Source organism: Sceloporus occidentalis, unplaced genomic scaffold (assembly GCF_023333645.1).
Source record: "Sceloporus occidentalis isolate IW3139 unplaced genomic scaffold, rSceOcc1.0.p SCAF_5, whole genome shotgun sequence".
Classification (NCBI taxonomy): Eukaryota; Metazoa; Chordata; class Lepidosauria; order Squamata; family Phrynosomatidae; genus Sceloporus; species Sceloporus occidentalis.
The window spans coordinates 89,648,622-89,908,517 of NW_028316985.1; the positions used below are offsets into that span (position 1 = coordinate 89,648,622).

Here is a 259,896-nt window from a genome sequence, read left to right on the forward strand (position 1 = left end):
ATATGGAAGGAGCCATTTGTCCTGAGTATCAGTTCATCCTTGTTCTGCAGATCTCATTTCCTTCAGTTCCCTTTCTCTTTTCAGGTAGGTTCTGTCAGTTAAGCTCTCTGGAAGCTTATATTTCCACTTTGGCAGCAATAGTTAACTATTTTATTTCTTCTGACATTCATGTAAATATTTGAAAGTAAGTGCTGATGATATCATAGTTTAGGAAAGTCTTGAGTTTTCATATCCCCCTACCTGTCCCCTGCAGGCATAATCCTCCACTAACTGTCTGGAAAATCCCAGTGCTGAAGATAGTCAGAAAGGCCAAAGCATCATTGTCTCTCACCTCTTCCCACTCTTACTCAAAAGAGGCTACAAAGAAATTGATAGCTACCTCTTATTTTCTGATCCCAAACCCTAGAAGACACCTAATATGTAAGAGTGAATGTGCTGTAGAGAAGGGCTGTAAATGCTATCATCTGCCTTTGAATTCAAAGGTATGTGCAGCACACAGTTGTAGCACTTGGGTACCATTTTAACTCCCATGGCACCATCCTGTGGAATTCCTGGACTGCAAACATGGTGAGATACTTAGAATCTTTTGCCAGAAAGCTCTAATGCTCTAGCTCAAAGGAGTGCACTACAGAACACTTGGCACTTCACCAAATCACTGACCACAGGATTCCACAGGATGAAGTCATAACAGTAAACATTATATCAAAGTGCCATAACAGTACAGTATGGGTGATGAGCCATTCTGAAGTTGTTCATTTGTAAGAGAAAGACACTCTGCATGTGCTCAAAAGGACTAATATATAATGTTATTTTGTGGGCATTCTTCTTTAAAGTAAGGCTCTACAAACCAGCATTTTGTGCAGGCCTGTGGGCAGAGTCTGGTCAACACGGTGCTGGTCTACACGGTTCGCACCATCATGGTACGATTCTGGCACTGCATCTACATGATGCAGTGCTGAAGGGGAATCATAAAACCGCACTGCTGGAGCCCCTTGGAAAGCGCAAAAAGAAGCTGCTTTTTGCAGCTCCTTTTTGCGCTCTCCGGAGGCTGGATCGCGACTGCAGCATGAGGTTGCCACAGCCTCGATTCAGCCAGTAAAGGGCCCCTTAGTTTCCAAGCTCTGGCCTAGAGCCTAAGCTTTCTCTGATGTGACTCCAGACAAATAATACAGAGCCAAAAAGAAAGAGAAAAGAAAACAAAGTGTGAGAGAAAGCTGGGGACCATGGGATTTTATCCTGGGAGAAGGTGAATTTTCAACAGATGGGCTTTAATTCTTTTTTAAAAAAAATAAGAATATAGAATGGGAAAGGAAGAAGAATAAATACAGTGGTACCTCGGGATACGAATTACCCAGGTTACGAAATTTTCAGGATACGAAAAAAACCCATAGGAAATTATTGTTCCGGGTTAAGAAAGTTTTTTCGGGTTACGAAAAAACTTTTGGTGCTTTTCTGCGCGATTTCACACCAAATCGCGGCTTTTCCCCATTAGCGCCTATGGGGATTCGGCTTGCGAAAGCCTTTCGGGTTACGAAATTGACAGCGGAACGAATTAATTTCGTAACCCGAGGCACCACTGTATTTTATTCAAGCCTGGTGGTCTCAGAGCACTCGTCATCACCACAGGTTACAAGTCCATCATGTTGTTACGTGCCTTCAAGTCATTTCTTATTTCTGCCAACCTTAAGACAAACCTATCATAGGAGTTTATCGCATGGGAGGCAAAATGGCCAAATCCTGTGGATAAATGGGAATTGAATATGGGAATATCCCACAAAAGTGAGATTGTTTTCAGACGATGTCCCCCAACATTGCCATTATCCCACATTTAACACATTGATAAAATGGGCAAAACAGACTGCTTTTTACTTTCAGGATTTTCCCGAAAATAAAAAGTGGCCCAAAGCGGCCACATCCTGCACTTTAATCAATGGGTTAAATGAGGGACAATGGCAGCGTTGTCTGAAAACAATACACTTTTGTGGGATATTCCTGAATTTATCTCCCATTTATCCATGGGATTTGCCCCCCTCCCCATGTGATAAACTTGATAGAGTTTTTTGGGGCAAGATTGATTCATGGTTCATGGGTGATTTGTTATTGCCTTCCTCTGAGGCTATGACCTGCCTAAGGTCACCTAAAGGGATTCCATGGCTGAGTGGGGATAGGAATTCTGATCACTATACTCTGGTGGATCTCATAATGATGCAAAAATTAGGGTACATTGTAAATCATTGGTGCTTGTTTTCTTGCATTTATATAGGATGTTCATAAATCCCTTTTGAGGGAAAATCTGATCCAATCAATGCCCCCTTCTTGTATGGGGGCAAAGTACATGACTCCCTGTGTGGAGGCAAATCATTGGCCCTTTTACATTACACAATCATAGTAATATGATTCTACTTTAACTGCCATGGTTCCATCCTCTAGAATTCTGGGAAGTTAGGGAGAGGTGTTTACAATCCTGAACCAGAGAACTCTCGAATCACAACAAAATGCAGACCTCAGAATTCCATATGATGTTGCAGAACCATGCTGCTATAACTGTGTGGTATGAAAGAACCCCTATTGATATCAGTATGCTTGTAAGAATGTGTTACATACTGATTGACAGTATTTCTGTTGGGATGCATGGTTGGGATACAGAACAGTAGCAGTGGGACATGGTCACTGGTCCTGCTTCCTCTGCCAGTGCAGAGCAACCCTTCTCTTCATGATTAAAATACTCCTCATTCCAGTTGATTAGAATGTGATCCAGCCACATGCAATCTGCAAGAGCTTGGGATTTTTGCCAGTGTGTGTGAAAAACTCCTTAAACTCTACGAAAAAGGCTTCACGGTTTTTGTTAGAAAAAAGATCTTTGGGATGGGTGATGTCTTGCCCTCGTAGTCCCAAATTGGTACCAACTGGAACAGATGCAGTCTTCTCTGGAACTCAGAAACAAGGAACCTTATCGCACTCACAGTTTTCCCGTTCCGTTCCTGTTAACAAGGCGGACAGATCAGGAAACGGGCTGACGACGAACGCTATCGCATTAAGTCTTCTTAGCGTTATATGAACGCGAAAAGAACGATCGCTATCGCACACCGCTAACGGAGAAAACGACCTGTTGTCGTTTTTGGACCTCGCTGTGAACGGATATCACTGCACAGCCATGTCCCATCCCGATGATGCCCCGACCATCCCCTGTCTTTACGCATGCGCAGTTTACATTTATTCCTGGGTTTAGTGGATAATTAAGGCATACCTGCCTTTGTGTTGCCATAATTATCCTCTATTACCAGGGATAAAACGTAGGACAAAATGTAGAACAAACTGTAGGACAAATACAGCACAAAACTAAGCCCAAAATGTAGGACATTTCAGAAAAAGGTCCAACATTTTTGGCTTACTTTTGTCCTACATTTGTCCTACAGTTTGGTCAAAAATTTGTCCTACATTTTCTCAATGGTAAAAGAGGATAATTATTCCAAACCTACCATACCTACCTGAAATCTTTTTCTGGTATCAAACACTGTTTCCTGCTTTATTTTTCATATAGAGACATGTCTAGATGTTCTCTAATTTTGAGGAATGAAAGTCGTTAAAACATCTTGCAAGGGAACCTGGTAAAGGAAAGTTATCATGATGGCCCGTCATAACTGTAGGGATCGGACAGGGATGCAATTGGAATGCCTAGGATATCGCACACAGAGGATTTTCCGTTCTCATAACGTTTACTGGTGAGGGAGGACGGAAGAGAATCGTCGGGGACATTTTACGCGAACGGAACGGAACGGGAACCCATTGCAAACGTCTCGGTAACGAGGCTATGCGATAAAATCCGTTCCGTTCCGTTACCATTGAGACCTTGGAACGTTTACAAACATGTGTGCGATAAACTCCAAAGTAACTTCCACACAGATTTTCACTCAAAATGAGGGTTTATTGACTTTAGTTGCTATTTACAAAACACATCTACATCCTTCTCTTTCAGAGTCCATGCTAAAAAACTCTGAATGACATCAGTCTTTGTTCTTTCAAAATATCAACTTTCCCACCAAGTGGACACACCTCTTTCCCACGAAGTCACTGTACAACACAATAACAACATATCTTGTTTATATTTTGTCTCAGCCATTGTCCTTGAAGACTTGTTCTTCCAGGCCTAGACTTTCTGGCCTTCAACAGGAACCATTTTAAACTTTAGTTAACCATTGCCACATATGAACATTTTCAATACAATTAGAAATATACTTTAACAGTTTTTACTGGAGTATCCACTAAAATTTCATTATTGCACATGTCCATCTGCTACACATTTTCAGCAGAGGGAGGGCGAATAGATGCCAATTTGCATAGAAAAGTGAAGGCAGTTACATGTCAACACAAATATGTGAAAATGCACACCAATTTGCACAGTACACTTATGTGTAAACAAGCCTTCATCCGTTTATAAAAATGCCCTTTGTGTATTCAGAGTGATTGGAACGGCAGATACTCTTCAATAGTATTTAATAAAGCAACATGGCAAAGTGGATTCAGTACCAAACAGATTCCTAGATGTTCCCATTCGGCTAAAAAATTCATTGTCTCTCAGCCTAATCTGCTTTGTGACTTTGTTGAGGGTGAAACTGGGGAAGCTCCCAAACCATATTGCCCTGAGCTGCTTGGGAAAAGGGAGGGCTGTAAAAGTAATAAATCTTCATATTGCTGCTCTGAACTTTTATTTTCAAATTGCAAACAGATTTCCATGCTGTGTACCTGTTTCATCCGGGATTTCCCCTGTAGGTTTCCAAGAAGGCAGCCTCCCTATTAGTCATGATCATGAGCATGAGCCAAGTTGGAAGGAAGGCAAAAATCAACTCATAAAAATAGGCAATTCCTTCCTGTAATTTACAATACTATAAGTCATTTGAGGAGGAAAAATAGAAATGGAAATGTTTTCTAAATGGGTACGTGCCCCAGTGAAGACTCCATAGGGTCAGTTGAATATGCAGTTGGATATAAAGCACATTAGTGTACTAGTTACAATTTATTCCACCTGTTTATGTTATTGTGCATTTTGAAGAATCTCTTCACCTATATCTTTTCTATTACATTTTAAAAGGATTAAAGAAAACACCAAACATTATAGGCTGCCAGATTGTAGTTTGAGAATATGGACTTTGATGCATGAAACACAGTTTGGATTCAAGTCAAAACTGGACCTTCTCCAAAATACAGTTATGTGGAATTCCAATAAAGACAGAAAAAAATGTGGATTGTCATTGAGTTGGATTCGTATTATCAGATTTTCCACAGCTGGTAAAGACATTTGGATCATGTGCTCTAGTTCTGGTATTTCCATTTGGAATACAACTTAAAAATGAAAAATGTGATCCGTTGACTTTACAGTCTATCCTGCTCTTGATATTATTTATTCATAGCATGTGGCTTTATGTTGCAACTTTATTATGGACATCTGCTTTATTGAAAGTAACAGAACAACTTTGACAAATAGTACAGTTTCATTATAATTGGCACAGTGATTTTAATCCTTTTCCTTATGGGTGTTTACTCTGAGATGATACTGTTGTTGTTTTTTTGTTTTATGAATTATTTTTAACAAATGAAGTTATAATAATTTTGTTGTAAACATGGCTAGATGCTTTTGTGGCTAAAATTAGGTTTAAATCCTCAACAGGAAAGGACATAAATCTATGTAATTTAGTCAGTTGTTTAAGAATTACGTAATTAATATCCTTCCTTTCAAGGAAAACCTACTCACAATCCAGCTAACAAACAGCGAATAAAGGAAAAAATAATACAGTTGAAACAAACATCTTCATGGCAGAAATGAGGCGCGCGCGCGCGCGTGTGTGTATGTGTGTGTGTGTGTGTGGAGGGGGGTATTGAACAAGTGAGGTGCTCATTTTACATTTTTGCAAGATGTCTCAAAAAGAGTCATTGTAAAAAGTAGGTCATAACTATAAAATAATGATAATGGGTCTGAAATACTACTGACCTCTTGCTCCACATCAGACAGACAAAGCAACCCTGTGCGCATTCACTCAGGAGTAAGGCCCACCTAAATACTCTAAAAGCACTGGATCCATCTCATCTTCGAAGCTAAACAGGATCAGCCCTAGTCAGTACTTGGATGGGAGACTGCCAAGGAATACTAGGTGCTGTGGGCTTTATTTCAGAGGAAGGAACTGAAAAAACCATCTCTGAGCATCTCTTGCCGAAGAAAACCCTAGGGAATTAATTGAGTTGTTATAAGTCAACTGAGCACACACACACACAGAGAAGACCCACTGGTTCCATGAAAGTTATTCCTCTCTCCCCCAAAACCCGCAAGCACAAAATTTGACTAGATGTCCTATACCTACCTACCTGAGTGTAATGACCACATTGAAGCTTGTGTCTCTGAGAAAACTGCATAGCAGGTTAGGAGGGCATGCCTACCTTAACATAAATGGGAGTTCTGTGTAAAGATGTATAGGGTTGGTGTTCTCAGTTTGTAATCCTACATATACTTAGTTGGAAGTAAGGGCCCAAACAGACAGGCCAAAATAAAGCTGCTTTGGGTCACTTTGGAGAAATGCTGTTTAAATGACACACGCATCTTAAGATGCCAGAAACTGTGCCAAAGCTGCGCTCCAGTCTGGCTTTGGCGCAGCTTCTGGCCTCTTAGGACGCATGCATCATTTAAACAGCATACCTCCGAAGTTACCCAAAGCAGCTTTATTTTGGCCTGTCTGCTCGGGCCCTTTGGTATACATTTTAAATTACATTGTGTTGCACTGGCCATTTTGTTGTCCTCTAATACAGAGAGCTGATCTCAGGAATACGTGCATACTTTTGTTAGAACAGCCATTCACGTTTGAGTTCGGGATGGAAATGATCTGGACCCATGGGTTTGTTTCCAGTATGTTTATAATGTCCAAAGCTTAATCTCTTGTCAGCTATTATTTGATTAAATTCCTTAAATCCCACCCCCTGAAAATATCAGTTCAGGTGCAAGTATCTAACTTACCAAGTTGGCCCTACCATAAGGTGGGATGAAGCTATCACTTGCAGTGGGGTACCACTTCCCCCTGCTCTTTCCCTCAAGAATTTCAAGTCATAGCTCCTGCCCAAGAAGGAATAGGAGGAGAATGGTGCAGCAGTGCTTCCTCCCTCCAGATTTGGCAATTGCAACAACATCCCAAGAAGGAGAAGGAGGTGACTATGGCATCCCTTCATGTCTGGCTGGCCCTGTAGCAAAGCTACTATATTGTATCATATGCATGCTGCAGCCATGTCCTCTTTCTCTGGGGATAGGGAGGATAGCTACCTTCTTCTTTCCTGATGGCAAAGCCTCCATAGCAGGATGTGTGTAAATTATGCTGCCAAATCCTTTCCCACTTTCTGGGGAGAGAAGAGAAATGGTCACTGCTACATCCCACGACTCTAGTGGGACAACCTGAAATAATAATAATAATAATAATAATAATAATAATAATAATAATAATGGCAGTAAAATATAAGGCAAGGATACTTTGCTCCCCACCTCAAGTGGCAGGCTAGCTTGGGCCTCCTCAGTTGCTCTACATCTTCATCAATGAAGCTAGGTTCCCTCGGTACCAATGGTCCGACTACATTCTTAAGCCAATTTTCTAATTTCTTTTTATTGAGGAGATTTGTATTGTTGGTCTCAATGTCACTAGTGAAAACTGTCTTCAAAATCTGGGGATGGGGAAGCAGATAAAACATCCAATTGATAAAAAAAAATCCTCTAATATCAGCCTTATTAACTGTCTGTGAACCTGCAAATTTTGTGGGATCTTTTTGGACCTGCAGTACAGATTCTAGCTGAGCTTCTATTACTGCAGGTTTTACCAGCCCCAAATAATAGAGATTTGACACTTTCACCTTTGCCTTTCAAATGCAAAGAAATTTTGTCTTCAGGATCATACTTGAGCATATTTTGGTGGCAAAGTTCCATTTACATATATGTTAATTAATTTTGGTAGCAATTTCTAATTGGTTCATCATCTCTCAAGAAAAAAACCCCCACAAAAACTATAGCCGAGGTTCTGTATTTCTACATCCTGTCTAGCAACCTAAATTTGGCTTTTACAATTAAATTTCTTGATATGATCGGTGCTGACATTCACCACAAACACAATTTCTACCTGATCTCTATCTACTGGGCTCTTTAGTTAAATAGTGCTACTTTCAGTCTTTGTATGAGGTAAGCAATTCACCACAAGGTCTACACACCCACCACAGATGCAACTATCTATGTCTCTAATCATCACATCTTTTACAAGTCTCCCTTTCCACAAAGGCATGTCCTCAGCATGAAAGGGTATCTGTTCATCCTTTAAGAAAAAAGATGTCTTGTAAGGAATCATTTCCATCTTCCTCAGAGCAATTCCTCCCTTCCCTGAAACTAATGCTTCATGACAAATTCTAAGCTGCACCCCTGGAACTGGAAAACCATTGCAATATCTCTGAAGGTAACACTTAGCAGTTCTGTTTGCTTCTCCAGATCAGCTCTCTTAGCCTTAAGGCAGTGATTCCCAAACTTTAATCTTCCAGAATGTTTATCTCCCAGAATTCCTGACTATCGGCCAAGTTGGCTGTGGCTTCTGGGAGTTGAAGTCCAAAACACCTGGAGGATCAAAGTTTGGGAACCACTGCTTTAAGGGAACAAACCTGTTCCCTATACATCACCTATACATGCATATCCCTGGGATTTCATTCCAGCAGATAGACAACTGTACAAGTTACACTCAGTGCAATATACAGAAGGTCTGGACCTTAGAAGGTGGATCCAATGCATGTGAGGATAATGTGGTAGGGCTAGCATATGTCCCCATGCATCTTACGCATGGTCCTGTATCCTGTTCAAGCCAAATGGCCAAACAGGGCTTTAATCATGATTAATTTTAGTTGGATCAAATGCTCATATTTATGAGCAGGAAGAAGTTTTAAAAACCCAAACTAGATTCTAGAGTTTATACTGCTTGTGTGGAAAACATCCTATATTCCTACTTGAACAGGTCTTGAAATGATCTACGGTATGAATTTACAAAAGACATCAGGGAAAAGGTAAAGATGGTAAAACAATTCTGCACAATTGCACAATTAAAAAAATCCTTTGCAGTTTTACAGTAATGGAGATTAACCAACAGAGGTGGCTTAGAAAAATAACCTGGCTTGGAAGAAGCATTCCTTCAGTTCCTCCTGAAGGCTTTTTCTTTTTTTAAAGCCTAGCTAGGAAAATACTGTTGAGCAGCCAATTTTTTTTCCACATTTGGATAAGCGAGAAGCCCCAAAATATACAGAACGTGCAAGTTCACTTGGAAAGGACCACAGTACTCCTATCTGAATCATCGGAAAGCAAATAAAATAAGACCTAAGCAAATAAACCTGATTGCTGGTGGAAACAAATCCAGTGCTCCGGTTTGGCCACTGCTTCCTTTTTGTTAGTTTTAGTGCCTTACACTGTGAGAGGTGTTTTTTTTCAAATGACCAAATCTAATTGTGAAAGATTCCAACTATTTCATCATCATCATCATACATGCAGAATAACCTATGTTTATTTCAGTTTGACCGGCACCTGGCAGCTCAATGGAAGGACATGACTGCATTTTCATGCCTCAGAGACAGAGCCTGATAGTCTGACAAAGCAAGTTACAAAGCATCTCAAAGTTCTTTAGAGAACATCTTTAGTGAACACACTACATTTGGATGCTAAACAGGGCCAGGTGTGGTTCATACTTGGATGGGAGACCAACAGGTAATAACAGGGATCTCCAACCAGGGCTAGGACAGAATTTTGCCTAAAGCCCTGGCTAACAATAGGCTAGATAGAACATTGGTCTGACGCAATAAAGTGAGAAAGGTGCCTCTGGAAAGTGCTGTTGTTGTTGTTTGCCTTCAAGCCATTTCCAACTTGTGGCAATCCTAAGGCAAACCTATCATGGGGGTTTCTTGGAAAGATTTGTTCTCAGGTTTGGTATTGTCTTTCCATGAGGCTGAGAGCGTGTGACTTGCCCAAGCTCACCCAGTGGCCAAGCTGGGAATCGAACCCTGGTTTGTTGTAATCCAACACCTAAACCTCTACACCATGCTGGCTAAGTCTGATAAGCATTAGCTGATAGAATTAGGAGCTATGCATTCTCTCTCCTAGCTCGTAGTATGGACTGCCCTTCCTGGTGTTCCATTATGTACAAGTATGTCTTGACATTCAGGATCTATTGGGCTTTAAAGAATAAAAATAAAAATAGGGTTTCAGGAAAGGTGGCTTTCATTCTCCCCCCACCCCCATCAATTTAAACTCTTGGAGATTTTTATACATTACAGACTACTCTACACCTATCTTTTCATCCCCTCCATGGGATATTATCCAACAAGTAGGACTGTGCACTTTGCCCAATTGGCAAAGGAGTCAGGCAAGGGTGCATTCTATTACCCTACTTGTTCAGCTTGTGCTCATGCAGAAAATATCATATCAAGAACAGGCTTAGACTAAGAAATGGGGCGACATAGCGGAAAACATCATACACTTGGAATCATCGGAAAGGACATGAATCACTGGAGTGGACAATAATGCTAAGAAAGTTAGAAGGCAGCAGAAAGAGAGGAAGACTGCACACCAGGTGGATAGACTTAATCAGAGAGGTCATGAGCATGAATTTGCAGGATCTAAGCAGAACAGTGAAAGAAAGGGAGGCTTGGAGGGGTCTCATCCACAGGGTCACCATGATTCAGGGCCAACTCAAAGACAGTTAAGAACAACAAGGACTATGGAAGTCCCTTTCGGAAAAGTTTCAAGAACAAAGAAACTAATTGCAAAAGCATAATTGACAAACTATCTCACCTGCCATGGTTGTGTAAAAAATGGCAAGAACGTTGGAAGAAAATGCCTTCAATTCATGCCATTTTTTTCCTTGCAGCTCTTGTCTTTTAAAAAAGCAACCTGGATATGCATGTGTTGTGACACACCTCTTGTGTGTGCAGAAGTTTTCCACTGTGGGCACACAGTAAAGGAAAATCGCTTTGAGCAGTTGAGGAAAGATCAAAGGATAACACTTATGTGGGCAAGCCGAGAGGTGACACTTAAGAAGACAGGAAAAAATGTCACCTGGTGACAGAAGGTGTGAAACCAACTGTCTTCCAAGCATTGCATGTGGTTTTTATAGTCGGTGGGGAGAAAATGCAGACAGGTTAATAGATGTACACCTCTATGCGTCTGCATACCAAGTGAGCATCTCACTTCCTCTAGATAGAAAGGGGCCAACAAGGCAGTCCTTGGAGAGGAAAATGGTGTCTTTTCAACATTTTACAATTTGAGTGGTAGAAATAAGTGACCAGTATTAGAAAACATTGTTACAAAGGAAGAGGAAGCTCACACAGCTAACCCATGCTACTACCAAATGGGGTATAGACAGATATTTTAATAATGAGTGACCTTGTGTTGGGATATACCTATCAACTGAAGTTTCTTTATTGCTGGAACCCCTTCCTTTCTGCTGTATTTCCTATACTATTTAACCCTCCCTTCCTCTAGTATAGAGTCTCCTTGCTAAGCAACTAAATGCAGTATTTTTCTAGTTATATAAATGGGGTAGCCACAATGACCATGAGACAAACTCCAAAATTCATATCGTGCAATTCTTTTATTAGGTCAACCAAACAAGGCACAAACCCCTCTATATAACCTTTCAAAATTACCATTCTGCTCCTGGTAGGCATCACATAAATAGTCCCTGTAGGTACTAAATAACTCTCTAACTTTATACATTTAAATGATGTATACACCATTGATATTTTTAGTGGCTGTGATAATAACTTCAGAAATGATCACACAGCACATACACTGCTCAGATATATACATTCATGGACATGTTCATAATTGTAGGTGTACATTTAACCAGCCTTCTGTGAGGATTTTAGCATTACCATAACATACAATAACATTTATATATGATAACATTCTGATTCTAGTTAGAATTTATTATTTTAATTATTTGAACATAATTACATAGGTGGCTTTATACCTGGAGATTATCCTGGATTATATTTATACAGTACATGGAGACTTTTAGGCGCAAATATAAGTGTGCTATTCTATAATTGTGGAGTTTTGTTGGTCTCTACGATGTTCTTTCATCTTAGGTGGAGGGTTTTTTCTTGTTTCATTCTGCCATTTCACTGTAGCTAAGAAGTGCAAGGGGACTAAATACCCGAAAGTACCACATCCGGTCTGATCTTGGAAGCCCTGGTTAGTGCTTGGATGGGAGACCACCAATGAATATTAGGTGCTGTAGGCTATATTTCAGAGGAAGGAAATGGTAAAACCACCTCTGAGTATTTCTTGCCTAAAAAAGCCCTATGAAAAATTATGAATTTCTATGAAAAATGAATTGAGTCCCCATAAAACCGATAGCCGACTTGAAGACACATACGTACACAGTCATATTCACACACACACATGAAAAAGTACATTTAAGTACCAAAGTGGAAATTCATAAGATATACAGCCTAAACAAATGCATGCTGTTACCATTTTCAACCAAAATAATGCTAACAAGAAAAGGTTTGAGGGCTCTATCTAGTGGACATAAAAAGAATGGCATTCAATACATTTCAATCAATTTGGGAGAATGCTATTTTATAACAAACAAACAAACAAAAAAGAGTGGAGATTTTCCCAGCATTTCCACTCCAGATGCCTATGAATTACGGTATTTCTAATATTTGAAGGACATTCCACTGTTAAAGACACACACAACCATATACTGTATGTGGAAGACTAGGCCAATATAGTGGCTGGAACATGTTGTACTGCATATTTTCCAGCACATAAAAATGCTCTAAACACCATGGAAAAGATGCTAGTGATTGCAAGGAAAAACCCATTTGGTGAAGACTGGGAAGTGGCCCTTTGACTTGAATTCCATTTACTGTATATACTCATGTATATACTCATGTATAAGTCTAGACATTTTAGTAAAAAAGTGACCCAAAAAACATGATTTGACTTACGCACAGGCCAATGTACATGCTGTACTAATTCTTATTTAAAAAGGAACCATCCTTGGTTGAAAGGCAAGAGTGTAATCTGTCCTGGAAGCACTGACCTGTCTTTACTCTCTCATCCATCTATTCTCTAGTGTGAGCACAAACTATTATGCCTGCTGGGATTTTGTAAATTTTTTGACATTGTTTTCCTTTGCTTCATCCTTTCAATCCTTTGTTACATGCTGCCATGTTTTAACATTAATTTATCCACAGGTCTTATCAAAATCCATAATTCTGGCCCCTAAATCTGTCCTCAACTTATACATGAGACCGACTTATAGTTGACTATATATGCATACACATTATGATTCAATGTGTATGCAAGCATCTACTAGAATACAGTGGTACCCCGGGATACGAATTGACCGCGTTACGAAATTTCCAGGGTACGAAAAAGTTAGATTTAAAAAAACTGTTCCGGGTTACGAAAGATTTTTCGGGTTACGAAATTAATTTCGGCGCAAAATTTAAATCGGAAGCGCGGCTAGCGGCTTTCCAGCGCCTTTTCGGGTTGCGAAATGTATCGGGTTACGAACGGCGCCGCGGAACGAATTAATTTCGTAACCCGAGGTAGCACTGTACAGGTTGAACCAGTTAGCTAATTTGGGAGTACAGGCTATCAATCCAAGTCATAGCCAAGGGAAGTTTTGCCACCCTCTACACTTGCCAAGTTGTTTGCCAGAAGAAATGAACAAGTCAGATTCATCAATTTGCACATTAAACGTTATCAATTATTATTCTAGTTTTCATTTGCAGCTCTATTTTTTTCCAATTCTGCCCAGTGTGTACTCCCTGCCCCTTGTATCCGCTCTGTTTCCTAAAAAGCTTGGACATACCAATTTCCCAATAGCGTGTGACCTTGCTTTAGCAAAACATGTTATTGCACTCTGGTATAGCACTGCAGAGGTCAAATACAGCTGCTTTTGGTTTACGTCTGTCTGAGTTGCGGTGTAATTGATGTCAGATTGAATGTACACAGTTCTGAGAAAAATGGCAGTTAATCATTGCTAGAGTACAACGGGAGAAAACTCCAACGAGTGATTCTGGGGTATTTAAATAAACAAAAACCCTAAATACAAGTTAAATGAGCAGGTCATTCTTAAACTGAACATATCTAGGTCAAAAATACAACAGCAGTTGATACATGCATCTTCCTTCTGGGTCCATGCCTCTCTATCAAACTACAGTTCTTCTAGGCAGTGATGTCCAAATTCTGACCCTCCAGCTGTTTTGGACTTCAGCTCCCAGCATCCCAGACCACTGGCCAAGATGGCTGAGGCATCTATGATCCTGTGAGCTGAAGTCCGAAAAACCTAGAGGGCCAGAGTTTGGACATCGCTATTCTAGAAGTTTATTTGTAAAGGTTACAAAAGCACATCAGTGTCCTTGCCCCCCAGCATGGTAAAAACACCCTTTCATGAGGACTCATTCATACAGAAAAAAGTGTATCATAGGCCCCATGCAGACAGGCCAAAATAAAGCTGCTTCAGATCACTTTGGAAGTATGCTGTTTAAATGATGCATGTGTCCTAAGAGTCCGGAAGCCATGCCAAAGCCACGATACAGTCCTAACAGCATACTTCCAAAGTGGTCCGAAGCAGCTTTATTTTGGCCTGTCTGTATGGGGCCATAGTTGACCAATGAATCTGTTTGTGAAAACTGGCAAGTATAAACTGGATAGTGACAGAGATCCTTCCACTACATCCATCCTCTTTAAACAAGAAATGGCTAAAATTGGTAAAAGAATATATAATGCTCACTTAGAAGAAGTATAGATAAAAGACAACATTTTCCAGCAGTGTTTACCTTTGACATTTTTGTATAGCAAAAATGTAAGGCATACATTTGTATGCATTAAGAGAAGGTAAAGGTAAGTAAGATGTTTGCTTTTGTTTTGTGTGTGTGTGTGTGTGTGTGTGTGTGTATCCGATTCTTTAACTTTTTATAGGTTGTTTCATTCTCCCCACCTATTTCACAGTTTTAAAGAAAAAACACAGTAATGAGTGTTTCAATGGAAGGTGGTATTTGTTGTAAAGCCTCTGTATAAGGGTAAGAAAAGCGCACCTTCTAATGAAATCCACCAAAACGTACTAGCAATAAATTCTAGTTTCTCATTGATGAGTATAAGCATACAATTAAAAAGCTGAACGTTTTCAGCTCATTCCACTCAGTAGTCTGAACATTCAACCAGATAATGTAAACAGGAGAGCAGATGGGGAAGGTATCTGCTTCTCTGCTACACTACAGCATGCTATTTAACATCAGTTGCCTCAGAGAAAGGAATCTGGTAAGTTGTTCTGCCTTTGTGGTTGTCTTACTATATTTTACATGTAAGCCACCTTGGAAAGAATTTTATCTTTAAAGGCAAGGTATACATAAAGAGTCCACTCTTTAGGTAAAGAATGGTCAACCAGCACTATGTAGGTGATACCAAGTCCTCCATGAATCCTAGATATTTTTCCTGGATTTAGCAACTCTCAATATCACATCGATCTGTGGATAAACAAACAAACAAACAAACAAACAAAACCATTTTCAAGTACTAAGCAACAGATATGTTCTAGACTTCCGCAGTATATCTAATTTGAATGAAATATGCAGTTGACTATTGTCCATGTCTTTATGTCATTATATTCCTAAGCAAATATTGTCTGTGATGGCTATTTAGAAGATGCCAGCTCATCCATTTGGGACCAGCTTGTAGAGTAAAGCACACTTACATTTAATGAATTATTATGTGGACATCAGAGCTTCAATTAATAGTACAGACATTGGCTATTTCTTCACTTTTAAATTGAAGCTGGGCTAATCAACATTTTAAATCATTTTTAAAGGCTTGGCAGGAGTAGTGGGGAAAACAAATTTCCAGTAAAAGACAAGAGGCCATGTAATGTCACAAAATATATTAGTATTACAGAAATGATATCTATGCCTTCAATTTTTATTTCCTCCCCAACAGTGACTGTAAACATTCAAGTTATTTCAGGCCCAGCGTCTCACATAACCAAAATTCACTCTGCAGAGATTGAACATGAAATAGTACATTCTGTTTCTATGTCACATCTGTTACAGGCAATGTAGATAATTAAAAATAAAACTCAATACCCCCCATTAAAAATTAAACTTAGTACCCCCCCCCAAAAAAAAAAAAAGAAGTGAATAATAATGTGGATGATTAACAGCAGGAAAGCCTTCATTCTTGAAGACTTGCTCTACAGTGTATGTATACTCACAGACACAGGTTATTGTTACAAGTAACCCATCTCTGCACCACAAGCAGATTCATATCATTACATACATTGCAAATTCTGTTTGAATCAAAATACAATTTACAGATGTATAGAGGCACTGCTTTTTAGATTTTCCGTACAAATTTTTTATTTTACAAATACTTCATTTTTCAGTGCACATTTACAGAAATATCAGTTGCATAATCTATTCTAGTCATATCTTGTCCATATTCACCAAAGCAATTCTCTCCAGTCTCTCCAATGAAGAAAAAGGCCATTATTCTATTTGCTTAACAGAAACATCAAGTGCAGCTTTGTTAGTTACTATGGGATCACTGACACAAGGTGCCTTTAACCCTTAGAAGCAGCTACTCCTCTCTAGATAAACTGATGTTATACAGAACAACCCAACATACAAAGTCCTTCTTCAGTATTATTGTAATTTACTGGAAGAAGCTGCAGCACAACAGACTGAATGGAGGAAAATATACTCATTCCCAAGATCATGATCAGAGCGAGCTTTACTTTCTTCCAAATGGATCAGACCACACTTTTAATCCTATGGAAGAGAAAGGTAGATTCAGTTTAGATAATTTCAGGAATACAGTCTTTTTCACATCTTCCCTTGTATATCTCAATATTAATATATATCAGTATATCAAACAGTAGTCAGAAGACAGAGTCAAGAATCATAAAAACTTAGCATGGGTACATTTGCATTACTCTGGAATTACCCCCCAGAGAGGCCAGGATGGCCCCATCCATGTTCTTCTTTCGGTGACAGGTAAAAACATGTATCATCAGGCTTTTTAACTGAGATGGGTTGCACTTTCAAATGCTGTGCAATGAATATTGTATACAATGGCGGGATACAGACGGGCAAAAAGGGGTGTATTCATGACGTCATGAAGGTAGAGCCTTCAGACGGGCCTTACCTGAATGCCGCCATGAACACGCCCCCCGCACGCCCCAAGCGGGAAGAGGCGGCATTAAAAAGGTGCTGCTTTTCTCCGCTTCTTTTCCGTTTGATGCGCAGCTGCGCAGCTCCGTCTGTAAGCTGCTGCACCGGTACGCCAGAATTGCTACGCCGCTAATTTAAGTTGCCCATTTAAAAGCTCCGTGTCTGCTGCGTCGCATAATGAGTCGGGGTCCTGGAACATGCGCAGTTTGCAGTCAGGCTTTAATTGCAGCGTCAGCTGCCATGCAGGTGTGGAAGCTGCAGCACAGCTGCAGCGCATTTTAAGACTCGTAACCCTAACCCTAACCCTAACCCTAACCCTAGAGCAACATGTACGCATGCGCTACTTGGAAAGTTTGGACTTTAAAGTGAGCCCCTACACACATTCCTGTGCCATTTTCACCTAACAATAAAAACCGCTAAAACTGTAAATATTTACATATGTACAAGGGAGGTGATGGGGGATGGCAGGGGGACAGCGGTGGCAGCGGCGACAGCTGTGGTTGAGCATTGCAGATTCAGCAGGAGCGCGGGGACCAAAGGAGAGGAGGCATCCATGATGCTGGTGACACTGGCAAAGTGCAAGCGGACAAGGATGCCAACACCAGCTGATCACCAGCTGGCAGGAGACCACCATTGTTCTTGGGCAGAGTGGGGAAAAAAGTTTTAAAGGGGCTTGGGCACTTTAAATGTGCACATAGGCTTTCTGCTGCCGCTGCTTAGCGCTGCAGCTGCGCAGCTGCGCATCCGCCAGCCGGCAAAGGAAAAAAAAAGCCCCGTTTTTGGCCGCCCGTGAGGAAGCTGCCTCTCTCTTTGCAGCGTCCTCCGAGGTGGCGGTTTGGAAACTGTGGGTCAGAAACGGCCCCAGGTGAGGCGTCTTCACTGCCCCCCATGTTGAAGCCCCATCTCCTGAGCCACGCCCTCGGGGTGGGCGGTCTGGAGGCTCCGTATTCAGCAGAGTGAGTACACCTCCAAGACGTCTTCCCCTGCCCGTTTGTATCCTGCCAATGTTTCTATATAGTTTTTAATACATTTTAGTATTTTTAATGCATAATTGTTTTCACTTTTTAAAATTGTTTTGTAAACTGTATACTTATACTTTTTAAAGCTTTTGTATTGTTTTTAAATTGTACTGATTTAAAGTTGTTAGCTGCCTTGAGTCCCAATATTAAGAAAAAGATGAGATATAATAAACAACAACAACAAGAAAACAATAATAAAAATTGCAAAATGGTATATCTGGGAACATTTCTGGCTTTAAAATGTGCTGATTCCAGAGATCAGTTAATGAATGAGTAAAAAGGTACTAAGTCTGCATGATACATGCATATATGTCTTTTGATTTGCATGTGCCGCTCAGCATTTGGACTTCAACATATGGAGAACAAGCACAGACGTCTGTTTCAAAATCAGATATCTGAACAAGGGAGATACTTATTTAAAATATTTATACACCCCCCCCCCCCACACACACAAACATCTAAAGTTGACTTCAGAAGGAAAGGAAAGTGAAATCAGGTTCTCATCTCAACTGCTGGAATCTGGTGCTTGGGAGATCATATAATTATAGAGTTGGAAGATACCTCAAGGGCCATCCAGTCCAACCCCTGCTATGCAAGAACACACAATCAAAAGCACTCCCGACAGATGGCCATCAGCCTCTGTTTAAAAACCTCCAGAAAAGGAGACTACATCACACTTTGAGGGAGGGTGTTCCACTGTCAAACAGCAGTTCTTCTTGGTGTTTAGGTGGAATCACTTTTCCTCTAGTTTGCATTCATTGCTCCGTTTCCTATTCTCTGGAGCAGCAGAAAACAAGCTTGCTCCATCCTCAATGTGACACCCCTTCAAATACTTAAAGAGGGCTATCATACCACCTCTTAACCGTCTCTCCTCCAGGCTAAACATACCCATCTCTCTAAGTCTCTCCTCATAGGACATGGTTTCTAGAACCTTCACCATTTTGGTCACCTTCCTCTGAACACACTCAGCTTCTCAATGTCCTTTTTTAAATTGTGGTGCCCAGAACTGGACACAGTATTCCAGATGAGGCGTGACCAAAGCAGAATAGAGTGGCACTATTACTTCCCTTGATCTAGACCAGTGGTTTCCAAACTTTAGTCCTCCAGAGGCTTTGGACTTCAGTTCCAGAAGCTTCAGCCAGCTTAGCCAATAGGAAGGAATTCTGGGAGCTGATGTCCAAAACATCTGGAGGACCAAAGTTTGGGAACCACTGATCTAGACACTATTCTTCTATTGATGCAGGCTAGACTTGCATTGGCTTTTTTAACTGCTGCATCACACTGTTGAGTCATGTTCAATTTGTGGTCTACCAAGACTCCTAGATCCATTTCACATGTAGTCTTGTTAAGCCAGGTGTCCCCCATCCTATATATGTGGACTTAATTTTTTTCTGTCTAAGTGCAGCACCTTAACATTTATCCCTGCTGAACGGACATGCTTCCTGACATCATCTGGCCCCAAGAAGGCTTTTTGGCAGGTGATGTGCCCCTCTGATCCCCCTGAAAGAAAAGAAAAAATCTCTAATTGCACATTTAAGAGATGTACCTGGAGGCTGAACATCTTCTTGAATAATGCCAGCTCGATTTATTGCTTGCTCTTTTTCTGATGAAAAACAAAGCATTAAAGCAGGTAAGAAATGACATTAGATACAGTTAAAGACTTTTCTGCATTAAAATGGAAACCACATTTAACTTGAAGTGGGTTGCTTTTGCATGTTACTGAATGCAAACTATCCCTCAGGGTGTGTGTGTGACACCATTGTTGTTCCTCAAAGATATACTTTTTGGTAGAAATGAGCTATGGCATTCATCTGCTTCCCTTTAACATTCTTTAAAAGATGGGAAGTGGCATCCAAAACACACCGCAGAAATAATCCACTTTGTGACTGTTTCAATTGCCCTGGCTCAGTGCTAGGGAATCCTGGGAATTGTAGTTTGTTGTGGCACCAGAGTTCCCTGACAGAGAAGTCTCAATGCCTCACAAACACTACATTTCCCAGAGTTCCCCAGGGCAGTTGAAGCTGTCTCAAACTGGATTATTTCTGCAGTGTGTTTTGGACCTGGGTGAAGTTCAGTGGAAGGAGAAAGGAGACGCCCCAGAATTATTTAAAATTAAAAATTCAAATTTCAAAATTTTAATTTTTTTCAACATTTATTTTTTCCTCAAATTTTAAAACTCTTTTTACATTTTCTTTAAAACCATCATATTTTAACCAAATCTTCACTATGCATAAGTAAATGCATTTAGGTTGTGCAAATGATGCTGTAATTTGAAGGCATAATTTTAATTTTGTGAGTTGTTTATGTCACGACTATTAGCATCACACTCAGTGGTATTATGGGAATTACGATTTACTAGTGCAAAAAAAGCATTGCTAAACATTCTGTATGGTGTGAAACGGGAGGAGGTCAATGGGAGGGGGCTGACACCATTTGTTACTGCACTGCGTGACACCAACCCTAAGAATGCCACTGAATAATCATGTTAGTTGGGGGATTGTGGGCATTGTAGTCCAAAAAGAATCCTAGCTCTGGATTCCACCACATCACTTTAAAGGGCCATTCACTTTAAACAGAAGGAAAGATCCTTCCCTTTGTTGTCACAGGATAAGTTTCGGACAGCATTATCCTGCAAGAAGGTAAAAAGTATGCACTGCATCTGGTCATGTTAGTAGGAATCTATTTCTCAGACATCATATTTGTTTACAATATAGGAGTGCGCTCCCAGCAACACAAACACTAGTCCAAACTTTTCATAGGGCACGAAATATAACTGTCCCTTAAAAGGGATTATACCACTTTCACCCCAGGCACTGCTCACTTTTAAAGAGTCACCCGTGTTAACAACCCACAGATAACTTCCATGTTTTTACTATGGTTAATTCACAATATCCAACTGCCGGTCAAACAGGCATGCACATTAATGCTTCCTCATCTGTACACTTGTAGACTGGAGGCAGAATTGGCTCCGACAAAGGAACATTGACTTTTGAGAGGCGAAATTCAAAGGTACAGCTGTGTTAGTCTGTAAAATCAGTATGCAAAGAGTTACTGCAGCGCCTTTGAGACTAAGTAAAAGAAGGAAACAGGCAAGATAAGCTTTCGTAGACTTCAGTCTACTTCCTCAGGTGCATTTGGTGGAGTGGAAAGCCCAGGGACAGACCTATACACTCGTCCCTCCACATTTGCTGGGGTTAGGCGCACAGGACCCCCATGAATGTGGAAAACCTGCAAATAACAAACGCACTATGTTTTAACCTGAGAGAACACCTCTCAAGTAGGTCCTTCAGTGCAACTCTGTGGTCAACACCTGCCAGACATTGACCACAGAGTTGCGCTGGAGGAGCTACAAAGGCCTAGCAGAGTGTTCTCTCTAGGAATCTCTTGGTCCTTCAGTGAGACTTTTGGTTAAAGTTGACCACAGAGTTGCGCCGGAGGACCTAGATATTCCTAGAGAGAACGTATTAATAAAATCCGTGAATAATCAAAGCCGCAAATGTGGAGGGAGGCGCTTATAAGCCATTTGTGTGTGAGGATGTCCATTCGAATTCAAAATCCTGTGGGAATGGAAATGAGGTGGCAAGCCTAGTTTTAAGGTCGTCGGGAGACAAACCTTTGCCAACTTCTTAGTCTCAAAGGTGATGCCAGACCTCTTCCCATACTGACGTTGCCTTCTGAGGTGCCCTGCTGTGGGAAACTGACTTAGGGTGCATCCGCACTGCAGAAATAATTCACTTTAGCACCACTCCAACTACCACAATGCTGTTTCCACAGAATCCTGGGATGTGTAGTTTGGTGGGTTGTTCAGTTTGGTCTGTCGGTGCCTCACCAAACTACACATCCCAGGATCCTGTAGGACAGCGTCAAGGCAGTTAAAGGCAGAGTGGGGTTTGAGCATTGGAGTATGACTCTGGAGACCAGGGTTCGAATCCTGGCATCCCAGGATCCTGTAGGACGGCGTCAAGGCAGTTAAAGGCAGAGTGGGGTTTGAGCATTGGAGTATGACTCTGGAGACCAGGGTTCGAATCCTGGCTCGGCCATTGACCCTGGTCAAAGTCACACTCTCTCAGCCTCAGAGGGCCATGGCAAACACCTTATGAGGAAGCTTGCTCCCCCCAAAAAAACCCATGGCAGGGTCTCCCTGAGTCAGAAACAACTTGAGAGATACACAGCATCCATGTTTATCTTATGTATTGCTTTCCTTTGCCACCTGTTTTATCTATTGCTTTCCTGTGCCACCTTTTGCCAGCCACTAAAGAGCTGCGCATGCGCAGAGGAGGCGCCCTGGCTGGGGCTGACTTACTGTACTCCTCCAGGTGCATCAGGGGCCGGAAGTAGATCGGGTAGAAGGCCGCCCCCACCAGCGCCACGAAGCCCCCGAAGACCAGCAGCGCGCGAGGCACGCGAGCCATAGAGACGACGGCGGAAGGAGCGGCCGCAAATAGAACGCTCGCGCTCTGCCGCCGCCGCTCAGCGCTTTCTTCCAAAGGAGCCCGTTTCCGCTTCCGGGTCAGCCCGGAAGTGGGCATATAAAGGTCACCAAGGGTGCCTTTCCTTTGGAAATAGTAGAGGTTGCATCCCCATTGGAGAACTAACCCAGTTTGGAACCTTTCTGGCTCAAGGCTATGGAATTCCATAGCCTTGAGCCAGAAAGGTGCCAAACAGAGCTATTTCTCCAATATGGATGCAGCCAGAGACTGCCACCTTTGTCCCAGGGACTCTCACAGAAGAAAAGCACTTAAAACCAAATACAGTTTTTAAAACAATGTCAAATTATGTTAAAAGCATACAACATTTTAAATAAAGAAATAAAACACACACACACACACACACACACACACCCAATAAGAGGCATCCCTGGGAGTGACTGCATATGCATAGTCTGCGCAAACAAAAAGGTCTCTCCCTGACAAGGAAAAAGCAGGGAGAGGGACACTAAACTGCAAGGACATGGCTGATGTCTCACTTTAGGATGGCAAGCACCTACCAAACTGCATTAATATTATTAATAGGTGCTTTAATATGCACCTATGTTACTAGAGAGAGAAAAAAAACACTGTCAGATATGTTGGGAATGAGCAAAGCTGTCCTGTGCTGTAAGCCACAAGAACTGAGGCTAAATAAAAATTGTTTGTCCTTAATAATAATAATAATAATAAATTTTATTTATATACCGCTTTTCCACAGATCAAAGCGGTGTACAGACATTTAAAACCGTACAGACACTTCATAAAAGGATAAAATCCCATAAGTGGCCACAAGACTCTTAACGTTATTCAGAGTCTTGTGGCCTCTTAAGGATAAACAAATTCACAAAGGATGTTGAGAAGCTGGAGCGTGACCAGAAAAGGGCGACCAAAATGGTGAATGGTCTGGAAACCATGCCTTATGAGGAGAGGTTTAGGGAGCTGGTGATGTTTAGCCTGGAGAAGATAAGGTTAAGAGGTGATATGATAGTCCTGTTTTAAGCATTTGAAGGGGTGCCTCATTGAGGATGGAGCAAGCTTGTTTTCTGTTGCTTCAGAGAATAGGACACGGAGCAGTGTCCAGGACACTGGAAAAAAGATTCCATCTAAACATTGGGAGGAACCACCTGACCGTAAGAACTGTTAAACAGTGGAACATACTCCTTTGGAGAGTGGTAGAGTCTCTTTCTTTGGAGGTCTTTAAACAGAGACTGGATGACCCTCTTCAGGAGTGCTTGGATTGTGTATTCCTGCATGACGGGATTGGATCGGATGGCCTTTGTGTTCTGTTCAAATTCCATGATTTTATGATTTTAGGTTTGAGGATGCAAGTGCAGAGTGGGCCAAAGAGGAAATCCTGGGCTTTTTGGCAGAGACAAGGCTAGAAATATGAGAAGCTTGTACATATATGAGTGACTGGTCCATCCTGCTCAGCAAGAAACAAGTCCACTGTAATGTTAGCTCAGAGAAGATAAAATCTTGGCAGTTGAAAGATCTTTTCCATTTCATGTTCTTTTCCTTAGGCTTTTTAAAATTACATAGTTTACTCTGAGGTGCAATTTGAGATTGCTAACAAGTTTAAACTAATAAATCCTATTAAAATGTCACATTACTACTTATGATAGGGTCAAGAATTTAGGATATCCATAACATGATTTCCTACATTAATAACAATAACCATAACAATAAGACAATGGATGTGTGCAATTTGGATCAAGATCAGAGCAGTTCTGCCATTAGGGTGAGATAGCTGCCTTAGACAACAAGATTTATTGGCAGGGCAGTAAAGCATTTAGTTCTTTAATTTTAATGTAATTTTCATTTGTTTTACTTGCATTATTAAAGCTAATTGACCAGGAACCGGAAGAACTCTGGACTGATGCCAGAGGCATTGACAGCGAGGCAAGAGGACACTTTCCATCCAATGGATGTCAGCTGAAACTCTTCAAGCAGGCAAGGACCAAAGAGAAGAAAAAGTGATAAGTGACAGAAACAACCCTGAATGCACCTGTTCAATGACTTGTGGGGTAGTACTGAATCCAGAAGGACTCCAAGCTGTGAAATAGATTATTTAGAGGTAGCTCAATCTAATCCAGAAGAGACTGTCTTCTGAAGACCAATATTATCTAATGACCATGAGAACAGCCAATCCTCCACTGTCTGCAGCCAGTGGTTCAGGCTTTTGATAACCTTCTTGGCACCAGAGATCGAAGTCCCTTCAATAATGAACTAGTATAGTGGCATCCAGTGATGATTTCTGCCATAGACTTAATATTGCTTTTTCAGAGTCAGGGTGGGCCACTTTGGCAATATAGTGAGGCCTTGGGAACTCTATGTGGCTCTGCAAGTTGCACCTTTGGAGGCACCACAAAACAACTGTCCCCCAGAGAATCACTTACAATCTCTACAACTGGCTAGTCCTCCTATGACAGCTGTTTACCAGGCAGAAGAGACATAATATTAGTACACATAGTGAAGTCAATATTACACTTTTATTATTTATTTAATCAATCTCTATAACACTTCATGTTTAATTTTGTCTCCTGTGCCTACTTTGTGTACACTTATTTGACAGTGGGCCTTATGTCTGTAAAAACATAAACAGTGCTTCTGATTGTACAAGAAATATCCATTTAAACCAGGGCTGGGTCATGTGTGTGGCCCTTCACATGTTGTTGGACTACAATTCCCAACAGTCCTAGCCAGCCTAGACAGTGATGGATGATGTGAAGTATCATTCAACACACGGCAGCTGGTAATTCCCATGTTAGTGAAGTGGTGAATCCACTCCAGGTTTTGACTAGTTTTTTAAAGAGCTGTTCTAGGTGCTGAATGTATTTAGGAGAAAGTGTTCAGCACCTTGGATAACCCCTTGATTAAAACCTGGAATGCATTCACTGTTCCAAGAACACAGGAACCACCAGCTGCCACAACTAGGGAGTCACAGATTCATGACTACTCTGTTAAACATTTGTAATCCAAAGAGCCTTGCTGGATTAGGTTGAAAGCCTGTTCCCATAAGTGGCCAAATCTACCCAGTGCCTATGGAAAAGCTCAGGAAAGAATACAGCAGAAGAAAAGAGCACAACACAACCCTGTAGTTCCTGATTCCCAGCATTTATTGATACAAGTTGTGTCTCCCTTATGTAGAATTCCAAAATGGCAGAGATAGGTACCTTTGCTTTTTAATGGTTCAATGCACCATACTTTTTCATGCACAAAATCATTTAAATATTGTATATAAAATTACCCTCAGGCTGTGTGTATAAAGTATGTATGAAACAAAAATGAATTTTGTGTATATAACATATCTTATTATCTACATATACACAAACAACATGCACCTGAGGAAGTAGACTGAAGTCTATGAAAGCTCATGCTACCAACTTCCATCTTTCAGTATGTAGAGAGATCTTGTAGCACCTTTGAGACTAACTGGAAGAAAGAAATTGGCAGCATGCGCTTTCGTAGACTTAAGTCTGTTTCCTCAGATGTATTTGGTGGAGTGGAAGCCAGGTACAGACATATCTATGCCATTGGTATGTGAGGATGTCAATACAAATTACAAACAAACAAATAAATAAATAAATAATAAAATTGATTTATATCCCGCCTCTCTACAAAATGCAATCGAGGTGGCTTACAAGATTAAAAATATACAATCCGAACCCTCAACCCACCCACCCTTAAAATACAATTAAACAAGGTAGAATTTAAAACATAAAACATACTTAAAAACAATACAATAACTCTGGTGAAGTCAGAGGTCAGCAATTAGATATAGCCGGAGAACTATTCAGGAAAGGCCTGCCGGAAGAGATCCATCTTTATAGCTTTTTAAAAGCTGTTTAGAGTGGTAATATGATGGATCTCGTCCGGCAGGCCATTCCACAATCTGGGAGCTACAGCCGAAAAGGCCCTCTGGGAGGTCCTAGACAGCCTTGTTTTACAAGGATCTAAGTGTGTGGGGAGGATTATATGGACGGAGGCAAAACACAAAGATAGGTTGGACCCAAGCCATTTAGGGCTTTAAAGGTGATAACCAACACCTTGTACTGGGCCCGGAAACTGATGGGCAGCCAGTGGAGTGATCTTAAGATCAGTGTTATATGATCTCTTCTGGATATACCGGAGACCAATCTGGCTGCCATGTTCTGAACTAATTGAAGTTTCCAGACTTCAAGCACGAGGGTAGCCCCATGTAGAGTGCACTGCAGAAATCAAGGCGTGAGGTTACCAGTGCATATACTACAGTCTCAAGGTCCCTGACTTCCAGGAAAGGGTGCAGCTGGCGCATCAGCCGAAGCTGCTAACAGGCACTCCTAACTGAAGCTGATAACAGGCGCTCTTAATCCTTTGTGTATGGAAATGAAGTTGCAGGTCCAATTTTAACTATGGTTGTTAGTGTGCAAAATAGGTATTCCAAAAATAAAAACAAACTGGAATGCAAAACACTTCCAAGCATTTCAGATAAGGGAGATTCAACCAGTGTATTACCTTTGTCCCTTGAGGTAATATGTTTAGCTTTCATGACTATTAGCCGCTGAGTGTGTGCTGTAAAGAAAACTGGCAATTTCAGGATTTATCAATCACTCACAGCAGGCAGGGAAATATTTTTGGCTCAGATGCAGCAGGGCAGGGTGATTTCCAATTAAAAAACAATCCCGTAAGTCTACAAGTTTTTGAGACTCACTGGAAGAAAGAAGCATGAGCTTTTGTAGAATCAAGTTTTTCTTGAATTCCATCCACAGTGCAGAAATCATCCAGTCTGACATTGCTTCAACTGCCATGGCTCAGTGCTATGCAGTTCTGGGAATGGTAGTTGGTTGTGTGCAGAGCTGTGAATGTCTTTCCAAGGAAAATCATTCAATGTGTGAATGTGCATGTAGGGTGACCAGATGTGTCCCCTCTGCCAAGGAAGACACAAAAAAGACACCACAAATTGTGGAGAACATTCAAGAAAAATGGAGGGCATGAAGAAAAGAAAAACATAACAGCCAAAAAGATATACAAATATAAAAGCCAAAAAGAAAACCACTCGTAAAAAGAAAACCACTCGTAAACGCATGCTTCTCAGGTCCAAAACACACTGCAGAAATAATCCAGTGTGAGACAGCTTCAAGTGCCCTGGCTTAATGCTAGGGGATTCTGGGAACTGTAGTTCTATGAGACATTTACCTTTCTCTGTCAGAGAGAGGTGTGGTGCCACAAATACACTACAGTTCCCAGGATTCCCAAGCACTGAACCAGGACAGGTCTCAAACTGATTTCTGCAGTGTGTGTGTTTTTGGCCCAAAGCCCTGCACCAAATAGAGGAGGTGTTGAAGTTCCTCCTTGGGCAGAAGAAGGCAGAAATGCCTTGCCTTGGGAAAAGAGGACATGCTGGGATTCCTCCTGGACAGAAAGCTGAAATGGAGGAGAGGTCTTGTTGGAAAAGGAGGAGCTCTGTGTGTGAGAGAGTAATACTCTTTACATGCTCAGAGGCATGCACTACCTTCAAGCCTTCTCCCATACAAGGGGGGAGTGTTGGGGTTTTTAAATGCCTAGTCAGAGAGAAGAAGGCTGGGCAGCAGCAGGGGAGTGCCAACAGGTGTGGGGCCTGGGCCTCTCCTCCTCCACCTGGAGGCCTCCTTGAGGGATGGCTGTCCAGGAAGCAGGATGTGGGTTCCTCCTCCTCCCTCTCCTTTTCCTTCTCCGTGGCAGGGTTTTCCCTCCTTCCCAGGGCTGAAGGCACAAGGCAGGCAGCCAGGCTCTGCCATGGAGGGCCTCCAACGCCTCCCTCCAGGCCCCTTCCTTGGCCTTCGCCTCCTCTGGCTGCTGCTCCTGCTGCTGCTGGTGAGTTGAACCCAGGACCTCCTCCTCCTCCTTCCCCATCTTTCTGGATGTAGCTTCTCCCCCAAAGGGCCCTGTTTCTCATCTCCAGGGGGGCCAGGTGTGTCCTCCAGATGTAGGACGTTGGGGGACACCACCAAAGACACTCATCAGCCATGCTCAAAATGGAGGACACCTTTGGCAATGCCTCCTGGATGAAATGGAGGCTGTGTCCTCCTGGGGTGGAAAGGAGGGCATCTGTTGCCCCTGTTTTTAGGCAACACCTCACACCCCCCTCCCCCTCCCCTTACACACTTCAGTATTTATTTCTTTTTCATCTCCACTTCCATGGTTATTTCTTTATAGTCATTTATTTGGGGCACTTATCTGAGCCCCCCACCTCTCTGCCCAATTGGGACCCAATGGTTTTAAAAAGATAGGTGGTTATCTGTTACGGGAGTGCTTAGGTTGGGTATTCCTGCATGGCAAAATGGGGTTGGACTGGATGGCCTTTGAGGGTTTCACCCAACTCTACTGGATCCTGTGAACACTGATTTTGTTGTTGTGGTACTTCATAGGATCCTAGAGGTGGGTGAATCCTTCAAAGGCCATCAAGTCCAGTCCCATTCTGCCATGCAGGAATACACAATCTAAACACCTCCCAACAGACAGCCACTGAGCTGTTGGGTGAGATCTGAAAGGCCATCCAGTCTAACCCCATTTCTGCCATGCAGGAATACACAATCTAAGCACACACACTCCAACAGGTAGCCACTTGTCTGTTGGGAGAGATCTCAAAGGCCATCCAGTCTAACCCCATTTCTGCCATTCAGGAATACACAATCTAAGCACACACACTCCAACAGGTAGCCACTTGTCTGTTGGGAGATATCTCAAAGGCCATCCAGTCTAACCCCATTTCTGCCATGCAGGAATACACAATCTAAGCACCCCCAACAGGTAACCACTTGTCTGTTGGGAGAGATCTGAAAGGCCATCCAGGCCAACCTCATTCTGCCATGCAGGAATACACAATATAAGCATCCCCAACAGGTAGCCACCTGTCTGTTGGGAGAGATCTCAAAGGCCATCCAGTCCAGTCCCATTCTGCCATGCAGGAATACACAATATAAGCACACACACACACCCACACACCCGACAGATAGCCACTTATCTGTTGGGTGAGATCTGAAAGGCCCTCCAGTCCAACCCCATTTTTGCATGCAGGAATACACAGTCTAAGCATCCCTGACAGATCGCCATCCAGCCTCCGTTTAAAAGCCTCCAAAGAAGGAGACTCCACCACACTCTGAGGCATTGAGTTCCACAGCTCTCACCTTCAGGATGTTCTACCAAATGTTGGGGTGGAATCTCTTTCTATAAGTCATTTTCAACTTACGGCGACCCTAAAAAGGCAACCCTGCCATGGGGTTTTATTGGCAAGATTTGTTCAGAGGAGGTTTGCCATGGCCTTCCCTTGAGGCAGAGACAGTGTGACTTGCCCAAGGGTCACCCAAATGGGCTTCATAGCCGAGCTGGTCTCTAGAGTCATAGAGCAACACTCAACCCCTTACGCTGGCTTGCAGTACATTAATTTAGAAAAGTAAGGAATCAAAATATTATTAAACGAATTATTAAAATCATCTAAACCCTAAAAATACTTATACTAATCAAGACTGCCTTGCTGTATTGTGAGGGTTGTTGTTAGGATTCAAAAAGGGACAGCTCCCAGTATTGCTAGGGCAGTCGATACTGTGTCCTACTGCATTTTCCTTTCCTTTAACATTTTTTTCCTTTTAAAGAAAGCAAAAAGACAGTGGCAAAATGCACATGGGTTTAAACATCAAGTTGTCACCACCCTTCCATGGTACAAATTTTTTGGTACCATGGAATTCAGTGGGATTTCTTCCTAATAGATATGTATCGGCTGGCACTCTTGGTTCTTTATATTCCTTTTGGTATTACCGAGAGTTAAGCATGTGAAATCAGTGGACTTTCAAATACGGTACTTCAAAGTTTAATACTATTTAATTTAATACAATTTCAGTTGTCAATTTTGTAACTGTACTGTGTTTTTTAGACTCAGTGGTCCAAAACACACTGCAGAAATAATCCAGTTTGAGACCACTTTAACTGCCCTGGCTCAGTGCTAGGGAATCCTGGGAATTGTAGTTTATGGTGGCAGTACAGCTCTCTGATAGAGAAGGCTAAGTGTCTCACAAAACTACAGTTACCACAATTCCCTAGCATTGAGCCAGGGCAATTAATGCAGTCTCAAACTGGATTATTTCTGCAGTGTGTTTTGGACCTATGTTGCTTTGGGTCCCAATCTTAGAGGAGAAGCAAGATAATAATAATAATAATAATAATAATAATAATAATAATAAGTACTTGACTTACCACTCTGAATAATTAAAGCAGCTTAATACCATTTTAATTGTCACATCTGCATCCTATGGAATCCTGGGATTTGTAGTTTAGTGAAAAAATCTAGACTTTTCTGCTAAAGAGTTCTGTTCCCATCAACTCCAGCAGTAGCACCCTGCAGCAGAGAATTCTAAGTCTCTCCCCAAACTACAAATCTCAGGATGCACTAGGATGGAGCTGTGTCAGTTAAAGTCGCCTCTGACTGCTCAAGGTGATACATACAGCTGCCAAAATAAGCTCAGGTGAAAATATGGAGTTTACCTTTGAGTAAGCACAATTAGGAGTGGGCATTTCAGTTGAATTTGGGGTCTGGAAAGTTACTTCCAAGAAGAATGAAAATAATGACAAATGAAAACTATCCAAAACAGAGCAGTGGTTGAACGTGGGACCTCCATCTTCAGAGGTGACATATCTAACTGCCATGTGGAGATGGATGACCAAAAGGGGGATCTCTCTGCTTTCTTCACTGTCCAGCTCTCAAGTTCATACATAGTGATGGGAAATAAAATGGCTTGGACGAATCTAACTTTAATGTTCAGTTGTATATCTTTACATTTTGGGGTCTTGTCTAGGTCTTTCATCGCTGCCCTTCCCATTCCTAGTCTTCTCAAAAGCACATTAGTTTAATCTCATTCTACAGAATACTGCATCCTACAGAAAACAGTTGTGGCTAGTGCTTCAAATGTCAATGCGGCAGCAAATGCACTCTGGATTTTAACCTGAACTTTAAAGGTGCTATCTTAGGTATTGAACTCTAGCCTCCAAATAGGTTAAGCATCTTGGATCACTCCTTTAAATTTTAATTACTTCTACTTCAAACTCAGGCCTGTTACAGACTGCCAAAATAAAGCTGCTTCGGGTCTCTTTGGAGGTATGGTGTTTAAATGATGCATGCATCCGAAGAATCCGGAAGCTGCACCAAAGCTGCACTCCAGTGCTTAGGAATGGAGTGTGGCTTTGGCGCGACCTCCGGACTCTTAGGACCCATGCGTCATTTAAACAGCATACCTCCAAAGAGACCCGAAACAGCTTTATTTTTGGCAGTCTGTAACAGGCCTCAGTTTCCAGCAACTGAAATAAGCTGATGACAAAGGGGGAAAGTGGGAGGAGGAAGGAGAAACTGGGGCATTTTAAAATCAGCTGAAAAAGTGGGATGACAGAGGATGAATTAGTTCTGTCCCTGCCAGATTGGAATGGTTGGAGTATATGGTACTGCACAAAATAATCCTTTGGTTTACAATCATGTGAAAAGGGGGGGGGGGGCTTAGCAATATGAATTAAAACTAATATTTCTATCAGTTATTTATTTATTTATATAGCGCTGTAGATTTGCATAGGTGTCCTAAAATATTAAAGAAGCAGCTAACATCTATGTACACATTTGTCTTCCTTAGAAATATGAGCCATCTTTGGGAAAGAAAACTTTACGGATCACACCTGTCATTCAACAGCCTGAAGAGAATGTATTTTATGAGGATTTCATTAATCTGAACATTTTGGACAAAAGAGTGTGCAATGATACCGAAATTTCAGTCACTTATTTATGTTCAAAACCTTGCATTGTTACCATAGAAGCCATAGCTTCACTGGAATTCAGAACTGGTGTTTCAGTGTATAAGAAAAGTTGGGAGAATGACAATCACCTCCACGCCACTTGGAATCAAACAGTGAACTTGAAATTTCCAAGCAACATGGTTTTCAGAGATGATTTTGTGATCAAGCATTCCTTAATAGTACATACAGTGATACTATATGCCTGGCTTAGTCATAAACAAGCAGTGATCGACCATGAGAAACAAGGGGAAGGATACCTGCAGGCAATTGCAAGGGACTATACTTTGTTAGAAACAGTTCCACCTTTTGAACGTCCATACAAAGAGCACAAAGTGTGTCTGAAGTGGGGCTTGGAATATACCTGGAAACTACATGCAAACAGAATACCTCAATGTCTTCATGAAAGTGGTATGTATTTTCTTCTGGACGGTGGGGTGAGCCATAGTTTTGTCAAAACAATATATTGTGTGAATATGCAAAAAATGTAAGATGCTCACCCAAAGGGGATCATTTAAAATCTGAAGCATGGAGTAACTTGACATTTGTAATGTGGAATATTTAAACATGCAGGTAGAAAAGAGGCCTTGTTTAAGTGGGTCTACTACTTGGATCTACAAGTAGTGACATCACTTGAAAGCATCTTTATTGCAGGACTGCTAAATTAGCAGCTGTAGTTGGATCATAGTTTTCATCATCACCTGCTGCCAACATCTGGAGGGCAGTAGGTTCCCAATTTTGTCTTATTCTTTTTCTTAAGGAAATAGGGCATTTGGTGACAGGTAAGAGACTTCCTTCTTAGTTTTCTGACAGTCTTTTGCCCAGTGGAAGTGATTTAAAAGAACAAGGGATACAGAAAAATCCACTCATGAAATGCTGGAGGTTATAGAGATCATATATTCTAGCCGATAGATCTGTTCAAAGAGAATAGTAAACCAGACTACATGAATAAATTAGCACATGCTTCAGCTGAGACACATCCTCTTCCCTCCATTTTCACAGTCATAAGGAGGAAATTGGAACCTTTCACTTCTGAGTCTAAGCAAATCACAGGTTTCTGTTACATCTAAACTTGGAAACTGGATTTATTTAACTGCAGGTTTGTTTAGAATAAACCTAGATCAAACCATCATTTCAGATCCTGGCTTATTTCTTGAATGTCAGATAAGACAAGGAGTCTGCCTCTGGCTCCACAAAGGCAATACAAAATCAGTCACATCCTTCCCTGGGCAAATAGAGGGTTATCTCCAAGTAGTACTGAAGACAAAATGCAACTACATCCTGTAGCTACATCTAGATGCAAAATATATAAAATGACATCAATTAACAGTTCAATTAAGTCATGTTCAGTACTTCATGTCAATATATGTAGTGTTAAAATTGGAGATGAAAATGTGAGTGGCATGGAAGACCCATCCCAACAACCCTGTGTACCCAGATGTAAATTAAAATGGTCTGAAGAGGACTGTCTAATCTCATAGGCTGAGTATGGTTGCAAAGTTTAATCATCTTGTCTTCCACAGAGAGTTCAGGCTTGATATGTTCTAGGACCCATTTGTTTGTCATTTTAGCTGTCCAATGTATCCTCCAGCACCATATCTCAAATGAATTGATTTTCTTTTTAGTCACTTCCTTCACTGTCCAGCTCTCACATCCGTACATGGTGATGGGGAATGCAATAGACAGGATGATTCTAACTTTATATTTGGCCAAACATGATTACAGGAGGCCTCTCCAAATCTTCATACTCAGCACAAAAGGTGTTCAGGGGGCCCAGAGCTGTTATTAAGGTCGGGGAGCACCACTGGAAGAAAGGTAGTTACAGAATGAATATCTTTAATCTGGAATTCCAAAATCCAGAATACTCAAAAATCCAGAATTGTCCACATGGGTGATAGAGATAGTAACACTTTTGCTTTCTGATGGTTCAATGTACACAAACTTTGCTTCATATTTGCTTTATATTATGTATAAAATTATCTTCAGACTATGTTATAAGGCACAAATCATAAATGAATTCCATCTCCAAGATATCTCATTATGTATATGCAAATGTTCAAAAATAATTTTAAAAAATCAAAAAAACACTTCTGATCCCAAGCATTTCAGATAAGGGAGACTTGTATTAAATTTCCTGTATTAAATTTCCCTAGTTTGCAAGTACATTTTTACAAAACAGTGAAAGCATCCACCCTGCCACTATTTATTTAAAAGCAAAAGCTGTGGCAGAGACATGTGAGGAAATAATAGGATCACATACATAATGGTATTAAAAGAAAATGTAATACAGCAGGCCCTTCCCTTATGCCATTCTGGATCCACCCATGTAAGACAAAAGGTGTGTATGCTCAAGCCCCATTGAAAACAGTAGGGCACATGCATGCAATGTGGTACAGTGCAAGAGCCACAGGAGCATGCACCATTCTTTTTCACACGGCACGGCTTCAGCATAAGATGAAAGCTGCGTATGGCGCAGGTGTACTGTATATCAAGTTTGATGCACTGAGAATCTCCTGGTGCAAAACCTGGAATTAGCAGTAAGGTGATCACATTTGCTAATGGCAATACATTATTTTGTGTGGTGAGAAGTAATAAAGAGGTCCAAAAGATACTTGTTTAGCTGAGACAATAGGTTTTAAAATCACAAATTAAAAGTAAGTGAAAATAAGTGTAAAATGGTTCATTTGGAGGGCAAAAATATTCCAGTTTCACATATCCACTGATGGGATGTGAACTTGCAGTAACAGATCAAGGGATTTGGGGTCAAGATTAATATCTCTTAGAAGTCTCCTCATTGTATTCAGTGTATCTTAGTCCTAAGTAAGAGTGCATAAAATAGATAGTGTGCATCCTTTGTTATTCCTGGGAAGACACAAATGCAATAGTTGTCTTAATTTTTAGTGCTAAATCATCTAAATGCACTTGTGATCATTGCTTAGAGGGCTCAACTACATAACAGTCTTGGTGGTCCAATTTTTACTGATAATTTTTTTTGGGGGGAGAGGCAAGACATGAAGGCAGGAAGGTCATGATTAATTTTGCCTACTTGCAAGTAACATTTTTATAAAATACAATTTCATTGCATTAAAATAATAATAATCTGAAGCAGGAACAATCTACTATGAAAGCAATAGCAAATTAAATATTATGAAACTGAGTGAATAAAATTTTAAAAAGATATAATTAATATACCAAGAAAAAGAAAGAAAATATAAAATGTGGTTGCATACCTGGGAGATTGCATACTCTGGGGGCTCAACTAGCATACCTGTGTTAATAGTAGTGCGTGCACTTGATCATTTAATACCTTTCTGATTGATAATTTCTAAGAGGACTCAACTATATAGGAATCAACAATTTTCCCTGATCATTTATTTCTATGGGAAGCTCAGTCAACCTGTCACCTGTGATTTCCAGAACTGTGGTTTCTTAATATCCACCTGTTGGTGAGTCCTTTGAAAAATCAGCATCCAAAACTCTATTCCAGCCCTTCCCCTTTGGGCCCTGTCCTATTATACTCATGGGACTTCATTTTGAGTAACAAGTACAACTTCATTTTGAGTAACCATGTACAGGATCAGGGTAGTAGAAACCAGTATCTTAGCCATCACATTTCATATACAGTCAGCCCTCTGCTTTCGTGGAGAATCCATTCTGGACACCCCCCCCCTCGCCCTCCCGCAAAAACAAATACTTGCAGATATTCAAGCCCCTCAGGCGCACGCTCCATTTTAACCCCCTCCACTTGATCCTCACAAGTAAGTGAGGGTCACGGATCTGAAGTTGCACAAACGGAGGGGCAACTGTATTGTACATTAGTTGTTCATCTGTGAACAAATGGAGCAGTTGTATGTGATAATGTAAGTATCTGGCTGTTTTCAGTTCCTGATGAATTAATGATGGTGACATTTTACAGATGCAGTAGAGATCCTCAGCTTTCCTTATGCATCCAGTGGAGAGATGGCAGGCCTGGTGAAGAAATTTCAGAAATTTAAGAACAGAGAGCTTGAAAGGATCAGAAAGAGGCAAATTGATTACCCAAAGTAAGCAAATCTTTACATAATTACTAACTTTGTGTTTGTTTTTTAAAAGCATGATGTATTTTTCTTCGATCTGTGCTTTCTACTTGATTTTATGTTCATCAGAATCAAGTCCATCTTAGAGAAAGTCATAAATTTAAATAACACAGTCAGCTTCTTTCCACAGTTGCTTCCCTGAGAATTTTTCTCATTCATTCCCCTGTGATGTTTGCACATTACATTCTTGCAACTTAGTGTTGTAGTGTAGAACTTAGTGTTGTTCTTTTTTTTTTTTTACTATTTAAGGTTTTCATTGTTTTCTAAATTAATACTTCAAAAGCCTGTTAATCATTGAGTCTTTACTACCTAAATCCCCTATCACACAATACAGACTAGTCACTTGAGTCTCTGTGTTCTGAACACCTCTGGCATTCACTGAGTTCTAGTACATTCAGCTTGTCCAGGATCCAGTATTTAAGGAAAATAGTCTTCTGTTGAATTAGTTGCAAGAGGAGTTCTTAGAGTTGCAAGAAGACAATTTTAAATGGAGTTAGTGGTTTTTCTAGTTCAGTGGCCCATATGATCTGTAGCTTATTTATTTCATCTCTAGCATGACCACATGTGTGGTCATGTGAGAAAATGCCCACCATATACACTACATTATGTAGGAATCTTAAGTGCCCCAGACTCCTCAGATGCATCCAGGGCACTTAGACCAAACATAGGCGGCTTAGGCACTATGGGGCAAAACAGATGGGCAGAAGTGGCTGCTTAAAGATGGATTGGGACCACAGTGAACACACACTGTGGCCCTAATCCACCTTGTAGCCAGCCAGAAAAGGAGTGGCAAAGAGCCAATCCTTTTTAGCTGGCAAAAATCCAGCTTTTCCTGTTCCCTCATGGCCCCATGGCAGCTTCATGATGCTACGGTGGCAGGTGGCGTGTAAATCCCGTGCTGCTGGAGCATCATGAAGCCACCCACGTCTGGGCAGCCAGATAGTTTCAAGACATCTTGGGGATGTGTGATGTCTAAACACCACACCCCAAGCTGCAGGAAAGTCAGCTTTTAGAGCTGGTCTGTTCTGGCAGCTCAAATTTTGATTTCTACCTATTTCAAGCAGTTTTTCTTATCAATAAGCTGCATTATGGCTGTTAAATCCTAGGTCCACCTCTATGCACTGTATAATTAGCTTGTCTCCAAATTTTATGTTAGGGTCGTTTCTCCATAACGTAAGGTCTCCAAATGTGTATCAGTCAGAAGTCAGAAATCATCACAAATGCCTCCATACTTTCTCTGTGGCTATTGTAGGAGTACAAATATGACAGTTTGGGAGATGATAAGAATAATAGAGCTACCCATCCCTCTAATGGCCTTTCACACACACACACCTGTTTTCCTTTGTCTTTCCAATTTAGCTCATTCAGGGCAGTCTATCTCCAGTTTCTTCTTGATCCTATATCATAACTGTATCAAACCACTCATGAAGGTTTTGAGGTCAGGAGGTGAAATCCACCTTTTTTTGTCCCTTAGCCGTTGTAATTTGTGGTATGTAGTATATGATCTCTGATTGTTTCTCCATGTAAATGATTGACACAGTCTATCTGTTTAGATAGAAGAAAAATAATCCTAGGGATATAGAATAGTACTGGTAATCATCCAAGGATGTATGTGATATGAGGGATCATATTAATGTTAAATGCCTTTATTTCTTCCCATATATGATTCACAGTCCATAATGGTGGATTGCTCTGTCTAGGTGTCTGCACACCTGTATGATCAGAGTTTGAGGAAATTACTGTTTTAAAATTCCAGCTCCCAGTATCACCACTGACCATGCTAGCTGGGGAATATGGAGAGTTGTTACCCAAAAAGTAACTTTATTGGATAGTGGAAAGACATCATGCATGTTCTGAAATGGGTGAATTTTGGGATGGGAGCTTGTACATTAGCTTGTAAGTGTAATCAGTAAAGAATTGCCATCTCTTAATTAATTGCTAGGGCTGATAAAAGTGGAAGTCCACCACCATCTGCTCACCTTCATTAAGCAATTGCTTCCTTTCATTATAGAGGCAACCAAGCTCTTGATAATCTATTGCTGGACCTATGGTCAACATTCAGTGCCCACATAACCAACATTTTCCATTAGCATAAATATAGGATTGGAACTAGTCCAGTGTCATAGGAACATTAAAAAAAAGCCCTCCATCCTATCAGATAAATCCTGTCCAGTTAAATCCTATCAGTTAAATGTCCTAGCAACAATTTGCACATGGAAACATTGAGTGCTGTCATGAGTCCAAATTTACAGTACTGGGGTAGAGAGGGAAAACTTTTGCTGTTCTGCTATCTGCACAAGCTGCACCCTTATTTACTCTGTGACAAGTTTGCAACAGCTGTGCAGCCTGCCTGACTGAGCAGCAGCCTTGCTAATGAATTACCTCTCAGTGAGCCATTCTGCAGTGCAGAACACAGAGGTTTATCTCTTCCCTGCCATGACTATAATTAAGAATCCACCCACCGTGGGATTCATTCCATCCCATCACTTACCAACATATCGTCTATCTGAAAAGGAGGGAGTCATTGACAGGCTGGGACCTGGTGTTAAGAATAAAAAATACCCACCCACCCCCCACTCCATGGCAATTGAATACATGTCTGACCACATACTTTTATTCAAACAAAAATCCACCTAACTGTATTGGCCAACCAGAATGCACAATATACTTGTTGCAAGCTTTCGAAGCTTTGCTGGCCTCTTCATCAGGCAGGATGTTACAAACCAAACAACAGAATGCAGGCATCTTACGAACATCTCTAATTTTTCTCCAATTTGGTTTGTAACACCTTGCCTGATGAAGAAGCCAGTGGAGCTTCAAATTGTGCATTTTGTTTGGCTAATAAAAGTATCACTGTTTGATGGGTTTTTGTTTGAATTTGCTAAATGGCCAACACAACTAACTCTGCATGTTTTCCACAAACTTTTATGTTAAAGTTGTCTCAATAATCCATCATCTATTTCTCATTCAAGTTTTGTGCTTATACAGCTTTACTGTTTCAGTCTGGCTTTATTTACTCCGATACTGCAAAAAACCCTTATGTGGAATTCTCTATTTCATTGATTCTGAAGAAATGTATGGTAGCCCTGCTGTATTTCTAAATGATGAAGGTAAGTAAGGAAACAAACATTCCAGGCAGAATTATTTTAATCTGCTATCCCTGCCTCAATGTAATTTTTAATTCACACAATGTTTTCAAAGGCCATCCCAGTTTCTTAAAAAGAGCAGTCAGATGAACAGCTGGAGGAGGAAACAGGGCTGTATAATTGTATAAGACTAGAAAACAAAATATCTGCAATGGAAAGGTTTGATTTTTGTGATTCTCATCTTAGTCTGCTATTTACTGAAACTAACAGAAAGATTAGAGACCATATGGTTCTTGCATTGTATAGATGAATATATTAGTAGTGAAAGTAAAACCATATAATCAAAGGAGCAAAATGAAAGCATGACCCACCAACATTTCAAGGATGAAAACTGGGACACATTTGGTCAAACAACATATGATCAATATGGCCAAAGTTATTAATGAGGAAGAACAGCTAGGAGAGGCTGCAGTGGTTTGCTTTATCGTGACTCTGCATTTCCTCCCCTATTGCCGAGTTGATTGATTGAGAACTACTTTTGCACTTTGAATTCATTTTGGAATTAAGCTGAAGATATAGTGGGGAAGAGGAAAAAGAAAGTGCGACACATTAGAAGCAGTTGGAAAGGGAGACAACAGAGGATTAATTTGGTCTGCCCCTGTGAAATTAGGACATTTGGAAGGTATGGAATCTCTGACTAGATATGTGTACCTAGGGGGTTCATTCCACCGATGGAATTCCTTCCATTAGTGGGGCAGTTTCCCCTCTCTCTTGCAATTTCTTTTCCCTGCTTAATCCTGAAAACCTGCTCTGGATTGCCAAGAACTTCCACAGAGCAGTTTTGTGGGTGACATAGAGGACTTCAGAGAGCATGGGAAGGATGTACTGGTGGATGGCCATGAACAAAACTTTGGATTTAGTGAAAGTTATGGCAGTTAGAACTGATGAAAGTACACCTTTTAGCAGCATTCCTCTGGACAACTTCAGAATACATCAGTAACTTTGAGCTATTTCATATGTAAAATTCTTGATGTACTGCAATTGTCATCAGGCTTTCATGTGTGTTTGTGTTTACAAGTAGAACTTCACAAGTATCAAATATATTCTATTCTACATTGAGAATTTATGCCCCAAAATGGCCTCCAAAATCCTGGGTCGACGTATATATGGGGCAATGTGTAATACTCCTTATAAAGCTCCTAAAATAAGTGCCCACCCTTCTTCGCAGCCAGTGATCTTTAAACATCTACTGAGACAAGGACAAAGAGAGTGAAAGCTTGCCTCCCGGTCTGAGTTCCCTCCACACTCCTCCGTGTGTGTGTGTGTGTGTTCAGCCTCCTCCCATAGCCAGAGCTCTTAAAGAAACAGTGCTGAGGCAAAGGCAGGGACAGAGTGAGAGAGAGTGAATGCCTGTCTGAGTCCCCGCATGTGCTCCTCTTTCCTCGTAGCCAGAGATCTTTAAACAGCTGCTGAGGCGAGGGACAGAGAGTACCCTTGACTTATCCTTGGGTTATGTCAAAATCCACACTGTTGGCCCCAAGGTTTGCCCTAGACTTATACATGAGGTCGACTTATAGTTGAGTATATATGGTAGAACAAGTAATCTTCGTGCAGCCATCCCCAATTCACACAATTGCAAGGGCTCAAAAAGGAGCTACTAATGGGAAAGTAGGCCAGTTGAATATAAATAGACGTACCACTTCATAAAAGTGATGTGCTATAAAAGCTCTTCCAAGAAGCCTTTCTTCCTGAGAGAATTTTATGTTAGCCACTTTGTGTCAACATGGCAGACCCTAACTAGATTCAAAGGGATCATGCTAGAACACAGTGAATGGCTTTGGAATACCAAATTGTTCCAGTATTGCTGAAGCTATGCAGGTGTGAACCTACAATGAAATCAAGCGTGATTTCAGATAAGGCTTCTGTTGTGCAGTCATACAGCTTCTTTCACAAAACTTCATAGGCAGTCCAGTGTTTTCTATAAGCATCCTTCCTGTGTTTCTCCCTGGCTTTTCCCTTATTTTTCTTCCTAGAATAAACCCTGTAAGGAAAAAAGATTAAATAACTGGACAGTGCCATTTGGTTATGAATCCTCTGTCTGGATACACCTTACAAGGAACTTCATGGTGTAATATAAATGTTAAAAATGTATTTTTAAAGTAGGATTGGGCAATTTCAAGCCCTGGGGCCAAACTGACCCTTATGAGGCTCTTATCAGTCTCATCATTTATCTTTTGGATAGGGTTTTTCCCATTCAGAAAAGTTTAAATGCCTATTTTAGGCCTTGTTAGTGGCAGGAAAAGCATTAATCTAAAATATGCTGTTATTTTTCATCTCACTTTTGCAATTATAACTGCAACGTGGCATCTGAGAAATCTGAAATGGAATTTGGCCCTCAGGCTGGCAGAGGTTCCCCATCTCTGTTTTGAAGTAACAGCCTCAAACAACTAACTGCTCTTAAATAGCTGGGAAGGCTACGTCAGTCTTCAATAAATTTGTTGTCTTCACTTAATGGACTAAGTACTTGTTTGGGGTTATGTTTCAGGTTATGTTCACATCCAGATGCACCTTGTCAAAGGAGAAGACGTTGCTGTGAAAACGACTTTCCGCCTTCCTCTTAAGCAGTGGCTTCGACTTGACCTTTCTGTTAATGGAGGGCAGGTATATAGGATATCCTCATAGCTGAATCTAAGGAATCTAGTATTCTACCAGAGGGAGTTTGGGAGAGGGAATCCTGCTCACATCCTCTCCTAGCATTACTGATCGGTCCCGACTACGTGTGTGTGTGTGTCTTGTCTTGTATACCCCTGTTCTCTGAATTTTCTGCCAGACAAAAAAGAGGAAGGACAATGTTTTCTTGGTTCATGTTCTCTTTCATTACTTCCCTCAATTTATTTGTGGCATATGTGCCTGTGTACTGGACTGCAAAAGTAGTGCCTGGGAATACTTGTGCATGCATCAAACATCAGCTGGTGGAGGGTGAGTGGGTAAGGGGTAAGGAAGTCCCTCTAGATACTATTTTATTTACTGAGACATATCATTTGCTATTTGATGTTCCTTTTTATTGCCTGTTTTATTGAACCATTTCCTGTGTTGCTATGTATTTTATATGTATTATCCTATTATTTCTTAGATTGTACGCCATAGGCAGGTTTACTCTTTTATATTTATTGTTTTTATGTACAGCGATGTGCAAATCTACAGCACTATATAAATAATAATAATAATAATAATAATACACACACACGTATATATCTTGGTTGGTCTCCTGGTGAAATGGGGGCGTTGCTGAGGCTCATTGGGGAATGGGTAGAATAAGTGGCATTCTATTCTGGGATAGCTTGGTTAGCCTGTGTGGCTAGTGGTGTTGCTAATGACAGACAGAAGCCACTAGAAATATCAGTAAGATTCTACATTCAAACAAGCATGACATTTCCATGTTAATTTATTTAATTCTGATCTCTCCCCCTGGCTCCTGGTAGTATATTATTATTATTATTATTATTATTATTATTATTATTATTATGCTTTATTTATATAGAGCTGTAGATTTACACAGTGCTGTACATACAAACAATAAAATAGATAAAATAAACCTGCCCATGGCGTACAATCTAAGAAATAATACCATAATACATATAAATACATTGAGCATATGTGCTCAAGCCATGCGGGAGCACGCGGGGCGGCGTGTGTATACCGCCACGCCGCCGTGCACAGGAGCCTCATTCACTTGAATAGGGCTTGAGCATAGGCGGAATTCACCTTATGCGGGGGGGGGGGGGGTGTCCAGAACAGATCCCCCACATAAGGCGAGGTTCCACTGTAATACATAACAATACAGGAAAGGGTACAATAAAGTAAAGCAGGCAACAAATTAAAAATGTCAAGTAACAAGTAATAGTCACACAATACCTGGGAACGCTTCTCTGAACAGGATGATATATCTAAATCAAAGCCAACTAAAGTTACTTTTTATGTTGCCTAGAATTCCACTAATCCCATGCACAAGCATAGTGACCATACTGGGGATTTGGGGGAGTTTTATTGCAAAATAAATAATTTTTTCAAGCTCTGATCTGAAGAGACCCTTAAAATTTACTTAGAAAAGTAAAATCTGAGATACATTTGTGAAAATGTAGTAGTGATTGTCCATATAGAGCATTACTGAATTCTTACGGATTTTTTCCAAGAGTGAACTGAATATTGTGACATCAAGCAAACAGTAAATAAATGTTATATTTTAAATTCTCAGTATGTTTTAAGTAATATTTATTTATTTTTTCTTTTTAGATAGAAATACACAGTGTTGGAAAGAATCTGAAAACTCATCAGCATGAAACATTTAAGTAAGAGTAACTTCCTTCAGCTGAGACTAGTACATTATGCTCTTACATAGTTGTAACAATTTCCTTTAGATGAATCCCAACCCACAACTTAGCTCTTTTAATGCAGAGTTATTGAGAAAACAAGGGGGAGTTGTACCATGTGTTCTTTAAGCCTATCACTACATAAATAATTTTGAAAGGTACAAGTCAATTTTCAAACTATTTACTTATCTACTTTTCTAGTTTTAGAGAGGACTTTTATTATGATGACACATCTGGATATTTAGTTCTGGGAGGCAGCACATATTCATCTGGTATTGAAGGATACTTTGGAACAGTAAAATACTATCGTCTAAATGGCCTCGAGACTGAAAGGGTGAGTGTATAAGAGGCAATATGACTTAAAAGTACTTTTAAATAAAATAAATTAATACTAATAAGAGAGCATAGATGCAGTGCTTCTCCTGATTCTGCTGTTTGGGAGTCTTGCTGATTTCCACTGTTAGTTTTGTGAACAGTCTGTCATGCCTCTGTTCTCCACAGTGTGGAGGAGAAATAATGCTTCTGTTTTGCCTTGTACAGCTTGGTAGTCAGTTGAATCAAATAAATCTTTTCCACCATTCAGGCCATGCTATAGGTTGAGAGTTTTTAGCAGATAGAAGTGTCCCATTTTCTTTGTCTTATTAGGGATCTGTAGATTCCTAATAAGACTAACGGGGGTTTGCCCACCAAATAAGAATTCGTACCCCCCCAACAATGAAATTTCCTTCAGTCTACAAATTTCTAGCATAGCATAAAGTGGGTTGTTGAAAACTGTTCTCACCTAGAACATGCTTGCTATTACCAAATTCTGTGACACCATCCACATACTTTCTTATGACTATGTTAGTCACTTGGACAAAATCTTTTCTCACACTGCATGAAAATTTGTTCAGACAACATTTCCTATTTTAAAGCTAACATCAGTATGTGAAAGAGAGCTTTCCATTCATTTCTAGTATTTTATAATTATACACTCACCCCTCCCCATTTGCAGACTTGGGATCTGCCATTTTGGTCCCTTGCAGATGGCAAGCAGGAAAATACAAAACGGGGCGCGTGCAAGAACTTGCCCCCGTTGTAACCAATGGAGCTTGAATATCTGCGATATTTCTGATTTGCAGTCCAGAATGGATCTCCCGTGAATTGGGAAGGACTGATTACAGTTGACTGATGGCGATACACACATACTGACAGTTGTCTGACAGTGTGACTGTGGGCTGATTACAGTTGATTGATGACAAAATACACACAGTTGACTGATGACAATTGATACATACACACACATGATAGGAGGAATAGATAGATAGATAAATATTATAAGAACTGTATTTTGCAGCAATCCTTTTTCCAATATAAAGATATCAAAATTTATACCAGGAGTGGAAAACTGTGGAAGGTTAGGGAGCCACCTTAGTCACACCAGCAGATCTTGGAGGGCCACACCCCACTCCTGCGATAGATAGATAGATAGATAGATAGATAGATAGATAGATAGATAGATAGATTTGCCCCAAATGCCTCCAGATTACCTCTAGAGGATGTGAGGGCACTTTCACCATGTTCAGGGGCATTCCTGGACTATTTGAAGCCCAAGAGTGGGTTTTTTAAAAACAGAAAGTCAGTGGATATCACTTCCTGTCTCCTGGGGCTAATTTGCCACTGGGAGGGGGACATGATGGAAATGTCCCTCACATCTCATAGAGGGAATTTGGGACAAAAAAGTTGAACAACTTTGCAATTTTTTCTTACCTCCTTGGAGACCCAGAGAGCCTCTAGCATGGTAAAATATTATCCGTACCCCCAAAGTTATTTTGGGACATTTGGGAGCAAAAAACTTTGAGATTTCTTTTACCCTTGGGGTAAAAATATAACACATGTGCTGCACTTTGGCCACCCCTGACCTATATAGACATTGATTAAAACAATGTTAATAAAATAGTTTTCAAGAAAAAACCCTGACATGCATGTTCCGCTATGCTCCAACTATCTTTTTGGTTTTATATTTATTGTTATGTAACTGAGTGATCTTGGGTAAGTAATATCATGTGCTCTAAGCTCAGGGGAAGGCAATGGCAAACCACCTCTGAACAAATCTTGCCAATAAGACCCTGTGATAGGTTTGCCTTAGGTTTGCCATAAGTCAGAAATGACTTGAAGGCACACAGTAGCAACAGTACATACAGTGTGGTTAAGATGCAAAACTACAAATTTTAACTGGATTGATCTGAGTGGTGGTGGTCATTTAGCTGTGTCATGCAATTCACCTATATTCAGGAAATTAAAACAAAATTTCAAAAATTTATGCAAAGACTTCCCTAGTATGCTGTCACTGTGTTAGTTGCCAATATTGACACTCTAGTAGATATTGTGTTTTTCCAGATTTCTAACCCTTTCTTCAGCAATGACATTTTGGAAAGAATTGATGTGTACCATCAAAAATGTGCAGATAGCCAGAGCATAGCATCCAAGTATGGATTCACACTGAGACAAGCTGAAGAAGAGCCGAAGTGTAAGTGTACGTTTAGCCCTTTAGTGGGGGCTGAACTAGACATGATGTAAAGGAGATTCTTCTATCATTTATTTTTCATGTCAAAGCAGCTCTGACAAGGGAAACCCTTCCTCCCCCCCCCCCTACATTTTTCTGATCTAAATTGTCTCCACTGTAAGCTTCTCTTTGCCCCACAAAGGCAGGCATGCAGCAACCAAACAGTTTAGTTCTGGACTACAATAATGGAATATCATTTCTCCCTTCTCTCATTCCCCTGCCCTGTTCTTCTATACTTTATATATGGGTCACATATTAATTTGCCTTCTTTCACTGGGATGTAACTCAATATCATCTAAAGAATATAATCTGGATGGGTATCCCTGCTTGAGGACAAAAACTCACTGGGTGACCTTGGACCAGTCTCTCTCAGCCTCAGATGATGGCAATGGCAAGCCCCTTCTGAAGAATTTTGCCAGGAAAACCCTATGATGGATTTGCCTTAGGGTTTCCATAAGTCAAAAATGACTTGGAGGCACCCAACAACAAAAATCCCCGTATTATCCCCATTTACTGACTGGACACTTCAAAACTATAAATCTATAGTTTTCACACACACAAAAAACTTACAATGGGGGGTTTCATCACACAGGAGGAAATTGGAACTTTAAACAGTAATTAACCTGAGAAAATTGCGTAATTGACATTAAAACGCGATTAAAATGAGATTAACACACGAGCCTTTATCCTGTGAATAGCCAAGGAATAATCAGGCAATAAACAGCAAAAAGTTGCTGCTGTGTCTTGTCTGGTTATTCATGGGTTAATGGCATTTTAATCACTTTCCACCTTGATGTTGTGTGAAAAACATTTGCGCAATTGTGCCATAATAACAGGTTATTCAAGGAATATTATCACTTTGAACACGACGTTGTGTAAAAACCATTAGCGTGATTGCGGGATTATCACGGATTAATCATCATTTATACTTCCAATTGTCCCCTGTGTGATAAGATCCTAAGAATTCTTCTAATTGTATTTTGGCAAGGATATGACGATCCTAAATTAGAAATCTTTAGACTGGTCACTCCTAGCCAAGACAGGGTAGGCTGGTCCTCTTTCCATTGCTCTCCCACTAGCAAACAAAATGCAAGTTGGCTTTTATCATTTCTGCATTATTACTTAATGGAAACTCATAGAGGTCTCTCTCAGTGTCCATAAACTGAAGCTAATTTGACAGCAAATAACAAAAACAAAAATTACTGTATTGAGCTAGTGATTCTTTTTATTTATGCATCCTTAATCTTTTAAACATCTTTTAAATGGCATTAGTTTTTAATTTGTTTTATTATTGCTTGACACCTTGAGTGCCATTTTTTGCCAAATATTGGGATAAAAACGCAATAAATAAATAAAAGAATAGATAGATTCCATTGTGGGGAATAGTAGGGGAAGGGGGAATGATATGTAAACCAGCTTAAAGCTGCAGTCTCTAGCACACTTAGTAGACAGTAAATTTCATTTAATCCAGTTGGGCTTTGCGTGTGCTTAGGATCATGCTGTCTATAGGCTTATCTGAACTGTACAAATAAAGCAGTTTGACACCACTTTAACTGCCATGGTTCCATTCTACAAAATCTTGGAATTTGTAGTTCTCAGAGGCACCAGCACTCTTTTGCAGAGAAGGTTAAAGACCTTGTAGAATTACAAATCCTAGGATTCTATAGGATGAAGCTACAGCACTTAAAGTGTTATAAAACTGCATTATTGCTACAGTGTAGATGCACACTATGTCTGTAGTGTAATTATGTCCGCAGTGTTATCCTCATGCACCCCAAAATCAACTATAGGGCAACACCATCTTAAACCAAAAGAAAGTGAGCATGAGGTAATTATCTCATAGACAGCCAGAGTGATTCAATTTCATTTTCTTCAGGTGTTCATGACAACTATTATTTGGCAATGATAAACAAATATGGAAGTAACCTCAAATGTGCTGAGGTCAGCTGGCGAAAAGAACTATGGGAAAAATATCACAACATATTCATACAGTTGCCAGAAGGTAATGTGTTTCTTTCCAGAGTACATAGTTAAACTGGAATTTGCTATCACAATAATGTGTTTTATTTATATACTGCTATTCCAAAGATCATAGCGGTGAACAGCAAGTAAGCTAATTAGCAAGTAAGCTACAAGCTGTAGTGATGGCTGCCATCTATAGAGTATACATCTTGAATCTTAAAGCAGAATTACATGAATTAAGAAAGGACTGAGGCTAGTCAGGAGAGCTGTATGTGATCTTCAGTGTTGGTGCAGTGTGTCCTTGAATACCAGTTGCTTGGGAACACAAGGGGGAAGATGCTGTTGTGAACATGTCCTGCTTCTGGTGTTCCCATAGTCATCAGGGTGGCTATTGTGGGAATAAATGCTTAACTAGATAGGCTTTCAGTCTAATCTAGTAGGGTTCTTCTTACATTCTGAACTGTACAATATTTAATGTTCAGTATTCCTTTCAATTAGCAATTCCTATACTTCTGAAAGAAATTTCTGTCCCTTCAGCATTTTCTTCTGTCATTGTCATTGTGGTCCCAGGGGCTACTGGAATGCACTAAGGACCACTGGCTATTCCTGGACCACAGTTTTAAAACTACAGCTTTAGTAAGAATATCTGATTTTTGTATGCACCATTGCAGAAGATGTGTCTGCTTCTCCTAGCAGCTTCCAGGAAAGTATTGAATGCCCAAACCCACTGAGTTCTCTTTGATATATTGCCAACATGGTGTGAGACTCAACCATATGAAAGCAGTGTTTACATCATTACATAATAATAGACCCTGAAATGTTTCAGCAGTAAGACTGTGGGAAACCGAAGGCATCTAATCAGCTTAGTTTAATCATACACTATATTTTAACAGTTTTAGCACATGGAGGCCAAAAGGACTCAGTGATAGAAAATGGACGCAAATTATTCATGACAACTGCTCAAAATCTATCCAGGGAAGATGGCTTATATTATATAAACTCTTCTGTCTTGTCCCTGATGGATTCCAGCTGTTTGGGATATCACAAAGCTTCCTATGTCCTTGGTGTTATCTTTGAAATAGGAGTAGGTATGCCTGCAGATCCAGTTCAGGTGAGTGCTTCCCTTTTAACCAAGGATTGTGTGACTGAGTTTTGTAGCACCTTAAAGTCTAAAACCAAGATCCTATTGAAGTTCAGGGAAATAACCTCAATAACATAATAATGTGGGATCCTGTTGCTTGGCGTTGAGCACACAGCAATTTCCATTCAGACTGTGTGGATTTGACTCATGCAGTGAGAACCTAGATGCTTTATGGTGCAAGCAGTGAACATGTCAAACTGTTCACATTGTGATCCATTATGTGACTCAACAGGACCCTATTTATCAAGTTTTCCTTTGGTATTAAGCTTTTTCATTGGATTTCATGGATTTAATCAGGTCCACAAACTAATGCCAAAGAATGTCTTTTAGACTTTTAAGATGCCACAAGATTTCTTATTGGTTTTGTTGAAAAAAAATTCTAGAAAGGATACTGGCAAAATTTATTATCTCATTGGGTGTATCTTAGTCTAGAACACAGGCTGTGGTGTTTTCACTCATCCCACATTCCTTATTGATAAACATTTTTGGCATGTTTGTGTATTTTAAGTTCAGTAGTACCAGAGGTGAAAAAAATGTTTGCATATAGTAGTGATGGTCAACTGCAGCCTATGAAGAGTCCATTTGTCACTCCTGCTCATCTTCCACAGACCTCATCAGCTGAAAATCCACTTTTCTTACTTCCCAGTTTGATTTCTTAGCTGTTCTGGCAGCTTGGAGAGCTGGGAGTAGTGGCAAGGTGGAAAGCAGATAGCATGCAGGTGGACAGTCTTGAATGGCTTTAGATGAGTGATTGAGTGAGAGCAATTTTCACCTGTTTGGTGATTTGGGGGCAATTCCTCCCAACCCTTCAGTTTGGGGAGAATACAAGTGCTTGGGGAGGAATATAGACAACAAACAGCTCTCAAGGGTAGACTGTTGCCAATGGGGCATACTTTCCTTATCTGCATAGCTTCCAACTGTCCTGATTCGACAGGAATGATATCAATTAATCCTTTGTCTTCTCACTTTTTCAGCTGCTTGTAAAATGGCTCAGTTTCTCTCTCCTCCCATTTTCTCCCTTTGCCCTTGGCATTCTTCCATTGCTGAAATCGACTTCAAAGTGGAAAATTAGTTCAGAGTCAGCATGGGGGTGAGGAAAGGAGATGTGGGGATGGAGTCTTGGGCTTCTCAGTAGGTGCAGGCAAAAGCAAACTCCTGCAGCCTCTTCTAATTTGTTTGGTTATCCTTATTGACAACTTCGGCCTGCTTGACCACACTCTGATGTTGCTTGGCTGCATGTGTCCCAGTTTTGATCTGAAATGCTGGAGGACTATGCAAGTGGCGACACAGAAAGGAAAAGGAAAAAGAAGAGCAAATGGTAGTATGTTTTCCTGTTATCTGATAGACCTGTTTTAGCACATGCAATATGCTGATACTCTTTTGTTTTTGAATGCCAGGTTTCATTAGCTGTTATTAAACATAAATCTCAGTCTATTGATCTTTTCCAGGGGCTCCTGTACAGTTTGGTTGCAGCTCAAGGAGGTGATAGGCTGGCCCTAATGAACCTTGGATATAAGCATTACCAAGGCATTAATCACTATCCCCGAGATTTGGAGCTGTCATATGCTTACTATAGTGATGTTGCTGTCAAGACACCACATGATCAAAATACTGCAGATGGAGACCAGGTAAAAGAAAGCTGTTACCAGAATTATATTTCATAATTATTTTTGACTATGTAATGTTAATGTTGCATGATATAAAAATAGGAAAAGTAGTAGGCAAAAGTGGCTGAACTGAAATATTTGGTGGCAAGGAATTAGATAGTCTTTTCTTAAGGGGTTTAAATGTCATATTCAAACTTGGATCCCCCCCCCCCAATATTTCTAAATGTAGATCAAAAAACAGAGTGGTACACATTTTGCTTATTTAGATTTAATTAGGGCAATAATGCCCTAATTTTAGCATGTCTCTGACATGGGAAACATTCTTCCTAAGCACAGTTATTGAAAAAAAGAGGAACTACCATTTTAATTTTAGGTTGGACTAATCTGATATCTTTTCTAGTTTACCACTTGAAGTCATATTATATTTATTAATTATTTTGCTAATGACTGGCATATGAAAATATCAGTATCCAAATGCAAACATTTCCACAAAACTAAACAGTGGCCAAGTATTCACGGGCCAAATAACACATTCTCCCCTCGTCCTCACAGTGATCAGTCTAGACAAGGCAGGGCCCAATCCCAGTTTCTGATGTGTACTGTCTAGACAACATGCAGCGAGTTCAGCACCAAATCTGAAATATATCACCCTTAACAAGGATTTTTAAAAGTCACCTTTTGCTCCAGATCTTCCCAAAAGATCCAGTACTCTCTAAAGTTATGCTGTGTTGCTGTTACAGCATGTCCCGCAGTGCCACCTGCCCCCACTTCTGTTGGTGTGAGTCACTCCCTCAGATGTCAGAATGAGGCTCCCAGCCATGTGATTGATGCTGGGTGTCTCAATTTTGGCTTCGGAGTGACTCACACCTCTGCTGATGGCAGTGGGTGGCACAGCCAGACACATATGAGGACAACCGTCCCACATCACTCTGAAGTATCCAGGCAGTTTCTCTTTTCTAACCAAGATTTGAATATCAGCTTCAGCTTAATCATATATAGCTGTTTTAGTCTGACGCAGTCCACCTATTTCAGGATTTCTTATTCTGACTGGCACCTTCTCCAACATCTCAGACAAAAGTCCTTCTCACCATCACTGCCTGTTTTCCTTCATTGGGAGATGTCTGCAATTTAAGCTGAATTTTTCTGTAGAGACAGCAGCCTTCTGTATCAGTTAACAATACCCTAATGCTCAACTTAGCATAGAGCCAGAGGCAAACTGTCAGAAATCTTGAGTGCTAGGATGGAGCATATAAATAAAATGAGAAGATGAACAGATAAAGGATTTCATTGATGTTAAAAATATTCTTCTCATTTACAGTTTTTAATGTTTCATTTCTTTTGTTTTAGGCATTTGTAGAAGCAGTACGGCTTCAGGATGATGATTTACTGAAAGCTCAAACCCGAGAAAGTGGTGACCTCTTCATGTGGCTGAAACATGAAGCAAAAAGGGGAGATGCAGCTGCTCAGGTACTGAATAACATTAATACATTTCAGCCTTCAGTGTTACTATTTGTGGGCTGAACTAAAAAAGAAGGCTTACTTTGACATGGCCAAAAGCAGTCTGTTCCCAAATAGGGACAACTGTATGGTTTATGTGTTTGCAAAATTTGACCCTGGAAGGCTGATAACATAATAAAATATAGTAGCAGGCCTGCTAAATGGACCAGTAATATGGCTCAATTTATGAAGGAGACCATGCTAGCAGATTTTATTTCATATGTTGCAAAACAGCATCTATTTAGTTTCAACTTCCTCAAGGAATATTTAAGTCACAGTTCTTCAAATCAGGGATAGACATTTATGATGAGTCTTACTGGTGATCTAGAATCTGCTTTGGGCTACAAAAAATTCAACTCTGAAACAAAGTATACCAACAACGCAAACTTAAAGTTGAAAGATATCACACTTACAGGAGCATGCTTTATTTCTAAAATAAGATTTGTGCTCATGAACCTTGTTCCAGAGGGAAAATATTGGAAGAGGTTAGCCACCACTATATTGCCAAACTTGGCACCAGTGAGGGTAGTAAAAATGGGCAGGGCCCATCTCTGGTTAGCAAGCTACATGATGCTCACCCTAGCTGTATATACTTGCAAGGGAGTAAGTCCTGTTAAATTTCATTGAGTTGTAAGTCTGAGTAAACATAGATAACATATCTACTGTATATATCTTAAACAATGGCCCTTATCTAGATATCATGCACAAAAATCACCTGCTTAGTCCAAGAGAGTATTTGTGGATTTGTACTGTTACTGTGCATTTCTAGTCAGGCAGAAGACGACTCAAAATCACATCCATATTACCATAGTAATAAATGGATTGATCTACACTTAGCCCTTTTAACAAGTAGCTATGGAATATTGGGAACGGTAGTTCGTTGTGGCACCAGAGCTCTGAAAGAGAAGGCTAAATGTTTCACAAAACTACAATTCCCAGAATTGCATAGCATTGAGAAATGGCAGCTAAAGTGGTGTCAGCCAAGATTATTTTTGCAGTGCAGATGCAGCCTCTGTGATTTGGAGCAGTGCTTCTCAGGCTATCTGACATGGGAGGCAAGCATTTTTTTTCCTAATTTGCCAGGGACCAGTACTGTATTTAATCCCATTGGTTACACCTGTTTCTCTGTCTCCTGGAAACTTACTATGGACAATCAGTAGATTCATAGAAGAAACCACAAGGGCCATCCAGTCCAACCCCCTGCCATGGAGGAAATCACAATCAAAGCATCACTGACAGATGACCATCCAACCTATGTTTAAAGACCTCCAAGGAAGGAGACCGTACCACTCTCCGAGGGAGTGTGTTCCACTGTCAAACAGTTCTTACTGTCAGAAAGTCCCTCCTAATGTTGAGGTGGAAGCTCTGTTCCTGGAGCTTGCATCCATTGTTCTGTGTTCTAGTCTCTGGAGCAACAGAAAACAAACTTGCTCCATCCATCCTCTTGAAGGGGTGACACTCCTTCAAATACTTAAACAGGAATATCATATCACCTCTTATCTAGCTCTTCTCTAGGCTAAACATACCCACCTCCCTAAGTCTTTCCTCATAAGACATGGTTTCCAGACCCTTCTCCATTTTGGGTGCCCTCCTCTGGACACGCTCCAATTTGTCAACATCCTTTTTGAATTGTGGTGCCAAGAACTGGACACAGTATACTAGGTGAGGCCTGACCAAGGCAGAATAGGGTGGCACTATTACTTCCCTTGATCTAGACACTATACTTCTATTGATGCAATAAATAGATTGTGGACAGGCCCAAGCTCATGGATCACGCTGATTTGGAGTACCTCTCCTGGCCCAATTAAAATTTGCAGAAGCTTTTTGGAACATCTGCAATTGTTCTTTACATTTCACATTTGAGGTTTATTTACACATTTTTCTTATTTTAGCAACGTTTAGGACAGATGCTTTTTTGGGGACAGCAAGGAGTGGGGAAAAATCCCAAAGCAGCTGTAGAGTGGTATGCAAAGGGTGCCTTGGAAACTGGAGACCCAATATCCCTATATGATTATTCCATTGTTTTATTCAAGGTAAGATAACTTTTAAAAATATAGTACATTCCTTTTTTATTGCATTACACACACACACAAATTTCTTTCATCCTTTTAAATAATCAGAAAAGATAACAGCTTCCAAGTTTCTCCAAATTCACCCAGTGTCCTTGATCCATTTCTTCTAATTATCTTTAATGTAAATATACTGATTTTCACAGATTCTAACTTCTTTTAAAATAATTTTGTCGCCATTGGAATTAACTGTTAATCTTTAGCTGAAAGGTATGGGACAAGATGCTCTATCTAACTGGTGGAACATTTACTTACACAGAGTGTGGGTTCCGAGAGGGGGAGAATAGAGGTGGGCAGCCAATCAGCTGCACCAAGAAAGAGTATTCCAAGTATTTGCCTTGGCCATTCAGTGACCATTTGGGTTAGGGGAAAGCTGTGCCTGGGCACCAGGTGACAGCTGGTGCACATCCAGCTGAACTATTGGTGTACTAGAATACCCTCCTACCTGACAGTGGGAAAAGTACACCAACCTTCAATTTTGCTGATGTAATAGTCCAACAGGATTCTTTTTTAAAAAAACACACACATACACACACACACTCCTTAACATACCTTATATGTAATCTCTGGTCAGTGTTTGTCTAGAATGGATTGTAAAATAATTGTCTTTCTGGGTGGTTTCCTTATACTTTGGTTGTGCATGAGCCAGATGTGTCCATAAGCCAGTTTCTCTGATTTAATTTATGGGCAAAACAGATTGCCCCTGACAAAGCCGGATTGGAGCCACAGCAACCACACGCCACAACCCCAATCCTCCTTTTTGCCAGTCGAAAAAGCAAAATAGCCACTCCTTTTTGCGCCGGCAGAAAGCCAGCATTTCCATCCCACTGTGGTGGGAAGCTGGCTTTAAGGTTCTCTGGTGTTGTGTGCAGTATAAACGCCATGCCACCGGACTGCTTGGAAACCGGCCCACATTTGGGAGGCTGCCTGGCGTGAAGCAGACTTCCTGGCACCTTGGGGTATGCATTATCTGTGTACTACATCCCCAAGATGCTCAAAAGCTGGCAATTGTAGTAGCTATCAAATTCAATCTTGCCAACTATTAAAGACAATGAACTGAAGTGATGTACATTATCAATGACAAATTTTGTCATTTACAACATTCTGTCATTGGCTAGTGCTCTGTTTCTCCACCTTAGTAATCCTGTGGATACATTTGAAGCACAATAATGTCTTAATTGTGTAGACTTCTGGGGGAATAAATCTCACTTAAGTCAATAGGATTTGCTTGCATGGAAGCATATATAGGATTGCATGGCACACTTGTGTTTGCATTAGTTTTAAAAGTGCATCTGTATCGCTTTTAAAATAGTAATCTGCTATGTATTTGATATCAAGTGAGTGTGGTGCTTTGGTTTGAGTGTTTACTCCAGGGGACTAGGGTTTGAATCCCCATTTAGTCATGGAATTCCACTAGGTGATCTTGAGAGAACCACTTTCTCTTAACCTACGAAAAAGACAGTGGAACAACTCTGAATAAATTATTCCAAGAAAATTCCATGATACGTTGTCAAACACTGAAGCTGACTTGAAGGGACGTAACAACAATATGGTATTTGACAGGTGAAACATAATAGGAATGAAATGGGTGCCCATGTTTCTTATTTCCCTCCAAAATTTATTACCCTCAATAGAGCAGCAAACTTCTAAAAAGTTACTGCATATCTCCTAAGGGGGAAAAATGACTTGTTTTACAAGGTGTCATGGAGAGATGCAACCCTCACATAATGTGGATAGATATGCAGTAGCAGTGTTTTAAGACAATAGCAAGCCAGTTGGTATTTGGATAGCCTATGAAGCTCATTTTTGCTAATATGCCAACTAACCATTGTAAAAATTCCACTGATTTTTCAAATAAATGTCCTAAGAAAGCAATGTCACTTTTCAAGAAGGAAGGAATCAAAATAACTTTCTGTATCCCTAAAATTAACTTTTATCATTGCTTAGGGTCAAGGTGTGAAAAAGAACAAAACGCTTGCTGTACAACTGATGAGAAAAGCAGCATCGAAGGTAACGTCTATCAAAAAGTTTATATGGGATCTTGTGCTTGAACCAACCTAGATTTCTTTCCCTCTCATTGGATGAAGTGAGTGACCTGCCAGACTCATAAGCCATAATCATGCCCTCCACCTTTCACAGATTTATACTGGAACACATGTGGCCAAGAAACATCGAAGTGTAGCCTGCTGGGAAGGGCAAGATTCTTTCCACTTCTCACCTCCTCTGGTCTCTACTGAGCTAACTGAGTGCAAACTACTCTTACACATTGAACTTAGTTTTCAGCAATTGTAGTAAGCTGAGGACAGAGGGGGAAAGTGGGAGGAGGAGAGAGAAACTGGGACATTTTAAAAGCAGCTGAAAAAGTGGGATGTCAAGAGGATAGCTCAAGTTCCCCACCAAACTGGGACAGTTGGAGGCTATCCATAATAAGTACAACAAAATCCACAGAACTTTTATTGGGACAACTGAAAGGCACAAAATACATCATGCAAGCTTTTAAAGCTTCACTGGTTTCTTGATTAGGCAAAATTAGGTAAATGATTAGGTTAAAAAAACATTTTTCAGAAATAGTAAATTTTCTATGCGTACTTGGTCACTACCAAACCAAAAAATGCTGATTTCATTAAGCAAAGAACAAATGTGGCAAACTGTTTCCTTGGACAGTACCATTTGAGACTACAAGTAATAACAAGACTGTCCTTAGCAATTATGTAGTGTTTAATATTGTTTAATCACTCTATGTTCCTTATCCTATGAAATATGTCAAAATAATTATTTGCCTATAGTTTTTTGTAGGTTTTATGGGCTATGAGGCCATGATCTAGAAGAGTTTATTAGAAATAAACTCTTCTAGAACATGGCCTCATAGCCTGAAAACCCCACAAAAAACTAGGGATGCCATCCATGAAAGCCTTCAAAATCACAATTATCTGCCAGTTAGGGAACTGGGGCTGACATCATTTTCCCTGAAGTGAACTAATGAAGTTGTGCCGTGAATAAGTTTCAGCCAAGAAATGTTCTGATGTTTAGCCCAGTCTGTTAGCTGTGATGCTTTCCAAGAGAGAAAGGGTTGCATGGTAGTATGCTATCTTGTATTGAAACTTCCCATGGCTCAGCATAATGTTGTAGTTCCACACGCATGCTATGCTGTGCCATTTAACACCCCACAGACCTACCATAGAGCTGCTGAAGTCCTCCGCAGCCATTCCATGATGGAGAATGGGTGGAGAAACTGAAGAAGAGTCCACATGTTCAGATGTGAAACAATTACACCATTAGGCTCACTAAGATCCCCTGCTCTCCATCAGTCATGGAATGGGTGTGGGTGGGTGGGTGGCTTTTGTCACTGTAGACACAGAAACAGTATAACAACTGCTGCAATGACCAAAAAAGAGATATACATGGGTTAGCTTATAGTCGCGTAAGTTAAGAATAGGATGCCAGCCATGGAAAGTTAGAATGACAGGGAAAGGAATTTTGACAGGAATGACCAATAATCGCCAGGTAAATGTGCCATGATTAGTACTTGGGTGGGAGACTACCAAGAAATACTAGGTGCTTTAGGCTATATTTCAGAACCACATCTGAGTATTCCATAAGAAAACCCTATGGAATTAATGGGGTCACCATAAGTCAACAGGTGACTTGAAGGCACATATGCACGCACATTCTACAAGCTGCTTTTTCATCCAGCCAAGGAAAGTGGAGACTGGAACATTTCTAGAACCTGAATGATTTTAGGATGGTTCCTTTTGCTCACCTTTTACCTGCAGGGATTACCGCAGGCAGTGAATGGCCTGGGTTGGTATTATCATAATTTTAGAAGAAACTATGCAAAAGCAGCCAAATACTGGTTGAAAGCTGAAACTATGGGAAGTCCTGAAGCATCCTTCAATCTTGGTGTCCTCTATTTAGATGGGGTTTATCCAGGACAGACTGGTCGAAATCATGTGAGTATAAACCATTACTTATATGCAAAAATAAAATATTTCAGTTGTTTCATCACAACAACCACCATCCCCAAGCAATCCACAATATGAATAAATCTGTAACACCAAGCTAAAAATAAGAAGCCAGATATTAAAATTACAGAACTACGTAATATAAAATTACAAAATGGTGAAAGGTCTGGAAACCATGTCCTATGAGGAGAGACTTAGGGAGCTGGGTATGTTTAGCCTGGAGAATAGAAGTTTAAGATGTGATATGAGAGCCATGTTTAAATATTTCAGTGGATGTCATATTGAGGATGGAGCAAGCTTGTTTTCTGCTGCTCCAGAGAGTAGGACACAGAGCAATGGATGGAAACAGCAGGAAAAAAGATTCCAGCTAAACATCAGGAAGAACTTCCTAAAAGTAAGAGCTGTTCAACAGCGGAACACACTCCCTCAGAGTGTGGTGGAGCTTCCTCCTTTGGAGATTTTTAAACAGAGGCTGGATGGCCACCTGTTGGGGATGTTTTGATTGTGAGTCCCTGCATGGCAGGGGGTGGACTGGATGACCCTTGTGGTCTCTTCCAACTCTATGATTCTGTGAGAAAGAGAGAGGGACCCTGAATCAAATCAAACCGAATACATGATGGAACCAAAAGAATTTAACATCATGCAGATGCTCCTAACTTGAAGGCTAACACATACACACACACCATTGCCCTCACCTCTGCCTCATGTAGGAAGCCCTACAACCTGGAGCTGAAAAGGCTTTATAGCAATTCTTGGATATTCAGATTTTCTAAATTTCTTGTCAAAGGAGGTTTAGCAGATTTCAGTAGTCATAAGAGAAAGAGAGAAGCTAGTACAGTGTTGTCATGAGATTCCCATTTTGAGTTCCCATTACTGCACAGTTATCAAATAATGAAAAGAGACATTATGGCCAAAGACAAACAATAGCACTGAGGTGGGATATAACAGAGATTTAGACAAATTGTAATAGAATGTAAGAAATATATATACAGAATTATGTATTGTGTAATAAGCAATATTAAATGTATGAATTTTAATAATTTTTTAAAAATCCAATAGCTTTTCAGACAACTGAAGCCAGGCACCACTGCTTGTAATATATACAATTCATCTCACTTTCACCTCTGATCAAAGTAATTTTGCTGGCTTTTAAAATGTCAAAACAAACAAGCAAACAAAAAATCCTGCAGAATCTGTTTAGCCAGAAATTACCATGCAGGAAAAAAAAAGTGTGTCTGTGTGTCTTGTGGGAAGTGATGCCTCATTCACTTTTGGTTCTCTTGAAATTTGTTCCTGGTTTCCAGCTTCAAGCACAGTAATATTCTGACCAAATGGATTTATCTTATTGCTGGTGATATTAAACAATATTTTCATATCTGGCTTTTGAAATATATAATGGAGGCCTGGTAGGTTCAGTTATAATTATTCAATTACTATTGTACTAGCTACAAAAATTCTAGTGAAAAACTTTTGTTACAGTGCTTGAAGAAATGTTTTTTCACTATATGCATACATCTTATTAAAAATAGTGGGAAAGAATATAAGAAAAAATATACATTTCTGCCTTTCTTTTTAAACCAGACTGTGGCTGCTAACTATTTCTATAAAGCAGCAGAAGGTGGTCACATGGAAGGAACATTACGATGTTCTCAGTATTATATTACAGGAAATTTAGCAAGCTTTCCCAGAGATCCCGAGAAGGCAGTAATGTAAGTAAAGCTAAAAGCTGTGGACAGCAAAATAAATAAATAAAATAAAATAATTCTAATTCTTAAAGGAGTGATTATTATGTGGGAGGGGAAATTCTTTAATGGCATCTCTTCCATAATATCCCCAGGTCATGCAGTTGCTCTCCTTTCATACTGAGTTAGAGGAAGGGAGAGAAGGAAGGGCATAAGCAAGATCTCCTTGCAAATGGGCAGCTGCTGGGAAGTATTTTGCTCAAATCATCTCTGTACACAAGGAAAGCAAGGCCTATTAGCTCATAGTTCATACGCAGGTGACCAGATGTCCTCCTTTTCCAGGACATTTCCTACATTTCAGCTTTCCATCCAGAAAGAATTCCAAAATGTCCCCCATTTTGAGCATAACTAAGAAGCCCATTGAGTAAAACCACTTTTGCTGTTCCCTTTCAAGGAATGCATCCACATGGCTGCTTGTCGTCTCTGCAAATAGGATGGATCCTTCTAAAGTTCTTTTTTCCTAGAAGCAGTAGCAGATAAGATGTACCCCAGAGCATGGGGTGTGTTCATTTCTTGGAGGGAAAAAGGAGCAATGGGATGCTTGAGCACATAATACAAGTGTTGAAAGAGGTTTTTTCTTTAATTTCAGCACAGTGGACAAATGATAGGAATAATTTAAATGTAGATTCAGTTAAAGATTTGTCACTAGTAAAGTACAGCTTTAAGCATTTGTCTTGCTCAAAATTCTGTAAGTGTAAGTCAACAAAGCATTTTTAATGAACATAAAGAAAAACACAGTGAAGTACATAACATAATCCAGTATATGTTATATAGCTGTAAATGAACCAGATGAAATAAATTTATATTTATATTAATGTTTTTAATTTTTATTTGGTAATGTCCTATATTTCTCTTCAATGGCCTACATTCTGTGGTGCCTTGTCCTCTTTTGTGGTTATGATTTCCGGTCACCCTGTTCATGAGTGTGAACTCCTACAGAGATGTCTGAGGCTGCATCCCCATTGTAGAAATAACGCAGTTTCACACCACTTTAACTGTCATGGCTCAGTGCTGTGGAATTCTGGGAACTGTAGTTTGTTGTGGCACCAGAGCTTTCTGACCGAGGAGAAGGCACAATGTCTCACAAAACTGGAACTCCCAGAATTCCATCCCATGGCGCCATGCCCATTAAAGTGGTGTCAAACTGGATTATTTCTGCAGTGTGGAGGCAGCCTGACAATGTAGAGCAAAGTTGGGCAGCTGTGGAGAGCCTGGGGCCATCCCACCCTGTTTCCTACCCCTACTGTTGAAACAAAACCAGAAATGTGGAGTCGAAAACCAGAAATGATCAGAAGAGTAGCTCTTATTTTTTTCCAAAATGTAATTGTACCAATACAAAAGTGTGTGTGTGTGTGTGGGGGGTTGTTCTTTAGGAGAACTGTGCTCCAAGTGAATTCCTGATAATTCTCAATGGGGTGTCACTTTAAACCAAAAAGTTCATGGGAGTGTCTTAGGGGCCATACAGATGTGCCGTCTTAGATTTCATGATTCCAACCCCTAAACTAGAGTGACGAGCCAGAGGCTCAGCATGCTGGGAAGGAGGAGATTCTTTCATGGGCTCCCAATTGGAGTGGGGTGGGAGGTGATGGGCATCTGCTTACCATAATGTTTTAATGCTAATGATCCTGTTTAATGGTAGTTTTAATGCTAATGTTTTCATTTGCAGCTGGGCAAAATTTGTGGCAGAAAAGAATGGCTATTTAGGCCACGTCATCCGAAAAGCACTTAATGCTTATCTAGATTTATCTTGGTAAGGTTGATGCTCCTGTTCTGTTTCAAAAGCTTATTTTTAAATATGCATGATATACATATTACTGTGTTGCAATAGAATAGATGTGTACTTTCCCATTGCCTGAATTTTGTCACAGATGAGAGTAAAATAAAAAAAAAAGAGGGGGAAATACAAAATAGAAATTCTGTACTTTATGGTGTGGTGTGGGGCTAGACGGTGTCGTGTAGTGGTTTTGTGTTGGACTAGGACACTGGGAGGTCAGGTTTCGAATCCCTGCTCAGCTGTGGAAACCCGCTGGGTGGCATTGGGCAGGTCGCACTCTCACAACCTCAGAGGAAGGCAAAGGCAAACTCTGTGAACGAATCCTGCCCAAAAAAAAGGTGATAGTTTCACCTTTTGATTATCGTAAATCAGAAATTACTTGAAGGTGCACAACAGCATGGTGGCCTCTAAACAACATCTAAATTAGAATAAGCATTCTTTAATTTAGTTGCTAACTGTATTAGTGTCAATAAATATGGTTTTTTCATTTATTACAAACCATTAGCTTGGTATTTTATTATTTTATTTATGTAAACTTTAAATACATTTTAAAATATTTGTGTATGACTTCTCAACACCCCCCAGAAGATGTACAATGGATTGACCTAGCAATTCAAGTCAAAATAGATGTTTATTAGATCTCTAGTCTTGCTCAAAATTTAGCAAATAGCAGCTGGGGTGGAGGACATATACAAGCATATTTACTGTAATGTGTGGCTCTGGAGGAACAAATTTCATTTGAAAAACAGTGTAGGATGGAAGAGATGGTGGAGACCTGTGAAAGGATCACTTGTCTCTTTAAATTTTTAGTAAACAGCATCTTGTGATTTTTGCACTTCAAGTGGAGGGGGAGAGAGAAGATTACTTTCTCCCCACCACCTGACAATTTTCTTTCTTCCAATAGTTGTCCAAATCCAGTGCTTCCTTAATGCATGTGGTTACCTCTAGGAGCACTGCAAAAATATTTTCTGGATACTTGACAAGTAGAAGTTTGCCAACCTTTTGTAGAAAAAAATTATGTGAGCCTGGTCTAAATTCCCTAAAGGGACCAGATCCCATGTGATCTTGGGAGCTAGACAGGTTCAGGCCTGGTTAGTACTTGGACGGGAGATTTCCAAGGAATACCAGGTCCTGTTGGCTATATTTCCTAGCAAAGCCACCTGTCAGTATTCCTTGCATATGAAAACCCTGTGAAATTTATGGGGTTGCCACAAGTCGACAGGCAACTTGAATGCACATGCACCCTCAGGAACTTATAAGACTGACTGATTAGTAGAGCTGAGCCACTTGATATCAGCTCTTATATTTAGAATCTAACCAGTAGATGTAGCTGTTGCTTTGGAGACCTAGTCTTTCTTTGGTGTATTTGGTGTCAGAAGCTTCCATTCTGGGGCTAAAAGCAACTTGGTGATGAGGGTTAGGGGTGGGCTCTGGCACTTGAGGAAAGGCTTTTTGTTGTTGTTGTGTGCCTTCAACAACTCAACAACTCAAATTCCTCTACAGTGGTCCATTTCAGTGGAATATCCATGCTGGTGATATTCAGAATAATTTTCAGGAAAACATTACCAGACTTCTTATTGAGATCCCATGATAAATCTCTCTCAGTGGCTTCTGTATCAGTGGGGCAGTGAATACTCTCCAGGTTTCTGTCAGAACTTTAAAGGAGGTATTCAAGGTGCTGAATTCTATCCCAAATATAAATCCAACATGTTGGATAGTTCCTTTGAAGTTCACACTGAACTCCAAACTCATTGATATGGAAGAGATAAGTGGCATCAGGCTTCCACTAACCCTTTCTAAATCTACTGCTTTCCACTTTTAGGCATGAAGCTCTGCTCTATTACATACTTGCTGCAGAGACTGGAAATGAAGTTTCACAGACAAATCTGGCACACCTCTGTGAAGAGAGATCAGTAAGTAAATGTCTTCACAGCCTTTCTGCTTTACATATTTACAATTTGTTTCAAGCTGTCTTTGAGTATGGAACACTCCCACTCCATAGGCCACACATATAACAAAATAAACAATGCGTAACAATAAAACAGGAATGACATATAAAATCCAAACTCAGAATTATAAGTAATAAAAGACCAATGCAAACAGTGTTTGCACATTATCAGTGTTTTCCTGGAACTCTGGAAAGCGGGACCTGAAGAACCTGCAGTGGCAGCTCATTCCATTGGCATGGGGCCACCATGAAACAGACCTTTTCCCTTATACTCACCATCCTGATCACCCATGGTAGTGAGCAAGTGAGCAGGGGCACTTCTGATGGCTTCAGAGGTCAGGTCAGGCTGGTATAAGTGAATCCTTTGATCATTTTAAATCATTAAGTATTCCATGCTATAAAGCACACTAAGGCATTCTTTTTCTCACCTTCCCCAGCATTTGGCAAAAAGATACTTGGCTGCTGATTGTGTTTGGAGATACTACAACTTCTCAGTTTTTCAAAGCAATGCTCCCACCTTTGGTATGTATGCACATGGGTTAAAAGTAAGTCTGCATGCCTGGTCTTTGATAATGGAAAATGATCTCTTTCCAGCTATGTTTTTGAACAAGTGCTTTGGATTGGTAGTTGATTCTTGCTGGATTTGGTTTCTTAACCTCAATTGAGTATGAAAGGAATTGAGTATTCATGATCTTTAATCATTAGTATTTGTTTCTTTCCATAGCTTATTTGAAAGTGGGAGACTTCTACTACTATGGATATCAAAACCAGACCAGAAATTTGGATATCTCATTACAGATGTATTCTCAAGCTGCATTACATGGAGATGCGCAGGTAAGTGATATCTAAATGGAGTGAACAGCATAAAGCCAGATAACATTTTGAGATCTGCAGAATGACCCTTAGCCCCTAATAGATCCATATTACTGAATCATGTACAGGGCTTAGACACTGATATCCTTAAGGGTAAATAGGGCTGAAGCATTTTCAAATCATGCCTGTCGTTGTATGCCACAGTACAATATTAGATGCATCCACAGACCAATTTGACCAAGGTATGCAAATTTCAACAGGAAGAAGTTTTTCTCCTTTAAAGCAATAAAAAAACAATGCCTTGGCAATGCTAAGTCTCTGTGTATTAGGATGGCATATTGCAGTAAATATGGCATCAGGAACAAGCACATATGTAGTGCATCCTCAGTTCTTTATGTGAGATATCCAGTCAATAGAAATGTTGCAAAGGCATTTATGTATAAACATTTAAGTCTAAATCTAAAGCAGGAAGGAAGCAGCCCCCTGGATGTTGCTGGATTACAACTCCCAGCATCCTCCACCATCGGCTAAAATGCCTAGGCTAATGGCAGTTGTAGTCCAGCAGCATTTGGAACTACATGATTTCCACCGCTAGGCTGCATCTACACTGCAAAATTAATGTAATTTGACATTGCTTTAACTGCCATGGCTTATTTCTATGGAATTCTGGGATTTATAGTTTTGTGAGATATTTAGCCTTCTCTATCAGACAATTCTGATGCCACAACAAATTACAAATACCAGGATTCCATAGGACTGAGCTCTGGTATCAACTGCATTAATTCTGCAGTGTGGCGATAACCCTAGTCTACACCTCTAGGTGACATAAAATTATTAATTTTTGTTAAAACATTTATTAATATTAATTCAGGAATTATTTTATTACAGGGATTCTATAATTTGGCCATTCTTCTTGAAGAAGGTTACTCTATCCCAACTGACATTTTAGATACTTTAGAAATTGACAGGACCCTCTACACCAGTAAAACAGACCTTAATCAGGAGCTTTATGAAAGGTGAGCCAGTTATTTTTCTTGTTCATCTGTGCCTTTATTTTTTTAAAAATGGTACTGAAGTATTTACAATACCTTACGTTTGCTGTAAAGAGTTTAGATATGAATAATCATATCCTGCTTTAATTTTTTTTGGGGGGGGGGGGGTTCATTGCCTGCCTATCAAAACTGGATGTGATGTACAGTTTTAAAATGATGTGTGTGTTTGTATAAAGCAATGAAAAGTAAACAATACCCAAAACTGTTTGGGACACTGGATCCTAGAAAATGTTCCAGAATTGTAGCTCTTCTGGACCTAACCTTAGGCCTGACCCTGTGGATGGTGGGAGTCGTAAGAATACAGGAATGGAACCAGCATGCATGGGCCGACTACCTTCCTGCATGTGATCATATTCATTTGGATAAGAGCATCCAAATGCAATTTCTGTAACTTCAATACAGCCCCCAAGAGGGTGATATCCGATTTTTCAAAAGAACATAACCTGAAACCAGTAGGTAGAGTGTTTGCTCAAAATAAGATATTTAAGTTAATATGTTGTTAAGTGTCAATAAACTCAGTGGGACTTCATCTTAAATATGCTTAGGATTGTAGCATTAACTAACTGTTAGATTAAACTTTATGGGCCTTTTCACAATTATAGCACTGTGATTCTGCTTTAACTGTCATGTTTCCATCCTACAGTATTCTGCATATCTTCCAACTGGCCTGGTTTGGCAGGTGCTGCATCTGCAATGCTGAAATAATACAGGTTGACACCACTTTAACTGCCATGGCTCAGTGCTGTGGAATTCTGGGAATTGTATTTTTGAGAGACATTTTGCCTTTTCTATCAGAGAGCTCAGCTGCAACAAAAAACCCTACAGTTCCCAGAATTCAGTAGCTTTCAGCCATGCCAGTTAAAATTGAGTCAAACTGAATTATTTCTGTAGTGCTGATGCAGCTACAGTTCCAATTAATCTTATATTGTCTCACTTTTTCATTTGCTTTTTAAATGTCCCAGTTTTTCTCTCCTCCCATTTTCTCCCTTTCCCCTTGGCTTATTTCCATTGTGGTCCAAAGACCAAAATAGTTTGCATTCAATTAACTCTGCAGGGGGAGAGGAGAGGAAAGCATGGAATCCTGTCCTTCCCTGTAGACTCAAACAAAAACCAACTGCTTGTACCTTCTAGCTTTTATTAATTAATAACTTTTGCCATTTTGATCCCACTGATGTTGCTTGACCACATGTGTCCTAGCTTTCATCGGTGAAATACTGGAGGCTGTGAGCCTGGATTTACAGTTCAGGGAGAAGTGCTTGGAATTCGGTGCCAGGGAGTTCTAGTGCCTCACCAGTCTACAGATTCCAGGATTCCATATGATGTTGCCATGGCAGTTACATCAGAATCATCAGATGATATTTGTGTTGTGTGAAGAGTATTTGGTGTATATATTAGATAAATTAGATATATTGGTGTATATATTAAACTAGGCCAGGTTTTCTGCTCAAAGATCCACTATGGGGGAAGGGTCCAAAATGTCTCTAAATAAAATGAAACCAGAAGTGACCACAAGTAATCCTGGTTTTAAAAACAGGGCTGTTTTTAAAGGTGTGTTTGTGTGTGTGTGGATAAGCAGCCAGTTTCCAAAGTGAATTGCCTTTGAAATATTTAGGAGGCTTGCAGAAGAGACAGCTCCCCCATTTTGGCCAGAAGGAAAATATAGGCTGCAAAATCAGGATGTTAGAGGCCCCTCAAATAGAAACACGTTTTGCCCTCCCTGTTGTGTCACAATGGCGTGATTGATAAATTGAAGGTGTTTTTGTAGGGTGGTAGGCCCAGATCTTATGATGGACAGTATGATATGAAAAAAGAGCTTGTGTATATGAAGAACCTGTGGCAATAGGATGTCTGTATCTTTGTGTGTCCTCTGTCCACATGGTCTTTCTCACAGTGGCCTCACAATGCCAACACCCCCCGCCCTGTCCACCCTGTGAAAGGAGAGACAGCAGTCATGTGGGTGGCTAAGTTTTCTCCCTCACTAAAACCCCAATTAAGACAGCTCTGCTCTTGGTCACCTTGGAGTCTGATAGAATGTTGAAATATACAGTATATACTTATTTGTGAAAGTCTCTCTACTCTTTTCCATAGGTGCTGGAATCTCAGCAACCAAGAATCAATCAGCCCATGCACTCTAGCGTTGCTTTATTTTCACCTGAAGATTTTCTGGAAGGATATTTGGCATTCTAGCATGGTGCGTATGACTCCACTGTCCTCTGAGTAAATGCCTCACATATTTAACTTTAACTAATAACAGTTTCCTGATTTCATTGCAGATCTATTTCCTGGGCTCCTTGGTTGTCTTCACTTTGGTTGCATTCATTATGTGGTATTTTCGCATTCTGTTTCGTAAGTATTTAACATTATTACAAAAATGAAAAATAGAAATAGATATACACACATATATCCCAGAGTGCATAAGGATATTTTGCACATCTCCAGGGAGAGAGACAGAGAGAGAGATTTATGTGTAGTTTGCTGTGTGCTGAGGATTCAAGGACTGAAACAGGTCCCTCTGTGTATTTGTGTAGCTGCAGTGGTTTAAATGCATCACATATGCCCAAACCAGAAACTACCAGTTTTCAGTGCCGGTGATCTTTCTTAAAATTATCTGGTTATTTATACACAGTTCCAAAGAGGTAAGTCAGAGGATCTATCTGTAGTATCTTAACTCTTTTCTCAGGATTATAGGATTGGAAGTAATTTTATCTTATCCAGCTGCCTGTTAATGCAGGAAATGTTCAGTGTTGCTGCATCCGGCTATAGTCTGAAAGCTTCTAACATAGATGATTCCACCATTTTATGTGGCAGTATTGTTGAAGTGCTTATACTGTCAAGTTCCTTCTAATGTTTAATTGAAAAAATCCTTTCAGTAATTTGAAACCATTGGCTCATATCTTACTCTCTGGGGCAACAGAGAGAGGAAATGTTAAATCATCTATGTGACAATGTTTCATATACCTGAAGGTGGCGGTTGTAAGGCCTTTGATTCAGCTCTCCCCCGGATTAAATAAAAGGAATGGGGTTGATCAACATTAAGTCAGATTGGGAGGAGATCCACTGAAATCAATGCAATTTAAGTTAATTACAACCAGTTTAAATCCTGTTGATCTCAGTGATCTGTTCTAAAAATGACTAAGTCAGGGTCCAATCCAATATTTTTTTATAGAGTTGCAAGTAGTTTGAAAGAGGCTTTGCCCCAAAAGCTAAAGTATGAAGAGCGTCTATATCACAAACATTTCTTTCTTTAACCTTTTATTTCTTTTTGGCATAAGGTGCTGTGATTCTCTTTCCTTGTGCTGATACAAATGCAAGATAGCTATCTGTTGAGAAATTACATTGTTCAACAATTTTGATCCTTCATCAGAGATAACAGAAGGGTTTGCCAGCATGTGTAGTTTCACTTGCAACTGGGATGAAAAAGAAATATTAAAAAGAAACTGGTGAATGTTCTCCCTACGTATGAAGCATCTGAATAGCTTCAGCAACTGGTTTCAGCCTGTTTCTAGGCAGTAACCAACTATAGCATTCCACTAGGTTAAAAAATAAAAAGATTTCCTAGTAGAATATTAACAAGGCAAGATAATGGGTAAGCAGGAAGAGATAATTTCCTTTACAGCTCTTGTGTTTCTCTCCTTTTGACACTGTCTGGATAGCCATATAATTGAATTGATAGCTTTACAACATAATTTTAGGGTTATCTACCTTGACAGAAGCTCTATTCATCTCAATACAACTGACTGCATAATTGCATTGAATGTCATACAGAGGAAAGGACATCAACCCACGTAAGAACTTTCAAGCACAAGGGACTGAATCCAGGGGCTGTTCTTCCCCACAGCAGAGGTGATAACTAGTGTTAAAACAAGCTGCCTTTTTAGCAGATAATGCACACAGAGATCCTTACAAATAGCAGTGCATGAGCAAGTTAGCACTGCACATTAATGATTTTGGAATAGGGCCCCAGATGCCAGGGTCAGCTACTTTGGCTGAGTGAGATGACTCAGGTGGCAGATGAGGGGTAGGGAACAACAGCAAAGTACTGTAACCACCTTGAGTTCTGCTCTGGGTCCCCTAAGCTAGCCTGCTACCCCCAGGTGCAACTGGAGGGGCACTGTCCCATTGCCAGCACTGAAGAAAAATTCAGCTGTGTAACAAAATGTCTTGGACCAGACCTGCCAGATTTTAATGTCATAATTTTTAAAGCGACAGTCCAGGTTCACTTTTGCATGTGACTGTATAAATACTGGTATTTTTATTTTATTGATTGTATTGTGCTTTCCATCAGGTGTTCACCCCCAGGTATCATCAGTCCCTGGACAGGCTGCAGCTGAATATTCTTCCCCAGATGAAAACACTCAGGGAAGCAGAGTGGCAGAGCGTGAAGAACATCCTGTTCCAAATAATGCAGAAGACATTGGCTTAAATCCTCAACATCCTTCTTCTAGCAGCTGAGACCTAATTTCTCAGTAGCTGTTGCCTTCAAAAGTCGAACTGTTTCCCTTTCTTCAACCAAGTGCAAGATAACCCCATTTTGTTGGGATACACACTAGAGGCAGAATCTCATGGTCAGACTCTTGCTTTCTTGCTTTAGCTTGGAGGAGTTTTGACAACTTCACTCAAAAGTTGTTTTAGCAAGGACAATGGACTGATTCTAAGAGGAAGGGACTTCAGATGTAGGGTTGTGAAATGCAAAAATCAAGGCAATTTATTTTTTGTCTTTAGAAGTTGTGTGAACTGATCATAGTCAGTTTTGTTTTATCACTGAGAAAGGCAAATCTGTTCCTTTCAAACAATCGGATTATTAGAACACTGAGTAATGCAGTTTGTGGGGAAATAACTTATCAAGACAAGTTGGGCAAAGCATTCTCCCACTTTAATTTAGCTTTTGTGAGGCAGACTTGTAGTTTCAGAGGCCAAAATCCACTTGTGAGTCCCAACTAGAATAGGCTGTTGATTCAGTTGGATTTACATAATTGTTGATATGCTGTTCAACAAATTATTCAGCAGGTTTCCACTAGGTGGGAAGGATAATTTGATTTAGGTCAAATTACCCTGTGATATCCACTGGACATGTAATGGCCTTAAAAAGGAAGGTTCTGTTCACCTAAAAAAGAAAAAAATCAAGATTGAGATGTTTCAGTAGATGGCTTTAGGACAGTCATTGTTAAGACACCAGCTTGACACACACACTCATCAGCAAATTGAAGACAATTACCTGAGTTTATCTGAGACACCACTTTCCCGTTTATAGACTTGTTAAGGGCACTAAAGTCAACTGGAGAGATTTTTTTTGTACTGTGGTCAGTTCACTATTGTCTGGTAGTGAACTAGAAGGAAGCTTTTGCAACCCCAGCACCTTAATTTATGGGAGGCAACATCTGTTACATGTTCTAGAAATCTTCTGAAATTGTGATTGTTTGTCAAATGATAGAAATGGAAGGGGCATCCAATCCAACCCATCACTGAAGTACCTCCAGAGGTGGGTATCGAATCTCTGTTTAAAAACCACTTCCCAAGGGAGGCTAGTCCGTGGTCAAACAACTTCTACCATCTGTAAGTTCTTCCTTATGTTTAGTTAGGATGTCCTTTCTTGTAGTGTATCTTACTAGTTTTTGTTTCTGGAGTTTCATACTGGTATATGCTGTTATATGATTTTTATGTCTTTTGTACATAACGAAATTAATTTATGATAGACAGTTTAGAAATTATATTAAATAAATAAAATGAAGGACAGTGATGATGATTATCACAACCCTACAACAATCAGTTATTAAAACACACCTATAAGGCAGAACATGGAGTTGATTATTGTTACTGTCAAGTGCAAATTTATGGGATTATTGTAATGATTATGAAGATAATTTATGAGCAGCACTTTCAGTATTCCTTAGAGTAGATCTTGGCAATGTGTTCCCCTCCAGATGTTGCTGGACTGGAACTCCCAACATTCTGCCCTATTAGCCACTGTCTCAGGGTACTAGGAGTTGCAGCTGGACAACATCTAGAGGATCCTGCTTTTCCCACCTCAGCTCTAGGATTATTTAAATTCTGTTTTGATAAGAATATACTGCCACTCTGTTCTCCCAACCAGGAAAACATTTAGTCCCCTGCATCCAGTATACAAGAAGGCTATTATTCTTACCAGTCTTCATCGGGTTGTCAAATAAACTCACCTTGTTCTTTTTTATGTATAGTAGTTGTTAATAAAATTATTTTTCTATTGCTATAAATGTATGGTCTTCGTGTTTTTGTTTTACTATAATCTGTCAGCCTTTCTTCCTGGGGATTTTTGTTGGAGTGAATCATCCCACTGAATAGGAAAGCTTGGTATTCTTATATTGATTATTAGCTAGCTCAGCATTTGCAACATTTCCTGGGGGGAAAGGGTGGGGAGAGCTGTTCACCTCCTGCCAATCAAAAAAAGAAAATTATATAACAAGCAGCATCGGTTTCTTCTTCCTTATTCTGGAAGCTAAGCTTAGACAGACCTCTAATCAAGAAGCCAGATAGGTGCAGGATTCATCGACAGGAATGTTTGGATTGAGGGACTATGGGGGATAATATTCATGCAATTATCCAGTGCAGAGGTAGGGAACTGGATTGGATGTCTGGAACTGGACAGTACCATCTACTCTCACAACCAACTTAGTACAAATTGTTTAATTGTTTTTAATGTTTATATTTATATATTTGAATATTGATGTACTGTTTTCAAATTGTATTGTTTTATACTTGTTGTTCACCACCTTGAGTCTCTGTATTGGGAGAAAGGTGAGATATAAGAAAATAACAACAACAACAACAACAACAGATGGTGTGTAAGGGAGCAGGGCTTTGCCCAAGCTCCTGACCCTTCACCATGACTTCATCTGCCTTACTCCCCATCACACATTTTTGCTTTCTCCATGTAGAATATGGCAGAGATGCAAGAAGGGAATTCCCATTGTTTCCATTCATTTCCTGATTGGAAAGGTGATCAGGATGGAGGGAATTCTACTGTTATGTCCAAAAACAGACTGACAATAACAGTGAGATTCTGCCTTTCCATTTAGCAGGGAGAGCATTCCTCTGTTGTCTCCGATCTTTTAAGCCATTCTTAGTTCCTTAGGGAAAAACAGTATATAAATAAACTTAACAGTAATAATTAAAATTTAAAAGCATTATGTCTCTTTATTTTTTGTCCTTTTCCAGTGTGTCTGCTTGAAGGCAAGACGCAGCACAGGGATATATCTTGCTGTCAAGTCAATAACCATACCTGTCTCTACTTACCTTCTCCCAAGAGGCAAGCAGCATCTCTGTCTTACCCAAAACATTTATATAGCTAAGGCAGATGGTCCTAGAAACTATTCCATAGCTTGCCTTTACATTTGAACCAGTGGTGGTTTACAGAGTGCCCCAAGCCATGTCTCCTGCACATGTATTGATAAAGTTATTATTCAGACCAAACTTGACACAGCTATGCAAATCACATAGTATGAACTACCAAGAAGGACCATCTCTTGCTTTAAGACTGTCATCACAAGGGAAAACTGCATGTCTCTCCCACAGTTATACATGACTAAAGACCTATCCAGGAATAATCATGTTAGCTGAGTGGCAAAGTACAGTAACATCCAAAATCCACAAAACACTGGATTTGTGGATACGTTTAATGGCCAACCAAAAAGCACAAAATACATGAAAGCTTTTGGAGGTCCGCTGGCTTCTTCAAGTTCCATTAATAAGACAAAAAGAGATGTTTCTTTGGAGATCCAAATTGCCTTAGACCTTTGCGAAATATATTTTGTCATACAAAACTGTCCCATCATGCTTATATTTCTTGTTTGCTAAGACTTGGTAGCATTGTTACATTAAGAGAGCGCAAAGACATGTAACCAATTTTGAAATCTTTCATCTTCCAAAAACAGTTTTATCCTTCTAGGTGAATCTGATGGCCAAGGCTTTTCAACCACTAGTTGTAATTGTAATTTATTTACGGTCTCTGACCAAAGCATCTCAAAGTTATAAAAACACTATCAATAAAAAGTATTCTTACAAAACTAATAAAAAACAAATTAAAACCCAAATGCACATGTAAACAGGAAGCATTACACATCAACATAGAGGAAACATAAAAGAGGCAATCCTTTAACATCTTGTTCCATCATTTAACCACAAGTCTGATCCTTAATGATTTGTTTGTGTGTAGCAATGGTGACAGCACAAAATTGAACCATATACTCAGTAATTTGTGGATTTACATCCTTGAGGATGCCAGGTAGTGATTAGCTGTTCGGCCTGGAAATTTTTGTAAAACTGGGTAAATTAAAGAAGAGCGCGCACCTTGGTAGGGAAAATAACCACTAGTTGGACATTTGATGACGATGCTGCAAGAGAGACAGAATTGCTTTGCAGATCTTACACAGACATCATGTCAACATAGGTATTTCTCTCAGTAAACCTCTATTCACTCACTTTACTATTGTTGTTTACTTTGGATCATTTCTGTGTGTGTTTCCTTCCTATTATGGATCTATTTTTTTAAAAAACCTCATTCAGATAAGGTCATAGTTTTTATGACCCATTGATTGTCTCAGTGTTTTTTTAAAAATGAATACTTTAAAAATTCTGACATGGAGGGGCCTTTGAGCAACACTAAGTAATTTTTTGCCACTCCTCTTCACTAGGTGAATACATTCAGAAATCTTGACTGCATTGACATCAATATACAGATGCCACCCAACTCTCTCTTTTTCCTCTGATCCTAGGAAATGATAGAACTCCTGAAATTGCTGTTTGTCAGATATAAAAACTGCACAGGACACAACAAATTTAAAGCCTAATCTAGAAAAGACTGAAGCCTTTGGTGATGAATGGTATTGGTGCAGGTAGGGTGTGGTGGTAGTCCTCAATTAGTTTGTACTTCCCTAAACAGGAATGCACAACCTGTTTGTCTCCAAGGGCCACATCTGAGTATAGTGGAGACAGGTATGCATGCACCCACATGCACACACTACTTAAATAATTTTGAACACTGGACATTTTTCCACTCAGCAAAAATAGCACAACTTAGTTTTATGCATGTCTATTCAGAAGTATTAAGTATTAAGGAAGGTCAAAAAAGAAAGTGCAAAGGCAGACTTACTGCTGAACATATAGGCCTGTTACTGACTGCCAAAATAAAGCTGCTTCAGGTCTCTTTGGAGGTATGCTGTTTAAATGATGCATGCATCCGAAGAATCCGGAAGCTGCACCAAAGCTGCGCTCCAGTGCTTAGGAATGGAGTGTGGCTTTGGCGCAACCTCTGGACTCTTAGGACCCATGCATCATTTAAATAGCATACCTCCAAAGAGGCCCAAAGCAGCTTTATTTTGGCAGTCTGTAACAGGCCATAGAAAACAAAATAAAGACCACGGAGGACCTACATAAATTCAACCAAGACAATGAGGAAATCGAAATAGTATTCAAAATTGATACGGCATATAAGTGCTTCAGTAGCTACAAGATTTAACAGTTTCCTCTACTTGACTTTATAAATGTTTCTTTACAAGCTTAGGCCCTGAACAGATGAGCACTCAAGTATGTACTCCGTACGTACTAGGGTTGCCTGGGGGCATCTCTTTTAGACGCCCGCAACCTTAGTATGTACGGAGTACATACAAAATGGTGGCGCCCTGTTCACACAGGTGCCGCCATTTTGACGTAACAGACGCCTAGCGTCCGCACGTCCCATCGCGCTGGCGACATCCCGAGTGCGCCATTTGTGCACTTGGGCGTCGCAAGCACAACGCAAAAAGAAGCTGCTTTTTGCAGCTTCTTTTTGCGCCGCTGGGAAGCCTTGACATTTGGAGGCTGAGGCTTTCCGCCGGTGGAAATGGAGGTGGCAGCAGACCACCCTTTTTGCATGGTCTGTATCCCGCCTTAGTTCCCACAGAACCTTTCTCTATTTTCTGTATCTCTTAACCCTTCCGGTTATATGTGACCACAGCCACTAACTGAACTTCCTCAGTTTCCTAATGTTTATTCCATCTGTTCTTTGGATTCCTTTACTAATATCCACCGCTTCCTAGTGATATATGCATCTATCCCGCAGGATATTAACACATCCACTTTAACTCCAGACCATTCTTGCCCCTAAATTGGGTACTAAGCCCCTTCTAATTGCCGCTCACAGCAGTCCACCCCAGCCTCTTTGGCTGATAACCCCTTAGGGTAAATTGACACACTCCTTAACGCAAACCTCTGCCTCTCTTTTTATACTTTCTCCTGGGAGTAGTCCCCACCTTTTTCTAGATTAACTCCCCAACATTTTGACTTGCCTGTTTTCTCCACAGTGAGTTTCAGGGCTGAGATGGAAGACATTTCGTTATTCCATCTGTGTGGAACATTGTGACACATCTCTTGTAGCAAGATTTCAGCAAACCTTTAAGGACCTACCAGCTTTGGATTTGAGTCCTTTATGTATCACCTTCTTCATTTTATTCCTTCCAGCAGCCTTCATTCTCTAGCTGGGGCCTTTCTCTGGATGCCTTAGTCTTTTGAGCTTTGACTAAGAATGTTTTTCTTTTGTTTGGATTAGGTTGGTTTTGGTGGAGGCTCCCATTGAGAAGATTGCTTTTCCTCCATCACTTTCCTCTTTCAGGTGTTTCTAAAAAAACAAAAACAAGACATGGCTATTTTAAAATGCATTTGATTAAATGTTTTCTTTGTTTCTTATTGGAATGCTGTACTTTTATGGCTGTTTTATGATACATTGTTGATAATGTGATGGTTTAATATTATTATACAGTTGTGTCACCTTTAGTTCACCTGATGAAGAAAAGGCAGCAAATACGTGTTTTTAAATAAAGTGTTATCATTCCCAAGATATGAAACCAGATTTGTGTCTATTTATTACAGTAATTACTTTAGATAATAATCTGTGTGACACTCAGTGAATAGGTCAGGGGAATTCCTGAAGAAATATGCTTTGAAAAGTTGGCCTTAATCACAGTTTTCATGACAGTGACACTCAGAAATACTTTCTCCATATTCCATATGCCAGATAAACTTAATCAGTTCAAAGAATGGAGAGATCCAGGACTATACCACCTATTTATGGGTGGAAACCCTAAAACAAAGAAATCTCTTTCCATTCAACTGCAACATATCAAAATGACATGATTTCAAATCCACCAAGTCTACTCTTTTGCCACCCGCTTGGCAGCAAAAGGAGAAATTCCATGGCCACTAACTCTCTATGAGTCACTATGCATTGACAATCACCCACAAAGTAAAGGAGAGGCTGCAATTGTATATTGAATATTATTGGAGATTACATATGAGAATGGCTTCTTTCATAGACCAACATGGCAGTCAGACCTTGGTATGAACATCTCAGACTCAAACTGGTTCCATATTTGGGCCTCTCCCCCTTATAAGTCCAGATCAGACAGCATAAGGGAAAGAAAACAATTCAAAAATGGTATTTAACTCCCACCCAATGATCAAAAATGGCTAAATGCTGGAGGGGAGGCAAACCGACTAGCTCCTATCTCCATATGTGGATAGAATGCCCTAAAGTTAAAAAATGTTGAACAGTGGCCATAAACTAGATCTCACTTTTCACCAAAGAAATCATCTATTTTTGTCCTGTGCTTTTGTTGCTTTGGACATTATCACACAACAATTAACCCACAGGATAGATGCAGGATTTAAAAGTCAAAGACAGATTTTACCGACAAGGAAAATCCCATGTTTGAAACACTGCATGAGAAGCCCAAAGAAGCACAGATGGCATACAAGTTGCATAGTGCCCAGCTACAGGGCAGTTCAGTAAAATCTGTCTTTGACTTTTAAATCCCATGTCTATCCCTTAGGTGAATTACTGTGTGATAATCTTATTCATTTGTATACCAAAGAAAACAGTGCTCTTAAACACAAAAACCTAATGGCCTTCCTTCCTGCTGCTGCAAGAACTGAAATCGCTGCCCCTGGAAGATGTGAGATTTCACTCTGGAAAAAATTGGGGACTACAGTTTAGGACACATGGTTATTTGAAAAACTTTCCTACACCATCAATTCTTGTAATTGGCAAAAGAAATCACACTCCTTTTATTGAATCATCTCTTATTGATAATAGTGTGTGTGTGTGTGTGTATGTGTGCGTGTGATATCTACTTCACATTTGCCCAAACCACTGTCAGGAACTGCTGACTTATGGAGAGATGCTTTCAGCTTGAACCGTCCTGACCCCATCATAAAAGGCTTCCAAAGTGAAGTTTCGTATTCACCTAAATAGTACAACACCATCCAGGTAACTATTCTAGTGGAATTGTCTGTTAAGTGTCCCTTATACTTGTTTTTCTGTTAACTCCTATATCCTAAGCCTGTTTGAACATGTTGTTTTTGTTGATTTAGTATTCTTTGTGAAACTGAAATAAATAAAAGTTTTTAAAAAGCCAAAATATCTATATCCAACCTCATTTTAAAACAACAGTGATGGTGCGGGGAAAGTGGCATAGATTTCATACCTCCCATCTCAAGCCTCTTCTCTCTCATCCAGTCTTTTACCACTCTCCCAGCTTGAGGCATTACAAGATTATACCAGCTTCAGGGGAAGGCAATGCTATACCTCCTCTGAACATATCTTGCCAAGAACACCCCATGATAGATTCGCCTTAGGGTCATAAGAATCCAGAAACAACTTTAAGGCACACAATAACAACAACAACAACAACAACAACAACAACTCCACTTTCAAGGCAGCAAATAAATTAAATATTTCAGGAAATACAATGTTATTTAAAATGCATCTGTGCTTCACAATATAACAATCCAGTCTTGGCAAAAGAAGCTGCCCATAATCTAACAACTTCAGAATACTGGCAGCCAGGTATGCCAAAAAAATCTAAATGCTTTCCCCTATACATAGGATTGGTACTGACATTACATTTCAAACATGCAGAACAGAGGCCTGAACAGAGAAAGATCTGGGAACAGCCCTTACTGTGTGGATAGCAATATGGAAGAAAAAACATTCCATGAATTCTGTATTAGTGAGTAAACAGGAAAGACCAATCAAACCATTCCACAGTTGATGCTTGACATCTGTTACTCTGGTCCAGTCAATGATTTGTGCTATCCAGACTACTAGAGCAAGGATTGGCAGTTTAGCTACGGTGCTTAGAATTCCCAGCTAGAGAGCTCTAGTTTCTCTCCAAACTATAAAGCCCAAGATTCCATGGGATGCTGCTGTGGCAATTAAAGCGGAACCACAGTGCTATAATTGTGTAGTGTGAAAGCAAACTTGAACTGGCATTTAAAAACAAAAACTCCACTGGAGATTTAAAAGAGACTCATCATGAAGTTCTGATGATATTCCTATTAGCAGGCTAGGGATCCTCAGTGGTTGGAAAGACTCAGAAATTGTACCTAGCTCAAAATGGTTTGGGACATTTTAATGTTGAAGATGCTTGATTTACGGTGAATTTTTTGAAAAGGGTCTTACATTTTATGTTTTAACCAAGTCAAGACATGATTGCATTCTTTAAATACCTCAAGGATTGTCACAGAGAAGTAGGTGCTGTTCTCTGCCGTCCCAGAAAGTGGAACCAAGTCTAATGGTTGTAAGTTACAGGGAGATAGATTTAGATTGAACATTAGAAGGAACATCTTGACAGTTACAGTGTTTTGGGAATAGTACCAGTTGCCTAGAGAAATGGTGGGATCTCCTTCTCTCTGGACATCTTCCAGAAGATGCCGGACAGCTTCCTGCTGGGGATGGTCCAGCTGGATTTCCTGCACTTAGCAGGGTTTTGGATGCCATGGCCCATAGGACTCCTTCTAACTCCTTGATTTTGATTTTCTGGCTGAAAGAGATACTTGCCAAAATCAAGTAGCAGTCACACAGAGAACATTCAGCATCACTTTATATTGCTTTATTAGATATGTACCACATAATAGTTGGAAAGATGCTCAATCAGGGCTTTTTCCACACTATACAATTATAGCACAGTGCCTGGAACCATGACAGTTAAAATCTTAGTGTTAAAACTATGTAGTATCAAAGGGCCTCAGTCTCCAGTGACGCATCAGTCATTGTAAGGTAACCCATCTTAAAAGCACAATGTGTTTCTGTTTGCAGGTTGCTATTCTATCAGGAGCTTGGTGGGCCAGGGGAGTTATTTGTTGCATTAGTGTTGTATTTCCTATTACTACTTAAATTTGTCTGTTAAAATTTCAGTTTGCAAATAAATTAAAGGGGGGAAAGAGTCACTGTGTGTGATTGGTATATTCAAAGCTTAAGTATTATTTTAAATAGTTGCTTGTTGTTTTAACATAAATGTGTCAATAGCACATATGTGCTTTGAACCCATTGACTTAACCCAAAAAGCACCTCTCCTGGGCAGTTAGACTCTAGTAACAATAAAACATCAGTTCTTGGTTGTATTTCATAATCCAAAGCAGTTGCCCACCCGAGGCATCCACTTTACTCCTCCTCCTGGTAGGCCTAAGAAACCTATACAATATCTTCTAGCATAACACAAAGGCAAGAGAAAAAGAGAGGCAATTTGGTCTTGTGCTGAGCCTGTTGATCCCATGTCCTCCATTAATCTGGGACTGCATAGGAGGCGGCAATGCATATTTATGCACTCTTTCCCAGAAGGTGTTTGGATCAGGGAGAAAGCTAGGTTGTACAAGGGGAAGAGATGCTTCGTGCTTACATTGGCATGACCCAGACTGTCCCTTTCAGTTTTCCAGTAGGAATGAAAAGTCTCCCATTCTCATAAACTCTTGCCCACCTGGTCAGTAGTATCAGTTCAGCACCACCTGGAAAAACATAAGCGTCTCAGTCTTGGAGCCATTTCACACTGTTTCATTTGCAGCATTATGATTCCACTATGCATTCTGTGGAATCCTGGGATTTGTAGTTTTGTGGACCACTAAAGCTCTTGGCAGAGGATGTTCAGTACATTTCTCTAAACTGCAAATTCCATTGCAAGGAACCAAGGCATTTAAAATGGAATCATAGCACTATAACTGTATAGTGTGAAAGGGGCCCGGTCTAAGTTTTAAATCTGTGGTGAGGAACTAAAGGAGTGATTTGTCATGTATTTCCAACCCATGCTGCACCTCTAATGTAAGAATAGGAATGGCACAGTGTCAAAGAACAGAAATAATGCCAGACATGTGGGAATTACTGTAATGCGTGAATTGCCCTGTGGATAACAAGTCAAGGTAACTACAGTAGGAATGACGAGATAGATATCTCTGCAACTTCAGTTATTCCTACCTTTAGTATCTTTGATTATAAGCCATGAGCTAGCCTCAGGTAACTGGAAATTACCATAAGTGATCCATGGTGGCTCTTTGTGAGAGCAAAACAGAGTGTTTGGCTAATGAAAAGACCTACGTCACTGGGCATTTTATTGTGCTTATCACACACCCATACAGTATTTGCCATATTATTATCAATTGCTTTTTCCATTAAACATATTCCAAATATGGTTGTGCAATTTATGCACCTTAAAGATCAAATACAGATAGATGTCAACTGGAATTAAGACTGTACTTATAGAAATTGCCATAATAAAAACAGATGCCGATGTATGGAAGGCCATTGTGACATCAGTATGACGTCAAATTGTAGATACTAGAGGTGGAAATCACCGTGCAAGCAGTTTTCTGGTTGGACTGGAGTAATAAAAGGAGGTTAATAAGATAATAACATCAGAGCTATAGCTTAAGTGCCTCTGTCTTTATTGGGTTATTGCTAAAAGGATGGGAGTTGAGGCTCAAACCCACCTCTTCTGATCCTGAGGTTCCCAAGATATGTGGGAGCTGGTCACGGTTACAGGGTAGTAAAAGACAGGAACTCTGTAGGTGCTCAAATACAGTGTATTTTTTCTTCATGCAGTCCACTCAACTGCAGTGAATGATCCTGGGCTCTAGGATTATGAGAGAGAAAGCAAAACTATATCCATTTTCTCCACACATGTATGATCCACACACACACAAAAGTAGCAGTTTCAAACACTATAAGTTTCGCTTATATAAGCTTGGTGTTGCCTGATCATTTGTTCTTCTTCAAGATATTGTTACAGGATCCCTGACCAACAGTGTTCCAAATGTGGTTGCACCACAGATTTGTATACGGAAATATGATATGAACATTGTTGAGGGAGCCCTGGGTCCAAAAATTTCTGGTGGGCCCCCAGTAGTTGCAGGTGGACTCATCACTTGGCTACGCTGGCAGCATTCTGAAACCCACTGAGCTACTGGTTTCAGCCATTCTTTTATCTCCCAGAAATCCCCAGAATGGCAATGGGTCCAAGGCATTGTGTGAATTTAAAGGCTACTGTATCTAGTCACAACCAACCAGCACTGACTGTAGTCCCAGAAAACATACATGCAGAGCACAACTAGGCTGATTGAAAAGGTCAGAAAGTCCCATATTTTGTTTATGTTTTTATTTCGGAGATCCCTACACATTTTGTTTATCCTAGAATATTTTCTGACAGCTCCCAGTATGATCAGGGACTTTTTATACCAGCTTCCCAGATTGATTGATGTTAACCCAGTATAAAACCAGAAAGAACAGGAACAATACTGGAAACGTGAAGTCGAAGGCTTTCATGGCCAGCATCCATAGTTTTTTGTGGGTTTGGGGGGCTATGTGGCTATGTTCTAGAAGAGTTTCTTCCTGACATTTCACCATTATCTGTGGCTGGCATCTTCAGAGAAATGGCAGCCACAGGTGCTGGTGAAACATCAGGAAGAAACTCTTCTAGAACATAGCCACATAGCCCAAAAAAACCCACAAAAAAATATAATATTGGAAACTTTTCTATCGGACTGGATGTGAATTCAAGAAAGGAACCTAGCACAGGCACTACCAATGTGTACTGCCAGGGCACCTGACAACTACCCAAGAATGTCATGTCAGTAGAAAGAACTGCCCTGAAATGAATTTGTTTTCTCCTCTTAGTTTGGTTTAATTTAATTTACTATTTTCACACAACTTTTCTACTAGATAATAATTCATCCTCTTACAAACATAGCAAAATACAATACAGATAGACAATAAAATGAGAGGTGGTATAGCATAGTGGCTAAGAGATTGGATTATAAATCAGGTGGACCTTGGTCTTACTATCACTTTGGGAGGACTGGCTTGATCATTAGGCAGAGTGAGGCAGTTGCTTCAGCAGACAGATGCAGACACTTATTTGGAAGATGGCGTATAATTCTGGTTATCCTGTGTCAAACAGGAGATTATGAAGATGAAAACAGCTGAAAATAGAACTATTGAAATTGGAAAGGCATTGGCTAGGGTTTCTTTCACACTACACAATTATAACACTTGAATACCACCTTAAATAGCAATGATTGCATCCTGTGAAATCTTGCAATTTGTAGTTTGGTGGAGCACTTGAGCTCTCTGGCACAGAATTCTAAATCCCTCACAAAACTACACATCCAAGACTTTCATGGGATGTAGCCATGGTCACTGAAGTAGTATCAAAAGGTTATAACTGTGTAGTGTGAAATAGACTTGCGTATTGAGGGGGGAAACTACATTGTGGTCCATGATAGCTCCATGGATATCTCCAGGGCAGCCTCTTCTTGCTCAGTTTTCTTCTCACTGTGCTAAGCTACACTGATCCTAATCCTTCCTAAATGTTCATTCAAGTTGATATTATGGCCATAATCATGTTGAACAGAAAATAATGACAAGACAAGCTTCACATGCTCTGGGATGGTCATTTGTTTATTCAGTGTTTAAAAAGCCCAATGCATTTTGGACACAATGAGAAAGGCCTTCTTCAGGGGGCTTCAAAAAGAACTATGGAGTTGTAAACATTCTCCAAAATACATGACCATAGGGATTAAAGAGCCATAAAGATTAAAGAGTCTTTCGTAGGGATAACATGACTTATAATATCTATTCTATTCTGTCAACACTGATCTTTTCAGTGAAGGTCACTGCTAAAATGTATTCGGAATAATGAACAAAAAAGAGAAGAGGGTAAGAGAAGAAGAATCTTTTCAAAATCTAATCAACTATATTCTGTTTCAGAGGTCAATCCTTGCTAGATAATGAAAGAGCCGACCAACGAAGAAGAGGCCTTCTTTTATATAATCATTAAACTGACATACAATTGGCTTTTTTCTCTGCAGGCAATTATTAAGTAACATCATCACAGTCTATGTCTCTGTCTGGTCTCAGAAAGAGGCATACCAAGGCTCATGAACTTAAGCCAGGGTTGGAGAGGGAATCTCTATGTATCTTCAAAGAAGGCAAAAACAGGAGAGAGGATGAATCACTTTTGTTTGAAAGACTAAGCTTTTGGGGTCAGTTGACAGAGATGTTCTGGGAAGGCAGCTTATCTGACAAAATATGCTCTCTGACTGCACTATCGCTCTTGGTTGTGTTTGCTTAGCTAGGCACATCAGCAGTGTTGGGGAAGCAGAACACTGTTAAAGTCCAAGCCAGAAGTTCAAGAATAATCCCTTCAGGACACTGTCAGGGAGGTTCAATGGAAATTACTTCCTCCATACTTTAAGGCTCTAGTCACAAGTGGGGAGTCATTTTGGCTCAATATATTTTGTTGGCTGAGATAAAGGACAAGATGCTGTCATTGTCCATTCCACATATGGAACATGACTGGCTGTCAAAACTGAAAAATGACCATCATAGGAGTTACCATATTTTGAAAAGCAAAAATGAGGAAGCATTTGCTGATTGACCAGTTGAAACAACCAGTCAGCCTTCAAGTCATTTATTGACTTATGGTGACCCATTAATTTCATAGGGTTTGAGGAGGTGGGTAAGGAATATGCAGGGGTGGTTTGCCAGTCCCTTCCTCTAAAATATAATCTACAGCATCTGGTATTTGTTGGCAGCTTCCCATCCAAGTACTAACCAGGGGTGACTCTTACTTAGCTTCCAAGATCAAACGTGATCTATACCCTTAGGGTATTTAGGCCTGTTCTCTTTAAATATCCCTGCTGTACATGCTGTGATAAATGCTATTAGAAATATTCTGAACCTTCATTATATTTAAATAACAATTTTGTCTTCCCTTCCCCCTTCTCTAGATGCCTGATCCACTCCCCCAAACCATCTGCATCTCTTCTCCCCCACAGCCCCAAGTTATTATTGCATCATCTCTCTGAGAGATCCACCAGTCTCCATCCCTTCTCTAGTGAAGCTCTCTATGGAGGTGGCAATGTGGATGAGACATCAGCAAGCAGAAGGTGGAACAGCAGTAGATATCTTAAAAATCACAGAACAGAAAATCCTCCTGGACAGAATTTTAGCTGTGAAAAAGACCATGTATCCAGGAAAAGGAAGATGTATGGTAATTTGTTGTTGTTGTTGTGTGCCCTCAAGTCATTTCCAACTTATGGTGTCCCCTAAGGCGACCCTATCATGGGGTTTTCTTGGCAAGATTTGTTCAGAGGAGCATTGCCATTGCCTCCCCCGAGGCTAAGAGGGTTTGACCTACCCAAGAACACCTAATAGCAATAGCATTTGCATTTCTATAGTGTTCATCAGTGAACTCGGCACTCTGTAAGTGGTTTACAATGTATTAGCCAATTGCCCCAACAAGCTGGGTATTCATTTTACTGACCTACGAAAGGATGGAAGGCTGAGTCAACCTTGGAGCCCTGGGATCGAACTCACAACCTTGTGGCTGCAGTACCAGCATTTAATCACTGCTTAGCTTAGCTCCCAATGGGTTTCATGGTTGAGCTGGGAGTTGAAGTGCTCTCCAGAGTTGTACTCCATGCTCAGGTGTATGTATGTCTATCTTAGACTACAAAATAAGATCCTTCACAATACCTGAGGGCAGCAAATGTGTTAGGAGATGGAGGACAGAGTATCAAATGGACTGAGAGTTTAAAAGGAAACATTTGAATGGTTGCCACTGGTGTCCCCTGGCCTCTGCGTCCTAAGGTGGTTGCCTCATTCTGAAAATCCCCACTGAATACAAGTCATACAATGAGGTGGCAACCTAGGCGTATTCATAAGAAATTCCCAATGAAGATCATGGGACTAACATCTGAGTACATGTCTAAGATCACACTGCACAGCCATATTTAGTCTTCCCAGATGTCATAAATCTGGAAAATAATCTCCTTTTTCACCCCCACTCTCTTTTGAAATCATTGATTTCCAGTATTCAGATCCTAGGTGGAGAAAAATAACTACTCTTGTTCTCCCAAGCACAAGCACCACTGCTTGTTCTGGTGTAAGGATGATGCCTCAGATTTTTAGACAGGGTTTGGTGGGACTGCAGCAACTTAAAATGGTTGGGGTAAGGGGGAGACTTGTCATAGTTCTACATGTGCAGATCTTTATGATTTGCCTCCCAAACCAAGATCTCAGCCAACTTTGCACAGTCGCTGCCATAGTAGGGAAAAATGCTTGTTGGATATTGTTTCTCAGGTTGAAAATAACTTGTCTGTCTGTGGCCACTGCCTTTGGGGACTTTGGGGAGGCGCTGGAGTGTGCTATTTGCTTTTCGCTCATTATCCCGTCTTCTAAAGTAAAGTTCCTGGCTGTATATTTACAGTAGTTTTTGCTTTGTTTATGTTTGGCAATAAATGTAATTTATTGTGCCATTCACATTTCCTCACAGATGGAACAAAAGCCAAGCAGGAACTTTTAAAGGCATTCAGTCGCAAGACTGGTCTCTCCCAAAGAAATTCAAAGCCAGGGCACTATCACTACACCCAGATTTGTCTGCTGACTAACTGAAATGAGCATTTCCAGATGCTTGCAGAGAGCAAGCCTCTAGTAATAACAGTAAAATTATTCTGTCATTTTTCCATGAACAGACTTCGTTGTGTAGAAATAAAAAAGGTGTAAGCAGGGGGGAAAGATCGGACAGGTGCAAGATAGAAGTCATTGTTACCTGGATACCCCTACCCCACCCCATAAAACTCCATCAAGGAGTTGTTGTTGTTAACTACCTTCAAGTCGCCCATGGCAACCCTGTGGATGAAACACCTCCAAGACTTCCTGTCTTCCACTACTCTGCTTAGATCCTGTACCTTCATGCCCCTGTCTTTCTTGATTGAGTCCATCCTCTTTATACTTTCCTCCCTTTCCTAGAATTACTGTCTTTTCTAATGCTTGTGGTCCACCTCTTTCTGCTTTCCTCCCTCTTTCCAAGCATTATTGTCTTTTCTAATGAGCCATGCCTTGTCATGATGTTGCCAAAGTACAACAGCCTCCATTTGATCATCTTGGCTTCCAAGGAGATTTCTGCTATGATCGGTTCAAGGACCTATTCGTTTCTCTTTTTGGCTGTGCACACATTTTCAGCACACTTCTCCAGCACCATATTTCAAATGAGTTTTCTATTTATCCACTTTCTTCACTGTCCAACTCTTGCATCTTTACATGCTGAAGGGGAATACGATGTATTGGACCATTCTAACTTTAATGCCATATATCTTTACTCTTTAGGATCTTATCTGTTTCTTTCATTGCTGCCCTTCCCATTCCTAGTCTTCTTCTGATTCCTTGACTGCAGTCTCCTTCCTGACTGATGTTTGCTCCAAATATGGTAACTCTTTTATTATTTCATTTTCCTTATTGTCTAGGTTGAATGTATTTTGGCCCTTCATGGTCATTATTTTTGTTTTCTTATGTTCAGCATTAAGCCTGCCTTTGCATTTTGTTCTTTGATCTTCGTTAATCATTGTTCCAAGAAAGTGATTAACATAAGTCTTGTCTGGATGCCCTGATGTTCACAGATGTTGAGATGAATAAACTACATCCATTTATTTTATATATAACTCTCTGGTGCATTTGTGTAGTTTTTTCTCTTGAAAAAAAATCACATTTTGCCTTCTCAGCGTTCCCCATTTTCCTTCCAAAGTGGCTTTCAAAACCAATGACCTAACTATAACAATACCACGAAAACACTTTCCCTAAATACTTGAATGTTGTTGTTGTTGTTGTTGTGTGCTTTCAAGTCATTTCTGATTTATGGCAACCCTAGGGGGATCCTATCATGGGGTTTTCTTGGCAAGATTTGTTCAGAGCTGCCACTGCCTTCCCCTGAGGCTGAGAGCATATGACTTGTCCATAGTTATGGGTTTCACGGCCAAGCTAGGAATCAAACCCTGGTCTCCAGAGTCATAGTCCAACACTCAAACTTGCCACGTTGGCTCTCAGGCTTGAATGTTACCTTGATAATATTCTTTACTTGTAGAGTTTGGCAGTGTTTAACCCTCATACCAGAGCTGGGAAATGTTTGGGGATTGCATCTCATGACCCTAAGGCATTGGTTATGCTGGCTAAGCTTTCATGTTCTTCTTTGTACTCAACTGCACATATTTTATATTAATCACATGAAAGTACTCCATGGAATTAGCCCCAGAATTTCACACCATCATGGCCACATTTGTCACCCCAGTGTTTTGTTTTATAAGTAGATACCTGAAAAAAGGTTAGGCAAGAATACTCGGAGGTGATTTGCCAGTTCCTTCCTCTAAAATATAGCCTTCAGCGCCTGGTCTGCATAGGCAGTCTCCCATCCAAGTAGTAACCAGCACTGACTCTGCTTAGCTTCCAAGATCAAATGGGATATGTTGTCAGTTTAGGGTATTTAGACCCTTGTTTTTATAATCTTCACAGTGCCTGATTCTGTCCAAGACTTTAAGCTTTAATCACTGCTTTCCTTGCATTTATTCAAAATTAAAAGAATTCTCTCACTCTCACTCTCTCTCTCTGAAGGAAAAACAATAAGAGGAAACAAGCAATTAAAGTCCCTTTTCCCATTGCAGGAACATTAACCACCACTGGGACAAATAAGACCAGTTATTCAAAGAACAGTTAAGGAACATCATTAACTCCCTTGAAGCAGAACAAAAATCAAAACAAAAAAAAAGCCATGCAGAAAGAAAATGTTGAAAGACAGTCCTTGAAAGCCCTCAGTACTACTTCATTTGCCCATGCTGGACAGACTAGGTCTGCAAATATATTTATTAGAAAAGCAAAAACCAACAAATCACTACAAAAACCACGTGTGGACAATGGGGGCGGAGGGGGGGGGGGAACGGACCAGGATAATAATGATTTTGACCATAGAACCATTGGATTCTCCATAATAATAATAAAATGAACCAACATGGGAAATGTATCCCCTTTTCCATCTTTCTCTACACGTCACTGAAAAATCTAGTGAAGGTCTAGTGAAGAAGTGGATGAGCTAATCCATAATTTAGTTGAGCCAGTGTTGTGTAGTAGTTATCATTTTGCACTAAGGGCTGGAAGGTATGCTGTTTAAATGGCACACTTTGGTGGTATGCTGTTTAAATGGCACACACGTCTTAAGAGGCCAGAAGCTGTGCCAAAGCTGCGCTCCAGTCCTTAGGACTGGAGCCTGGCTTTGGCACGGCTTCTGGCCTCTTAGGACACATGCATCATTTAAACAGCATACCTTCAAAGTAACTCAAAGCAGCTTTATTTTGGCCTGTCTGTTCAGGCTCTAAGACTTGGAGAGACACAAGTTCAAAAGTAGCCTCATCTACCACACAGAGGTAGAGCCAGCATGGTATAGTAGTTGGAGTGCTCTGTCGCTGGGAACCAGGGTTCAAATCCCCATTTGATCATGGAAACTCACTGGGTGACCTTAGGCAAGTCACATTTTCTCAGCCTCAGAGGAAGGTAATGGCAAATCTCTGAAGAAATCTTGCCAAGAAAAAAAACCTAGGATAGTCTCCTGCCATAAGTCAAAAACATCTCAAAGGCACACAACAACCACCAACTCACAAATCACTGTTGTGAGAATGAAATAATGGGGTGCCCATGTAGAACACTTTGAGCTCTTGAGCGGAAAGGTGGTCTATACATTAAAACAGTTAGCTAAGGTCAGAAGTCATCAGTTTCTCAGTAGGGTATAAGTGATGAAATCTCACTCCTCTACCTTTGAAGGGTAGTATCTTCAACTAGTGTGGATGACAAAGAAATTGACATTGTTGCAATTCAATGTTCAGAAGTAAAAAGCTAAAAGAAAGCAGATGTGAATGTAGGTGTTTTGAAAGGCTGTGGACATTCTGTGGTTTTCTTAAAATCTGGTTAAGTATTGACATCTTTCAGGGTTGATTGAACTTCAGGTTGTTGAGAATTACTTCCAGGCAGGAAAAAAGGGTGGTAATTGTCCAGTTTTGGTGGGCTCATTCTGAACCAGAGGAAAGGTCTGTGGACAAATCTCCATCCCTGCTAGTATAATAGCAGCTTGCTACAATGTGTAAGATTTAATTCATTTTCTGATGCAACTTACAAAGATTCTCCCAAGGATCTACTTAGCCTCCCCCTTTCCTGCCTATCATTGTGGTGCAAGGACTCACCTTCTACTCTGCTCTGTGAAGCAAATTGGTTAGATTAAGTGGTCCTTATCCCATTTGGAAGGAGTCCCTTTAGCTATGATTTCCAAACAGAAAAATATGTTCTCTCTGTGTATGTGAGTGTATGTTTGAATGAAAAAGTGTGAGTAACTGTACTTGGTACTTAATGCATAATGCTTAATGACCTCACCAGGAGCCATTCCTAGTTGTGTTTTGGGCGTGGAAACTTAAGGGCCTGGAATGATCCTGAACTGGTAACACTATTTCACTGCCTGCTATAGAAGCCTGTCTCCTTCCATTATGCTCTGTTTAAATGAAACTCATATTACAAAACCAATAGAAATCTCCAGTACTCTCTCATCTTAAAGAGGTTACACACTGAATTGCTGCTTATGAACTAAAGAAGTGGTGAATAGCAGAAATTAAAAGGATGCATACACACATATTCTAAAACAACTTTTCACAAAGAATTATCAATGAGCCATACTTTTTGTAAAAATGGAAATAATTAAAAATGGATCCCATTTGTGGTGGGATATAAAGCCAACAAAACAAATAAATAGTTGCAGATATAATACTGTTTTTAAAATACTTTATTGTGCATTCAATGTCTCTTTTTAAATAAGAAACAAAAAACCACTGTTAGATTCCAAAATCAGATCATTTTTTTTCACAGCTGGTTATACAGTTCAAGTTTTCTCTCCAAATTTAGGAGGCAAAAAGTAAGTGGCAGATAAAAACATTTCAATATCTAATGTATTACAGACATGGTTTCATCTTTCCTTTAAGGCTACTGATATGCTTTTAAAGCAAACCTCATGAAAAACTAAACAGCATTGTCACCTACGCTTTTTTGTCATATACAACACATCATTCTACACAATAAATTTTCTTTCCTTTTTTTAAAAGCATTTTTTCAGGACAAGAAGTGCAACGTATTACGGTGTGCAATATAACACCAAATGACACAAGAGGTTCCATAAGACTCCAGAAATTCGAGTAATGAAAAACTGTACAGTGAAAACGGTTTTAAATAGTGTAAAAATCCACAAGGAAAGAGTCACTGATAAGGTACTTTCTGTCCTCCCTTCAGTCCTTTCCATTCAGTATGGGAAGGGTGGCAAAAATGCAAAAAAAGGGACGAGGCAAGTTAGCATAGTTACACTCCACCTGTCACACAGTTGTGATCCCTTGTGTGTTGAACACCCAAAGTAATTCTATTTGGAGGTAGATGCTGTGTGTTGCCACAGCGCCAAAAGAAAAAAATCCACCAGCTGCTTGGCAAGGAAGGAGGAATGGAGAAGACTGGTTCAAACCATCATACTCTTAAAACAGTAGCCCATGCCTTCACAGTTCCTGTTATGGGCTAAAGTAGAAGAATGAGCCCCTGGGGTTCACCTGGAGTTTGAAAGTCAAGTTATGAGTCTTACTGTGCTATCAGCTGAATATGGACCCAGGTTTAAAACAGTCAGATCTTTTCTTGACTACTTCTGTCAACAATGTGCAACACATTTGCATGCTCACCCACAAAAAAAGGGAACGTGGAAAAAATAGCTGTTAAGACAGAAGGATTTATGGCCAAAACAGGTGCAGCAATGCACAAGTAGCAGATCTGTTGGTTAAAGCTAGATCTACTTACAGTTATGTAGAAGGCAGGAGGAGAAAAGTATAGAGTATACAGCAGAAGGGTATAATACTATCCCCACCACCCTCACTTCATACTCCAGTAGTCACTCTGACAGCCCTCCTAAAATATATTCCAGTGGAGGAAAAGTAGTATCAAGAGACAAATTGTTAGGAGATAAGACCTAGATGTGGGGGCCAGTTCCACATTCATTCATCCTCTTTTTGTGGGATTCATCCATCCCACTTTTTTGTAGCCAGTTCACAATGGTATCTTTCTATTAGCACAACCCCACAGAACAGTGTAGGGACAAAACTGTTTCAGAAGTTAAACTCACGTTTATTTCAATGACATTGGCCTAAAGTCATTGTAATGTTAGCAGAGGAAACTGTGCAGTAGAAGAGTCCCACTGAATTTCCAGTTCTGTAAAAGTGATAGCGTTCTTGGAGTAATAGCAACACTTTATCAGAGTGAAAAATATTATTCAGCAAACAGACAGCTATCCTAGTTATGTCTAAGTCTACTCTTAGTTGTGCTGCTACCACTCTTGCAAGCAGCTGCACAAGAAAGACCTGTGCATGATGTAAAGCTAGGCTTCTACTGGTGTGGTACCTATGCAGCCAGAGGATCTCCACACGTTGGGCTTCAACCCTCATAATTCCTGACTACAGGCCATGCTAACTGGAGCTTATGGGAATTAGGGTCCAACACACGCTACACTCCTGCTCTACAGACTGACACAGCTGAAAGAGAGGTAGATGAAGCTAAAATGTGATCTATAACTAAGCTAAAAAAGGAGAAAGAGCCAGTCTACAAACCTGTTTGCCTTTCTCTCTCAGACTTATTCAACATCAACAAAATTTCCCTAAAATTCAACTTTACGTTTGACACCTCTGTTCAAAGAGCAAATAATGATTAAATGAGAAGACAACATTTTCATTCCAACTATAAAATAAGGAACATTTTCACAAACAAACAAACAAAGGGAAATAGGGATGATTGGGTTAAATCCCATTGAAACAAATGAGAGAAATACAGGCCTAAACTTAACACACCTACTGACAAGAATGAGATTAAAAGTGCTTCATGTTTGATGTACTGTGCTCTGTATTCCTGGAGTAAACTGCTATTTAAAAGCAAAACAAAACAAAACAAAACAAAACAAAAACCCTATACAATATGAGTAAAAGATTTTGCTGTGTGAAAGTTTAACTGTACTATCCAAATCCACATATAAACCGCATTGTGATACAGAAAAGTTCTTTGAAACAGAACTGTGCAAGCCAAATTCCGTATAAGATTGTCAAAAGCTATTTGTACTGAACAAAGACTGCAGTGCTTATTAATTTAACACATGTTAATAGTGATATTCAATTATCATATATCTGAGATTAAGCGCCATTGAACAAAGCGATTCCTACTTCTGAGTAAACATACATAGGATTACATTCTGTACATCCTCTCTTTTTTTTTTCACTATGAGCTTTAGTGAATAAAAAGAGAAGAGTGAAAATATTAATCATTTTCAACATGCTGCATTCCAGGTCTTTGGGACTTGAGCTCCCATCCACCTGTCCACAGGCTGTAGCTGTTGGAGCTGATAGGAGTTGTAGTTCAAAGCACAGGAATGGGGAAGAACTGATCTAGCCAAATTTAAGCACTATTCATTTATTCCACTTTATTCCTCTACTGTAAACAATGAGATTTAAAAGTGCTTAATTGTGGCTGGAGCCTGATTTTTATTTTCAAGAGCATATCTTCAAATCTTTATAGAATCCCGTAACATGATTTAGTTACCCAAGTTAACTTTCTTTTCTGCTAAAAATGGAGCGTGGTCCAGACATAACGGATCTATTTGAAATTCTCCAACAGGAGAAATGTGATAAGAAAACAAAATGAAAGAATCCTTCACTTTTTCCACTGAAAACAAAATGAAAGAGTCCTTCACTTTGACTAGATCATGCAGATCTAGTCTGTTTATACTCTGTTTATACTGGTACATAGCCAGAGATTAAAATTTAAGACAATGCCATTTATACTGTACAAACATACCATTTTCCAGTAATTTAAATGACCGTTAAAATACTATTTAAAATACACTTTCGTCAAATATGAACATTATACACACACAAAATAGTGATACATCTATTAACTTGTTTTCCTCTTCCATTCAGAATTGGTGACACAAAAATATGTTGTCCCAGTCTAGCCCCCGGATACTCATTGTATCATCTAGGCAGGGTTTATCTATTATAAACTATTTATAATAAACTGATGGGCACATATCAGTTTTCTCAGACTTTCAATCTGGATTTTTTAAAAATAAAAATACAAGATGTTACATTTTTAATAGCAGCCCAATTAAGCATTCTGTAGAAAGCATGCAAATTTAAACTGGGAAAGGGGTATGCAGATAAGCCCTACTCTATTGTCCCCATGCATACCAGTCCTGCTTCTGAAAGGACACTGAGCAGATATTGGCTGCCTACAGCCCAGATGCTGGTAAATGTGCTAAGACCCATTTTTGTCTTTTAGATCATGCATCTCTCCCACCGGTTCTCCTGTGTGCGATTATCTCCTTTGGCACTTCAATCTTGCCTAAAGCCGGGTTTGTAATGGCTAAATCCTACAACTGTTCTTTCTTTCTAAATCCAGCCTTCAAACTGTCTAGTCCTAGGAGGGAATGCTGCGGAAAGTATTTACTTTCTATGTCTTCTAGAAAAGAGGTCAAAAATTACAGAAACAATTACAGTGCTAAAAGAAATAAATTTCTCCCCTGCCTTGCCACTGGTTCTTTGGTTTTGTTTTTTTAAGGATTGTTATAAATCTGACCCTACCAATTATATACATCCCTTATATACATATCTCAGATTCATCTTCTATGTACCTGACCTTTGGGTCCACTGATGACAAACTCCGAGTAACAGATGAATGGCAGACCAAAAGAAGCAGACACAATAGAGATTTGTAGCAGTGATACTGAACAGCAACAGGAAGACCAATAGGCCTACTTTAGGCAGAGTGTCAGACCTATACTTCAGCACTGCTCTACTGCCTGTTCTTTGGCTCAACGCTTTAGGGTCAAGACCCTATAAGGCACTTGGGGCAGCTTACGGTCTTCGTGTGCAGCTAATAGTTTAGACTTGACTTATGGCCTGTTTGCCAAAATGCAGAACCATCACCAATCTGCTCTTTTCACTGTACCCAAGAAGCTAGCAAATGTTTTTCCTCTCCGTTTCTTTCCTCTCTATATATATATCTCAGCTTTTTAAAGCCACATCTTCTGCTACAAGGCTGTGATAGTCAAGTCTGTTTGCTTAGGTTTAGTTATCTGTGACACATTTGAAATATTGTTTTCTTCATCAGCCAGTGAAACTGGGTTTATATGACCTTCCAGGGTCTTTGCTTTCTTTTCTTTTGCCATTTCTTCCTCTTTCTCTTTGTTACAACATTTGCAACAGCAGCAGCAGTATTTTCCACAGGCAGAGCTTGCAGAGGTTATGACATTATCCCAGGGCTCCAAAGAATGCATCCATCTGGGGAGGAACTCCCAGCTTTGGAGTTTCTGAGGCAACAACTGTGGCTGTTTCTTTTGCAAAACACTGAGGATGACCACAGCGATCAAGACAGTCAAAATGGGAACTGCAATGCCCACAAGGTACTGCCAACCAGCCATTGACAGGCCAAAAACAGCCAATGGGATCAAGAAGAAGCAGAAGAGAAGGTAAAAAATGGCAAACCATCTATAGTTGGCAGTTATGTTCCCTAAACCCTTGGACAAAACAATTGGGATGCGCATGAATGGGATTGGGTACCACAGCAGAATCCCAGAAATATTGAAAAAGAAGTGGCAGAGAGCAATCTGAAAGCAAACAAAGGAAAAATGTCAGGTTAAATGTTAAACAATGTGTGACTTTATGTACAAATACATATTATTTCAGGATTTATTAATGCCTTCTGTTGCTCTTTCCTTCAATATGTCCAACTACTATGACACTCCAACCACCTAGAAATTCTTACACAATTGTTTCTTACTGAAATATACAAGAGCTGACCACAGTCAATCTTCAGACCGTTCATATCTTTTTAAAACTAAGTTTATATCAATACACACACCAAATGCAAATGGTTTTTCAGATAACATGTAATGGTTTGAGCGCTGGACTATGAGCCTGGAGACAAGAGTTCAATTCCCTGCTCAGCCATAGGAAACCATCTGGGCATGTCACACACTCTTAGCCAAAAGACCCCTGTGATACCTTTGGGTTGCCATAAGTCAGAAACAACTTGAAGGTACATAACAAATGTGTGCACGTGCGCACACACATACACACCCACTAATTTCTCAGTTTAAAAAAATAAAAATAAAAGTTGGAATAAAAGCAAGGGTCATGTGGGAAGGCACTAGGGCTGGGAGATTAGGATTAGGATCATGGCCTCTGAAGATTAGCTGTTTTAGAGGGATGACAGCTTCAGTCTTGGTGAGCCCACATAAGCCCAGCAGACACCAGGCCTGAAGCATTCCGTCTCTGAAATGTGAAGTCCTAATTCAGAGAAAATTCATTTTAAGTCTAAACTTTCTCATTGAGACTTTATGTTATAAATAATAAAAAATCAAAATGCTAACCTGCAAGGAATATTTTAATCTACTTCCTGGACTAGCCAGAGCAGCCAGAATAGCTGTTGTTGTTGTACCAATATTGGACCCAAGAGTTAAAGGGTATGCTCGTTCAATGCTTATAACACCAATGCCTGAAAGGGAGAAAAAAAGGATGAATTACAGTGCTCAAAGTGCTTCACGTAGATTATCCCACAGATACCAAACACAGAAACAGCCCTGAAACTATATAGCTACCAAAGCTAGTAAAGTTCACAGCTTTAATATATCAGCTGTTGTATAAAGTACAATCTGTAGCATTTCATACCTACAAACTCTGGTTATGTATGCATATGCTATATAGTAATATTCAAAGACATACCCATATTTGTCTGGAAAATCAATGTGCAGAGGCATTTTGTAGTACCTTTGAGGCTGAAAGAACGAAATAACATGAGCTTTTGTAGAGATCTGAGAAAGACTCCAGACAATGAAAGCTCATGCTACCCGTTTCTTTCTTTCAGTTAGTTTCAAAGATGCTACAGGATAATTTCATACACTATATAAAACTTTAACAGATTGTGAACAAGTCCTAATGATCTGGAAGAAGACTAACATTATCAGTTGCTAGGGCTGCATGTAAATGTTTCTTACAAGGCTTTGGAGGGTTTTTAGACATAAAATTATATAAGAAATGAAATTACCCATTTCCACTAAAAGCCAAACACTGAAAGCCAACTAGCAGCTGAAAGGCAGATCAATCTGACCTCCTCACTCCCCTTAACCATTCTAATTCAAAATGCTTCTATAGAACACATACCAACAAGTGGAGTAATTGCAGAGGTGAACACAGAACTGCTTTGGACAATGAAGGTCATGCCGGCACCCACTAGCATAGCCAGGTATCCTGTCAGCCAAGAAAATGGAAATGGAAAATCTGGGGAAGGGAGGGAGAAGAATTAGATACATTAGAGACTTACAGAATATTCTCTAAATAATATTTCCAAATGTATCAAATATTTTAACTTGCACCCCACCCTCAGAACATCCCAAATAAATTCTCTTCCACTACCATTAACCTGCAGTAAAAAGGTGTTTAAAACATAACAAAAAAAAGAAGAGTTTTTAGGGTTGTTTTTTCTAACTCCCCAAGACAGATTGAAAAATGGCTACTTCCAAAAAATTGACACAGCACTATCTATAAAAGAAAACAGAGATGGAAGGAAGTAATGAAGGAAGAGGTAGATTTGGAATTGGGGGAGGAAAAGAAGTATACCTTGAGCAATGAGCTCTAAAGAGTTTTTCCTTGCGTTCATTTGAATGCAGTCATGACCTCCTTTCAGATTTTGCTACACACTATGAGCTCATGGAATGAAGAGGTAAGACTAGGCATGTGCAAGGACATCTGTCCCCACATTTTGCCTTCACATACTGGATTGTCTGAAGACCAGTAAAACGAGGTTCAAAACACACTGCAGAAATAATCCAGTTTGAGACCTCTTTAACTGCCCTGGCTCAATGCTAGGGAATTCTGAGAAGTGTAGTTTTGTGAGACATTTAGCTGATTCTGTCAGACGGTTCTGGTGCCACAATGAACTACAATTCCTGGGATCCCCAAGCACTGAGCTAGAGCAGTTAAAGTGGTCTGAAACTGGAATATTTCTGCAGTGTGTTTTGGACCTGCGTTTTAACAATGGAAGAACATGGCCAAGGTCCAACAGATTGGTTGGTCCCATCTGACATCTTTCTAGATGGTAGGTTGCTATTCCATGGAAGGGTTGACCTAACTACCCCACTCATGTAGTTGTGGGAGGCATATATATATCACTTCGATGCAGAGCAGAACAACAGAAAACAATTTCTATGCAATTAATTGAGAGAATGGAGGCAGACAATTTTTCAGGACTACTTTGGCACTGCTTTTCTTTTTACTAATATAGAAATACAGACAAGAAGGGTGGCACCAGAGGGTACCTCAATCATCACATCCCACTGCCACCCATTTCACTACGGTTTTTACTGGAAAAACACTTTTTGATTGTACTGTACTCAGTATTTGTAAATACTCTATTGGCCATGATTTAGAAAACACAAGAAATCATTACCGGTGTTGAGTGTCTTCTTGATAACTGTTGCTACTTGTCCTTTAAGTACAGAATTCAGCAACTTGACTATAAGTATCAAGCAAGTGCACAGAACAAGCAAGGAAAATGCAAGCAAGATGAGACCGATTGCAAGGTCTGGGAGATTTGCTCCTGCAAAAATGTGCTGACCTATAAAAGGAGAAAAAATTAAATACATGAGATATGAAAGAATTTAATTGTTGTGAGAACTGTTCATACATGTTCACAGTAAGATAAATGTATATGTCTTTCTTTCTCAATTTCTCTCAATATGTCTTCTCTGTGTCCAAATGTCTCTCCCACCCAACTCCTTAGTGTTTCCTTCACATCAACATTCTGCAAGGAAACACTGGCCTGTTACAGACTGCCAATATAAAGCTGCTTCGGGTCTCTTTGGAGGTATGCTATTTAAATGATGCATGCATCCTAAGAATCCGGAAGCTGCACCAAAGCTGCACTCCAGTGCTTAGGAATGGAGTGTGGCTTTGGCGTGACCTCTGGACTCTTAGGACCCATGCATCATTTAAATAGCATACCTCCAAAGAGACCCGAAGCAGCTTTATTTTGGCAGTCTGTAACAGGCCACTGATACCTAAAAGTTTCTTGTTGCATATGTTCACCTCCCAAAACAATGGTACCCTTTCTCTGTGACGGCTGTTTTTGTATGCAGATGCCATAGCTATGTAGACAGAGTTTGGCTACTGGCTATGCTGGCTAGCAGATTCCTGGAGCCAGGAATGTTTCTGAACTGTAATTAGGGGAAACACATACTATACAAGCTTTATAGATGTTGCATCTTTTGAGAGGGCGATCTGGCTGCGACATCTGTCACCCCATTGATCGCCAGGGTTGATTCGGCTGATCTGGCTGGCTAGGCGGGTTTCCCTTTCCTCCCTCACTGTTCCATGTGCGTCCCTCCCGAGGCTGCGCGCTCGGTTGAAGAGGACGACCATCCCAGATAGAAGGAGTGTACCGTTCTTCGGTCAAGGGTATACGATAGCTGCGCTCCCCTGCTAGAACCGCCAAACAATAAGCTCAAGGTTCTTTTTTTTTTTTTAAATGACAACTTGAGATATTTCACAAATTTTCAGAAGTGAACTGAGTTTTGTTTTTGTTTTTTTAAATGAATGTGGGTGAAAGTTAGAACTGACCCATATGTACTCCAAGGCTGAAACAGTTGAATGATTAGCACTAAATAAATAGATGAATCAGGGTTTGAGTCCCTGTCCATTAAATCACATTTATTGTGCTGAATTAGCCTCTTTTCTTTTATTCTTTCCTTGGCTATAACAGGTACATGACTCTGAACTACAAAACAATCCTGCCCGTATTGGGGAATAGTACTTATTACAGAGAGTACAAAATTATATTCTGATTTTGATAACCTGCCAATTTTGGTCAATTTCTTCATAAAAGCTATGGAACATACTTGAGATTTAAAAGAAAACTGTGGGTGAAAGCAGAAATTGTAGGTTCATCCTTCCCTTGTACCACCAGGGACAGGTTTTGGGGCAGCATTTGAACTGACTCTTAGCAATGTCATATTTTGCCAGATGTATTGTGAAAGCTGCTCCCCAAATCTTGATGTTACAAATGTGATATTAATTGTTTTTCATGTTTTTTTCAAGCTATGTGGCTATGTTCTAGAAGAGTTTATTCCTGATGTTTCGCCAGGATCTGTGGCTGGCATCTTCAGAGAAGGATATTGCTTTGGTCAATATCCTTGTCAGAGCCAGTGTAGCACAATGCTTGGTTGATTTACCTCGATGATATTAAAGAGAGAGTGACGCAGCCAGAGTGACAAGGGAAGGGTGGAGCTGTGTCCTCACATCACTCTGGGAATATCATGGAGTATTGGGCATTCCAGGGAAATTCTTGCATAAAGAAGGCTCAGAAAGTTCCTTACCAAGCTGATAAAATTTACAACTGCTAGTGCAAGTGCAAAACCTCAACAAAATTTCAGCCTTTGAAAGCCTTACAGGAATAGGCAGAACACAGAGCAACATATCCCAGAGAGCATCACAATTAATTTTTGGTCTTCCATTGCTGAGATCGTGACACACAGGCACAGGAAACCAAATCCATTTCTTTTTACATGCATAACCAACTGCATCACTGCATCCTCTGCATCTTATCCATAGTTGTGTGCCATTGCTCCGTGTTTGGCACATTGCTATATTTCTTAAAAGGTTTTATAGTTGTGCAAAATGATGGGACAGTTGGACTGCATATTCTTTAGTCTGAAATAATATCTATGGCCAAATCCAACCATACATTCCAACCAGTGAATAAGTGAGATTTACATACATGTTGTATTAGCAGTTAGCATTTGATACAATGAAGATTATTATCACATTGCTTTTAAAGCACCTTATCCCCAATGGGAAAAAGGCATGTTTAATTTTAAAACCGGGTGTTATTACACTCGCTGGTGGCTGGGCAAATGCAACCAATATGCAGCCCAGATTCCAACCATGCTTATTCAGTGGCTTTTCAAAAATGGCAAAATCTTACAAATTTTTTTTTTTAGCTCTACTTTGTTTTAACTTGTAAGCCTCCTCGGATCCTCTGTTGGGTGAAAGTCAGGATATTAAATAAATAGGCAAACAAACAAGTAAATGTATCACTCATGATTCTCCCACATGATAAGTAACCTCAGGTAATGACCAAAAGAACATAATGATTGCAAAACCTTCACAGAACTGAAAGTGAATTTTTTTTCTTACATTTTTTAATATATTCTGTACTGGAAACATTTTTGATTGTCCATGTCAAATTTCCATTAGTCCAGCAAAGGTCTGGAGACGTACAATTTGCAGAAGATGGGATGGTAGTATTCACTGCAGTCTAGGCATTGACAAAGCAAACCAATAAAATCAATATCCTGTTCACTTATGACCTACTGTAGTTCTTCTCCAATGCAAAAGCACTACAACAAAGAATCACAGTAATGAAAACGATGAAACAGCCAATATTTGAGCCTTCTTTATGTCTCCCTTCCATATTTGTTATTGTAAAAAGTATTCTGCTAGTGAAACTATTCTTGCTCTTCTCCCTGCTTCTCTTCCTCGTCCTCGTCCTCTGTACTAACAATAATATATATGAACCAATCTGAACACACTAAATCATTATATAAGTAGCAGCATAAGTAGTGATTAGTATTATGCTAATTTAATCAATGGTCATGATATAGTAGTTTACTTTCATAGGCAGTCCCAATGAAACTGATACTTTCTTCCCCATTCACACCTGTTACAGGCTTTCAAAATAGCAAAAAAACCCAGGCCACTATGATTCCCTGTTCAATGAAAATAATAAGATAATTAAGGACTTCTGTACTGTTAAGAATTATTCAAATTATGGAGATTAGCACACTGGCTTTCATTCCCATGCTAGGCACAAGATATAAACTCACCAAGATGGATTGCATTGCACAGCTTTGACCCCGGGTAGTACTCATCCTGTATCTGACCCAGACGTATCCCAGACCTTTTAAAGAACAGGAAAATCCTATTCTTTAAAAGGTCTGGGAGAAGCCTGGGTCGGGTACAGGATGAGTACTGCCAAAGGATGGAGCTGTGAGATACAATCCATCCCAGTGAGTTTATGTCCCGCACCCATCGTGGGAATGAAAGCCGGTGTGCTAATCTCCTAAATGAAATGTACAGGTCTAAAACATTAGTATAATATTCCAATATAATATTTACAACTTTCAAAAGGAAAAAAAAGCAATTGTCTCTTCCCATTTGGTTTTTAGTTGTTAGTAAGAAATATAAAGGTAACCGTTTAATGATAGATTATATTACATTACAGTTTTAACAGTACTCACCAGGTTAGTTTTGGTTTCGCACCACATTTTCACAAGACTTTTGTTTTTTGCTGCTTCATTCCCTGTAGCAATTGCATTTATCACTGATTTATCAAGCTGTTAAAAACAAACAAAAAGAGAAATTATTTAATCCAGAAAAATACAGTGGGCTCTTGGTATTTGCTGGGGTTTGGTTCCAGGACCCCTCGCCCAGCCCCTGTGGAGACCAAAATCCGTACACGCTGAAGTCCCATTATATACCACAGCAAAGTAAAAGGGTGTCCTTTATATAAAATAGCAAATTCAAAGTTTTCTTTTTGAAATTTACATATTTTTGGAATATTTTCAAGCTGTGGATAGTTGAATCTGTGCATAAAAACTCTGTGGAGGGCTGTCTGTACATCATAAATTTTCCCTCTCATGGCACAATATGAATTTCATTTTATATTGCAATATAAAGCTTTATAATCCTATGATTCTATGATTTCTATTTAAAATGCAATTTGTAATTATTTTTTCTCCATAATACCAGATAAATTGAATCTAAACCAACCTAAAGTTGACACGTGTATAACTTTATAGGTCTTCACACTTGGGATTACATCCAATTGCTATTCTAAGTAGAGCAGATCCATTGAATGTACATCTGCTCATAATACATATGTAAATTGTATTAATTCAGTGGGTTTACTCCCACTGGCACTAACAATTTGGACTGAGCCCTTTAGGTGGTGGCAGTTGGTGGTTTCCATGTCAGTGGAATTTACTCCAGCCTTTTGTCCAAACTTTATAGCCTACCTGGACAATAAGTTTGGTGAAAGGATCCGTGATGACTTTGAGTAGGTCAGGAGCATTTTCCCCACTTTCAAGATGAAACGATTTTACTATTACATTTGTAAGGTGATAAAGATAGCCTGAGGCAACTTCAATGGGCAACAGTACGAACACTGAAAGCCAGTTGAAGAAATCATGGACTGTAGCTCCAGCAAAGGCCCTGCAGAAAAACCAAAACAGTAAACCCTCATAATCAAAGATAGTGAATAAAGTTCAGCAATGAGATAAATTAAAATGACTTCAACAGGAAGGATCCATGTCTTGATGCATTTCATGCTGGCACAGTCTTTCTCATGATACATTGAGACCAATAATAGAGAGACAAGATGCTCAGACATCTTACTGTTGAGCACTTCCTCAAGTGGTGAGATGTTCTGGGATAACACTACTCACTACTCTTGGCTTTCAACTGGAGAGAGACTACTCTAGTGATTTTGTAATATCTGCTGCAATATAAATAGAACATAAGCAGAAGGAAACAGCTGGTACTCCTACCAGACAGATCTTGAGATAAACTCTGCACCTTGAATCATTTTAAGTTAGTTCATTGCTTGCTCCCTCTCTTTCTGAATCTTCCTAACTGCAACAGGAAATACCTGGCCAAAAGACTGACCAGGTGAGCCCAAATGCTAACTGGTCGCAGGCTTTCTTGCCATCATAAGATGTACTCTATTGATATTTGAAATTATATAATTATTTATAAATTGATAAAAATTATCATGTGCACACTTTATACAAATCTCTTCCTCTTTTGTTCTCTTTAGTGATGCATTTCCTATTATTTTGTAATGTGCAAGTGGCACCAGGTACACATAAACACACACACATTCTGCTCTTCTCCAGTCCTTTTCTTTAACATACTCAAGTAACATCCAGCTAGCATGAAACTTTCTCCTAGCAATTCATTCACACAGAAGAAACATCAACTAATAATTTAGCTGTAATTTAGTAATGTACACAATAAAGAAATGGCCAGCAAATGGGAAAGATGATACAGTAGCTAGCCTGTATCATTTTTAATAGCTGAACATAAAAAAGCTGCGTATATTACAAAACCACTTACAGGATTGGTCCAAAGGGAGCCATTCAAATACATTGGCCATTGAATTAATTGCTGAATGATGAGTCAATATTTAGGTAAACAAACCTGCTTTCATTGAGATTAAGAGCAGATTCAAGCCATTATGTACTAGTGACATGTAGGTCATTCAAATAAGCTTTTATAGAGTTGAAATTTCAACATATACCCTCTGCTTACCTATATGGAATATATAATTATATTTCTGTGGCCTACTGATACTGTTTCAGTGGAATTTTTGCATTATGTCCTGAAGTACCAACTGTATAACAGAAACAAGCGTTGCATCATTTGTCACTATTTAAAGTCTCACCTGTATATTATTTGTAATCTGTTATCAAATGGAATTTATATACCACAACTTTGGTGATGGTAGTGAGAAAAAGAGTTGGAAGAAATTTCTGAATTAGGCATCTGTTAATTGCACAGGTGATTCGTTTTAATGTGTACTACCGTGATAGAGCCAAAGCTCCATTTCAGTGCCCTATTGCTAAATAGAATAGAAGAGTTTTGATTTGACTTGACAAGACGAATATCAATTTTAGCTTTAGCTGATGAAGAGACGTGTGTAATAACTACTTGTTATTTTTGAACACTTGCCATATCATCTTTTACAGCTGGAACTTGGTGTTCTGTCTTACTATGCTTCGGAGAACCATTTTCCTAATTAGTTTTTCTGCCAAGGAATTCATATGTATCTGCCACACCAGGGTCAGCATCTGTGGAAGGCTAAGGGACAGCATTTACCTTCCCAGGACTCCAGAGATAGCTGGACCCCAACTATACCTGCTTCCGCAAAACAAAATCCACACACCCCCCATTCCATCTAGGGGACATGGAAGTGTTCTCGCCACATTTTGGTGTCTTTGTAGCCTCAATAACATTTTCATAGGGGGCATCCAGACATGATGGAAATGCTCTCTGCAGACCCTAGAAATCATTTTAGGGCATGTGGGGGTCCCAGGGGCCACAAAAATGGCCCTGGGAGCCACATGCAGCCCATAGGCCACACTTTGCCCACCACTGCCTACACATTGTGAAGGAATTCTGAGAACTGCTGTAGAGAGCACTCTTACGTCATGCAGGTCACCAGCTTCTCTGTAGTTCTATGTAAGCCACATTCCAGGAGAATATTAAGAGTGGTGAACAAGAAGCTTTTAAAGGAACTTTCCCACCACTTATGATGCCAGGACCCCCTCAGAGAAAAAGCTTGACAGCTACCACTCCAGATTCGTTTTTAGCTAAAGTATCATAATTCACAATCTGTGCCTTTGGTTCCTAAAACAGATCAAGTTCAGAATCAAAAACAAGGTGGTACATTTGTTTTGGTTATATATATTTCCTGAGATTTAAGTGAAAACAAAGGGTTAGTTAGTTTCAGAGACTACACAGTTCTTAACAGAGGAAACTAGGTTAAGAATTACTACTGTTTTGAGAGATTAAAGGTAACCACTTTGGAGCCATTCAAATGCGGTTTTAGTCATGTTTTTGTATATCTATGGGTGCCTTGTTTTTTTCACAATAGCATATGGCTAAACAACAAAGCTAATGAGACATGGAGAAGCAAACCACAGGATTGCCAAGTAATTATTCATGATAACTATGTTTAACAGTCTTACTACATTCTTACTCAATCAAAATGAGAAGAGCTGTGATTTCACTTCCATTATCTCACAGCTATTTCATTTTCATCTCACACAGGACAGATACTATAATACTGTAGGAAAACTCATGGAATATCAACACAATAATATTATTTTTGGCACATCTCCCTTTGTTCGACCAAGAGGTAAGCGAAGAAAGGAGGAGTACAAAGGCGAAAAGGTCAGCCTGTTTTAGAAGGCCTGTTATTACACGCTTACTATATCAATTGTGCATTTTTTTCTTCATTGGTTTATTGCACTGTTGTTCCAATTTATTCCACTTATACAGAGTTCTTTGTAATTTTGGCTTTCCTTTTCCTTCCTTCCTTCCTTCCTTCCTTCCTTCCTTCCTTCCTTCCTTCCCTCCCTCCTTTTTGTCTGTTGATGTTCTTCCTATGCAAGCACATCTGTTTTGTGATTATGGCTTACCTTCTAAATTCATTCCTATCTCCGGCTTGCATGAGTGCCACAATGGTGTTTGTGACTGATGTACCAATATTAGCTCCCATTATGATCGGAATACCATGCTGAACACTTAATACTGCAAAATAAGAAAGAAACAGAAACTGAAAAATTGAAAGGACTGTCAATTATGACACTTACATTACAATGAATCCATTAGGATCTGGTGCCATCTTTGGGATCTGGATTTCGTGTGCAATCAGAATAGAAAGCTTAACCAGCTTAGTAAAAAAGAAAATACACACTAATCAGAATGATTTGTTAGTACATGGAGTCTTTCTTTTTTCCATTGTTGTTCTGCTACTCCACATAAATTCTGCAGAAGTAGGTTATGGAAAAAGAAGTCAGAAGACTTCATGAACAGAAGCATGGTCAGGATATGTCTCAAATATAATAATAATAATAATAATAATAATAATAATAATAATAATAATACCCTGCCTCTCCATTAAGATCAAGGGGGCTAACAACATTAAAACACAATAAAATACAATGTCCCAAAAAACCTATCCACCCACCAAAACCAATAAATCATAATGATAAATAATAACAATAAAACAAAACCGTTAAAATTATTAAAATGGACAAGACAAGGTAGATAATGAGGGCGACTGAGCTGCTAATTTGGGAAGGCCTGTTGGAAGAGATCCATCTTGACCTCCTTTTTAAAGCTGTCAAGATTGGTAATATGGTGGGTCTCCTCCAGCAGGCCATTCCATAATTTGGGAATAGCAGAAGAGAAGGCCCTCTGGGTAACTGCAGCCAGCTTAGTTTTTGCTGGCTGCAATAGATTTTTCCCAGAGGACCTAAGTGTGCAAGGCGGATTATATGGAAGAAGGCAATCCCATAGATAAGATCATCCACTAAGGGGACTATAAAGCACAACAATTTGGTGAAGGTGCCATGACTGACTGTTACTTAAAAGTGTCAAGGTCCTAGCAATGTACACACTTAATGAGATCGAATACCACTAACTTGAGATTCATACATATATCTTGGGTGGTACCATTGCCACAACTTCCACAGTTGCTTCTAAAGCTAGCAAGGATTGTTCAAATGATTATGGTTTTTTAATCTGCATGTTTAATGTACCAAACAAGCAACTCGCTGACCTTACTAATTTTTTTGTTGTTGTTTGCCTCCAAGTCATTTTTTTACTTATGTTGACACTAAGGTGAACCTTAGGGTTTTCATGGCAGTTTTCTTCAGAACGGGTTTGCCATTGGCATCCTCTAAGTCTGAGAAAGTGTAACTTGCCCAAGATCACCCAATGGAGTTTTATGCTTGATCAGGGAATTGAATCCTGATCACCAGAGTCACAGTTCAACACTCTTACTAATATGATGCACTAAAGCATGGTGTAGTGGTTTCAGCGTTGGACTATGAATCTATTGACCTTCTGTGAAGATGCCAGCCACAGATGCTGATGAAACATCAGGAAGAAACACTTCTAGAACATGACCACATAGCCCGAAAAACCCACAAAAAACTATGGATGCCAGCCATGAAAGCCTTCGACTTCACTGTTGACCCATTCATTCATTCAATTCATTCATTCACTATTGACCTGGGTTTGAATCCAAGCTTGGTCACGTAAACCCTCTGGGTGACTTTGGGCAAGTCATACTCTCTTAGCCTCAGAGGGTGGCAATGGCAAATCTCCCCTGAAGAAACATGCCAAGAAAATCCCTTGATAGGTTCTCCTTAAGGTCACCATAAGTTGGAAATGACTTGAAGACATAAAAACAATGTGCTTTTAATCAAACTGTGTGGGCAATGTTTTTATGCCAATCCTAGACAAAGTGGGAGTAGATATGGGAATGCAAATGATTGAGAGATGAATAAAAGAGAGTCATAGTAGAATTACATTTTGAGAGTATTTTGGTCATTACTCTAAATGCAAGCTTCCAAGTAGTTACTATTACTACTACTGAGTATTATAAGTCACTGACACATTCTCTTTTTCCCTAAATGATATGGTTGGAATATGAGCTGCATAACTGCAGAATGGCCTTGGCTCTTGTCAAAGCATTGCTTCTAGGAATCAGTTCCCAATTAGGGATGCAAAGTCCCAACTGTGAGGTCTCCTGTGACTACTAGATGCACAGAAGGGCAAAATACAACCAGCAGTGCCTTTCCTTGTCACTGCAATGATGTGAAAAGCCACTCCGGGAAGAATTTCCCTTCTTATTCCCCATATTAGGTGCCCATATTATACAGTCCTTCCAATATACCTTCTTCATCCCCCACATTTGTGTATGCAGCTTTGAACATGATTTATATAAAACCAAAATCCATTGCACATTTCACAGTTAACTTACATGAAGAGGACACCATGCTGACTATGATAGATGAAGAGGTGCTAGAGCTCTGCACCATTACCGTCACCAGAACACCAATCACTAGGCCGGCAACAGGATTTGACAACACAGAACCATCTTTGAAAATGTCGCCTGCTGCTTTACCTGGGAAAAGAGAGGGGGCCTTTTTTTAAAAAAAGAAAAAGGTAATGCTTTTGTCTCTAAGCAACAAAATACAGGACAGGGCTGTGCAAACAGTAGCACCCTTGATTTTGTTTTAAAATTCTCTTTAGGCAAACAAGAGGTTTTAATTTCCCCTCCAAAGGGTCACACAGTGCATGGCTCATTATATACTAGCTCTTATACAGAAGTATGCTTGGAATTCATTTCTATGAGGAAAAGTAGAAACTGCTATTAGCAACACTACGAAGTTGAGAACAAAGCAAGACCAACACTAACTGGCCCAGGTACTACTATATAAACAGAGACACAGTGAGAGGCATTGTTCTCATTTTTATGAAAGCATTATGGGTTATGGAAAAAGGTAAGAACCATACATATCCTTTAACATCGTTGCATACTTTTACTCGATTAAAGAAACTTGTTCATAAGAAAATTTTCTACTTTATAAACAAGCAGCATTTTGTTAACCAAAATTTATATAATTTTGATTTTAAAAAAACCCCACAAGCATATTTCTAGTAAAGATATAAAATTTAGTCACTTCTTTATCCAATCTTCCCCTTAGGTCCCAACAGTTCTTTCTGTTTGTTGTCTGTATTGTCAGAAGAGGTATCAGTAAAGTTCTCAGGGGATGGGTTCAAATAGGTGGGGGCTATGAAAAGTCCACCTCAAAGGAAAGATTGGTATATAGGGCCACAGATTCTTTTCTGGTTCAATAGGGAACATGGAAAAAATTACTCCTAAAGTAGCTATATCCTAAGTAACACTATAAGACAGGCACAGGAAAACCCTGGCTGTTGTTGGACTCCAACTTTCATCAGCCTCAGACAGCATATGCTAAAATAAAGATGACATGGCTTGTAGGCCAACAGCATTTGAAAGAAAACTGTTTCTCCAACTCTGATTTAAAGGGAAATAAAAAAGTGCTTTGGCGATAGCAGAAAAGGGGGATATTTCCTAAGCCTTGGGATTTATTCAGAAATAATTTATTTGCTTAGAAAAATTGTATGCAGAAATTGTAGTTTATTGATCATTTTGTTGAATCCTTCCACAGATTTCAACTGAATTATCAACAAATTACGATTTACAGAATAATTCTAGGACTCTGTACAAGTGACAAGTATTATAGGTTTGTAATGTATACATTACAAGGTCAGGCAAGGTTGCATCCTTTCACTCTATCTGTTCAACTTGTATGCAGAACATATTGTATGAAAAGCAGGAGTGGACACAGAAGAAGGAGGAGTGAAAATAGGAGGAGAGAACATCAACAATCTAAGGTATGTAGATGACACAATACTACTAGCAGAAAACATCAGAGACCTGGAACAACTACTAAGAAAAATCAAGAAAGAAAGTGCAGAGACATTATTGTTGAACATAAAGAGAATAAAAATAATGACCACAGAGAATTTACATAAATTCAACCTAGACAATGAGGAAATAGAAATACTAAAAGTGTTCTCATACCTAAGATGAAACATTGATCAAAGAGAAGACTGCAGTCAAGAAATCATAAAGGAACTAAGAATGGGGAGGGCAGCTATGAAAGAACTAGAAGAAATCCTAAAATGAAGATATACAACTGAGCACAAAAATTAGAAACATACACGCCATTGTATTTCCTATCACCATGTATGCATGTGAGAGCTGGACAATTAAGAAAGCAGATAGGAAGAAAATAAACTCCTTTGAGATGTGATGCTGGAGAAGAGTGCTAAGGACAACCAAAAGAACAAACAAATGGATCCTAGAACAGATCAAACCAGAAATCTCTCTGGAAGCCAAGATGACTAAACTGAGGCTGGTGTACTTTGGCCACATCATGAGAAGGCACAGCTCATTGGAAAAAACAATAATGCTAGGAAAGATGAGGGGAAGCAGAAAGAGAGGAAGGCCACATGCTAGATGGATGCTAGATGGATGGACTCTGTAAAAGAAGTCATGGGTATGAAACTGAGCAGGGCAGTAGAGAACAAAAAAAGTTGGAGATGTCTCATCTACAGTGTCGCCATGGGTCGGATTGATTCGAGGGTGCTTAACAACAACAACAAAAAAACAACAACAACAAATGTATAAAGCATTTTCTCTCAAATACTGTATATGATAAGTTAACACATACCTTTTTCCTAATTAAAACTGTTGCTATTTCACTCTGCAGTTTACATTTAAAAGTTTACTTTTAGCAGGTGTGTGGGTAAGAATTGCTCAAACTAGTCCACCCTGTTCTCTCTGAATCAGTGAGCTGGGAGTGACACACAGAGAGATGTAATAAGCAGCCACAAGTGTGGGCAGTTAATTCTGCTGACTCGTCATCCTCCCAATCTGCCCAATGTACACTTGCCATCTTTGGCCAGATTGTTCAGCCTGTATTTAAGCAAACTAGACTCATTCACAATTCTTGAACTAACGTGTGATCAGGAATGCCCTTATCCTTCAGTTTTGGCACTGTGTTAAATTCTGCCAGATAGTCCTCAGCTCATAGGTGACTTAAACTATGTACAAAATACATTATTTTAGGGTAAATGTGGACACAAAGGGGTACATTGTGATACAATATATTATTTTCAAAACACAGATTGTCATAGGAAACAGGATAGAATGGACCTAGGAAAGAACATAGGGGCAAAACAGACCAGTTAGAAACGCCGGCATTGGGGTGGAGTGGGGGCATGGCGACTGCACGTTGCACACCCTGACTCTACCCAGTTACCGGCATCATGCCATGCACCTGACTGCATGGTGGGGGCATCACGGCACCTTTAGTGCAGCTTTTATATACACTGTGCCAAAGAAACACCAAAAAGCCACAGCAGCAGCAAGGGCAGCTTTTTGCCATCTCTAAAAGGAGCTGCATTTTGTAGTTCTTTTTAGAGCCACTAAAGCGCCAGATTGGGATGTGGCATGCAGTTGCCACAGCCCCGATCCGGCACTGGAAGGGGTGGTGGGAAGCTGCTCCTTTGGGGCCATTTGTTGAACCCCATAGATACATAGGTAAAACTGACATGGATCAGAAACAGCTAATATTCAGCCACCCTTAATAGGTACATCAGGAAGAAGGCGAGGACATAGCTGTGACTCACTCAGAGAAGCAGTGTGCTGGCTCAGAGAAGCCTTTAGTTGGCCAGCTGATTAACTCTTCAAGTATACCATGGCACACCATTTGGCAATTACTGCCTTCAGTACTCCCCCCCCCCCCCACAGTATGTTTGAAAATCTAAGGTTAATAATTTGAATTTGGTTCTCTCTTCCCCCCAAAAAAATTAAAAATTACACACTGCTGCATTTATTGATGTTTGCATGACTGTGGCTGCAGATTTTTAAGTGATTTTCATGCACCTAGGAGTCCAATAAATTGGCTTGCACCAGATGAGCAACTGCATATCTGGCATCAAGTAAGAAAACAGTGCTAAATAGCGCATGATGTAGAATACAAAAAAGCAGTGTATTTGTGTTTGAGAAGTCAAAAGGTCATTGGGTAACTTGCATTGGGTAACTCAGCCTACACATCCTCACTTGCCTATTGTAAAACTAAAAAGGGATGAAACATCAGCCTGTGCTCCATGGGAAAAAAGCATAGTGCTCTGGCCCCTGAGGGAGAAGGAAAGCAGCCAGGTATACCTCTGTCATGCCAGAACTTAGCTATTGCTGAACTTAGCTTGCCTGCCACTTTCTTCCCTATTGGTTTCCCCTTCTGTGCCTTTTCTTATTTAGACGGTATGCCTGGGGGCAAGTACTGTCAAATTAACTATTAATAAACTGCTCTAGAAGGTTTTTTGGCTAAAGGGAAGGGTTTAAATCCTTCCAATCAAATAAGAATACAAACATATGCTTGGAAATAGAGTTAGAATCAGGAGTAGCCACGGAACTAAAACTCACTTGGCTGCTCTTTTCATTTAGGTAGCGATTTTTATTTCCAGCCAGAGAGACTCTTACACCCAAACTTGTAAATTAAAGTTTTTTACATCTAAAGTACTTACAGAAAAGGTAATAAAGACAATCATTTTACAGCTCTTCACCTCTTGTTAATATTCCCTCATTACCAAGTTAAAGAATAACAGCCTGCCCTTTTCTTGGAACAAAACAGTTGGGTTTAAAAAGTCTTCAGTTACTTTAATGAATAAACAGTTGCAATACCACCTGCTACCTTTCTCAAAGCAGGACAAGATGCTTTGGGAAGCGTCAGCTAAGATACGAAAAGTAGCAGGAGAAGTGGGGGATACGGTTTATGGTGAAGATGTATGATGTCAGTGTGTGTATGCAAAATGTGTTGACATATGGCCACCCCATGAATTTCATAGGGTTTTCTTAGGCAAATAAGAGCCTACCACATCTAGGATTCATTGGTGGTCTCTAATCCAAGTACAAACCAGTGCTGACCTGCTTAGTTTCCAAGATCACACAGGATCTGGTGCATTTCAGGGAAACACAAGCAAGAAGGTACTTTTGCACTCATGTCCTGCTTGCAGGCTTCTGGTCAGCCTCTGGGAACACAGCATTGGATTAAATAGGCTTTCAGTATTATCCAGCATGGCTCTTTTTGCCTTCTCAGTTACAATTGCTTTCCTCTTTGATCTTTTTGAAGACAAATATTCCTCTTGAGATGCAAGATCTAAGTACCTTTCTATAGAATTAACTAAAGACCTTTTACCTAAGTGTGATATTTAAAAAAATTTGTCCTACCTCCTACTAACTGGAACGCTGAGCTGAGCACATCCAAAGAGCACACAAAAAAGTACAGCAAGCCAAGTAAAAGTATAAACTTTCCAAAACTTTTAAAGACACAGCGTATTTTGCTCTTTCCATCCATTTCTGTAAAACAGAAAACAGGTGTTGATGTATAAAACAGTAAATACATAGCTTATATTGAACACTGCATCAGTTTCCAACATGTTGGTGAAGTCAAGGTCAATGTTTGAGTTCTGCAGATAATAAACCAGAAGGAATGTTCCCTTTATTAAAAGTTAACTATAGCTAAACATTTTAATGACATTTTAAAAGACCAATAATATTTTAAAAGAATACCATTTTGCGGCCTACTGAATGCAGTGTGTTTAATGGGAAGGCAAAATGAGAGGATAATAGTTAATGCAGTTTCCCATTTTTCATTCACAGTTCTCATAATGTTCAGATTAGGAAGATAACCAGTATTCCTTTTATCAAAGGGGGAGGGAGTTATTACAACAAAAACTTAAAAGGTTTGGAATATTAGCTAATTGTTAACTGTTCTCTCTAATGCTCTCTAATGTGAGGCCTCTCCTTTCTCTTCTCACCAAGCCTCCCTCCATTCACACCATCTCTTCAGCATTTTAAAGGGATGTAGGTGAACATGACAGCCCATTTCTGCCTAAGGAAAAAGATTTGGGGAGCAGTAGTGTCATTTCCCCTTAGGGTGTCATCTGTTCAGCCCGCACCCCTTGGTGATGTCCCTGCACAACAGTATTCCATTCATATTTGTCACTATAAACACAAATCAGCGGCAATCAACCTTTCTGGCAAGTCTACCAAGATCTTGCAAAAGTTATGTTTTTAGACTACATCTTCCACTGGCCCAGCTATTATTCCAAATTCTGAGTGTCCCGTAAATTGTCTAAACTCTGAGACTCTCTATGTTTTGGGCACGTTTTACGTTTAGCTTCCTAGGCAAGAAGCAGTGCAGTACAGAGGTTGCAAGCATCATGGAGGGTACCACATGGAGGCTATGCTTCATAACTGTCCCACAGTTTGATCACCAATTATATAGCATGACTGGGAATAGCATGTCTCCAAACATTTAGTGGACATCCCACATATCTGTGAGCTGCAGTCATGGCTTCATAGGTCATGTTATGAGCATTTAGATCAGTGATGGCGAATCTATGGCATGCATGCCAGAGGTGGCACTCAGAGCTGTCTCTGTGGGCAGGTCTGCAGTTGCCCCAGCAAAGAGTTTGCCAGAGTTTCTTACTAGAAAGCCAGAGGGACATGGCACTTTGCAATAACTGAGTGATTTTGGGTTGCAGTTTGGGCACTTGGCCTCTAAAAGGTTCACCATCACTGATTTAGATGATGTATCTCTCACGTTCAAGTGTTACACATAAATGTGGCAAATATCAGTGGAAATCAGTACACTCAACTATCTTGTAAAGTCTGCTGCTGTAAAGTCTGAAGAAGTTTCATTCTATGTTTTCATAGTTGTGGGTGCAAGGAAAGTGCCTTCCATGCTTCCCATCCATAAGCCTAAATCGGCAGCCTTTTCTAACTTCACATATTTACCTACAACAGTGCCCTTACATCCAATTTACAAAACAAAAAGTCTCTTTAAGATAAAGTGAGCATTTGACTAGGGGATGGAACACATGGGCACAAAAGAGCGGCATGGGCCCACTCCAGCAGAAAGCGGGTTTAAACCCCTCTGTCCACATAGCTCACTCCTAGCAGGAGTCAGACTATCCCGTCTCCATTTTGCTCCAGTTCTAAGGACCAGAGCATGGCTTCAGTGTAGCTTCTGGTTGATTTGGAGACATGCGTTGTTTAATCAGTACACCTCCAAAGTGGCCAAAATATGCTTCATTTGGCTCATCTTTTTGAACCCTAAGAGAATGATCTGACAATACAAGCCACTGTTCTACCATTAAAGCAGTTCTGCCCTGTAAGATGCCCAGAAGATAAACCACCTCACCCCTATACAAGCCAGTCTGAACCCTCTGGAGAAAATAAGACCTGTGATAAATAAGTGAATAAAAATAAATGTATACATTCACCTACAAATCAGGAAGATAAGAGATGTAAGGAACTTCTAGAAGCTGATTGTTAGCATTTGCACAACCTTCAATATAATGTTGAAGTAAAGGGAATTTAGATAAAATTCAAGGGAACTTCCCTGCTTCTTGACTCATGAGAAATATGTTTACTGATTTACTAGTCTAACATTTAATATCCCAGTTAGACATTAATCTGATTTGCCATTTTTTCTACATTGCCAATAATCTACCTTAAAATCAAACAATCAGACAGCACATTATCAACCAAAAAATAAAGGTACAAAGATTCAGATAACATGTTTTTCAAAAACCTCTCAGCTGGATATTTGTGCCTCTTTCTTCAGAAAGATAACATTCAAGCACAGATTTTCCCAGTGGTGATCTTCATGTTATTGGGCCATTCCCCTTAGCCCTGACCAGCACAACCAGCGGTCCATGTTGATGGGAACTAACATTAATTATTGAAGGGCCATACATTAACTGAGGATGGTAGAAAATGGGGCATTATCAATTCAGTTCAATGGGTTTAATTATGATAGACCCTTACCTGACCATTTGACTCCAGTATTCTGGAGCACTGGCATACTCCATGGATCATCTTCCTCCAGTTCTCTTGTCAAGGCAATGGTTGAATATGTAGGCAAAAGTTCCAGCTGATTCCTTAAAGAAATTCCCTCATCTAATGGGACAAGGAAGGAAGCCAATATCATTACTCACCATCGGTCTTTAAATATACAACTGGCAAGGTTCTGACAAGTATATAGTAGCAGATATTTAAAATCCTCTTTGTTTTCACCTTTTGGATTCTTCATATCCTTTTCAGACATGACCTGGTTTTGTTTGGAGCAAGGCTCTTCAATATATTTATTGGTGTCTGCGTTTTCTAGTTCAGGCCACGGAGCCATGTCCTGTAGGAGGAGAAGAGGAAGAGAAGCGCATCAAAGAATAGCTTTCCATAAGCTTTCCAAAGGGTTCACTACATTAAATTGAGGAATAAACTCTGAATATTAATTTTTATGGGTAAATGAATTCTATAGTAGAAAATGAACTGATGATTTACAGTCGGCCCTGCTTATACACGGATTTTTTTTACATGGATTCAAGCATCCACAGTTTGAAAATGTTCAGAAAAAGTATAAATTTCAAATATCAAACCTTGATTTTCCATTTTTTATAAGGGACACCATTTTGCTATGTCATTATATTTAATGGGACTTGAGCATCCACAGATTTTGTTATACACGGAGGATCTTGGAACCAAACCCCAGCGTATAACAAAGGTCCACTGTATAAGCAAAATACAGTGTCAGAAGCATCTTGTCTTTTTTTAAAATGTCTGACCCTATGAAAAGCTGCATGCTATTCAAAAGCTTACTTACTGTGTTATCAATGGATAGCTTAAATAAATGTTAAAATGGACCAACAGGACTGCCTGCTTACAGTTAAACAAATACTAGATAATTGTTTAAAAACAAGCAAACAAAAAACCCTCTAATTTTCTTCTTTACCCTGCCATAACTTTTGAAGCAAAAAAAAAGAAGAAAAGAAATCATTATGTTTTGCTTTCAATGTCAATATAATAACAGATAGTAAGCCTTATCAAACACAGTGAGATTAGAGGTATATTACCTGCACAAGGGTAATGTCCATGGGAGTCTGCTGTTAACACTCATTTGTTTTATTTCTACTATAAAACATCAGCTCTACTGGCAGTTTTCATATTTTTTTGTTCCTAATTATTCCATCATTATTTGAATAGGAGCTGTTTTTTGCGCACATATGGTCTATTATTTTACTGTCCTAAATGTAAGTAGCAAGATGTATTTTACTGGCACTTCATAGAACCAGAATATTAGATCAGACATAATTTAAGAGATTAGCACACTGCTTTATTTTAGATCTAGGCAGGGGCTGAGACTGGGCTGGGACAATGAGTTATCGCACAGCTCCGTGCCCAGATCGGAGGCATCCCATACCCAATCGGGATGTCTCCCATTACTTTGCTAAGGATGGAAAAGTCCTGTTTTTAGTTAAGTACAGGAGAAGTCCTGATCTGCTATGGGATGCCTCTGATCTGGCCACGGAGCTGTGCGATAAGACATGGCCTCAGCCAGTGCCCAGATCGGGAAAAGAAAGATAGTGCAATCATCTTTTTTGTTTGTCCATTTGTATTACAATTGGTTCAGTTTAGCCATATTGGCAATATTTGTGTGATCCGTTTTTATTATTCCCAAGAACACTGATTTAAAAAGCAAAGAGAAATTTAGTCTCCCTGTTTAAATGCTAACCTAAAACATCTCTGATGCACTTCAAATCTGTGTTGGTCAGGATTGAACTAGTGTAAGAAACTAGTGTAGATGGTCTTAAAATTAATATTAGTTAGAAGAAGCACAAGGTCTTTTTCTTCAGTGTAGGGTCTGGCCAAACAATAGCCTCAGTGTAACTCAGGGCATAACAGACAGCCCCGATAGAGTAGTGTCCCGCCAGGCTTTCAGCACCAGATTGGGGCTGTGGCAACCTCATGCTGTGACCCTGATCCAGCAGTTTGCTGGCTCAAAAAGAGGCAGCAAAATGCCACTCCTTTTAGAGCTGGTAAAAAGGCGCCTTTGCTGTCGTGGCAGCACTTTCCGGCCCTTCTTTCAGCGTGCGCCATATAAACACTGCACCAAAGGAGTGCCGTGATGCCTCCCACTGGGCGGTCAGGTGGGTGGGGTGACATGTGAGGCCGGCATGGGGATATGCGGCATCCAAACACCACACCCCCACGCTGGTGCTTTAAGTCAGTCTGTTTAGTCCCCCAGCCTCAGCAGAAGGCAAATGGGAAACATCCTCTGAACATAGTTTTTTGTGGGGGTTTGGGGCTATGTGACCATGTTCTAGAAGAGTTTCTTTGTGACATTTCACCAGCATCTGTGGCTGGCATCTTCAGAGAATGCTTGCCTGGAAAATAGTTGGGTATATACATACTGTGTGACCCTGGGAAAGGAGGAGTGATTTGCATTGTATATTGTTTTGTTGCTAATGGCAGGCCTCAGGGTGGGAGGGTCTGCACAAGAGGATTAATGTCTGCTTGATTAGTGCTCATTGTCTGCTGGGAAGCCCGTGACCCTGGGAGATTTCTCATTTGCATTTCTTGAGTCTTCATCTTGCTGTTTTTCAGGACTGGAAGCCAAACCTTGTTTACTTTAAGGGTTCCCTCTTTCCTGTTGAAATTGTCCAGGTGTTTGTGGATTTCAGTGGTTTCCCTGTGCATTCTGACATGATAGTTGTTGGCATGGTCCAGAATGTCAGTGTTTTCAAACAATATTTTATGTCCAGGATCTTTTATGACATCTCCTGCTACTGCTGATTTTTCCGGCTGACCCAGTCTTCAGTGTCTCTCATGTTCCTTGATTCTTGTTTGCACACTGCGTTTGGTGAAAACCCCATAATAGGTTCACCTTAGGGTAACCATAAGTTAGAAAAACTTGAAGGCACATACCAACAACAACAACAACCACTGTCCAAACAATAGTACAGCATTAACTCCCAGCCTGTCTCCTTTATTGGTCATGGTGAAGAGGGGCCAAATAAGTCTTTCTGTTTTTCCATGGCCCAATTATAGTCTAGGTCATTTCTCCTAATTTGAGGCAGAATAATAATAATAATAATAATAATAATAATTATTATTATTATTATTATTATTTATGTTCTGCCTTTTCCCTAGGGAATCAAGATTACAACATAGTAATAACAAAATACAATAAAACATAATGGAAATAAAATGACAATTAAAAGAAATTAACCCCGTATCCCAACCCTCCCCCAGTCATGAAAACATTAATCAAACCCATAAAAAGAAATTAAACAACAAAATAAGTTAAAAATATTCCTGTTAGGAAATCAGTAAAATTGTGGGTAGAATATTGGGGGGAGACAGATATCTTTTCCTGGGGGGAGTGGGACTGATGATATTAGTATTAGTGTTAGTGTTAATCTTAGTGGGGAGGCTAATCTAAAAAGGCTAATCTGGAAAGGCCTGTCGGAAGAGATCCGTCTTAATGGCCTTTTTAAAGGCTTCAAGGGTGGTAATGTGAAGAATCTCATCCGGCAGCTCATTCCAGAGCCTAGGAGTGGGGTATTATGCTGCTCTGGTGTTATCTACATATCAGCAAAAACCTCTGAATCTAAAAACCAATGTTTTTCCTCCCAATGTTGGTCATGAGAAAATATTTTTTCTGTATTCATCCCTTTGAGCCTCAAGAGTGAAAGAGACTAGGCAATGATCCTGATCTGATAGCTTGGTTCCTTCAACCCTGTAACTCTCTGTGATGTCTTTTGCACACTTTCACGTTCCTTGCTCCTCATTTTTCAGGGATGCATATTCTAACATGAATGACAGTAAACATTAATTGCTGAGCCAGAATCACATTTCATTCTGAGAGGTTTCAGTAGGATAATGAGTTATGTGCCATAGGTCTTTCTCAATTATTTTGATGGGCCTGAAATATACCTGACTGGAGCATGATCAAACCTTTAATAGCCGTAGGTGATTCACTAGCTCAGTGACAGTGGTTAGCTTTCCCAAGGTTTTTATTCTTCTATAAAAGATGCTATTTCTACTCTGCCGGTTTAACACAAAGAGGTGTTTAAGCTACTTACTTCTATGTGACTAGAAAGTATTGTTTGTAGCTATGCATCCATGACAGCCCGAATGAAAGAAGAAGTTGTATTTCAAGTAAGTACAGTAAAGTAACGCAATTCAGAAAATTCAAAATTACAGGGGAGAGGACAAGGTAAAATTGAAGTGAAACTGGGAGAAGAAGTGGTTTCTTGGAAGTGTCTTGCCAGAACTTGAAATACGCCTACCTATTAATTCAGCAAGTGGATAGAGTTTTGTATTTTTGAGTATTAAGGGAAACAGTCAAACATAAGAATTCATTGGTTACCAGTTCTTTCAAAAATGTAACTCAAATGATAATCAGTTTGTTGACATCTTACCATGTTGCAGAGTCTCTCTATGTATGCATGTTTGTGTGGATGTATATCTGGGCGGGTGTCTGCGGACATTATTATGATGGATAAGGGTCAACAAGTTGGAAGCCAGTTCCAAGAAAACCAGAAGCACAGTAGATGTGGAAATCTGCTAATTTCAGATGCTCGGATCTAATTCTGAATGAGATTACATTTCCCCTGAGGAGCTAAATATACAGTCTGTGAATGCTATGTAGAGAGACACAAGTTACATCAGTTGTCAAGAGTTTTTCACTAGTTATCTATGTCTATCTGTGGTTAGATATAGTACTTATAGAAGGTAGGTGATCTGATCTAATAAAGTGTGTTTGACACATTGTTATAATTATAAACTTGCAAGGAGGGAGGAATTTAAAAATATTTAATAAAAGGATGGTTACTGTAGGTGGGTTGAATAATTGCTACAGTGATACCTGGCATTGCTTATGTCCAGGTTAGATTGCTATAATTGACATAGGGCTGTCATTGAGAACAATTCAGAAACTACAGCTAATATAGAATATGGCAGATGGAATGCTTTAGGAATCTAGGTGCTGAGATCTCAGTATACCTGTTCTGTAGTAGTTACATTGACAGTCTATTCAATTCTAGGACCAATACAAGGTGGTGGATTTCACCTTTTAATCCCTAAATAGTTTGAGGCCATATTATTTATAAGACCACCAATACTTGTATCTGGACAGTTAATATTTTGGTCTCTGATCCACCACTAGATTGGCAGGTATTAATGATAGACCTGTTTCAGTGTGGCTTTGCACTTTTGGAACTCGCTTCCCAGGGCAATATGATGTCATGGCTGCAGCTTTTAAAGAAAGTTCTGAAGACATATTTGTTACAGTATGCATATGGTACTAAAATGTGCCAAATTTTGCTATTTGAAATTGCATATTCATGTATACTGTCCTGTTAAACACTTAACATAATGGAGGTGCTCCTTAGTTACAGAACTAGTTTGGTTCATGACATTTCAAAGCGTGTCCTTAAGCAATCCTCTGGAGATTCTACAAGACAGTGAGTGACATGTTAATATTCAAGTCACTCTAAATCAATGGCCAACCTTTATGCATGACATACTTATACCTTCTGAATAACATTTGGGAATTAGTAACCCTCAAGACTGGTGTTCTGTAACATGATTTTCATTAGAATATGCATGGAAAGTATACAAGTGGTCTGAAATTTGCTGTTGTGCAACATCTGAGGATAACTAAGGCATATCACTCTAGTCTTACGCTACTTGATACAGGAAACCATCATTTATTTTGTTCTCCCATTGTGACAGGGATTGGCACCATATTCATGCCCACTGGCAATAACTGGTTTTTATTTTCAGGAAACACATCAGGGACAGGCAGCTCAGGGATGGGCACCAGTCCAGGGACCACAACTTTGAATAGCACAGCCCTAGTCCTTTGATTTCCTTGGTTACCAGTTCATTTCTGGATTCAATTATTAGCTTTAAATCCTACCATCTTGGGACCTAAACACTTTGAAAATTCTACTATCCCTTATATCTGAATTAACATCAGAAGTGAGGCTGAAGGACAGTGACTTTCACAAGGATATCCAGATAATATCATATTATCCAAGCATTTAAATTTAGGTCTTCTGAAGCCAAATCTAACATTATCCACAACACCATTTCCTCTCTCATAGCTGACTTGAGACATTTATATGCCTCAAGTAAAGGAGAGGATGGCACTCCCTCCCACTCTATGTAAAGAAACTGACCAAACTGACAATTTTATCTTATTTCAGCGCTGGTGGTTGTGGGTCAACATTTCCTATTATACCCAAGAGCATCAGGGCAACACAGAGCAGCCCACATGAAACCAGGGTGGGTAAAGTATGGGTCTCCAAAAGTTTTTGGACTGTAATTCCCAGCATTGCTCACCATTAACTATGCTGGGTACCATGCACTGCTGCACAACAAAATCTGGAAGTTTGCAGTTAATCCACTCCTGCATTAATCTGAGAGATAATAACTAGCTTTAAGTCAACTACAGAATTATGATTAAGCAGGAATTTGAACCAGGGTTTCAACAGTTTAAGGCCAGCCTACTATCCAAGCCATCATCTTTGCTTAAAATCAAAACTGCATAGTACTTGGAAAATTTGGGCCTCATTCCCACTTACCTCTTGATTCGCTTCCTGCACCGATTCCTGAAACCGGTTCAGCAAACAGTGTGGTTTCCACTATGCTTGCACTGGTTTTAAGAATCAGTGCAGGAAGCAACAGCCGCGGCTTCCCTGCCATGTCTCCCTCCATCATTCCTGGCTATTCTGGGGGAAGAGGAGAGGCCAGTGTGGAAGGAGAGAGGCAGGCCAGGAGGACTGAGGCACGCCGAGGTGGAAGGAGAGAGGCAGGCCGGGAGATGGAGGACTGAGGATGGAGCATGGAGGTATGGCCAGGAAAGCCGCTGCCAGTGAGAACCAAGGCAGATTGGAATCCGATTCAATTTCACCTGTTTCGCACTAAGACTGAATCAATTTATTTCCAAATAAATCGATTCAGCCCAAAAAACACCCCATTTTATCAGCATCTTTTTGACATGGGTTAAATGGGTAACAAAGGGTAAAAACCATGCCCCCCCTTTCCAAATCACTTTAGGGATTCAAATTAAGTGGGAACCATGGTGGTTTAAACCAGATCAAGATCCGGTTTGAATTGTAGTGGGAGCAACCCTTAAAATTGACAGAATACTCAAGATGCAAAAACACACCAGCCAAAAAACAAACCCTGTGTTAAGTAAATACACATGATCTGATGCTTCCAAACCCGGCTTAAAACAAAGATTGCAGAAGTTAGAATGATTTAAAAAAAACTGTTTCAGGGCTAGATAGCTTTGTACTAAGTGACAACCTAATTTAGCTCGCTCAGTGTTGTAACAACAGATTGAGAGACTCTGATTAAAAAAGAGAGAGAATTTCTCATGATTAATAAGCAGTTCACTGCATTTTCCCAGTGGCTCATTCATCCCAGCACACTTAATAATCTCATTGGTGTGTGAACACTTTACGTGATGGAACAAGTTATAATTTGAAATAAGTGCTCCTGCTAGAATTGCTAAGACAAGTTTTTCTTGCTCCAGTGTCAAGGCTGGGACAGGTTGTAAAATGATCAGCGTTTAAACAGTTCTTCTACAAGAGTGGGGAAATGCAATACCCAAAAGTTAAATATTCATCTTGAAATTTTCTATGTGTGTCACTGAAGAAGATGAGACACTCAAAAGCCTACTTTCACCAACAGACAAGGATCCAGTTGAAAACAGTATGTTAGCTGCTTTCCCTATTATCCTAAGGGACCAAACAAAAAGAATTCTGAATTTTCAAAATAATACAGTATCTTCAAACTTGAGTAAGGAATGCCAAAAAAGAAAAGAAAACAGCCACTTCAAGCAAAAAAGCACTCAGATGTAATAGGAAAAACCATTACACAAATCTCATTGAAATGCTATCTACTACTATCTTCAGGTAACAATGTTTGACTGATGTAACCTCTTTTATCTCAGTAGATCGAAGCCAATTATATGCAGAAAATGCATTTAATTTTTGATCAAAATAAAATACAGTGAGGGGCCTTTTCTGGCTCTGTGCTTCCTAGTGATAAAGAAGAAGAAGGGGAAGAAGTTTAAGAAAGGAAAGAAGAATTTTAAAAATGAAAATTTTAACCAAACATATAGACAGTACTTTTACTTACTGTAGATCTTTCATTAATAAGAACGTGCCCCCACTTTTACTATATTTGGTCCTTAGGAATAAAACAAGAATGCACTTGTATAAATGTCACCCTATATTCATAATACTCCAACATGTAAACAAATTAAAGACAAAAAAATCAAAACAGAATTCCACCATAGACTTTCCAGATTCCTTACAATATATCCTCTGGCTGCTATATATCAGGTAGAGTGCCAGGGATGCACTTGGCAGGCAAATATTCATGAAATCATAAAGGAATAGAAAGTTTAGAGCTCAGGTCTCCTTTCACTCACCTATTCCTTCCCTCCCAGACAATGAAGGATTCAACGAAGTATCCTGCTGGGAGCTACAGTTTATAAAGAGAACAAGAACTGGCCAAAGTCTCCTGTTTCACTGGTTCACATTCCTATCTATCTACTCTCAAAAGGCGCAGCCTTGATAATCTCTTTTTTTTTTCTAGATGATGCAGAGCAAAGATTTTAAAAGGCAAAAACTCAGACTGTTCCACATTTCATCTTAGAAAATTTCTCATCAACAATACAGGAGTAGGCTTAATATGCTATAGGGATCGATGCTACAGGGATGGTAATATTTACCAGTTACTTTAATTTTCATCATTCCTTTTGCTCATTAAAAAACAACAATAGTGTTATTAAGTGTTCTGATATAACTCTAGTCTGGACTGGGACAGCATTTTGTCCTTGCTAGTTTATCTTCCTGCTGATTTCCCTAAAAAGGGAAAGCAGATTTAAAACAAAACTAAACTAATAAACCATGTCTAATCATCAAAACTTGTTAAGGACCCTTTCCGAACTATAAGATGCCATTATTTGTTTAAATCCGACTCCGCCACCACTCCAATTTCAGTCACGGTTGCTCCCCAGCAAATCTCTTTTAGAAAGATTTTTTGAAATGCTTACCCACTACTGGTGACTGCATCCTGGCAAAGCAAAAAAGCCCTGATGACAGCAAACAGGCAAAGCAATTTGAAAGCTCGTAATAGGTTTAATATCTGAAAGAATACCAGATTTTTCCCATCCCAAGAGAACATGGGCAGTGGGTGTACTAAGGAAGTATATGAAGCAGCCCAATTTTAATTTTCTGAAATGGAACAGGAGTATATTAACTCACTTTTAAAGCACAGCTCTGTGCAGGAACATTACTAGCAGATGCCATCTTCATCCATGCAACTGACACTTCCTGCCAATGTGAATAAGCATGTCCTCCTATCACTTTTAAATCTATTAGCTTTGCAGAGGTAGAACACACCTAGAGTCTCTGCATGCATCATGAATATATTGTTATTGCTATACCACATTAAACCAATGGGTATCAGAGATCTCTAACTGCACTAAAATGCACAATCAACAATGGAATCAGCTTTATATTTTTAGATATCTCTTCTGCCCTTGTTCAAGGATTGCATGCAGATTTTACTTTTATCTTATTTTATCTTCACTGCCACCTTGTAAGACTTATTGAACTTAGAGAGAGAGAGTGATCTAGCCACCACACTGAACATCAGGACTCAACAAATGTTTGGACCAAGGCTGCAAAACTCAATCTCAGTGCCTGGCACTGAAATCACAATATATATTTTTACTGATAAAATGTAATTATTTATTCATCTACTGAGATTATTGTGATTTGGGGTGCTATCTAGAATGTGGTAGAATGAAACTCAGAGGTACCTACTGGACAGTGGCTATACCATCACTCACAATAAGTAATTACTCATCTCCATGTTGTTATTATAACACAAGTGAATAACTTGCTAATGGAGTATCCACATAGTTCCTTGAACTAATTTGCCAGAGAAGCCTTTAAACTCTTTTGTTTATTTCTGTTCATCCATTTATAATAGTACTTTCTGAAGTATCTTTTATAGTATTTGACTGATAATTTGCCTTTTTTAAAAAAAGAAAGGAACCTCTTCCATTTTATTTTTACCTCATCTTCTTTCTAGATTATATGTGAAAATTCAGCACATGTTATCTCTGTCTTTTATGCCTGTTTGTTAATTTTGGGAACATACAGACAGGCAAAATAAAGCTGCTTCAGGTCACTTTGGAAGTATGCTGTGTAAATGCTCCATGCATTCTAAGAGGCTGGAAGCCATGCCAAAGCCACGCTCCAGTCCTAAGGACTGCAGCATAGTTTTGGTGCAGCTTCTGGCCTCTTAGGATGCATGCATCAATTAAACAGCATAACTCCAAAGTGAGCCATGGCACCAATCAAGCCTTTCCTCTGGAAAGAGTGCCATAGCCGCGTTGCCGTGGCTGGCAGTGCTCCTTTGGCACTGCATTGTATGGACGCAGCACCAGAGGAGCATCATGACACCGTGCACTGTGTGGAGTGGCACGCAGTGTCATGGTGCCCTGGGGGCAGAGTTTGGGCATGCATCATATGGACGTGACACCCTGACTCTACCCCCCGGGGGGCCTTTCAGGCCAGTCTGAACAGCCCCATAGAAGATTTCCATACCTGGCTGAATTGCTGATAAAACATCCCTGAAATGTCCCTCAAACATGGAGGAAGCATGTGTGTCTGAACGCCTGGCGCGCTTCCTCAATCGTCATGGAATTGTCTCAAGGGAAGCTCCCCTTGAGACTATTCAGGGACACTAGAGGGAGCAATGATTGAGGAAGCACGCCAGGCGTTCAGATGTAACAGAAATTTCAGGAAACCTAAATTTCTAGGATTTGCAGAACAATAGAATTGGCAAGAGGACCTAGTAATTGAAAATCCATAAGTTTATTTCCAATTGTCGACAAAGGAAAACAATGAACTCAGTGGAATTCAAGTTCCAAAAGCTGAGACCCCAAACAAGACAAAATGGCTCTTTTTATATTATTCAAGACAAAGAAGCTTCTTCTATACACCTGATTGGCTAATTACAATTTAAACATACAGAATTCTTACAATCAGAACAGAAATACATGCATACATTAAAACTGCATCATCACTCCTTACCCCCTCCTGTAGGAATTCAGTGGCTTTCCTCCTAACCTTGCTTCTGAATGTCAACTATGTGTCCTTATCTCAGTAGTTTATGTTATGTCTTTTTACTGGTGCCAGCTTCCATCCAGGTCAAGATGCACTCCTTATTCCTTTGCTCTAGTTTTTCTAAACTCCAAGCCTTTATTTCAAAAACCATCTCTCTGGCTGACAAAGGTGACTCCATCTTTCTATAGCTTTTTTATTTCAACAAGGAATATTTCCACCACACAGACACGCGCGTTTCCTCCACCTTTGAGGGATATTTGAGGGATGAGTTACCAGCAGTTCTGCCAGGTATGGAAATCTTCATTCTCAAGTGTTAAAGATTTGTTACTAATGTAAGCACAATGACTTTGGATGATTTTGGCTCTTTTACACAAAGACTGACACACGGTTAAGCTTATCGTACAGCACTTGCAGGAACAGGAAAAGAACAGAATGGAACAAGATGGGGAGAAAACGTGTGTTACCGCATGGGAGAATGCCACTGATGCTATTGGGAGTCCCGAAGCCATTCCCCAGCCGTTCCAACCGATTTTGAAGAACTGTTCAAAATCATCCTTCAGAATTGGCTGCCAGGAACAACTGGGGAATGGCTTGGGGATTCCTGGTGACATTGGCAGCATTCTCTCATGTATTAACACACATTTTCTCCTCATTCTGTTCTGTTTCCATTCCTGCAAGTGCCATACGATAAGCTCTTGTGTAAAATGGCATTCTGTAAATACAGAAAAAATAAAAATATATAATTGTACTTTCTGAACGTCAAAAAATTCCACATACAACTCTGATTAAGACTTTCTATAACCCTGAAAAGTAAGTTGTATAATGTTGTCCCCAGAATACAGATGTAGGAAGTTGATACTGTAAGACAATGGAGTTCCTTAATGAATGAGATTTTTGGCTGAAAGAAGATTTTATCTATGGACTTCTTGGTTTGTAGCTAATAAATCAGATGCAACTGATGTGGCTTTTTTTCTTTTTAAGAATGTCATATTTAGCTCTCTTTAATATTTCACATCTTCTAAATATGGTAGAAATTATTCGTTTTTATTTCAGTCTGATTTCTGGTTTTATTTACTTTATCTGTCTTTCTTTTGCTCACTTTTACATTTTATTCACTTTGCTGAGCATCTGATGGAAACATATTTGTTTAGAGGGTCATGATGGCATGACCCCAAAAAATAATTGTTCAAAATACCTCTTTCCTAGAAGCCTGGAAGTAAATTTTCAACTACAGATGTCACACTGCAATTCCATTTCAAGCAAAAGTTTTTCAAAATGACTGGAAGCCATAAGACATTTTAAAAGTATAATACAGGGGGAAATTCTGTCACATCCAATTCTCTAAACAAGGGGAAACAGATGTGGGCCATGCAAAATGCTTTCTTCAGCTTTTATAGAATTTGGAAGAATGCTAAGTGATCCTGCACATTTTAATAAGGAATAAATGGATGAAGGGTGGGTGGGTGGAAATGACAAGTACATTCTTCAGTTATATACAAATTCAAGAAGTACCAGGCATCCATATATATCAAATGCCACATTTCCTCGTACATTTGGGGTGAGGGTGCAGAGAAAAAGAATTGATCCTGTATATTTTTATAGTAGTTGTCCAAATTAGGGATTTTTGTGTGCTACTGGAGTTGGAAAGGTTACAATGTCTGAAATTCCCTCTCCTGCCTAGGAATCCTGACTTTTATTACATTTGGTCATCCTACCCAACCCTCACTCCTTCATTCTTCGCTCAGAGACTAAAGGCTTTGGAAGACATGACAGTGTTTGTTTCTAAGGCAACCAGGATTCTGTGCCAAGATCTCTGCTGGATGTGAAGGGAATGAGGGAAGGTAAAAGATTAAGGAAAGTTTCGGAACAACCCCTTCTGGGATATGAGTCCCATGACGGCCAAAAATAAACATCTCCGTTTGACTTATAATAACCTTATGTTTAAGTAAACTTCCTCTGAGTTCTCAATCTGATAGACTGTTAGCAGTTAGATATACAGAATCAGAATTCAAGCAAGCAAACAAGAAGTGCACCAAATAATGTATCCCTCTTTTTAGGAAAGCAAACGCCAAAATCAAAACAGCATCAAGTATCAAGTATGCAAAACTGGGAGAAATAGCAAAGCTAGCTAGGTTGGCCATCAGAAAAACTCCAAAACTCATATTAGTATAATTTAACCCCACCCCACACAATTTCACACGTGAAAAACCATGACACACATGATTGTCAGAAGGGTAAGACCAGGTAAAAAGAGGGTGATGGTTATTAAAGAAGAAGCACACACCAAATTACTATTTCAAGCTCAGAAACTTTGGAATTTATGTACTGAGTTTAGGAAAGCCTGAAGAAAGAAAGAAAGAAAGAAAGAAAGAAAGAAAGAAAGAAAGAAAGACAAATGAGCCAGCTAGGAAGGGCAAAGCTTCTCTCTCTTTCTGGATGAGTTAAACCAAAGACAAATTACTTCTGTACTTTGGATTCAGGCTGCATCTGCATAAAGTGGTGCTCTTTATATAAAATGATAAAATCAAGGTTTGCTATTTTCAACCTGTGGATGGTGGAATCCACGATGCAGAATGCATGGATAGAGGGCCAACTTATATTATTATTATTATTATTATTATTATTATTACGGTAATTTCTTTGAAGATGATCAAATTGAGGCTGTCGTGCTTTGGTCACATTATGAGAAGGCATGACTCACTGGAAAAGACAATAATGCCAGGAAAAGTTGAGGTCAGAAGAAAGAGAGAAAGACCACACACCAAATGGCTAGATTCAATTAGGGAGGTCACTGACATGAGTCCGCAAAACTTAAGCAGAGCAGTAGAAGACTAAGGGCTCATTTCCACTTATATTTAAACTTTTTTGCGATTCGCCTTCGCTCCATGTTGATAAATTGATTCCAAAAGGTCCATCATTTCCACTATGAAAGTGGATCTTTTCATTATCTCCTTGTAATCACTTCTTTTTTTGGCACAGTTGTCATCCCCATTAGTTTGTGCTGCTTCAAAATGCATGTCAATCATCTGTGAGTCATCAGTGATGTAAGCAGCAGCAGCAAAAAATTGATAGAAGATTTGATTCATTGGTTTTGCAACTACTTGCCTCACTGATTGCAGGTAGTTCCAAAATTAATGAATTTAATCTTCTATCAATTTCATTTAAAAAAGAATCATGTGCCCATAGGTCACACCACAAGCACAAAGGCAGTGCTGGGGTGTGATGGTGGATCTACCAGAAACTGAGGAGGGACGGTAAACACCCCTCTGTTATTAGTCCCTCCCCTCCAGAATGATGTGGTTCAGAGCCATTCTTCCCACTTGTTGAACATGCTCTGTGGAATCTATTATTTTCAAAAGGACCACCAAAGAACTAATGTCAGGAAAGAGTGTTTTTGCGTGCGTTTGCCTCACTTCATTGCAATTGAAAGCAATCACAGTAGGTTCAGAACCGGTTTCAAATGGGAATAACGGTAATATAACTTGATCAGAAATTTGCTTTAAAGCATAGTGGGAATGCGGCCAAGGAATCATGGAAATGTCGCATACACAGGGCTGCCATGAGTTGAAGTCAACTCAAAGTCAGCTAGCAACAACAACAACCTCTTTAGGAATATGAGAATGATAATACTGAGACTGAGATATACTGTTTATATTCCTCATATTAACAGATATTGTGTTTAGAAAGTTATTGCATAGGGTTGAATATAAATTCAGAATGGGAACTGGTAGCAAGCTTTCATAAGGTGGCAACAACCAGATTATTAAAGGGAAGTGAACGTTTCCAACAATCAAATGATATAATGAATTATATAAGATGTAAAGTACAAAATCAGCTCCTGAGTAATTATCTGTTTCTTATACAGTAGCGATGATTAAAAATAGGAGTTGCTTATTGTTAAATGTCATCAAGTGAACTTTAATTTATGGCATTCTTATGCATGACAGATCCCTTGCAAAGTGAGGGTTGTGATTTCCTTCATTGAATATATCCACCTGTACTGTAGTCCTCCTCTTCTCCTACTGCCTACTATAGGAGAAGGTTAATAAAGCAAAACAAGCTATTCTAATGGCGTAATAGTTGGATAACAAAGGGAGATTGTGTGCCATAGTGGATCTGACTGAATCTCTTGGAAAGGGACTATAGCTCCCATCCTCCCACCCTAGCAAATAACAGTATAATCCATAGTAATTACATACACTGCCAAGAATGAAAATAGATGAATGGAAACAATCTAAATCCTTGAGTGATGAGAAATTCACTTCTGATTTCAAAAATTTATATTTTTAAATATTCAGCAGTACAAGGACTTCTGACCTGTTGAAAAGATGAATTCCCACTCCTAGGACAGAGAAATCCCATTTATGAAAAGCTGCAGAATAAGCCTGGCTGGCATCTGGGCTGTAAAGAGGCTGCATTCACCCAGCCATGGTGAATGCGATAAAAATCATTTATAAATTTAAATGTGCCTCTATCCCATCGGGGTTAAGGAAAGACATTTCACAAATTTGTGATAGAAAAAGTACATTGGTGAGGGGGCAACACAGCCTTCACAAACAGCTGTGGCTACCTTTGCTCACTCTGTCCTGATTTGGCAGGAATAGTTCCAATTCATCCTCTGTCATCCCACTTTTTCGGATGCTCCCAAAATGTCCTAGTTTCTCTTTTCTCCTTTGTCCTCATCTTATTTCAATGGCTCAAACTGCATTCAAAGTGCAAAGCTTGGAAAACAGGAGGGGCAAAACCTGTCCTTCTCTGTACTCTCAGGCAAAAGCAAAGTGTTGCAGCCTCTCTTAGCTTGTGCATTCTTCCTCATGGATAAGTGCCTCTGGACCACACATGTCCCAATTTTCATCTGTGAAATGTTGGAGAATGTGGTGAATGCCCACACTGTAATATCTTTTCCTGTGTTTTCCTAACATTTCTTCCATCCATTTTCTTTTCACAACAACAACAACAGCAAAAAGAAGTTCAGCATATTTTAAATAGTAGTGTTTTTAGAGCCTGAACACTACTATGTTCAGCTATGAAGAAAAAGAGAAGAATGCTACACATGAGGATTTGAAGGCTCTGGGAAATCATCAAGGGCTTGTGATTCTACAACAAAAGCTTAATTTGGAAGAACTCACTGGATTCAAATTAGTTCCTGTCCTGTTTACTATAATAAGTAAAATAAGCTTACTATGTCAGCAAAAATTCAACAACAGCTTGATATGTCTTCATCCAGAAATCAAGACACCATAATAGCTGGATAAGGAAAGTATGCTGTGCCAGACCTCACAAGGATCAGTAGGAAATGTGAACAATTATTCATCTGAAAGTTTCTACACAATGTCAAGTATCTGGAATGTAAGTCAAGTGTGTCCTTCTGTTCTGTGAACATTTTGCACTGGAAACCACTTGAATTTGAAGAATGTTTTTTTTTTATTTGAAGTATGAACTTCACCTGCAACAGCTTTGGTATGTTTGGTTTTTTGCCAAAAGACGTGAGCAGCTGCACCTACCAAAAGCGCAAGTTGGTTGTCCTGTTGGAAGAGATGGTTCAGCAGATTGAGGCCCATATATCTACTCTTTAGCATATTGGGGAGCATGAGGTATTCTTGGACAGAGCAGAGCAGGCTGTCCTGATGAGGATCACACAGGTGATGTCAGAGGAGGAAGTCAATTCCGAAACACAAGAGGTAGGTATTTGGAAGTATGTGGCACATAGAAGAAGGATCAGGGATCATTCTGTGAGTGCGGAGCTGCAGAATTGAACTGATGCTTTCTCTTAATTATCAGTACTAATGAGGGTCAGCAACAAGAGCAAGTATCACTCCTCAGGTGAGGTGGACTGAGCAGGTGACCTTGGAAGTTTCAGCACATGGAATGGCCCCTGCCAATCCTCAGAGGATATCTGTGGTGGTAAGAGGGGACTTCTTGCTGAGAGGAATAGAAACTGTGGTTTGTAGGCCTGATAGGATGGCTCAAAAGGTGTGCTGTCTCCCTGAGTCAAAATTTCATGATGGAACAGAAAGTCTGACAAGACTCATCAAACCCACTGACTATTACCCCTTACTTTTCCTGGGAACCAATGACACTGCCAGGCCTAGCCTTCATGATATCACAAGGGGTTGCAAGGCTCTGAGTAGGAAACTAGAGCCTTCATGCACAGGTTGTCATTTCATTTCTCCTCTCAGCTGAAGGACATAGCCTAGGAAGGGAAAGAAGAATAGTGGAGGTAAACAACTGGTTCTGCAGTTGGTGCTCTCAGGAATAATTTCACTTCTTGCACCATGGTCTGTATTTCATGAAGATGGATTTCTGGCAAGGAATGGTTGCACCTCACAGCCATTGGCAGGAAGACTTTTGCTAAGAATGTCTCAAACCTGATCAGGAGGGCTTTAAACTGGGTTACATGGGGGGTGGAGGGAGACAGTTTTCTTGAGGGCAGGAGTTCATCAGATGTTGGAGATAATAGTCTGAATGTTGTAAAAAGAACTGGGTGAATAGTACAAGAACCTAACCGTGGAAGGGGGGAAATCATGAATAAGCACTCTTAGATGTCTCTACACTTATGAACAGAGCATGGGAAATAAACAAGATGAACTTGGACTGTTAACACAGCAAAGCAAATATGATATACTAGGCATCACTGAAACCTTGTGGGATGAGTCTCATGATTGGAATGGAGTAATAGAAGGGTAACTCATATAATCCATTTTAGAGAAACAGACCAAGCAGGAGGGGAGGAACAGCATTTTATGTCCATGACTTAAATTCTGTAAACCAAGCTGCGAGCAACTGGATAAAAATTAAGAGGGAAAGAAACAACAGTGATGTAATTGTGGTGGTCTACTACAGACCCCCCAAGCCAGACTGAGGACTTGAATAATGCCTTCCTGGAACAGATGACCAAACATTCAATCTTGCATGTTATTATGCCTACTTCCTGGCTCAGTGATCTACAAACAGTACTCCCTCAACTGAAGCATGAATATTGTACAATTGTCATTCATTTTAATAAATCTCATCCTGAGACCATCTGAAACAACAATATGCTGGGATATAAATTCTATAGTATCCAACATATTTTCTAAAACCCCAGTTTCATGTAATCTTGGGCTGTAAACACTAAAAACAATGACCAAGAACTGGTGGCACAGAAGTGGAAAAAGCGGATCCAGCCATTACTTGGAGGACAGGGAGAAGTAATGCATAATAAGAAAGCAAAAGCTGTATAGGTATATTGGGAAGCAAGAAGCATTTCTTTTAAAAGAAACTTGGCCTTAAATAGGCTATGGACATGCTTCAGATTATTGCAAGTGTATTTTATCGGCTTTTAACTGATCCTTGATATTTTAAAAATGATTGCTACCAAATGTGAACTTGAGATACACAGAATACATTAGATTATTACAAAGGTGGGGGAGTTTAATGTTCTTTGTGATTTCCAACCCCTTCCCCTACCCAAGACTGACTCAGTGAGGAGAAAATATTGGTATAATTTATATCTTCAAACCAAAATAGCACAGGAATCAAATCTTGCCCTTCATTACTAAATACAATATGGTACTTCGAACCTTTTAGATATAATACTACAGTCCATTGTTACTGTATTATATCTATATCTACTGTATTATCCATTGTTACAATGGTCTTACTCTTTTCTGTTTTTTGTTGAAGAACTTTCAGAATGAATTTACCAAAATATTTGAAAGAGAGAAAACTCAAAGAAGAAGAAGAAGAAAAGAAAGAAAGAAAGAAAAGAAAAGAAAAGAAAAGAAAAGAAAAGAAAAGAAAAGAAAAGAAAAGAAAAGAAAGACAGCTAAAACATCTCTTATCTAGCCTGGAAGGGGAGGAGGGAAGAACCTTGAGCTCTGTCCCTCTTACAGACTTATCTATATAGATATAAAAGTCTGGAACAAGGTCCTATCTGCTCCCTGAGGTAATCTTACATGATTTAATTCCAAGAAGAGTTTTCTGACATTAATGTCTTCCTAAACTTTAGCATTATCAGGACAATCTGAAAGTACTTCCGTTCTTTTTTTACGTTCATAGAAAACATTTAATGGAGTAAGTTATGGAGTAAGCATATCAACTTAGCTGGAAGATTCACTTTTTACAAATGTAAACATATCTATTTATCTAACTCTTTCTCTCCCTTTCTCTGGACTTTTCCAACCATGTCTGTCCCTGGCTGATCGTTTGGCACTCCTTTCCATGGTCATAATTAGATGCTCAGAGGAACATAGGAAGCAAATGGGTCCCTCATTCTCCCCTGCTCTGTGGTCCAGATCAAAATGCAGTACCTCACCAGTTGCTACCAATAACAGCAAAGCAACAGGATGGAAACCTGGTCATGGATTTTTACTACCATATAAAATCAAGTATAAGTTGACCTCATGTATCAGTCGCAGGCCAGTAGAAGTTTGGGGGCCAAAATTATGGATTTTGATATGACCCATAGATAGGTTGAGGGTAAAACATAGAACAAAGGATGTAAAGGGTGAAGCAGAGGGAAACAATGCCAAAGAACTTACAAATTTCAGGTGGGCATAAATGTTTGTACTGGATGGATGATCCTGAGATCTGGAAATCTTACATTCAGACATTCCAGGTTTGTTTTGCTCTGGGGTTTCTTGACAGTCTGTATAGCCCCCAGAAATCTTACAGACAGAACTTTCTCCAAAATACAGTCCTTTTCCCAAGCCTTAGCATTTAAATCCAGTTTGTTGTGGTTAGCGCATTGCAAAAAATATCCCTGTAAACTGCCACATTTTAAAAGATAGCTTTAAAGACCTGAGCACATAGTTTTTAAGAACTCAGTAACCTGTTCAAAAGTCAGTCTCAGAGCTTATTCTTGAACAAAATTATGCAGAGGTAAATTCTGATGTGGACAAAAATATCTCACCGTCTAACCCCAGCCAGAATGTTACACGAGGTCAAGCTGTGTTTTCCTTCAGAAATTAATAATGATTTGGTGGAACAGTAAATTATGAATAAGATTGGGTAGCCACAAAGTTTGAGTAACCAGAGTATAAACAATCTAAATTGTTAATTGTTTTTTAGCATAGTAAGAGGGAAACTATTTTTCCATTACATTTTAGGAATCGGAAAATTGTTTCCTTTCATAAAGAAGAATGTAATTGCTGATTTCCATTGAAATGCATTGCAGTCCTTTTCACTTGAAAGCAACAGGTGTATTATGTAATTATACATCTCTTACTTCTCATATATGTAAACTAAGTACTTGCACAATATGAAAACTGTTAAGTTTTTTTTATTGCCTATAAACCTGATGGAAAAAAGTATGCAGAGATGAGCTGCACTGTCCTTGATCCCCAAACTTTGAAACAATTATGTTGCTATTTCTAGGTACTTTTAATCAATTTTCAAAGAAAACTGGTTTGTTTCTAAATATGGAAAAATATTATTGGACTTCTTATCAGTTTTTTTCTGATAACATCTTCACGATTATCCATATATCCCAGGCATGGTTGGCATTATATTGCTTCACTGTATGCAGTTTTTAAACCTGAAGAAATGAACCCTGTATTGTGACATGATCCTCTTTATGTTTACTCAGAACAAAGTCTCAATGAGACTTATATAGATATGCATACATAGAATTGCAGTCTCATAGTCATGTCAAAGCTTTACATAAATGCACAGCAGAATGTTTTAAGCACATTAGTGGGCACCTCCTAAGCTCTTTATAAGAGGCTACAGGTCTGTACACTTTTGTAAAAGTGCATAACTATAGGAAAGCAGGTTTTAAGATATGGCACTGAATAAATAATGAATAGTTTAGATCACTAAAGAATGGGGAGAAATGAGAAGAGAGGGAGGAGAGGGGGAAAGAGGAGAAGAATCCCACTCCTTCATGCCATGTGACTGCTGACTTTTCCATTTCTGATGTGGAAGAGTTTATTGCACAAGGAGGACTACCTGGATAATAGTGCTATTGGGAATCATAGATGGGTTTTCCGTATCAATGACAAGGTGTGCTTCAGAAACAGCTGAAGAGAACAATAGCAGCAGGATGGAGATGACATTGTGTTATAAGTAGTGCCCAATTACACTACTATCCTGCAATAAATGTCTCTTGTGACAATGGACCTTACCGCATTGCCCCCCTGGGACGTGATGGGGACGTGATGAAAGGGAGCGGGATGGGAACAGAATGGGTGCTATCTCCCATTCTGTCGCACCGCAGAACACCACCGGCATTGCTGGAAGTTCCCATCGCATTCTGGATCCGTCCCAGAGGAGGCGATTTTCAGGAACTGTTTAGAAGCGTTCCTGAAAATCGTCTCCTCTGGGACAGGTCCAGAATGCGATGGGAACGTCTGGCGGCAATGGCAGTGCTATAGAATGGGTGATAGCACCCATTCTGTTCCCATCCTACTCCCTTTCATCACGCCCTCATCATGTCCCAGGTGGCAATACGGTAAAGTCTAATGATTACAGTCCCTGAGACTGTCTAACCTCAGGGGGTGAGGTCTGACCCTTTTGGCCAAAAATGTATGTGTGACTGTGTGTTTGTGTTTTCTCATCGATTCAGGGTTTCTTTATGACTCTTCTCCAACTTAGGAGTGATGGAACATGCATTGAGCATTTTGGCTCAAAAATTTAGAAAATCGGTGGTATTCTTCATATAAGATTTAATCTTAAGTACAAATATTTTGGGTTTTTTAAAAGGATCAATGCAGGCAGATATAGGTTGTAAGATTGAACCACCACCTGAAATTATGGAGTGTCCTGGAACAGGGAAAGTCACTTTGTGAATTTTAGGGAGGAGGTGAGATTGAGGTATCCAACTCCTCCAATTTAGAGAGGTAATTATATGTAGACTTGGAAATTTAACCTTCTAATGATGCTTCTTCTTTAATATGTACAATATCACTCTTTATCAGTGAAGATGGATTAGTGTCACATGGGTTGTAATCATACAATCATAGAGTTGGAAGAGACCTCAAGGGCCATCAACCCTGCCGTACAGGAAGAAACCATCAAAGCACCCCTGATGTAGTAGTTTATTGGTTCTACTGTTTGTTAGCTCAGTTCTACAGTATATTGTAACATGACCATAATTAATGGCAGGATAGGTATATGATTGTTCAGAATACCTGTCCTTTTTAATTATGAGCTATGTTCTTTTTGCAAAACCAAACTCTTTGAAAACATTTTAAAATTTGCTTAAAAGTCTTGTTCATTGTGAACAGGATGATTGTTTGGAGACTATAATGGCAGAACTAACAACAACTGAATGAGGCCTGATTTAGTGAAAGACAAATGGCAGTGCAAGCATTGAAAAGTTGGAATTTGTCCTACTGGCTTTGAATCAACTCTGTACAAGCTGTGTCAACTTCCTGCTTATCAGGGAATCAGATTGATTGCAAACTTGATAATTAATAATTTCAGTACAAGCTGTTATTGTAAGGGCTATCATCTGTTGACATTGGTTCAAAGATTTAGCTATTAATAACAACCATTTATTCTGCAGCAGGGCAATTCCATATAATTAAATTAAGATAAAAATATTTCATTGAAGTAAACTATAAAAAAGTACAGTAGTGGACTAAATATCATAAAGGCATCAGAACCTGTCTGATCCTGGAAGCTAAGCAGGATCAGCCTTTGTTAGTATTTTGATGAGAGACAGCCAATGAATAGCAGGTGTTGTAGGCTATATTCAGTGGACAGAACTGGCAAAACAAGCAGTATTTCTTGCCTAAGGTAACCCTATGAAATCCATGCAGTTGCAATAAGTTGATATGTGACTTGAAGGCTATTATTATTATTATTATTATTATTATTATTATTATTATTATTATTATATTTATTTATATCCTGCCTTCCTCCCAGAACAGGGACTCGTCAAGACACAGATAATATATACCTGTTTAATTGTCAAAGCATTTTGTGGCATACCCTTACAAATGCTCTTGGCCTGATTCAGAGTCTTGAGATCTTCAACTTGAAAAATTCAGAAGTCAGCTAGGACTGGAAGATGGTCACCACACGCAGCCACTAGATTGAAGGCCTGGCAGTCCCAGATGCAGTAGTTTACAGTTTCAGGAATCAACAGAGATGTAAGATTTCCAAACATTTTTAAAGCAATTGGGGGAAACACTATTCCCCCCCCCCCTGTGTTTTTCAAGAAAAAAATGGAAATTTTCAGAATAAGTGTAAAAATTGTAGATGGCTAATTTTACTACTTTAGGAGCATAAAATATATTATCTATAAGTTAGTTTGGCATAAAACGACTATGCTTGTTTGATTTTAAATATATAGTTTAGTCATACAATAATTACAAATTGAATGTATTTTTACATTAAAATAATATTTTTGTTATGTATGGAAGTACTTTACAAGGTCCTGAAATTAAGAAACATATGAACTGTAAGTAACCACATTTGTTTGCCAGTTATGAGGAGTAGAAAAATAAAAACAGAAGAAACCATCACCATCAGCAAAACAAAGAAAAAGACTTTGTCAGGATCCGAATTTGCAATGATATGATATGCTACAGGCAGCATTTGACTTGCCAAGAAGTATAATCAAGTCATCCAAGTACTTAGACGTTTGCATGGCCTGGCAGAGTTACAAGCCACAATGAAATGCTTCCTCAAGGCAAGACAGGTTGGGAAAACCAGTCCAGTTTATATTGGCATTGAGGTTTCCGGATATGAGTGCAAAATATGGTTGGTTCTCAGTAATAAAAGGTAATGTTACCACTGGTTAATATTGCTAAGCAAGATTTATTGTTGGGAGGAAGGGGGAGAGGGTGTATTTCCACTACACCACAGGCAAGTTGTGCTACTTGCCCTAAAGCAGAGCTTATAGCTCCCAGAATCCCCCATATCCAGGCATAGTACTTTGGATCTATCTAAGCCAACCTTGTGAGGGATGCTCAGGGAGTAGATTTGGGCTTGGGAAACCCGATGGCTGTTTTTCCTCTGCAATTCTAGCTAGAGGAAGTGCCAGCGGAAAGACATGAGATGTAAGGAGAGGGTTAAGCATACCTTCTTCTGCCTGCCTCTTTTCCCCTCAAAATCAAGCTTTTCTACCTTCGCTGCTTTTCAAATGTTCAGAGATTACTGGAATTCTCAAATCAATATTTACTGCAGCCCCTGGGCCTGTAGTTCAAGAGAGTACATAAGCCATTCCTGGTTCAAAATTCAGTATTCCGAAATACAGTAGTATAAACTGTGGCCTCCTAACAAATTGTTGTTGATGTGAAAGCATCCTTCTAATTAGAAGGAAGTCACTGCAAAGTGTTGCCACATCAGAATAACTGCTGGGTCCAAGATTTAAGGAGGACTTGAGTATGCATACTCTGAAATATATTTGAGTGCATTTCAAGAATTTATCACATGGATTTCTAGGCATTCCATACTAAATAATAATACTTCTATTATTATTTAGTATGGAATGCCTAGAAATCCACGTGATAAATTAAATCCATGCGATAAGTACAATGAACCCTGCTGGTGGCGCAGATATGGCTCTGGGAGAAACTCACAATCAAAACACCCCCGACAGATAGCCATCCAGCCTCTGTTTAAAAACCTCCAAAGAAGAAGACTCCATCACACTCCGTGGAAGAGTGTTCCACTGTTGAGCAGCCCTTACTGCCAGGAAGTTCTTCCTAATTTTGAGGTGGAATCTCTTTTCCTGTAGCTTACATCCAATGTTCCGGGTCCTATTCTCTGGAGCAGCAGAAAACAAGCTTGTTCTATCTTCAATATGATGTCCCTTCAAATACTTAAACAGGGCTATCATATCACCTCTTAACTGTCTCTTCTCCAGGCTAAACATACCCAGGTCCCTGGGCATGGTATAGGGAATGGTTTCCAAACCCTTCACCATTTTGGTTGCCCTCCTTTAGACATGCCACAGCTTGTCAACATCCTTTTTGAATTTTGGTGCCCAGAACTGGACACAGTATTCCAGATGAGGCCTGACCAAAGCAGAATAGAGTGGCACTATTATTTCCCTTGTTCTAGTCACTATACTTCTATTGATGCAGCCTAATGAATGCCTTTCCAGCTTCTGTTTTGCTGTTCTGTAGTCACATTGAGTAGCTTCACTAGAGTTAGCATCACCCAGCGCAGTCACTCATGGTGTCCCCTCTCTTGACTTCCTGCCATACCACACCATACAGAAACTTTAGTAATCTTTAGACGGTTTCAGAATCAGTTCCATTGCCAGCATGGCCTTGATGAAGCTGTCTGCAACTATGGACTGGCCAACACTGAATTGCTGAGCTGCAAATCTATATGAACACCATTTTACAAACATCTCCTGGAATGGCCAGCCTCATGATGATGTCTTGCTTCTGCACTTCTGAATGAAGCAGCTCCATTATCTTGAAAAATGTGCCACAGGGCATTCGGAAATTCTAGCGCCACTGTTCATCTGACCATCAATCCTGACGTCTTTTGAGCACATACTGACCACCACCAGTCCTGGCTTAATTCATACATGCATGAGCCTGTCTGCATCCACAAGGTACCTGGAGCACAGCAGAATTACATTAATCCAGACTAGCAATCCACAGCAAAGCCAGGGCACAGCATTGCTTGTACTCTTGATGGTGTTCTTCCACTGCTTTTTCATGTTTGATGGAACATGTTTAGTGCATCAAACACCATAATAGTGGTTTTCAGCAAGGTCATCACTCCAGGCAAACGTCCAATGTGACTTTCATATCTGCTATTACCTAATCAGTGACTATACACAACAAAGACCTGTTAGTGCAATGGAGGATGCAGAATGTGCAGGGGCTAACTGTGCCTGCCCAGTTATACAAACCATCCAATGGGAATGCTGGTGTGTGGAGCATGAAAGCGATTAATGCAGAAATACGTATATGACAAGTATTTTAAAAACCAGCAGAAACACTGCCATATGGTGATATGGCGATACTGTGAAGTAAAGCACATGTGATCATCATAGCAACACCCTTTAAACCAACACAAGTTTCCTAGAGGGAAATGTGTGGTGATTCACTTCAGTCTTGCCACGATCATGAGAACTAGGAAACCGTTCAGTGGCTAGGGGATGGCTGTGTTTTCCTCTCAGTGTAGATAACATCCCAGGCAATTTCTAATCTAACACACTCGACTTCCATGTCTAAAAAGGGTCCCAAACATAAATAATGTAATGTTCATATGGGTTTTAAATATTAAATAAACACTTGGTAAACCACAGGGGAAGGAATGAGAATCTTAAATCATCCAAACAAGTCATTAATAAAATACAGCAGCCGATAAATTATTAAGTAAATGGGATTTGTTTCACAACTTTGTTCTGTATGAATAGAATAGTTTGCTAAGCTTCCTTTGTAACCACTACAAGATATTGTTTTCATAAAGGGACAAGTTTAATTCCTCTGCTTTATAAGGAGATCACTGGTGATTATCTGGATTTCAGATGTCTTCTGATGTTCAAAGAATCTGAGGGAAAGCTTCCTCTTTGGTTGCTTTCTTTACATATTAGATTGGTAGCACATCTGATCCCAAACACACTCAGTCAACAGTAATACATGATAAACTAATCAGTTTGTATAAAACAAACAATATGTTATTAAAACAGCACCTTCATTCATCTTGAGATAAGGAAAAGACTGCCAAATGTTTTGAAGTTATCAAGTGCTGTTTTGGGAACAAAGGATGAGAACTGGCAGCCACTGTTTGGATCTGTCCTTGGATCAATTGCCTTATTCAAGAATGCATGACCCAAAGTCCTCCAGAGGTTGTTGGACTGCAATTTCCCCCAGCGTTAACAAGCATAGTAATTTGTGAAGGGTGATGTGAATTACCCTGACAACATCTGGAGGGCTGCACATTTTCCATCCTACATCTAACCACTGTTCCAAAAAAAGTTCAGCCAAGCAGACAATGTTCCTCCTTCCTGCTCAACCTGTGTAACAGGAAGCCACCAGCTTATTATAAATGGATTGCAAGACTTCAGTACTCCTTTATCAGGAAACAGTCCGTGTTAATCTGCTCTGAAGCATCTTACAACTCAGAGCAGGTTGAGGAGTGCAAAGCTCCATGAAAGACATTCTAAATTGGATTAGTTGCATCTTACTTGATGTTTTTGCTTGACGGGGCGAGGGGGGATCTGTCAACATATGATGCAGAAATGACTTTATGTAATATGAAAATACCTGTGGGAAACTCTGCAATCACCCAGTTTCCAAATAATTTGTTTTTCAGATTCAGGAAAAGTTTGGTTAAATATGGGGACAGAGAGGGTGGGGGAGAGAGAGAGAGAGTGCAAAACAATAGACTTAAAATATTTTGGCCAGTTTCCTTGTTTATGTTATAAGAATTAGCACTGATAAAAAGCAGTATGATAACCTGGGCTCAAAATATTGGACATACAATGGAATTGTCTGAATGGGAAAATATACTAAAAGTCAAGATATCAAGGAAAACTACTATAAGATGTCTATAAGAAGTCTGTTGTATACCATATATACTATACTATATTAAAGAAGACACAGACAGAAAAGGGAAACTGTTGAGGAAACACAATCTCCAAATGGTCTACAAACAGACCAAGAAAATCCAGCCAATGCTGCACTCAGCAAAGGACAAGAAAGAAGAGTACCAGATACTATGCAGCTGCAGACAAGTCTACATAGGGACCACCAAATATAGTGTTCAAACACGAATCAAAGAACAAGAGAGACACTGCAGACTGGGTCATCCAGAAAAACCAGAAGTAGCAGAACATGTTAGAAACCATCCTGGGCATAAAATGCTGTTTGAAAATACTGAAATTTTCTGAACCATGCCAATAGCTATCAGATCAAATGCACAAGGAATCTATTGAAATCCATAAACACCTGGACAACCTCAATAGGAAAGAAGAAGACCTTAAAGTAAACTAAGGCGCGGTACAGAGTGTGGAAAAGGGACAGTCCACAGCCGCCACTTTTCTTGCCGGGTTAGAGGCAGGGCAGCCTCACCGGCAGCCCCTGCAGCTCCAACCCAGTGCTTTTCCAGGCCATGGAGAAGTGGCAAAATGCCGTGGCCTGGAACAGGGGTGTCCTGGGGGCTTCTTGCTCCAGGACACCCCGACAGCCGCAGCCAGAGGAGAAAAGGACCACTTGGCCCCTTTCTCCCTGGCGCTGTTCCTGCAGCCATTTGGTGGCTGCAGGAATGAGGCACGCGCCAGAAGGAACTCCATTTCGGAGCTCCTTCTCACGCTGCAGTTAGGCCGCCATAAACGGCCTCGGATGGCATGAACATGTCACGCCCACCCCACACCATTTGGACACGGTGTGGCCATAACATCATAACGGCGGCACCCATGTGCCACAGGGCGCTGCCATTATCACACCCTCTGTACATGCTCAGGTTAGGGACCATGCAGCTGCTGCATGGTCCCATAACCCTAACACAGTGCCAGCATGACACCCATCTGTACCGGGCCTAAATTTGTCTACCAGTCCTGAAAAATACCAAAATCACCCCAGGAGAGATGGCGGTTGGCACCAGATTTGCCCTAACTATTTTTTGAAGGGGTAAGAGTTTTTATTTTTATTTATGATTTTAATGCTTGTATAATTGTGTATGATGTTAATGTTTATAATCGTGTATAGAAATCCATGAACTTCTATTGTGACTTTCTGTACTTATATCTTGTGATTTTGTTGGTCAATGACCGAATAAAATTTTACTACTACTACCAAAATCAAAACCCAGCAAATGCAAATGAAAACCACCCAGGGTGAAGAGGATTTTCTAGCAGACAATGGATCATGAATTAAATACACACCCTGAGGCCTTGCCATCCAACAACAGAACAATACACAGATTAACATGTAAATCACTTCCTCTCCACCAACAGTATATATACCCCACTCTTTTCCATGCCAACATTCTCTGAAGATGCCAGCCACAGCTACTAAATGTCAAGAATAAACTCTTCTAGAACATGGCCTCATAGCCCAAAACACTCGCAAAAAATTAAGGCGTGAACGCCTTTGCCTTCATACTATAAGAAGTTTTACTGTTGGTACTTAACACCAAGTAAGCTTTCCAAAATGCATAAGGGGACAGATAACAAATGCTGGAAGTATCTAAAGGAAAAGGGGACTTTTTATCATATTTGGAATAGCTGTGCAAAAGCAAAAAATATTGGGCTCAAATTCATAAATTAATTGAAAAAATAGTGCAGATTAATATCAAATTGAAACCAGAAATTTTCTTGTTAAATATGGTGGACTCAAATGTTGGGGGGAAAGAGCAGAAGGATATTATTTTGTTTAATTTCAGCAGCAAGATGGATTTACGCACATCATTGGAAGGAAGAGAAAATCCCTGAAACAGAAGACTGGCTAGTCAAGATATATAATACTGCCAAAATGGACAGATTGACGAGATTGACATCACAGTAATGATAGTAGAGTACTGGAGGAGATATAGGCAAATTTATTACAAATAAAATGCCAAGGATTGTAGGGAAGGAAGTAAATGGATAGAAAGATAAAGGAATGGATGAGTTTGATTAAATTTTATTGGACTGTTAATAAGGAAGAGAAATAAAGGCAGCACTACAAAGGAATAGAGCATTGAGAGAAAAGAAAGGTTAAGGATTGGAAGATGGTAGAGTATGTAGACAGAAGGTAGGAGCATGTAGAAAAGGGGTTAGAGAGGAGAGTAGAAAGAGAAGAAGAGGAAGTGAAGTAGAGAAGAAAGATTGATAGAAAGAGAATAAAGATGAAGGAGTTATGGTAAGAAAAGGTCAAGGTAGGGAAGGAATGAGGAAGTAAAAAAGAGATAAAGATGAGTGAGAGAAGAAAGAGGGAGATAGGGGAAGGTGGTGAACTTGTAAGGTTGTCTATTTTTGAAAGAGACCAAATGAGAAGAGAAAATAGGTAAAGAACGAAATTTTAGAATGGTGGAAAATGGGTTAGTGTAGGTCTGAATTATTGGTTTAAGCAGATAATGTTATTGAATGAGTGACTTTTAAGTAAGATATATGTCGAGGTCTCATGTTTTAATCTGTTTTGTCTATAAAATATAGGAATTTGGTTTTTGTTTTGTTTTGCATGTTTTGTATTTTGCTTTGTATGTTGTTTTATAGGTCATATAATAACTCAATAAACATATTTATTAAAAAAAGTATTAGCACTTACGTATGACAGCTTTCATTTTTATTTCTGTCTTTTGCTATTACTCTGATTACAAGCCATAACAGACTGTTTGCATGCAATCCTAAGGACTATAGTGACAGGATTAGTTTCTTATACCTTGTATGACATTTTCTACCCCTGCATTTCCTACACAACCCCCCAATGAAATTAACAACAACAAATATTAATTGTGGTAAGAGGCCATTGGCTAAGTCCAAGTACTTATCCCAGCTAGAATAGTCCTACCATACCAATGAGATTTACATAAGGGTTGACTGCAACTGACTCATGGGTCCTATCCTAGGAGAAAGGGAAGATATTAAATACATAACTGTAGTTTGGAGCATGGGAGGTATTTCTAGAAGAGAAATTTCAGCATTTTACTAAATTGGAATTACCAGAATTTGGAAAAAAGAGGAAGCCATAACAGTCACATTAATTGGCTAAAGTTGAGGCTTTGGTTTTCACTAGTCTTTTTCAGCATTCCATTTCATTGCAACATGGTAACTCTCTTGAATACTAATACGTCAGATGGGAATTTGGTATACATCTTTACCTTATGTCTCCATTTAGTTTGCATATTGGCTTGATGCCTATGGCAATCTTTTAATGTGATATCTGTTGAAGACTAAGGGGCTGTGTAAGACCGCCCCTTTTACAGCCAGATCAGGGCTGCGGCAACCGCACACCGTGGCCCTGATCTGGCCTTTGCAGGGTGCAAAAAGGAGCCGCAAAAAGCAGCTCATTTTTGCGCCCTGCAAAGGGTGTGCTAGCTGCAGTGGTGCGGCTTTATGATGCTCCTTCAGCGCTGCATCGTGTGGACGCAGTGCCAGAGGAGTGCCGTGACACCACACGTCGTGTGGTGAGAAAGCGGTGTCATGCCACCCTGGGAGCGGAGCTGGGGCATGTGTCACATGGACGCTATTATCCGACTCCACCCTCAACCCAGCCTTTATGGCCAGTATTCACAGCCTATCAGATATCTGAAAGAACATTGTACATAAAATTAGGCCAGTGATTCCCAAACTCTGACCTTCCAGATGTTTTGGACTTCAGCTCCCATAACTCCAGACCAGAGCTGAGGCTTCTGGGAGCGAAAATCCAAAAAACCTGGAGAAGGAGATTTTGTGAATCACTGCATTGGGCCATCATTTTAGTTTTTGACAAATTCCAGCTTGAAACCCACAGAACAAATGCAAAACTACTACAGTCAGCCCTCCATATCCATAGATTTTTTTAATCCATGAATTCCAGTATCCATGGTTTGAATATATTTCTAAAAATATATATAAATTCCAAAAAGCAAACCTTTATTTTCCGTTTTAAAATTTGTATATTTTTAGAAATATTTTAAAGCCATGGATGCTTGAAAATATTCGAGTCAAGACTGACTTGAGGGTGGTTAACAGCATTTCTCATTATCTGAAAACTGCCATATACTAGCAGTATCAGGACCATCCTATACATGATAAGGACCACTATAGTTTTTTCTCTTCAGGCATCTGCTGTGTTAAACAAGTAAAGTTGAGATTGCATATCTAAAATAAAATAATAATAAATAAAATTTTTATTTATATACCGCCCTTCCATCAGATCAGGGTGGTTTACAGAAATTAAAATACATAAACAGTACATAAACAGTAGGCATTAAAATCATACAAAAATTACTTAAACCACAAAAGCAAAAAAACAAAAAGCCCCAGGTTAGTCAAACCCAATGCCAGTGCGGCAGGGGGGGCATATGGGACCTTATTCGGGGAATGCTATCCTAAACAGGTAGGTCTTCAAGTCCCGTCTAAATTGGGCCAGGGAGGTAGCTGAGCGGAGCTCTATGGGCAGCGTGTTCCAAAGGGCCGGGGCGGCGATGGAAAAAGTCCTACTGGAAGTGGAGACGAATCTCGCCCCGGGAACCCTAAGTAATTGCTGCCCAGATGTTCTGAGGGTGCGGGGCGGAATGTATGGGGAGAGGCGGTCCTTCAGGTATCCTGGGCCCAGGCCATTTAGGGCTTTATAGGTCATCACCAACGCCTTATATTGCGCCCGGAAGCGAATGGGCAGCCAATGGAGATCTTTTAATACCGGTGTTATATGGCTGGCCCTGGACGTACCAGTGACCAGCCTGGCTGCCATGTTCTGCACCATTTGAAGCTTCCGGGTTTGGTATAAGGGTTGCCCCATGTAGAGTACATTGCAGAAATCCAGTCTCGAGGTTACCAGGGCGTGTACCACAGTTTCAAGGTCCCTCTAATTATGATTTCAAGTATGGTACCTGAATGCAGAGAAATGAGTCCTCATGCTCTTTACTTCTCCATAGTTAATAGTCTCAAGACCTTTCCCACCAACCTGGCTAAAATTCTGGAAACATAAAGTCCACTCTCGCAAAACACATCCCTGGTTTCTCTCATCCCTGGTCTCTCTTTCGTACTCCCTTTCACATCTCACACCCAGTCTTTAATCTCTATCAAATGACTCTCAATTACTCTTTGTATCATCCACTCCCATATTTGGACTGCCCTTTGTTGCAGCTAGGACACTAAGACAAGGCTTCTAATTAAAGTTCATCATGCATCTTCAACTGTCTCCTCCTTTCTGAATTCCTCAAGGCACACCCTATTTGGGAAATACTCTGGCCCTCAAGATCACACCCCACCATGTTTGTTCCCTGCCGTGTCAACTCATGCCTCATTTGGCAACACCATGCCAAAATAAACCAATTATAAAGGGAAGTTCCATTTCATCATGTTTATCAGCTGTCTGTTCTTTTTATGTCTAATAATGAATACCCATTTTGCTTCACCTTGAACCCTCCAGATGAGGCAATTCATCTTTTCAATAGTGCCCACACACCCAAGATTATTGATGCCCCCCATGCCAGTTTTTCAAACCTAGAGCCTAAGGAAGGGGCAAAAACAGTTCATGGAGAACTGATCATGTTCACTTGGCACAAAATGTCGAGCAAGACTGGAAAACAAGTGGAATAAAATGGCAGAAGCTGAAGGCTAAGCCTATTCCACTTCCAGTCTTGCTTCAGAAAGGACTAAGAGATTTAATATCCAGATGTCTGAATAGCTAAGCCGTTTAGCTTACACCCAGTCAGGCTATATTTCTGTGTACAGTCTTGGAACCGGTTTTGGCTAAGAGATCTACAGTACTCATTTCATGTAATTCCACTACAGTGTTTTAGGATTACTTCCTTGGGTTTTAATACAGTATAGTTAGTAACACCCAGGAACCACAGCTTTTAGGCAATTTGTTCCTTTAAGAAAAACACGTTGCTTTTAAAGGCTGGCATAGTTTTTGTTTCCAAGAGGGAGATCTGTATTTAAATAGTTAAAGCTGCAAGGACAACTATAATTTCCCGGTTTTTATAGCATAGTTCAGCAACTGAGAAATCAACCTCTTTCCCATCTACTCAGTGAACAGGGAGTAAAGTTTGGGTGATAAGTATCCTTCAGAGAAAAAGGCTCCCAGAAATCTCTCTCAGTGAGTGTTAATAATTCTCTTGGAAGCAGTGCTAATAATCCGAAGGACCAAGGGATCCTATTCCTTGGAGAAAGTTTAAATCCAGCTCCCCAGAACCAAGGACAGGAAGGGGGGGGGGTGATATCTGTTGTGTTTTCTGGCAGTAGCACTGTATAGATCAAGTGATTTATTTTAGGGGGAGGAAGGAAAGTGAAACAACCATTTTATTCCAGCAAGTTTTGAGAATGGATTTTTCATGGGAAACAGGCCTTATGTCATGTGCTGGACTCTTATTTGTTGTTGTTTTAATTTGTTTTAACTTCTTGCAAATTTTATGATGGTTTAACTACTGTATGCTGTTAATTTTAAACTATGGTTGCTTTAACTGTTGTAAACTGCCTTGCATCACAAACTGGGCAAAAGATAGGACTATAAAGATGACAATAATGATGATGATAATGATGATGCAATAAAAGCACGCCAGGGCATACAGATTAAAACCAATAAAGATTACAGTCCCAGAAACACCTAAAAGCAAGCCGCAGTGGAGTTTAGTTTATAGATTTGCTCTGACAGTCCACGTTTCAGTCTAGATACATGAAATTTACACAGATGAAGTCTTAGGTTTCAGATCACATTCAGAGTTCTTTGCAGAAAAGGTAGGCTGAGGGAGAATATCTCTAGACTGGATTGGATGTTTCCAGGAACACAAAGCATTGACATGTTGCCTCATCTCTTACTTGAAATCTGAGATCAGAGGGGGAAAACCTTGAATAGAGATAGACTTATTATTTTATCCTGTGGCGAGAGCAAACCTATCTTGAAGTTATGGACCGTGATGGTTTTCATTTCTGTTGTTAACTGTTTTGAGAAATATTTTTTTGTGCAAGGCAAGTCAGAAACATTATTAATACAATACATAGTATATTAGGCTGATGTCTTCTTTTCAGTGTACCAAAATTAATACAGGCTTTTGAGTACTGTGGGGGATTGGCCTCTTGAATATTGTGCATAGAGAATGTAATGTGTGAATCCTAACTTCTTCAAAAAGTTAATTTGTGTTTGCCATTGTTCACAATACATTCCAACTTCTCTGTTCTACTTAGAAATATTGGTTTTTCCTTTTATGTGAAAATGTTCTGCAGCACCTTAAGTTGAGAATACTTTTAATGTGAAGTCGAAGGCTTTCATAACCAGCATCTGTTGTTTTTTGTGGGTTTTTCGGGCTATGTGGCCATGTTCTAGAAGAGTTTCTTCCTGACGTTTTGTCAGCATCTGTGGCTGGCATCTTCAGAGAATGCTGTCTGGAAAAAAGTGTGTGTGTGTGTATACACACATACTGTGTGAGCCTGGGAATGCAGGAGTGATTTGCATGTGTATTGTTCTGTGCTGATGGCAGGCCTCAGGCTGAGAGACTAATGCAAAAGAGGATTAGTGTCTGCTAACTGGTGATCATTATCTGCTGGGAAAGCCCCTGACTCTGAGTGGTTTCCCATTTGCATTAGCTGAGTCCTCATTTTGCTATTCTTCAGGACTGGTAACCAAATTTTGTTCACTTTAAGGGTTTCTTCTTTCCGGTTGAAATTATCCAGATGTATGTGGATTTCAATGGCTTCCCTGTGCATCCTGACATGGTACCATGGACCATGCCAACCACTACCATTGTTGTAGTTTTCCAAACTTTCTAACTTCAGAGAACCCTTTTTATACCAATTTATCTGTCCTAATTCCCAACATTCCTTTAACGAAGGCAGATGCTTAAGGCATGAGAAGCACAGAGACCACTAGATGTAAACACTGGAGTTAGATGGTATGGCAGTAATACTGTATTCTTTTTCTTTCAGATAATTACATACATAGCAGCAATGAACTATCAGCCTTTCTTCTCCCTCATTTTTCATATACAGTAGCCTGTGCGTCTATTTATGTGAAACACATATGTTTATACAGTTGTATATTCTTTTTAGAATTGGAGGAAGTTGCCTTTTTTGGACTAGATTTCCCAGAATCTTCAGAGAGTGGACTTGCTGGCTGGAACAACTTTTCCATGCTCTGGCTCTTCTCTTTCCCATTCTCTATCACTGTCGTCATTGTCATATACACACATTTGAAAATAGCCACTGTTGAATGTGGGTGGGTTCAAACTATTTTTGAAGCAAGTTCACTGCATATTAAAAACCTTGTCTGGAAGCATCTGTACTTTTAAGAAGCACTAAGATTCCTTATTGCTTTCAGCAGCCTATGTAGCTGCTGAAAAAATAATTATCTGGAATTATTTCTCCAAAATATGTACATATGCCCCATCCCCCATATGTACATATACTATTGGAATATTGTCTTCATAATGCAAAATTATCTATGTTTTTTTTTAAAAAAAACCCATATTCCCAATGTGAAGTGGATAGCCAACAAATTATCTATATAGTATCCTTTCATATTTTGGCCCCGTACAGACAGGCCAAAATAAAGCTGCTTCGGGTCACTTTGGAGGTATGCTGTTTAAATGATGCATGCATCCTAAGAGTCCAGAAGCTGCGCCAAAGCAATGCTCCAGTCCTAAACACTAGAGCACTGCTTTGGCGCAGCTTCTGGCCTCTTAAGTTGCATTTAAACAGCATACCTCCAAAGCGACCCAAAGCAGCTTTATTTTGGCCTGTCTGTACGGGCCCAATATTACCTATTTACGTACTTAGAGATCCAATGTTAATTTGTAATTGTTTCTATTATTTTCTGAATTTCTGTACAGATGGCAATCGTGTGATATATTGTGGGATGTGTTGGCCCCAGTCAAGTGAAAAAATGGCTTACAAATAAAGAAATGATTATAATTATGATGAAAACAGGTATTTCAATCCCTGTAACAGCTTTGTTTTTCCCCAATCTGGTAATTGTACTGCTAATGTGTGAGATGTAATACAGCCCATAATAATTATGATGTGTGCTATTATATTAGAATGGCTACAGAATTGATGCTTCCTGCACAGATGACTAGAAGACAGGATAAATACTTCCCAAGCTTTTGGACAGGCATAATAAAGGAAACCAGATCCATTAAAATGAATGCTCTTTTAATGTCATTTGCCATAATGATGTTATAGCAAAAAACAAAACATTGGGGGTTGGTCATTTAACCTTCTAGTTATGAAGCAGGAAGGGGAGACATTGTTTTGGGTCTGCTTGACTGGTTGCAAAACTGTCAAAATGCTTCCCTTCTTGCCAGAGCCCTCCTGTAAAGGCTCCTTCAGCTTCTTCATAATGACATGGTGTCAGAAATCTTACATTTTCCTCAGATCATGAAGATCCACCCAAAGATAATGATGCTTCTCTATAGTATTGCAGATGTATGGATACTGCTGCAAGCTACTGGAGCACCAGCACCGTTTCCTGTTGATATGGATGCAATACCATATATTTTCAACTTCTGCTACCACACCTGTTTTCTCTATTGAATTTGACAGACTGTCCTGGAATTGCTCCTCTTTAATTCTGTGTGAGTACAGAGCTTGTTGGTTTAGTAAAAACATTCTGCACATTCTCAGATTGGGGGCAAAAAAGCTTATGTTTGGACTATTGCTCTCAGAATCCCTAGCCAGTCTTAAAAGCGAATGGCATAGAATCCTATGGTACAGAAGCATTAGCAAATAAATCTGGAGATATAGCCCAGAGACACAACTTTTGTGTAATTAATATGTCCATGTGTGGTCCCTAAAATCCTGCAGGTGAACAGAGGCTTCAAAGAATTCAAAGTTTTGGAGTCCAAAGAGTGGTGTGTTAGGCAACTGTTGGAACTCCAAGACTGGCATCAGGTCCACTGACTTAACAACAGTTGCCATTCCCAGTTTGCAAGAACATGTCCCTATATGTCAGAAGTAGCATGAAAGGAATCTTGCTTTCTTGTTTCCTTCAGGTTATCCAAAGGGCCATATTTTCCCATGTGAGCCTGCTTATGTCTTGAGTTCTTCAGAGGAGGCCTTTCTCACCATTCCACAATCCTTGCAGGTAAAATGGGAGAGGGCCTTCTCAGTGGTCACTCCATGCTCCAGGATTGACTTTCTAGAGAGGCTAGACTGGTACCCTAACTGGTGTTCTTATGGAGATGGACGGAGACATTTACTTTGACACATCTTTAGGCACTAACTGCTCACAACAGGAAAAAGGCTTTTAATAATGTGCTGTATGGTCTGCATTTGTTTTTAATAGATATGTTTTTAAATCACTTTTGATCTGATTTATTGAATTAAATTTATATTTTGCTTTTTATATGTTTTAATTATGTGGGCTTTCATCTACACCTGGTTTAATTTTTTAAGCTCCTTGAGTCCCAGGGCTGGGGAAAATGTGGTATATAAATAAAGATAATGATAATTGTTAGACTCCTGTATCACTTTACTTAACATTATGTATACATAAAGTAAGTAGCAGCAGCACTATGAAACCCTATTAGTGAATTGCAAAGATGTGTCTCGGGAGAACAGCAAGAGTGCCTGATGTACATCAGAACAATGCACATTAGTGCCCAATGCACATCAGGCACTTTGCCAAATCTGCCACATAGTAATGTAATGGATATGGATGTTATGAAACTGAGTTGCACATAATGTCCATACAGTATTCCAGTTCATAATAATTGTTTTGCTAAGAGGGTGCCACTAATGATTCCTTGCTTGATCCATGCACATCACACCTCCCAATATCAAGGTGCAGGATTAATGTCTATGATGATCAAAAAGTAACTTTTCAAATGTCTACAGTATCATATGCAACAGACAATAAAGTTGGCTGCCAATTAGTTCCTCTGACAAAACACCAGCAGTAGCAAGCTCTACAGAAGTTAAAAGTGACTGACTTCCCAGAGACACTCAATTACTGTATGTGGTTTAGAGGTATTTTTTTGTCCAGGGGGTTTTGCTAGCTTACTTGATGCTCCTAAAATTCCTTTATCCAATCAGCTGTCCTAGTGAAACCACACATAATTAGGTGACACCTGGTCGATGAGAATCCTAGTTTGAATCCTGTGATGTCTGGCACTGAAGTAAAAAGTACTATGACAGAATTCATATGGATGCCACTGAAAACACTGTAGCTACTCCTTTCCTCCACATATAACTTCTAGAAATTCAGTAAATTATGTGGCATTAAGTCACTGAAATATTCTGCATTTCAAATATACATTTACTGCACCCTCCAAGAAGTAGCCAGTAAAAACCTAAATGCAGTTTCGTGAAGTTGTTCAACACCAGTAATGTGTTTTTAAAATTCTAGAAGTGATGGGGCGGTAGAGAAACAGAATAACTGAAATTCTCAGGACAGGTTGGATGGCATCCTGTTAGTGATGCAGGTATGCCTTTGTGTTTTATGCACATGTATGTCTCTTTTTGGATGGAGTTTAGGGAGCTATGTTCTAGCCTTTTGCACTCCATCTAAAACTTCCCCTTCTCCCTGCAGCTGTTAATCGCAGACAGGGCCCACTGCTGCTGCTTACTGGTGAAGAGGGAAGGGAGGATGCAGTTCAGCTGCTGAAAATATGGCTTCTCTGATTTCCTAGGGGAAAGGAAAGGATAATGCACTTCATCTATGAGTACAGCCTCATTTCTTCTTCTGAGCCAAGACCAACTGCTCCTTCACTATGTGTGTTGCCTCTCTCCTTTACCTTCCCATCAGGAAGCAGCAGAGACACCACATAAGGATTTGACAGCTGCCAGGATGGGATGGAGGATATGGAAATGTGCAGGCTGAGCATTCAGCTGTTTCAATGTAAGATTATAAACCATTGTTTCCCATTCTAATTCCTGCATTTGTGTTGAGCAACCAAAGTCTATACAGCTCTGAACTATTTGGGGCTATATCCAATGCTGGATATCCACCGGCAGAGCAACAGAATCCAGTGCATTGGGGGGTGAGGGGAGCTGTCCACATCAGTTCCTCAAGCACCCAAGAAACATACTTCAGAAGGTTGCTCATTTCCCAGGTACTCCTAATACTTCAAGGAGCATGTTGCCTCTAGGCCTTGGTACTATTGAACAAAACTAATACATTTCTTATCTAAATTAGATGTTTGCAATCAATTCCCACTGAGATGATCAATGGGCACCAAATAGGATTTCTTGACTGAATGCTACTCCCTTTCATTTTGTGCAATGTGAAGCTTGTGCAATACTGCAACCTCAACTTTTGCCTTCCTCATGCAAACATCCTGGTTCACAGTTCATTGCTAAAATACATAATAGGTGGTACTAAAATCTGACTCATTGGGTGTACTAGGATGTCTACAACTGTATCTTTTCTAGAAGAGCAACTTACATAAAGCAATTGCAAAATGTTCAGCAAGATTAAGGACTATCCTCCTGACTTTGTATGCAAAAGTCCCAATATGTCATCACAGGTGTTTTTTTTTCCTTCAGTAGTCTGGCAATGGCCAGGACACCTAGTATCAGCAGCATCTCTTTTCAGATTAGTGCTGGCAAGAAAATGAAAAAAAGTTAAATGGATTCCTAAAAATGGAAACAGCACTTGCTTTTGATGTCCCTACAGCCTTCTTCCTACCTGATCATTAAAGTGTTCTCTCAAATCTAAAGCAATTGACACTTCGGTATTAACATCCTCAAGCTGCTCAAGATCTCTGGGAAAGACATGAAAGCCTTTGGTCACAAAGCATCCCTCGAGGTCAGGGAACAGGGTATAAGAAACTCTTGTCACTTTCTTGTCCTCAGTTCTTGTCACTTTGTCTCTTCTCTTCTGCTTCTTCACTTCTCAGGATCCCCCTGTTCTTCTCTGACTCTTGGTTTTAAAACATTATCCAGCCTTTCAGAACTTCCTGGAGCCATGGCAGTTAAAGTGGTGTCACACTGGATTATTTTTGCAGCGTGGATGCAGCCAAAGTGAGATCTGCCTATTCAATAAGCTGTTCTATCTTGAGACAATTCCTTCATACAAATAACTACATAAAACCCAGATTTTCTTCCATTGGCTTTTATAGATGGTTGAAAAGAGTAAAACATTGTATAGCACAGCATGCATTCTGGTTCCTATTTGTGAAGAATATGACCCATCTTTTACCTAAGAGTGCTTTTCATCCCTGTTTAGCCTTGCCTCCCCAATGAAATGCCTGACATCACTTCCCATCAAGAGAAATTGGGAATTTAAAAAAAATCAAATGAGATGGCATCCATATCCAGTCATGAATGGCTACAAGCACCTTCAGCTTCCTTCTTCTCTTGCTCTATTATCCTATAGCATGGACAAACTAACAAACATGTTAATTTCCAAAATACTGGACCTTCTCCTCTGCTGCATCATTCACAGGCAAAAGAGCTTCCTTTTGTGCACTTAATAAAAAAAAAGTGAGGTATGGAGTTTCGGTACAACAATTAATTCCTAGGAAGTGGAAATAAGGCTTCCATCTTTCAGTCCAATAAAAGAGGATTTTTTCCCCCCAATAGCCATTTGGGTTTCCGGAATCAGCTTTTGAGCTGTGTCTTTTAAAGAAATATGAAAAGATAAGTATAGAGTGTATCATTGCTTCCACTCCACCTTCAGTCAGTATAAGGCAGTTTGCAGATCCAAAAGATCGAGGAACAGTTATGAGAGATAGGTGAAATCTCCATACCAGAATAGTCACGAGAAAAGGGCAGGCCATTGTGAGACCAGGAAGACAAATTTATTTCTAAGTAGCTAATAAGTTATTTAAAATAGCAGCAGCAGCAACAACAACTCTTAAAACAAGAGAGCACTTTTCATACCTTAGCAGCAGCAGGATCTCTCATCTTGAGTGCTTTTCAAGGGGGCAAAGAGTAGAGATGGAAATGGTTTTGTTACAGTTTCGTCTGGACTTAATTTCTCTTCTAAAATGCAAAACTTATCCACAGTCAGGTGGGCCCTGCCGTTGTCAGATATATCTGGTTATCACGAAATAACCCTTTATCTTCTGAGGCTCAACAGGCTCAAAGGCACTCTCCTGTTTTAAGCTATGGCCAACCGCCCCCAACTAAGGGCTAGTGCAGTGCCAGCTTCCCATTTTGTACTGCATGCCAGTCAGATGCCATAGGTTTTACCCAATCTATCATGTGAAATGAGCCACCTCTTCCTCCTCTATTAGAAATCTGACTTCTGGACTGTCCCCAGTGATTCAACAAAGAATTAACTTTTTCTGTGTTCCAAGAATGGGAAACCTGTAGCTCTTCATCTTTTGTTGACTACTCCCATTGTTTATCTCTATTGGTTGTGTTGGATAGAACTGATGAGAAATGGAGGACCAAGGGATTGGTCTGGTGCATTACTTCAGAGGGGAACTATGGAGGGGTGAGATGAGTGCATTGTCCCCACAATATGAATTTTCACACACACATACACACCCCAGTGGCATCTCTAAAGTTGGTGTCACCCCGTACAGTAACTCATGGTATCACCCCCCCATTGCACTCCCATTTCACACAATACAGAATCCTTAGTAGTGCTTTTTGCGTACTAATGTTATTCGTAAATCGTAATTCCCATACACCACTGAATGTCATGCTAATAGTTGTGACATAGGAGCCCTGGTGGCGCAGTGGTTAAATGCCTGTACTGCAGCCATTCACTCGAAACCACAAGGTTGCGAGTTCAAGACCAGCAAAAGGGCCCAAGCTCGACTCAGGCTTGCATCCTTCCGAGGTCGCTAAAATGAGTACCCAGACTGTTGGGGGCAAATTAGCTTACTTGCTAATTAGCTTGCTTGCTGTTCACCGCTATGATCTTTGGAATAGCGGTATATAAATAAAACAAATTATTATTATATTATTAAACAACTAGCAAAATTAAAATCACGCCTTCAAATTACAGTATCATGTGCACATCCTAAATGTATTTACATATACACAGTGAAGGTTTGGTTAAAATGTGATGTTTTTTGGAGGAAATTGAAAAAGAATTTTAAAAAATTAAAATGTCAATTAAAAAAAAACAACAACCAGAGCTTCTGTGCATCAAGTTCTGGCACCCCAAATCCTGGTACCTTTTAACCCCAAACAGATTTTAATGGAACAACAGTACCCTATGACAGGTATTAATAGATTCTAGGGGGAAATATATTTGCCCCAGTTTTTTTTTTTAACAGAATAAACACTGTAAAAGGAAGGTGGCTGAAATACAGCCACATTATTTACTACTGTGCAAGTGACAATATCTCAGAAGGACTATGTCACAGGCCGTTTTTCATGTTAATTCTACAAAACAAAATACATCTGGGGGACAAAAATGTCCTATTGGAGTATGTAAGGGTGTTTCTGTGCTTCAGAGGCACATTGCCTTCAAACTTTAGGTGGAGACAGGGGCACAGAGAATTCTATTTCTTTCTGATTATTTTCAGTAGTATGAATGAATAAAAAACTGTAAATGGCCAGAACTTACAAAGAACTTTGCTGTTGCCTAATGGTCCTAAGTTGAATCTAGGATGACACTGTGACTTCATTCTTTCAATAAATCCACGATTACATTTGAACAAAATTATTCAGTACTCAACCCAAGCTGTTGACAAAGAAAACAGAGTCACTTCTAGCCACTTCCTTGGCTAATGTACTTTAAAACTACAGTTCAACAAGTTCATTATTACACAGTGATTCAGTTGCACAAAACCCAGGTTGAATCCTTAGGATATTTTTTTCATGCCCTACACTGTATTAAGTCAGTTAGTTCATTTATGTCACTGTTGATTGATTTCTTATATGAAAAATGTATTCATCTTCAGCATGAAAGCAGTAGCACTTATAAATTTTGGCTCTTGAGTTCAAATGCCTTTCCCAGGCTGAAATCTTTTGTAACCACCATACATTTGTCAGTTATACTGATTCTTGGTGAGTGATTAACACGTGGAAAGTTATTTCATCTTCAGCATGAAGGCACCTTATGTCAGTTTCCCAGCCATATACTTTTCCCTCTGAAAACCTTGTCTACAGATTAATTCAGCCTCTGATTTAAGGGCTGAAATAGACAGATCTAAGCATGAGAAGTGTAGTGAGGATACCATGGATGGCCAAAAAGACAAGCAAATGGGTCCTAGAACAGAACAAGCTTGAACTCTCTCTGGAAGTAAAAATGCCTAAATTGAGGCTGTCATACTTTGGTCACATCATAAGAAAGCATGACTCACTAGAAAAGACAGTAATGCCGGGAAAGGAAGAAGACAGTAAAAAGAGAGGAAGAGCACATGCCAGATGTTTAGACTCAATCAGGGAGGTCATGGGCCTGAACCTGCAGGACCTGAGCAGAGCTATTGAGGATAGGAAGACTTGGAGATGTGTCATTTACAGGATCTCCATGAGTTCATGTTGACTCCAGGGCACTTAATAGCAACAACCAACTATGACTTTTGTTCTCTTTTAGATTATAAAATACAGTGGTGTCACCTCCAAAGGAGGTGTTCGACGGAAGAGAAACACATTTCCATGTTCTACCAACACATACCTTCAAAGCTACTACTAGCTGCGAACCAGAAAAAGTATAGGTATTTGCATTGTGCCCTTAATAATCTAAGTTTATACTAACTGGAGAGAGGAAGGGGAACAAAATAGCACAGGATGAAGGTTCAAAGTTTAATGCAGGCACTTATGTTTTCTGCTTCATGGGTTACATTAAATCCTTAAAACCACAAAAACAAAGAATAAATATAAGTGTTACCAAACAAAACCCACAACAACTAAAGAAATAGTACTTCCAATTTTTCCTAGTCTGTGGTAGTTACTGCCTAGATGTGTTTTGCTGAATTAGGTTAAAGGCACAGAGCTGCAACAATGTCACATCCCTGTCAGGTCTGATGAGCCTTTTCCCATAAATTAGTTAAAGGGAAGCATGATTGTGCATTCTGGTCATGCCTCTGGTGACCACAGGTTTGGCATTTGTCGGAGGGTCAAACTTCATGAATCATTACATTGTGTCTCTAGTTTTTCATTTGGTGGCAACCTACTTCCAGGAGTTTCTGGAAGTGTCAGATTATCAAGATCTGTTTCAATCCACTTTCAGATCTAGTTTTGGACTGTGGTTACACCTTTTTTAATGACTTGGTTCCTTTCTTGGAAGGGGAGGACTCAGAAGGCGATGCTGAAGGGTTTATGTTCAATCCCACAGCTATTGGCCTATGGGGGTCCCTAGGGTTTTTATCTTGTTCCTTGTGCTATTTAACATACTTAATTTTTTAACAAACACTTAAAACCACTGGAAGAAGCTGTATATTTAGCACAAGTATAGAGCTTATCGCACCACCTCCGGTGCCCGACTTACCTCTTCCGAATGTGGCTCAAATTCAGAAGTTAGGCTGGTTTTATCACATGGACTTTTCTCTCGAAACAGCTTCCCATTGCCTCCAGTGTTGAATTCGGACCCCATAAGTCATTTCGGTAGCCATTTTTTTCCAAACTGGAAGCTTTATATTTGGAAAAAATGCCCACCGAAGTGACTTACGGGGCCCAAATTCAGCACTAGAGGCAATGGAAAGCCATTTTGAGAGAAACGTCCATGTGATAAAATCAGCCTAACTTCCGAATTTGAGCCAAATTCGGAAGAAGTAAATTGGGCACCTGAGGTGGTGTAATAAGCTCCTATATTGATGATGCTCCATCTATATTTTAAGAAGATAGTTGTCAGACTGTGCCTGATGTCAGATATGGATTGGATGAAGCAAACTAGTGGATATTTAATCCAGAAAAGACAGAGGCACTTCTCATTTGTTGAAAGGCAGATTAGGGAATAGGGATTCAATCTCTGCTGTATGAGATTCCCCTTTTCCTAAAAACTCAGGTTTGCAATTTTCATGTATTCTTGGATACAGCCTCTAACTTGCATGCAAAGGTATCCCAGAGTGCATTTACCCAAATAAAGCTAGTGTGCCAGCTGTGCCCATTCTTGGAGAAGTCAGTTCTGGAATGGTGACACGTGCCTTAGGTATACATCATTCAAAGTACTGGATCATGTTGTACATGGGTTCTGACCAAACTGTTGACTACTACAAAGTTCCTTGTTACAACAGTTTCACTAAGGTCTGGTCCATTTCCAGGGATAATTAAAAGTGCCCTACAAGACATGGGTCTGGGCTATTTGAGCTGGAGTTATAACTGGATGCAATGATGTGTCTATGTTTTGGTGCATATTTGTATTTGCAATTTAGGAAGGGTGACTGGAATTCTTGGACAGAGAGCTCTATTGCCTCAACAAAATATAGACCCCAGGTTTCCATCCATAGATTTGTGCAAAAGGCCCTAGTTTCCACAGTTACATAAACATTTTGTCATCTGGTAATTTTTTGTGACAGTATATTTTACCATTCAAATACTATCTGTATTAGCTTGACATTATGCTTTTCTCTCCCTAATAATGGATGTGTTCACAACCCTAGGTTTTCTTCTGAATACTCCAGCTTCATATATTAAAATTTCATGTTGAACAGGAAATGGGCCTAGCAATGGGAGAAGAATTTTAGAGACACGAAACACAAGAGGAAAATACAACAAATAGAAACAGTAAATGTGGGTACTAAACTGTAATTTTTTTTAAAAAGGTAAATCTGATCTGATCTCATGGCTAGTAGTTGAAAATTTGGAATTTTGGCAGCCATGTGAAATGATGGGAATTATAATATGTAGAAATTGAAGTTATAAACATTATTCTTCAAGGATAATCTGTGAGAGGTGATGCTCATAGAAATGTAAGATGAAGAAAACAGGCAAGAAGATCTCAAGTAAGTGGGATATGAAATGGAACTACAGAAGAAAGGATGTGTAGTGAAGGCACTTCAAAGACTGTATCGACATGTTAAGTCTGCAAAGGAAGCTGTTTCTTACATGAAAGATTTACATAACAAAACTAAAGAAAGACAAGGCCATTTGGAAAAGCTTCATGGTACTGGAAAGAATATTAAAGAAAATCCTGTAGCAGCACAACTTTTGGTGTGTAGTCTAAGTTGTAGAGTGCTGTCATCAATGGCTTGGAAATGAGACATGAAACAGAGCTCACAAATGATCTTGTAAAAGACAGTCTCACTGATTAATTTAACTACAGGAAAGAAAATATGTGATGTGATAAAGACAATGACAAAATATTAGAAAGCAATATCAAAGGCCAAATGCTCAAAAGTTCAGAAGGTGGAAATCAGCGTATGCTTTAGGCGTAAAAAAGAGGAACTGTCTAAAAGACCATTTCTTCCACATCGATGGCAGAACAGAAGCAAGCTACTTCTCAAGTATTAAAATAGAAAGAGAAAACCACAAATGATCTGATTTTTTTTTTTTTTAATGGAATGACTCTATTCATGTTACACAAGACAACTCTTTCTCGGGTGGTGTGTTGTCTGTGGAGCAGCAAGTCCCATGATGAGTGACAGGACATTTTTCAGATAATTAAATGTAAGTATGAAGGATCGTTCTTAAAGATGGAAGAAGTATACCAGCAAGAAAAATTGGAATGCTTTCTTGTACTGTAGTGATGCATGGTGACAAATATATATGATACAGGTGCAAGATATTTTCCGGAGCTAGAAGGTCTTTTATCTGTCAAGAAGTTGCCAAGTAAAGTACTGATCACACAATTTATAAAGAATGACTGGATTATTCAGAAAAGAGGAAAGGTTATTGCCAGAGCGACATTGGATAAGCATTTGCATAGTCTTATCAAAGAAAGGGCAAAATGAATAAGGGCCATGTAGAATCAACACATAGGCTGAATTCCTGTTTGGCATGGCTAAAAGAGGTACATGTTATGGGGATTTACCACTTAACCCACTGCTTTTCTACCAGGCGTAAGGCTCTGCCTAAACCGTAATTGCCACCAAATGTAAAAACTTCCACAAAACTCATGATTACCACAAAAGAGTGAGGGCCCAACCTCTGCCACCCATGTAAGGACCTTTTCCTGTTCTCCAGCTATGGCCACCAACTGTGGGGACCTAGTAGATGCCCTCAAGGTTCCTTTGTGAGATAATACAGTGGGCTCTTGGTATCTGCTGGGATTTGGTCCAGGACCTTCTGAAGAAACCGTGGATGCTCAAGCTCCGTTTTATACAGTGGCATAGTAAAATGATGCCCCTTACATAAAATGGAAAATTTAAGGTTTGCTTTTTGACATAACAACAACAACAACAAGAGCAGCAACTGGAATGTTATGATTAGCCTTGGATGGTAGAACCTCTGGATTCAGAGTCTGTGTATATAGAGAGCCAACTGTATGAAATTTAAATCAGCACCAGACACCACCCCTCTATTTTGTCTGCTGTCACCACAGACACTTTCTCTGAATCCAGGCTTTTTAATATATGGCATTTTGGGAAGCCAAAGACGGGTCTTACTGAATTCTCCTATCTGCAGCTGGTCTGAAGTCTGTATGTAGCCTGTGCTTGTCCCATGGTTTTTCAAGCATGGGATTTTCCCGAGCTTGAAAATCTGCTGGATAAGCCCGGGTTGCATACAGCTTGCATATGGGTGAATGTGGTAAGACCTGTCTTTAAAATTAAATGCACATTTCTCCCGTCTGGAAAATGATGGGATAAAAGCCTGTGCAATAATCTCCTAAAATGGGTGTGTTTGTTGCTAGTGCAGCAGAGGTAGCTGCACTGCAAGTGGAGTTAACAGCAACTGCTCCCAGCCTTGTTGTACATGTTAAAATACATATCCTGGGCACGCCACAGATTGTCTAATTCCTTTTTGGATTAGGATAAAAGGATGGTAATATTATTTCTTGACACTAAGAGATACCATTCTGCCTGATCTACCTCCATCTTGTTGAGCCAGACAGTCTTTATGTTTAATTCTACCTTTATGTGATCTGTTTTTAGAGAGATTAAGTTCGCTTTGGCCCTAGTTGTTACTTCTGCCACCAGTGACTTGGACTGGTCCACCCTTCGTGGTCCATTCATGCTTTCTGCTGTCACCTTTTCCATTTGGATTAAGACCAACTTGTTTTGTACTTGTGGATGAAATGTCAGAAGAGCTGAGATTGCTTTTAGCTCCAAACAGTTTATAGTACTGTGGGATAGATCTTGTTGATCCCTCCTTTTGTATTAGGAGTCTCCATTCCCTTAAACTGGCATCCATAATTATTTGAACCTCTAGCATAGCCCAAATCAGACCTTTCCTGATTGCTGCTCATAATCACAATTCAAAAGATGTTTGAACTTGTTTTGGCACATACAGGTGCAGGTGATTCACCTCTCTCATTTGTTTTTGATGCTGCATGAGGAACCACTGCAGGCTCCTGGCATAAAACAGTGCCTATGGCACAGTGCGTTGCAGCAATCATCAGGTATGTCAATAACAGTAGGTCCAATAACTGGGAATGACTTATCAGCTTGATGGTGTCCTTGATGGACCTTATCCTTTCTTCAGTCAGGAAGATTCTCCCAAGCAAAGTGTCTATAACCACTCCAAGGTGTTATACATTCTGAGATGGAACTCGGTGGCTTGTCCCATGATTGCCTCCAACATAAGAAAGTGATACAAAGAAACAAAAGCTCAAGACGAATGGTTCACACCCAAAACACATCAGCTGAATAAAATTAAGTTTTGTTATAAACAACAGCTCAACAAACATAGAAAAATAATTATTGCAGTAATAACTAGCCAGCACAGGCAATGAGGATAAACGGTGGGACTTGCAATTCTGCAACATCTGGCAGACAACTTGATTCCCGGTGAAGGAGTACTTCACTACTCCTACTCTGTCTCAAGGATTGGAGGGGGGGGACTCCTTTCTGACTATAATGCTACTTACATGGAGTGCTACGTCATTTCTTAGACAGCAAGCTGTAAACACTGCACAGGTTAAAGAGTTGTGTTAGATATTTTGAAGTTCATAGGGTTTTGTTATATCTTTCAGGTTCATTGCAGCATAGTTCCAATTATGCTAAACAGGCACCTTTAGCCTCCAGCAATGCATGAAGACCAAAAATTGCTTACCATAGAAAAGCTACTGACATGACTGTGACAAGTAATTTGAACAACTGATGGAATACATCTATCTATCTATCTATCTATCTATCTATCTATCTATCTATCCACCCACCCACCCACCTGGTGATTCCAGCTAATACTTAATTGCAATATTTAAAATACTTAATTTTTGATTCACGCCTTTATAAATTTAAATTTGATAATTCCTGTGACATGGCATATTTAATATAATAGGTCATCCAATTTTATAAACCAGCTAAGATTTAACAGTGCATCTTGAATGTTTGCTTTGCCAGTCCACATAATACTCCATCTTTGTTGATTCTTGTTTAGAATAACTTCTATGGACAACAATCACGAGGTGGTCAAAGATAACCAGTCTTTTCCCCTTTAAATAATAATAATAATAATAATAATAATAATAATAATAATTTGTATTATAAATGTCTTGTATATCGGTGAGAAAATTCCCAGTGAGGGATGGAAAAACGTTGAGGAAGTGATTCTTTTCATATGGTGGAAGAAGCTGAGGCATCTGGTAGTCAAAACAGACATGTTTATTGAGGTAGGATGAACATTCATTGCTTTCATATAAAAATGCATCCAATATCCCAAGATCAAAAGAGTTCTTGCATAAATACTTGAAAGATCTCTGATACTTTACATGTTGCAAACTGAAGATTTAAAATTATTCACTGGCAAGAGGGAAAAAATACATTTAGACTGTGCTAGAAAATTGATACACACACATTTTCCCCATATGGTGGTATATTAATATTTGGCATTCTGTATTGCTGTTTTTGTTGATGTAGATAATGAAAAATATTGAAAAGATAGTCTTTCAATCAAGTCCTGTGGTACAATATATCTGTTGCTATTGCACAGGCATACCAATTGCATCTATGTGTGTAAATATTCAAAGTTATTGTGCATTTAAATAAGATTCAGCATGGCATACTGATGTACAGTTGTCAGTGCACACAAGGTGCCTGAGAAAGTAACTTGGGTGTTGCGTATATTGAGAAAACAAAATTAAACGAACAACTTGAGTTTATATCACCTTTAAAGCAAAGGTGCTTGGGAGGTCAAGTCGCAAGAGAGAAAAGTTGACAGTGGAATAAACCATTTACCACTTGAATTCAAGACAGAACAAAATAGTGCTAAATGTTGTCACCAAATTCAAGATACACTAAGGGATACTTTTTCCCAGCACATTACCGGAAACATTTTTTTTCCTAGTGATGAACCAGAATGTATGTCCAAATACATTATGACCTATATCATAGGGAAAGTGGGCAAGATTCTTACTATGGCCTGTTACAGACTGCCAAAATACAGCTGCTTCGGGTCTCTTTGGAGGTATGCTGTTTAAATGATGCATGCATCCTAAGAATCCGGAAGCTGCACCAAAGCTGCACTCCAGTGCTTAGGAATGGAGTGTGGCTTTGGCGCGACCTCCAGACTCATAGGACCCATGCATCATTTAAACAGCATACCTCCAAAGAGACCCGAAGCAGCTTTATTTTGGCAGTCTGTAACAGGCCTGGGTTTGCTTCTTGCCAATACAATTTAGAGTCATAAGCCCATCTGACATGGGAAGCTTGAGTCTCTGTTGAGTTCTTTGAAACCCAGTGACCTTACAGCTTCAGCCCTTGCTGTGTGGCAGTTCTTTTTTAGCATTCTGCACATTCTAATTTAACTAGAGAAAACAACCACATGGTGTGTTCCTATGAAAGCTGTTTGCTGATCCATATTTTCCAAGACCAGTTGCACCTTCCTTCCCTTACAGAAATAACTAAAAAGGAATCCCAATCTTATCTCCAGTGAAGCAGTAAAATGTTATTACTCTTCAGTTAATGGTAGCACTAGGCTAACACATCAATCAAGTGTAAAACAAACAAGTCATCATGTAAAAAGCGTGCCATTACCTTTGCCCTTGATGCTTATCTTTATCATGTATTCAGCATGATATAAAAATTGAAGGGCATTTGAGGACACACACTTTGTAAAGTTAATAATAATGGTTTAATTCTATGTTAATGTTGACACATTGTGTTTGTAACCATGACTGCAACCACACTGCAGAAATAATCCAGGTTGGCCCCACTTTAATTCTCATGGCTAAATGCTATGGAATTCTGGGCACTGTACTTTTGGGAGATTTTTCATCTCTGTCAGAGAGCTCTGGTGCCACAAAAAACCACAATTCCAAGATTCCATAGCACTGAGCCATGGCAGTTAAGTGCTATCAACCTGGATTATTTCTGTAGTGTAGATGTAGCCTCAATTGTAATAACTTAAATTTGCAAGGCATTTTGAGTCCCAGTCTTACAGAAAAGGCAGGATACAGATTGATTCAGACTGATAACCAAAAGTTTGAATTACATCTAGATTAGTCTTTGCCATTTGTAGTAGTTATCCTATGTGATAATGACTAGAAGCAGCAGTCATGCAGCCATTGCATGACTATGATGTAAGGCTAAGTCAGCCATTTTAGATTTATTTTTAAATTTGATGGCAGAAAACAGTAGAGCATTAAATATAGTGAGACCCAATTCTGGAAAATGGACAAATAGGGAAAATAGCATGTTAAAACATGCATTTTAAACATGACCAGGGTCGATAGGTAAAGGCCTGTGGCACATCTCAAATACATAAAGTACATGTGAAGTTTTAGCCTCAAATGGCCATAGAATCCACGTTAATTTGGTCCTACTGTCTGTTCAGACCTAACCATTGCTTCAAAGCAGAATCAGGTCAAAATAGTACATACATTTCCAATTTGTTGTACTCAACCTGAATTTTCTACCTAATTTCTTATTTCCCAGTTCTAAGTATTGTTAAATTGGCCCTTAATATACTTTCTCTCAAATACTAACAAACAAGTTGTTTAACGCACAGAGAGAATGAAGTACTGAAAAGTACAGGACAGGGAATTCTGAGTATATTTATCCAGGGTTAGACTGCAACTCTGGCTTGCCATTTGTTATGGTGTTTCAAAAATACTAGAGTATATTCTGCACAGTCAGGTTTGGTTGGAGGCAATGCAACCAGCTCATACCATATTTGTCCTTTTCCCCTTTAACATCTACCATGTTATGATCTCTAGAGATCATAGAAAAATTCTTTGGTATCAACAGGTGTATAGAAGATGTTCTAAGTTATGAAACTTAGAGGATGTTTTAGCTGGAGATCCTGCGCTGAGCAGGAGGCTGAACTTGATGGCCCATGAGGTCCTTTCCAACTCTATGATTCTATGAAATGTATATACCTAGCATTTGATACTTTATGGTGCACCATGCTTTCAAGTATTAACCAAAAATGAACTCTACAATTTTCATCTAGAGCATTGTTCTCAGGCCCTCTGATATTAGAAACAAACAGTCCCCCCCCCCCCCCCATGTATCAAGGTCTGTCACTAAATTTGTGCCCAATCAGTACAATGTTTTTTTCTTGCCTGGAAAACTACCTTGGACCTTCACTTCGAGCATCTCTGATCTAGAATGTAATATACTGCATAGAAGCAGATAATGAAGTACACTCCAGAAAACCAGTTAAATTATTTCTGGAGCAAGCAATTGATTTTCAGTAACAGGCAAGTTCTTCAATTGTAAAAGAAAACCTTATTTCACACGTGAACATCTGAAAAACAATTTGACAAATATGACAGGGGATGTGAAACAGAAAGCACACACAAATCATTACAGAAAAATATACTCCTTTTTAATTTATTTTCCATTACAAAACACACACTGGAAATAAAAATAGGCTTTGGAATTCCAATCCTTCCATCTCTCATGCTGCACAGGCTTCTTGGAAAAGTGAACAGAGATACATCTGTGGATACCTACGGCTCCTGAAATGAATTCTATGAAAATATTAGGGAAATGTGGGGTATTAAGACCATGGAAACTGAAAGGGAAGGTATGACTAATGTTGTCTGGTATGTTGCAGGGCCATTTTCCCCCCCAGAAATATTTTTGCACTTATTCAGACAAAGTAGCTGCCTTACAAAAAAAAACTTGTACTTGGAAACTATGGAAAAAAGAACAACCAGGAATTTTGCAACTCATAGCAGCACTTATGTACTGTATTAAAAAAAACTACCAAAAAGATTCAGCAGACAGGACCACATTTCTGTTTTGTTCTTTGTAACACACAAGACACTGAAATGTGTTTCTCTTAGTCATGGAGGCTGGCTTATTGCTCTTCTATTTGATCTGCCAATTCAGCAGAACCAGCAGAGACACTATTTTCAGGATTGTCTGCAGTTTGTTTTTCTTCTTCCTGATCTGGACCAACAAGCTGTACTGTTTCTTCCTCTTCTTCCTCCTCGACTTCTCCATCATCTTCAACATCCATTTCAAACACTCGGATGTGACGCAGGTTTGAACTAAGCTGTGAGATTATTTAAAAGAGATTCTGTTATTAAAAAATAGGAAAGCAAAATGCAAATTTTGAATGTTTCATCTTAAGAACCTTAAAAACATCTGCCTCATTACCAAACCTTCTTCAAGTTTGGGGATATATAAATTTCAAAAGGTGCAAGCTCTCTGAAAAATGCTGCTAGACTGCACACCACTGCTAGAAACACACCAGATACTGTAGGTGCTGAGTGTATGTTTTCAAAAGGTTTGCTCAAAGGTTAGTTCTGACTTCCGGTTGGTAATGGCGCCCGTTGAGAGGCTTCTTGGCTAGCTGGCTGGGGGCTGATCGGACATCGCGGCTTTTGGGGGGGTCTAGGCTTAGCCTGACAACCCTGAAGTTCCCCCCTTGGCATAGGGGGGCCGAAGGGGGCTCGGCGGAGGCTCGATATCCTGAGTTCCCGCTTCTCAGACTTCCCAGACGACGGTCGGGAGGAGAGGGTCGGGACCAGTGGGGCCGAAGAGCATTCCATGGCCGCTTTGAATCTCCATTAATGGACAGCGGCGCCGCCAATTTTACTCTAAAGGATCTACAGAATTGGATCAATTAATCGACTTCCCATCAAGATTGAGGTGATACTTTTGCAAACATCTTTATATGGCATAAGTATTTACAAGCATAAGATAAAAGGACTTTGAAAAGGAGTGAAGAAGCGATTTGGCTGAGAGTAAATTCGCTTTTTAAATCTGTAAGTAATAACTTAAATAAACTCTAAATGTGGAGGAGGCAGGGCAGTAAATACCCCCGAAGAAGTGATGAAAGGACACTGAATGACAAACATCAGGAATATATCTCTTAAATGGGAAAAAAGAAAGTTTAATGTACACTAAACTAGAAGATTTGGCGACAAAAGAGTTAAAGAAAAACTCTTATCTGACCTTGAGTGGGAGAGAGATAGACAAAACATCCTGAAGTGCAGCGGAGTCCGGGAAGTGACGTGGATGATTGGAGGATAAACCATAGAGGACGAGGACGGGAGGAGGGGACGACGAGGACGGGAGGAGGGGGCGACGAGGACGGGAGGAGGAGTGTCCAGAGGCGAAAGACCAACGTAGAAGACTTGCTATTTTTTCTTCCTCTCTTAACGGAGGTGGTTGAGCTATTTGGAGAGAAGGAGTCTCCTCCAAGACGCAAACAGGAAGTGACGACGATCGAAGGGAACAAGGAGACATGGGAATTGTAGTTTAATTTCCATCCAATTCCGCTCCTGTTGATAATTAACACGGAAGTAAAAGGGGGCAGAGGCTACAAGGTTGAAAAGAACAAAAAGCACTCTGGGAATTGTAGTAAGTAAGCATAAACAAAGACTTCTTAAGAACAAGAGCCCAGTAAAAGGACATAGTCTTTTTTTTCTTTTTTTGTTCTGAGGCTTCGTTTCTTTCTCCTCCTCCTGTTCCTGCTTTCTCTTGCTTGCCAGTGATCTTAACATCCTCTTATTAGGAAAGGGACACAAGGAAGAAAATAAGAAAGGTGAATGAAACTTTTTGGACTACTAATGATATAAAGAAGAAAGACTTTAATGTACTAAGAAATTAGTCCAAGAAAAGCATATACACATACATTTGTTTTTTGAACTGGAGAGAAGGAAAAAAGGAGGGAGAGATCCTTTTGACGTTCTGTATTCCCTTTTCATTGAGAACTTAGAATGCTTGAGGAGTAATTGGTAGTGATAGCTAGTTAGATCTATGAGATAGGAAGTTATAAGAAGGGAGTTGAGACTTTGACTATTTAAAAATCTGGAGATAGTGATATATTGAAAAAGAAAGAAGGGGGGAGGAAAGGGAGAAAGGGGGGGGAAAAACAAAACAAAACAAAACAAAACAAAACAAAACAAAACCTGACAAATTGTAATATTGTTATTGTTGTTGTTATTACTTTTCGAATTGATAGAAGCTTTGATAATTGAACTGGGGATAAGATTTTTGAAAAGGGCATTGTATATTTGGAAATTTAAGTTCAAATTGCAGAAATGTCAATCTCGGGCAAGAATGTACCCCCTATAGGGCAACAACCACAGAGAAAACATTCAGCAGAAAAACCAGATATGATTACAACGCTATTAGAAGAAATAAGAAAATTAAGGACAGATTTAATGGAGACAAAGGCTGAGTTAAAATCTGAGATTAAAGATACTGAAAAGGGAATTCGTCAAGAAATACGATCAGATATGAAAGAGATAAATCAAAATATTACAAAATTAACCACAGAAATGACAGCAACGAAACAGAAAATACAGAAAATAGAGAAGAGGAGCGACAACATAGAATCTGAAATGGAGAAGATGAAGAAAAGATTTGAAGAAGAGCTGGAAGAAAAATCTATATGGGAACAGAAATTCAGAGATAAATGTATTAAGATAAGGGGACTGCCAGAAGAGAGAGACGAGGACCTCATGGATAAGATATCAAATTGTTTGGCGGGATTTTTGGGTAGAGATCCGGTGAATTTTGTGTACGAAATTGATCGGTTGTTTCGTGTGAACTCTTATATTGCATCACAAAGACAATTACCGAGGGATGTGATCGTTTATTTTGTGAGGAAATTTATGAGGGATGAGGTTCTAAAAAAACACAATGAAAATCCCCTAGAATATGAAGGACAAATTTTGAAAATATTTAAAGACATTCCCATGAAGCAACTAAGGAAGAGAAAAGAGTACCAATTTATAACAATAAAACTGAGACAAGAAGCTATAAGATACAGATGGGAAGTACCAGAGGGTTTAACCTTCTGGTTCAGGAAAAAAAGAATTACGATTAAGACTGTAGAAGAAGCAAGAAAATTTATGAAACATTTTAAAAGTCAACAGGATATGACAAAAGAAGAAAAACAAGAAGAAGAAAAAGAGAGACAGTTAAAAAGGACAATGGTGACTCGTAGGATGGAAAAAAGTTTAGAACAGATGAAAGAGAAAAAATCAACACAGATTGAAGTGAAGGAGATTTATGGAGAAGGAGCCACTGGGGGATTAGAAGAAGAAAAAGAAGCTGAAGAGGTAAGGAAGGAAGACGAAGAAGAGACGGAAAATGTGGACGAGGAACTAGATGAAGAAGTACAATAAAGTATATTAAGATTTTTAATAATACCAAGAAAATGGAGAAATTAAAACTATTGACATGGAACGTACAAGGACTGAACACACCACACAAGAGGAAAAAAATTTTTCACCTATTACAGAAACAAAAGCTAGAGGTAATCTGTTTGCAAGAGACGAGGATAAGAAAGAAGGATATTAAACATCTACGAAATCCAAAATTAGGTCTAGAATTTGCTGCGGCTTCAAATCAAAAAAAGAAGGGAGTGGTGATGTATGTTGACCCTAAATTAGATCCAAAGGAAATTGTAACAGATAATGCAGGCAACTATTTGATAATTGAATTGAAGTCCCAGGGCAGAATATTGATTTGTGTTGGAGTTTATGGAGTATTGGAGAGTAAAGGAAAATTTTACAATAAATTGTTGAATGATCTAAAAGAATTAAACTTTGATGATTTAATTTTAATGGGGGACTTGAATGGTGTAGTAAATCCGGGATTAGATAGGAAATCAGAGAAGAAAATAAAAGAATCACAGGGTAAATTACCAAAGGAATTTTTCGATTTAATTGATTTAATGAAAATTCAAGATGCATGGAGAATGAAATATGGAAACGCACGAGACTACACGTTTTTCTCAAATAGACACAAGTCGTGGTCACGTCTAGATATGTTCTTCCTTTCTTCATATCTAGGGTTGAAAATTGATAAAATGGACATATTGCCTAAAGTGTGGTCGGATCACAATCCAGTGAGGCTGGAAATAAAAACTGGTAGAAGGGAATTCTCCTGGAGATTAAGTGAGACTTTACTAAATAATGAAGATGTGATAAAGGAAATTGGTGAAAATATTGAAATGTATTTTTTAGAAAACATGAACAAAGAAGTCCCAACACAAATCGTATGGGATGCCTCCAAAGCTGTTATTAGAGGTTTATTCATGAAAAAAGGAGCCGAATTGAAAAGGAAAAAAGAAAGGAACCTGAAGAAATTATTAGAAGAAGTAAAAGAAAGAGAAAATCAACTCAAAGCTAACTCGAATGATAAGAAAGCAAAACAAGAAATAAAAATTCTACAGAAACAAATAGAGTCAATTACACAAGAAGAAATCCAAAAGAAAATTACCTTTGTTAAGCAAAAATATTTCGAATCTGCAAACAAACCAGGAAGACTTTTGGCGTATCAATTGAGAAAAGAAAGAACAAAAAGACAAATTGGAGAATTGCAACTGGAGGGGAAAACAATTAAAAACCCAAAGAGAATACAAAACATATTTAAGGAATTCTACACAAATCTGTATCAAAAAGTAAAGATAAAAGATGAAGAAGTGGAAAAGTATCTCCAGAAGATACATGTACCGAAAATTAGTAATGAGCAACAAAAAGAACTCAACAAGGAGATATCAAAAGAGGAAATAATTGCGGTAATTAAGAAAAGCAAATCAGGTAAGGCTCCAGGTCCGGATGGCTTTATCATGGAATATTATAAGAAGTTTACGAAACAGTTGTTGCACCCACTCCACATGACGATGAATGAGGTAGTAAGGGGAAATATTCCGGAAACATGGCGCCAAGCAAATATTACCCTAATTCACAAAGAAGACAGAGACCCGAAGAATCCATCCAATTACAGGCCGATATCGCTTTTAAACACCGACTACAAAATTTTTGCTCAAATCCTGGCAGAAAGATTAAAAAACATCTTAAAAGACTGGATACATGAGGATCAAAACGGTTTTTTACCTAATCGCTTGATGAGAAATAATATAAGAAATGTACTAAATTTGATTGAATATCATGAAAAAAATTACGATAAAAAATTATTATTGATTTTCTTGGACGCGGAAAAAGCTTTCGACAAAGTAAATTGGAAATATATGATTGCAACACTAAAAGAAATGAACATTGGAGAAAACTTCTTGACTTGGATTCAAAACATATACAAAAAGCAGGAGGCCAAATTAATAGTAAATGGAGAAAAAACAGAAACTTTTGGTATACAAAAAGGCGTACGACAGGGGTGTCCCCTATCCCCCTTATTATTTTTGGTGGTAATAGAAACCTTACTAAAACAATTAAGAGAAAAGAAACAAATTGAAGGAGTGAAGATTAAGGGATGGGAATATAAAACAATGGCCTTTGCAGACGACTTGGTTATTTCCTTAAGTAATCCTGTGGATGACTTAGATTATTTATTAACAATTTTGAAGGATTATGGTGAATACTCAGGCTTTCAGGTCAATAAGGAAAAAACAAAAATGCTAGTGATGAATATATTTGAAGAGGAACAAGAAAAAATTAAAGAAAAATCCAACTTTCAAATAGTTAAAAAAGTGAAGTACCTTGGAATTTGGCTTACAACAAAAAACTCAGAGATATTTAAGAATAATTATGAAAAGATTTGGTCCGAAATCAGAAAAGATATAACAAGGTGGGAAAAATTGCAACTCTCCTGGTTTGGTAGAATATCCGCTATTAAGATGATGATATTACCAAAGATGCTGTTCCTATTTCAAAATGTACCGATTATACACAATGAAACTCCCTTCCAAAAATGGAATAAAGAACTGTCGAAATTCATATGGAACTCTAAAAAGCCCAGGATTAGATTTAAATTACTCCAAGATGCAAAAGAAAGAGGGGGCTTAGCACTTCCGGACCTAAAGTTATATTACTTTGCAGCCACCCTAACCTGGACCCTAGACTGGATCAGACTAAAAAAGAATAAAATACTAAATCTAGAAGGAGCTGGTCTGGTGTATGGCTTGCATAGTTACCTATTCTATGGGAAAGACAAAGTCAATAAAGAGTTTAGCAATCATTTTATAAGAAGAACGATTTACTATGTATGGCAGAAAATAAAGCGGAGGTGGTTTTCAAAAATCCCATTATGGGTGTCTATTAATGAGGCTTTTTATACAAGAGAAAAAATGCTATGTGAAAAATGGCCAACATATGAAGATCTGACCAGATATGAAAATAACAAAAGAAGACTAAAATCCGAGGAAGAATTACAAGACGAGGGGTTTATTTGCAATTGGTTTTTATACAGAAGGATAAAAGAACAATTTAATCAAGATCTAAAATTATATGGAATAGGCAAAGGAGAAGCTGAGTTTGAAAAGATAATAATGCAAGAAGGGACTAAAGAAATTTCTAAAATATATCAATTACTTCTGAGACAAGAGCTCGAACAGGAAAATATAAAAGATTGTATGATAAAATGGGCTCAGGAACTGGGACAAAATATTCAACTAGCACAATGGGAAAAAAATTGGACAAGACGAATGAAGTACACTAAAAGCTATGCTCTTCAAGAAAACCTAATCAAAATGCAATTTAGATGGTATTTAACTCCCGAATTACTAGCCAAAGTTTCTAAAGACTGTAATAATAAATGCTGGAAGTGCAAGGAAGAGACTGGAACATTGATACACTGCTGGTGGAGATGTAAGATTGTTAGTAAATTTTGGTCTGAAGTTCACCAGCAAATTCAAAATATCCTAAAAGTAAATTTTGGGAAAGATCCTAAGATGTATCTGTTAAATATGGTAGAAGATAGGGAATTAGAAAGAAAACACGGAAGATTAATATTTTACATGATCCTAGCTGCAAGGACTCTTTTAGCCTCTGTGTGGAAACTGGAAAAGATACCAGATATAAAATCATGGATAATTAAGGTATATGAGTATATGGACATGGATAAATTAACCTGTTGGGTAAATAAAGGATCAATAGACAAATCAAAAAAACAATGGGAACCATGGATAAGATACATGAAACAAGAAGAGGGGGACTATTCTGTTATAATATATGAATAATTTTTTAAAGTTAACAGATTAAAAGAATAAAGAGACCATTTCACTTGATAATAGTACATAAGTAATAAAATGTAACAAGAATAAGAATAAGGTGAATGGATCATGGCAAAGGCGGTAGTGATAGATTTAAGAACAATACATATAAAGAACAATGAGGACTATAAAGGAGATGCCTAAAGTGTCAATTGATAATGAACGGGTTTTTTATACAATTTTGCTGGGAAGTCAAGGAAGGCTTATAAAGATAAACTCAAAAACTATTGGAATGTAAGAACACAACATGATGTATTTTATTTGTTAAAAAACTAATAAAAACATTTAAAAAAAAAAAAAAAAAAAAGGTTAGTTCTGAACATGGAGGAGATATTCACTGATCCATCTGTTTCCCCTTTACAAATTTTTACTTTATATAATGGAGCCAGACCACAGGGAAGTGGTTCCCATAATATGCTACTCTATAAATCCATTTTATACTCCAAAACAACAACTGCAATTTGTGGGATGGTAAAATGGCAGTAACATTTCAACAAAATGCTATTCTCATACTGTTGCAGAAGACCTCTAAACTCTTTCACCAGTTAGGATAATCCATCCTGACGGTGGTAAAATTATCTAGCCTAGCCATGAAAACAGAAATATGAAAGTTACAGTCCCTGCGCACATTTTTCTTCTAAACAAGTCTCCCTACTGGATCATCCTATAGATGGGATAGGTCTTGTGTAAAATCTGTAAGCTTGATCCTTACCACACATGAGACTTTTCTGATGCCATTTACAGCAACATACTGGGCTTTCATGTTCTCCAGCACCCTCCATTGGCCTTCTATGGTGACTGTATGAGTAGGAATGCCATCACACTGCATATCTAACCTAGGTAAGATCCAGAATACATTTGTTTTTAACTCCATTATCAAGTGTTAACATTCTACACATCCCTATTACATGCACACTTAAGGCATCCTTAGATGTAAACATTTTTTGAAAAGGGTAATTGTGTTAAATCTGTTGCAAAAAAACCAAGCAAGAGTCCCGTGGCAGACTGTAATAAACTTGTTGGGTTTTCAAATTCATTAGTTTTAAGCTGTCTAGTTGCCCTAGATTGAAACACACACACACCTTTCTGAGTTTTTTTATTATGAATTAACAAGCTACGTAAATATGGACTTCTGCTGCCAGTGGAGACCATGGAAATGTCATATACAGGCAACTTAGTCATTCTTACTAGCTTTTTCCACAGTATATTCACAATGTGAAACCTCAGATCTGAGAATAAAATATGCTTGAGACTGGATGACTAAGTAATGTGAAAGTAACAACATGTTTCGACATAGCAACAAGCTTTTCCCATTACTTTACCCATGGAAATGTAGTCATTTTAGTCAACCAATTTCTATCCGTCTGTATCCATTCTAAAATTTGCAGTAAAACCCACACACAGTAAAACTGACAACATTTTGAAATATCAGTCGGTTAGGACCTTTGGTCAGAATTCCAGCTCAATTCCAATTCTTGGTTCTCCTCCGTATATATGGATGATAAAGGCAGCTGGGCCAAAATTCTTTCCTTCCCCTCTTGTTCTAAGTTCTCAGCAAGAATTACTGTTATAGTGTCATCATCATAGAAATGGGCATCAAGGCAACTGTAGAAACTTCAGTGAGACAAGGAAAAAACATTTAAATTGTGGTCACACGTATTTCACAAAGAGAAGAAGCACAGAGCATAGCAACATCTTTTGTTTGAAAGTACTGTAAAATCTATGTAATATTTTATGTGAACAGCTGACAAGGAATGGCTCAAATTTCATTCTCTTTTAGCTTCACACCAGTCAATGTCCTAACTCATAGAACTGCACATGTATTAGCTGACTGTTACTGTGCATTTCTATACAAAAAAGATGGGAGGTTCTGAATGCACCCATCATATGTTCAAACTTCTGGCTTGACATTTAAAGCCCTTAAATATCCTGGAGAAAACTGCAAAGATTCTTCCTCTACTATGAACCTTCCCTCATGATGTGATCTTTAACTGCATTCTTGTCTCACTTGTCCCTTCTATAAGCTGAGATAAGCAGCAGACCATTTTCTATGATAGTGCCTCCTTTAAAATTCTCTTTCCCATAATATCTGGAATGTGGTGTCTATTCAGAGCTTGGAAGAGGCTTTTTAAAAAATATCCAAATAGCCACTAGAAATGCATGTCTGTTCAGAGTTTGGAAAAGGTTTTGTTTGTTTGTCTACAACTCCCACAAGCAACTAGCTGAAATAGCCATGAACTGAATCTTTCAGGAGTGGGGAGCTAGATGTGTCTGTTCTAGTAAAATTTGGGTGATGGGTTTAATTTTTTGTTTATATGTATTTTATGTTTCTCAGTCAACTCTTAGAAGCCTTACATGTAGTGCAGAGTGGAGATTAAGAAGATCAGCCTTCGGAGCCCTGATCAGACAGGGTTCCTAAATTATTTGTTTAGGACACTGACACCTAGTGGGATTATTTGAAAATGTATGCCATACAGAAACAAGTACAATTGAAATCAAGTTCAGAATAAAGTTCAGAATAAAAATTAACACCCAGCACCCAACCCCACACTCTCATTTCTTGGAATCAAAGGGCTAAAATATATAATCAAATATGTGATAATCTGATAAATGTTTGGAAGCTAGCCATTCTTCCAGCTATACGAACCTTGTACTTGAACTTTCATTAATACTGTTGTTCAGAAAATTTCCAAAATCAACAGCAAGCAGTCCATTATTTGCAGACCTAAGGTTGTAGGAAAAAAAATAAACATTATATTTTCCAAACATTCTAAAATCTCATATACACAGTAAGCACTAGGAAAATCTATCTATCTATCTATCTATCTACTATCTATCTATCTATCTTTCTTGAGGGTGGGGTTAGCCACTCCTACATTCTTCTCCACATTCTACCTGAAACAGAAATAACATCTTTAACCAGGTCCATGTGAAGGTTGCACTTGTCTAAAGCAAAGTAAAGTAGATTAGTCATAAAGACTAATATCATGTTGTGGTACTGAGTGAAACCTCTCCTCTCATGAGAATTTAGTACAACTCACAAAGAGACAACCCAACTAAATTGAGTATTTCTGAAATCTTCATTCTCCCCTGAGTTAAGAGCATGCTTAAAATGCAAACACACCACTGAAAGTAATGCGACCTAAATGTTCATAGCACAGTTGATGTATCTGGAAACACGTTCAGTTCACCCCAGTGGGACTCAGCTACTCCACTAATTATCTTTGACTACATTCTTCTCCAAGTTTCTAGCCCTTATGGCTTTTGATAGCAGGAATGGGAAAGCACATGACAAGCTTAGTAATACGCAGCCTAGAAGAAGCTGAGCAGAACTTGCAATGGCTAGAGAGTAGGCTTCAATGTGGTAAGAAATGGGATTATGCAAAATTAATATGCATCAAACTGATTTAACAGCAATTAACAACAAAATGGAGTGAAAAAACCCTATTTCAATTAATAATATTAGTTTCCACAATATGCCTGTGCTAAGGGTCATGTTGAAATCAAACAGACAACCTCTGTGAAATAAAGAAGTGACAGATAGAAGCACCCAAAGATTGAGAGAACTAATTGAAATTAATGTGTAACTTGTTATTCCACTCCTACCTTCCAGGGCCTTTCTCGCAGCTTCCTACCCCCTATATTCTCTTCTTGCTTATATTATATCACCACTTGAGCCTTGTGATATTTTCTTTTGAGCCCAACTATACTTTTACTTTACTCATAGGAGCTGTGTTAACCAAATTTTTTATATCGTAAGTTAGAATGTTACTGAACATTCTACATCACAGAGGATCAATTGGATCAGCTTGCAGAATTGACACAGATTTGGCTTGCTAAAAATCATTCAACTGCTATGTGCTAGAGTGTTGGTGGATTATATAATTGCATAACAGACTTTTTTGAAAAAAAGAAAATATCCCCAAATACACCCCTTAATGTTGCCATACCTTGAAACGTCTGTATGCCTCCTCAATATATATATTTTAGAAATTGAGTTTTCTAGCATCGTGAACAAAACATAATGCAAGCTGGAGGATTTATCATTCCACCTGCAATGGTAACAGGAACATCCATTAGAAAAGAATCCAACACTTGATGAATGGAGCATAGAATAATCAGTCATACTTACAAAAATGGCAGCTTAAACAGCTGAGAAGCTGAGTCCTCACTAAAGTGAAAAGAAAAAAGAGAGAAATAAATAAGAAAGAATAACATGTAAACCAAATATATACAATAGCAAATTCATTATTTGTACATAGATCTTTGTGTTGCAAAAACAGCAACATCTATGAACAAGACGAAGGTAGCAGTTGATTTAGTGAACAGTAAAGTTGGCAGAAGACTAAAAAATGTTTAGGAAAAAATCAAGCACTATGGAAGAAGCAAAAAATAGCATTATGAGTATTGAGCCTGCCCAATACACACAGAAATAACCATTACAATAAAATGGTAGCCTGGGCAATGGTTGGTGCTTATTTGAATGCTAGGTGCTGATCTGAATCGGGTATCCTAAATACCCTAAAGGTATTTAGGGTCCCATCTAATCATGGAATCTAAACAGGGTGAAGTTTTATTTAGTACTTGAGAGCCTGGCAGTGAATTCCAGGTGCTGTAGGCTATATTTCAGAGGAAAGAACTGGCAACACCATCTCTGAATATTCCTTGTCTAAGAAAACTCTATGACATTCATGGGGGTTGCCATAAATTGACAAGAAACTTGAAGGCAAATGTGTGCGCACACATCCTCAAAAAAGACATGGCTGATTGGATGTAACACTATTGAACAGAAGAATGTCACAATCCAACATTTCCTTTTTAGATGTACCACTTCTAAATGTCTTTTTATATTATTATTTTAACATACCCTACCTTTTTGATGCTTTGTATAAAGGCATACGAAACGCTTGGTGCACTGATTTCCCAATGACATCCTAGAGAGGAAAATGACAGGCATACATCAAATATACAGACTACTCATAGCAACACAGAAAGAGCCAATTTAGGTTAGTAATATGCATGCAAGAGCATATAGATTGGAAACCATGGATTATTTATATTCAAGAAAAGGATAAAAATATGTGTATTGCTTTAGAATAAAAATGGTTTCAGTTAGTAATATATAAGTTTAAAGCTGTCAGAAGAAGTCATAAAAATATAAAAACAGAAGAGTGTTTGAACTTAAAGATCTAAAGTCTAAAATACTGTTGATTGTAATTTTGGATATGGAGTAAAAAAATAAATAAAAGGAAAGTACACATTTAAATTGTAAAATTGATAGAATATTCAAGAAATTAGGAAGTACAGATGTGAGGGTATATAATATTTTATTGTTGTTGCCATGTAAGTATAGTTTGTTCTATTTTGTTGATTATGTTGTTTTATTGTTTGTTCAATTTTTGTGTATTTTATTTTGCCTGAACGTATGACTTATAAATTTGTGTTTAGTTTTAGGGTTTTTTTTAACATAATAAAATTTATTTTTAATTTAAAAAAAACCAGATGAGATTAGCCCTGTGGTTTATCCAAATCAGATGTACAAACTGGATACTTACAGCTGGCTTCTGTAGACACTGATCAATAATTCCCTCCATTCGCCTTTTTACAAAATGCAGAGACTTCTGAGGATAGTATGGAAATAGCAAAGGGCTTTCTAAATTAAAAAGGAAAAAGCAAGGAGTTGAATTAATGATATTTATGTGAAGAAATCTGGATGTTTAAATCGTCTGTTTCATATTAATAGACATATTACAGGTAAAGAAAAATGACAAATACACTTGTAAACAGAAACAAGAAGGAATTTTTTTTAATGTAAAGTTCTATTTCTCCCACATTCTCTCCTGTAAAAGCATACGTAAAGCATGGGATCAAACCCCGACTGCTTTATCCTGCCCTTACTCTGATTATTTTAGACCATACGTTTAATGAAATAAACACCAAACTGACAATCCTGTTGCCTGGAGGATTTCTTCCCTAGTTATTTCTGTTGGCATTTTTCCCTTTTAACTACCATAGGCCAAATGTTCCAGCTACAGATATGAAAGAAGAGCAGACCTCTGCAGCTCATGCCTTCCAGATGTGTGTGACTACAACTCTCTTCATCCCACTCAGTACAACTACTGTATTCCAACATATCTGGAGTGCACCAGGCTAGGGATGGCAGCTATTCAGGACAACCCTTAGAAAATTGAAGATATTTTTCATTGCTGTGACTGAACAACAGTGTGTCATGCCCACCCCAAAATAAGACAGAGATGCAAAATACAGGAATTTAGCCTCCATCTTTGCTCTATGTAACACAATTTTAAAAATATTTCTTAAAACTGCCTTGTCAATACATATACAGGCCATCACTGCTATCCCTATGCTGCAGGATGGATCTGTGTAACTGTGACAGGAGTGCTTTATAACAGTCCCATAGTTTCGTAAACTGAGATGGCACTGAGGTAAGGAAGGGTTACAATAATGCTGCAGCAAAGGACAACAAAAAGCTTTCTGAGGGGTGAAACAGACCACCCCAAAGGGGTGACTTCAAGCTGCCCCTGACAAAGCCGGATTGGGGCGGCAGCAACCGCATGCCACAGCCCCAATCCAGCAGAATCTGGCCCAAATAGGAGTGGCAAAGAGCTGATCCTATTTGGGGTAGATTGAAGCTGCCCCATCACAACTTCAGCTGGCTTCCAGCTGTCTGAGGGGGGAGGGATGACATCTAAATGACATGCCCCCAAGTCACCCTGAAGCCACCCAGCATGTAATTGTTGGTGTGACTTCCAGGCAACTTGGGGGCATGGCATGTGTAAATGCCATGCCCCCAAGCCAGCTTAAAGCTGGCTGAAGCTGCCAGTCTGTTCTGGCCCTAAATTACAATGTCAGCAAATTGCTATTGGCTTTGGGAAAGAATTAGTGAATTTTATGGGTGCCATATGGTACAGCTAATCCCTGTTGTACAAATCTATCTTGAGCTAAAACAGACAAACCCAATTAAGAGCTGGACAAGGACTCTGTATGTGTGTCTAACTAGCCCACACTATTCTTCTACAACTGGCTGTGGTAACAAAGCAAAAATTAACTAAAATAAAACATAGCCTTGTATATTCATAACCTAGGCCAAGTGATTTCATAGGATAGAAGACGGACACAAATGGCCATCTTACTTATGGTATTTCTCTTAGTCTATATTCCCTAAATTAGGCATACCATGTTAGCAGCCATTTCAGCTAGCCTGAAACATTTTTTAATTTTCTTTTTTTGCCATTATTACTGTAAATTTAAGAAGGTTCCAAACCAATACAAAATCCTCACAATCCTTCAGATAAACACAAAATTATTGCTTCCAGCAATATCAGAATTTTGTAGCTAGCAATCAATACCGTATTATCACTTTCTCCCAAGCACTCCAAAGTCAAGAACTTAACATACAAAAAAAAGTGTTAATAAATCAAACAATGATTCAACATGAGCACTCTTGAGAATTACTCCCACATCTAAAACTATTATCAGAACAATTACCCCATTTAAACAAATGGGACCTTGTACCTTGGAGTGTTCCCATTCAGTATGCCAGCCAATTACTCAATGCCTTGTTTCAGGATACTCCATTCCTCCTTTCTGAATTCTGGTCCTCTCCTCCCTCCTTCCCTCCCATGACAGAGATGCAACATTCTCTGCCCAATTAACATGCTCAACTTTACTGGGTTGTTCTATCCCCCACCCCACCCTAATCTCTGGGATATAATTTTCTAAGGATTTCTGCACTACTACAAATCACTTTCAGTCTGCCAGCATGTCTCCTCCTTTGGGCAGATGATACTAGCTACATATGGACTCCTGCTCATAGAAAATGTGCATTATTAAAATACAGGATAACTGAGATGCAGAACACATGAACTCAAGGCATTCTGGTACTGAACTTTATGTGCCTGTTGCAGATCTTAATACAGACATTAAGATATATTCTAACAATTCCCCTCCCCACAAAAACTAAATTCCACATACTTCAACACAAAATGAAAAGACACACACTATCCCACCCCATGGCTACAGGGCCATCTCCTAACATGGTCTGCCTGTAAGCCACATGCAAGTATTCTTTAAGACTGGCTTTTGAATCTTTGGATCACCAGCTTGAAGAAGATGCTGTACCTTTAAGATGATTGCTATTTTGAACGAAGTTGAACCATTGGTTTCCTTCTGTGTTAGGTGGGGATACAAGGTCATCATCTTCATCTTTCAAGTACTGGAAGAGAATTGTATGAACAAATATCTAGACAAGACAGACAAGTTTTTGGAAGTACAATGCTGGGAAAAGATATTGGATGACTTTCGATATTTCTCCCTTCTGAGTTGGAAACATCTAAGTTAATATACTAGAAGATTAATGAATTTCCCCCTTAGCTCTTTGGAATGTGTTTTATTGCCCAGTCTCCAACAGGTTATCACAGTTTATTGAAAATGCCATGTTACCTAAGCAAAGTAGGACAGTTTATCAGAGATGGTTATAAACCTTTGCTCTATGAAACTGGCAACTAGAACTAGCATTGTGTGCTTGCAGGTTGTTCATTAAGTGGGGACAATTTACGTTTTAATTTTATTTACATGCTGTTCATCTTTCTATTTGAAAAACAATTTCCTTTTTTAGCTCTACCATGGGTTTTTTTTATTTGAAAAAAGATATTTAAATTTAGGAAACAGATTTAGAATCTATGACTAAAGAATCCTTTTATCTCCACATATACAATCATCACACTGTACACCAAAACGAGACATTTATCAGCACACACAGGATGCCAATTTGCTATCACAAACCTGCTGTGGGCTGAAAGATATTATTTGCAGAGAAGTACAAAGCAAGAGAGGTGGGGTGTTAATTCTTTTGTCACACAACACTTCTCCTTGCAACTTCTTGTTTGAGTTTTGTATCCCAGAGAAATACTTGCCACTTTCAAGTATAACAAGGAAAAGTGATAGGTAAGCAAAGAGTTAAGTATCTGCTCTCTTCTTTGTTATTTTTACTCTGAGAACTACAACTTTCTCCCAGTGCTTTGCAGTTGCTCAGAGGCATCTTGGGTTTCTAGACCTGGACCTGCTAGTAAAATCTAGTTCAGCTATAGAAATCACCATGGAACATAAAATGCAGTCACTTCAAGACTCCTATGAATTTCACAGTCCCTTCTCATTCTGCAACTTTTAAGTTTAAGAAACTTAATGAGCAATTTTAAGCATATATCTTGGGAAGTAAATGTCACTGAGTCAATGGGATCTCCTCCTGACTATGCATGTTTTGGATAGAGTCTGTGTCACCAACAATGCTTCCTTTTGTCTAGTGTCATGTGATAAAACAGTTGAGATAGATCCTGACCTGTTCTCAAATTATTTACACAACAATACCTCTCTCAATAACTGGCATTAACATTCAAAAACCTCCCCACATAAAAGATTTTAGAGTTTGGAAAAGTTAATTTTGGATTATAGCTTGCAGAATCCTCCAACCAGCAGGGCCACTGACTATGCTGAATGGGGGATTCTGGTTGTAATAATCTTTAAAAGCAACTGTTATAAGATCTGTGTCTACTATATCATTGGCAAGTATTCTTCTGTGATACAAGAAAAAGGGTAAGAAATAACAACTCCAAGAGTTGCTGTCAATCCAAAAGGGCAGCAAAACTGTGCTGGCAGCTGTAAGAGGATTTGCCAGCAGTCCTTTTTAAATGGACCTCCAAGAAAACTAATTTTTGTGATTCTAGGCTTCATCAAAAGAAATACAGTGTCTAGGTCAAGGGAAGTAATAGTACTACTCTACTCTGCTTTGGTCAGGCCTCACCTGGAATACTGCATCCAGTTCTGGGCAACACACAATTCAAAAAGGATGATGACAAGCTGGAGTATGTCCAGAGGAGGACAACCAAAATGGTGAAAGGTCTGGAAATCATGACCTATGAGGAGAGACTTAGGGAGCTGGATAGCCTGGAGAAGAGACGGTTAAGAGATGGTATAATAGCCCTGTTTAAATATTTGAAGAGATGTCATATTGAGGATGGAGCAACCTTGTTTTCTGCTGCTCCAGAGAGTAGGACACAGAGCAATAGATACAAACTACAGGAAAAAAGATTCCAGCTAAACATCAGGAAGAACTTCCAAACAGTAAGAGCTGTTCAACAGTGGAATACACTCCCTAGGCTTGTGGTGGAGTTTCCTCCTTTGGAGGCTTTTAAACAGAGTCTGGATGGCCATCTGTCGGGGTGCTTTGATTGTGTGTTCCTGAATGGCAGGGGTTGGACTGGAGGCCCTTGAGGTCTCTTCCAACTCTATGATTTTATAAACTCATTCGAGATGTGGTGCTGCACAAGAGTGGTGAAGATACCATGGATGGCCAAGAAGACAAACAAATGGATCCTTGAACAGATCAAACCTGAACTATCCCTGGAAGCCAAAATGAGGCTGTTGTTATTTTGGCCACATCGTAAGGTAAAATTAATCATTAGGAAAGGCAATGATGGATAGGTGGAGGGCAGTAGAAAGAGAGGAAGACTACATGCCAGATAGCTACACTCTATTAAGGAAAACGCAGGCCTGGGCCTGCAGGACCTGAGCAGAGGGGTTGATGACAGAGAGTCTTGGAGATATATCATTCACAAGATTGCCATGAGTTGAAGTTAATTTGAGGTCAGTTAACAACAACATAGGTCCATACAAATTCACCTAATTCATTCCAAAATGCAGACTACATATGTATAGTATGCGTGTTTACCCCTACTGTATCACAGGTTTGCCAACAGTCTTTTCTGTAGCAGGCTATTTACCAGTATTTTTAATGCAAGGAAGAGCCTGATACATTACCTGACCAACTCTTTCTACATTAAAGTATTTTCCTTTACGATTATAGAGCTCAGGTGCCTATAAAAGAAACAGTCAACATGTCATACAGTTAACACCATAATTAGCGTACTTGTCCACTGGCAAGTGGCACAGTGGTTAAATGCTGGTACTGCAACCACTCACTCACAGCCACAAGATTCTGAGTTCGATTCCAACCAGGGGCTCCAGGGTCGACTCAGCCTGGCATCATTCTCCGGTAACTAAAATGAGTACCCAGCTTGCTGAGGGCTATTAGCTTAGAGACTGCTTAGTTCAGTATGAAGCAGTATAGAAATGTAGCTGCTATTGCTATTGGCAGTAGGATTATTAAAATGGCTACATCTAATTCATATGCCCCATATGCAATCTGTCACATGCAGTATTTATTTATTTATAGGATTTATATCTCGCTTTCCTGCCAAAATGGGATTCAAACCTCAGTGGGAAAGAGTGTTTAAAAATGCATCTAGCTCAAAAGGGTTCAAACCAGTATTGCAAATGCACAATTTGAAATGTACACTTCAGAGTGCTTCAAATTGGAAGGTGATTCTCTCTCCTTCATTGGAGGTTTTCAAACAGATTATGTGGTTGCCTGCTAGGGACGTTAGTTGTGGATTTATGCATTGGCAGTGGTTTGGAACGAGATAACCTCTGGTGTACCTTTCAACTCTGCAGTTCTTCCTTGCTGGCCCATGTGTAAGGTGTCTACTTGCCTTTCTTTGAACAAACAAACAATCTCTCGAAATCAGATGACACACCTGCAAACTGGGTAAGTCTCTCATGGGAAACAATTAAAAATAAACTCAACAACTTACCTCATTGAAGTGCTCAGTAAGGAAATCAGCAACAAAAGTGATATCTTTCTGAGTCATCTTTAGGAAAAGAAAAGACCAAAAAATCCATAATCATATACTTTAAAATGTATACTAAATATGAAATACCTTAAACAGCAACTGTCACTATTAAGAATTCAAAGATATAGTCGTGTTAGTCTATGGAATTAGTTTGTAGAGAGATCTTATAGCACCTTTGACACTAACTAAAGAAAGAAGTTGGCAGCATGAACTTCCATAGACTAAAGTCTACTTCCTCACATGGATCTGAGGAAGTAGATTTTAGTCTATAAAAGCTCATTCTGCCAACTTCTTTCTTTCAATTAGTCTCAATGGTGCTACAAGATCTCTCTACATACAGCCACTATTAAACACATAGATACATTCCAATAAAAATCCATCACCATAATATTTAAAAAGAGGTTTTTAGACAATTAATATAAAATATAAACCAATAATACAGATCAGACAAAACAGAAACACACATTTAAGCCTAACCAGTAATAAATGGGTTAAGTTACTGTTTTCATACTGCTGGTTGATATAAAGATTTTAAAATCTAAAATAAAAAACACTGTTCGGATCCTTTTTAATAGCTTCATTATTAAACAAGTGTTATCTATGTAGCATTGAAGAAGCCCAAAAGGGTGTTTTTCCTATTTTCAAGGGCTGGCAAGTTACCTTTATAAAACAGGTTGCAAGCAGCTCTATATTAATTCACATTTAAAAAAAAACACCACCCATTTTGCAAACCAGAAGTACAGACACACTCATTGACATTTTGGACAGTCTATGAAGCCCTTGGAGGACCCCAGGAACAGAAAATTGGTCCCTGGACCCACGGCAGTTACCCACCCATGTTTTAGGGGAAGCCAAGGCAATGTACAACAAAAGATAGAACACAAAAATAAAAAGGAGCAAGAGAAACAACACCAAGAAGAATTAACAATTACAGACAAAAACACTCCAGGTTGAATCTCCCTTATCAGGAATTCAGAAATCCAAAATATTCCAAAATCCAAAATTGTCCACATGGGTGGTTGAGATAATGACACCTTTGCTTTCTAATGGTTCGGTGAACATAAACTTTGTTTCATGCGCAAAATTTTATGTTTAGACTTGAGTTCTCTAAGATATCTCATTATGCATATGCAAATATTCCAAAATCCAAAAAACTCCAAAATCCAAAGCACTTCTGGTCCCAACAATTTCAGATGAGGGAGACTCAACCTGAAATTACACAATGGCCTCAGTAGAAGCCCAGCTTAGTAAACAGGCATGGTACACAGGTGTACTTAGGGCCTGCATGAAACCTGGCTTGGCAGACATGAAATGAAACACAATTCTACACAAAGCAAAGACACTTCAAGCTGAGTATTCCGTATTTGGAAAACCAAAATACTCCAGAATCCAATAGTATCCACACAGGTGGCTGATGGTTTGCTTTGTTTTCTGATGTTTCAATGTACACATACTTTGTTTCATGCACACAATTACTCAAAATACTGTGTATTAAATTACCTTCAAGCTATGTGTATAAGGATGTATATAAAACATATATAAATTTTGTATTTAGACTATGTATATGCAAATATTCCAAAAATCAAACTAAAATAACATTTTAAAAAATCTCAAATCCAAAACACTCCAGATTCCAAGCATTTCAGATAAGAAATACTCAATCTGAACTAAGAAGGCCCTGTAAAAAGGTGAATTATTGTCCTTTGTCTAAGTGTACCATCCTCACAGGAGCTGGTCAAATATGTCCAATGGCTCAACAAATTGCCTTCTTTTATTGGCTACTTAAGAGTTCAACAACATAAACAGGGCAGGGGAAGGAAAGAAGATATCAAACAGCCAGAAAATCATGCAGTTCTTAGCTGTTAGGTCTGAGTTTGACTTGGTGAATCAAAGTTATACAAATCTGCTACAGAACATGCATGACTGACCACATCAGTACTACCTTGTTCAGCTCTGGGGGGACATGATCCTCTGACATCCTTAGCATGGCTGGAAAATAAAAATGTGACCAAGACAATCTGAAGAGATCATTTTACATTTCCTTCCTACAATTTCACCCTCGCATAAAAATAAAAGTTGTGAGTCAGAAAGTAGGAAGATCATTTTTCCAAAGCTACAGCTAGAATAAGAGACCATGCAAACAAAATGCTTGCATGCTAGTAATAACTGTGCAACCAACCAGTCTCTACATGCTGGAAGCAATCCTTTGTAACTGTATCTTTCATTCTCCCAAGTCACAAAGTGAGGACTAAATATTTATAATATACAAGAATATGTTGTTGTCAGTGGAATTCCATATTTGGCAAGATTCTTTAATATGTCAGAAATTAAAACCATCTGCAAGTCTGTAAACATAATGGTAGGGACTTCAAAACAATGATACAGTGGGCTCTTGGTACCCGCTGGGATTTTGTTCCAGGATCCCCTGTGGATACCAAAATCTGTGGATGCTCAAGTCCCATTATATACAATGGCATAGTAAAATGGTGTCCCTTATGACACCATTTTATGACATAAAATGGTAAACTCAAGGTTTGCTTTGGGCGGGTGGAGTAGAGTATTTTCAAGCTATGATAGTTGAAGCTGTCTTCCTGAAGGAAAGGAATGACATTTTTCCATTCATGGTGGTGTGGGCATGTCCACTCAGTGGAAAAGGCAAGTGATGACATATCAGAACCGTGTCTTCAAGGGTGTAGTAAAAGACAACCATTTACCAATATGAATAAATAGAAAGATGCTCCTAGTGGTAGCAGCTATTAAGGATTAAGCTCTGCTCCATCATCTACAACGGTCTCCACTATTACAGTATGTTTATTTTTAGTTCTGCTTGAGTGAGACAAAAAGCTGGGAAACTGGCATATGTAATTAGTACCACTTTACTTACCCACATAAAGCCACCGGAAAAAAGCTTTGAAATTTTTCATACTGCTGTCTATAACTCTGTAGAGAAAGCATAAGGAATGGCATTTTATTATTATTTCAAACATGGCTTCAGCAACATTCTAAAGGGCTACCTTTCTCATTAATGTCCCCATCAACTCAAAGAAGGGAAAGATTTCTAGGCACACCGACTTGAATTTCACATATGGGCATGGCAAAAGACTTCCACAGAGCCTATGGATGCTTAACTTGGGCCAGTTTTTATCAAAAAGTTTGCAGATGAGAGCAACTTTAAAAGATGCATCTAAACTGGAGTTTCACACTACTAGCATCCACTTTAACCCATTCTTCTTCCCCAACATGTATAGTGACACAGTGCTTCAGAGTATTTAAAGTATATTTCATATATTATATTATTAATCCTTACAGTAACTTTGTAAGTGGCCACTTAACAAGGCAAGCTGTTTCTTCAGTGACTAAAAAATGAGGACTAGCTGCCAAAAATAAAACTAAGCTGCATGCAGCTGGATACTAAAACACTGGAATGGCAAATTATTTTGGACAACATCCACATATATTCCAGCCACTGAATTAATAAACAATGTTAAAAAAATCATTTGTGCATAATAATCTTGATTAATACATACTGAAGTAGCTCATTTCCTTTCAGGATGAAGGAACCCACTGCAGTTATTGCTTCTGTAATGAAAGAGTTAACAGTTACATAAAGTCAGCTGAAGTTGTTATCAATATATGCCAGCTAGAAAGTTAATCATGTACCTTCTATTCCTGATGCATCCAATCCCAGACACTCATACTTTTGTTTCCATGATGCCATTCCTTTCAATTCACTTAAATGGTACAGTAAGGCTTCAGAGCCACTATCAAAGCAAGATGGCAAAATTGCTGAATAAAAGACATCACACTCAATATGACATTAATGTTCTTTTTTTTAAAAGATTTTTTAAAAGAATCCTTCCCCCCCTGGAATTTGCCTAGCAGACGACTAGAACAGACAAAGTGGGACTGGGACAATGTACAGCTTGTTATGCCTAGTTTTGTACTATGCAGGGCTGGAGAATAGGAGTAGGAGTAAGGAGTAAGATGTTTTTACAGGAGTAGAAGTAGGAGTAACATTAAGAAAAATATCTTACTCCAGAATAGGACAAGGAGTAACCCCAAAATCATCCCAGCCCTGATACAATGGCCCTTCCACATTCGCTGGGGATTGGGGTGAAGGACCCATGAATGTGGAAAAAAACGCAAATAAAAAAACCCCATTCATTTTACCTGAGAGAAAACCTCTCTAGGAATCTCCAGGCCATCCAGTGCAACTCTGTGGTCATTGTCTTCCAGAAGTTGATCATATAATCATGCTGGAAGACCTACAAAAGCCTAGAGAAGTGTTTTCTCTAGGAGTTTTTAGGTTCTCCAGCACAACTCTATGGTCAACTTCCAGTAGAGTTGCACTGGAGGACCTAGAGATTCCTAGAGAGAACATGTTAATCAAAAGCGCAAATAATCAAATCTGCAAAAGTCAAATCTGCAAATGTGGAGGGCCACCTGTACTTCTTTTAATGCTTCTTTATTATGAGGCTGGGTGCTTTGACAGCTTCATGGAGCACTGTTTTTGCTGGTTATAAATTTTACATAATTTCTGCAGAGTTAGCCAATTCTGTCAAGCCAGACCTAAGAGGCACTTGTATATGTGGGGACTCTAAACTTTCCCTACTAGGAAAAACAAGGATTACTTGTGATAGTTCTCCTTCATGTTTTATGGTCTTATTAATAAATATTAACATTCCAAGTTCTCCGTATTAACAGTTTACCAGCATTAGAAATATCCTTGTTAATCAACTAAAAATGCATCTTTACAATCATCATCCCTCTCCTGACACACTGGCTAGGCTACCTGGGTATGGTAGGAGTAGTAACTCAACACATCTAGAAGGGATGTCTTATCAACATATTTACTCCCAAATGAGTGGTGAGATTTTTACCTTTGCAAGTGACTTATGACAAGCTTCTGAATACTGGAGTAAGAAGATTCCATGGACTGGCCAAGTTTTTTTAAGCCCTGTTAGAAGAGAGGTTGCATTTATCAGCGCAAGTTAACCAAACGCCATTAAAAAATACAACATACAACATATATATTAGCATACCTTTACTGTTAGTTGATTCATCAAGAGTGCTTGAAGCTCAAGACTGTGTACCAAAATAAATAAATAAATAAAAATACAAGCAGTTACATTTTACTTTTTCATCTTGAATAATGCACAATTCTGGAAAAAAAAGCTAATACCTACCTAGCTTTGCCCCACAACAGTAACTGCATGAATTCATCTTGTACAGAAGTGGTTGTATTCTTTTCCTGCAAACAGAAGACTGTAGTATGAACACACTTTAGGACTTCAATGTAAATATATTACACCATGATATTCCATCACACTATAAAGCATGGATGCCCATCCTGGGGTGCCCACACCCCCAGGGAGTAAGAGATGGAATTAAACGATGTGCAACAAAGATACTTATGTGACTCTAGATGCAATTATCTTTTGTCAGTCAAAACAAAATTTAGGAGTTGCCTGAAACCATAGGAAGTCCTGAGGATCGCAGTCAGTGAAAAAGTTCCATGTTTTGACAAAACCATGAATGAGAAGGAGGAGCAAAGAAGTACAGTGCGCCCACGCCATATGCGGGCATGACATATGCAGCTTTCAGCATACTCTAAAAGCCGCGTGTGAAGAAGCAGTGCCGCACGCTAGAAAGACTAATAGTGTGCGTGACTGTGACCATGAGTACCTCTGACTTGCCTGGATTAAGTTTCAATTTGTTTGTCCTCATCCAGTCCATTACTGATGACAGACACATGAAAAACAAATTAGATCTACTGGGAAATAGTCTGTCCATTCCTGCAGTAGCCCAGTGTAAATTTGTCATTTTGTCTGTCCCATCTAGCTTAACACTGCTCAGTTCTGCCTGCCTAAGATTCTGTATAACAGAGGTATTGAATGTGTGGTCCTCCAAATTTTGTTGTACAATAACCCTAGCCAGCACAGATAATGGTGTGCAACAATGCAAGCTGTAGTCCAACAGCATCTGAAAGGCCACATACACATACATTCCCTGTAAAGTCTCTAAAAGAGATTTCCTACAACCCCAGTAGCGTGTTTCTTCCAATCAAAATGTTGCACAAACAGAAAGCTCTACTTGGGGTGTTCCTTTTTGTATTAAAATTCCTTTTTGTACTTTGTATTAAAATATTTGATTTTTGCACGCACTGTGTGTATACTAGTCACCTGTGTAATTGGAACTGGCTATTTTTAAACACAGGATCAACAACTGTGCCAATAACCTGGCTCCTGTTCCTAATATGGGTAAGACTCACTGTGTGCAGCTTTTGCAACAGCTACATTTGAAATGAAAACATTTTGACAATACCTGTACAAATTTGGTTAGCCGTGAATCCATTTGCATCAATATTTCTTCCCAAGCTTCACACATACATGTCAGAGAAAGCTTTATGTACTACTTACAAACAGAGAAAAACAAAAAATTATTTTCTCATCATAATGGGAACCAAAGCCATTTTTACAGAAAGATCTTAATAAATAAAATCAATCAGTATTTATATACAGTTTTCACACACAGTTGTAATACCACCACCATCAAACAAGATAAAAAGATTTCAGAATGAAATTTCAAATAACATAAATCCAGGATTACCATATTTTAAAATCTGTCTCTGATTCCAAATTCCATCCAGGAAAAAAACCCACACCATACTGACAGCTTGAACCCCATTACATGGAAGTATCTTAATTTCAATTAAATTTACTTCAATGTAAGGCGCTGGGCTCTACAAAAAAGGAGCACTTTTTCTGCAAATGATTTGATCTAGAGCACAACCTATTCCTGGGTCAATATGAAGAAGGGGATCATTTGAAGACCATACCTGCAGAAGAGTTGAAATATGTGTAAATTTCCGAGCCATCCGAGTCACTTCTGGTAAATAGGTGGATAACAGACTTGCGTCCAACTGTATCAGAGAACAGAGTTGTGATCAATGGATATAACATGTTCAGCACAGATATCTAGAGTAACAAGGAAGGATGAGTAAATATAACTATGGCTCTGTTCAGTATCCATGTGCATCAAATGTGCAAAGGGGCTACTGAAAATGTCAGACTGACTCCCCACTCAATGCCAACTGAGGCACTTATCATGGCTGACTGACGTACAAGTAGTATCAGCAAATATGTGTGTGCATATGGCTAAATTGCCACAAAAGACAGGAATCCTGATTAATTAGGGTTACCACCCCCAGAGTGGAAGCTTTGTGGATAATATGTTCTCCAAAGGTGTGATCAACATGCTCTAATATTAATGGAGAGGAGCTAGCCCACCATTTCTATCATATTTGTGGCAGCTATCAGTACTGCACAATTAAATTACAATTAAAATCTTATTTCCTTGCTCCTTAGAATTATAAATATTTCACTTGGGTTTCCCAAAACTGCATCTCTGCAAAATGCTTTTGAGAAATCTTTTTCTTAGAAAAATTGTATTACATACATTTAACATTTAATTCTTTAGAATTATTAGTCTGTGTCAGTAGTGTAATCACATATTTGAAATAATTTCAGTGAACAGTTAAGCAAATTATTCTCAACTGGTCAGCAAATGCTTGTAATATGCAAAGCTGGAGCACATTTTTTTCCTAGGGAGAGGTTGAAGAGGTTGGAAGTTTTAAATTTTATGAGGAAATGCAACTTTGCTTGCAAAAAATGTTAGTTGTATGGAACTGATCAGTGATAAATGTTCCTTTAACATAATACTAAACCTCAGAGATGTCAAGAGAAATTGACAATAAATTCAGAAGCACACTAACATTTGGCCTCATTTGCCACAGAGTGAATTTTTAAAAGGGCTGTTGTGATGGCTGCTTCTTTAGAAAGTTCACACACATTTGTATCGTTTATATTAATGAATGCAGCTAACCAGAACATTTATGTAATCATTATATTTCTCATTATCAGACACTTGGGGGAAACCAGCATTTCATAATGTTTTGTTTTTTGGATCACACTTCCCAGAATCCATAGTCAGGACACCAATGCTAACTTAGAGGTTGTTTAAAACAGACAGAGAGAGAGAGCTATTCTTAACTCTGGAGAAACCGAAAGAATTGTTATTTTGCCCTCTGCTGACCTTCCCAGAAGCAACCGGTCAGGTATTATAAAGCCAGAATGTTGTGATCTTAACCAGTGAGGTGAACCTTAAGTTTGTTGTTCAGACAGATTGCAACATACTCACTGAAGAAATGAAGCAACTGAGACTTATCTCCCTCACCCTCCAAAAAAATTGCTGCTGAGTTTCCCTGCAGTTTTACTCACTTGGAAATAGGTTATTTCTGGCTCACTCTCTGGAGAAACCTCTGCTTTTGTAATAACTGATAGTGATTTCAAGTCACTGGACAAGGACAGTGCAAGACATGAGCCAATCACCTGCAAAAATCCATGGTACATATTAGAAACCAATGTATAGTCTTTAGGTACAAACTATGTTGCACGTGATCATTCTATCCATTTCCTCCCTCCCTGTTTCAAAAGTGAGGCTGTATTCAAAACACAATTCTATGAATTTCTATGCAAAGCAATCCTCAGCACTGTCACTGGAGTTTTCTTCTGACTAAAAGAGTGAATAGGATTACAGTTTCTGCATGTACACTAAAACCTGTTCAAAATAGTAAATATAAGTCATAACATAAATATAATAATAATAATAATTTTTATTTCTACCCCACCTTTCCATAAAAAATTATCAAGGCGGCTTACAAAAGTTAAAAACATTACAATACAAGATAAAACAAGACAATATGAAGTTAAAAACATAGCTACAAGAGATAAGAACAGGAATCAATAAATTACATATATCAAGGCAAGAAAGGGAAAAATCAATTTACAATGGTCCGGGGTCAAAAAAGGAAGGGGACAGGGGCAGAAAAAACAATTAACTAAGGTGGGAAGGCCAACCGAAATAAATGGGTTTTTAGATTTTTCTTAAAAGAAGCCAATGAAGCGGCGGAGCGGAGCTCTACAGGGAGCTTATTCCAAAGGGAAGGGGCAGCGATGGCAAAAGCCCTCTGTGAGGTCCTCACAAAGTGTGACCTAGAGACCTCCAACAGATTTGTCCCGGATGTACGAAGAGTGCGGGGTGGATTATATGGGGAGAGGCGGTCCTCCAAGTACCCTGGGCCCAAGCCATTTAGGGCTTTATAGGTCAAAAACAACACCTTGTATTGAGCTCAGAAGCAAATGGGCAGCCAGTGAAGATCTTTTAAAATAGGTGTTATGTGGTCCGACCTGGAACTGCCAGCGACCAACCTAGCTGCCATATTCTGCACCATTTGTAGCTTCCGGGTTTGGTACAAGGGTTGCCCCATGTAGAGCGCATTGCAGAAATCCAATCGCGAGGTTACCAAAGCATGTACAACAGTTTCAAGGTCCCCGCGGTTCAGGTAGGGACGCAGCTGGCGTATCAGCCGAAGTTGATAACAAGCACTCTTGACCGTCGCATCCACCTGAGATGTTAGCTGGAGCGATGAATCAAGAAGCACTCCCAAGCTGCGCACCGAGTCCTTCAAGGGGAGCGTGACCCCATTCAGGACCGGGTGACAGATCTCACCACCCGAAACTGGGGAACCTATCACCAGTACTTCCGTTTTCCCTGGATTCACACTGAGTTTGTTCTCCCTCATCCAGCCCATTACCGACGCCAAGCAAGCATCTAGAGGAGAGATGCCGTCCTTAGTTACTGCATCAGTCGGAGACACAGAGAAGACTATTTGGGTGTCATCAGCGTACTGATAACACCGCGGCCCGTGTCTCCGGATGATCTCTCCCAGCGGTTTCATGTAAATGTTGAATAGCATAGGGGACAAAATTGCTCCCTGAGGGACACCAGATGTAAGGGCCCTCTTATCGGAGCGACAGTCCCCCAGCTCCACCATCTGGAATCTGCCCGAAGATAGGACCGGAACCACTGCAAAGCAGTGCCCCCGATACCCAACTCTCTCAGGCGTTCCAGAAGGATACCATGGTCGATGGTATCGAAAGCCGCTGAGATGTCCAAAAGCACCAACAGGGACACGCTACCCCTGTCCATGCCCAGACGGAGATCATCAACTAAGGCGACCATGGCAGTCTCAACTCCATAGCCCGCCCGGAAGCCGGTTTGAAATGGGTCCAGAAAATCGGTGTCATCCAAGATCGATTGAAGCTGAAGAGCGACTGCTCTCTCGATCACCTTCCCCAAAAAAGGTAGCAGCGAGATGGGCCGATAATTGTTGTGAATCAGGGGGTCTAAGGAGGGCTTTTTTAGTAGGGGTTTAACCACTGCTAATTTTAATTTGGATGGAAACAAGCCCTCTCTTAGAGATGTATTAATGATGAGATGCAGAAGTGTTAACACTGTATCTCCCCCCTGAGCTGCCAGCCATGAGGGACAGGGATCAAGGGAGCAGGTCGTCTTCCTAACACTTCGAAGGATCTTGTCCACTTCCTCGATACTAACAAACTCAAAGTGATCCAGTATAACAGGGGCCACGGATGCTTCGGACACCTCTCCTACAGGATCTGCATGAGTCATAAACAGGATCAAAAACCATAGCCACCATAAAAGAATAAGGAAGCAAGACAAGCAAAATCCTTAGTGAGTCAAATCGCCATATGATGCCAGCTTAGCAGATAAGCTTGAGCATACGCGCTCAAGCTGCAGGGCGCGCGCGGGGTGGAAGGGGTGGCGCATCCCATTCAATTGAATGGGCGTGCACGCCTGTTGCGCCCCACGCGCCACCGTGCCACCACATACGAGCCCCATTGTTTACAATGGGGCTTGAGCATAGGTGGAATTCGCCTTATGAGGAGGGATCCGGAACGGATCCCCGCGTAAGGCGAGGGCCCACTGTATTTGTCAAACAGGGCATAAAGCCAGGGTCCTAGTAAATGGGTTTCAAAGAAAAATCTGGATTCTCTATATCCAAACCTTGCTTTGTGTGATACAAAAGAGCTGTATTAACAATAATAATTCAAAAAAACTGTCAAGAATTAAGGGACACTTAGCTTTAGAAATATTGTACAGAACAGACTTTGGTGTTAACAAAATCCTGCATAAAGGCTTGAAATGCAAAACAAAATCAGAACTTTTCTATACAGAAAGCCTGACACAGCCTGTGCCATTAGATGTGGGAAAAAAGGGGAATTGTATTTAAATGATAGTAAATTATGTTTTAAAATCGGTTCAGTTTTCTTGTGCTATGACTGACTCTCTTCATCAAAGCTCTGTATTGAAATTTGTTTTCTAAACTGCAAAACATTCTAAGTCTTGATTGAAAAATAATTTACTATGTGTCTATACACTCGTACAAGGTGGGCAACTGCGAAGAGGGAGAGAGTCAATTTTTGCTCCATCCCATATGGGCTGCACCAAACCCCCATTTATTTTTCTGGGCAATTTTTCACCCCATAATACATTCAATATGCTACAAAATGCAACCATTTTGCTCCACCAACCTCTCATATACCTTCAAACCAAGCCTGCAACCCCCCCCAAAAAATTAGCAAAATTGAAACAAGAATTGAGGAAGCAATTTCCATCTAACTGGAGGTTTCTGGCATGTTTCTAAGGTAGTTGGGGGAGGCTTAGGAGAGCAAAACTGCTCCCTTTTCATGTTTTGATCCATGGGGGGAGAGGAGGGGTTGTCTGGAATTGGGGTTTTTCTTTGGAAAATTAGGGGGTCTCAGCACTTTGGGGCCCCAAGGACCACACTTAGCGCACCCCTCCTCTAGTATATTACAGCATCTGCCCAGGAGTGATGCTTGGTCTGAACAGAGGCAGACATGCTGTTAACTGGCCAGCCTGGAGCTGCCAAAACACAGAGAAGGTGCATTTTCATAAGAACCTGGACTAAGGCATAATCTACCACAGCAGGTAAATTATGAACCTCTCTCGGGAGGTCATTCCTACCCATGCTGAACATATCATAAGTATTAAAAGATCTATATACCCCTGTTACTGTGGCGATCTTATACATTCCGTAAGCGTAGATCTCAATAAATCCATTGTTGCCTCCAAGCACCAGAGCATTCAGCCTATTTTTAAAAAGAGAAAAAAGAAATATGAATTCACTGTACTTAAGAAACAGAGCTATGCTACACATTTCTCCTGCATCTTTCCTTAAAATTTTTATATATGACTCAACCCTAAACCTGGCTTAGGTCATTTTACGAGTTCAAAATACATTGTGAAATAAAATATAAATCAACTGGAAAATAAAACCACCAACAGTAAGTAATAACATTTTGTAACACTTTAAATACTTTAGATTCTTGGGAAAAATTAGGCACCAAATTAAACAAAATTGGCACCAAATAGAAAAAAATCCTGATGCTAGGCAAGACTCCCTAAGGGAAGGACTCCATAGAATGTGTCAAACCAGAAAAGGTTCTACTTTCACTCTCTTTGGATGTCAGACAGTGAAACAACATCCACTGAAGCACCAACCTCCCTCTCCTGAGATATTTGGGGAGGGGGGTTGGGGGGATTATGGTAATTTGTCTTCTCTTTCATCTCAATTACCTTGGGGCCTTTAAAAAGCTGCCCTAGCTCATGTGAGAAGATGTGTGATATGAGCTCAGAGACTGAATTTGTTGTGCTTAGTAACAGAAACATTTGTCAGTAAGTGCTGGATCTTCCAGTTACTCAGAGAGACCACAAAGGTGGGTACTAAACCTGCTATCTGACTTTAATGACTGGACACACACACACACAGTGAAAGGGATAATAACCAGGAACAGGACATCACACTGGAAAAGCACAGCAGTTTTTATTATGTCCTGTCCAAATCTAATGTTACGCCTCTCATAACACTATTGGGTTTGATGCATAGGTCAATTTCATTTTGCATTGTTGTTGTTGTTTACTGCCTTCCCATCGATCTCGACCCATGGCGACCCTATGGCTGAGACATCTCCAAGCCCCCCTGTCATCTCCTGCGCTGCCCAATTCTTGCAAACTCATATTCGTGGTCTCTATAATTAAGTCCATCCATCTAGCATGTGGCCTTCCTCTCTTACTACTTCCCTCTACTTTTCCAAACATAATGTCTTTTCCAACAATTCATTTCATTCTACATAACAGTGCATAATCTGAGCAGACCACAATTAAAAGTTGTATTAAACAAAATGCTGCTGATGTCCACTTCTCTAACAACTACAAAGACAATTGATCCTTTCCAGCTCTCTTGTTAAACTGTCAAGAAACTAATCACTACAGGGTTAGTCACTTGTTTTTATCCAACTGATTAAACTTAGAGGAGCATGTACACATCATATTAAGTCAACATCAGTTTGGTGCCCCTTTGAAGAAAGTGAAAGAATATTTGAATTGCAATGAATGAATGCTACAAACAACAGCCCTACCCCTTCTGGTTTCTTCACTAGCAACTGGTATTCCAATTTATACTGCCTCTGAGTCTGGAGAGTTTGGAGCATTTAGCTATCATGACCAAGGGCTCTTGATGGACCTCTCCTTCACATTATCTAGCCCCCTTTTAAAGCCACCAAGGCCCTTAACACATTCCATGCATGTTATATATTGGATGGTATCTGCCAAGTCCCATGAGAAGGGAGTCAAACAAGAAAATGATAGCTTGAGATTCAGATTTAGGGGCATTATTTTTGTTTCTTCTTACAGCAACTAACACATCAGAATCAGAACAAGTACTTTTTTAAAAAAGGCAGTCTCATCAATTCAAAATTGCTTTCTGCTGATTTGATCAAATAATGTTTTACCTGATCAATCTACCAAGTATAGTTTGCTGAACTGCTTTATATGCACCATAAATCCAAACTATTTTCTCTTCCCACTTCCTGTATCTACAAATAAGCCAATGGTATCATTAAAAACCATTTACCTGACATCACCCATGAGTTTCATAATCTCATCTGATTTTTCTTCACTAAAAAAAATAATATTAACATATCAGTTGCAACATACTTACTCTCAAAAATGCATAATAAATAAATAAAAAGAAAGAATCAGAAAAAGAGTTGTACCTGAAAATTTTTGCAGTGGTACTATAGCTATAATTTAAAAAGAAGAAAAGTCAAGCACATTCAGTGATATCTCCTTGGTAAAAGCACACTGTACATTTATGTAAATAATAACCAAAAATCATTTTAAATATTTGGCACAAAGCATACAGGCAGTATCATCAAAAGGATATGGAAATCAAGCTATGAAAATGCTCCAGTAATGAAATATTTCCCCTACCACACACTACCTCATGGAAATCAAGCCCCAGATGACAGGCAGAATAGAATGAAGCGTTTACAACTACATAAGGGCTTTATCTCAGTGATAGGACACAAGCTTAGCATACAGAAGGCCGCTGCAATCTCCAGGTACAGTTTATAGGTACTGGAATCCAACCAGCACAGAAAATGCTAAGCTGAATTGACCAATAGATATTGCTTCAATATAATGCAGTTTCTTATGTTCTTACACTCTTGTCAGCCTGAGGTGCCTAACAAAAGTAGTTGAAATAGTAAAGCTTAAACAAATGGTCTCAGAAGCAAACCCCAGTCACTTTAATGGGGCTTATGCCCTGGTGTGTGGCTTGCAATCCAGTGCACAGCGACGTGATCTAGCTCATTAGAACTGACCTGTGAATAGACAGGATGAGAGAATGCACTTTGAAAATAATCTAAAAATAAGTAGGAGACATCAGGCATTGAAAGCACATCTCAAATTCCCAATATAAACTACAGAAACTACCCCAGAAACTACCTTGACTTAACTTCTCAGTGCTTGCAAGAACAAATAGGCTTGCCATACTTGTTTTGGTACCTCAAGGCCATTACTAAGAGATCTGCTGAATCCTAGGTAATAAGCCTAGATAACATGACACTCACTTCTTTGGCAAGGCAGGCAGTTTAGGAAGAAGAAGGTTGGATTCATCTTCAGCATTATAAAATGAAGTTAGGACACTGAAATGAAAGAAGAGACTATTAATTTTACTGTCATTAATTCTAAAAATAAAATTTCATGTGAAAGGAATGGTTGAAACACAATAGTATATACTGTGTTGTATTGGAAGATGAGTCCAATATGTTTTGTTGTCCAAGGCAAAGCAGAAAAAAGGCAAACTTTTACCTCCAAGTCAATGTACACAGTACCTAAAACTACAGCATGGTGCCTCATGATATATGAAGCAGAAAATCCCACAAGCATCTCCCCCGCTCCTTGATCCAAGAATCACACAAAAAAGAATAACAACTGAAATAACTTAAAATGTGCAGCCCTTTCACATAACCAAAAATACGTCATGTGAGTGAAGTACCCCCCTCTGGCTAATGGCAGGGTTGGCCCTGCTGCTTGGGTCATCTGGAAGGAATTCCTATCACGCAGGTTACTAGATGAGTGCTCATAAATAAGCTTTTGTCTCATACCTACCTGCTTTCTTCTGTAACTTCCATCCAGTGCATATAAGTAATAGGAGAAGCCACTGAGAAAGAATGCAAGCTCTCTGGTTTCTCCACATCACACAGGATGACTCTCTTAGTATCAGCAAGTCCGAAAGCCAAAACTACAGAAGGAAACAAAAAACATCACAATATACAATGCAAACAAGACAGCCACTTCAACATACTTCAACTAAAGAAAACAACAGACTTTACAAATAATTGGAATATTCATTTCCAATGTAAAATATGTTCTATAATATATATATAAATGTAGTCTGGACTCCTAGCCAAATCAATTAGTCCAATGGTTCTAAAATTTACACATCTGTTGAGTTAAATATTAAATTTACTTAAAAAGAACTGTTTAATTTGAACAATGTTATTTTCTTATAAAATGTTAAAATATGAATATACATGAATATACAAATGAAAATAAGCACACTAAGCAAACAAAACATTTTTATTCATAAATTATGTCAAGTGGGGAGGCACAATATTCTCATGTAAGCATGAAGGGGTAAAAAGTTTGAGAATCATTGCATTAGCCATAACTTTTAGTACCAAACTAAAGTTTTTTTTTAAAGCTTGGCAAGCAGGATGAGTCTTTCAGAGTGAAAGGCTGATATGTTCTTTAAGATTAGTAATCACTTTAAATATAAGGCATAAGATAAATCATCTTTTTTATACTTTACTTTTGCCATCTGGTCTCCAGGCAAGGGCTGTCACTTCTTTCCCTGTACTGTCACTTGGTGGCAGACTCCAGACTCGCTGAAAGTTTGCTAGCCGGTGAAGTAAAACCTAGGAAGATGTTGGTGAAAGGGGTAGAAAGATTAAATCCTCCTATCTCCAGCTGAAAGCAATTTTGTAGAACACATAATGGGGTGGGATGGATGCAATATGATTCTAATGCAGCCATCATTTTGCAACCATCATTTGTCCCAAAAATACATGTAAAGAGGGTTATGGCAAGATAAGAAACATAATTAAATTTCTTAGGCATAAAGCAATAAAAATGTAATAACGTAAGCAAGATTTTGTCCTAGAAAATCATGGCAACATGCTGAATTATAGTGAAATTCACCTCAAATAAATAAGAAGTAATTAATTTGTTGCATTCATGCCCATCTGACTCTAAAGAGATCACAGGACTGCCCCACAGTCCCTCCACCTGGCACAGAGAGAACCCCAGTTCAGCTTAAATTTCAGCAAGGTTGCAGCACTGTGTATTTTTACACCACACTGTAGGCTTGTCACAGTAGCGTCAACCAAAATCATCCTCATTTCAATCATTCTCTTCTGGCCTCTGAGTCCAGTTTAATTTATTAGTTAGGGTTTGCTTCTTCTACCCTATGCAGATATCTTCTGCCACAATAGCATACAAATCACGGCAGTGAGGGTCTCCACTCAAACAGCTGATCACACAGTGACCCCATTTCTACAATTTTTCTTCTACCCTTATATTTTAACAACAATTATTATTACACATCAAATACAGTTACTCTCTATAACATCAGTATGTCATGTTATATCTGCTGAGGAAGTTTAGAGAAATCAAATAATTTCACATGCAACAAAATCACAGAAAGCAGGCCCAAAGCTTTTCAGCATCCCGTCTTTTCTAACTCCTCTCTTCAGCATTATTCCCTTTCCTTACCTCTCCAACTTTGTTTGCAAGGGCAATCAGATCCCTCTTGGGAGACCAGGCCATAAAAATGACCTCTTGGGGTAGTTGCTTCTCCCCAACCTGCCGGAAAGCAGGCATGGCTGCAGATGTAGCTACTCCCTAAAACCAAAAGATATAGAGCAGGATGGGGTTACCTCCAAATTCTCTTCTCAAACACATTACATTTACAAACATGCCAAAATAGCTGTACATTTAAAGCTAGCTTTTTATTGAGAACCATGAAGAGGAATATAATATTCAACTTTCCTCTTAACTGGACTTTACATAATGAGAGTTTGATGGAACATTAAGCAATCTGAATATGCATCTGAAGTTCCCTTCTGTTATCTGCTAGCCACCAAAGGTCCTCGCCCTTGGCTCCTCAAATTTCATATATCTCCAATATTTTGGACGACTGGCCTAAATCTTACTGTCAGCCCAAATTGAATCAATTGTATTTACCTACAAGTTTACTTACCACTTGGCAGCTGATTCAATGGATCATTTGTAGATTAGGCTACAAATCAGCCAGTGTGTGTGTGTGTGTGTGTGTGTGTGTGTGTGTGTTCCTTGAAGACACATGTCAATTTACAGCAATCCTATGAATAACACATAGTTTTCTTAGGCAAGGAATAATCAGTAGCAGTTTTTCATGGTCCTATTCTGCAATATAGCCTACAGCACTTGGTGCAGGTTCCATATCCTTGTCTGCTGCCTGTCTTAACAGAACAGCAGATGACAAGACATTGCTTAAACCTCTCCCTTCAGCCTTCAGGTCAGAATTGTTCTTGGCTACTTTTCTCCCCATGGGGAAGAGATGGAAAAACAGATAGTGAAGGAATAGCATTCTGAGTGGATAAACAAAGAAGCTGAAGAACCCCTTCCCACTCCATTCAAAACAAGTAGTCCAGTCTCTAGGGGAGAAGAGACAAGACATGAAACCATGTGTCATGTCTTGCTTTGTTCTAAGCACCAGTGGAGGACTTAATGTTTGCACCGAAGGTCAATTCATGTGAGCAGCCTTACATCTAAAACTGAAAAACAAAAATAACAGCAGGAATTATTTCTATTATCTTTCCCCTTGACCTCAGGGAAGAATACAGTGCATTGCAATCTGCTTTGAATCCTCCTTTCAAGTCTCATCACATAAAAACCATGCTCAGGCATTCACCTGAACATATGTGTGCTAAAATTGTGTAGCTGAAAGGGATATGCATCTAAGTCCTATCCTTTGAGTGTTATGTATTGAGAGTGACAGACTAAAAAGGGGTTCTAAGCACATAAGCTGAATATGTTTAGCAGCCTCCCATTAAGTCAGAAACTCGGGAATCGCATATACTGCAGCCAGAATGCTACTGACAAGATTTATTTAATATCATCCATTCAACCATAGAAACCCACTTGGTGACCTTCGCCAAATCATACTCTCTCAGCCTCAAGGGAAGGCAACGCAAAACCCCTCTGAACAAATTTTGCCAGAAAAATAAATGTGCTTAATATCAGACAGATTTGGCAGGGCAATTTCCTGCCTCTTCCATCAATAGCATGAATAGTGCATGCTAGGTGTGCATATATTCAGTTACAAGACTGCGTTGCTCACTATGGATAGGATGCCTAGTTATTTTGTGGGAGAAACTAAACATTTGTGAGCAACATGAGCCACGATTCTGTCAAACACTTAGGCGGCACTGGAAGCATTACAACAGTGGCACTTTTGCAGAAATGTCACATCAGGCTAGGAGCTAGTCATCTGCTTATTCAGAGCATCCTTGCCTCCATCATATGTGTAATATTTTCAAAATGACCCTCCATTTCTAACACTCTAACAGAAACAAAACCTTTCAGCTTGAACTCTTGAAGGTTTCAGGATATAGAACTAAACTTCAACATGAGACCAGCAGTACCTGGTGAAGCGTTGCTTGTCGTGAATCAAATAAAATCAGTGTGGCGCAGCGGTTTGTGTGTCAGGCTATGACTGTGGAGACCTGGGTTGGATTCCCTGCTTGGGCACAAAAACCCACTGGGTGACCTTGGGCAAGTCACATGCTCTCAGCCTCAAAGGATGGCCATGAAGAAACTTGCAAAGAACACTCCACGGTAGGTTCGCCTTAGAGTTGCCATAAGTCAGAAATGACTTAAATGCACACAACACACATACATATTTCTTTTAAAAGGTCCATTGTGTCCTCTATTTCTTTCAATGTGCAAAGGGATCTTGTATTTCCTTTGAGACTCACTGGAAGAAAAAAGATGGGAGCATGAGCTTTCCTAGACCTGAGGTCTAGGAAAGCTCATGCTCCCAGCTTCTTTCTTCCAGTGAGTCTCAAAGAGGCTACAAGATCCCTTTGCAGGCTGATTTTCCAGACTAACTGGCTATCTTTCAGATACCCCAATTCTATATGTGGGGTGTGTGTCTCTGTGTGTCTTTTTTGCCTTCAGCTATGATATGGTGCCCATTCAACAGGAGAAGCTTTGCCTCATTTCCCATGCTAGGGCAGCATCTCTTGCTGAAATCCTATTACTGAGAAGCAGCACAAAACCCACACACTTCCCACTCTTTCCCCCTGGTTAGCCTTCCTTTTAGTGCACCCACTCCTCCTCCTCTGATGGAAACAAGCCCAGATCCAGACCTGCTCCTTCCAGCACCTCCTTCCTCCTCTTTCTCTGCAAAGCAAGGAAACCCAGCTCCACTTCCTTCTCTGGCTTTTGGAAAGAGCATTAGTATCCAGTGCTTCCTGTGAGACATATTTGTGTTGCACCATCTAGTGGCCTAAAGGCCAACAGTGTGCATCCATACAAAGTTTGCCACCCAAAAGGCCCAGATCTCTTTCTCTGGCTGCATCTGCACTGCAGACATAACCCAGCTTGACACCGCTTTAAGCATCATGCTGTGGAATTTTGGGATCTGTAGTTTGGTGAGCCATTCAGCTTTCCCTGTCAAAGCACTCCGGTGCCCTCAGCAAACTATAGATCCCAGGAGTCCATAGCACTGTGCCATGGTGGTTAAAGTGCCGTCAAACCGTATTGTTTCTACAGAACAGATGCAGTCTGAGCAGCATTTAGGATGCTGTAGAAAAACATTAGTTTTGATTTGTTGATTTTAAATAATCTGATTATTCTGTACAGCACTGTGCAAATTTACAGGGCTTTATAAATAAAGTTTAATGACAATAATAATAATAAATGCAGCTCACCACTTTAAATGCTGTGGCTCCATCCTAGGAAATCCTAGGATTTATTTTTATTTTAGTAGTTTTACAAGTTCTTTAGCCTTCTCTGCCAAAGAGTGCTGGTGCCTCACAAAACTACAAACTCCAGAAATCCATAGCATTGAGCCACGGAAGTTAAAGTGGTGTCAGTAAGCTGAGGACTTCATGTCTGCCAGGACAGCCATGGGTCTATCTCAAGACATATCTGGTCCCACTCATGTTGCTGGACACACAGTGATTCCCAAACTTTGGTCTTCCATATGTTTTTCACTTCACCTCCCAGAATTCCTGATTGTTAGCCAAGCTGGTTGGGGATTCTGAGAGCTGAAGTCCACAGCAGCTGGAGGAGTGAAGTTTGAGAACTGCTGCAGTCTAGATCTTGTTATCTATACAGGGATGGATGATGGTGATCTGGGAATGTGATTTCCTTTCCATTGTCATGGGCAGATCACTCCTTGGTCAGGTTTAGATTTGCTGGGACTCAGCACCTTTGCAAGGGTGGGGAACCCATTAAGATGGTCCACCCCAGGAGGCTTATGGATCCAGATGGATTCCTGATGGTCTTTGGGAAGTTTCCAGCTGCCTTGGCACAAGAGCTTGTCAAAGTCCTGGTTGATCTCTGGAATGGGGAAATGACAGGGTAGTGAACATGATCACTTTTAAGCATCCCTTCTCACACAGTTGTGCTAAAGCAGGCCCCTTGTTTTCTAAGGCGCTGGCAGCAATGAAACAGGCAACGGAGACTAGAGCGACAGTGAAGAAAACTCAGTGAATTCAACTGTAAGGCTAATGTCTATGTGAAGGCCTATGGGTAGGAAAAAATGTTTCTGATTAACACTGTTGCATCCACACAGAACTGTTCAGCAGAGCTGTTTTAATGGTTTAGAATCTATTACAATCTGGCTCAACGGCAAATGTAAGCCACTCAACAGCACCGAACATTTCACAGATAAAATCACTCAGATTCGCTGTGACTGTATCAAAAAACTTCCCTGGATCCTACCATACTGGACAAACCTAAACTACAAAGAAACCGGACTGGGGGAGTGTGTTGCTGCTGGTTCTGATGGACCTCTCAGTGACTTTCAATACCATCAACCAGGGTATCCTTCTAAGTAACCTTTCTGCAATGGGTGCCTAGTGCCTGGCAGCCAGGTTGACCAGATGTCATAACTGGAAAGGAGGACAAGGCACTAGAAAATATGGGACATTAAAAAATAAAAACACTAATATGATATCCATTTGTGCTTCTTTAGTCATGGTCAAAATGGAGGACATTTGAAATTCCTCCTGACAGAAAGGTGAAGTGTAGGATGTGTCCTGGAAATGGAGGATGTCTGGTCACCCTGCTGGTAGCTGTAATGGAGTGGATGAAGACAAACAAATTGAAACTTAATCCCGACAACAGATGGTCCTGGTCAGTTGAAACATAGATCTGGGAACAGGGATTCAGGTTGTGTTAGATGGAGTTACACTTCCCTTGAAAACACAGGCTTGCAGTTTGGGAGTACCTATAAAACTCTGCAGGAATTCAGTACCTATGGATAATGAATATGCATGGACTGGAGGCAGAACTTGCATCCTCCCCATTCCACAGGGATACAGCATCCAAGGATGCTAGACATCTAAACGAGCATTTAACTGAAATACCAGTTCTTGTAGCCATGCTGCATCTCCAGGACTTTACTAGCCAGAATATGGGCAATCGCAATTTATAATAGTCTCCAAATACAGCACAGAAGGAAACATTTGCACAGTTCATGTTTATGTGTGTAAACACAGAAGACTTGGTCCACTAACCATTTCATGAGTATAAAATATCTTATCTGGAACATTTACAAAAGCTATTTTGCTCCCCATCTCCTTTTCCCTCTTTGCTCCACATTTGGCACTCCCTTGGAAGATCCACAGAGCCGGCATGGTACAGTGGTTAGAGGACTGGACTCTGGAAACAAGGTTTGGAATCCTCACTCAGCCATGGAAACCCATTGGGCGAGTCACACTTCCTCAGTCTCAGGGGAAGGCAATGGCAAACTTCCTCTGAACAAATCTTGTCAAGGTTCCCTTTAGGTTCTCCTTAAGTCAGAAATGACTTTAAGGCACACAACAACAAGAACATCCACACTGAAACAACCAACTTACAATGCTTTGTAACACATTATTAGCAAATCACAGTTTTCAGACTGTTCTAGCTGATAAAAGAAAATAGTGAAGGCACTGAACAGGCAATGAGTTTGGTACAAAAATATATTAACATTTATACAATATTAATGAATTGCATTGTTTTTGTATTCTTAAAAGCACATCCACAAGACAATGAATAGTGTATAATAGTAACTATATATCAATATATAATAATGTATAGACATCTGTACTTGTATACATATAGCTGTACTTGTTGTGACACCTGAACGGGGTGACATTTTTATTTAACAGTCTAATACTGCAAAAACCAAGCTCTAATTCAGTCAGACTTTCAACATGCCGAATTCCAATTTAATAACTGGAAAACACTGAAATTAATGGAATGCTGTAAACACTGGGACTGAGTGAGGGTTCTTTTATTTCTTATTCTTTGCTTGTCTTGCAGTTCTTCTCTTCTTCGCATCCTTTATTTTCACATTTGCTTTTACCTTCTTCTTTTGCTTTGTCTTTTTGCCACTTCTGAAAAAAAGAAAATTATAAAAATTGTGGCATTTGCCCATTCAGAAAACTGGAAATATGAATTCAAGAAATAGTTAAAAGCTCCAGAGCTTTAAAGAAAAAAAAACTTTCCACAGCCCACAGTACTATTCTGAAGTTCTTGGAAAGCACTCTGAAAGAGCGACTAGGAACACTATGACTGTTCTTGTCTAACTCAAGCAATTCAAACAGTTGTCAGTTAAAAAGACTTTACATCTTTCCTTGCTTATTTAGAAGGGATGGATGCAACCTGTCCCCTTAATTATTTTGAATATTTTTATCCTCCATGTCCATGCATAATGATACTTTATGTCTGGAGTACATTACCCAAAGAACACAGATAGATATTTCTGAAGTAAACCTTGATAACAGGTGGAAAATGTGCACATCAGCAATAGCAATTAATTATGCTCTGTGGGTTTATCAGGTTGTGTGGCCATGTTCTGGAAGAATTTATTCCTCACATTTCACCTGCAACTACGGTTGGCATCTTCAGAGGGTGGTGGCATGGAAGTGTGTGGAGTCCTCCCATGCCACCACGCTCTGAAGATGCCAGCCAGTTACAGATGAAACATCAGGAATAAATTTTTCCAGAACTCAGCCATACAGCCCCCCCAAAAACCCACAGAAAACTATGGATGCCAGCCATGAAAGCCTTCGACTTCACAATTCACTGTGCATTTTGAATTCTGTGCTTGAAACAGCATGAAGGCAAACAATGAACTCAATAGCACCAACAGCAGAGTTGTTAGTAGAAAATCTAAGTTTGACAAATAAATAATTAAACATGTATTATGCAAGTCCCAATCATTATTTTGCATATTTAATGAGTTTAAACTGCATATTTAACTGACTTATTTAAAATGCTACATAAACACCAAAAGTAAAATGAAGCAGCTTATCATACAGTTGTAGAATCCTATGTAATTAAATTTTTCATTGGGGTTCCTTTTTTTTGCTTTTACAGCAAACACACTTGGAAATCTATTTCAGTTTTTTTGATATTGCATGTACATGTGTGCACACAAAGAGAGAGTCAGTACGTATGCAGTTTTCACTATGTAAATGAAATGGGACCAAAGTCTCATATAGCTGTGGTATTCCAACTCTTCAATGAGGCTCATGTGCCCTCTTTTCCCCCCCATGAAGACAATACTAGTTTGCTTATTCCTACAAAGAAAGGGGGGGGGAGTTGACATCCATATAACATACTTACTGATAACCTATCTTAGCTTGATGCAGATTAGGGCAGTTGGTGCGTTTATGGTCTGCTGCTCCACAAATAAAGCATCCAGCATCAGTATTCTTACACGAGTGACTTGGAAGAGCACACTTATCACATGTGCTACAATGAACCCAAGCTGAAAAATAAAAGGAGGACTTTAGAGCTCTAAATAAGGAAAAGTGTGCACATTGTTCTAAGAATATTCTAAGCATGAGAGCAATTGCTGTAGTCCAAACAACTGCTGTAGTCCAACTCATATGGAAGATATCAAGCTGGGGAAGGCGGCTCTGGAAAGTTCAGTTTCAAAGGCATTTGAAAACCATGTCCTATAAGTGCGACCTGCAGCAAAATGTTAAAAGGAGTGTTCCTCTTCGGGTCTCCAACCTGCCCACTGGAAATGGACAAGCAAGCAAGAACAAGAATACCTGGGTTCTTCCATGACAAAAGAAATTTCTTGAATGTAGATTCAAAGTCTCATATCATAAAAGTTGCTTGTTCTTAGACTGGTATGGAATGTTGTTCTTGTAATTAAATGTAATTTGTTACTCAACTTTTTTTGTTTTACTTTTGTAACTGATCTAGTACCACTATTGAAAAAGTAACACAGAAATTATTGCCTTTTTGTTACTTTATTTTTAAAAAGACATTTAAAAATATAAAAATGGACAAGAGTTTCCAAAAGGTATGGCAAAACAATAGTTTATAAATACTGAGTAAATATTATTGGTTCTATTAAAAAAAAGAAAGCAACACAGTGAGTTGTTATACTCTCTTGTTATCCTGCAAAGTAACAAATCACAAGTTTTTTTGCAGTTATTTATAGCATGTTAATTTCAAGATCTGTTGGTTTATAAACAGGCCTGATTTTTGGAAATTTAAATGTTTAATAGCAGCCTGATATTTGTTTACTTTGATAGCCAACTGTGTACTGAAAATTAAGTCAAAAATACTTACTGGGCTTTACACATTTTTTGCAAAGATAGCAATGTGTCCATCGTCTCCCATCCTATTTGGGTGCAAAAAAGATTTGAAAACAAAGTTATTTGATGTACCATTTACCCTTATTATACTTATGTTTTCCTTTAATCCCAGACTATCTCTGCCCTTTGTGTACATTACTGAACCCTCTACCAGAAATATATACTCAGCTAAAAGGACAAAATGATTCTGTATATATTCCTCTTACAGGAAGAGGATACATGTTTAAACTGAGACAGTTATTTGTTTGTTTGCTATTGCCCTTTTCTCCTGGCATGGGGCCCAAGGCAGTTTACAATGAAGTTAAATCATAACAGACTCAAGAATTTAAAGTTAAAACGCAATGAACACACTATTATATTAAAATGCCATTAATTTTAAAAGGCATAATATAGATATATCCCATAACCCACGACAGATTAATGATCCAAAGGCTATTTAAAGAAAAAGACTTTTATTTGTCAGCAAAATGAGAGTGGAGAAAGGGGGTTATCCTCTTGAGGGCAATTAAAAAGCACTGTGCTATAGCAAGGATAATATATGAAACAAGAACAGTAAAAAAGGTAGATAATTTGTTTTTCTCAGGAGCACAGACCTCCTGGCACCTTGCAGAAATATTCACATATCACTTGACCTTTCCACATTTTACTGTGTTACAGAGTGGAATTGAAATGGATTTTATTGGCATTGTTGCCACTTGATATATAGAAATATTCCCATCTGTGAAGGCACAAAATATTTTTACCCTGCCATACAAGTTGAATAAACAAAAACTAACTATAAACTGTAGGGCCACAAGGTTTCTTCTAATAACAGAGAGCCACTAGAATTTTTTTTTTATTTTTAAAAAATAAAGAATGAGCTTCCCCTTTCTTGTGTTACTTTACTAAATGGCTGGTGTTACTTTACTAAATGGCAGAGTAAGAAAGGTTATTTTGTATAGCTTATAGAAAGTGCATACAGTACTAGTAATCATTTTGCCCAACAGATCAGTCCTAAAAGCCAAGACTAGCGCATTTACACAAACTATGGGGCTGTCGTTGGGAGGTGGGATGAAGAAAGCCAGTCACCTGTTCCTTAGTGTATTAGCCATCTCTTATGTTGAGATGCTTTGTGCAGCAGCCAGTTCAAGCCACTGTTATAGATACCGCAATGACCTCTGAAGAGATTTGCAACCATGTCCTATCCAGATTAAGGTCCATTTGTTTCAGTTGGATCTATTCCCAAAATGGCCACAGGACTACAGCTTTTGGCCTAAATTCAACTTCTAATTCCAACCCACTGAATTGATGGCAATTCAGCAATAGATGGTTTACTTTATTTAGGACTAGCAACTGGATATAGGTTTCAGATTCTCACCTGAAATCACTAGCCACCCCATCCCATGGCAAGGGGTTGGACTTGATGGCCCTTGTGGTCTTTTCCAACTCTATGATTCTATGATACTACACCCCATTCACATCTGAAGATATCCAGATCAAAGTTAAACTCTTACTAATCTCTTCCCTAACATACATACTTACTTTAGATGTGCATGAATTGCAGATTTCACAGTGCTGATTGTCTAAACTGACATACCGCTGACAGACAGAGCAAAATCTGTCAGAAAGAGGAAAAACAGTTGAAAGGCTTTATCTGATCCAAGGATTACTGCATTATACATTCTTGTAACTAATGACTTTCATGCCTTTTTCAAAAACGCTATTACAAATCACAATGATTATAAAAACATTACCTATATCCTTCCTCTGCAGGCAGTGCTATCAAATGTGGTGAAAGGTTGGTAAAAATACGAACTGGAGACTGTTTACGACCTGTCTTTCCATGCTTATAGAGGGCATGATTGTCATAGTCTACCTGGATTAGAAAATAAAGATGCACAGGTGAGGTGAAAATGGAGAGGTTCTGCTCTGAAAAACATACCAGTTTTGAAGGGATGGAGCAATTGTGTCTCATCAGGCATTTTTGTCTTATAACTCCCCCAAAACTTAGGCATCGTAGCTAAAAGTAAAGGATTACAGGAAACAAAATTTGGAAGGCCGCAGTTGCCCACACCTCCAGTATTGGAAGAAAGCCACATGTGCATTTTCAATACTCTACACACATACACAGTTGTAGAAGTTCTTACTTCAATACACTCATTTGCACCTTCCAGATCAAGAAAAGAGATGGAGGGACATATTCTTCTGCTTTTACTCATACTGCAACTCACTCACTAAAACAGGGAAGTGGTGGCCCTGTTGCAGTATGTGTAAAAGCTGAAGAATATGTCAATATAGCCTCCAGGTACAGATCCCAGTGTCTTGAAACAACCAACCTAGAATGTATAAATATATGTATAAAGAGGAATGTCCCAAGTGTGTCTTTTCTTCCAGTGCAAGAATTCAGAGACCAGCCTTATACTGAGGCAGACCACTTATCCATCTAGCCCAGTGTCAACAACTCTGACTGGCAGTAGTCCTCACCCTGCTTACCTTCCAGGGTGTGTTCAGGGTAAAATGGTAAGGTACTAGTAAGAAGCTGCAATCTGTCCAGGAAGTACCCTGGTACCTAGCTCCTAACCAGTCTAAGATTATCTACTGAGAAATATCACCGCGATGAAGAAGTCTACTACATTTTGAAGTGTTTTCCCCCCACATTTCACCTTTATCAGAAAGACAAAAGGATGCTGAGGAAAAAATGAGAAAAAACTGAAAACAGGACAAGCCCAGTGAATTATGAGTTGCACTCAGATCATCCACAGAGAAATTTACTTGCAAAAAGAGAGAAAGAGATATCTAGATTTGCCAAAATAAACAAATCTATAACAAAGCAGCTTTAGGGTGATGGTATTAAATGAATGACTGGGTGAGTGAGGCATTGAGGGATTAAACAGCTAGGTATTCAAACGTTTACAACAAAGCATGTACTCTTTCCCTGCTTGATAATACCAACAATTCCCTCTGTCCATACCTGATAATCCAGCATGCTGAAATGTGGGAAGAATTCAAGAATGCGTGACTCAAAGAAGTAGGGAAATATCCAAAGTATGGGTAACTCTTTGCTGGTAGTATCTAGTAAAGAAAAGAAAAATGTATGTACTTTTTCCATTTTCACCCTCCCCAAAAAGGATAATTTTATTTAAAAATTTATAGCAGCACACACACGCACACAAACAAATGTTTGTCTTTGAGGTTTGGAACTGTTGCTTCCCCATGGCCTTTAGTAAAGTTTTACCTGATGTGTCTGTCAATTAATGCTTTCAGTGCATTTCAGATACTACCTTCACTGATGCATTCTACCTGTCCATTTGAAACATATTAAAACTAGTTTCGAGGCACATTATTGCCTGAAGAGGTTGCCCCATTCCAAATTCTTCCCATGCCACCAGAGGAAGCCCACTTCTGCATCCTAGCTATTGCCGCATTCTACCTATCTATCTGAAATAGTTTACATCCAAAATAAGAGCACAGTCACAAAAAGTGACATCCTTTGTGAGAAATTAGCCAGTCCTTTCAAAATTCCACACTTCATATACCAAGACAGAAACAGTTACCTGTACCTCCTGTTTGCCTCCACATTTCAATCAACTTTTTGAAACTAAAAGCCAAAGCTTCAACCAAGCCTCCAAATGGAGGATCGGCCACCATTACAACATCTTCGTCTTTGTCTTGTTGCAAGAATTTCTGACAGATTTCATACGCACCCTATAAGAGATCATGGTTAAGTTTTAATTTAAACTCACTTTGTGGCTCCAAAGAATTAGGTATATACTGAGGCCCAGAATGCCTCCTTGGAATCTTGACTTCTTTCCTTTAGCAACACACTGCATCACAAAAAAATCCCATTGGGTTCTAAGCAATTGGATATGTGGGACAGGAGTCTGCTGATCAAGAACTACAATGACAGTGGCCTCATGCCCTACTTTATAAAGGACAGTTTTCTGTTTGAAGGGCTGTCCAGTCAGAATTGATTTAAAGACAAAGAATAACAAGAAAGGAGAGCAAGGCCCATAAAGAGTTGGCAACTAAACACCAGACTGAGTTGGCAGATGGGACATTAGATTCCCCCTTCCCACATATGCTGAAAACATATAATCCTGTTTAAATTCTAGTAATGGCTTCTAAATTTCCATTTGTAGAAATATGTGCAAATCTGTGATCATTTGCCTTCTTGTTTTATCTTCTGTTCACATACAATCTATCTTATAATGTCTGTTTGTTCTGCTATACAAATATCCATAGGCTTGACCACAATGCCAATAAATCTGAAACATTCTCTAAGAATAAAAGGACGACCATAGTAAAATTGTAGACCCATTCTCTGTCAACAACTTTGGGTAATTCCCAAACTTCAGTTCTTTTGGTTCTAGAATTCACATATATTAACTAATTTTCAGGTCATGTAAATCTGGGGTCATTGGAAAAAATTGCTTGGGGAAGGGGGTATTTTGTTTTTGGTCTAGTTTGCATAGAATCTAGATAGAAACAAATTCTATGCATTACAGGTGACAGCACTCATTTTTAAAAATTTAACATGTAAGCAAAACCATCCGCATCACCCTGGGCAACAGCAGATGAATTTTCTTGTCACACATAAAAACTATAATGCATACGGTATGTACTCCAGTATGAATGAGCTTAGTTTCTCTGTGTTATTTTTTTTATTCATTTTAATTTTATTCATATACAAATTTAGTATATTTAGTGTATTTTTATTTAGCTGCCTTAAGATGGGGGGAAAAGCTGTGCCACATATTAAAGGCACAGTAATCATCAAATTCTCACATTCATTTCACAATTATTTTGTAAGTGCTGCATTCCACAATGATAACCCTTTCACAAAACGTTAGCATCCCTTACCTCTCCAGCAAAGAAATAATGGTTAAACATATTATAGTGGCAAAATTCTTCTTCTGTGTAAAACTGAGAATACCTGTAAAAAGAATTATAGTAAAAATACAGAAATATAGTAAAAAATATAGTAAAAACAGAGTCAAAATTGAGACAAAATCAGCAACCAAGAACTGATTAGCCCATTTCAACATATGATATGGCTGAATTTCAAGTTTTCTCTGCCCTTTTATTTTAAGGCGCTCTGTGACATTTTCGAATCTGTGTCATTTTCTCAGTCAACTTCCCTATCTCCACGTATCCTGCCTGCTATTTAGGCTGCACCACAAAGCTTTTCCTTGTGCCAGTGTCATATAGTTCAGCAAAGCATCAATTTTCACTTTTCTCATAGACATTCTGGCTACCTTGACTAATTCAAGAACCCAGAGAAAAAAGACATTCTGAGTTCTACAGGGCTCAGTCCACTGGCTATTAATCTGTTTTCTGATGCAATCCAAAGTGCTGGATATGAAGTATAAAGCATTATATGTAGGTCCAAGCTATCTGAAGGTCCATACTCTCCTCTATGAGACTGCGTGGGTTTTGAAATCTTCTGGGAAGGCCTTTCTCTTCCTGCCACCCTCACTTCACAGGTGCATGTTCTGAGAAAATAGGAGAGGACCTTCTCAAGGTCTGTTACAAGGCTCAGAAACACCCTTCATAGAGAGGTTATATAGGTGCCTTCCCTGCTATCCTTTCATAGACAGTTGAAGATTTTTGTTTTCATGGCTGATTACTTGGAAGGATAAGGGCCTTTCAGAATGTGCTACATTATTTGTTTGTTTTCGTCTTAACTGCTTTTAATTATATTGTTAGTTTAAATATATTTTTAATTTTTGTATAATTTTAAAGATGTGTCTATTCTTTGAAAGCTGCCTTGAGTCCTGGACTGGGAAAAAGGTCAGATGATCATGATGATACTTTGTCATCACATCACTTAGTCAAACTGGTAACAGAAGCGCAACTGCTGGCGTCCAACAACCACTGTCAGCAACTCAAACGAGTCCTGGGGTTAAATCAGACCCTCGGAGCAGAGCTGGCTAATTTGCAGAAGCAGAAGCATGGCTCCAAAGTCCAATTGGGATAACAGCAACTGGATGTCTTCCAGGAACTGCAGCAATGCAGGAACCTCCGGGGACACACAGCAAACCGATGCTATAGCTTCTTCTGATAAACCACCAGAGAAACTAAGTCCTCAAAGTGCTCTTTATTCACAGTGCTATAATACAAAACTAGATCTCTAAAACTCCAAACCATACCAATCCAACTCCTTCTACAAACCCACAAGCTATCCCTTGCAACCCCTGGGTTTATGTAGTCTCCAGACCATGTAGTCTCCCAAACCCAGTGAGTTCAGGTGTGTAACCATGTCATGTGTCTCCTATGCAATCTAGACACATGGTTTCATCATCCATGGCTACGTGCACTTGGGCACTGAAGTGTCCTTGAGACAATGAGCTTCAGCTGAGCTTGATCAGCCTTGCCACTCTGCTGAATGCTCATGGCCAAACACACACACATCAAGCATTTCCCTGTGTGCTGTGTTTTAACCCTTCAAATCCCTGACAGTGTCATCATCACAAGCACAGTGCAATTCAAGAATTGCTTAAATTTTTAATTGGCTATAAATCTGTTAGAGTAACAAGATATAAATGCTTGGCCCCTACTGTTTAAGAAGCTCTTCATCAGAATAGTGACAAAGCTTGGAAATGAAGCAGTTTCTGAATAGAGATGAATGAATTCTAAATGAAGACAGTATCAAACAGAATGTATTTCTTACCTGAAATCAATATCTAACAAAAGGCTCTTGATTTTCTGTTTGCACGGTGCTTGAAATTTGATCAATTCATGAAGCCTGCAAAAAAACCCAACAACACATAATAAAGCTATTTAAATGAATAATGCACAAAGATAACACAATAGGCAGTGAAAATACAGAATCATGTTCATCTTTAAAATTGATTTTTTTTTTCAAAATAAAGGATAGGCGAGAACTACAGCAAGAACAATGTTTATCCCTATATAACCTAAATCAGCCACACTGGCCAAAAGTCAAAATCAGAATTCATTTCCAGTTGAACTTTACTTCCAGCAAGGCCATTTTGTGTGTGTTTCAGGGTGTATGAAGGGTGTTCACTCCAGGAACAGAAGTCTGCCAGATTTGGGTGCAAATAAATGAATAAATAAATATTACACAGAACTAGCCCATAGCCAACAATGAGAGGTCATGGAAGTCACAGTTCAACAACACCTGGAAAACATTTAATACAATGTCCATAATTCCCACCTTAGTTTAAACAGTGCTAAGCATCCTGAGCCAAATGTCCAGAAAGATACCAAATGCATCTCTTTAAGAGTACATAAAAAATGCTCTCAGTCACTTTACCTTGGGGTGCCAACACAAAGCACTCTTTTGAATCCCTGTGCCATGATCAGATCCAAAAGGAACTGGCAACTTCTGTCAGCAAAGAGATATTGTGCATTTGTCTTCTTATTCTCCAGAGGATTGAGGAGATGGCTAGGTCTTTTTAGCTGGGCCACAGAGACATTGTTAAGTACTTGATGGCTTGAGTGTCTCCCCCACTCCAGCGGCAATAGCAGTTGTTGGCATTCTCTACAAAACTTCCGTTTTGATAGTGGCAGAGTAAGAAATTCCTTGTACCTTATGTTAGAAAACAAATTAGAAAACTGACATGCTTGTAGCTGGTTTTACACATTTTCATTTCTTGGTACACATACTCTACCTCACAAGTGTGTACATCTCCACCCATCTCTACACTGTAAGGTCACTGTCCAAGTCTTTTTGCTTACATTATAATAAAATTGCTATGCAAACAACAGCAGTATTGGTTTTTAAAAATATGTGCATTTTTAAGTGGAATTTAGGTTTCATGTATCTCAACAGGCAAGCTGTGGGCATGGCTAAATTGCTCTCTTTGATCAAAAGAAAAGAGATTGAAAGGCAGAATTTTGGCTGAGTTAAATCTTTTTATATCTCACACTATGGTCAGGTATAGGGAATCTCTGAGAAAACCCTTTTGATCTAGAAGTTGGATGCTAACTTGCATAAAAGCAAAGTATACATAAATTATAAATTTGTATTTGCACATTTCAGCCAGCTATAATTAGTATACCTCCTATCAAAATATAAACAGGGAAATATCTTTGCATATATTTGGACCTATGAAGCTTGACAACCTACCTTGTTTTAAAAGTTCAGTTGACCATTAGGCTTGGATTCACATAATACCAGAACAATCATCTATGCTGAGAATTAACCCTCCAAACCAACAGACTGCATGCTAGTTTACATTTGCCAAGCTCTTTAGATACAGCAGGTGCAGAAAACGTTTTTGACTAAATCTTGAAATTATCTTAATATAGAATGGAAACATATGTGTGGACCAAACCTATGCCTATCTTATGAAGAAATAAGACCCACCCAGTTCATATACTCCCAAGTGGGAACAGAACTGGTTCTGATCTCCTATGTTCAGTGTATATTGTGGCATCAAAGTTTGGCACACAAACACACAAAACAAGGTGTTATTACTAATTCTAACTTTCTGAAAACTGTTCCTATGTAATGAAACTATTATCAAACATGTTTGCTTCATCTATACCTTACATAGTATACATAGTAACGACAAGTGTACACCTTAAAAAAAGGTCCATACTTTCTCTAAGTCTAGTATTTTTCCCAGACTCGCTGTCCAAATCATATTGCGTTGGTGTTACAATAAATACCACAAAACTGGCAAGCATGGACATCAACCAGTAGTGACTTAGATTTTAGAAGACTCATTAGGACAGGTTAGAACTGTTTTGGGACATTTATACCCATAGCACTGCAAATGTTTGAAGGTTTGCTTAGAGCACATAGCATTTGAATTTAGCAGCCAGACTTTAACAGGAACATTGCTGTTTTGAAAATTAACTCCAGCCAAACTTTGGGTCCATTTCTTATGTTCTCTGCACAAACTGGAAGTTATTAACAAAGAGTGCAAGAGCAATTCTTACGGGGTTTCAAAATACATAAATAATTAAAATATACATTTTAAAATAAGTTAAAGTAATGCTGGACAATGCAAACCCATAATAAGCATAGTCAAAAAGCGTACCTTTCCACATTGTCTTGATGAGAGACAGATGGTTGGTGACTTTGGTTGTACTTTTCTCGTGCTGAAAGTCTAGCTTCTGATACCTGAGAAATACATATTTGGAAAAAATATAAATCAGAATGGTTTTCAAGAATTCAGTAAGGCCATGTTTCAACTTTTCCTTTAAGCGTTCATCTCAGTAAGAAAAGAAAAACCTACATTGTGATTTTCAGTAGTCCTCATTCCAAGTGAAATAAAGTTGGACACTGTCTATCCATCTCAGTTCCATATACTGTACTTATGGTTGTTTTCAACTGCTACAGAGCAATAAATTCAGAATTAAATGCAGATCTATGTATAGTCATTCCTTCTTGTTGTGTGCCTTCAAGTTATTTCCGGCTAATGGTGACCCTAAGGCTTTCAGTGTTTTCTAGGAAAAAATTGTGGGGTGGGGGATTGCCTTTACTTCCCTCTGAGGCTGAGAGAGTGTGACTTGCCTAAGGTCACCCAATAATTTCCATGGCTGAGTGGAGTACCTTTGCATCTGTTCTTCTCTTTCCTCCCTTTTATTTTTTTCTACCTCCACTGAGACTTAGGCCTGTTACAGACTGCCAAAATACAGCTGCTTTGGGTCTCTTTGGAGGTATGCTATTTAAACGATGCATGCATCCTAAGAATCCAGAAACTGCACCAAAGCTGCACTCCAGTGCTTAGGAATGGAGTGTGGCTTTGGCGCAACCTCTGGACTCTTAGGACCCATGCATCATTTAAACAGCATACCTCCAAAGAGACCCAAAGCAGCTTTATTTTGGCAGTCTGTAACAGGCCTTAGATTGTAAACTGATTTGGGCAGATGCTTTGTTTTAGTCTGCAAAGTATTCTGTGCCTCACTGTCATTATAAATCTTCTAGGTTTTGATTTATGATTGGCATCATTTATATCCCATTTTTGTTCCAATAAGGTGAACCTACTATCTACGAGGATCTTCCTGCCCACCTGAACTTTACAACAACTCTTTAGAGTAGTTTACAATAAAAAGGAATGATTGACTTAAAGCTCCCTGGTGAATTTCATAGCCCAGTGAGGACTAAGTTCGAGTCTGAAGTTCCAACCATCACACCACACTGTCTGTCCAACTCTTTTTATGATCATAGGCTTTTCTCTCCTTTTTATATTCCTTTTGAATCAGACTGTGGGCTTAATGGCATAATGTGAATTTTTAAGAACTCATCTGCAACCTTTTCTACATACACTAAATAAATATTATCATAAGCACCAATTCCTTTGAAACTATAAGAGACTGTGAAGCTGAAATCCTAACCATACTAGACTGGAAATGAATCGAACTGTACACAAAATGACCTAGAGGTGCATAGGATGTAACTGACCAGCTGTACTGGAGAGCCAGTGCTCTTCAACTATAAGTCTCAAAAGAACAAGCCCACAAATAAACTGCATCTTAGATCAGGAGTGGGGAATCTATTGGACTTGTGCAACATGGACAGCCATTAGAGAAAAAGGGAAATGAAGTGCAGTCCAACATTTAGAGGGCTTCTGTTTTCACCCATTTCTATTTTTAAAGGGAGAAACGACTCTGTTCTCTGGCAGCCCTTCTGTATGTCAGACATCTGTAATAAAGAACAAAGTTACTTCTGATTTCAAGAGACTGGGCTCTGAAGTGTAATTATTTATTTACTATTAAATTATTGTTCAATAATAAATACGCTTAATTCTCTCACTGAAATCAATTCAACTAAGCAATGCTCAAACTTTGGTTTATCTAGGATTAGCAGGGAAACGATAATGTTCAAATGTTATTGTTTTCTTTTACCTTTTCATGCTCCCACTGAAAGAAGTTGCAGTCTTTTCTTTCTCTGCAAGCAGAGCAAGCATAAAATCTTCTTCCCTCTTCTTTTCCTCGAACGATCTTTGCAAACAGAAGAGTCGGACCTAAAAGTGAAAAACAGGAAATCTATTTAAGGCATACAAACTTGGAGGTGAGATATAAGAAAACAATAACAACAATAATACATTATAAATTTATTATTTGTTATAATAAATAATAAAAATAATAAATTATATTATTTTCTTATATCCCACCTTTCTCCCTATAGGGACTCAAGGCGGTATATGTATGTGTATATACATATATATTATTATAAATCATAAATAATAATAATAATTATTATATATATATATATATATATATATAAAAATAAATCATGAATAATTTATTATTATTAATAATAAATCATAAATATAATAATAAATGATATATATGTATTATTATTTGTTGTAATAAATAATACAAATAATAAATTATATATATATATATATATATATATATAATCAAAAATACAAAACTATCAACATACAGACATACAAACATGTAACATAATACTGTTTACGTAGAACAGTAAAAAAAAATGTATCGCTTCTTATAATGTAATAATTGAAATATCCTAATATCTTCCCAAACAATTTCTCTAACCTTACAATATAAATATTATTCATTTCCCATCTGTGTGTGTGTGTGTGTATTCTTATATCCCACCTTTCTCCAAGTTTGAAAGCTTTAATTGGTGAAAAATATGAGTCAGGTTGGTTGCTGGCAAATCCAGATTGAATCACATAACATCTATCCTAAAATCTCTCCAATGGCTGCCTACTGGTTTCCGGACGCAGTACAAGGTGTTGGTTGTTACTTTTAAAGCCCTAAATGTCTCGGGTCCAGGTTACTTGTGGGTATGCCTCTCCCCATATATTCCCCTCCATACACTCAGATCCTCTTGGAAGAATCTACTGCAGCCACAGGAGACCAGGCTGGCTGCAGTTTCCCAGAGGACCTTCTTATCCAAAAGTGTGGAATGACCTGCCGGAGGAGATCTGTCAGATTACGCCTTCAAAAAGGTTGTCAAGACAGATCTCTTCCGGCAGGCCTTCCCTGACTGACCGACACCCCCAAATATAAGATAACCCCGTCTGCCCATAGCTATTTTACTATATGCTTATCTTTTAACTGTTTTAATCAATGTTAACTTGAATTGTAATTTGTTTTTTTCTTGAATTTCTAATTAAGTGTTTTATTCTGTTTATGTTGGCAATGTGTTGGAGACTGTGAATATTTTACTGTATTTGCATTTTTTACTATTTCTGTTGTAACCTGTCTCAATCCATAGGGAGAGGCAGGCTAATAATAATAATAATAATAATAATAATAATTTAAATATTATTATTATTATTATTACACTTGTCCCTCCATATTCGCTAGGGTTAGGGACACTGGACTTCTGTGAATAAGGAAAAAATGCAAATAACAAAAACACCATGTTTTTTTAACCTGAGAGGACACCTCTCTAGGCATCTCTAGGTCCTCCAGTGCAACTCTGTGGCCAACGTCCGGCAGACATTGACCAGAGTTGCCCTGGAGGAACTACAAAGGCCTAGTAGAATATCCTCTCTAGGAACCTCTAGGTCTTTAGGGTGACTTTTAGTTAAAATTGACCATAGAGTTTCACTGGAGGACCTAGATCTTCCTAGAGAGAACATGTTCATCAAATCCACGAATAATCAAATCTGCAAATATGGACAGATGAGGTATTATTATTGTTGTTGTTGTTATTATTATTATTATTTATACACAATATATTATTATTATTATTTATACACAGTATATTATTAGTAATGCATAATATATTATTATTGTTATTTATACACAATATATTATTATTTATACATAATATATTATTATTATTATGTAAACACAATATATTATTATTTATACACAATATATTATTATTATTATTATACACAATATATTATTATTGTTATTTATACACAATATATTATTATTATTATTTAAACACAATATATTATTATAATTATTTAAACACAATATACTATTATTTATACACAATATATTATTATTATTATTTATACACAATATATTATTATAATTATTTAAACACAATATATTATTATTTATACACAATATATTGTTATTATTATTATTTAAACACAATATATTATTATAATTATTTAAACACAATATATTATTATTATTATTTATACATAATATATTGTTATTATTATTATTTAAACACAATATATTATTATAATTATTTAAACACAATATATTATTATTATTATTTATACACAATATATTGTTATTATTATTATTTAAACACAATATATTATAATTATTTAAACACAATATATTATTATTATTTATACACAATATATTATTATTATTTAAACACAATATATTATTATAATTATTTAAACACAATATACTATTATTTATACACAATATATTATTATTATTATTTATACACAATATATTGTTATTATTATTATTTAAACACAATATATTATAATTATTTAAACACAATATATTATTATTATTTATACACAATATATTATTATTTATACACAATATATTATTATTATTTAAACACAATATATTATTATAATTATTTAAACACAATATACTATTATTTATACACAATATATTATTATTATTTATACACAATATATTATTATAATTATTTATACACAATATATTATTATTTATACACAATATATTGTTCTTATTAATATTTAAACACAATATATTATTATAATTATTTAAACACAATATATTATTATTATTATTTATACACAATATATTATTATTTATACACAATATATTATTATTATATTTAAACACAATATATTATTATTTGTACACAATACATTATTATTATTATTATTATTATTATTTATACACAATATATTACTATTATTTGTTGTTGTAATAATAATAATAATAATAATAATAATGTATCATTTTCTTATATCCCGCCTTTCTCCCAATATAGTGACCCAAGGCGGTGAATGTGTGTATGTATATATATATATATATATATGTGTGTGTGTGTGTATAAAGTTGCTAAGTCATAAAGGTTTATAAAGTAAGAAGAGGTGCTCCTAAAGATGACCATGCCCCTGGGGACCAGGGTGAGCTATGGGAGTCCTTGTTGGGGAAGTAGCCAGCCCCACTCTCTCTGCCTCAGAGGAAGGCAAGGAGGGAGACCCATGGCAGCCTGGGAAGCAGCCGGAGGGAGGGCGAGGGGGCTCTCACCGTGAGGGCAGAGGGGCGCCTCCTTCTCTTTGCCGGGAACCAGAGACACTCCGGCGCCGGGAGCCCCCGCCTCCATCCCCACGGAGCATGCGCACTGCGCGCCGACCAAAGGCCCAAGCGCTACTACAGAAGGACCCACCACTTCCGGTTGCCAGGAGAGTGTCAGCGGGGAAGACCGCATCGTCATGGCAACACTGCTTTGTACCCGCTTGGGAACCGGAAGTGGGAGTTAGCTTAACTTTGAGACAGCTCTATGCACGTTCTCTTCTCAGTTTCTGTGCTGGAAGGCACCAAAGAGTTATGGACCAAGCGGCATCCTCCCTCAACTGCAGGCGAACGTGCGCCTCTGCAGGCAGGCTGCAAACATAACCCACTTTGGCTGCATTCACACTGCAGACATAACCCACTTTGGCACCACTTTGGTTGCATCCACACTGCAGAAATAACCCAGTTTGACACTGCTTTAATTTCCATGCGCAAAGCTATGGAATTCTGGGATTTGTAGTTTTGTGAGCCAAAATCTTAAGCCAAGGAGTGATGTTGAGCATGACGCATTGAGCATGAACCACAGTTGTTCAGTATATAATTCAAATAGAGGGGAAAGAGTTGAAGAATACATAGGGAATGCAAGGGGGTGTCTTGCCCTGAGATTCCTCCCCTCGCCCTGACAACCTTAAGCCTTAGTTAGGTGGGGAAATGTTGCTTGCTGGGTTGCAAGTTCTCTGAAGGCTCACACAATTTGAACTGGGGAGCTCCATTTTACAAGCCCCAAGAAGCAGGAATGAAGGAGTTTGATGGAGGTACACAGTTTTGGAAAACTGAGCTTTAACATCCACATGGATTGAATTGTCCTTTCAGTGCAAATTATGGTTTACATTGTCCTCAGCACTTCCTAAAGAACAGGGCCAGAAATTATGAATGATTATAGGGAGATCATCTGAACTTCTGGCCCCACGGTCTGAAGATCTTGAAGCAGTGGATAAATTCCTGAACCTGTGCCCATTGCTTGCTTTCTTATGTGTAACCCACTGATATTCACATTTAAATAAACTCTACCAAGTTCAAGAGGAATTGAAACCCAATTCAGAGTGTGCTGAATTGGAAACGGACTGAGACTGGAAATGACTTTCAAACTCTTTGCTTATTTTACTTTAGAGTATCTGTCTGATGCCCAAGGCTTCACATACATACCTACGAATGGTCATGCATTAAGTCACACTTCCTGTAATATATGAAGTTTGATCAACTGGGTATCACAGAACAAAACTGGATTACTCTCACTCCTTTGGGATGGATGGCTCAGGAGAAAAGTTATTTGCCAAAGCTAGACAGGCACATACTGTCCCCTTTGATATCCGCTATTATGTAATGCAGTGGTTCCCAACCTGTGGGTTGGGACCCCTTTGGGGGTCGAATGACCCTTTCATGGGGGTCGCCTAAGATCATTGGAAAACACCTATTTAATTACAGTTATGAAGTAGCAATGAAAATAATTTCATAGGTTTGGGTCACCACAACATGAGGAACTGTATTAAAGGGTCACGGCATTAGGAAGGTTGGGAACCACTGATGTAATGAAAGTAGCCAATGCAGAAGATACATGACAAGCCTTGAAGACACAAGTTCAAATCCATATTCAACCACAAAGCTTATAACCTTAGGTTTCTCATATACAATTTGACTTCAGATGATTGTTGTAAGGATTAATTTAAAAACGCAGGGGAGGGGTGGGACATAGGCATGCCACTCTAATCTGTGGAGAACTGAGATATGGATGTTAATCAAATAAAAGTAACCGATGAAACAGTTGTGCAAAAGACAGCTCGATTTCAGACTATGATCTTTATTGTTTTAAGAATACAGTGTGGTAGTCTTACACATTCTTTAAAATTCTGAGTTGATAAAAAATAGAAGCCACAGTAAATTCATAAACACGTCTGCCTTCTAAACCCACAGTACATTTTAAGGCTTATTATGTCAAGTGAACTGTTCCAACAATGCTACATTGTTTTACTACCACCCCTGCGACAACCCTAATTAAAAACAGACCCATTTTGGGAGCACAGGAGTATGGCCCAGCAGCTTAAGATACAGCATCACCAGAAATGGTGAAATACACAGCTTTCACAGAAGCAATTTTTTTGCCACAGATATTATTTGAGGTCCCTAACACTTAATTCAAAACAGGTATTACTAATTTTTGTGTCCCGAATTACCTCTGGCATTGATATTTTACATAGGTTAAGGCTAACAAAATAGCTTGGACCTGCTCAGGAGTCTTGTAATAAATGCTTAATTTACAAGGTGAATCCTTTGAAGATTTTGGGGTGGCTACAGTACCAAAATCCAGGGGAAAGTAGAGAGATCCAATAGATCAGTAATAGAAGTGATCCATTTTGGTGTCACTTAATCAATTTAACTGGCATTTACAGTGTTTCAATATATATATATATTGTAGAAGTGCAGCAGAAATATTGATATACCTAAAGAAAACATATATTTTCTCAGTACATCAACCTTACAGTGAACCACAAGTATCAAGGCTAAAGCATATCTACTGTATATAAATGCATACAACCATCATCACAGTCAAACTGTATAAGCATTCTTAGTAGTGTCACTCTAATCCTGAATTTAAGAGTACATCAAACAAAACTATCTTTGGAAGCACTTCTCAGTTATTAATTTGAGAGGAATTTAACATGCATTTAGCCACTCTTCCCCTTACATAAGGCCTAAAATTCAATTTCTAGTCCCAACTAGAATAGACTCTCTGAATCAATTGGTCAATAGTATGTATGTCAACTCTTAAAATACCACTGATTCAATGGGTCTATAAGAGTTGGATTTAGGACCAAGATAGTGGCCCATTTATTTGATCAGTAACTGGAGAAAAGAAAGAGGAGCAACACCTCAAAATAGCTGGTGCTCATGGAGCACAACATGTCCCTCATACAGATGGAAGGATGCATGAATATGTCCCAATATTACACCAAACAGTGCATAATAACCCAGGGTTCATATATATTTAGAGACTCATTGGACCCACTCGAAGAATTCATTTATTTGTTAATAGAAATGCTGTCTACACACAGTGCATGTATGGGCAGTGAATGGCACATTATACATCATGCACAGGTAGGGAACAGGTGAAAACAGATTGCAACTGACTACCACACAGGATTTGATGCAAAGGTCATGTATGAATCAACTACATTCAATAAAAATGGGGATAAGAATTATTAAATGATGTTTCTTCTGGATTTGTGTCACTGGCCCCATTTATGTGATATGATAAAATCAAAATTCCTGCTTAATCCCAAATAAACTGGAATGATTGCTCTTGCTTGGCTTTCCCACACAGAGAAAGAAGAGTTTAAAAAAACCTGTGAATCTGCCATCCCAATTTATAGTGACATAAGAACCAGGAATTCTGCCCTGACTTTCTCCAGATAAAATATGACTCAGAAGCGACATTAATGACAGTTACCCCTTTGAACTCATGTGGGAATCTCTTCCGAACCCCCTGCAGGTCTTAAATCTTGAGCATATTCAAGCTCCATAAGTTTTAATGGGGAGCATGAATGCAGGGTGGGTGCCCCATTCAGGTTATTAGCGATCACCCCTCCGTGGATTTCCAAGTCCACACATTTCAAGTCCGCGGACTTGGAGGGGGCGACTGTACGTTTATAATTCCGGTTTGTCTGTAGAGAGAGACAAGTCTATGTTCCTAGTTCACATGCCACAAATAAACTACAAACAGAAACATTTGTTTAGTCTCTTTCACTTGCAGCACAAAACAGCATTTACTGGTATATGGTCTTGCATGCAATAAGCCAAAATCTGTTTTATCACACTGTGTAAAAGTGCTTTTTAAATTAATGCATTTACTTGCCCTTTATTTTTCACATACTTATATAATGTACTTATATAATGTTGTTGATCCCAAGCCCCAATCAGCTGATTAAGAAACACCCTTGTGACACTTTGAGTACACAAATCAATAAGAACCATGTACCAATCAGTAACTGCTTAAGATTAAAGGTCAGGTAACTTTCTCCCAGAAGAATGAAATAGCTGTGCTTCATTTGAAACAAATGAAACTGGACTATGATTTCTGACATTCATATGCAACAGAACAGTTCTTTCGTACAGTTTAATCAAAAGTAGTCTTTGGCATTTGTAAACTTTATTCCCCCCCCCCCTTTAATTATTAAATACAGAAAACATTGAACTGTTTATAAAAATACAATATAGGACAGGCTCCTCGTTTCCCTGATGTAAAATTTCACAATTTTAAACAAACTGTAAACCTATTACATTCAAAATAAAAAACTTAAGTTCCAAGGTTTTGGCAATCCAGCACTCTGTATTCAGCAGAACTACATTATTCTGAAACCTTTACGAAGTTGACAGTCTTGCTAAAGTGAAGATATTTACTTGTAGCTACCAGTAGGAAAAAAAAGGCTTCCGGCTATGAAAAGTCTGTGTAAAGGCATTGCTCAGGTGAACAATTCGTCCTTGACCTCCACCATGACTTCTCTCTACAATCACACGAGGCATTTGAACAAGCTGAAGAGGACTTTTTGCATCTTTCAGTGCCTGAGTAAGGTTAAGTATCTGCAAATATTAAAATATATGACATTAAGTTAGCATGTTTAGTTTCTAATGCAAGTTGGGCAATATGAATGTTCCACTTAAATGTCCCCTTCCATGTTAACTCACAGAGCAACCAACCATTGGTGCACTGGAAATCAAAGCAATACTTGGAGCTGAGAGGATGCCAAGCTAGATCAGCTAGGAATTGAAAAGATGCTAGATTAACTATGAGGTGACCAGCACATATAATGGTTTATTCTGAGGGCCTGAGAAGTTGTCAAAGAACTGATCTGTTAGTTTCTGGGACATGTAGGAATGTTTTACTGCCTTCAGATGCATGTCAGGATAAATATCATTGATATTTGGTGCATTAGCTTCTGCCAAATATGCAGTGCAATGCAATACAATTTACAGAAGAATCCTATGTTCCTAGGAAAATTCGCACAGGATTGCAAAGCTAGCCTTTTAGCTCAAGAATATCTGTGGAATAGTAGCTTTAAAATGTATTTGAAAAGGTGCCGATAGACACCATCCTTACCTGTCCTCTCATCACAGACATTTGATTTTCAAATGTAGTTTTGTCAAAACCTTTATCAGTCTTTAAAGGAAGAGAAAGAAGTTGATTTCAGAAAGTGTCATAGTTAAGATAAAACTTACCTACATTTTACTATTAATGGATGATTGCATGCATTTTTATATTAAATCATGAAATAAATATTACATTTTGAAGGATCCAATTAACATTGTTTCTTTGCTGATACAAATAATTCAGAACAGTATTTAAAGTTCCTGCCATGTAACAGAAGCTGTGTGTGTGTGTGTCTTCAAACTGCCTGTTGACTCCTGGTGATCCCATTAATTTTGTAGGGTTTCTTAGGCAAGGTATATTCAGAGGTGGCTTTGCCAGTTCCTCCCTCTGAAATATGGGCAACAGGAACTGGTATTCATTGGCTGTCTCCCATTCAAGTACGAACCCAAGCTGACCATGTTTAGCTTCCAAAATCTGATGGGATTTATTTTTAACTAATTCTGCCGAATTTTTGAAATTACCTTAAACAATTCATAAAGATCTTCACAAAGATCCTGCACAAAGTTCATGTCAGAAATACGGGGAAGAATCAAGTCAATTGTCTCTTGAGAAAAGGGGACTTTTGCTTGTGGAAGCCAAGCCCAGTGGAATGGATCTAGGAAGAAAAGAGGAAAGAGACATTTCTTAACTATATTGAACACACTTGCTTAGTTTACTGATACCAGGAAATGCAACTTCAGAAAAAGAAATCAATGCATAAAGAAAACCACTGGATACATTTATTCAAGTGGTCAATTAACAATATTTGTGACTAACATTAAAAACTCACATGCTCTCCACTCATCAGGATGTTTGAAAGGAAACGCCAGACCATTATCAATGGCTGCAATTTTGATAACAGGTTCTTTCTCATTTATCCACTGGATATCCTATCAGAAGAACAATGAATACATACGGTCAGAATTTAGGTGCACAAGGCATAGATTCCTCTCTGTTTCTGGATGTTAGGTATGTAAGCATTTCAAGTTGCCTTGAATTCCATTTTGGGACAAAGACAGGATACAAATGGAATAAATGAAAAAATAAATACATTTCAATCATTGCATCAAAATAATAAAAACAAACTCTGGATAAATATTAAGTGAACAAAACATACACATAGTTTTCTCTATGGGGCTGAACAGATGGGCCTTTTAAACCATCATCTGGGAGGCTTTGGAGTGCAGTGTTTATATACCACACATCCAGAAGCTGCCCTGAAGCTAGGCGGCTTTCACGGTGCTCCAGTGGCATGGCGTTTATATGCCACACATTGCTGGAGTGGCGTGAGGTTGCCATGGGGTTGTGGCAGGGTAGGAAAAGCTGCCTTTTCCTCGGCCAAAAAAGGAGCTGATCTTTGTGGCTCCTTTTTCGGCCGGCTTCAAGGCAGATTGTGACCACGGCATATGTTTGCCACGGCTCCAATCCATCTTCAGCTATCTGTTTTCCCCAAGTTAGTATATCACGTCAATTATTTTAAACTGCTAAATGTAAACTATTCACTTAAGTTACATCCTGTCTGTAAGAAAACAGAATGAAAAAATAAAGAATACCATGCAGAAATCCAGATTCCTAGACCACTGAAACTATTTCATTTATTCTGCAATCATCACATTATGTAGCTACAAATTTCTTTTTGTCTTACCTTATCAGATAGGTCTATTCCATCATTCTGTTTTTCATATCTGACTAACCAATTGTCATTGCCACGGTCTTCAAAGAAAGTAGAAAAAAGTACAGTTAGTGAAATGTATGTGCCTATAATAATGAGCATATTTTTTGAAATGAATCGTTCTGAGGTGTTTTTCAAAAATACATAAAGACCTGGGCAAGATATAAAATTAGAAATAACAGAACTCCAACCCCAACATTTTTCATCCAGCAATATATTCATTAGAACATTACCAATGTGTTACCATATTGTGCTGGTTTTGACTTTCAAAGCCTTACATAGCTTGGTTCAAACTACCTAAGAGACTGCATCTTCCCATAGAAGCCAGTCCAAGTTCTTAGATTTCTGCTGGAGAGCTTTCGCTCAGTCCCACCATCTTCACAGGCATGGTTGGCTGACACAAAAGAGAGCTAAGACCTTTCTATTTAAACGGCCCCTTGATTGATTTTAATCATAAGGCAGGGGTCTTCAAAGTGGTGCTCTCTGTGTTTATTTCATCATGTTTTAGTTATATTGTCTTTTGTATCTTAGAATTATATTTTAGTTTATTTTAAAATCTATTTTAAACTGATTAACAACTTTTAACGGAACGGAGTTAACTGGTTTTAAAAAAATGTAATAGCACATTTTCAGCTAAACTTTTATTTTCTATTTTGTAAGCTGCCTTGGGTCCCTTGGCAGGGAAAAGGTAGGGTAGAAACTTAATTAATGAAAAAAATTAATGAATGTAGCCTATGATTCCAATGTATACACTGAAACAGGTAAAACCACTGCTATTATGTAAATGTAATGCTATCATTTGCAGCATTTTACTCTTTCCATCTTTAAAGAATCACCAGTGAAGCCACCAGCAGAACCTTGATTAGAAAGCATTCTTGATCACCATATTACAGATAACAGAAATGGTCTCCACTGAAGCATCTACCAGTGCTCTCTCATTTTTTCTTGAACAAGGATTTGAAAACCCGTAACGAAATAGTAAATTGGAGAGGAAATAGTGTGGCAACTCTCAGCACCCCCAGCCAGCACAGCCAATAGTGAGGAGTTATGCATTTGGAAGGCTGCGCAGGTTTCACCCCTGGAATAGAGGCTTTTACTCATATACCATGACCTTGATTTATTATGTGTGAGATAAATTGCTGTTGCGAGGTGGAGCGAATGGTGATGAAGTGGATGCTGATCAGTGGAATGTTTTAAAGGATTAGCATGAGGAAGTTGATGAATGAGAGTTGAGACTTCAGTTTGAGGGGTGGGAGTAAAATTTTATCCTGTCTTTATACACTTTTAGCTGTTGGAATCACCTTCATTCTGAGAGCTGGGTTTCATAAAAGGTCTCTGGATTGGCAGTATCAAAGATGGAAGGGTGGCTTCCTGTTGAGGGTAAAGGTAATATAAATCCTTACAGGAACCTTGAGGGCATTTAGACTGAACCTGCAGCTGGTGTACCACAAGAGGGATGCGAGGACATCCTTATGTGTGTGTGGCAGAGGTTGGGGATCAGGAAAAACCCTCACACTCGGAATTTGCAGTGAACAACATGAACATTTCTCATCTGGTGGTTTAAGTGTACAGACCCCCACATTTGGCAAGAGTGGTGGGACTGCCGGAGAGGAATCCTCACAATTTGTGATTGGAAAGCTCCAAACTTGTTGTGTACAATGGCTGGATAAAGGATGAAACCAGAAAATAAAAAGCATACACCCTCATATTTGGTGTAACCAGCAGTATGATATAAGCCGAGATCTCCACATTTGGTGGCAGCAGCGGGATAACTGGAGAATAATCCCCCCACAAATCTCTTCAATAGCCTCAAAAACAAGGACAGATGTTATCTAACCTTGGCCTGCTACAGACTGCCAAAATACAGCTGCTTCGAGTCTCTTTGGAGGTATGCTATTTAAATGATGCATTCATCCTAAGAATCCGGAAGCTGCACTAAAGCTGCACTCCAGTGCTTAGGAATGGAGTGTGGCTTTGGCGCGACCTCCGGACTCTTAGGACCCATGCATCATTTAAAGAGCATACCTCCAAAGAGACTCGAAGCAGCTTTTTTTGGCAGTCTGTAACAGGCCCTAGTAACACCAAACAATGACCAGTAGCAACTTTTAAAGAAGACCAATATGGTTGGGCCATAACCCTAAATATAAACAGTGATAAAATCTCATTATTTGCAAAACAGGGCATTCACAGTAACTGCTAGGTTTATTTAGCTTTACATGCATTTATATGTATGTTTTCAAAGCCCTCAAATAATATTTGGAATGGATTCTCAAACCTACATACTTTTATCTCTCAGCTTGAAAGATAACAACAGAAGAATCTCACTCTCGAGCCAAAGTAATAGAAATTACTAAATACCAGTGTTTCTGATGACATAATCAAGCACAACCAATTTTTCAAACTGCGACTGAAATTGTTTCCTTGTATTCTCAGGCAAAGGGTCAGTTTCAAATTTCCTGAGCCAATAGTCAGCCTCTTTATAGCCTTCAACAAACAGCTGAAAGGAGCCAACCTACAATTTAAAATAAATTCTGCATTTAGGAAAGAAACAGCATTGAGTTTAAAGGTACCTAATATTGTAGTACTGCTATACACTGAAACTACTGCTAATGAAATCTAAAAATAGCTTTAAAAACAAAATGTGTAAATGACATTTAGATCAGAAATTTATTTGATGCCAGGAAAAGTATTCAAGGTAAAACAACAGCTCTTGACATTTAAAATGAAGTTCAAATAGCCTGAACATATTAGCCTAGAACTAACAAAGAGCTTGGATCTTCAATGAAAAAGTGAAGCAATTACAGAATTACTGAAGTTGATTTACTGGACAAAATAATCTATATTCATTATTGCCTATATAGTCTATGGTGAAAACAATCAGAACTGATTTTCTAATGTCCAGATGCAAAAACGTACAAAAATGGTGCAAATGAATTTCTCATAATTTGCATTATTTATTTTTCTTATTAGGGGTATACTATGCAAGTTATTGAAACCCTACCCCAGACAACTGAAAATATTATTTGGTAAACTTGTTGGATCTGGCTTCTAAGATTTCAGTGGACAGCAGTACTACACCTTCTATCTTACCTTCCCTGCCAGACTTGGAAGTGCACTTTTTATTACTTAGAATTAATACAAAGAGATTTTCAGGCAGCTGAATTTTACGCTCATATCTCAGCATTTCTTCTCCACTGGGACACAAACAGTTATGCCTATATTTTCCAACAACCTGTTTATATCCCAAATATCATTTGAGGCCTATTTTGAGCAACAAAGATGATACAGGTGTCATGAAAAATCTGATAAATCAGAATTAAATGAAAATAAGAAAAAAGTGATACAGAAGAAGAAAATATACCAGGCACTTTTGTGTAGCTGTGGGCTTGGAAAAGAACTATGAAGTGACAAGTTACAAGTAATATAGGCGGTATCCAGAACGGTGCAAAGCACCGGCCTGGATACATGCTAGGGTTGCCTCAGGGCATCTTTTCCAGACGCCCCGCAACCGTAGCACGTAACCGCAGCACTGTAATGGCGGTGCCCTGTCTACATGGGTGCCGCCATTACGACGTCACAACTGCGCCGCAGCCAAACAGCATGGCGCAGACAGGACGTCCTGGCGCCCTTTCACCGGCGCCAGAAGGAGCTCCGTTTTGGAGCTCCTTCTGTTGCATGTATTGCTGGTGCGGCCTTTAAACGGCTGCGCCAGCGATACAGAGAGAGAGGGGCCAAGTGCCCTTTTCTCCCTTTCCCCACTGCTGTTGGGGTGTTCTTGGGACATGAAGCCCCAAGGACACCCCTTTCCAAGCTGCAGGGAAGCGGCATTTTGCCGCTTCCCCAAGGCCAGGAAAAGCAGCGGATCGGGGCCTTGGTTGCTGCTGCTGTGGCAGCTGAGGCCCTGATCCGTCGTGGAAAGGGGAGGGTGCAGGCCGCCCCAAAGGGGCGGTCTGTATCCTGCCATAGTTATCTGAAATCAATGACTTTGGGGGGCAATGAGGGTATGCTGATGCAACTTTTCAAGAACAAAGTAACTAATATGAATAAAGTTACTTTATTGATGTGATGAGTAATGGTCTCCAGTTACTTCCAAAAGTTACATGTAAATAGCATGTAAGCTCTCACAGAAAAGTAATGGAAAGGCAATGAGTAGCATAGCATGTAACATAAAAAGTTTGCTTATTTATTTACTAAATTTATAGCCTGCCTTTCTCTTGAGATGGGATTTTTTTCATCATGTAAAAGTAACTTACTTTCCAAACTCTGGCTCAGCCCAGTGAGATTTTTTTTTTAGTTTTTTCTGAAAATTAGATTTTACTCTCAAATCTGTATTACAGTGATACAAAGATCCCTTGAGTTTCAAAAAATGGCATGTGAGATGAAGGACAATTATTTGGGAAAGCAAAGCCCCTGGTCAATCATAGATTCTGGCCAACAGGAACTAAATGGATTGTTATTTTGTCCATGTTTTTTTATTTTTAAGTTTAATTAGACAACTTGTTTTAATCCTCTTAGATTGTAGGATTCTAGATACCATCAGAATAAAACGTTTAAAATCTTTTTGAAAGACTTACCTTAGGAGGTAGTCCTATGCGATGAAATTTTTTGCCAACTTTTGGCACTTTTTCTAAAGCATATTTTTTCCCTCTTGATTTTGCACGGTCTATTGCACTGTAGTTGAAGGTCTCACTAACGATCCAGACAACCTTAAAACAAAGAAGTCTTATTTTCCTAAGTTCAACTTGGAGGTTCTAGTTACTGTAGCAGCATTTGAGTCACAAATCAGGAACAAAATATTTCATCTTCCTTTGCACGCACATCCAGAAAAGGCCAGTGTCAAATAGTCTATTGAAATATAGTGGCACTCTTCTTATCCACAGGCTTGCCATCTGTGGATTTGAGTTTCTGTGGACAGCAAGCCCCCATTGTTTGTAATAGAGATGGATGCATGCCACACCACCATAGAAAACAATGGGGGCTTAAGGTCCTATATTTTTTGTTATCTATGTGTGTGTGGGGGTCTAGAATGGATCTCCCATGGATACAAAGGGACAACTGTATACAAGTTCCATGAAATAAATCTAACCACTTAAAACAAACTGGGCCTACTCCAGATGCAAAAGGGCCAGACTGAACTCACAGTTAAGTTTTACTGCACTTGAAGAAACCTTGGTTGTCTTAAAGGATATGACATGTAGCCTTGATATGGCAGATAATGGTTTCCTGTACTTGAAGAGATCATGCTCCTTTTACAAGATATGATGTATTGCTTGGAAGCCCTACTGGATTCAGTATGGCTCCCAGAACCACAGGTGGCGGCTCTGGCTCACAGGGTTTTTGTTTGTTTGTTTAGCTTAGGCCAGTGATGGTGAACCTTTTAGAGGCCGAGTGCCCAAACTACAACCCAAAACCCACTTATTTATTGCAAAGTGCCATGTCCCTCTGGCTTTCTAGTAACAAACTCTGTGCTGGGGTGACGGCACATGTGCCCGCAGAGAGAGCTCTGAGTGCCACCTCTGGCACGCATGCCATTGGTTCGCCATCACTGGCTTAGGCAGATGTATCAGCTAAGGCTTTACTAGAAAATGATGACCCAAATAGTACTAAAAAGGAAAGTGATGTTAACTTTAGCTGCACTAGCTTCTTATTTGTTTCCAGACACAATTCAAAGTGTTTTTCTAAAATAAAAACTTCAGAGTTAAAAATGATCTAGGCCCAGTTACCCAAGCCAGCTATCTCTTACATTGACATCTTCAGAAAACACCCCACAAATCCCTGTATTAACAGAGGTCTGAGCAGTTGGAATAAGGATCTCCAAGATGAAGCATCCTCTTTTTAATTTTCCTCTCACTGGGAGGCCCACAAGTCAGCTCTATCCTACATTCTAAAAATGTGTTTATTTCTTTGGGGGGGGGGGGGAATAGAAGAGAAAGGCAACTAAGAGCAATTCCCTCCCCTGCTGTGGTATACAGTATTAAATGAATTTCAATTACTAGTTTAAATAATGCACTTCTTTCACTGATATGTAAGACTGTTCACTGTTTTGTTACTATTGGAATTTTACCAGCCTGAGTATAGAGTAGGTTGTATCGAAGGATACAATAAAAATTTATACAAATGCTTGAGGTTAAAATATTTGCCGTACCCAAACTGTAACAAATAAATCCCTAGGGGGAAGGGGCAGACAAACGAAGCAGCAAAGTTTAATTCACATGGAAGCTCTTACTGAAATACAATGGCGTGTTACAGACGGGCCCAAGGGGCGCCGTCGTCGCACCGTGACTACACGTGAGGGGCGGCGCTTCCTGACGTGCCTTGCCCCTCACGCGTAATGAGTGCGTCAAAATGGCGGCGCCCTATACAGATGGGCGCCGCCATTTTGACGTTGCAGATGCGCAGCATCCTGACGTCGCGCCCCGGAAGAGACGCTGCGAGTGCGCGCATTGGCACTTGCGGCATCTCTTCCGGGTTGCCGGAAGGAGCACGATTTTCGCGCTCCTTTTTTGCAGCGCGGAGGAGTCGCGCGGTTTGGCTGCTGCGACTCCTCTGCGCTGCAACCGGCAGTGGCCCGAGACCGCCCCTTTTGGGCGGTCTGTAACGGGCCAATGTAAACATAAGAGAAGTAGTTTGTGACTTTTTTTTTCCTGTGGAGCTAAATAACACAAATGTGAAGCAGATCACTGCATCTTATTTCTGCTAGGGTGATTTCTACTGTAAAGTATTCTTACCTTGGTTTTAGGCACCACTCCTAATCCCAGTTTACTGTCCACAAGATAGGCACCAGATTCAGAGAGATATCCCTGATTAGGAACAAGGCAGCCTCTGCCAAAACAGCAAGGGCAACAGATTTTGTGAAAGTATTTGGTCCATTTTGGATTCAGGTGACCATAAGGCTCTTCAGATTTTGGTTTAAATACTCCAATAGTGTTCTAAGAAAGAAACATAAAAGAATGAGGAAATTAAGACACATTTATTAGAGCATCTTACTCTGAAAGCAGTTGGAAATGTTTATGACTAAGGCATTTCATCGACAATTGACAACTGTCTCTTCCAACAAATAAAAAAACCCCTTTCAAAATATAATGTTTTCTCATTTTGGCTGGAGGTCTCCGCTACCTTACAATATCTGCTATTATAATTTTGTTCACACTGTATGACACAAGAGTGTTATTGTGTATTACATGTGGTGATTAACTACTACGCAGATTAGTTAGTTAGTAACTAGGCTATTTTATTGCCTTTTGTTGAAACTTCCAGCGGCTCCCACAAAAAGCTACTTTACAAACAATTCCTTTTGCAGCATCTCAGAGTAACAATATAAAACAAACTTAATAGAAAGGCAGCAAAACAGGAAACAAAAAAATCAAAACGTTGCTTTGTAAAGAAGTATGCCAATCCAAAATTATATAAAATTAGGTTATACAAAATTCAAAATCCAAGATGAAGCTATAACACAAAAGCACTTTACAAATTTGCAAATTAATCCATAAAAACAAGTACACACACTTTACAAACATGTTCTCCAAGGAGTAATCACATCAATACGTGATTTGTGTGATCACACATTTGATCGCAATATGTAACCAAAGCACTGATCATTGCTATATGTAGTACGGTAATATCTTATTTAAAACTACTCTCAACTGACTGGTTTAAGAAAATGAGTTACAGAACATGGAATAATAGGAGAAACCATGATGGGACCATAGAGACAGAATTTTGAAGAAGAAGAAGAAAGCCCAAGTAACACATAAACCTTGGTGAGCTGTCTTATTTGAGGGTTCCATTGATCTATATTACAACAAGAGCACAATACATCTTAATTCAATTGGATGCTAATTCTCTGTCTAAGGGAGCAATGGTGCTTTTATTAACTTAGGCTCGGTACAAATGGGCCTTTAGGGACGCCCTCGTCATGTGCTAAGGTTGCCAGGGGGTGGAGCAACCGCACGCTGTGCAACCCTAGCATGTGGCCAGGGCGTCACCGCTGCACATGTAGTAATGATGTTGTAGCTGTGCTGCATCCAAATGACGCCGTCTGAGCTGCTTCTGTGCACTTTTTTGCTGCACAGCGATACCGCGCAATTTGGTTGCTGCGGTGCCGCTGTGCAGTAACAAGAGGCGGCCCCTCGCCGCCTTTTCCTGGCACTGTGTACCATGCCTCACTTATGTAATCCAAGGTAAATTTTGCATTTCCTTTGCATTTTGTATTTCCTTTCACTAATGTACTATTTTCAACAGGATAGAGGTTATTTCAGGTGATTCAGGACCACAAGACTCCACTAAATGCTACACAGCAAGGCTTCCACTTATGCAACAGGACTGTCACCTTGCTTTCCTGTCCTTTGCAACAGCTCTGTGCTCACCATTTGTTCTGGAAGGCCTTCCAAAGCAAATCAGGCCAGGGGAAGAGAATCTGGTCCACCGAGAATTTCCCTTCTATTTGCTTCCAATACTGCCATTCTACTCACTCTGCCATTCTACTCACTCCAACAGGCAGATAAACATCAGTGGATACACGCGATGGACACTTCGGGGTGAAGCAGATGGCCGGGAAGGAGTGGCCTCTGACCAGTGACCGCATGTCCTGCTCTCAAAGCAGGCTGCCTGTGGTCAAAGCCGGAGCTGCCAGGAGTAGGTTTAAACCTACTCCTTTTTGATCCAGTTCTTTGGACCTGGGCATGGCTTACAGACGCTTATTTTGGCCCATGTGTTTAGGGCCATCATGAGACAGGTTTATGTGGAATATCTGTGTATCTACATATTCTAATGTTTCTCAGTATCTGGGGAAAATATAGAGTAGGGAAGCAGGGAAACCTAACTAATGAATTCAGATTAGGTGATACTTTTGGATAGAGAGCTTCTCCTATCATTTTCTCTTCTTCAGCCTCCCCCCCGCCCCTACTCAGTCTCCAAAATATAGTGTCATAAGCTACACCCAACTGCATATTTTTCCTACTTTAGACCCATTTACAGGCTTAAACATTAAAAAAAAAGCTTAGCTACAAGTCTTAATTCCGGCCAAGCCTACACCTGAATGTAATACTGATTTGATTAATACTACTTATGACCTATGTATGTCGTACTACTTGAAATGAAAAGACCAAACTAATGAGCAAACTAACAGTAAAATATCCTGGGTCAGAAAGACATATGCAAAGTCAGACCTTGATATGCAAAGTCAGGCCTCAAAGTAATACAATTACAGTGCGCCCTTTGTTTACATGAGGGATCCATTCCAGACTCCCCTGCGTAAAACAAATACTGCCTATGCTTGAGCCCCATTTAAATGAATGGGGCATGTTCATGTGGCGGTGTGGCGGCGCGCATACGCCAAAGGCACACTCCCCATTCATTCCTATGGGACTTGCCGCCCCTTCTTCAGCGTAGGCTGAAAGCTGTGTAAAGTGCGTCTGCGCATGATGCGGGCACACTGTACAACTTACAAAGAAATAATGGCAAGTCTGAGTAATACAGCTAAAGAGAGTCTAATTTTGATTTGTCTTGAAGGAACACAACTCTTTAAGTTAAGCAGACCTTCGTATGAATTGTTTGCATCCACACTAAGACTTCCATGTAGCTATGTGAGAGGTGCTCTGAGATTTGTAGAGGAAGAAGTGGGATAATGCTGCTATAAAGCAATAATAATTTCTTCAACCTAAAACAACATGGTGCAGAGAAACTATACCTTCATCATTTTAAAGATTTCCAGTACAAGTTGAATCTCCTTTATCCAAGATGCTTGGGACCAGAAGTGTTTGAGGTTTTGGATTTTTCTGGATTTTGGAACACCAGTATTTGCATATACATACATAATGGGATAGATTGGAGTCTAAAGATAAAAATCATTTATGTTTCATATACATCTTGGACACATAGGTTGAGGGTAACTGCATACAATATATTTTTAGTAATTTTGTGAATCAGTCGAAGTTTGTAAACATTAAACCATCAGAAACCAAAGGTTCACTAACTCAACCACTCATGTGGACAATTTGGAAGATTTCAGGTTTTAAAATTTTGGAAAAGGGAGACTCAATTTAGAAAAGGGAGACTCAAGGTGCTGGTGATAATACTTAAAGCTTTAAATGGCTTGGGACATTAATACTTTAAGGAGCATCTCCCGCTATATACACCTGCCCAACAATTCATATCTGTTGGAGGTGCTTTCTTCTGTGTCTCACCAAGAAACTTTATTCTGTGGCAGAACACATTCTCGATTGTGAAATATCCTGGCCTTAGAGGTCTAACTCGCACCAGTGCTGATGTTAATCCAACGCCTAGTAAAAGAATGGCCTTTCACAAAGCTTTGGGCCCTAACTGATTTCATCCAAACTGCACATGTGTTATGTCTTTAAAATGTTTTAAACTGTTTAAATTGTTTTAAACTATCAAATTTTAAGAGTCAGCCCCCTGATGTATGGAAGCATTATTTATATTCGCAGAGAAAGTGAAACGAGGAAGTTTAGCACACAGAGAGATATTGCAGCACTTTTGAGACTACTGTAACTGTGAAAGATAGAAGTTGGCCGCATGAACTTTCGTAGACTAAAGTTTACTTCCGCAGAGGCAGGAAGTAGACTTTAGTCTACGAAAGCTCATGCTGCCAACTTCTTTCTTTCAGTTACTCTCAAAGATGCTATAATCTCTACATACTGATTCTACAGACTAATATGGCTGTATCTTGGAATTCTATAGCAAGTTTAGTGTACACATATTTGTCAGAATAATTTAATTTGATGTAAATAAATTGATGGAATAAATAGCTGCACTGTCCTGTACAAATCAACCAATGAAACCCTGCCTTACCTGCAATATCTAAAATTTCCTTAGACTTAAATTAAATCTTGCATTTTTTGTTAAAAAAAAGACTTACATCCCAAATCAGGGATGATAAATACAGTACTCACCATCTATCACTGAATGGTCAAACGATGTTGCTGCTTTAGATATGTCATTCTAGTCACCTTATATTAATGTACATTATGCCTAGTCAGTGTTCCTAACCTATGTACTACCACACTTTTTCTGCTTTTTCTCTTTTCATTGTCTTTGTAATTATACTTTACAAAATAGTAGCAGCAGTATACATCTGTTTTCACTTACTACTATGCTGCAGTACAGTTGCTTCCATCTGTATCACAGCAGACATGAAAATGTGATGGCAGAGTTCTGGTTTAACAAGGACACACTAAAAACTCATGCCACAGCAAGTCAGCTAGTCTCTAAGGGGCCATAATGCTTTCTGACTTCTAGATTCTATAAAGCAGCATGACTCTCCTAGGATTTTACAAGCCATTAGCTTCTTTACACAAGCAAAAAGTTATCTTCTGCTTGCTATATCTCAGTGTAAGCAAGAAACATTAACTGCATAATGCTAATTTAAAATGTTTAGAAGAGCTGAGTCAGTACTGCTGGCATACATAACACTGCATTCCATGCAACATCAACACACCACCATATATTGTTAACAGAGCTATATCAGAAACTAGGTTTTTCCTTAAGGTTTCCAGCTTAAAATATACAAAGTCTGTTATTGCCTCTTATTGTTTCAGTTAAGAGGGCTGAAATTACAAATAGGTATGCATGATATTTTCTGGCATGTCAAACCTGTCCACCACTGTTTGTTTCCCTTAGCTCCAGCATGGGTTCTTGTAAAGTTTTGAACAATGGAACATGATTTAGCAAGTCTGATACCGTACCGTAAAATACTTAAATCAGACATTCTGCAGTTAGACCAAAGGAACTCACAAAAAGACAAAAAACAAACTATAGTAATAATTCTAAGTACAGCGGGACCTTGTCATCCCCGGGCTTGCCATTCACAGATTTAGCTCTGCAGATGTCAAGCCCTTTTGTCCCCAATGGCGGTGACTACACACAGCCATGTTAGTGGGTGCGCACATGTTGTGATCCCATTGGAGTCAACAGGACTTTGAGGTCCCGTGTTTTTTGGTATCTGTGATGGTGGGGCAGAACAGATACAAAGGTCCAACAGAAAAACTTCGGATTGAGAAGGGACTCACCCCTTTCACATACACACACCTGCCTCAGCAGATCTTTCAGAAATCACAGCTGAGGCAAGGGGAGTGGGGCATCGGGGCAGAGCTTCTTTCAGGACCTTTGTAAGCAGTATTATTGTACTGACCCATGTATAAACCAACCCTGGATTTTAAGGTCAATTTTTGGGCATACATTTTTCTACTTATAGTCAAGCATATCCGGTATTTACTATGACATATAGTTAGTCCTCCACATTTGTGGGTTTAACAACTACGGTTTCAATTAAAGGTAAAGATAGTCCCTTGACATGAATGTCTAGTCGTAACCAACTGTAGAGGGCAGTGCTCATCTCAATAAGCCAAAGAGCCAGTGTTGTCTGAGGACTGCTCTGGTGGTTATGTGGCCAACATGACTCCACCAAACACTGTTACCTCCCCACTGAAGTGGTACCTATTTATCTACTTGCGTTTGCATGCTTTCAAACTGCTAGGTTGTCAGAAGCTGGGACTAGTGATAGGAGCTCACCCCATCATGCAGCACTTGAGCCTCGAACTACCAACCTTCCGATCTTCAGAACTGGCATCTTAACCCCAAAGCCAGCACATCCCTAATCGGTTTCAATTATTCACAGATTATTTGCCTCCACCATAATAGGGACTGATAAGTCTCGCCTCTCGTTTGCAATCTCTTTGCAAGCCTAGCAAGCCCTTCCCAGTCTGAGGTGGCAGAACAAGCCCAGGCAGGGGCTGCACTGTGGAGACCCCATTCCCACTGCCATGGAACGAGCCATGGTTCATTGCATTCAGGCTAAGCCAAAGCACAGTGTCTCGTCCTATAATAGTATTTTAGAAAAGAACATTGGCACAAATAACAGTAAAGTAAAGCAGTTTGCATTTCCAACAGCAAGCTAATGAGATTATTAATTACCGGTTCATCAAGCCCGCAGTCTTGGCTTCATTTTTGACTCTTTTCTGTCATTTATTCCCCAGATCCAGGCCACCGCCAAAGCCTGTAGATTCTTTCTCCACAACATTGCCAAGATCCGTCCATTCCTCTCAATCTCTACTGCCGAGACTCTAGTCCATGCCCTAGTGGTTTCGCGACTAGATTATTGTAACCTCCTTCTGACAGGGCTTCCTCTTTCACACTTCCATCCTTTAATCTCTGTCCAGTATTCAGCTGCCCGTATTGTCACAGCCGCTCGCCGCTTTGACCATGTTTCTCCTCTTTTATCCTCCCTTCATTGGCTCCCCTTCCCCTTCCGCATCTGGTACAAGCTTTTGTTATTGACTTTCAAAGCCCTCCATGGATTGGCCCCTCCTTACTTATCTGACCTTCTTTCTCCTTACATTCCTACTCGCACCCTCCGCTCTTGTAGTCAAGGTCTCCTGTCAGAGTGTAGGACTACCACTGCCCTCTCCTGAATTCGTCCCTTCTCGCTTGCTGCCCCTTACTCCTGGAACCTTCTTGCCCCACATGCACACCTCATTACTTCTCTACCCGGTTTCAAAACTGAGTTAAAGACTATATTGTTTAGAGAAGTGTTCCCAGAGGTGAGCCACTCTCTGACCCAGGAAGCCTCCTTTTAACCATCCATTAAGAAGCCAAGCCCTTCCTCCAGTCCATCTGCCTTGGTCCAGGCCTCGGAGGTGGAGAAGATCTGCTGGACCTGATCCTATTCCCCACCACCACTCCCTTCTCCTTTTGTGTCGTGTCTTTTTAGATTGTAAGCCTGAGGGCAGGGAACCGTCTGACTAAAAGATTGTACGTACAGCGCTGTGTAAATTTACAGCGCTTTATAAATAAAGGATAATAATAATAATAATAATAATAATAATAATAATAATAAAATCTCTAGGTATATACTTCAACTTTGTCCTTCATAAAGAAGCAAATAAAGACATTAGACAGATGAGGTACAGGCTATAACCAAAAACTGCTAGTGTGTACTAATATATGCCCTGGGAATAGCACCGTTTAGATCTATCATGTCAATATTGCATGTGAAAACAAAAGAAATGAGAAAGAGCCAAAGGATTGCTTAATACAAGAGGAAGTAAAAAGAAGGTTACAGAACTGGTCTGAAATAGTATGCTGTAACACAACCTATTAATTTTAAAGTCAGCTTTCTACATAAATCAAAGTTGAAAAGATCATGAAACTGAAATAAATAAATGATCCAGTGGATTTCCATATCCACTGATGTATTTCCTTATCTAGTAACAGAGAAATTTCTGTTCTAAAGAGTTTCCTAGCCCTGCAAAGCAGTATTGGGAGTGATGACTGTAGGGAGGAGGGGAGCTTTCCAGTTGTGAGAGAAGCAGTCGGTCTAACAGAAATACCACTGGATCCTGGCACTTAAGGGTCACTGTGTATTTTTTAAATGAGTGACCATCCCTTCATAAACATTACTATATATTTACACTGCTCAAGCCTCTTCATGAACATAGGTTTGGGATCAGATATTTCTCATTCTTGTTTACCAAACACTTTATATATCAGATACAAGCCTACCACAATTCTTTTATGTAACAGGACCCCAAAGCCTCAAATCTGCCCCAAATTGAAAGAATATGGCACTTCAAGTTGTGGGTTTGCATAGAAATTGAGCCCACTGGAGGTGGAGGGTGCAAATAACCCCATCCTCAGCACAGCTGCCCACCCCTGGATACACAAACCAATGGCATACTTCATAGATTACAAGAAGGAAGCTCCAAGGAAGGAACGTGTCACCAAACAAACAAATGGGACTTGAGCATAGGCATTTTCCCCTCATACGCAGGGTTTGTGTGTGTCCAGAACGGATCCCCGCGTATGAAAAGAGGGACTGTATAAACATTTCTCATTAACACCACACTTACTTGCTTAGGATCTTTGACAAAGTAGCTCCCACTGGACCCCTGGGAGATTCTTTCTGGGAAGACCCCACATTCTATGGCTTGCTCCACTCGCTGCATGATTTCAGCAAATTCAGGATCATCGTCCAAAATGCAATTCATCTCTGCTGTACATCCAACGTTTCCTGTATGTGCTAGATGTCATTTTAAATTAGTCGTGTTGACCAATTAAATAATTTTAAGCAATTAATCATTTAAAGCACTAACTACCACTTATATAAAGTATATAAAACTTGTTAAGTGCTGTACAGAGATTAAAAGATTTCCTTCAGGTTGGAAGAAAAACACGAGATACCAATTATGGAAATAACAAAAATGCCAGAAATTGAATATAGTGTTTTTTTAAACTCTTTTAACATATAGGATAGTTAGAATGTATAAAGAAAAGAAATGTATAGAACTATGTATCAGGTCATAGAATCATAGAGTTGGAAGAGACCACAAGGGCCATCCAGTCCAACCCCCTGCCATGCAGGAAATCCAGATCAAAGCATCCTTGACAGATGGCCATCCAGCCTCTGTTTAAAGACCTCCAAAGAAGGAGACTCCACTACACTCTGAGGGAGTTTGTTCCACTGTCAAACAGCCCTTACTGTCAGGAAGTTCCTCCTAATGTAGAGGTGGAATCTCTTTTCCTGGAGCTTGCTTCCATTGCTCTGGGTCCTAGTCGCTGGAGCAGCAGAAAACAAGCTTGCTCCCTCCTCAATATGGCATCCCTTCAAATATTTAAACAGGGCTATCATATCACCTCTTAACCTTCTCTTCTCCAGGCTAAACATCCCCAGCTCCCTAAGTCCTTCCTCATAGGGCATGGTTTCCAGACCCTTCACCATTTTAGTCGCCCTCCTTTGGACACGCTCCAGTTTCTCAATGTCCTTTTTGAATTGTGGTCATTTAAATGCAGAAAGCAGCTGACTGTAGTGTAATGGCCAAGTGGCTAAACTGTGAACCAACAGCTCTCCAATTCACACCTCAGCTTTGCTCTGAGTTCACTTAATGGCCTTAGCCTCCTCTTCTTCGTCAGCAATATAAATAATAATGGTCTACTCTATGGCATGACTGTAAATATTACTAAGGCTTGGTCTACTCACACACACACAAATGACATAGTAAAATATACTGTGCTACCAATGTTTAGAGGGTGTAATATATTTTTACTTTAATTACGTTTATATAGCTTAGGTTTCCTACAAGCTTTCACTGAGTACAGTGCACTTCATCAGACGCATGCGTTGCCCAGAATTCGCACATTTGACAACACAAGGTGTGGTGCGCAAAAGCTTATACTCTAATAATCAGGGTTTGTGTGTGTGTGTGTGTGTGTGTGTGTGTTAAGGTTACGCAGGACTCCTGGTTCATCCTGTGCAGTGAGTTAGATTGCAAGAGACCGATTGTCTCAAGATAATCTGGTGCATTGCCTCACTGACTGGAGATTTCAAAAGGAGTTTCCTCCAGTCCTATTGCAATACTCTCTAAGCATAGATAGCACCACACTTGCGCTGACTTTTCCTACACATGAAATATTTGCTCAGTGGAGGAGAAGCTTGTTGCTTTTTTTCCCTTGACAAATATGTGTTCAAAGGAGGGGCTGCCCTTGCCTTCCTCTAGAGCAGTGGTCCCCAAAATGATGCCCTTTAAGAGATGTTGGACTTCAACTCCCAGAAGCCTCAGGCAGCTTGCTGAAAGGATCAGGGATTCTGGGAGCTCAAGTCTAAAATGCCTGGAAGGAAGACCCAAGGTTGACAACGATGGTCACCAAAGACTGATCCCTTTAAGAGATGTTGGACTACATCTCCCAGAAGCCTCAGCCACGTCGGCCAATAGCCAGGGATTCTGGGAGACTAAGTCCAAAATCCATAGTCTCCATATACACTAGATTGGTCCCCAAACGGTGCCCTTTAAGAGATGTTGGACTACATCTCCCAGAAGCCTCAGCCACGTCGGCCAATAGCCAGGGATTCTGGGAGACGAAGTCCAAAATCCATAGTCTCCATATACACTAGATTGGTCCCCAAACGGTGCCCTTTAAGAGATGTTGGACTACATCTCCCAGAAGCCTCAGCCACGTCGGCCAATAGCCAGGGATTCTGGGAGATGAAGTCCAAAATCCCTTAAAGGGCATCTTTTGTGGACCACTGCTCTATAGAGTCTCCATATACACTAGAGTGGCCCCCAAACGGTGCCCTTTAAGAGATGTTGGACTACATCTCCCAGAAGCCTCAGCCACGTCGGCCAATAGCCAAGGATTCTGGGAGATGCAGTCCCAAAGGCGTTTGGTTATTCCGAAGAGCCCTCTTCCGACAACAGTTGTCACCTGAGGCGGCGGCGGACGCAGAGAGGCCCTCCCGGCTCCTCCGGCTCCGTCCCGAGGCCGCGGCGCCCAGGAGCGGCTCCGACTCCTCTCCTTCCGCTTCATGGTCCAACTCCTCCTCTTCTACTACCACCGCCGCGCCTCGGCCCAGGCTGAGCCTGACGGCGCCCCCAGGAGCAACTTTGGCCCTTCCGGACACCGTAACCGGCGGGGGCTCCGTCTCCAGCTGGAGCAGCTCCTCGTCGGCTTCTTCCTCTTCCTCCTCCTCCTCCTCCATTCCAGGCTCAGGGCCTGGCGCCGCCATGAGTCTCCGAGCCGCTGGCCACGCCCCCTTTCCCTTCAAGCGCGAGCCCCCATAACCGACGACGACCTGCGCGGCGCGCGCCAACCGCGCAGGCGCAGAATGAAGGCGGGGCTCTGTGGGAACTACCTGCCGCCTCAGTCTTCTTCTTGCCCTTTGTGCCTATTAGAGGTGTCTTAAGCGCGAAGGAGAAACAGGGCCCACAAAATGGCGGCCGTTACAACATACAAACAAAGCTCAAAACACTCACAATAAAGCTCTAAACATATATATATATATATATATATATATATACACATACATACATATAGCTCAAAACAGTGAGAAAAAACTCAAAAGCCCTCACAATAAATGGAAATTTCGTATCCTTTCACGGTCAAAAGCTCAAAATGATCACTAATTAAATCTGTCAGGCAGTCCAACTCCATCCTTTGGGGTTTTTTAAGATCCAAAACCCACACTGCAGAAATAATCTACTCTGAGACCGCTTTAACTGCCCTGATTCATTGCTAGGGAATCCTGGGAATTGTAGTTTATTGTGGCACCAGAGCCCTCTGACAGAAGGCCAAGTGTCTCACAAAACTACACTTCCCAGAATTCCCTAGCACTCAGCCAGGGCAGTTAATGCGGTCTCTCAGACTGAGTTATTATTTATGCAGTGTGTGTTTTTGAGCGGACTGAGCTTTCCCTCCAAGGATGGTGTGTCTACACATGCTGTAGAAATGCTACACTTTGACGCCACTTAAAGTGCTGTGGCTCCATCCCATGAGAGCCTGGGATTTGTAGTTTGGTCTTTTACCTTCTCTGCGAAAGTGGCGTCTCACCAAACTACAAATTCCAGAGTTAAGTAGGACAGAGCCGTGGCAGTTAAAGTGGCGTCACACTGCATTCTATCTATCTATCTGTCAATCATATTTTCAAGACAGTATTTAAATAGTCATTCTTGGGCCCGAACAGACAAGCCAAAATAAAGCTGCTTCTTCGGGGCACTTTGCATGCTTCCTAAGAGGCCAGAAGCCGTGCCAAAGCCACACTGCAGACCTAAGGACTGGTGCACAGTTTTGGCGCAGCTTCTGGCATCTTAGGATGCATGTATCATTTAAATTGCATACCTCCAAAGTGACCCGAAACAGCTTTACTTTGGCCTGTCTGTATGGGCCCATTGTTTACTGGGGAAATTATTCCCTTGGCTGAGATGGCAAAGGTATACTTGTATCAAGGGAACAGATAGATGGCTTTCAGGGAAGCTCAAGGCCCTGAAGACTATTCTAAGGTGGGCTGAGACTCCTTCACCAGAAATGAAATGGCAAAACTGGATCACCAAGACACGCCTATGTACTTGAACCTCCTCAGGAATTGTCACTCATAAGTAAAGGGTAAAGCACCAAGAAATACTATGGAGCTGTCTTTCGGCCCTCCTAGAAATAATAAAGATTGCAGACAGTGTATCCTGTGTGCTCTCACTTGCGAGAACTACATTGAACTTTTTTTGGAGGGGGGTACTTTTAAGTACACATTACGCTTGTAGTTTTCACATTTAAGGACGTTTCAGTGGTAAATGGTGGGGAAAGTATTTTGCATCTCTCCTTCAGGTACTCAAAAGTAATAGCAACCTGCCTCCTGATGTTGGGAGCTCCCTCGCCTTATAAACAGTTTTAGTGCATGCATAGCATCTTTAGAAACTGCATCTCATAAAGCGTAGCACTGCAGCAGTAACTTTCCTATACTTAAACAACAGGAGACATCCAAGCTGAACATAATTACTTATAACAAGGCGTTCCTGCTTCTAAACCGTCAGTTTTCTTTCATTGCAAGCTTTCCACTGTTATTACTTCCTTGAATACTTCCTCTTCAATCTCAGGCAGAGCTTTTGAGTATTATCTGCTATCCAGTGCTTTTAATGAAACCAAACTAAAGCATCATGCAAGTTACTGACTAGAGTGACTGGCAGGAACACACTACCAATTTTACAACTTCGCTGGCTTTTTATTAGTGTCTTTTATGATTTCTTTAAAGCTTTCTTTTGGTCAATTTCTGCTTCCCTTGCAAGAAAACGAAACCCAAATGAATTCAGTGAGATTTGGCTAAAACCGTACAAGCATAGGCCTGCACTAGAAGTAATGCACAGGTCCTATGCTACATACAATAGAAACTTCGCCAGATGTATCTTAAGAGCACTTCTCCATCTGTTTGCTTTTGGAAGCTTTCCAAATATTGAGGAAAGCATTGTGTTAAAATGAACGAATAACCCATATTTTTTACGAAACAACTTGAATGTACACAACAATAATAAATTATTAGTATATAATTAACTAATAACTAATCTTATGGGTTATTTTGATAGTTGTTCAATTTCACATGTTCTTTAAAAAAAGTAGTTTCAATTTATTGGCATCAATATATTAACTTCTGGTCTTTCCTTAGCATGACTTCCATGAGTTTCATGTGTGAAGCATGGGAGCATAATGGAAATACTTGCCTTTTTCAGTAACAACTTGGCGCCCTCTTCTGATACTTTAAGTATAGGACATACGACATATGCTCTTATTTTTTATTTCCATTTTCTATATGGAAAGATCAGACAACTTCCAGTCAATTAAAATGGGACGGCACTTTATTGACAGGAAAAATGGGCCGACACTATATTGTCATTCACATTTAAATGCTGGGAGCGGATTGAGTAACTGAATGCTTAAAAACACTGTGGTGTTCAAAAGTGGAATTTGAAAATAGCCCTATTCTCTTAACTCTTATTGTTTAATGTTGAGGCATCTTCCATGTTATAAGATACCATGGGATTTGAAAAGTGTCTTTTTGCTGCTATTGACCACCAAGTCAGCTTTGATTTGTGGTGAGCCTATGCCTGAAAGACCTTCAGAAGTAAATTCCACTGAGTTCTGAGCTCAATTCCAAGTAAATGGGTATAAGACTGGAACCTTAATTTCCTATTAGTTTCCTCTGAATTCTCCCATCATCAAAGCCCCGCTGTTCCAGGGTATTTTTAAACTGCTGCCTCAGAATCCAAACCTATTTTAATTACCAAACCACAATGCATATCATTAGTGCACTAGTTAAAAATCACACTTGGAAATGAACCAGATTAAATTCAGTTGCACTGTAGTTTGCAATGGACTGTGCATCAGGCAGGCAGCTAAGAAGCACCAGTAAATCATAATGCATACAAATAATGTTTATTGATATCAAAAGCCTCCTGCAGCCCGCAGACGTTAGTCAGAGCAATACTTTGCTTGCTTTCAGCATTTATATATGAGATTTTTCCACATTTAGGGTATCACTGTTGGTTTGTAAAGAGCATCCTGAATCACCGTTTTAAGGCTTCCAGGGGAATTGCCATGTTAAATCTGTTGCTGCAAATATAAGGGAGTCATGTAGCACCTTAGAAACTATGGTAGCTAATTATGCCATACATTTTTTATAGATTAAAGGCCATTTCATCTGACGCAGCAAGCACTGTCTGCACAGAAATGTGCAGATGGCACAAGAAAGACAGGCACAATGCAGTTCATTGTCATGAAATGCTAAAAGTGACCACTTAAGTTGAAAGGTATGCAATATAAGCATACTGATCACTCACAAGAGCAGTTAGGCTGAAGGACTGCAGAGAGTAAAGTTAGCAGAAGTGGGCTGATGCAGTAAGTTAATCGTTAATAAACTGATTCAGTTATATTGGAACAGGAAAAAATTAAAGATTTTACCAATTTAAAAAACTCATTTAAATTTAAGTCATATGCCTGGACTAAAAAGCCTCACATAAGTTGAAAATTCAAATATATAGCTGTGTTAGTCTGTAGAATCAGTACGCAGAGAGATCTTGTAGCACCTTTGAGACTAACTGAAAAAAAGAAACTGGCAGCATGAGCTTTCATAGACTTTAGTCTACTTCCTCAGATGCATTTACATCTAAATTAACACACTCCCTCGGAGTGTAGTGGAGTCTCCCTCCTTGGAGGGCTTTAAGCAGAGGCTGGATGGCCATCTGTCGGGGATGCTTTGATTTGGATTTCCTGCATGGCAGAAAGGGGTTGGACTGGATGGCCCTTGCGGTCTCTTCCAACTCTATGATTCTATGAAATTTAAATTTAAAATCTAAAGTTACATTTAAATGCACCTGAGGAAATAGAGTGATGTCTACGAAAGCTCATGCTGCCAATTTCTTTTTTTCAGTTAGTCTCAAAGGTGCTACAAGATCTCTCTGCGTACTAAAAGCTGAAAATGGCAGCCATGATTTCACTTCTGCTGCTGCCCACGGGCCTCATCCATGTTTTGAACTTGGGAGAGAAGAAAACCGCTGTGTGAATTCTAGAACAAAGTATTTCTCATTCACTCCACCAAACATCATTATCATGCTTTCCTTCCCCCATTTCTCTTATAGGACCCATACAGACTGCAAATTAAAGCTGCTTTGGGTCACTTTGGAGGTATGCTGTTTAAATGATGCATGTGTCCTAAGAGTCTGGAAGCTACGCCAAAGCTGCATGCCAATCCTCAGGACTGGATCATGTCTTTGGTGCAGCTTCCAGACTCTTAGGACACATGCATCTTTTAAACAGCGTACCTCCAAAGTGACCTGAAGCATCTTTATTTTGCCCTGTCTGTATAGGACCATACTTACCTCCTTACTCTCCTCTCCCTCCCATGTGATGATTCTCACATGGATGCCAGGATAGCCCCAGGTTTAATAGTTCAAAATTCAGTTTCTTCAAGACAGATAGGAAGCCTATATGTGGTAAGCCAGTGTGGTGTAATGGGTTGGGTGTAGGACTAAGACACTGGGAGACCAGGGTTTGAATCCCCGTTCAACCATGGAAACCCTCTGTGTGACCTTGGCCAAGCCCCATTATCTCAGGCTGAGAGGAGGGACAGGACTGCCTTAGGGTCATCAAAAGTCAGAAATGACTTGAAGCCATAAAACCACCACCACCACTTTATGACTCCATAAGCCGAAGTTGACTCGAAGGCAGTTGTAGAAGCAGGAGAATGCAAACATGACCACGTTGCTTCAAAGTTGCCTTTGCCATTTGTTGTCTCAGCATTTTAAATAATACAATAAAATAAATATTCCTTTAGCCCTTTCCATTGATTGAAAGAATTTCATGGTTTTGAGAAGAGGTGAACCTGGATTTCCCATGTTCCAGTCCAATACTCTAGTCACGTTTTTATTGTATATCAAATACATACACTTCAAAACTAGGCGCTGAGTAAAGAAACAGCTGGGTAACGTAAAACTATTGCAAAAATCAGAGTCCATTTAATTAACAATGTTAACTATTAACAATGATGATAATAATAATAAGTCTGGTGAAATGTATGTGATCAAATGTCAGCTTACGTGAATAACTGTAGTTAATGTAATTATTTTTGTCATTGTTTATGCATCTTTGTAAACCGCTTTGATCTGTTGGAAAAGCGGTATATATAAATAAAATTTTATTATTATTATTATTATATAGTTAAAAATAATTCTAATTAAGTTGCTTCATTTCGTTAGCAAATTTCCAACTCAATTTATTTTTAATTAGCGAGTAGTCCCCATCTCTGTGTGGCATTTGCATGCAGTTACTTCTGCGGTGCTCTTACTTAACAACTTCAGCCCTGACTGCTCCCCACTTGGTGCAATAAAAATATCCTACAGTGCGTTATCACCACAGAGACATTCTCCTTATTAAATGTATCCTCAGCACATACAATCAGAAAAACTTTAACAAGTTACACGACAGGGATTGTAGCAACTACCAGACTATTGTATTCATTGCTCATGAGAGCAAAGTGATGTTCAAACATTTCCAGCTGACTTTTTCTGTGCAAGGAAAGAGAAATGCCAGGAAGAGGTGCTAGGCATCGTATTGTAAACATAAGCTGAATAATGGAACATACCACAGAATATGAAAAGAGAACCAGCTTGTGCTTTTTATATCAAAGCCTTTGACTGCATAGATCGCAAAAAGCTAGGGATCTCTCTTAGGGCCTGTTACAGACTGCCAAAATAAAGCTGCTTCAGGTCTCTTTGGAGGTATGCTGTTTAAATGATGCATGGGTCCTAAGAGTCCGGAGGTCACGCCAAAGCCACACTCCATTCCTAAGCACTGGAGTGCAGCTTTGGTGCAGTTTTTGGATTCTTAGGATGCATGAATCATTTAAATAGCATACCTCCAAAGAGACCCAAAGCAGCTTTATTTTGGCAGTCTGTAACAGGCCTTAGAGATATGTGGGTGTGTAACAGTTGAATGTACTGATGTGTAACCTGCACTCAGGACTGAAGAGTACCGGACTTAATCACACAGGAGTTTAAACAGCGAGTATCCAGTCATGATTAGCATTTTCACACGATGTCGCGATTAAATTGCCATCATCCCAGGAATAACCAGGCAATAAACAGCAACAAATCATTCATGGGGAAATGGCAATTTAATTGCGACATATGTGAATATGTTAATTGTGACTGTGTGATTTTCACAGGATAACTGATGTTTGTTTGTTGTTGTTGACTGCCTTTGTGTTGGTCTCAATCCATGGCGACCCTATTATAGATGAGACATCTCAAGGCCCCCCTGTCCTTTGCTGTTCTGCCCAACTCATATTCGTGGTCTCTTTAATGAAGTCCATCCATCCAGCATGTGGCCTTCCTCTCTTTCTATTCCCTTCACCTTTCCTAACATTACTGTCTTTTCCAACGATATGTGCCTTCTCATGATGTGTCCAAAGTATGGCAATCTTAAGTCCTGTCATAATAGAAATAGCAAAAGAGTTTGCTAGGATGAAACATTTGATAGAAATGGGGTCGGCAGTCAGGAAATCAGAAGACGATTAAGAATGGGGAGGCCGGCTATGACAGAGCTATAAAGGATCCTGAAATGTAAAAACATACAACTGAGCCCAAAAGTCAGATCCACACAAGCCTTTGGGTTCCCTGTTACCTTGCATGGATGTGAGAGATGGACAGTAAAGAGAGAAGATGGGAAGAAAATCACTTTATTTGAAATATGGTGCTGGAGAAATAACCCGGTTTGAGACCTGCCATGCCTCAATGGTGTGGAATTCTGGGAAATTTAGCTTTGTGAGATTTTTAGCCATCTCTTTTCTACAAAGGATGCAGGCTGGGGGAAAAAGGAAGGTAAATAATGGGTCTTTTAGAGCAAAT

General features: G+C 39.3%; 6 protein-coding genes and 1 long non-coding RNA gene across 12 annotated transcripts; 2 read left to right on the top strand and 5 right to left on the bottom strand.

Moving 5' to 3' along the window:
* Window positions 1-14,942: 14,942 nt before the first annotated feature.
* LOC149312474 (small integral membrane protein 20) lies at window positions 14,943-22,747 on the bottom strand. The gene is made up of 3 exons (XM_089524702.1): window positions 22,555-22,747; window positions 19,798-19,854; window positions 14,943-16,830 (listed from the first exon to the last, which is right to left on the bottom strand). The coding sequence occupies exons 1-3, from the start codon at window positions 22,661-22,663 to the stop codon at window positions 16,793-16,795; spliced, it is 204 nt and encodes a 67-aa protein (XP_089380828.1). The 5' UTR covers window positions 22,664-22,747; the 3' UTR covers window positions 14,943-16,792.
* A 5,622-nt stretch (window positions 22,748-28,369) lies between these two features.
* SEL1L3 (SEL1L family member 3) lies at window positions 28,370-72,341 on the top strand. Its single transcript, XM_089524703.1, has 24 exons — window positions 28,370-28,552; window positions 32,350-32,917; window positions 36,423-36,549; window positions 39,571-39,692; window positions 42,214-42,329; window positions 43,962-44,017; window positions 44,240-44,372; window positions 46,418-46,547; window positions 48,460-48,585; window positions 49,439-49,656; window positions 51,135-51,314; window positions 52,641-52,760; window positions 54,683-54,823; window positions 56,807-56,869; window positions 58,633-58,809; window positions 60,403-60,530; window positions 62,230-62,313; window positions 64,160-64,250; window positions 64,723-64,807; window positions 65,010-65,119; window positions 65,987-66,114; window positions 68,239-68,341; window positions 68,424-68,496; window positions 70,436-72,341. Exons 1-24 carry the CDS (start codon window positions 28,376-28,378, stop codon window positions 70,600-70,602), a joined length of 3,423 nt encoding a protein of 1,140 aa, XP_089380829.1. The 5' UTR covers window positions 28,370-28,375; the 3' UTR covers window positions 70,603-72,341.
* An 18,726-nt stretch (window positions 72,342-91,067) lies between these two features.
* Window positions 91,068-117,171, bottom strand: LOC149312476 (sodium-dependent phosphate transport protein 2B-like). Its single transcript, XM_089524704.1, has 12 exons — window positions 116,672-117,171; window positions 116,423-116,554; window positions 113,816-113,944; window positions 108,971-109,114; window positions 106,617-106,728; window positions 103,431-103,626; window positions 102,654-102,749; window positions 101,551-101,671; window positions 98,807-98,974; window positions 97,522-97,638; window positions 96,732-96,856; window positions 91,068-95,966 (listed from the first exon to the last, which is right to left on the bottom strand). Exons 1-12 carry the CDS (start codon window positions 116,778-116,780, stop codon window positions 95,391-95,393), a joined length of 2,025 nt encoding a protein of 674 aa, XP_089380830.1. The 5' UTR covers window positions 116,781-117,171; the 3' UTR covers window positions 91,068-95,390.
* A 15,963-nt stretch (window positions 117,172-133,134) lies between these two features.
* Window positions 133,135-139,816, top strand: LOC149312477 (uncharacterized). Its single transcript, XR_016281412.1, has 3 exons — window positions 133,135-133,277; window positions 135,262-135,523; window positions 139,447-139,816. It is a non-coding gene; the product is annotated as an uncharacterized LOC149312477 (long non-coding RNA).
* A 29,990-nt stretch (window positions 139,817-169,806) lies between these two features.
* ANAPC4 (anaphase promoting complex subunit 4) lies at window positions 169,807-208,876 on the bottom strand. 3 transcript variants are annotated; one of them, XM_089524705.1, is made up of 29 exons: window positions 208,830-208,876; window positions 206,191-206,319; window positions 205,229-205,334; window positions 204,526-204,658; window positions 203,985-204,059; window positions 203,127-203,153; window positions 202,985-203,029; window positions 201,077-201,161; window positions 197,406-197,516; window positions 195,965-196,048; window positions 195,451-195,537; window positions 194,313-194,377; window positions 194,169-194,211; window positions 194,007-194,083; window positions 192,787-192,887; window positions 192,654-192,705; window positions 192,011-192,066; window positions 191,069-191,115; window positions 189,088-189,144; window positions 188,255-188,311; window positions 185,561-185,654; window positions 182,974-183,071; window positions 182,291-182,352; window positions 181,551-181,589; window positions 181,369-181,470; window positions 180,066-180,143; window positions 178,862-179,032; window positions 178,131-178,254; window positions 169,807-170,503 (listed from the first exon to the last, which is right to left on the bottom strand). In XM_089524705.1, the coding sequence occupies exons 2-29, from the start codon at window positions 206,296-206,298 to the stop codon at window positions 170,306-170,308; spliced, it is 2,382 nt and encodes a 793-aa protein (XP_089380831.1). In that variant the 5' UTR covers window positions 206,299-206,319; window positions 208,830-208,876; the 3' UTR covers window positions 169,807-170,305. The 3 variants fall into 3 exon arrangements, with proteins under 3 accessions (XP_089380831.1, XP_089380833.1, XP_089380834.1); XM_089524707.1 differs by lacking the exon at window positions 188,255-188,311; XM_089524708.1 differs by lacking the exon at window positions 169,807-170,503 and having other exon boundaries at window positions 178,158-178,249.
* Window positions 208,877-210,837: 1,961 nt separating this feature from the next.
* ZCCHC4 (zinc finger CCHC-type containing 4) lies at window positions 210,838-228,514 on the bottom strand. Of its 3 annotated transcripts, none has more exons than XM_089524711.1 (13): window positions 225,096-225,176; window positions 223,484-223,581; window positions 223,286-223,368; window positions 221,551-221,826; window positions 220,945-221,019; window positions 219,135-219,207; window positions 217,829-217,979; window positions 217,246-217,346; window positions 216,029-216,150; window positions 215,817-215,892; window positions 214,270-214,321; window positions 213,307-213,451; window positions 210,838-212,072 (listed from the first exon to the last, which is right to left on the bottom strand). In XM_089524711.1, the coding sequence occupies exons 2-13, from the start codon at window positions 223,505-223,507 to the stop codon at window positions 211,970-211,972; spliced, it is 1,281 nt and encodes a 426-aa protein (XP_089380837.1). In that variant the 5' UTR covers window positions 223,508-223,581; window positions 225,096-225,176; the 3' UTR covers window positions 210,838-211,969. The 3 variants fall into 3 exon arrangements, with proteins under 3 accessions (XP_089380837.1, XP_089380836.1, XP_089380835.1); XM_089524710.1 differs by lacking the exon at window positions 223,484-223,581 and adding an exon at window positions 228,387-228,514 and having other exon boundaries at window positions 210,839-212,072; window positions 217,835-217,979; window positions 225,096-225,214; XM_089524709.1 differs by lacking the exon at window positions 223,484-223,581 and adding an exon at window positions 228,387-228,514 and having other exon boundaries at window positions 210,841-212,072; window positions 225,096-225,214.
* A 1,695-nt stretch (window positions 228,515-230,209) lies between these two features.
* On the bottom strand, window positions 230,210-252,800 carry LOC149312480 (phosphatidylinositol 4-kinase type 2-beta-like). Of its 2 annotated transcripts, none has more exons than XM_089524713.1 (10): window positions 252,440-252,800; window positions 250,090-250,250; window positions 241,954-242,154; window positions 239,800-239,931; window positions 237,584-237,737; window positions 235,199-235,266; window positions 234,344-234,443; window positions 234,036-234,169; window positions 233,524-233,583; window positions 230,210-233,006 (listed from the first exon to the last, which is right to left on the bottom strand). In XM_089524713.1, exons 1-10 carry the CDS (start codon window positions 252,738-252,740, stop codon window positions 232,833-232,835), a joined length of 1,485 nt encoding a protein of 494 aa, XP_089380839.1. In that variant the 5' UTR covers window positions 252,741-252,800; the 3' UTR covers window positions 230,210-232,832. The 2 variants fall into 2 exon arrangements, with proteins under 2 accessions (XP_089380839.1, XP_089380838.1); XM_089524712.1 differs by having other exon boundaries at window positions 250,090-250,259.
* Between the last annotated feature and the right edge of the window lie 7,096 nt (window positions 252,801-259,896).

What these genes read in the sequence shown, in the direction of transcription:
- LOC149312474 (XM_089524702.1), bottom strand. Translation starts at nt 22,663, where the DNA reads ATGGCTCGCGTGCCTCGCGCGCTGCTGGTCTTCGGGGGCTTCGTGGCG. An exon ending in GATGCACCTGGAGGAGTACA is followed by an intron (nt 19,855 to 22,554) that starts GTAAGTCAGCCC and finishes GTTTTTCATCAG; the next exon opens with AAAAAGAGCAAGCAATAAAT. An exon ending in AGAAGATGTTCAGCCTCCAG is followed by an intron (nt 16,831 to 19,797) that starts GTACATCTCTTA and finishes TCTCTTCCATAG; the next exon opens with GATTAAAAGTGTGGTCTGAT.
- ANAPC4 (XM_089524705.1), bottom strand. Translation starts at nt 206,298, where the DNA reads ATGCCTGCTTTCCGGCAGGTTGGGGAGAAGCAACTACCCCAAGAGGTC. An exon ending in AAACTCATGGGTGATGTCAG is followed by an intron (nt 201,162 to 202,984) that starts GTAAATGGTTTT and finishes TTTTAAAAATAG; the next exon opens with GCTGAATGCTCTGGTGCTTG. An exon ending in AAATAGCAATCATCTTAAAG is followed by an intron (nt 183,072 to 185,560) that starts GTACAGCATCTT and finishes TTTTTAATTTAG; the next exon opens with AAAGCCCTTTGCTATTTCCA.
- ZCCHC4 (XM_089524709.1), bottom strand. Translation starts at nt 228,462, where the DNA reads ATGGAGGCGGGGGCTCCCGGCGCCGGAGTGTCTCTGGTTCCCGGCAAA. An exon ending in ATTATTTCTTTGCTGGAGAG is followed by an intron (nt 217,980 to 219,134) that starts GTAAGGGATGCT and finishes GATCTCTTATAG; the next exon opens with GGTGCGTATGAAATCTGTCA. An exon ending in CCTGCAGAGGAAGGATATAG is followed by an intron (nt 215,893 to 216,028) that starts GTAATGTTTTTA and finishes TCTTTCTGACAG; the next exon opens with ATTTTGCTCTGTCTGTCAGC.
- LOC149312480 (XM_089524712.1), bottom strand. Translation starts at nt 252,740, where the DNA reads ATGGCGGCGCCAGGCCCTGAGCCTGGAATGGAGGAGGAGGAGGAGGAA. An exon ending in TTATGTCATCAGAAACACTG is followed by an intron (nt 235,267 to 237,583) that starts GTATTTAGTAAT and finishes CTTTCTTTGAAG; the next exon opens with ACCGTGGCAATGACAATTGG. An exon ending in GAATAGACCTATCTGATAAG is followed by an intron (nt 234,444 to 235,198) that starts GTAAGACAAAAA and finishes TTCTTCTGATAG; the next exon opens with GATATCCAGTGGATAAATGA.
- SEL1L3 (XM_089524703.1), top strand. Translation starts at nt 28,376, where the DNA reads ATGTGGGTTCCTCCTCCTCCCTCTCCTTTTCCTTCTCCGTGGCAGGGT. An exon ending in TCAATGTCTTCATGAAAGTG is followed by an intron (nt 32,918 to 36,422) that starts GTATGTATTTTC and finishes GACATTTTACAG; the next exon opens with ATGCAGTAGAGATCCTCAGC. An exon ending in ATATTTGGCATTCTAGCATG is followed by an intron (nt 68,342 to 68,423) that starts GTGCGTATGACT and finishes ATTTCATTGCAG; the next exon opens with ATCTATTTCCTGGGCTCCTT.
- LOC149312476 (XM_089524704.1), bottom strand. Translation starts at nt 116,780, where the DNA reads ATGGCTCCGTGGCCTGAACTAGAAAACGCAGACACCAATAAATATATT. An exon ending in CAAGAAGACACTCAACACCG is followed by an intron (nt 97,639 to 98,806) that starts GTAATGATTTCT and finishes TCCCTTCCCCAG; the next exon opens with ATTTTCCATTTCCATTTTCT. An exon ending in TGCAATTACTCCACTTGTTG is followed by an intron (nt 96,857 to 97,521) that starts GTATGTGTTCTA and finishes TCTCCCTTTCAG; the next exon opens with GCATTGGTGTTATAAGCATT.